This window comes from Sturnira hondurensis, unplaced genomic scaffold, assembly GCF_014824575.4.
Source record: "Sturnira hondurensis isolate 20B ecotype Veracruz unplaced genomic scaffold, ASM1482457v3 Scaffold0009178, whole genome shotgun sequence".
Classification (NCBI taxonomy): domain Eukaryota; kingdom Metazoa; phylum Chordata; class Mammalia; order Chiroptera; family Phyllostomidae; genus Sturnira; species Sturnira hondurensis.
Window position 1 is genome coordinate 3,912,973 of NW_028081809.1, and position 261,876 is coordinate 4,174,848.

The window sequence follows — 261,876 nt, forward strand, 5'->3', positions numbered from 1 at the left end:
ACTAGTATCTTTCACACTTCTCCTTAGCTCATTCTGACTACAATGTGCGGGGTGTATTAGTGGAGGTATACGGAGCAGTAGAGGTTGGGCAGAGACCCATAGGGCTAAAAGACAGGTCAGGAAAGACATGGCACCCAGGAGGGAAAAGCACATAGAAGTGGGAGATGTTTTGGAGTTATGGCTCCAATGATGTGGTGACTGCTGGGGCAGGAATGAGATAAATGAATGAGAGGTATGTAAGGTATGAATGAGAGGTATGACTCCCCAGTAAGCAGTGAGGTAATGAAATCACCTGCTGAGGCAGAAAATCTAGAAGAAGGATCAGGTTTGAGGAAAAGGGTGATAAAGTCAGTTTTATTCCTATCACACGGAGTAGCTTGTGAAATATTCCACACTGGAACTCTGAGTTGTACATGGACCTCAGAGGCCACTTGGTCCAACTAACATAGGCATCTCTTCTACAGCCATGCCACCTGGTGACCTTCACCAAGGACAAAGCCCTTACTAGCTCTCTGGACAGCCCATCCCGTTTTAAACATCTTACATGTTAAAATGTACATCCTTACTCTAAGGCTGAAATTCTACTAAGTAGGAATTCTACTAATTCTACTAACTAGGAGTTAAGAAATAGGTCAAAATCATAGGCAAGATTTGTACACAAAGATATATACATGCAAATGTTTTTATTACTGATGACTGTAACAGTTGAAGTGCCCCAAATTTGAATTTTGTTGAATAGAGCTATTGAAATTTTTTAAAATTAGTTTTTAACTTCACCCAGTGTAGCTATACCCACGTACGCACACAAATGAGTGTGTGTGAAACTGGTGAAATCTGAATAAGCTGTGTGAAATTACCAATGTAAAATTCCTAGCTTTGATAATGTACTGCAGTTATGCAAGATGTTACCATTGGGGGAGGCCTATAGATCCTGTGCAGACTACCACCCAGAATACAGAATTGCTGGATCACCACAGAGATCCCCCACCTGCTACCCTTTTATAGCAATGAGCACGCATGCCCCCACTACCTCCGCAACCTCTGGCAACCATTACTCCAACTCTTTCTCAGTAGAATTTTGTCATTTCTAAAATATTGTATAAATGGAGCTATACAATATGTAACCTTTTGAGGCTGGCTTTTTTCATTCAGCATAATGTCCTTGAGGACCGCTATTTATTCAAGTTGTTATAAGTATTAATAGTTGAATCCCTTTCAATGGGGAGTGGTATTCCATGGTATGTATGTTCCATAATTTGTTTAAACAATCAACTCTTGAAGGACACCGGGGATAATTCTAGTGTGGGTATTCAACAGTGATACATCTGATAAGAGGTTAATTTAAAAATATATAAAAAACATATACAACTCAACACCAGGAAGATAAACAACCCAATTTAAAAATGGGCAAAGGATCTGAATAGGCACTTCTCCAAAGAGGACATACAAATGGCCAATAGACATATGAAGTAATGCTCAGCATCACTAACCATCAGAGAAATGCAAATTAAAAGCACAATGAGATGTCACCCCACACCTACCAGAATGGCTACCCTAAGTAAACCAGCCAAAAACAAGTGCTGGCAAAGATGTAGAGAAAAGGGAACCCTTGTGCACTGTGGTGGAAGTGCAGATTGGTGCTGCCACTGTGGAAAATGATATAGAGTTTCCTAAAGAAAAAAAAAAAAGAAAACTAAAAATGGAACTGTTGTTTGACCCAGCAATACCACTTCTGGGCATATATCCTAAGAATCCCCAAAACACCAATCAGAAAGAATATATGCACCTCTATGTTAACAGCAGTTTTATTTATAACAGCCAAGATCTGGAAACAGCCTAAGTGCCATCAATAGTGGAATAAAAAGATATGGTACATTTACACAGTGGAATACTGTGTGGCCATAAAAAGAAGAAATTCTTGCCCTGACTTACCAGCCCTGGCTCCATAGGTTAGGCATTGACCCCACAAAGCAAAATATTGCCAGTTGGATTTCCAGTCAGGGCACATACTTGGGTTGCGGACCAGGTCCCTAGTTGGGGATGTGCAAGATGTAACCAATAGATGTTTCTCTCGCACATCAGTGTTTCTCTCCCTTTCTTTCTCCCTCACTTCTTCTTTCTCTAAAAATAAATAAATAAAATATTTGAAGAATTAACTCTTACCCTTTGCAACAGTATGGATGGGCCTGAAGAACATTATGCTAAGTGAAATAAGCCAGTTAGAGAAAAAACATATCATATATTATCACTCATATGTGTAATCTACTGAACAAAATAAACTGACGAACAAAATAAAACCAGAGACCTGGATATATAGAACAGACTGACAGATCTCGGAGGGGGAGGGTCTTGGCGGAGGTGGGGGTGACTGAAAGTGATTAGCCAAAGAACACATACACATATAGGCATAGCTCATGGACACAGACAACAGTGTAATGAAGAGCAGAGTAGGGGTGGGAGCTGAGTGGAAGGGGACAAAGGAGGGAAAGTGGGGGACATCTTTAATAGGGTCCACAATGAAAAATAACCTCAGGGCATTTATAAACCAAGTCAATATATTAGATCATAAAAGAAACTTTCATAAATTCTTAGATATAAAATCTCTTTGACCATAATCTAGCAAAACAAAGAATTAGTAAGAAAAATAATAAAATAAAATAAAATAAAATCATTATCACCATGATTCTGGGTAGTTGGTTTTCAAGGCTGCAGCAGAGCTGGGTTGGTGGGGTAAGAGAGGAGAAAGAATAAGTATCAGGTAATTTAAAATGTCAGAAAAATCACTGATCTTACTTTTACTCAGTCTTATTTATTAAACGAACACTGTTCTGCAACTGCCAAAAGCCTCTGGTCAGCTTCCAAAATTCTGAGAAGTTTGCCATTTTTCTTACTGCTTTTATGTGTTTTATCAATCCTTACTTCACCATTTTTGCAGACTTTGCCATTTTTGCAGATATCACTTGATTTCGTTGACTCTGGTCTTATTTTTTTTTAACATTCCATGTGGGTTTTTTTAAATTTAATTGTTGTTCAAGTACAGTTTTCTGTCTTTTACTCCCATCCCAGCTCACCCCCCAGTGCTCCCCACCTCCCTCCCATTTCCACCCCCCTTAGTTGTTGTCCATGTGTCCTTTATACTAGTTGCTGTAAATCCTTCCCCTTTTCCCCCATGCATTTCTTTTTTTTTTAACTTCCTCTGTAGCCATGGATAATTTAGAATTTTGTTGTTTTACATGCAGTGTTTAGAGATTTTCTGGTTGATTCATACCTTGATTCCACTATCTTAAGGGAACTTACTTTGTATGATTTCAAGTCTTTTAAATGTGTTCATTTCTGTTTTTGTGGCCCAGGAAATGTATGTTCTCCTTGTGGATGTTCCATGGGCTCTTAAAATGAATGTGTGTTTTGCTGCTCATAGGCTGGGTGTAAACATCAATTAGAGCTTGTTGGTTGTTGGTGGTCTTCAGATCTTCTCTATCTTTGCTGATTTTCTGTCTAGTAGTTCTATCAATTACTGAAAGTGAGATACTGATAGAGTGCCCTTTATGGATTTGTCTATAATATTTGTTATATATATATATATATCATTGAAGTATGATGTTAATGTTTTTATTTTTAATTAACTTTTTTATTATGGTAAGAACACATATGTTAACCTACCCTCTTAGCAATTTTTTTAAGTTTACAATGCCGTGTTATTGTCTACAGGCACATGTTGAATAGCAGATCTCTATGATTTATCCATGCTGTATAACTGAAATTTTATACCCATTAGCAACTCCCATGTTCCTTCCCTCACAGTGCCTGGCAACCACTACTCTGTTCTTTGCTTTTATGAGTCTGATTATTTTAGATATTTCATGTAAGTTAATCATGCAGTATTTGTCTTTCTGTAACTGGCTTATTTCATTTAGCATAATTTCCTCAGGGTTCATCCTTGTGGTCTCCTTAAGGCTGAGTAATAGTCCACTGTTTCTATACACTGTATCTTCTTTATGTATTCACGTGCATCAATGAGCATTTAGTTTGTTCCTACATCTTGACCATTGCGAATAGTGCTAAAAAACCTAGAGTGCTGATATCTCTTCAAGATCCTGATTTTAATTCTTTCAAGTAAATATGCTAAACAGAGAATGCTGGAAGATATTGTGGGTTTTGTTTTAATTTTTTGAGAAATCTCAGTACTGTTTCCTTTAGCAGCTTCACCATTTTGCATTCCCCTCAACAGTGTGCCAAGGTTCTAGTTTCTCCACATCCTCGCCAACATTTGTTTTGTTTTTATAATAGACGTCCTAAGAGTTGTGATGTGATATCTTACTGTGATTTTGATTTCCATTTCCCTAATGATTAGTGACATTGAGCATGTTTTATATATGTGTTGATCACATCTTTGTTTTACCACTTTAAGTGTGAAAAACTGTCTTCCATTTACCGACTTTAATATATAATTCTTTGAAGTTTCCTCTACACAAATTGATCACTTCAAATAGTGCTATGATTTTTTGCTTAAACCACTAAATATTATTTTAGAAACTCACAAGGAATGAGATAGTCTAGTATATCTACTCACCCCTCTTTGTGAGTTTTTTAAAATTTATTTTATTTTTCTTCTTTTCTTTCTGTTGTTTCAGGCCTTCTTTTGTTACCTTTTCTTGGAAAACTACCTTTGACATTTCTTTAAGCCTAAATGTACAAGCAGAAAGTTCTCTTAATTTCCCTTTGTCTGAGAATGTCTGTATTTTCCCTTCAATCTTGAAGAATAATTTTGTCAAATGTAGAATTGCTGGTTGAAAGTTTTTTTTCTCAGTACTTATAAAATATCACGCCACTTCCTCTGGCCTCCTCTCGTTCCTCATGAGAAATTTGCTGTCATTCAAAATATTTTTTCCATCCAGGAAAATGTCATTTCTTTCTTGATGTTTCAAGATTTTTTACTTGTCTGTAGGTTTGACTGTGATGTGTCATCACATAAATTTCTTTGGTTTTATCCTGTTTGGGGTTCATTCAAAATCTTGAATGTGTTGTTTTATGGTTTTCCCAAGTTGGAAAAACTTTAGTCATTATTGTTAGAAATATATTTTTACCTCCATTTTCTTTCTCCTCTCCTTCTATGACTCCAACAACATGAAAGTTAGATTCTTGTTATTATCATTCAACAGGTCATTAGACTCTGTTTTCTTTTTTTCAGTGTATTTTCTCTTTGCTTTTCAGATTGGAGGGCATAAAATCTAAGTCTCTATCAAACACACCTCACCCTCTGATTCCCTGAGCATTGACCCCACCCAGCTAGTACACAGGCTGGAATCTCTTTCAGCAGCTGTTACTTACAAGTGCATGGCCTTTACCCATGCTGTGTACTTCCCTGAAATTTCTGAAAGGTCAGCAAACCCCAAATAAGCAGTGACTGGCCTTGGCATGCTCTGTGCCTCTTGCTAAGTGGCCCTGAGCCCAGCATTAATGGCACCCAGCTTCAGCTCACAGAGCTTCTGCCAGGTGCCTCCTAATCCATCACAGGCAGATTGGTTTTTACTACTACAAGGTTGCCCAAGGCCAAACAAGGCTGCACCTGACGTGAGCTTGCACAGGACCCCCTCCCAAAAGTCCCCAGAACCAATATACCCAATAACTGCCTTCATATGACATCAGACTACCACCACCAGTTAGAAGTGACACACCCCTAGGGTGAACCCAGCAGGTACCAGAGACCTGCTACAGCAAACCCCAATCCGTGCATGGTCAGCCCACACATAACAGCTTATCTGTTGTAGTCACAGCCAGTCCTCACAGTCAGTCAGCCTGAGGGTCAATTCTACCAATTGATGTACCAACAATAATCTAGGGCTCAACAGCAACAGAAGGGCACACACAACCCACACAAGGAAAACTCCTGGAGCACCCACCTCAGGTGACCAGGGAGACTGTGCCACTGGGCCCTACAGGACATAAGGCCACCCTGCCAAGACTGGGAGACACAGAAACAAATCCAGGGATGTAGTCAAAATGGGGGGATGAAAAACATGTCCCAAATGAAAGAACAGGAGAAATCTCCAGAAAAAGTACTTAAATGAAGTGGATGTGGGCAAGCTACCATATACAGAGTCAAAACAGACTGGTTATAAGGATGCTCAAGAAACTTAGTTAGAATTTCACCAGCATAAAAAGGACATAGAAACCATAAAAGAGAACCAGTCAGGTCCTGGCTTGTGTGGCTTAGTGGATTGAGTGCTGGCCTGCGAACCAAAGGGTCACTGGTTCGATTCCCAGTCAGGGTACATGCTTGAGTTGTGGGCCAAGTCCCCAGTTGGGCATGTGTGAGAGGCAAGCACACATTGACATTTCTCTCCCTCTCTTTCCCTTTCCCCTCTATCTAAAAATAAATAAATAAAATCTTTTTTTTTAAAGAACCAGCCAGAAATGAAGACTATACTAGAAGGGATCAACAGCAGTTACCAACTCAGAGAACCAACTCGGCAAAGAAACCAACTCAGCGAATTGAAAGATAAGGTAACCAAAAAAAAAATACCCTCTCAGAAAAGCAAGGAGAAAAAGGAATTTTAAAAAATGAGGATAGTTTAAGGGGCCTTTGGGACAATAATCAAACATACCAACATTTGCATGATAGAAGTCCAGAAGGAAAAAAGAGAGAGCAAGGTATTGAAAACCTATCTGAAGAAAAAATGACTGAAAAGCTCCTTATTCTGGTGAAAGAAATAAACACAAAAGTCCAAAAAGCACAGTGAGTCCCAAACAAGATGAACCCAGAGAGGCTCACACATTATAATTAAAATGCCAAAGACTAAATACAAAGAGAGAATCTTAACAGCACCAAGAGAGAAGCAGTTAGCTGCTTACAGGGGAGCTCCCATAAGACTGTCAGCTGGTTTCTCAACAGAAACTTTGCAGTCCAGAAGGGATTGGTACAAAATATTCAAAGTGATTAAAAGCAAGGCTCTACAGCCAAGATTACTGTACCCAGCAAGGCTGTCATTTAAAATTAAAGGACAGCCCTAGCTGGTGTGGCTCAGTGGATTGAGTGCCTGCCTGTGAACTGAAGGTTCACTAGTTTGATTCCCAGTCTAGGGCACATGCCTGGGTTGCAGGCCAGGTCCTCAGTAGGGGTTGCATGAGAGGCAACCATCCATTGATATTTCTCTTCCTCTCTTTCTGCCTCCCTTCCTCTCTCTAAAAATAAATAAGTAAACTTAAAAATAAAATAAAATAAAAGGACAGATAAAAAGCTTCCCATACAAGGAAAAGCTAAGGAGTTCAACACCACCAAACCAGAATTGCATGAAATGTTAAACGGACTTCCTTAAGAAGAAAGATCACAAATATAAATAATAAAATGACAATAACTACATATCTATCAATAATTATTTTAATTGTAAATTGATTAAATGTTCTAACCTTCTTGAGGGCCTCTCAATTGTACATGTCATCAACTACCTTCAACACAGCTTGTGTCTTGCTGCCACTGAATGGATCTAGCGACAGGGCACCTCAGTGATCCCTCTCCACCCTCAGTTTCCATAGTGTCAGCTTAGTGGTTCCTGGCCCTTCCCTTCTAAGTGCCCATGTTAATATGTACATTTCTCAGGCTAGGACCAATAGGGGCTTCCCCAAGCCCATTTTTCATTCACTAACTTATACAATTACCTTTCCAAAAGTACTTGGATAATAATGAAATAAAATCACTTTTGAACCTAAAAAAAGACATGGTGTAGCTGTGAGACAAGCCAGTAAGCCAGGACAAGTGGAATAGGGAAACTGAGACAGATAGCTGAACAAAGTGGCCAAACAATTTACGACCAGATGCAGGAGATCACTCTCCTAGGGATGACACCTAGGCCTCAGTTGTATTTCCACTGGAGAACCAGAAAAGCAGCAAAAGAATACTGGCTGCAATGACTGACAGCCTCTTGCCCTGGCACCGACCAATCAGTAGAGACCAAGACCCTGAAAGAGCACAGCTGGAAAACTGATGAATATTCTGCTGAAGCCCTCCCTTAAGACCTCTCCTAAAATTCACCTCCCAGGGAGAGATAAAAGCCTCAAGACAAAGGATCTAGCCCACACTCTCCTTCTGGGGAGCAGCCCACACCATTTCCTTCCCCTTCTTTCCTCTCTTCTTCCCCCACAGGTATATATCTCCTGGACTTTAAGAGTCTCTACAAGACTTGCAACCAGGAGAGCAATGGGCAGCAGGTGGTGATTCCAAGCTAATCCCCTGAAAATGTCTCCAAGGCCACCTTTTCTCTGACTCCTCAGTGAGCTAAGGCAGCCCAGCCTACGCTCTCCTGTTACTTCTTCTATGCTGAGCCTTTCCTTGTTTTATTGCCCCCACCTTTAATAAGTAACATCATAGTCACCTAGACTCATTTGTGAAATCTTTTCTACATGAAGTCAAGAACCCACACATTACCAGCCAGTGCCAGGCAGACCCAGTCATGGCCAATGAGTTCCCTTTCCTGTAAGAGCTGAGTAAATATTAAAATAATATCCATATATATGCTGTCTACAAGAGACTAACTTCAGAATGAAAGACACACAAGGACTAAAAGTAAAGGGATGGAAAAAGATATTTTATGAAAATGGAAATGAAAAGAAAAAGCTGGGGTAGCGATGCTTGTATCAAACAAAATATACTTTAAAACAAAGGCTGTAATAAGAGACAAAGAAGGGCCCAGCAATTCAACTTCTCAGTATTTATCCAAAGAAATTCGAAACACTGATTCAAGAATACTTATGCACTCCTGTGTTCATTGAGGCATTATTGTATAGAAGCAAACTAAGTGTCTATTGATAGACAATTAGATAAAGAAGAGGTGGTACACACATGACAGACTATTAGTCAGCCGTAAGAAAAAGTGAAATCTTGCCATTTGTGACAGCATGGATGGCTCTAGAGAGTATTATGCTAAGTAAAATAAGTCAAATAGAGAAAGACAAAAACCACATGATTTCACTTATATGTGAATTCTCAAGCATGAAAAACAAACAAACAAAACAGAAATAAACTTAGATACAGAAAACAAACTAGTTGTTGGGAGAGGGGTTAGGAGGCTAGGTGATAAAAGTGAAGGAATTAGTGCAGATTGGTAGTTACAAAATAATCATGTAGATGTAGAGTACAGCATACAAAATATAGACTAAAATATTACAATAACTATGTGTGGTATCAGGGGGCACTGGACTTATGGGGATCACTTCACTAAGTTGTATAAATGTCTAATCACTATGTTGTACACCTGAAACTATTATATTGAATATCAACTGTAAGAGAAAATTTAAAATTTTTTTCTAAAGGTAAACAGAATAATTGCCCCTACTGGAATATATGACTTCTTATTACTAAAATTGAGACTAAAGTTAAACATGAACTTATTCCAGTACAGTTTAAAGTATATTTTGGAGGCTGCTAGTTTCACGTGCTGTTTGATAGTATTATATTCAATCATCATTTGCTAGCCTGCATTATAATTATGTGTTTACATGACTCTCTTTCTTGTGACCTCCTTATGGAGACTGTCACCTCCTCCAGGGCAGTAATTAATGACTCATCCTGATATCCTCTGCATACAATACAAAGCAAGGGATTGGTGGTATTTGTTGAGTGAGCATAGTCCTACTTCAGAAGATGACAAGCAATGGGAAGCAATGATCGAACTAACACATGGTCCAGTTTTTATTGGCATTAAGGAAGCACACTATAATCCTCTGGGGCATAGTATGTCCTGGCAATCAGGAACATGAACTCTGGGGCCAGACTGCCAGGATTCAAATCTATATTCTATCACTTGCAACCTGCATAACCCAGGACAACTTAATTAACTTCCTTTAGCCTCAGATTTCTCATCTGGAAAATGGGGATACTTGTACCCTTTACCCCACAGGATATGTGATAATTAAATGAGAAAACTTATGCAACATAGCTAATACAAAGTCCTACACATAGGAAACACTCAGTGAGCAGTGGCTATTTATCTATTACTTTTTCTGTCTGTCATCTGCCTCACACCACCTCCCTTTTTAAGCATCAATTCTCAGTATTCTCCCTTCTAGCTTCCTTACTCCCCACCCCCCTGCCATTTACTGTCATCTCTCATCAGTGCCTATCTACTTATACCAAAAGTTCAGCATGAGCCCTGGCTGGTGTAGCTCAGTGGATTGAGCATGGGCCTGCGAACCAGATGATCGCAGTTCGAATCCCAGTCAGGGCACATGCCTGGGTTGCAGGCCAGTGCCCGGCAGGGGCGAGTTCCCGGCAGGGGATGCTTGAGAAGCAACCATACATTGATGTTTCTCTTCCCCTCTCCTTACTTTCGCCTCTAAAGATAAATAAATAAAATATTTAAAAGAAAAAAAAGTTCAGCATGAGCTGTCAGCATGTTCCAGCTTGTGTTATCCCCACTTACACCTGAAATGCTTCATGCACAGGCCCTACTCATCCCCCGAGGCCAAATTAGATCTGACTCTGCTCATGAAGCTTTACCACCTTTTAACTTTTCCCTTCCCTTCTGCAGCATTTGTATGGTCCACATGATTTGGCATTTGGCTGTACTCTCCCATTATTTTATATATGCGATTCCTCTTCCCTCAGAAAGACTAGAGACCCAGCAAACAGCCATTGCAGAATATTTGGAGTGCAATAGAGCATCAAACCAGTTCTATAGCTGTCTTTTGGGATTGCAGTGATTGTGTAGTAAGGTCACACTCTCCGCTTCCTACAGAGTCCAGGCAGCAGGTTTCTGTGTGAGATAGTCAAAGTTTTAGATAACTGAACATTATAACTCAGTGTTATCCAAAGAGGTTAGATGGGCTTGGACTCGATGGATAGAAGATAGAATCCAGAATAAGAGAAAGAATTCCAAGTCCTCTCAGCTGGTCTGACATATTGTGTCCCATCCTTACACACTGATGGGTTGTAGCGGCAGTCCCAGCATGTGCACAAGAGAGAAGCAAAGATGTCTAGCAGCCTAGAAAAGGCATCAAAGGGTGAACAGCTAGAAGGCATGAAGATACTCAGTTAAGAAAGCATGAGACTTAGTGGAATGTCCTTTAATAAAGCTTGTTAGAGTTTTCTCTAACCCTTAAAATCTAGTCATGATACTGACATAATTATAACAACTTAGGAGAGGCTTTTTATCAAATTACCTTCTATTAAATTTGTTGACCACATGATTTGGAAAGGTGCTTTATCCTTTCTTTCTCCCATCTCAATCTTAATTATGGAAGAATCAGCCTACAGAATTCTCCTCAGATAAGGGCTTTAAAATAATATAAACTATCTCACAACAAATGTGAGGTCTGGATACCAATGGAAACAATACTATTTTAGCTGATGGTTCATTGTAGAAAGACAGTGGATTATGCTACAGCGGAGGTGCTAGGTTACCATAGATACCTGCACAAGGTCATAAGGAAGAAATTCAGCACACATAGCCAATGTAGAATTTACCCTGCAAGAACTAATGATAATAAAATAGTCTGAGAGATTTAAAATGTTGAAAAAGATAAAAGAATGAACAGAACCCACAAGGCAAGAAGAAAACATTGGGGGGGGATAAGAAAACTAGTAGAAATTTTGGAAATTAAATATGTAGTTATTAAGATTTTAAAATTCAATAGGCAGACTAGAAAACTGGAGAGAGAGAGCCAGTGGTCTGAGGACATCAAACTGAAGTACAGAGAGAGAAGAAATTATGCGACTGAAATGAACGTAATGTGAGAAACAAGATGACAAAGTCCAATATAAATCTAATAAAAGTTCCAAAGGAGAGAATAGATAATCAGGGAGAGGCAACATGTTGAAGAGGTAACGGCAGAGAAGTGACCAGGACTGGAGGAGGATGAGTGCTCAGCGTGAAAGAGCACACAGGGTTATGAGCAGGTTAGGAAAAACAAACATGCTTATAATCACAGCATAGTGAAACTGAAGTGCATCAAAGGCAAAATGTTAAGGTTCTCTTAAGAAATGGAACTAAAGTAGGTTGCCGGGAAGCCACATCCCATCCTGTCTGGTTGGTGGTCAGATGGTCTTTTTCAGCTTCCAGCCATACACAGGAGCAAGAACTGAGAAACAGCCAGTTATCTGCAAGTAAAGGACAGGAAACCTGAGACATTGGGGCCCAGAAGAAGGTAATGGACTGATCAGAACCACCTTTCAAGTCTTAAGTTGTTAAGATTTATTGGTTACATGAGGCTGGCTTTCTCCCTTTAATTGCGCATGTGCATGTCTGCGCACAGGCATGCATGCATTGGGAGTGGTGTCTGGAATCCCACATTTTCTGCAGTCCGTCTCCTCCTTTTTAGTACACATGCCCGAAAGGACAGCAGAACTGTCCTTCCAGAACAAAGGTTTTCAATCCTAGCTGTACCTGAGAATCAGCTGGGGAGAATTTTAAACATGCTAATGCCCAGGTGATCCCAACACATGCATGCTTTTGAGAGATTCCCAGGGATTCCAACCTACAGCAGTAATTGAAGTCTGTTATCTGATAATACTCATTCTCAACTTCAGCACTTCTGACATTGGGGCCAGACAATTCTTCCCTGGAGGGGGCAGTCCTTTGCATGGCAGGATGTTTAATAGCATACATGGCCTCTACTCAATAGATATCAGTGGGAACCTCGTCCACAGTCCTGACAGTAAAAAGTGTCTCCAATCTCCCATTGTTTCTCAGAATCCTTTGGCAATAACCCTCAGCAGGACACACTCACGTACCTGAAACAAAAGTTTCAGGAAACATTTCTTATTAATGTAAGCAATGTTCTCTGGCTTTCTAGTCTTTTAGTCTTTTCCATTCTTTTCTTTCTTTAATGCTCATTGTGACATACTAAACCTCCTACCACTCTTCAAGCCAATCCAATCTGATTTTTGTCTCATGATTTTATGGAAACCCTTTGTGGTGAATGTCATCAATGGCCTCCTCATCCAATAGTCCCTTTGTAGTCCTCAGTGTACCTGAGCTCACAGTGGCAATGACCACACTCTTTTTCTGAAAGTGTTTCTTTCCTTGCTGTCATGACATCACACCCCATGGTTTTCTTCTGCCATGTTTTGGTTTCTTTGTCTTCACTTTTTTTTCTGATCTCTATTTTGTGAAGCTTCATAGAGGTCTGTGTTCCCATTTTCTCTTTCCCCCAGGGATGTTCCATATTCCTGTTGCTTTCAAAACCAACTATATACCAAAGGCCCCCAAATTTATGTTCTTCCCAGACCTCTCTTCTAGCTTGACACCCACAGATCCAACTGCCTCCTGAATGTCTCCCTTCAATGTTTCATAGACTTTTAAAACAAGAAATTCTTGTCCTTTCTCCAAACCTTTTTTCCTGCCACCTTTTAAAACCTCAGTAAATGGCAGTACCAATCCAGCAGTTGCTTAAACCAGAAACCTAGAGGTCATACTTAACACCTCCCAGACATTTAATGTGTCAGATCTGTCAACCTGTAAGATACACTCAGAGTCTTTCTACTGCCTTCTACCCCAAAGCCACCATCCTACTCCAAGTCACTATCGCCTTTCACCTAGAGCACTGCCATGGCCTTGCTCTTTCTGTTCTAATTTAGTCTCCAGCCAACAGACAGAAATATTTTTTCTTTTAACCTTATTTTTATCATTCATGCTATTACAATCCCCCCATTCCCCCTGGCCCATCTGCCCTTGCTCCTATTTCTTTCCTGCTTAAATCCCTTCAAAGACCTCCCTTTGCATTTGGAATGAAGCCAAGGATCTCAGCCTGGCCTATGAGACCCTTCAGAACCCCAATCCTCTCTGGCTCCCTGGACCCACTTGACACTGCTTACCTGACTAGCGCTTTAGCTCTTAACGTGCTGGCCCACTTTGTGCTTCCCTACCTTGGGTCTTCTATTCTTGTTCTTCTGCCTAGAACACCCTTCCCTCACTTTTTGCAAGCCAACTCCTGTTGCTCCTTGAAGTATCAGATTGATTTCCACTTGCTCAAAAAGGTCTTCCTTGATCACCACCTTTCACCCAATCTAAATTAGTCCCCTATTACACTCTCTCCTAAGGCTCTCTACTTCCTTTATTGTGTTAATACCATCAGAGTTTGTAACTGGGTGATTCATGGTGTTCCCCACTGGAAAGTAAGGTCTTTCAGATGAGGTCTATGTCTTTTATGCTCATCCTGAGCCTCTGTCAGTGCCTGGCAAAAGTTCAGCACTTTATAAATATTAATTCAGTGAATTAACAAACTGTTATTTCGCAGAAATAGATAGTAGGACAAGAACAAGCTGGATGACCAATAAGGGTTAAGGAGGTTAGGATGGTTAATTTGCACGATTTTTTAAAAATTGAAGGTAAAGAGCATATAAAAAGATGAGTGCTTAGAAAGTCTCTGTGGAGTCAGAGGAGGTTTTTTTGTTTTAAACTATCTGGTGAGTGACATCAGTGATGTAGATAAGTATATATCATCAGGCCTCCATCTCTCCCATGTCCTGAGGGAACTCAGCAGGGTACCAAGAGGATGTGCCAAGTGCCTCTCTGAGTGTCAATTTCCGTTAGGTTCCGCCATCTATGATGGAGTGGCTGGCTCACTGCTCTCTCAGTTCTCTTCCAACTATGGTGTGTCCACTGCACATCCCTCATCCTGTAGTAACGACCCCCCTTAGACTGGTTTCAAATCAATGCCAAAACCATTACGTCTTTCTTTATAAGTGAGATGTTCACAAAAATTACATCATTTTGTCAAAGTTAAATTATAGGGGGTCCCCCATATATCTCTATGGCGTGGCCTTTTCAGTCCGACCTCATGCAGGACTGCAAGGTTTTCTTTTTAGAGAATTACTGGCAAAATATAAATATGACCTTTGAGAACTGCTAATCTGAACACTTGAAGATTGATTCCAATAGGCACTAAGAATTTCTGCATCATTTTGATTTGCAGAATAACAAGGTGATGACAACAGTTGAATTTTATAATGAGTTTTAACTATAATCACCCAGAAAAGCTTTTCCCCTGGCTGTGGGATCATAGCCCATTGAAATATCCTGTTGATGAAACTGCTTCTTTCATGTGTGTGAGGTCAGACAAATCACTTCATTTTTTTCTGAGCTTCAGTTTTTTTATCAGTGAAATAAATGAGAGGGCTGGATTGCACTTTGGGGTTGCAATAAGGATACACACATGTTCAGACCTAAGTGTAGACCCTCTGAACCAGGTGGTTTGAAGGCAGGACGAAGACTTATGTATTCTAAGAAGCCTCTACACATGATTCTGCCATACACTGCTGGTTACTGGCTTAGACTTTTAATTCCTAATTTTATACTAACACTCCCAGTTTGCTTAAAGTAAAACCTGTCTGACAATAGTACTAAAATTTCTTTCCTGGAATTTTGGTGCTATACTTGCATTTAAACTGTTGTTTTCTCAAAAGACACTTTATTTGATAAATAATTCATTTATAATAAAGGAAACCCAAGCACTGATACCTTATTAATCTCTATGGCACTAATATACACCCATCATTTAAGTGAAACTAAGCACTTGATTTAGGAAGAATGCTACTGCAATAAATGAGATATCTTTATTGGGAAACATTGTACAACATTCATGATGAGAATGGGCAATGTGTGTTTCCAGGAAAAACTACCTCATTTTCATCACTGGAACTTTGGTCCTGAGAATCAGAGGAAAGGTCTTATATTGGAGATAAGAATAGAGAACTGAAACTTACCCTGGGATTTTAGAACAGAAATTACAGGCATGGCTAAAAAGCAGAAGATCGCTGTAGGGAAATCACCTTCTGTAGCAGAGTCCAGCCAGTGAGTCAGAAAGAGCTGATGAAGAAGAAGTCCTGGTAGGATGGACTCAGAGCCTTGATGGGCTCTGTTTCTTTTTCAGCTACACAGACAGGCAAGAGCATGGTCTCAACCTCCTGTGAATGAAGTCAGCACTGCGCCCACCATAACCCCACCTAATGAAGTCACCTTAACCCCACCTCTCACTGTGGGGCAAGGTGAATCAGGACAGTACCTCTACTGCTGCTAGTGCCTCCATCAAGTCAAAATCTAGCCTCAAAATAGGAACTGGATTAAGTTACAGAAAAAATAAAGTGGTTTTTCTTGCACACCCAAGTTTGTGGACTAGGCTCCATTCTTGCCATGGAACTGTTGTTAACAAGACCTTTGTCGTTGCTATCCCTTCAGTCTGGGAGCCCTTGACCTCTGCTCTGCGGCTCAAATGGAAATCACTGACATACCCTGAGTCTTTCCTGCATGAGGTACCTCTCTCCTTCCATTTATCCAGGGCTAGAGTGCTTCCTTCTTCCCTACATTAACTATGGGAGAATTCATTCATTCATTCCCTGTTTCATTCATTCTGAAAACATCATGTTTGGGACACTGCTTAAAACAACAGAAGTAGAGCAGGGAATATATAGGTTCCCTCCTGTCCTGAAGATTGCCTTCTGAGGGTGAGAGACAGACAGTAAACAAATAAACATATATTGTATATATATAACATAGCCACAACTGCTCTGATGATGAATATAGTAGGGTAAAGTAATGAGAGATAGAAGGCACAGGCGCTATTTTAGACACAGCCAGGGAGGCCTCTATTGAGCTGACATTTGAGCAGAGAGCCCTGTGGACTTATACAAAAGTTTTATATAAATGATAACTCTGGATAGTCAACCAGCTGGCACATTATGGGGACAATTCCCTTGGCAGTGCACCCAGGGTCATGTCACAATCTAAGGCTAAATCAAATGATCTCTAAATGATAGGTAAATGCTACCTGGATGTCCATCTTCACTGATGAAAGAGAAACAGATTAAAAATAAAAACTGCTAGCAGCAGAAATGGGCTTTCATTCAAAACTACATTCCTTTAAACATATATAAAAGTATTTAGCAAAAGATAAGATTATGACTAAATCTAAATACCTAAACCTACCCAATTAGCATTTCCAAATAGTGTCTATACTGTACTGATTTGAAAGTGTTTAGAGGTTTAGAGTTTAGACTCAGTCATATTCCAAGGTTCCACAGAGACATAGACAATAAAGCCAACAGAAGGCCTTCTCTCAATTGCAAGTGAGAGGCAAGACAGTGAAGTGGAAACAGGAAACCTTTAAATCAGGTGGCCCTTGTTTTGAATGGAAACTGACACAGAGAAGTTACATAGTTTGCCTAAGATCACACAGCCAGAAAGGCACAAAGCCAGGATTAAAACTGAGGCAGATTTTAAGGGAACTGTGCTGGGGCAGGGGGGAGAAAAAAGGCCACTTTAAAACCTGTTATACACTGCCTGGTTCCATTCTTGAAGTATCAAACTTATAGAGGCAGAGAGCAGGTAAGTGGTTGCCACAGGTTGGGGAGGGAGGTGAATATAGCCATGAAAGAGCAGCACGAGAAAGCCTTGTGGTGACAGAACTGTTCTATATCCTGATTGTGATGGTGGTTGTACCAATCTGCATATGGTAAAGTTCAATGGAACTGTTCGAAATACTGTTAGGTTGGTGTCATTCAAGAAACCAGACAGACCTAGCGAGCCGAGGAGCAGGGCAATCATTAGCAGGAAATAAGAGGGGAAAGGGGAGCCAGCCAAGGGAGGTTAAGACCCGCTTAGTTTTCCTAGGGCAGGGTATTTAAGCACAAAAACCGGCGAAGGGTAACTGGGGTGTCAAGTCTGATCAGCTAGAGCTGGTTGCTGGGTGCTCTTTCTGCTGACCATACAACTTGTCAGCCTCAGGTTAAAGCTGCATCCTATTCTGCCACATAGGCCGACCCTATGTGGCATAGTTGAGCATGTTTGTCCTGGGTAGGGTCAGCAGGCAGTTTCCCGCCTGGTGATTTTTCGCTCCTCCTAGGCCTGCCTAGGTCTGTCAGATACACACACACAAATCAGAGGATTAAAGTTGGTGGAATCCGAAAAAGCTTTGTGCATTGCTGCAATGATTAATTTCCTACTTTGACAGTCATGTATACTATTTTTCTGTGAGGCCTTACCATTGGGAGAAACTGGGTAAAGGGTACACAGGATATCTCCTGCTTTATTGTTTTACAACTGCATGTAAATACAATTACTTCAAAATTAAAAGTTAATTTTGAAGTAATTTAGAGAGGAAGCCTAATGTGTTGGCAATCAAGAGGTTATGTATTAATCTGTAATTCATGCCTAACCAAATTTTTCAAAGTACCGTCTCTATAGTTGATGGTTTCCTGGATTGTGAGCTTGTTACAGAAACTCCCCTTGCCCCAAGTGGGTTCTGTTACTCTGGGTTCTTTTCCTCGCTGCTGGTAAGAACTGTGGCTCTCAATGCCAGAGTTTGGTAGAAAGGAAAGGAACTATTTATTCAAAAGTTGTACAGGTTTAGAATAACGGTGGAATTCTGCCGTTAAATCTCACTTCATTTAGAGACAGAGAAACACCCACAAACACACAGTCCTGTCCCTGCCTCCTGTGCCCCTCCTCTGCCTTGCCAAACCAGGCCAATCAGGGGTACCATCTCTCTGGAAAAGAAATAGAAGTCAGTAGCTCAACTAGGCTCCTGTCCTTAATCCAAAACCGAGTGGCACTTCCTCATGGCAGGCTGGTGGGAGTCCATCTGCATTCCTTCAAACCTTGTGGCCAAGCCCCCACACTGTTGCTACACGGTCAAGAGGCTTCTCCTTCCCCAGCCCCATCGTCTAGAGAGAGAGAGTGAGACTCTCATGGCTCTCCTGCTCTCCTTCCCCCATGGTCCAGAGCTTAAGCATGGCTGAGAGAGAGAGTTCCCTCTCCATTCCCAAACCGCATGGCATGGCTACTGTACGTGGGTTTAATCCTGGCACGGATCTTCCTCTGTAACCCCATTTCTGACTCCTCCCACAGTGGGCTACACCTGCCAGTGGTCTGGTTTCTTCTGCCTTTCTCTGCTGCCATGGTTAGTCCAGGGAAGCGTGACCCCGACGTGTAGGAGCTGCCTCCAAGCCACTTATGCAGGAACAGGAAGACTCTCTGGCTATGTGTCAGCATCTGTGAGAGGCACGCCCATCTTCCTGGCTCGAAGCACAAGCTAGCTTTTAACATTATTAAAACACTGGCTAAGTTTTTCAGATAGGCAAAGTTTTTCAGATAGCTCTCAATGGCCCTGCTCTGCTTCCCTTAACCTCCATGCAATAGCTATTGGGGTTTTGGGAGGGTGACCTCTAGCTCAGCACCCTGTTGCAAACTTACCTTCAACTGTAGAAGCCAGATCCTATGTTTCCTAGCCTCCTGTCCCGCCACAATGCAAATACTGACTTGGGTTCCTCCAGTCATATGATACTGGCCTGAGACATGGTGTGGAAGCCAACTGCAGGAGTCTAGGGGATCAGTGTTGCTGGTGTGGTGGCAGCAGAGGCAGCGTGGTCCTGGGGTCAAATATTTCTTACCAAGCTGATTCTGTGAAGGGGTTGAAGATGATGTCCCTAAAAGCTGAGCCTAATAAATCCCTTCAGCCCTCCTTAGGACACTGTGATTGTTCTAATCAAGTCCTTCCAGCTGGAACTATATAGAGCAGTGGGTACAAGATACATATAGAAGCTGAAGTCTTTGTCATGAGGACAGAGCTGAGCATCATGTCAGATAGTCAAGATGAATTCCAGAATGAAGGAAAAAGTGAGAGAAACAGGAAGCAAGAATGGTCGTTCAAAAAACCAATTTGGGGATTAACCAATTTTTCTTTATTATCTGTTTTCTATTTCATTAATTTTCACTCCTATCTTTATTATTCCCTTCTTTCCATTTTCTGAGCTTAATTTTCTGTTTTTCTAGCTTCTTAAGATGGAAGTTTACATCACTGATTATTAACTTTTATCCTTTTCTAGCATTAACATTTAAAGTTGTCCTTTTCCTTCTAAGCAATGCTTAAGATTCATCCCTCCAATTTCAATGTCAGGTATCCACTATCCTTCAGTTAGAAATACATTTTAATTTCTCTTGTGATTTCATCCTTGACACATGCATTATTTAAAATGTTTACTTTCCAAACATGAGGGGATTTCATTTTTCTGATACCTTTCTAATATTGATTTCTATTTTAATTCCGTTGTTGCCAAAGAACACGCTCTGCATGATTTTAGCCCTTGTAAATTCATTGTTCCACGGCCAGCAGGTGGTGTGTCTAGATGAACTCATATGCACTTGCAAAGATTGTGCATTCTGCTCTTCCTACATGGAGCAGTCCATAGATATCAATTCAGTTAAGTTGCTGGACAGTGTTGTTGTGTAAGTCTTCTCTGTTTTATGATTTCTGCCTACTTTTTTCCTACTAAATGCTGACAGGAGAATATTAAAATCAACACTATAACTTTGGGTTAGTCTAGGTCTCCTTTCATTTCCATCATTTCCTTTTTATTTTGAATATTTACAACCCTTGTATTAGTTACAGATTGCTGTGTAACAAATTATCCCCAAATTCAGCAGCTCAAAACAATAAACACTTATCAGCAGAACTCTGGGTATGGTTTAGCTGGCTCAGAAATTCTCAGAAGTTGGTCATCAAAGTGTCAGCCTGTCCTGTGTCATAGTCATCTCAAGGCTCCCTGTTAACCTTCAGGCTCACTCATACAGCTGTTGGCAGGCCTTGGGTTCTGGCTATGAGCTAGAGCCTTGACTTGTGAGCCTATGTGCAGGGATATTCATAACATGGTAGTTTTCTTCCCCCAGAGAGGACAGAGATTTTCTAACCTATTATTGAAGTAAAATTACATCACTTTTGCCATATTCTATTCATTAGAAGTGTTATTAGATTCAGCCCATACTCAAAGTTCGAGAGTGTGGTTTATAGAAAGGTGTGAATAACAGAATGTGAAGACAATTGGAGGCTATCTTAGAGGTTTGCTACGACACCCCTCAAGACACTCAACAAAGAAACAAACTTCAGTCATATGTATATTTGGTGCTATGGATTATTTGATGGCCTCCATGAAAATGATGAGTGATCAGTTCTCAGGAGATTGGGACTCAATGCAGCTCTGGGGACTCTGCAGCAGAAGTTTGTAGATGGTTTTATGTAAGCTCTGCCATTTATGTAACTCAGAATTTATCCTCAATGCCTATATCTCTTAGAAAAATTTCAGGAGAATCTGATTACACCAGCCTAGGATAGGCATCCCTAGCCAATCAGCTAGGACAGGGAAAGCAGATAATGAGGAATAAACCCAGGTGCCAGAGTTCCACCCCGTGGGCCAGAGAGCAGTGCTCACAGAGGAGGACAGGTTACATGGTGGGTGTCACCTTGGTGATGCTCACAATCAGCACCTCCAATATGAGCAGGTTGGCAGTGATTAGAACTGAGAGTAGGCTGGCTCAGGGGTGAAGAACTATAATGAAGACCAGGGACCTTAGAATGCAGGGGTGAGCATCTATAGTAACTTTTGTGTCACATCACAGGTCTGTTTGTGGCCCAGGGTCATGTCCCACACATTTCTGCATGCCTTTAAAGTCTCTATGCACTGTTTTAACCACTAACAGAACTTTAGTGTCCTGCCAGGGTCACAGAGTAATCCAAGGAGCTCAGCTCAGAGTTAGACTGTCTTTTGTGTTAAACTGTACAGACAACTGGCCTCAGAAGGCTCTGAGTGCTCAGCCTCTTTAGGGAGCAAGAGTGGGTGGTTCTGAGGTCCTGCCAGATGCTTCAAGGCACAGGCATTATCTCCTGCCAACTTGGGAAAAGGTTTAATTGTTTCAAATGTTTGGCAAGGGCAAAGGCTTCCAGGGACTCAATGATTTGCTGTCTCAGGTCAGGACCCTTTGTTAGTCATGTCTAGAGAAACTGGATTTGGTACTGAAGCAGCTGGAGGCCTATTACTGCGTTAAAATTTTTTATTATGGAAAATTCCAAGAATACCTAAAAGTAGAGAGGTCAGAATAGTGAACTCCCATGCACCAATCAACCAGCTTCAACAACGATCAATTCATGGCTAATCTTTCATCTATAAGCCCACCCACTGTCCCCACTTACCCTGTAGATTATTTTGAAGCAAATTCCATCATATTTTATTCATAAGTATTTCAGTATATCTTTCTAAAAGATAAAGTTTAATTTTAAAAAATCTATAGTAAATATATGTATCATTTGTATTTATATGTATACTAAATATATGTATCATTGTCACACATATGATAATTAAAAATCCCTCATCAAAAATCAAGCCAGTATTCAAATATTCCCTTCTACTGCTCTTTTAATGTACACTCTAAAAATTAAATGTCAAATCCCCCAACTGCTTTTAAAGGCATTCATATTTCATTGGTGACTATATCCACCATAAAATATACATTAAATGAACAAACAAAAAAAATACAAATGTTATCTTAGATTTATTCTTTACAACTTGATAATTCAAGAGAAACTGAAACCAGTTTCCATCATCTTTTCTCAAGCTGCTGTTTCTTATTTTCCAAGAAGAAAAAAATGTTAAAGCCTGTGGTGGTCATTTAAATAGTCCTGCCTGCCTCTCTCTTTCCAGAAGCAGGAAGGGTTACACTTTTCCAGTCCTGTGAACTTGGGTGTGGTCACACAACTGGTTCTGACCAATGAGTTGTGAGTGCAAATGATGAAATGTCAGTTCCCATCAGATAATTTGATTGTCTTCCTCTTCTCCTCCAAGAACCCTCTTTTAACTTAGCTACAGTGACTCAGGTTATCCCATCAGTCGGGGTCTTGAATGAACAAGTGTCGGAAGAGAGAAACAAATCTGTTGTAAGTCATTTAAATTTTGAAGTTGTTTATTGTCTCATATAACCTGATCTACCTTGATGCATGTAAAGTGCTTAGGTGTGAGTATGTGACTTCGAGGAAGCTCAGCTTCCAGCTGATAACATTTTAGTGAGATCCTTTTAAGAAATCATTTGACTCAACTCTTAAATGTCCCTGAATTGATCTGTGCTGCCATTTAGGTAGAGCAGTGGTATTTTAATACTTTAGCCTTGGCATTATTATAAGATTATTACAATAATTATAAGAGCGCTCTGCCAAATAAAACACTACAGACATATAAGATAATACGTTCAATGCACCTAAAGATGAAAGAAAAGCTGAAACCCTGGTCTGAGAGTCAAGGCTCTGCCTTGCCGTCATCTTGGACAGGTATCTTAATCAATGGGCCTCAGCTTCCTTTTCTGTACTGATAATCACTACAACAGTGACTTTACTGAGCACATGACATGTGCTGGATATCATTCTCTCCTTACAATGAGACTTCAGTAGTCATTTCTACCATTTTAAAATATATAAGACTGTGGAAACTGAGATTTAGAGAGGTTGAGAAATTTGCCCACAAGAGCTGGAGGTGGAGGGGACACTTGAGAAGCCAGCCTCAACTAAATAGTTAAGCTCCATTCCTTCTTCTAAAATCCTATGAATTTTTGGTATGAAGTTATACACAAGTAAAACCACGCTGTCAAAAACATTTTCTCCAACAAAAAGAACAGTTCCTTTATCTTCAATTATATTTTCCATCATGTGACAACACATACTTTATAAAGATCAAGGACTCTGCTATGAATATTCCTTAGCCTATGCACTAGCAAAGGGATTCAAAGCATTAAACCTTTGTGATAGAACACAGATGCTAACCATAACACAGATTAACTCTAAAACATGAATATTACCCTTGAGAACTTGCACAGACAATTTCTTTGATGACTTTTTTTCTTTTTTTAAAGTTATTTTTAAATTAAATTTATTGGTGTGGCACTGATTAATAAAATTATATAGGTTGCAAGTGCTCAATTCTGATACATCATCTGTTTATTGCATTGTATTCCCATCACCCAAAGTCAAATAAATCTTCTTCCACCATATTTGGACCCTGTTTACTTTTTACTACCCCCACCCCTTTCCTTTGGTAATCACTATACTGTTATCTGTATCTTGTTTGTGCATTTGTTGCTTTTAGTTTTATGTCCAACGTTGAGTGGAATCACATGGTTCTTGACTTTTTTGCCAGACTTATTTGCTTATCTTGAATTATTCTCAAGAATAATTTATAGATTTGTTTATTTGTGGTCCTGAAGACATTTTTTACCAACCATGTTATATAGTTTTAAAATACCAGACTTAAAATACCAAATTTAACTTGTGTTTAAAAATACCAGAAATTGAAGTCATGATGTTTAGAGAAAGTAGAATTCACTTTATGGAAAACACTGCCCAGGTGTATATGATAGCTAGGATACCTGCTTTCAGGCTGCCTGACGTTAAACAGGCATCGCACAAAACTGTTATGGCCAATTCTTGATTCCCCATTTAGGAAACTCACACTGGGCTTGGCAGAGACAATTGTGTTACTCCTACCTCGTCTTCATCTCAGCAGTGGTCATTACTCTATGGTCATACATTATTAGTGTTTTGGTTGTTTTTCTTCATTTCTGGTCTCCATCTAAGCATCTTGAGTATATTGTCCTCACTTTTACTGACCATTTCTAGCATTTTTACAGTTCAAATGTTACTCAGTCTTCTAGGAGACAGAAAATTAGAGAGGTACTGAAGACTGTTGTGGACAATTTGAAATGGCAGGCTGAAATTTTGGTTTATTTCAACTTAGAATGTATGCCATAAAACATTACTTAAGAATGCTAGAAAGATTAATATAGGCTTGTAAAATGTGTCAGTCAGTTTGAAAGGGAACTAGTAAATAAAACCATAGTTAATTCTAGCATCTAAATGCATAGGCTTATTAGTAGAGGTGTATATGCATATGTGGTAATGGTATTATGGTCATTGATGAGGCCTTACTTACTTCATGTGAATTTGGAAAATGCAAAGGAATCTAGTTTTCTTGAGTAATATATAAGAGTTTCAAATAAAATGAAATCCACATAGGTAACAAGCTCAGCCCACCACCTCACAAGCTATTTCCTCATCCTATAGCATGAACCTGCCTGGGGTTTATTTGTCCAAAACTAGGCTACAGCTACCTATTAAGTTGAATAGATATCAACCTAGGGATGGAGAGTTCTTTTTTTTTCTTTTATGAATAACATCAAGGGAAACTTACCAAGGAATAAGGCACACAGCAGACAAAATGAGCAGGATATTCTGTATACTGAAGATTGTCAATATGCTACATTTCTTCTCACTCACTTGATTGCTGTGAGCTTTATTCATACTCTGAACTAGATGAAGGGACATAGAACTAAAAACAAAGAAAAATCAGGTGAAGAAGTTGAAAAGACTGGATACAGAAATCAGTAGAACGCAGAGTTGCCTTCATTTAATATTTTTTTCTCCTCTGGTTTACTTCCCCCTATGCTATTTTGTACATGTCTGTACTCACTAGATTTTAAGTTCCCTTGAGGGGAAGGAATATGTCTTGCTGATCTTTATCTTTTGGTCTATTTATTCATGAATTCACCTCTCCTCCATTCATTCATTCATATTCATCCCATAAGTGTTACTGGGTGCTTAATATATTCAAGACCTTGAGATATATCAATGAACCAAAATAGATGGGGGTGAGTGGAAAACAGATAACAATACATAATGACTAAGTGAGTTATATAGTATTATAGAAAATGATAATTTTTATGAAACAAAGAGGAGTGAGCACAAAGTAAGGCAGATTGGGCCTTGATGGGAGTGTGGTGGATACATTAAATTTCAGTATTAACGGTGGTGATCAGAGTATCCCTCACCAAGAAGTTTCATACTCAGAAACATAAAATTGCTTTTCAAAGTCACTAGGGTAAGGCCACTAAAAATAAATTTATAAATAAAATAAATTTTAAGGGCTTTCCTAGAGTAATATTTGGAGATCCTTTTATAAATTTTTCTGAAATCTTACTTTCCTATGTAGTTTGTTCTAAGACATTTTCCTAAGTAGTTTGTTCTGGACATAGCCCTAAAACGACAGTTACTGAAATACTCTCTAAGTTAGGAGTTTGGGGGAAGTTACCAGGAAGAGTAAAGACGGACTCCCTCATGCAATGTAAATTGTTTCGAGAGAAGAGCCAAGTGCACCAAGAACCTCCATCTAAGGTAGAAAGGGCATCCAAGGTGTATGAATGGAGAATACAGAGGATGGCGTTTAATTTGGACCTCGAAGGAAAGATATGTATAAAACGTCTTAAGATCACTTCAAGACAAAGTAAGCCAACAGGGCCACTGGACAGTTTTTCCCAAAGATCCACCTGCCTCTCCCTCCAGGGTCACTACGGCTTTATATATCCACATAACAGTGAGCACAATCCAAAACCAAGAAGATTCCAGTAAGCGTTCCTGAATACACTGGCTGGGGAATACACAGTTGAACAGAGCAGATCTCCTTCCCCCAGGAAACGCCACCAGGCACAGAATCAGGCACCGGGTATTCCCCAAGGAGCTGAAAGGCGGAGAATTGACCACGCTGAGTTACTGAAATGGATTTTCTGCGCTGAGTCTTGAGGTCGGTAGGCGTCCTCAATCTTTTGGAAGGCTCTAGCACTGCAGTGCCAAAGATGTGGGACGCCGTCCCCGCACCTAAGCAGCTGCCGAGTCTTCCTCAGCGCCCGCGGCCCCACCCCCACACCACGGCGGCTGCGCCTAGAGGCCCCCGCGTCTCCACGTGACCGCCGTCACTGCTTCCGTGAGGCGTGCGCCGCCATCACAAGTCCTGGCGGCCGATCCAGGGCTGCCTCCCTCCTCCGTCTTGCGGGACAGCGTGACGGTTTGGGGCTGTGTTGTCCCCGCTGTCCCTGGCCGGTGAAGCCGTGAGCCTCCGAGAGCCGGACGAGGAGTTCGGACCCACGGTGACCCGGCTAATTGCTAACGGGCGGGCCCACAGGTGACGGCACGGCGGAGGCGGTGCCCAGGGCCGTGCCCCGCCCCTCGCAGGCCAGCGTCTGGAACCCTTGGCCGGTGCCCGTGTTCAGAATGGCCGCCTGCCGTGCTTGACCCGCGGCCTCTCCGTGTCGATTCCTCGCTGGAAATGCTGAGGCTGCTACCGTGACTGACAGTCTCGCTCACACGCACGCACGGACCCAGCCACACCCGGAGCCCCAGTCCTGGGCCCGGAGCCGCTCTCGTCCCCGGCGTCGCTGCCCGAGACCGGACCACGGCTCCCGCGCCGCCACCGCCGCCTCGCCGAGAAGGGCCGCGCCGTACTTCAAGCGCGGCGGCCCCCGGCCGGCAGGGATGGGAAAACCGGCCGGAGAAGCAGCAGGAGCGGCCGCCGCTTCCACCTCCGCCGGGGCGGGTCTGGAGCCCGCGGCTGGCCGTGGCACGGGCCCGTGGAGCGCGGCCGCCTCCCGCCTGGGAGCGCTTCACCTGGTAATGACCCTCGTCGTGGCCGCGGCGCGGGCCGAGAAGGAAGGTGGGTGTCACTGGCCGGCGTTCCCCGGCTCCGCACTGTCACCGCGTCCTCGCGGAGGCCGCTGCCGGGCTGTGACCGGGAGGCAGGGCCGCGGCGCCAAGCTCGATCCGGTAGAAGTCGCCGGTCGGGTCCTGTCCGAGGCGCGAAGTTGCCGTCCAGATGCCACCTCGCGACTTTGGCCGCACCAAGTGGCTCTTGTCCGTGATTCCTTCCCCTTGTCCTCCCCCTTGTCTCCTGTCACTGCCATTTCAAAACTTCCTGACTTCTCGGATATTCTTGCCACTCGGCCCATTCTATGACGGAGTGGGGGAGGGCATATATTTAGACTTGATTGCTGCTAATAGGCAAATTTTAGGACGCTTTCTTTTTTTGGTTGCGATTTTAATAACGGCGTGCAGACAGGGCTCACTTTAAAGTGTCGTAGTCAAAATAGCGAGACCAGTGGAAAGGCTTCAAAGAAACCCAGCTTACATTTTACTTTGAATTTGTTCAAACATTTTAATTTGTTCAAAACTTTGAATTTGTTCAAATATTTTTAGAAGAAGAATCTTGTTTCTTCAGTTTCCCTCTTCAGTATCACTTTGCAGTGTTGACGAATGTTTAGCTAACACTTTTCTATATGTATGTACAATACAGTTTTACTTAGCGTTCCAGTGAGCTATTGAAAGTCTGTTTACATTTTTTATTTTAACATACATAATTGGATGTCATTATCTTTTTATTTTAAAATCGTGTCAATTTTCTAGTTTGCAAACCTTTATCTGTAATTTATAGTTAAGGGCTGGCCCCTGTTTTAAAATCTCTTGTTAGTATTGTATAACTGTACACTGGTGCTTTCACCGGGTTAAGCATTATTTTGTCACCTGGAAGACCAAAACTGTAATTTTGTCAATACTACCTGTTTTTGAGCCTAGGGAAATGAGTCATAGAGCCTTCCTGAAGAAATCATTAAAAGTCAGTGCTTGTTAAAAAACTAAGCAAAACTTGTTAGTTTAGCTTTTGTTTCACACTGAACTGCCACTGCAAGAAAATTCCATGTGCCACTTTATGCTTTTTGTTGTTATTGAAAGCACCAGCAAATGCAAACCAAATTAAATTAAAGTGCAAGTGTGCTTCAGATTACTGTTTCTTTATTTTTGTTCAAAACATTACATTTCCTCATTTCACACTCTAAGCAACCTTATTCTGGGTTAACGTAGATGGAAATTATTCAAAGAATTGCTATCTATAGAAAGGAGTAATTGATAGATCCAAGTTTATTTCTAGAATAAAATACTGATGCTTTAGGACAGTCAGGCCCAGGGTTGTCAGAATTCATCACTGGTTACAGACCTGCAGTTAGTTGATTGTTCCTGTGTGTCCATGATGCCAGCACAGTCTGGCAAGTAGTTGGTGTCCAGTGAACCTAAAATAGTACAATAATGTAATGGGCTTTTCTCCTTGAGTTCAAAGTCATCCTTGGCAGGTATTGTGTCCTTGCTTTTTTGTCACTTTGCTTACCATGCACAGTGGCAGGCACACAGTAGACATTTGTTTGAATGGGTGATCGTCTTCCTGGGCCATCATTAGCACAGGGAAATAAAAGAATGAGTCTAGTAAAACATTAACTTTCTATTATCCTGTTGCTTATTTTCCCAAGAGCCATTTTATATGCTAATTGTTTGTTTAGTTAAGGAAACAAATCCCTTGTTTGAGAAATGTGGGCCTAAATTATATTTGCTAATTTTCCATTTGTGTAGTTTATAAGTTTTAGTTCCCCTGTCTAATCCCCATAAATGTAGGGGTCAGGTGAGGAGAATGCTTGCCAGGGTATAAAGTTTGAAAAGATGTGGTTGAGTCAGTCAGTGGTCCTGGCACAGTGAGACATCTTTTGTGGCCATGTTGTGCCTGTGTGAACTTTTTGTACAAATGAGCTGTTCAAGATATTGATGGTGATTATATTAATGTAGAACATAGGCCTCTGCCTATCATGAACGGGTCTGGTTCATATTAAATATTCCTGAAGGTAGCTCCAGAAATGGGCTATGCTTTCAACCTTCCTGCTGATCAGATTCTAGTATTGTTTTTGTTTGAGTAGCAGGAGAAATGAGATTGATTTTTCTCACATGATTGTGATACTATGAGTTTGACAACTGACAGGGCACAAACAACAGCACTTGCCCCCGAAAGATGTTGAGTTTCAGCAAGTCTGGGCAGATTTTTAAAGGTAGCGAAGTTCAGTTTGTCCATGGATGCCTTAGAGATTCTTTTATGCTTATTTTAGTAACATAAACTAGTTTTCTTTTTCAGAGTTGAAATTCACCTGCAATTGTAATGCTGGTTTTTTTGGGTATTTTGTAAGTTTGTATAGTTTTCCTCCACTGCAGTAGAATTTCACCAAAAAATCTTCAAAGCATAATAAAACTCACTGTCTCTAAAGAAAACCAGCAGAGGCAGCTAGATTACCTAATGCAGTTTTTCATGTTTGGATTAGATGTTAATTTTTTAAAGTCAGACGTATGAGCCATTTCTTGTCTTAACATCCCTTATATCTTAACTGTATTTTAACATTCGTCTTTACATGGGGTTGTATTATCAATAGCTCAGAGAAAAGGGACTTGGAAAATGTTTTGGCTGTACTCTGCAGTTTGTAAGGACTTTGTAAGAGTTGCCAGAGGTAGAAGTTACTATAATTACTACAGATAACTTGTCTATTCTGGATTAGTATCAAGATTTTTCTTGAAGCTAAGATATAGATATTAGGAATTGTGAGAGTAGTGTGTGTGTGTAATGAAAATATATTAAAAATATGTAGCAAAAATATGTATGTGTGTATACACTAAATGTATGTTTTTTAATAGTATTTTTGACTTACAAATCAGCTCATTATAACGAGAACATAGGAACTTTTTTTAAAAAGCGTCATGCCATGTAATAGAGTTATTTTTTTCCATCCTAGTAAAGAACTTTATATTTCTGATACAGAAGCTACCACTATACGCTAGACTTAATAACTCCTGCCAAAGTTTAGACAGCTTGTTTTATGGTAAAAATTGTTCCACTGTCTTCTGGCCTCCATACTCATTTTTAAAAATTTTGTTTTTCAATTACAGTGGATATTCAGTATTACTTTAATTAGTTTCAGGTGCACAGAACAGTAATTAGACAATTATAATTTACAAAGTGATCCTCCAATATTTCAAGTACCCTGTTGGTACCATACTTAGTTATTACAATACTATTGGCTACATATTCTCACTGCTCTACTTTACATCCTGTGACTATTTTGTATAGTACTTCTGACATGGGTTTTGGGGAGACATGGTTGTCTTTTAATTTATGATAAATAAAAAGGTCATTTTATTTATTAAATGGAAACTTGGGTAAGTTTCAGGAATATGATTGTTTTGGTCTGTGACAATTTATATTTCAGTTTTGTTTTAACCTGTATATGTGACAGCAGTGCAGGAGGGAGGATACAAAGGTGTCTTATCTACAGAGCCTGTGACCAGAGTGCTTGGAAATAAGGGCCAGAAGAAAGAGATAAAAACTTTATCTGAGTATGTAGAATTGATTAGGAGTAGTATTTACTTCTAATCAAATTACCACTTTATATTAATGTAAGAATATTTTAAAAAGTGATTTTCTGGAGTGACCTGTTTTAATCCTTTGCGAGTAGAGTGGCTGCTCTAATTTAGGGTCTAGTAAATAAAACATCACTTCATTAATATTGCTTAAAGCCGTTCACTACTGCCAGAAGCCTTGGGTTCCTGTAGTTGGAAACAGTGTGTCCTCTCTCTTGCAGATGACTATTTCCTTAGCCTTGTAGGACTCAGAGACACCAGCTAAAAAGATCAGCTTTGGGGAGTAGATGTAAAAATTATCTAATTTGTTGTCATCCAGAGTAGTGATAAGCCAAACTACTCTTGGGGGAAATGAAATCATGGATGGGTGCTTGATATTTTAGAAGTTCTCCTTCATCTGCATGTGACTTGAGCATTCTTATTGTCCTTGCCAGATTGCCCAGAGGCTTGTTTTCCGTGCCTGAATTTTCCCTTGCCATCTGTTGTAGGCAGCATCAGACACTGTTGATAGCTGTGCCTTGGAACTTTTCTCACATGGTTTCGATGACTTTGTGCTTCTTGGTTATTATCCTGCCCTTGTCAGCCACTGTTCTCTAGGTGCCATGTGGGTATCTTCCTTCATTTGCATTTCTAGCCACCAACACACTACACGTTTCCAAAGCAGAATTATCTCATGCCACCTCCAGTTTCCCAGTTTTTAATATTAATGCCATGATTGTTCTCTGCCTCATTGGTCTCATTTTTTATTCTACCAGGCAACATCAATGCCTATTAGCTGTCTTGGTTAGCTCTCCTGAATCCTCCTGCCTAGGGCACTGCAGTGGGCTCTCACCTCTCAACTTTCTCTATTTCTTTTCAGTCCTGCAATCCCTTCTGAATTTGCATCCTCTTTGTCATTCATCTGTCATTCATCTGAGCTTAATTGTGTATTGCCTTATTTAGCTACTTGAATTATTTTATGGGTGTCATTCTTTGCCCAGACTGGGATTTCTGTAGGGCAGAACATCTGTTAACATGAGCAGTTTATGCAGAGTAGGCATTCAGTTTTAAATGAATGTTTGCCTAAAATGACTTTATTCTCTCCTTCTCAAACCCAAGACCTGAGTTGTGGGTCAAGAGTACATGTAAAACCACTCAGATGCAGATGTTATTAGGAATTCTGCTATAATTAAATATAAGGTGGCACCACTTTTTTCTTCCCTACATGTTGCTTTCCCTTATAACTAAAATGAGTATTAAACACTATATAAACCATCACTGTTTTTAACTTTTGAATTTTAACATTTCTATTCTGTTCCATTGATCTGTTTTCTCACTTATGCCTGTGCTGCGCATTTTGATTACTGTGGCTTTGTTACATGTTTTGAAATCAGGAGGTGTGAGACCTCAAACTTTGTTCTCTTTCAAGCTTGTTTTGGCTATTTGGTGTTCTTTGAGATTCCATATGGATTTTTATATTTGTGCTAAAAATGCTCTTGTAGTTTTGATAGGGATTGCATTGAACATGAAGATTGCTTTGGGTAGTATAGACATCTTAAGAATACTGTTTTCCAATCCATGAACACGGGACGTCTTTCCATTTATTTGTGTCTTTTATAGTTTGTGTTTATAGTTTTCAGTGTACAAGTTTTTCACCTCCTTGGTTATTATATTTTCCTAGAAATTTTATTCTTTTTGATGCTATTGTACATCAGACCTGCATTTTTTAACAAATGATTTCTATCATTGTATGGCACTAAGAATTGTGAACATGTAGTTTTTGATAAAAGTAACGTACTCTATTAGAAACTATAGCCCTGGCTGGTGTAGCTCAGTGAGCTGAGTATGGGCCTGTGAATCAAAGGGTCGCTGGATCCATTCCCAGTCAGGGCACATGCCCAGGTTGTAGGGCAGGTCCCCAGTAGGGGGTGGAGAGAGGCAGCCACACATCAGTGTTTCTCTTCCTCTCTTTTTCCTTCCCGCCCCTCTCTCTAAAAATAAATTAATAAAATCTTTTAAAAAAAGAAACTATAAATTCTACATAAAATATTTCTTCAGATTATTTGCTTATAAAATTAAATGTATTTTAAGACTTCTTAAGTTCTAACATTTTAGGACTTTTCTAAATCAGTTTTGACTGCAAAATGAGATGACAGTTTAACTTTGGTTCTTAACTAATGTTTTTTCTATGTAGTTATAGTGTTAGATTTGGATCAAAGCATATACTAGTAAAAACTGTCTTAGCAGTCAGTACAGGGTGAGAAATAGCCTATGCCAAATCTACTGACATAAATTAATTGGCAGTTTGCATTCCATGGTGTGACAAGGGCCCTACTTGGGTGTTAGATCAGAGGGCTTTGTTGTGGACCACATGTCTCCTTGGACTTTTTGGGCAGGACTAAACGTCCTGCAAGGAGATTTTCTTTTTTAGGAATGGTTAAATTAGATGCAGGATATTATCTAGGGAATTATTTGTGCTACAAAGGTTCTCTCAAAACTTAGCTATGTTTATAAAGAGCGTTGAGATATGACTTAAGTTTGTCATTCCAAAAGTTATTTTGTGGAGCTGCATATAAGAGTGTGCTTTTTCAAACAGCCACTTAAAAAAATGCTTCTCCAAATTGGTTACTTGGGCTCATCTGAAGTATTACTTCTTGATTTGCAAATGGGGCCTGAAGTAGTTGTTATCAATACCAAGAAGTACAATAATTTCTGTTTTCAGAGGCAGTGCAGTAGTAGCTGTGTTTTCCACTTAGGGGAGTTACTTTGTATTTATAGCTCACTGGGCTTCTCTTGGGTTATGGCTGCAGGAGAAAATGAGTTACTGAGAATTGTGCTAAAGACAGAAATCATAGGAGAGAAGAAGCAGTTTAGATCTAATTTTATTGAGTCCTAGAGATTCTTATAAATAGAAAATAATTTCTGAGTATCGTCAGCCCCTTCCCAACCATGTCCAGGTTTATTTGTACTTACATAGGATCATGAGCTTCTGGAAGTTAAGGACTGGATCATGTTCTTGTCCCTACCATTTTAAGGAGGGGTTCAGCACATTGAGTTCAATTTTAGTAGGAGAAGCAATTAAAGATGAACTAGAATAAGAAAAAAACATTTCTGGAATGATAATATTTATCCAAATTTTATTTTTTATCATTTCAGGAATATATTTTGTAGGCAGTTATTGCCTATATTGGTAACACCTATAATTACCCTACTTGATCACGATGGCTAGTGTTTACCACATACTGCCTTCATATCGCTTGAACACTGGGCTAATTGCTTTGCATGCCTTGTCTCATTTAATACTCATATTAGCCCTACGTGGGGTGACAGTCCTCCTTTCCTCACCCCCAAGTCCTCTTGTTCTTGGCCACAATTCCTTTATGGCTGTCAGTACTTTTGGGAGGTGCTTGTTTGTGATAGTATAGAAAACAATTTTAATCTCTAGTGAAATTAGATACTATACTATATAACAGTTCTTCCTGTGCTTACAACTTAGCATTTTCTTGTCTATCTTGTTTTTATTCCCTGTGAGTCCTAAAATTATTTTTGAAGAAAGTTTAAAATTCCTGTTTGCTTTTCAGTTAGAATTGCATTAAAATGTTAGACAAATTTGGAACTCGATGACATCCTTATATTTTCTATTCATTTTCCTTATACACACTCTCACACACACACTAATTTGAAGTATATAAAATCACCATGTGGGTATAAAATAATTGAATGACAACTTATGTAATATGTATGTTTATATCTATTATTGCATTGTCTAGATCTTTAGAACAATGTGAAATAAGATTGAATAAAAAGTGAGGTATCCTTATCTTTTTCCGTTCTTCATAGGGTAATTAATACTGTAAGTGTTTCATTGTGATGTATGATTGTGGTATGTAGTTGGTTGAAATAAAATATTTGTGATAATAGGAAATTTCTTGTGTATTTAAGAGTTTTAGTTTTAAGAGTAATTAGGGATAGATGTGATGTTTAGTAGATGAAATATCTCCTGGTCTTTTACTTCTAGCTATTGATTTAGGCTGTTTGAATTACAGCAGCAATTATCTTCAGTCAGTGCCACTGAATTCTCTTGGTGAGTTAACCCATATCTCTAACCCATCTAGGAAACCTGTTCATTGATGCCACTGGACACGGGCAGCTAGCCGCTAACAGGCCACTGTCTCACACTTCCACACGTTTGCTCCCTTTAGTTGATATATTTATATCTACATATTGTGGGTGTTTTTTTAACACAAAGCTCTTAAGTATTTTGAAATACTTTAGACATTGCCAAAAGTTATCAAGAGTTTTTGCAACAAAGTAGTTTTAAAGAATAAATTTAACAAAAAAAAATGTGCAGTATTTGAGAAAAACTTGAAAACAGTCCTAAAGGCAGAGGAGTAGATTTGAATAGTGAAAAGACATTTCTTATGCATGGGTAGGAGAATTCAACATTATAAAGATGTCAGTTATCTCCAAGTTAACATTAATTTAATACCATGCAATTTAAAAATACCAGCAAAACTTTATAGAGTTGGAAAAGTTGATGTTAAGGTTCATATGGAAAAATAGACATGTAGGAATGTTGGGGAAAGGTTAAAAAGTTATGAGGTATGAATAGCACAAGCAGCTTACTAAAAAATACTCTTAAGCCATTATATAATGAAAAGGTAAGGTATTGGTATACAAACAGATAAATAGAATAAAATAGAAATTCCATAAATAGACCTAAGTATGTGTGGCTTATGCTAATCACCTGCTTTCCTTCTGGGAGTCTGAGATGTGCTGGGTAGAAGGTGCCTATGTGATCAGGCCCCAATTTAAATCCTTGGACTCTGTTAGTTTCCTTCTGCTGCTGTAGCAAGATACTACAACTTCAGCGGCTTAAAGCAACACAGATTTATTCTCTTACAGTTCTGAAGGCAGGATTCTAAAATCAGGGTATTGGCAGATATGTTCCTCCTAGAGGCTTCAGGGAAGGATCTGCTTTCTTGCTTTTGAGTTTTGAAGACCACTGCATTCCTTGCCTTGTAGCCCCTTACTTACATCACTCCACTGTCTTGCTTTTTTCAGCTTCTTTCTCTGATTTGTCACATTGCCTTCTGTCCCTCTCATCTGCCTCCCTCTTATGAAGACCACTGTGATTGTATGTTCTGTTCCCCTCAATACATTATTATTTTTGTTTAAACTGTCTGTGATTTTTTAAAAAAGATTTTAAAGAGATTTACATGGTGTATGTATTATTGATATAATTAACATGTAGTTACCATTTCTGGTGATTTTCATTCTTTTGTATATTCATATTTCCACCTGGTATTTTTTTATGCTTGGAAGATTTCCTTTAATATTTCTTACAGTATATATCTGCCAAGAAGGAATCGTTTCAGCTTTTATATGTCTGAAACAGTCTTTATGTTGCCTTTGTTTTATTAGATATTTTTGCCGGGTATAGAGCTATAGGTTGATATGTTTTAAATTTTATTTTAGTACTTTGGAGATGTTATCTTCACTGTCTTCTCCCTTACATTGTTTCCCATGAGAAATTTGATGTCACGATGTCATCTTTATATTTGTCTCTCTATGTGTCAAATTTTTTTATCCTTTTAAGATTTTTGGTTGTTACTTATTTTGAGCAATTAGATTTGGTGCCTCTTGTTATAGTTCTTTTTTCATGTTTTTTGTTTAGGGTTTATTGAATTTCTTGGATCTATGAATTTATATTTTTCATGAAGGTTAAAAATTTTTCAGCTATTATTTCATTAAATATTTTTCCAGTGGTTCTCTCCCCAACTCCAGTTTGGAGGCTGCAGTTATCCAGCTATTAGGCAGTTTGTAGTTGCTCTTACAGTTCACTGTACTATTTGGTTTTTGCAATTTTTGTCTGTGCATTTCATTTTATATAGGTTCTATTGCTTTGCCTTCAGATTTCTTAATTTTTTCTTTTGTGATGTCTAATATACCATTAATCTCATCAAGGTTTTCTTTTCATCTCCCAGATTATAGTTTTTCTAGAAGTACAATTTCAGGTTTTTTTATATCTTTTATTTCTTATTTTTTTGAACATATGGAACACATTTATAATACCTTTTTATTGTCATGGTAGCTAATTTTAACATCTGTGCCGATTCTGGGTTGATTTCAATTGAGTATTTTCCTCATGTATTCTTACCTTTTCTTTTTTATTTTTTTTTCCTCTTACTGAATCTAGAAAGAGGGGAAGGGAAGTAGAAGGAGAAGAAGAGAACCATCTATGTGAGATAAAAGCATTGGTCAGTTGCCTCTTGCACACACCCCACCCCAACCAGAGACAACCTACAAACCAGGCATGTGTGTGCACTGACCAGGAATTGAACCAGGGATCTTTTGGTTTGCAGGACAACACCCAACCAACTCAGCCACACTGGCCAGGGCTTTTTTTTTTTACCTTTTTGTGTGTTTACCAGTCTTTAATTGGATGCCAGACATTGTGCATTTTCCTTTGTTAGATGCTGTATTTTTGTATTCCAAAAATACTGTTGAGCTTTGTTTTAAGATGCAGTTAAGTTACTTGAAAGCAGTTTGATCTTTTTTGGATCTTGCTTCTAAGATTTGGGTATAATCTGGGTATAATTTGGGTATAATTATGTGGGTATAGACCAGTGCTCAATAGGACTAATTGTTCCCCAGAGCTAAAGCAAGACCTTCTGAACACTCTATCCAAGATCCAAGTTTGACTGATGGAATAGGCTCTATATGAGCCTGGCTATGTGCGAATACCAGTCACTGCCCTTCTTAATCTTTTTCAACAGTTCTTTCCTAAGCCAAGGTAGTTAACCATATGTGCTGATCACTATCTAATATCCAGGATTGTCTGTGTGACTCTCTTTTTCTGGTATCCTGTCCTCTGTTCTCTCACTGCCTTGGTTTCCTCTCGGCTCTCAGCTCTGTGTCATCAATTCAGAGACTCCAACAGGCTCCATCACAGAGAAACCTGGACTCTGCACTCTCCCTACACTCTTGCCTAATAATTCAAGGCAGTAAACTGGGAAAATCATAGGGCTCACCTTATTTGTTTCCCATCTTTTAGGGAGTGTTGTCCTTTACTGACTATTTAGGGTCTGAAAACTATCACTCATTTGTTTTGTCTGAGTGTTTCATTGTTTCAGGTGGGAAGGTACATAGAGTCTCTGTTACTCCATTGTGCCCTGGGGGCAGAAATCTAGATACCTGTATCAGTTATTATTCTTCAGTATGGCCAGTGTTGTTACTTTCAGGTATTATTTGCAAACCTCTTGCTACAGAACAATTTTGGTAATTAATATTAGGTAGGATGGTTTATTCATTTCCTGTTGATAATGTAACAAACAAACTTAATGGCTTAAAAATATTTACTGTGTTACAGTTTTGGAGATCAGAAGTCTGAAATAGATTCCAAGAGCCAAATCAGGGGTTGGAATGGCTGTGTCCATTTGGTAGGCTGTAGGGGAAAATGTTTGAAAAGACTTTTCAAGCTTCTAGAGACCTCTCACATTCCTTGGCTTGTGGCCTCTTCCTCCATCTTCAAAGCCTGCAACATCTGGCCAAGTTCTTACACAGCCATCTCTCTGGTCCTCCCTTTTCTGCTTCTTTCCTCTACTTTTAAGGATATTGAGCCCACCCAGGTAATCCAGAATAATCTCTTAAAGTCAGCTGATTACAATCTTAATTTCATCTGCAATTCTAATTCCCTTTTGCCTGGTGAACTAACATATTCACAGGTTCCTAAGATTAGGACATGGACATCTTGGGGGTGGAGGTAGATCTTTTTGCTTGCTGCAGGTAAATGGCTTTTGCCACCCTTCTACTCAACATTTCTTCCTACAGTGGAGAAAAATTATCTTTTAAGGATTTTCTTTTAAACCTACACACATTAAAAATATTAGAAATAATGAACTCTGTAAACCTATACTTTTAAGAAATGTGTTATTATAGCTTGTCTCTCAGACATAATATATGGAGGTAGTTTCATTATGGAGATAGATGCAATTCTGATGTTAATTGTTATGGATTACTTTACAGAATTGTGATTTGAGAATTTTCAGCCCATTGTTATCTGGCAATCTATAGAAACTACTCAAGTTTATGTTAGGTACCCAATGTGGTACCTAAGAAAGGACCAGGAGCCAAAAAGGTCCAGTTAAGGGCTTTTACTCAAGGCAGGACACTACAATCAGTCAGGCTGAGTCCAGTCAGACTACAGTGGCAAGGGAAAAGGTAGGAGGGTTTTTAAGGGTGTGTAATAGACCCCTGGGGAAGGTGGGTCCCCCTGCTGAACTGCCCCAGGTGTCCTGGGTATAGGTATTTGCAAGACAAAACAGTGTCCTGTGATCAGGGATGGTAGACAGGGCAACAGAAAGTCCAGGAGATTTATGAGCCTTTTTTCTGGGGAAAAGTTAGAGGGAGAAAGGAGCGGTGTGAGGATTCAACTGGTTTCCAGCAGGATGCCTGTGACTATGCCTCAGTTGCTTCTGATAATGGGGAATCTCATGGCCAGGTATATAGCTGGCATACTTTCTTTGTTCCAGCTTAGGTAGTGGCTTAGATCCTCTGTGTCCCAGAACATTCTAACAGTTTGTGGAGTTGATTTATTGCTACAAATGTAATTTTAGGTAGGTGTCAATGTACCTTATATTTCAGTAATCTTTCCTCTTAAAATCATATAATAGTATCTTCCCCTCCCTCACTTACTGCAGTTACCTTTACCTTCTTATGTGCTTTGTCACTTTTTATCAAGTGGAGTAGGTGGTCACTCCTTGTATGTGTTCTTTTCCTGTCACACCTTCAGTAGTGACTACTATCGCATATGTCAGCAATTTCAGTTTTCTTTGACAAGTGTCTGTGTTGTAGACCCATGATTTTTCTCCCTGTCCTTTACCCACAATTCTTTGAGAAGGGTTGTGTGTACTTAATATTGATAGAATAACATGTACAACAGCTCTGAGTGATTTTCACATTGCCTTCCATAGCTGCCTTTCTGTTGTATTTGACTCCCACCTTCCTCATGTGTCTAAGTAAGTGGTGATGGAATTCTTAGGTAATTGTTCAATACAGTATTTCCTCATACTATTTAAAGCAAAAGTCAGTGTACACAGTGAATAATAATGCGAAATGATAATGCAGATTGTAATCACTGCCGCCCCCCCCCCCCCAACACACACACATTATACAAAACAAACCAGGCTTTTATATCTGAAAGCACAGTTGAAGGTCAGTAGGGCCAGTTTTTAGGCCACACAGACAAGCCAGTGGAATTTTTTATAAATTCTGCTTTTCTGGCACACGCCACCCCTACCCGGGTGAAAGTGCATTAGATGTGCCCAGCTTGGCAGTCAGGTAAGAAGTTGGCCAAAGCAGTCAGCACTTTGCCCCTGTTGCAGGAAAAGGCCCCAGGATGTCACGATTTTCTGGCCACATTTCTGTGACCTGGACTGATTGGCTAAGCACCTCTCTTTCCACTTGGCTGGTCTCTGCCTGGGGTCTGGCACCTAGTAAATAGACAAGGTCAAGGCTTTGTAGATGGATGACTTTTCTTCACATACTAGTTTATCACTTGCTAGATGTATATGTCCTTGAGACAAATTATTTGTGAACTTTTCTAGCTATAAAATGGGCGTCCATGTGTTTATAATGAGTTGTTCAATGCTTTATATGTGTAACCAAATGTTAGTTTTTGATATCTTTTTTTCTGTGAGCTTTTTTTGGGGGGGCTTCTGTCTCTACTTATATCTTCCCATCCCTTTCACCCAGGGAAAGAAACTGTGCCTGGAGCTTTTGTCTGTTGGATCAGCCCTTAGTACCCTCCTGCTCCCTAGTAGGCATTTGCATGAGGGCAAGGGAAGTCTAAGGACGCACCCCAAAGAGGTAGTCATTCCTTTAAGCTGTTGTATTTTATTTTAATAATATATGCAAGTTTTGCATTTTATTCCATGCTGATTTCACTCAGAAACCAATATTTCTTAGGTGAATCCCCCTGGAAGAAACCCTGAGGGTTTCCTACTTCTAGTTCACAGGGCACATTCCTGGAAACCATTCTTCACTGGCTTCAGCAGCATTATTACAGCCATTCTCAATCAGCAGGGAGGATGCAATGGAATGATGCCAGGGTCTTTGTATGCCAAGGGGTCCTTGCACAATTCAGCATCAGAAAGGTTGTTGTGAAAGGCGATGAGGGGACATTAGAAAGCTGGAGGATTTTGAATCACTTACAAAAGCACCAGGTCATCCAGTGTTGTCCACAGGCCCCTTTAGGAGTGGGAGCTTGGGGTGGGTACCAGCTACTTGCGGGAGAAAATGTTAGGCTTTCATTTCATGCTTCTGTTTCTGTAGATTCCTACTGCAGCCATTTTGTTTTTTATTTTATTTGAGTGGTTTTTCTGCAGTGATACTATGAATAATCTTCATCAGATGGATGTGTAGATATGTTTCTGAATCACTGCAAAATGAGTGCTCCAAGACCAAGAATAACAGCCTCAGTAGAGGAGTACTACCACAGAAAGGTACATTGGAGGATATCAGAGAAGGCTGAAAGTGTCATTAGATTCTGAAAAGGAAATTTTTTCAAAAACATAAGGTGGGCATTTGGGTGTCTGCAGACAGGGGAGGAAATAACAGGGTAGCAGAGAGTCTGTCTGAAGGATTTGGGTGGAATGGGGGTGGGGCAGGGGAGAGGGAGAAAGACCTAAACCAGGTGAGCTAGGCCTAGGGCATGGAGGAAATTGCTGATAAAACAATTCTTTTTAAACCTTCACCTCCATGCCCACTCCCAGAGTATCTTTAAGGATCCGGCCTTAAGATTTGCACTATGTACTGGGTGATTTTTGTACAGTTGAAAATAAAAGTCTTAACTTACACCTGCTGGATAGTCCTAACACATCACCAAATTGTACTTTAGTGAGTTAATTCAAATAATTAACTAACATAAGTGATGTTGTATCTTCTAAGCCAGGAGTCCCCAACCTTTAGGCCTCGGACTAGTACCACTCTGGGCCTGTTAGGAACTAGGCTGCACAGCAGGAGGTGAGCTTCAATGTAATGCACTTGAATCACCCCCAAACCATCCACCTCCCCCATCCTTGGAAAAATTGTCTTCCATGAAACCAGTCTCCAGTGCCAAAAAGGTTGGGGACTGTTGCTCTAAGGCTGTGCCTTAGAAGACTGGCTTGGGTGGTGAGTCAGGGAAGGGGTCTAATCCCCCAGTGATAGCAGCCAGGGAGCTTGTTATTGCCAGGTCTCTGTCTTAGACATGCAAAGATAAGTGGAAGCTGCTGGAAGTCACTCTTGGTTTACGTGGCATACTTTCTGAAGATTATGTTCTGTCTCAGTATCTCCCTGCTGAGGGTGAAATTTGTTCTGAGAGGCCTTAGGGGGAGATAGGAGTGCCCACTATTACCTGCATTATGCCTGATGACAACAAATGCTCAGTAAATCTTGACTCAGTTGGAAATTGAATGACACCTGAGTCAGGCTGGTTCATGACCATCTCTGTTTACCTCAGAACTTTGTGTTGGTTTCTTAAACTCTTAATATTTAAAACATTAAAACACCACATTGATTGATTTTTTTAAACGTGGTTCCTCTGAGCCCTAAGAACTGAGATCCTAAGAATGGTGGTGTGACTATCTGGTAGTCACACCTCAGTTCTTATTTGGTCACCAGAGAAGGCTAAACACTGGCAAGTTAATTGATTAATTTTTATTCACTAGGCCTTATGTCCTAGCCTGTATCTGCAAGATAAAGGCACAGTTCTGGCCTTGCAGGAGTCTCCAGTACAGCTGGCGGGGGTGGGGGGTGGTGGGGTGGTGGAAGGGGGCGGTGGTGGGCAGGCCTGCAGGCAGATACTGAGTTACAGGTTATGGTGGTTGCCAGATTGTGGACAGGGCTCTCTGTGTACTAGAGGTTTGGGGAGCAAAAGACCTTAGCTGGTAGCAGTGAAAAGATATTCACTGTGATCCAGTCAGTGTACAAATTTCTTTCCAAGACCATTTCAAAATGTTGAGATTTCAATAAAGCCTTTGGAGTTCATAAGTAAGGAAGTACATACATTTGTAAACTGACTTAGCTCAGAGTAAGTAACCCATTTTGGGGTCTTAGTCTTGACATTCTATCTTTCTTATGATGTGTTTTAAAAGGAAGTTTGAATTATTTTTTTACTCCTCTCATCCTCCTACTTTCAAAAAGAAAAAACCCTTAAAAAATGGTGTGAGACATCCCAGGAAGATATTTTATGTGAGAAGACAGTGTGGTTTGATAAAAAGAAAAGCTTTGAGGCACTCTTGGACTAAAGGAGAGTAAAATATTTTATGGAGTGTTGAGGAGTTTAAACTTTTGCCTCCAGAGTGCATAATCTGTCTGCCATCATCTTTTCTCCTTCAGCATCAACTCTCTTGAAAAATTTCCCATTGTAAGTTTGAATTAGCAAGTATACAGTTTTTAATTATAGGCAATTCATTAATTACCTATTAAAGTTTCTTATTTTCGTGTGATCTTTAAGCTTTGATCTTATTTCCTTCTCCTTTCTGCAGATTGTACCCAGGGAATTTAAATAAATGGAACCCTCTTAAACCTTCCATTTTTATAGTCACATACAAGTAAATTTAACACTGTGCTGTTTTTTGAAGTATATTTTATTGATTATGCTATTACAGTTGTCCCATTATTTTCTCCACTTTATTCCCCTCCACCCTGCACACCACTTCCTACCAGCATTTGCCCCTCCATGCCCCCCCACCTCCCTTAGTTCATGTCCATGGGTCATACATATAAGTTCTTTGGCTTCTCCATTTCCCATACTATTCTTAACCTCCCTCTGTCTATTTTGTACCTACCAGTTATGCTTCTTATTCTGTGTACTTTTCCCCCAAGTCTCCCTCCTCCCTCTCTCCACAGATAACCATCAATGTAATCTCCATTTCTGTGATTCTGAAACTGAAAGACACCAGACTTTGGGCTGCCTGTCACACTACCAAACCCAATAAGCAATGATAGCATTTGAATCTTCATGGGTACTTTATTCAGATGGCTGGTGATCTGAGAAGATGGTGGTTTAGTACCCTAACAGACTATCTTCCCTTCTCTTTCCAAGCCAAGGTTTTTATATCAGGGAATAAACAAGGTGCTGTGAGGGGGTTTGAAATTCAGGGAGGGACAGGTAGAAGAAACTGCAACATTCCTGTCCTGGGCAGTTACCTGTTCACAGGGGCAGGTGGTCGTTTGCCCCTCCCTGAAACACAATGTCCTAGATGACTCCACTTGTCCCCAGGTTGTCCTCTTTAGCCGAGCTCCAGGAGGTTGGCTAGTTTCCCAGGAGCCAGGATGGACTTTATCTGTAGTTTCTGAAACAAAAACTTTAACATATACATTACTTACTAGACTTATAACTTTTTTACCTTAAATTAAAACTTTTCCAACTTTTGAGTCCCCTATCAGTTCTGTTCGTGTTCTAGTTGTTTGCTTAGTTTGTTTTTGTCTTTGTTTTAGGTTCAGTTGTTGATAGTTATGAGTTTGTTATCATTTTACTGTTCATAGTTTTGATCTTTTTCTTAGATAAGTCCCATTAACATTTCATATAATAAGGGCTTGGTGATGATGAACTTCTTTAACTTGACTTTATCTGAGAAGCACTTTGTTCTAAATGATAGCTTTGCTGGATAGAGTAATCTTGGATGTAGGCCCTTGCCTTTCATGACTTTGAAGACTTCTTTCCAGCCCCTTCTTGCCTGTAAGGTTTCTTTTGAGAAACCAGCTGATAGTCTTATGGAAACTCCTTTGTAGGTAACTCTCCCCTTTCCTCTTGCCGCTTTTAAGATTCTCTCCTGATCTTTATTCTTGGGTAATGTAATTATGATGTATGTGCTTCCTTGGGTCCAACTTCTTTGGGAATCTCTGAGCTTCTTGGACTTCCTGGAAGTCTATTCTTTTTGCCAGATTGGGGAAGTTCTCCTTTATTATGTTTTCAATTTCTTGGTCTTCCTCTTCTTCTGGAACCCCTCAGATTTGGATGTTAGAACGGTTAAAGTTTTCCCAGAGGTTCCTAAGCCCCTCCTCTTTTTTTTTTTGAATTCTTGTTTCTTCATTCTGTTCTGGTTGAATGTTTTTCTTCCCAATGCTCCACATCATTGATTTGAGTCTTGGATATCTTCCTGGTAGTATTAGTTCCCTGTATATTTTTCTTTATTTCACTTTGCATAGCCTTCACCTTTTCCTCTATTTTGTGACCATACTCAACCATTTCAGTGAGCATCCTGATTACCAGTGTTTTCAACTTTGTATATGATAGGTTGGCTGTCTCTTCATCGCTTAGTTCTTGTTTTTGGAGTTTTGATTTATTCTTTCATTTAGGCCATATTTCTTTGTCTGGCCATATACCTGTTATGTTGTAAGGGATGGAGCCTTAGGTATTCACCAGGGCAAGACCATCTACACTCCAGCATGGTGGCACTGTATGTGGGGGAGGGGTCAGAGAGGGAACAGTGCCTCTTGCTCAGCTGTCCTCCAGTTTTCAGTCACTTCCCCCACTACCCACAAGTAAATTGGGCCCTTCTGGTGCTGATTCCTGAGTGGGAGGACTTGTGTACATTCTAGGACCCTGTGGTGTGGGTCTCCAACAAACTCTTCACTGAGGCTGGGAGTTTCTCCCACTGCTGCAACCTCTACAGAATTTTACAGCCTGAGGTTTTTGAGTCTTTCTTTTCCTGCACTGGAACCCTGGGTTGCACAATCTGTCTCACTCCCCAGTTGTTTCTCCCGGTTTATCTGCACGCAACTGTAGTACTGCCAGTTGCTGCCTTGCCTGTGTTCTCTCCACCCTGGATGCCTGTCTCTGCCCCTTGTACCAGTCTGAATGACTGTTTCTTTTTTAACTCCTTGCTTGTCAGACTTCCATACAGTTCAGTTGTTGTTCAGTGGCACTTCTGGGGTTTTTTTTGTTTTTAAATTTGTTGTCCTTCTTTTGGTTGTAGGAGAAGGCAAAGTGTATCTGCCTGTGCCTCCATCTTGGCCTGAAGTCCAATATTGTACTTTTAAGTTACGCTTCCTGTTCTCTGTCAGTGTGCATCTCTCATACAGCCAGTGTTTATTGAGCACACTGCTGGGCTCTGGGAACATGTTTGAGTAAGACATGGTCATTAGCTTCCAAGAATTTCTTATTAGAGAGACAGGCATAAACACATAATTACAATGTTGGGTTAAAGATGCATATCAAGGTGGGAGTGAGGTTGACTGTATGAATAAACCTTTGTTGGTCAGCCTATATAATGGGGAGAACAATACTAGTGAGGACGTTAGGTCTGAATCCACATAACCCAGATTTATAGTGCATTAAAATACTGCTCCATAGTTCCATGCAGCACACCTCCACTCTCCGTGTAATTTTTTGTGGAGGGTGGGTGTGGCTGAATTGAAGTCCATGAGCCCTGGGAAAAGTTTGGTCAGAGTAGACTCAAGTTTTCCTGATAAGTTATCAGTCTTGTCATCTTGCAGGAGGAGCCTGGCTGCCTATCTCCTATGGAGACTAGATTTACAGCTAGTGTGAAATACCACCTTGATTGTGATCTTGAGCAGGTTAGCTACTCCTCGTGCCTCAGCTTCCTGATATATTTCAGTGGGGATAGCAGGGGTTACCCCCCTCCTAGGGTTGGTGTGAGGACAGAATTAAATCATCTGTAGGGTTGGGTATGTAGTAAGTGCTAGATTAGTGCTAGCTCGTGTTGCTGTTACATATTCATACTACATTTCAATCCAGACCACTCATGTAATATCCTGCCAGCCAGGTTGCATTTCTTCTCAGTTGGACCAGACCGACTCCTTGTCTGAAGTAGTTCTATGTATTCAGCTCAGCGGACATTTACTGAGGACCAAGGAGCCTTTGAGGCACTGGGTTGGTCATTGAGGCCTCAGAGATGAATAGAAGGTCATCTTGTCCTCAAATAGTTTGTGCTTTCTATTTGTATTGAACTCTTTTAAGATCAGGACACTTAAATGATTAGATTTGAAAAGTTGAATAAATAAGAAAAATTAGAAAAGAGTTCTCTTTTAAAGTAAAAAATCAGCTTAAGTAAAATTTCCTTTTCCAGACCTTATTAACCACTCCAGAAAGATTTCATCTGAGTTGGGTGCCAGACCCTATGCAGCTTTAATATCTGAATTATTGTGCTGGCCAAAAAGTTTATTTTTCTAGTAGAGCTTAGTTATCTTTAACTTCATTCGAAACAGTTTTGTTAGATTGTATTGTGACAGCTGTCATATCAGCAGACATTAAAAAAATCAAAATAGGTGAATTTTTGTGCAGCCATTTTAACATCAAAGATGGAAGAATATATGCAACATTTTTGCTATATTATTTCAAGAAAGATAAAAATACAACTGAAATGGCCCTGGCTGGTGTAGCTCGGGTGGATTGAGCGCGGGCCTGCGAACCAGACGATCGCAGTTCGATTCCCAGTCAGGGCACATGCCTGGGTTGCAGGCCAGTTCCCAGCAGGAGCCAGTTCCCTGCAGGGGATGCACGAGAAGCAACCATACATTGATGTTTCTTTCCTCTCTCCTTCCCTTCCCCTCTAAAAAGATAAATAAATAAAATATTTTTAAAAATACAACTGAAATGCACAAAAAGATTTGTACAGTGTTTGGAGAAGGTGCTGTGACTTATCCAATGTGTCAAAAGTAGTTTAAGAAGTTTCTTGGTACTCTTGACATTTTGGTCAATTTGGGGCTGTCTTATGCATTGGAAGAAGATGTTTAGCAGCACCCCTGGCCTCTACCCACTAGAGCCAGTAGCAGGAGATAGCCAACATACTGAAAATATCCAAATCAATCAAGTTATTGGTGAAAATGAAAAATTTGTTTTTTATTTTATGGAAAAGCCATACAGACTTTTTGCCAACTTAATAAGTTACAGTGAGCAGGAAAAGTACATGTGTGAGACTTACATGTTAAGTGTATACATTGTCAGCATTAGTAATCAGACAATTTAACATTAGGTATTGATGATGGAAGTTTGTTTTAGGGCAAAGAAAAACACTGTAAGTACCCCTATAAAATTAATGATGACATTTTAAATTAAAAATTAAATTTGATAATCTCATGTTTAATTTTTAATTTCTAATTTTGCTTTGATTTTTTTTAGGTTCTGCTCACTTTAGTTTATTGAATTATTCTACATTTCTGTTCTTTCTCTGATAATTTATGGTTTTAAAGATTTTTTTAAATTTATTTATCTTTAGAGGGGAAGGAGAGAGGGAGAGAAACATCAATGTATGGTTGCCTTTTGTGCGTCCCCTGCTGGTAGTTAGCCTGCAAGGAACCGGCCTGCAATCCAGGCATGTGCTCTGACTGGGATTCGAACCACAATCATCTGGTTCGCAGGCCCACGCTCAGTCCACTGAGCTATGCCAGCCAGGGCTGATAATTTATGGTTTTAGATCTAGTTGAGAAGGCTACCCTGGGATATTTGGCTAGTGCCATCAAATCCTGCCTTTAAGTGAATTTCAGAATTGTGTTCGCATCATTTCTTCATGGACAGACTAAAGCAAGGTGGAAGCTAGCTTTCAAAATTAGCCTCTCTAGGGGTAGGCCACCTTACACAATGTAAATTCACTGGAGAATTTCTTCAGGTTTCCAGAAGTAGCAGTTTTCATAACACTAGGACAACCTTTTTCATCTCCTGGGACACATTAACTAATTACTGTATTTTTCAGACCACAAGGTTTTAGAGGAGGAAAATAGGAAAAATTTTTGAAAGAAAAATGGGGTAAAATATTTAATAGCATAAATAATAATATTTCACCAATGTAAATGTAAATAGAACTCAACAGCAGCATTAATAACCATTGTTCCTCCTAAATTTGGGGGTGGGGAGAGTGTATCTTATAGTCCGAAAAATATGGCACTAAAATTCTGCAGCACATCAAAAAATATATTTTTTGCTGATTTGACCAAAAAATAGATGGTATTTTGATTCATTCACACCAGGTGGCTACTATGTTGGCTGTTGTCATTTTTTTGCCAATCAGGAAAAAAAAAGGTCAGTGCCCCTGACTAAATAGTTAGGTATTGCATGTTTTACAATTTTTTGCACCACACTGGTATGTGCCTGCTGTGGCAAACTGTCTGTGTAGTTTGTGAGATCAAAGTCTGTGCCTAGTCATAGGGCTTGTCATACTATTCAGATTTATCATCCCTGACTTCTACTAGGTACTTAGCCCAGTGAGCCCCTAAGTGGCACTGACAGTGCTTAGGAAGTGGTGGCTGTTATATGCCAGGTACTTTATAGTAGTATCTGTTTTAACGAGAAATGTGTGCCTGTTTTGTAGATGAGGTAACTGGGGTTTAAAGACCACAAATCAGTGTTTTCCCAGATTTTTCTGATAGTGGTATAGTATACTTAATAGTATATATTTTGTAATTTTACCACTTGATAATGTCTCCCTAATTTAGAGGTTAAGATCTTCCTCCCCAGGATTTTTTGGGATTAAATACAAAAGGTGCATATAGATTGCTTAGCTCAGTGCTCAGTATGTAGAAGGCACTCATGGATGGTGTTATACATTTCATTCTGGTTATTTTTATTTTGATGTGTTTTTCTGTGTGGAAGTGAAGATATAGTATAAGAAAACCAATCTGATTGCAGGATTGACTTAGGGGCTTAAATATCTTATGGATGCATTTAACAAGCTTCATTCTTAGTTACATGTGATTTTTACTTCCCTTAGCACCGTTTATTTGACTATTTTAAGGAAATCGTGGAAAATACTGACTTCTTTCCTATTCCTGTAATTGGTTTGCAGTGGACTGAATTTACTCCGAAGCGAAGGGATGTGACTTGCATACCACTTTAAGTAATAGGGAGTGTGCAAAATTGCAAGGAAATAGAGGTCATAGATCAACCTTGAATAAACCTAGTATAAAAATAGAATGCTATAACAATTCTCCTAATTTCCTAAATTTAATAGCAGTAGTTTTGAACTTGCAGATGGTGTAGTCTTCTTTATTTACTTTTGTTTGAGAACATAGGAATTCTTACTGAGAAAGAAAAAAAGAGACCTTTGCAGCTGTGTATGATAATGGGTGTGTCAGGATTGCTAACATCCTATTGGCAGAACATTTAAGAAAGAAAGTTTGCCAGTTTTTTTGGAAGTAGTTTGGAGTGTCATAGAACATTACTGTACCTGTGTCACTTTTATATAAGCATATGGGTCAGAAACCTGGATTGCCTTATTCTTCTTCCAAACATTAATTCATTCCATATCCAAATATTTTGAACTTCTAATGCAAATTTATCATACTACATTGTATAGAGGAAAACTTTTTAATACATTGTTGACTGAAAATTAATATGTACTAGGCATTTCATCACCAAGAAGAATTTATGTGGGGAAAAGAAAAGAGTTGCAACCCAGTGCATGCAGACATGGCAAGCCGTGTGCACAGTCTGCCTGGTGTGCCAATTTGGAGGTATTTATACAAAGGAAGAAGAAGTTAAGGGAAGGGGAAGTTAGAACTATAGAGCTTTATTATAAGGATAGAGTTTCTCCTGTGGAGTCGGGCTTTCTTGATTGCATAGACTTTCATAAGCCCTCACTCCTCCCATAGATCTCTGGACTGATTGTGTTTTCTTAAAAGTTTCATTTAGTTTCTATGAACACGGTGTAGTACAAACATTACCTGTTTTTTAAAGTGTGAAAAGTCAAATTGTTCTAGCAATCTTTAATTTTTTAAAGCTGCATATTTCCTGTGATTTAAAAAAATGAAGAAGCAACATAACTCCTTTTTCTCCCCTTAACACAATGGAAATTAATAAAAGACACAAAGTAGGTGACAGGTATATTCTTTACGGCTATTTAGAACATATATGACTTCAGCAATGTGTACCTAAAACAGCCCTCTTTGGTGAGTGAACTTCATTGAACTTGTGCTAGCTTTATGTCTTAATCAACTTTATTGAAATGTAATTCACATGTAATAAAATTGACTAATTTTAATTGTACACTTTGATTATTTTTGCAAACATACCCAGTTATGCAACCACCACCATCATAATTTAGGACATTTACATTGTCTCAGAAAGTTGTTTTGTGCCTCTTTGCAGTCTATGCTGTCCCCTCATACTAGCCCCAGCAACTACTGATCCTGCTTTCTGGCAATATCATCTTGCCTTTTCTAGAATTTAAAGTAAATGGAATCCTACTGTGTGTGATCTTTTGTGCCTGATTTTATTTCACTTTGCATGATGGTTTTGAGATTCATCCATGTTGCACATAAAGAAGTTTGTTTACGCCCTGGCTGGTGTAGCTAGCTCAGTGGATTGAGCATGGGCCTGTGGACTGAAGCATTGCTGGTTTGATTGATTCCCAGTCAGGGCAACATGTCTGGGTTGCAAACCATGTCCCCAGGAGGGGGCATACATTGATGAGGCAAACATACATACAAGAGGCAAACATACATTGATGTTTCACTCCCCCTTTTTCTCCCTCCCTTCCCTCTCTCTCAAAATAAATAAATAAAATCTCTCAAAAAAAAGAGTATGTTTCGCCCTGGCTGGTGCAGCTCAGTGGATTGAGTATGGGCCTGTGAACCACATGATCGAGGTTCGATTCCCAGTCAGGGCACATGCCTGGGTTGCAGGCCATTTCCCAGCAGGGGACTCACGAGAGGCAACCATACATTGATATTTCTCTCCGTCTCTCTTTCCCTTCCCCTCTAAAGATAAATAAATAAAATATATTTTTTAAAAAGAGTATGTTTCTTTTTATTGTCCAGTAGTAATTGATGTACTACAATTTATGCATTCACTAGTTGATGGACATTTGGGTTGTTTCAAGTTATGCCTATTACTATTAAAGCTTTAATGGACATTCAAGTAAAAGCTTTTTTTCTTGTAATTAGTGCCTAGGAGTGGGACTGACAAGGTTTTGTTATGATTTTATTACCATTATAAAAAATTGCCAAACCATCACCAGCAGTGTGTGAGTGTTCTAGTTGTTCTTCCTGTACATGGTTGAATTTTGTGGGTATGTACTTGGGTTTCTTTGTGGTTTTCATTTGTTTTTGCCTGATGGCTAATATTTGTGGGTATCTCTTCATGTGGTTCTGGGATACTTAGAGATCTCCTTCTGTAACATTTCTAGTTAAATCTTTTGTCTGATTGAGCTGTTTGTCTTATTAACTTTCATAAGTTCTTAAATACTCTGCATGTGATTCTTTTATCAGATTTATATTGCTAATATTTTTCCAAGTGTATGATCTACTTTATTTTTTATTTATTTTTTAAACCCTCACCCAAAGATATGTTTATTGATGAGAGAGAGAGAGAGAGAGAGAGAGAGAGAGAGAGAGAGAGAGAAACAGAAACATTGATCAGTTGCCTCCTGTACTCCCCCTGCCCAGGGATCAATCTCGAAATATAGGTATGACTGGGGATAGAACCTGCAACCTCTGGGTGCACGCGACAGTGCTCCAGTTAACTGAGGTCCCTGGCCAGGGCTGCTTTTTGATTTATTTTTAACAGTGTTTTCTGAGAGCAAATATTTTAAATTTTAAAGAAGTCTAGTTTTTCAGCTTTTTCATTTATGATTCTGTGCTCTTTGAATTTTATAAGAATTTTTGTGTACGACAGGTTTTACTCCTATATGTTTCTCTAGAATATAACTAGTTTTATCTGTTATATTTAGGTCTGTAATTCATTCTGAGCTTATTTTTGTATATGTTATGAGGTAGGAGTAAATATTTACTACTTGCATGTAGGTATTTAGCTGTTCTGGCATCATTTGTAAAAAGACTTCCTTTCCCCCACTGAATTGCTGAGTATCTTAGTGAAAATCAGTTAACCATAATAGTACGTGTAGTTTTGTTTTTGGATTCTCATTCTATGCTATAGATTGATATTTAAGTCTTTAAGAAGTAGCATAAGTTATCAAACTTTGCTTTTTAAAAAATCTAATTAGCGCAATGTACTTACTGACCATGTATCTTAGAAATGCATACTTGAAACCTACATGATCCTGTTACCTAGTCTCACCCCAATAAACTTAATTTATAAAAACAACAGAAAGATTGCATTAGCTGTTTTAGTTTATTTGTATTTCTGTATAAATTCAGACTTAATTTGTCAATTTAGAGAAAAAGGGCTGCTGGGATTTTAAATCTTTAAATGTATAGATCATTTTGGAGAGAATTGACAACAACACTGAGTTTTTCAGTATATAAGTATTGCACTTATTTTGGTAAATTTGTTAAATTTATCAGTCATGTTTTTGAATGCTATTATAAGCAGAATTGCATTTTTATTTTTTTCAGTTGTTCATTGTTAACTATAGTTGATTTTCATGTATTGTCATTGTATCTGTGGCTAATTAACACTAATTCTGAAAACACCCTTTTTGGGTAGGTTCACTAGGATTTTCTACATATATGATCATGTCTGTGAATAAAAACAGGTTTTTTCCTTTTTTAAAAAGTCCTCATCTAATGACATATTTATTGATTTTTAGAGAGGAAAGAAGAAAAAAATAGACACACAGACAGACAGCAATGTGAGAGAGAAATTCAGTTGCCTCCTGTACCTGTCCCAACAGGGGATGAAATCCACAACCTGGGTGTCCAGACTTCTGGCATCTCTGGGCCACACTGGAAGAAGCAGAGTTGTCTTGAGCCGCATATTAAATACACAAACACTAGCAAAACTGATGAATGAGCAAAAAAAGTTTTAAGTAAATTTTGTGCTGGGCCACATTCATAGCCATTGTGGGCCACATGCAGCCCAGAGGCTGTGGGTTGGACACCTCTGGTACAGGATCTTGGTCCAACCAACTTGGGCTACCCAGCCAGGGCAAATAAAGTTCTATACTTTTCTTTTCAGTGTTTATGCCTTTTGCTTCTTTTTCTTGCCTCTTGCCTCAGTGGCTTATCCAGGGCAAAGTTGAATAAAAGTGGCAACAGTGGTCATTCCTGCCTTGTTCTGACTTTTAGGGGGAAAGCTTTCAGCCTTTCATCATTAAATATATTAATTATAGGTTTAAGTATGGTTAGTATATTTTTTAGTGTATATAGTGCAATACATCTTTTAAATGTTAACCTTGCATTGTTGGTATTTTCCTCATTTGGTCATTATACGATTCACTTTTTACTTATTTTTTTAACTCAGTTTGGTAAAGCATTGTTAAATATTTTTGCATCTATGTTAAGGGATATTTCTTTTAGGGTTTTTTTTTCCATTAAATTTTTTGTGTGTGTCTGTTTCTGGTGCCAGTATAATGTTGGCCTCGTAAAATGAATTGGGAGATATCTTCTCCTATAATATTGAAATATTTGTATGAAGTTGGTTTTACTTCTTTCAAACTGTTTCAGAGAAACAAGAGAACTACAAGTTATCCTGGAATATTTTGTTGTGTCAGAAAGCAGAGATATGCTCAAGGGAACATGTCAGATGGACATAAGAGCTGGCTTGAAGGGACTTTAATTGGCCACATTTGGGACATTTTGAGCATCAGAAAAGAACAATAGTAATCAGTTATATTGGGAGAAAAGGGCATGAGTCCACAGTGACACTCAAAAATGAAAAGAGGGGAAGGAAATCAAAATGGCATTACCAAAAAATGTCATGTATAAATGTACAAGGAATGAGTGAATTAGAATCACCACTTGCAATCACTGGTGTAACAATTGATTTAGGCAAGAATCATCAGTGAATGCTAGAATCATTGGTGGAGGGTTGTTGGATAGATGCACACTCCCTATGTTCTCACTATGAATTACTAATTATAAAGGGAAAGAGACATCTTTATGATGAAAGGATCTGGTGGGTGCTGCATTAGCCAGGTGATCCAATTTAGCATCACCAATAATGTCAGACTGATGGACGTCTGCCTGAGAGGGGATGAGATGCAGTGTCCTCTATCTATTATACTTTCCAAAAACATTTAATGAGAATCGAATTATGACAAAACAGGCAGATCAAGATTGTGGTATATTTTGTAAAATACTAGGTCTTGGTTCTTTAAAAATATGTCATGAAAGACAAAAAAAATTGAAGAGACTTCTAATTTAAAGAGACTAAAGAAACATCAGAGCCAGTTGTAATGCACAATCCTTGATTAGATTCTACATTGCAAAAAAAAGGACACTTCTGGGTGGACAATTGAGGAAAAAATACAGTTCATATTTTCAAAGTGAAACTACATGTATGTGATAATGGAATTGTGATTGTGTTGAAGAATGCCATTTTTAGAAATATCTGCTGAAGGATTTACTGAGAAATGCTGTGGTATCTGTAGCCTACTTTCAAATGCCAGTAGATAAACAGATAAACAAATAAAGAATATATATATGGACAAGGAGAATGTGCTAAAATAGATCTGACAGAATATCATTTTTCTGTACATTTAAAGTGTTCTATAGTAAAAGATTTGGCAGAAAATGTTTTCCTATTTGAGAGTCTACGCTGCAGTATTTACCATGTGGCTGAAGTGGTTGATTCTACAGGCTTGTCCCTCTTTCCCCCACCCTTTTCCCCCAAGAAATGACCTTGAGGCTCCTTTTTAAAGTCTTTGCCTTCCCTCCCCCCATCCTCTTTGGTGACAGCCTTTGTTGAACCCTCCTGCCTTGTAGCTTCCATGACACATGCTCTGCTTGTTTCTTTTACTGTTTTTTTTCTTTTTCTTTTTTTATTTAATTATTGTTAAGTACAGTTTTCTGTCTTTTACTCCCATCCCAGCCCACCCCGCCCTAGTGCTCCCTACCTCCCTCCCATTTCCACCCCACCCTTAGTTTTTGTCCGTGTGTCCTTTATACTTGTTCCTGCTTTCTTGTTTCTTTCTCAGACACCTCTACTGTCAGTAGCTCCACTGCTGCCTGAGGGAGATTCTGCCCTGTATTAAACTGTAGACTTCAGCTCTACCATTTCTTCCTTCATAAGTTCTTAAATCTTAGACCTTCAGTTTTTGTCTCTGTGGGTGTCTCTAGTTGTGACCTCTTTCCCCAAGTTCAGATACTGCCTTGGGACTGTATATCAGCATTTTCACTTACATATACCATTGTCATCTCAAGTCCTGTGTGTCTGAAGTTGAATTAAGCCTTTGCCTCTATACTGTCCTTCAAATCTGACATCTGCCTGGCTTCAGTTGAAAAGATACTTACATCACCAACCTCCAAAGTGTGCGTGCAAACTCCCAGGCTCAGTCCCAAAGAACGTGATGCAGGAGGTTTTGAAGGAGGCCCAGAATCTTCACTGTATTGAGTATCCAGGTGATTCGGTGCAGAAATTCAAGGACCCCATGTTGAGAACTGCTGCTGTAATGATCAGTTCAGGGGTTTTTGTACTAGTTCATCACGGGATTCCTATACCTTCAGCACCAATCTTGTTGAATGACACCATCGCCTTCAAAGTATGGAAGATTGTTGAGAGACAGTCTCAGCTTTAACTTTGGATAGAAACAGACCTGAGCGCTCCATCTTGACCCTGCCATTTACCTGGTGATATGACTTAGGTCAAGTTACTAGAAAAATGGGAAAAATAGCATATAACTTTCAGGATCTAACATAGGGTATGGCTCAGCCTCTGCTTCCCTCTTCAGCCTCTTCTCTGATTCCTCCCAGTGCTCCCTAAATTTCAGGCCTACTAAATGACTATTAGTTTCTGAGAGTACCATCATTTCTTATACCTCTTAATTCCTTTACCTTGTGCTTTCTGGTAGGGAATGCATACCTGTCTGACTCTTGCTTGCCTTTCACATGTAACTACTACTTGGAGGCATCTGCAGACTCTTAGAGCTGAATTTGGTGGTGTCAGTGCATTATGACCCTAGCACTATTTGTTGACCAGGCTGGCTGTCCTTCCCCTGAATTGCTTCTGTCTCTTTGTCTGAATCAATCAGGCTTATTTGTGTGGGCCATTTTCTGTGCTCTGGGTTCTATTTTATTGATCTGTGTGTATGTATATGCCTCTGCCAGTAATACACGCCTGGAGTACTCTAGCTATATAGTGAAATAGAGTAAGTCCTTCTACTGTATTCTTATTTTTCAAGATTCTTTTAGCTATTTTAGGGAGTGTGCCTTTATGTATAAATTTTAGAATGAGCATGTCTTATGTCTATCAAATACCTTCCTGAGATATTGATAGGAATTGCATTAAATCTGTATATTAATTTTGGGAGAATTGACATTTATTGTTATGTTGACTACTCCAATCTATGAATACAGTGTGTATGTTTATTTATTTATCACCATTTTGTAATTTTTAGCATACAGATCCTGTACATATTTTGTTAAGTGTATACCTAAATAGTTTCTTTTTGGGGATTGATTGTAAATGATGTTTTGTGTTTAATTTTGGCTTCCATATGTTCAATGTTAGTATATAAAAGTGTTGTTATGTGCATTGATTTTATATCTTGCCACCTTGCTGAAATCACTTATTCTAGGAGTTTTGATCTTTTTCATACATTCCTTTGGGTTTTCATGTCAACTCTATATAGGGACAGTTACATTCTTTCTTCCTAATTGACCCGTATGCATTTTGTTTTTCTTAATGCAGTGGCTAGAACTTATAATACTGTGCTGAATAAGATTTGTGAAAGCAATACTCATCTTTTTTCCCAATCATAAGGGCAAACCATTCATTCTTACACTGTTACAGATGATGTCAATAATAGGTTTTTGCAGAATGCTGAAGTGGAAGAAGTTCCATTCTATTCTCAGTTTGCTGAGAATGTGTGTCATGAATGGTGCCAGATTTTGCCCAAAGCTTTTTCTGCGTCAATTATTTTGATCATACAGTTTTCTTTCTTTCTTTTTTTTTAAAGATTTTATTTATTTATTTATCTTTAGAGGGGAAAGGAGAGAGGGAGAGAAACATCAATGTATGGTTGCCTTTGGTGCGTCCCCTGCTGGGAATTGTCCTGCAGGGAACCGGCCTGCAACCCAGGCATGTGCCCTGACTGGGAACCAAACCACGATCCTCTGGTTCGCAGGCCTGTGCTCAATCCACTGAGCTACACCAGCCAGGGCTGATCATATAGTTTTCTTATTTAACTGTTGGTGTGGTAGATTCCATTGACTGATTTCCAAATATTGAGTCAGACTTGCATATATGGAAATAATCCTGGTCAGCATTCTCTTTATACTTTGCTAGATTCATTTTGCTAGTTATTTGTTGAGGGTTTTTATATCTAAGTTAATAAAGGATGTTGGCCTATAGTTTTAAAAGAAAATTTGTCATGTGTGTGTCTGACTTTGGTATCAGGGTAATATTAGCTTTAGAAGAAAGTGAGTTGTGAAGTATTTCATTTTGTATCTTCTGAAATAGATTGTATAAAATTGGTGCTAATTTTTCTTTAAATGTTTGATAAAGTTCTTTAGTTAAAGCCATTTGTGCATGTAAATTTCTCTTTTGGGGGATCTTTCAATTGATAAATTCAGTGTTTTTAGTGGCTGTAGGTGATTTGTTTCATCTTGATTGAGCTTTGATATTTGGGGGTTTGGGAATTGGTCCATTTTTTTTCTAAGTTGTTGAACTTCTGATCACAAAGTTGTTACAGTGTTCTCTTACTAATCTTATAATAGCTGTAATGCTGCCTCCTGTTTCATTCCTGGTATTGGAGATTTTGTTTTCTTTTTTGTGTATTAATCTTGCTGGAGGCTAGTCAATTTTGCTGATCTTTTTTCAAAGAACCAGCTTTTGCTTTCATTTTTGTTATTTTTCTGTTTTCAGTTTCATTCATTTCTGCTCCTATTTTTATTATTTTCTTCTACTTGCTTTGAGTTTGTTTTGATTTTCTTTTTGGAAGGAATTCTTTTCTAAAGGATTCCATCTTATTTATATTGTCTATGAGTATTTTTCTTAGGGGTTAGTTTGCATATCACACTAAACATGTAACTTATCACAGCCTACTGATAACCAGTGTTTTACCACTTTGACTGCAGCATTAAAATCTTGTGTTCAATAAGATTCAATTCCTTCCTTCCCACATTTTAAAGTACAGTTTTCTGAAGTATTTTCTCTCCATACATTGAACACACAGATGTCATTGTAACTTTGTTTCAGTCATAAGTATGATGTAAGAAACGTATGAGGAAGGATAGTCTATTGTGTTTACCCTTATTTTTCATTCCTGTCTTTATTCTTTTATGAAGTTCCTTTCTTTGAGGGGAGCTTCCTTTAGCCATTCTTTAGGGGTAGGCATAGGAGTGACAAAGTTTTAGTTTTGTTTCATCTAATATTTTTATTTTTCCTCCTTTCCTGAAAGATGATTTTATTGTATATAGAATCACAATTGACAGTTTTTGTATGTCAGCACTTAAGAAATGTGCCGCTTCCTTCAGGCATGCCTGAGTTAGATGAGAAATCCACTGTCTTTGGAGTTGGTGTCAATGAAATTAGTGTCTAGTGTCATTCCTCTTAGGCTGCTGTGAAGTTTGTTTGTCTTTAGTTTTCAGAAATTTTAATTGTGATGTGTCTCGACTCTTTGGTTTATTCTGCCCAGGATTTGTTCTGTAAATTTATTTTTTTAATCCTCACATGAAGATATGCTTATTGATTTTAGAGAGAGGAAGGGGGTGGAAGGGAATGAGGGAGACAGAGAGAAACAGAGAAACATCAGTCAGTTGCCTACCCTGCATGTTCTGACTGAGGATTGAATCCACATCCTTGATATGTGCCTTGATGGGGATTGAACCTGCAACCTTTTGGGTATATGACACTCCAGCCAACTGAGCTACCTGGCCAGGGCTGCTATGTAAGTTTATATCCTTCCTCCAATTTGGGGTGTTTTCATTCATACAGGATTTCATTTTCAGTTCTTTAATGTTCAATTCTATAAGTACCATTTGTTTTTTCTTTATAACTTCTGCCTCTTTGCTGTGGTTTTGTATGTTTCACTTTTCTAAAGTGAATCCATAACTACTTATTGAAACAATATGATGGTGGCAGCTTTAAGATCTTTGTCAGTTCCAAACTGTATTCATCTTGGTTTTGGCTTCAGTTGATTGTTCTTTCTTATTCACGGTGTACGTTTCTGGTAAAGTGAGTGATATTCTATTGCATTCAATATTTGGACACATCTATTATGTTAGGAGACTCTGGGTCAGTTTAAATCTTTTATTTTATCAAGCATTTACTTTTTTAGGTTTAGTGTGACAAGATGGCTTAGGCTTACTTTTTCCCCTGCTCCTTTACTCCAAACACAACTAAACACTTTGGAAGCAATTTAACAGACAGTCATTACAAGATTCTGAAAGATGGAAAGAAGGTAGACCAGTTAGGGCTTCAAGTCATAACAAATTACACTGTGGTGGATTCCATGTGTTTTCTTTGTATGTCCCATGTATTCTGGACTGGAGGGGCCTCCAACTTGGAATCACCAATAGGCATAAACAGATAAACAGAGAAAAACCTGGTCTCTCTGGCCAAAAGACCAGGAAGAGGGAAGCCCAACAGGAACTCAGTAGTCAGGCATTTAACCAGTGGTGTTGAAGGGCCTGTTCTGCCTACAGCAGCAGCCCCAGCTGAGGTAGATGGGAAGCTCACCAATGGGGGAGGGGGTGGTGGCCAGAGTACTGTCCAGGGTTCTGGCCACATACAGGTCTGGCATTCCTCCACTCAGTCATACCATGTGGTCTAAGGAAGTGCCTTTCAGCCTTTCAGGTGGCACCAGAAGACAGCTAGAGGAAGCTCCAGTGGGGCCAGAAGACTGACACAGACAGTATAGCATCACAGAGGCTTGTTACAAAACCACAGACCACAAAAGTAGACCAGCACCTACACACCAAACCTGATAAGGTCAAGTTTTCCTAACCACTTTAGATCATTGATTTCACCTGATCAAAGGGACTTTGCAGTTTAAAATATTTCCAGTCGTGCTTAATTTAATAGTCTCCACCATCAGTTGAATTGGTGGTTTGTCAGAGTTTTAAGTTCTGTTCTTCTTGTTCAGCTGCTTTAACTTTAAAATGTGTGACTCTGATAAGTCCTAGCACTGTAGTGTATGTGCTCTCTAGGAAATGGAGTTCATCTTGGTTTGTTGGCTGTATCCAACCTCACTGTACTCCCTCTATTGCAAATGTGGGCTTTTATGGGGGTATTTGTGTCTCAAAACAAAACAAAACAAAACCAACTGGGTCTAATTCTCCTCTCTGATGTTTATTGGCTAAAATTTTATTATCTTAGATTACACATTGACAGCTGAACAGTATTTTTTTAATTCCATGGTGGGAAAAAAAACTAGATTGGATTCTTGAGCCTTGTAAACATGATGTAGATGTATACAGGACTCTAAGAATCAGTAGACTCATGTCCTAGTTCTGGCTCTGAACTTCATTCTACTTCTCTGATTTCTGAGGTACCATTAACTTTTTGAAAAATCGTAGAAACAGTGTTTCCCCTAGGTTGCCGAGATTAACTGCCTCTCCAGTCTGTTCCCATCTGATGGAGAAGATCCTATAAAAGATCCTTCGCTGGTGCTCTTTGCTGAAATGTGGAGGGGTTTCAGGGGGAGAAGGACGTTTAGGGGTGTGAGGATCATAGTGTGTATACTGGAGAGAGATGGGCTGGCATTACAAAGCCACAGAGACATGTCTGGGGGAAGGAGTCAGAAAAACAACTATTTGGGTGAGAAGTCAGGGGAAGGTAGGGAAGTCCATGAAATGCAGTATTATACACAAACTTTAGTAGTAGTATTTTGTTGTTGAAGCATAACATTCAGTAGCACACACACATCTTAAATAGCTTTTTAAACATTTCCTTATGTATATACTGTTGACCCTTGAAAAACATGAGTTTGAACTGTGTGAGTCCACTTATATGTGGAATTTTTTCAATAAATACTATAAATGTATTTTCTGTTATGATTGTCTTAATATTTTATTTTTTATTGTGAGAATACAGTATATAATACATATAACATACAGAATATGTATTACTACACTGTGCTATCAGTAAGGCTTCCTGTCAACAGTAGGCTATTAAGTAATTAAGTTTTTTAGGGAGTCAAACATTTATGTTTGTGTTTTTGACTGGTGAGGGTCAGTGCCCATAACCCCTCTGTTGATCAAGGTGACTAACTCCTCTGCTGTGCTTGTGTAACTATCATCTAGATGAAGATACAGAAAATAAAGTTTTGCCAGATCTTTTCATTGAGAAATTCCTTTTCCCATTCACTGCATTAAGTGGTTAAATACTGGTTTGACAGGTGTTTTTGTGTCTCTCTGTCTTTTGCTGAAATGTTGGCTCTTCTATAAGAAAGACATCATTAGCTTAATAAAATTGATAGCCATCATAATCACATGGCATATTTATGTATTTGTGAGGGGGAGTATTTCAGCATAATGGGCCTGTTAGGTATGTAAGGAATAAGACACGGAAGATGGCCCAGCTTTGGAGAAAAGCCTTCATATTGTTAATGTGAGGTAGTGATTTCAAATACCTCAAAAATAACCAAAGAAACAAGCCATGTGTAGAGTATGGAAAAGAATACTAACTTTTTAAAACAGTTTATTGAGATATAATTAACATAGGATAAACTGTACACATTTAAAGTGTACAGTTTGAGTTTTGACTCTTGTATACACCTATGGAACTATGACCACAATAAGGACTAGAGGATTTTTAGAGGGTTTTTTAAAGACTTAAAAAAATATATTTTACTTATTTTTTTAGAGAGGGGAAGGGAGGAAGAGAGAGGGAAACATCCATATGTGGTTGCCACTCACATGCCCCCTACTAGGAACCTGGCCTGCAACCCAGGCATGTGCCCTAGACTGGGAATCAAACTGGTGACCCTTTGATTTACAGGCTGGCACTCAACCACTGAGCCACACCAGCCACGGCTAAAGACTAGAGTTTCTTCATGACCTTTTAATCTCCCTCCCACAACCCCAGGCAACTGTTCTTGTGCTCTCTATCCCTAAAGATTAGTTTGCATACTCCAATGCTTTATATAAACAAAAGAATATAGTATAAACTCTTATATCTGCCTTCTTTTATGCAACATTATTTTGAAGTTCATCCATAATGTTACATGTTTCTGTAGTTTGTTTCTTTTTAATGCTGAGTAGTAGTCAGTTGTGTGTACCACCATTTGTTTATCCATTCACTCATCAGTGGAAATTTGGGGTGGTTCCTCTTTTGAGCTATTTTACTAATAAAGCTGGGTCTAACCCTCTTTACGAGTCTTTGCACACGTTTCACTTTCTCTTGGGCGCACACATAGGAGTGGAATTCTGGACCTAATGGGTGTATGTTTAACTTTTCAGTAACTACTAACCTGTTTTCTAAAGTAGTTGCTTCGTTTTATATTACCATCAGTGTGTTCAAGTCTCTCCACATTCTTACCAACACTTGGTGTAGTAAAAGTTTTAAATTTTAGGCATTTCAGTGGGTATGTATTGGTGTCTCATTGTGTTTCTAATTAGATTTACTTAATGATTTGAGCATCTATTTGTGTATTTTTGTTTCTGTGCCATTCATATCATATTTGCTTAAATGTTTAGTCATATATTTTGTGCATTTAAAAATTATATATTTTTTTACTTGGTTGCAAGAGTTATTCACATATCTTGGATGCAAATCCTTTATCAGATAAATGTTTTGCAAATACTGTATTTTTTGGACTATATGACGCACTCCTTTTTTTTTTTAACCACATTTTTTGCTTCAAAACTTTTGCCCCCGTTTTCCTCTTCTAAAACCTAGGTGTGTCTTTTGGTGCGGGCCCCAGATGCACCTAGGTTTTAGAGGAGGAAAATGAGAAATTTTGAAGCTAAAAATGTGGTTTAAAAAAAGGGTGCATCTTATAGTCTGAAGAAATATGGTAGTTTTCAGTCTGTGGCTAGTACTTTTTACTTCTGTAGCAGTGTCTTTTGTAGAGTAGAAATTTTTAAAACATCAGACCTAATTTATATATATAAATTTTATATATGTATGCTATATATATCTCCTATTTAACGTTTTCTCCCATGCCAATACCTAGAAGTTTTGGAGTTTTAGTTCTTAAATTAAGTTCTGTCATTCATTTCATATTGATTTTTGTAAGTGTTGAGATGTCAAGGTTCTTTTTTTTCCTCTCCCATTTGACTTTCTAGTTGTACCATCATTTTTTATTGAAAATATTTTTCCCTTATTGAACTGCCTTGCCACCTTTGTCAAAATCCATTGATCATATATGTGAGGGTCTATTTCTAGAGCCTTTATTTTGGTCTATTTATTGCCTTTGTGTCAGTATGGTACTACCTTGATTACTGTGGCTTTATTTTAAGTCTTAATGTTAAATCTTTTTTTTTTCAAAATTGTTCTTAATATTTGGTTTTTTTGCTTTTCCATGTACATTTTAGAATTATCTTGTCAATGTCTATTAAAAAGCCTGCCGAGATTTTTATTAGGATTGATTGACTATCTAGATTACTTTGGGGAGAACTGGTATCTTAACAATACTGAGGGTTTTTGTTGTTTTTGTTAGCATATGATTTAGGTTTTTTTTAAAAAAAACTTTAAGAACACAGTATATGTTTATTTAGGTGTTCTTTAATTTCTCCCAGCATTGTTTTGTCAAATACACCACTTGGTATTATATATATTTTGTTGCTATTATAACTAGTTTTCAATTTTAGTTTCCAGTTGTTTCTTACTAATATTAGAAATTCAGTTGATTTTTTAAAAAGATTTTTATTTATTTCTCTTTAGAGGGGAAGGGAAGGAGAGAGGGAGAGAAACATTAATGTATGGTTGCCTCTCGTGTGTCCCCTGCTAGGAACTGGCCTGCAACCCAGGCATGTGCCCTGACTGGGAATCGAACCGTGATCCTCTGGTTCTCAGGCCTGCACTCAATCCACTGAGCCACACCAGCCAGGGCGCAGTTGATTTTTGTACATTGCCCTTGTATCCAACCACTTTGCTAATCTTGCTTTTATTCTGGTAGAATTGTGTAGGATTTTCTTCATTGAAAATAATGATATCTGTGTGTAAAGACAGTTTTATTTTCTCTTTTCCAATATATATGCTTTTATTTCTTTTTCTTGCTTTCTTGCATTGGCTAATACTTTCAATATAATATTGAATAGGGGTAGTGATAGGGAACATCCTTAGCTTCTTCTGCTCTTAGAAAGTATTTTGTCTTTCACTATTATGTTGTTAGCTGTGTCTTTTTAAAAAATATTTTTAATCCTCACCTGAGGACATGCTTATTGATTTTAGAGAGAGGGAAAGGGAGGGAGAGAAACATCGATTGGCTGCCTCTCATACACGCCCCAACCAGGAACCTAACCCATAACCTAGGCATGTGCTGTCACAGGGAATCGAACCCACAGCATTTCAGTTTATACGATGACACTCCAACCGAGTCATAGTGGCTAGGGTGTTAGCTATGGCTTTTATTAACTTAGAGAAGTTCCTTTTGTTCCTACTTTGCCAAGATCTTTTTATCATGGAAGGATCATGAATTTTATCAAATGGTTTTTCTGCATCTTTTGAGATGCTTATTTGTTTTCTGTTAGGTTAGATTACATTTTTTTTAAATGTATTAAATATATTTTTTTAAATACATATTAATGTATTATATTTGCTAAAATTTTAATAAAATTTGCATTTAGCCCTGGCTGGCGTGGCTCAGTAGATTGAGTGCCTGTGAACTGAAGGGTCACCAGTTTGATTCCCAGTCAGGGCATGTGCCTGGGTTGTGGGCCAGGTCCCCAGTAGGGGGCACATGAGAGGCAACCACACACTGATGTTTCTCTCCCTCTATTTCTCTTTCCCTTCCCCTCTCTCTAAAAATAAATAAATAAATTTTAAAAATAAAATTTGCATTTATAATAATGATACTGGTCTGTCATTCTTTTCTTTTTAATGTCTTTGGTTTGGGTAGCAAGTAGTGCTGGCTTCATAAATGAGTCAGGAAGTTTTCCCTTTTCTGTATTCTGGGAGAATTTGTACTGAATTGGCATATTTTTCTTTAAATATTTGGAAAAATTTATCATTTAATTCATCTAGGCCTAGAGTTTGCTGTGTGAGATTTTTTAACTTTAAAATAATTTCTTTAATACATATAAGGCTGTTCAAGTTGTTTTTTTCTTGACTGATGTTTGGCATTTTGAGTCTTTGACATAATCGTTCATCTCATAATCTGAATGTTGACTATATTAACAAAGTTGTCTCCTATTAAGTTTTCTGTGACCTTTCTTTACTGACTAGTCTGGCTAGAAGTTTATCAATTTATTAGTCTTCTTAAGGAAAAAAAAACCTTTGGATTTCTTTGATTTTTCTCTGTCTTCTGTTGTCTATTTCATTGATTTATATTCTTCATTATTTTTCTTCCATTTCAGATTTAATTTTCTCTTTGTTTTCCAATACATTAGACACTTCTTTGGGCATGTGGAATAAAATTTTGATATAGTATGGATGATTACCTAGTATTAAGAATGTGATGTTATATATTAAATACATATATGCAACATAGATATTACATATACACACACTGTCTTATATAATTACATGTTGGAAACACACAGGATAAAATCTCCACCCAGGAGCTGAGTTAGCATATCATTTTCACTGACATTTTAGATGGCTATAATACCACTATAGTCACAGACACTTGGCAGTTTTTTCTTCTCACAGTTAATCTGTGGCAGCAGTAAGGATATCAAACACCTCTGTAACCAGTACTTTCAACATAGCATAATTAAGTAAGGAGCTTTACTATAGCTTGACAGAAGGCTTTTTAAAAGAGTGTTTTTAAGCAGTCATTTTATAAGTTCCAAGATTATTTTCTTTCTTGAAAACTTTTTATTTGAAATATTTTCAAACTTTCAGAAAATTCCTAAGACTCAAAACAGAATAAAAAACAGGTCTTTACCCAGATTCAATTATTGTTGACAGTTTGCCCCATTTGCTTTGTCATTTACCGTTGGTTCTCCCTGCCCAAACACACATGCACACTAATAAATGAAAGAACTGTAAGCTCACAGCTCCTCTGGAGTAGAGTTACATTTTGTTTTGTTCTTACAAAGTATTTTACATGTCATTCAGTCAATCTTTTAAGAAAAATTTCAGAAAATAGAAAAAACATGCACTGTATATTTTTTATTTAAAAATTTTGAGATATAATTCCCAAAGCATAAATGCACCTTTTTAAAATATACAGTTGCATGGCATTTTAGTGTAGGCTCATTATTTGCACACCCATCACCACCTTCTAATTTCAAAACATTTGCATCTCCCCCAAAAGAAACCTCATACACGTTAACAGTCACACTCCATTTCTTCCCAGCCAGTAGCCACTGAAATCTCATTAAATGTCCATTTCTGTGGGTTTTCCTATTCTGGACATTTTCTGTAAATAGAATAATAAAATCTGTGGCCTTTTGTGTCTGGCTTCTTTCACTTTGCACTGTTTCAAGGTTCATCTATGTTGTAGCATTCTTTTTGTGGCTGAGAAATATTTTACTATATGGATTTACATATTTTGTTTATCTTTCATCAGTCGGCAGGTATATATTGTTTGTACTTTTTGGCAACTGTGAATAATGTTGCTATGAACATTCTTATGATGTTTTGTTTGCACCTGTTTTCAGTTTATATATATGTGTATAGTATCTCTGTATTTAACTTTTTGAGCTTTTCAGAGTCGCTGCTTCATTTTTTATATCTATGCCTCAAATATATATTTATTCATTTTTTGTATGTATTCATAGGATCCTGATGTCTCACACACACACACCCATATAACATCTATTTCTAATAGGTTATTTACAACATTTATTATTTTCATGAATTATTATAAAAGATAAATGAAAACAAACAGGTTTTATTTGGTCATCAGTTACAATATTCAGAAAAAGAAATCTCCACCCAGAAGGGGAAAAAAGCTAATTATAATAGAGAAAATTTTTCTTTAAAGTGAAAGGTTTTTTATTATTATTTTATAAATGCTATTCTTTATCAAATGAAGTAGGGAAATGGGGAATAAACTTACGAACTTCTGTTTTGAAAGTCATTAAAAATATGACACATTGATATTTTTTGTTTTTAAAGATTTTATTTATTTATTTTTAGAGGGGAAGGAAAGGAGGGAGGGAGAGAAATATCGATGTATGGTTGCCTCTCATGTGTCCCCTGCTGGGAACTGGCCTGTGACCCAAGCATGTGCCCTGACTGGGAATGAAACCGTGGTTGTTTGGTTTGCAGGGCTGCGCTCAATCTACTGAGCTACACCAGCAAGGGCTACTTACTTTTTTTTTTTAGAGGGGAAGGGAGGGAGAAAGAACAAGAGAACATCAGTGTGCCCTTGCCTCTTGCATGCCCCCTGCTGAGGACCTAGCCTGTGATCCAGGCATATGCCCTGTCTGGGAATCAACCCAGCCACCTTTTGGTTCACAGACCAGTGCTCAATCCACTGAGCCACGCCAGCCAGGACACGCTGAATATTAGCTTCGTTACTCAGACATCATAGTCACATGGGTGGATATGAGGAGTTTAAGGTAGATCTTGCTGAGTCTAACTTCACAGAGTAAATACCAATAGACTCATAAAAGCCAAAAATAGAAATCCCTGTTGTTTTATATACCCTCCTTTTCTCACTTATTGTTGGAAATAATATATGCTTAATTTTTTAAATTAGGTAGCTGGAAGGTACTGTTAGTCATAAGCATTAATGTAATATTTATTTTGAAAGTAAATAGCATAGATTCTGGGGCACCATTGTTGAAATTTATAATTCATCTCAAGCCACCTTCTTGTTGAGTGACCTGAAGTATAACTCCACTGTGCCAGTTTATCTTTACATGGAACCTGTAATGTCTACATCATAGGATTAATTTGAAGTTTAATAACAGTGATTGATAATTATTAGATGTTTTTATTTCTGTTATATATGGTTGCTGCTTGAATTGTGAAAATTGGAAAGTTTGAGATTTATTTCAAGTATAAAATTAGAGAAAAGTTCTTGAGAGGAGGTAGCTTTTAAAATTCAAATTCAGAGGTGGAGACGGGGGTATTTGACGTGCTTTGGTTACTTTTTGTATTTAAGAGCTTAATAACGTAACACATTAAATGATTAAGTATATATCTAGTGAAAGGGCCATTTTTCTAGGCATCTGATTTGAAGTTATAATTTATCATTTAAAGCACTGTATCCTGTGTCATTTCATGCCAGAGTTAAATTCTATTCATTTCTACATCTTTTAAGGAAAGCTAATGATCAGTAACATACTGTATATTGCCATGTATAGTATATACTTTTTGCCTAAATTTTTTTGATTTTTATTTTAATTGTTGTTCAAGTACAGTTTTCTGCCTTTTACCCCCATCACATCCCTCCCCCTGCCCAAATTTTTGAGGGAAAAATAAGGATTTGCGTTATAAATGGGTATAATAATGGGTAGGATAATCCCATGTATAGTGTGCACAGAAACGTGGATGCACACTATACACAGCAAAATACAGAGTTAATTTTCTTTTTTAAGTACTTTATAAACCAGCTGCCACTATTAATTTTTTCAGCTAAGGTAATTGGAGTTTTTTTTAAGTTCATAATTGAAAATACAGAACACCCAAATTATGTTTTTGCCTTTATCTTAAGTGTTCTTACTAAATTTCTAATCTAGCTCAATATGATGGGAACTTATGCGATGGTTATCGTGTCATATTTCTAATACCAGCCACTGAATACAGTATATTTCTAATACTTTCTTGTTGGTTTCCTCTGTTGACTAAATGGAAAGTTTCTAACTAGGAGTTCCTACTTTTTATCTCTGAAAATGAGAGCAACTGGCTAGTCAGTTAATTCTTGTTAGTTCCTTGTTGTTCTTACATCAACAAATCGGTTTTCAAGAGGAGTAAAGCAAAAAGATTTTCTAGGTAATATGAAATTTCAGTTTATGTGAACAGGTGAGGAAAGGGATGAGAAATGGGATGGGTGAGCATTTACACTCACAGTCCTTTTTTCTGAACAGTTTGTCACTTTGTGTAGAGATGTTCTTGTGCACTTCAAATGTACTCTGTCAGTAATCCCGTGGGGGCCATTAGCTCTGATTTCATGTTTGAAATTCAACTACAAGCTAGAACTAGAGAAAACCCAGAAAGAAGTCATTTGTATCAGCGAATGTAAGTACCAAATTACACCTGAGCAAAACGGTGGGCTTTCATTCATGCATTCAGTAGTCGTTGAATGTTCTCTAGATATTAAGAGCTGGTGGGGAATGAGCAGGAATAGAACAGGTTGTGTGAAGAAGAGACTGTTCTATGATGTGACCACTGCTGGACCACAAGCTAGGTTTAGGCCAGAACAGGTGGCTTTTAGATCCCCTCAGAAACTTTTTGTTCGACCTTTCCCTTTATTCCCTTGCTTGCTGGTTCCTGGAACAGGTCCTTACTCTCTCCAGCCCCACCCTGGGCAAGCTTGTGAGGCAGTTTTTCCAGCCCCACCCTGGGCAAGCTTGTGAGGCAGTTTTTCCTCATCTGGGGCCCTAGTACCTTTATTCATCCTGCCTTATTCTATTTTTAAGATTTTGTTTATTTTTAGGAAGAAGGGAAAGGAGGGAGAAAGACAGGGAGAGAAACATTGATGTGTGGGTGCCTCTGGCATGCCCCCAGCTGGGGACCTGGCCCACAACCCAGGCATGTGTCCTGAGAATCAAACTGGCGACCCTTTGGTTCATGGGCCAGCACTCAGTCCACTGAGCCACACCAGCCAGGGCTCATCCTATATAATTCTTTAACACCTGCAACAGTGGCAGAGGATATCCATGTTTTCTCGTCTGCCCAAGACACTCCTCATGTGTAAGTTCTCTTAATAAACTCTTGTGATGATGGAGTTGTCAGCCTCTTTCTGTGGTGTCTCAGCCCTGGGAAATTTTATGAACAGGTTGGCACTGTGGTTGAAGAGAAACACAAGAGATAAAGGACATGAGTTTCCCAAAATGCACTCAATATGTGATTATTAGAATAAGGGGAAAGTGATGCAGGCAGGAAAACACCACTCAATTATGTAAAGTAATCTAATTAGCTGGTATATCACTCTGCTGGACTCTACTAGAAAAGCCAGGTGCATGGGATTAGGCAGCAAACTTCTCTTAATGCCCAAAAACCAATGAAGAGGGGTCAGTGAACACAGTATTAAGCCAAGTGAAATATCATTGTCTTGTCCTTTTTAACAATTAACTTTATTTTAGAACAATCTTAGTTTTATATAAACATTTCAAAAATAGTACAGAGTTCCTACATACTCCCCCCAGTTTTCCCTATTATTAACATCTTCCATTAATGTGGTACTTTTTAAATAATTATTATACGCATATTAACACTTATTAAGTGAAACCCATCTTTTATTTAGATTTCCTTTGCTTTTACCTGATTTTCTTTTTCTTTTCCAGGATTCCATACAAGATAACCCATCATATTTAGTAGGCATGTTACCTGAGGCTCCTCTGGTCTCTGACAGTTTCTCAAGACTTTTCTCATTTTTATGACCTGGACAGTTTTCAGAGTACTGGTCAGGTACTTTGTAGAATGTCCCTCAGTGAGATTTTTCTGGTTTTTTTTTTCTCAAGATGAGACAGGGGCTAAGTGATTTGGGGAGTAAGACCACAGAGATAAAAGTACCGTTTTCATTACACATCATGTCAGGGGTATATACTCTCAGCATGACTTTTCATGTGGACGTTGACCCTGATCATCTGAGACTACGTTTGTTAGGTTTCTTCATTGTGAATTTACTCTTTTTCCCTCCATTCTATACTGTTTTCTTTGGAAGGAAGTCACTATGCATCCCAGGCTTAAGGAATGGGGAGTTATACTCTACAATCTTGACAAAAGTGTTTCTAAAAGTAAATTTTAGAATTCTTCTGCCGAGGAGTTTTGTCTCTTTCCTCCCACTTATTTATTCAGTCATTTATCTATATCACTATGGACTCATGGATATTTATTTTATACTTTGGGTTATAATCTACTACTACTTTATTTTACTACTCAACTTGCAGCTTTGGCCATTTGGGAACACTCTGTTTATTACTCATGTCCATTTGACACATTCCCATCATTGTAGGTTTTTGTTTTTAGCATTTCCTCACTTTTTGGCACTATGAGATGTTCCAGTTTCATCTTATATATGTTCCTGCCTTAGCCCTAGATTCAGCCATCTCTCCAAAAAGCCCTAGTTCCCTTTTTTGAAGGATGGTATTAGAAACCAAGACTTGAGTGATAAATGTGCTCTTTGCTCCTGGGATATAATTGCTTCTAGGCCCTTTCAACTGACAGAGCAACAAAATGTATGTATGCATACTAACCTGTGTATGTACACATGCATACATTTCTGTATGTAACCATCTGTATCTGTTTTAAGCTAAACATGAGTTCGGACGGATGTTGCCATTACTGACTGGATAATTCTAGCCTCCTTCCTTGCTTTTGTGTAAACTCTTACTTCAACAGTGAGAAATCCAACTGCCACTGTCCATTATCCACATACTTAATTGTTCAATTCCAGTATACATGTATCAGCATCAGAATTATTAACCCACACCCCTGTGGAAAATAACTTTATCAACTACAGTACAGTGCTTATGTAGTTTCTTTGCCTGTAGTTTTACAGATTCCAATAATTTCCAAATTACTTAAATCAGCACTTTTCCCTATTCAACCCCCTCCTTTCAGTTAGTTGGTTTCATACATTCGTAATATACTTAGAGTGTTTTGTTACCTTTTGCATTCCATCATGGGATCCCCTGATCTTCTAAATGATTTTTTTTAATTGCGTACATTAGATTCACTGTTTGTTCTGTAGAGTTCTGTTACGACAGATGCATAGTGTCATGTGTATACAGTACATTATCATTCAGAACAGTTTCACTGCCCTGGAAAATTTGCTGTAGTTCTCTTGTTCAACCTTGCCTTTCTCTCCACAAACCCCTAGCAACCACTGATGTATTTACCATCGCTATAGTATTGCCTTTTTCAGAATGTCTTATACTTGGAATCCTATAGTATGTATTTTCTTTTACTTTTTATCACCAAATAGTAGTCTGTTGTGTGGGTATACCACAGTTTGTCTCTCTAGACATCTTTTGAAGAACATCTTGATTGTGTTCAGTTATGGTGATTATGAATAAGGCTGCTATCAGGAATTATATGCAGATTTTTATGTGGACATGTTTTCAGGTCAGTTGGGTGATTACCTAGGAGCACAATTGGTGGATTGGGTGGTAAAAGTGTGTTAGCTTCATATCTTGCCGTTGCATTGTTCTCAGTGTCCTGGAACAGAATAATCTCCTTTTGCCATTTTCCTTTTCCACTCTCCTAACATGTCTCTTGACTGTTGACCCTGGTCATATTATCCCTACAAAAGAGCAGACAATATAAAATGTCAACTTATCATTTTGGGGGGAAATACAATCATTTAGTGATCTTTGTTATATATTTATGATATTTTCAATAACCTGTCAATGAAAATAATCTGCTGCATCTAGTCAAAAAGACTGTTTTGTGTTCTCTAGCAATATAGTAGGAATGGATATTTTGCAAGTGGTTTACACAGCCTGTAGGTGTTTAAAACCAGTTTCTAATTGAGTTGTATTTTATTTTAAAAAATATTTTATTGTTGCTAAAATCCAGAAGTATTGGTCATATTTTCCATCAAGCAGCATATTTTTAAAATATAAAATTATAGTAGTTAACTTTAGGGTAAACAGATTTATTTAAATCAAATTTATGTTTGTTTAAGTGATAGTATGTTTTGTTTCCTTCACAGCATTTATTCAGTCGGAGAGCATAATAGAAGTACTGCGATTTGATGATGGAGGGCTACTACAGGTAATTTTATTTTAAATTAAAGAATCGTCTCAATGTCAAGTTTTAAATAATATCTGATTATTTTCTTTTAAAGATGTAGCTTCTGTGAAGTATATTTTATGAGTTTTATGTGCAGAAAGGTTAGTAGAATCATTGGTAATAATAAACATCTCCTTCGTTCCATGAATTATCTTTTAAATGAAATATTATCATTAGTAATGGGGAAGGGAGGGGGAAGGGTGAGTCAGATCAGGAGCAGTGAAATCTAGTGAGCTCTGTGAAGACGGAGCCAGTGAGTGAAACACTGAATTCGGATGTTGGTCCTTAAAATATTTTTCTGGACAAGAACTTCTCTAAAGAGTGTAAGTTCTATAAATTTACATCTGTACAATCCTTCCACTTGCCATTGTCTGCCCATCTTTAGTATTAGATATACATTACATAAAATTAGAAAGTGTAACCTGATAAAATCCTGTCCTTCCTTTCATACCTAGCTCAGATAATCACCATGAAGCCTGTTTTAATTTTCTCAGCTAAAAATCAGTTTAGAGTTTCAGAGCTGAAAAGGAACAGTAAAAGCCGTCTTTTTAATTTTTTAAAATATGGCTATTATTATGTAGCCTGCATTATATCTCTATTAGACAACACTGCTTTGTTTTTTTAAAAGATTTTATTTATTCATGTTTAGAGAGAGAGGAGGGAGAAAGAGAGGGAGAGAAACATCAATGTGTGGTTGCCTCTTGCATGCCCCCTGCTGGGGATCTGGCCCGAAACCCAGGCATGTGCCCTGACTGGAAATTGAATGAGTGACCCTTTGGTTCATGGGCCAGCACTCAATCCACTGAGCCACACCAACCAGGTCACTAAAAGCCATCTTAACTAATCTTCTGATTTTTGTGGGTGGGTGTTTTCTCTTTTCTTCCCCAAACTTTAATCATATTTTATGTTTGTCTAATAGTCTTACCCCTTTGTAATAATACCATTTGTTTTCAAACAAATAACTGATACCGTGTTATTTGGCAGCAAAACTTATAATTTTTTGTTCATTTTATAATATGAAGTTGCCCAGAATTTTATAAGTTACCCCAAATTCCATGACCTTGGTAGTGGGACTGGCATTAGAATTATGATCTTTTCATGGTAGGTGTGATTATTAGTCTCTATCTTACATGATGTTACCCATGATGTATTTGTTTACTTGTTTATAACTAAATATATGACATATAATGCTGGAAAGATATTTCTAGTAGTTTATGATAAAGGCAGGAAAGTAAAAATTAAAGTTAGATTAAAGTTATAGAGAAATGATTCTGCTAGAGATCTGGAAAAAGATTTCTATTTGAATTTTAGCATAAATTTAGATTTCAGACACTAAGCACACAAAGAGATCAAGATAAAAGAGTGACGGATATTAAGGATTTTTTCCCCTGACAATGAAGCAAGTAAGTGTTCTGGATAACATTTTTACTGGTTCTAAATGTTTTAAATAAGCACATCGTTTATCCCTTTACATTAAAGATGTTGAGAAACGCAGTAGGCAGTTGGCTGCATTGTACTTGCAGAAGGTATTTGTATGGCTTTTTATATTTTAAAACTGAATAAAGAGTGAAGATAATATAATGATCCCTAGTTTTGTAATGCCTTCTTACTAGAAAATGATCTTAGTCCTTTCCTAGTTCTTTAATCTGTCACAAGATGAGAACTTGGAGAACCTATAGGGATGACTGTTTTAAATATCTCCCTTTAGGTGGTGGTTTGCAGGATTTGGATGGCAGACAAATCAGGGCTGAATTTCTGGGCATTTTCCAAAAAATTATCGATTAAGGAAGTATCGATGCCCTTTAGGAACTAGACATCTAGATTGCAAGTTGATCATTTTGGAAATTCTGGACTTTTTGGAAGAGCTTGTGGACTGGGATGTGATTCGCTTATACTCTGGGTCTGCTGAAATGCTTGGACAGGAGCTTGGTTGAGACTTCATAGCTCTATGGCAAAGGTAATTTTGGACTGGGAAAATGTTGAGGGCAGGTGTTACCAATTGGTTACTTCAGCTACAGTGAAACCTCACTGAGACTCCTACAGAATGTCTAATGTTGAGGTGCTATAGATAATGTATTATATATCCCCAGGTAGCAGAATATAAGACCCTTTTGAATGTATTTACAAAAATTGTTTGTTTTAATGTTGAAGGATATTTCCTAGGAATACTTTTGATTTTGACCTAATGTCATTCTTTCTGACAAAAATTTTCCCATAGGTTTAACTATTTCTTAACACCTGATTATTTTTAGTGCAATTAAAACAGAGTATGAACATATAGCCTTTCTGTGGCAGAATATATATCAAGGTTCTCCAAATTTTAAAAAAAAGGAGGGAAAGAGTCTAAGTAATAGACTTGTTTTACATTATTTAAAATCAGAATTTTGCCTGAGACCATTCCCACCAAGATCCTGAAAGTTATGTGGTTTGGCTCATAGTAACTTTTTTACCCCTAAAAATTATCTGATAAGTCAGTAAAAATTGCCAAAACTCATTTTAAAATTTGCTACAAAGATTAGATTTGATTTTTTAAAAAATTCTTTTGTTCTCACCTGAGGACATTTTTTTATTGCTTTTAGAAAGAGAGAGGAAGGGAGGAAAACATGGATGCAAAAGAAAAGTATGGATTGGCCGCTTCCCATACGCACCAGGACCAAGGATTGCAGGCATCTGGCTGGGGAACAAACTTGCAACCTAGACACATGTTCTGACCAGGAATTGAACCCACACCTTTTTTTGGTTACAGGACGAGGCTCCAACTAACCAAATCACACTGGCCAGGGATGATTTGTTTTTTAAAGACAAGAAAATGGGACTCATTGAAGTTAAATAATTTGTTCAGTATTCAGTTGCTTGAGGAGGAATCTAACCTCCATTAAGTACCTAGCCTCTTGTGTTTCCAAGCTCTTTCTACAGACAGTGCATGTGCAGTTCTCAAACACATTCCCTGGGTTAGCACTGGTAATAGTAGGTTATGCCTAGGCATAGTAGGAGTCTTCTGAGCCCATGTTTTTTTGTTCTAGGTGCTGTGTTCATTATCTTTTCTGCGTGGCAAGGCTGCTAAGATTTAGAGTGTAGAGTATATAAAGACAAGTAGTTCCTGAGATGAACACAGAACACCCCTACATATCAATAGAAGAAACATGCATTAGGACTTATCATCACAGGGAGTCCTCAAACCATATTTCAGTGCTAACTAACTAGTCAGAATGGCTGGTTCTTTTTAACCTGTTCCTTTGAAATATTGTAAGATTGAATTTTAAAAGATTTTATCATTTATAAACATCTGTTTTCTAATCTAACTCTTTTTATAAACAAATGAAGATAAGCCCGAGGAAGAGGCTAGCTCTGTATTTTTTGTTTCATTATTCTGCCAGAATGCTTAGAATTTTGAGGCATTGGAAGGCAAGCTCCACAATGTTCATGAGTTGAGAGCCTGTGCAGAGTTCAGTGTGCTTTTTTAAAGCTTATAAGAATTTGCCCTGGCTGGTGTGGTTCAGTAGATTGTGCATGGGCCTGGGAACTAAGGGTTTGCTGGTTCCGTGTCCAGTTGGGGCATGTGCCTGCGTTGCAGGCCAGGTCCCCAGTTGGGGACACACTGGGGGCAGCCATACATTGATTTTTCTCTCCCTTTCTTTCTCCTTCCTTTCCCTTCTCTATAAATAAATAAAAATCTTTAAAAAAATAAATAAAGCTTATAAGAGTTTATAATTTTGTGTTCTAACTTTTGTAAAGAAACAGTGGATGTAAATATTCTTTTCTAATTGTTCATTGATAGGAAACCATAACTAGAAGGCAATAATAGCCAGAACTACCATTTTTTTGTGAGCACTTGTTGGAATCTCAGCTAGGTAGTTCATTAAGCAAGTCTGATTCCAAAGCTTTTACACTTTCTGTTCCTCTGCTCCCTGAGAGTTAACAGGGTTGTCTTAAAGAAAAGATGTAAATTCCTAATTGGTGTGCTTAGAAGGTAGGTTGGTCTAAGAGGTCATTTAATACACAGTATAAATACCAAACTTTTGAAAGACCAAGTGAGTCTTGAAAGTAGCAAGAGGAAAGCATCTTATCATACCCAAGGAGTCCTCAATGAGATTAAGGACTTCTCATCATAAACTCTAGAGGTGAGAAGTCAGTGGACCAATATAGTCAAAGTTGTAAAAGAAGAAAAAAAACTGTCAACCAAGAATTCTGTGTCTGGCACAAATGTACTTCAAAAGTGAAGGAGCCATTCCCAGATAAACAAAAGGTGAGGAATTTTACTACCATTAGACCTGCCCTGCAAAAAATGCTAAAGAGGGTCCTGCAGATTAAAATGAAACTACACTGGAAAACAACTTGAAGCTATATGAAGAAACAAAGATCTCAGTACTGTTGACTGGGTGGCTCAGTTGGTTGGACAATCATTCTGTACATCAAAAGGTGGCAGATTCAATTCCAGGTCAGGGCCCCTGCCTAGGCTGTGAGTTTGATCCCCAGTAGGAGTGGGCACAATAATAAAGCATAATATACAGAAAATGTTGCTTATTTTCTCCCATCTTCAATATTAAAATAGCTTCACAAAAATTCACCAGTTTTGATATTTTTTTAAATGCACGCTGATATGACAACTGTCACAATACAGTCTAGCAAAATTGTTTCAAATGAAGTTAAAGACAGCTAAGTGCTACCAAACGAATTTTTTGGCCAGCCCAATAGAAAACCCTAAAATTTCTACAAAAAACTGTTAGAACTAGTAAATGAATTCAGCAAAGTTAAGAGGAGACAATCAGTACACAAAAATCAGTATGTACTTTTTAACAAAAAGAGATAAACTAAGTGCTGAAGAAACATATTTTAGGCAGGGGAGGTGATTGAAAAGAATAGTTTTTCTCATACATGCATACAAAGAAAACAGTTCAAAGTGTAGAAAAAGACTGCGGTAAGAGGAAGAAACTAAAGAGATTTACTATTTTAAAATGTCTACATATTAAAATGGTCATTGAAGATTACACACCTTTTTAAAGAGTTTTGCTCTAAAGATGTCAACTTATTTTAAGCAAAAGTATTAAAATCAAGGCTAATAATTTCAGAACCAAACAGGGTTCCCTGGGAGAAGTGAGTTCCTGTTACTGAAAATGTTCGGGGTGACTTGAGAAGACTGCAACAGGTGTGACTTCTCACTAATGGAAGCTGAATTAGTTGAGGTATATTTAGCCTTCCATGTACAATTGCAATAAAGTGAATATCAATATTGCAATAAAGTAAGTCACATGACATTCTTTGGTTTCCCAGTGCACATAAAAGTTATGTGTAGGCTATCCTGCAATCTGTTAAGTGTGCGATGGCATATGTCTAGTAAAAGTAATATACATACCTTCATTTAAAAAAAAACTTTATTGCTAAAAAGTGCTAACATTTATCTGAGCCTTTAGTGAATTGTAATCTTTTAGCTGGTGGAGCATCTTGCCTTAGTGTTAATGAAAAACATAGTATCTGTAAAATTCAATAAGGCAAAGCACAATACAATGAGGTATGGCTGTATACTAAAAATGAACAATCCAGAAAGGAATCAGAAAAGTCCATTTACAGTACCACTATAAAGAATGAAATACTGAGGAATTAGCTTAACCAAAGAGGTGAAAGACTTGTACAATGAAATTTACAAACACTGCTGAAAGAAATTAAAGAAAACATAAATAAATGGAAACACACCCCATATTCGTGGATTGGAAGAGTAATACTATTAAGATGCCAGTACTACTTAAAGTGATCAATAGATTCAGTACCATCCCTGTCAAAATCCATTGATATTCAGTATTTCTTTTGCATACATAGAAAAATCCATCCTAAAATTCATATAGAAAGTCAGGGTACCTTAAATAGCCAAAATATCCTTGGAAAAGATCAAAGCTGAAGGATTCACACTTTTTGATTTCAAAACTTACTACAGAGCTACAGTAATCAAAATGGGGTGCTGGTGGCCTGAAGACAGACCTATAGACCAATGGAATAGGATAGACAGCTATGAACCTTCACATATACCCAGTTGGTTTTTGATAATGCTGCCAAGACTATTTAATGGAAAAGTGTAGTCATTTTATAAATGGTGCTGAGCAAACTAGATATTCATGTGCAAAACAATGAAGTTGGCCCCTTTCCTAACACTATATACAAATATTAACTCAAAATGAATCAAAGATATAAACATAAGACCTGAAGCTATAAAACTCTTAGAAGAAAATGTAGGACAAAAGCGTTATGACACTAGATTTGGGAGTTATTTCTTAACTGTGATGTCAAAGGCACAGTCAGCAAAAGAAAAATTAGACAAATTGGACTTAATGAAAATGTTTAAATATTGTACACCAAAACAAAACAGGAACAAAGTGAACAGGCAATCTATAGACTGGGTGCAAATATTTGCAAGTTATATCTGATAAGGGATTGATATGCAGAATATATGGAGAACTTATAAAACTTACAACAAAAGGGCAAAAAAAATTTTTAAATAAACAAAGGACTTAGGTAGACATTTCTCCAAAGAAGACATGCAAATGGCCAGTAAGCACATGAAAAGATGCTCAAAGTGATCTTTAGGGAATGCAAATCAAAAGTACAATGAGGGATCATCCTACACTCTCAGGACGGCTACTGTAAAAAAAGAAGAAACAGAAAATAATGTGTATTGGTGAGTATGTGGAGAAATTGGAACCCTGTGCACTGGTACTAGAAAATGGTATGGCAGATCCTAAGAACATTAAAAATATAATTATCACATGAACTAGAAATACCCATTCTCGGTATGTACCCCAAAGAGTTCCGATTAGGTCTCAAATAGGTATTTAGACATTCGTGTTAATAGCAGCATTATTCACGATAGCCAAAACATGGAAGCAACCCATGTTTGTCAGCGGATATATAGATAAATAAAATGTGGTTTATAAGTACAATAAAACACTATTTAGCCTTAAAAAGGTAGGAAATTCTGACATAAGCTACAACATAGATGAACCCTGCAGATGTATGCTATATAAGTCAGTCACAAAACGACAGATGTTGTATGATTCCACTCAGATGAAGTAGTTTGAGTAGTCAAAACCAGAGACAGAAAATAGAATGGTGGATGTCCAGGGCTGAAGAAAAAGGAATTGGGTATAGAATTTCACCTTTCCAAGGTAAAAGAAATTCTGGAAATACAGGGCTTTAGGATTGTGATGGTTACACAACATTATGAATGTATTTAATACCACTGAGTTATACACTTAAAATGGTTAAGGTGGTAGGTAAGTTTCATGTCATGTATAATAGTAAAATGGGGGGAAATGATGGCTGGACTTGATTTGTATACTATACATTACTAACCTCTAAATTGTCTTGGAACCCTGCTTTCTGTTCTCTCAAGATAAAGCAGAAGGGAGATGTTAGTTTGATGTGTACAGAATTGTAAAAGTACTCATCTTTTTTTAATACTTTTATTACAAAGAAATATAAACTTGGGGAAAATATGGAAAATTTAGAAACAATAAACAACTATATTGGCTATTGCCGAGTGCCAGTTACTCTTCTCAGTTTTTTTTTTTAATATTTTGTTTATTTATCTTTAGAGAGGGAGGGAAGGAGAGAGGAAGAGAAACATCAATGTATGGTTGCTTCTTGTGCATCCCCTGCTGGGAACTGGACCCTGCTGGGAACTGGCCTGCAACCCAGGCATGTGCCCTGACTGGGAATCGAACTGCGATCGTCTGGTTTGCAGGCCTGCTCTCAATCCACTGAGCTATACCAGCCAGGGCTCTTCTAAGTTCTTTTTTAAAAAAATTACTGAATTTATTGAAGTGTCATTGGTTAATAAAATTATGTAGGGTGATGCTGTTGAGCATCATCCATTGAGAAAATGCAGATTAAAGCCACACACACAAAATAACGACAACGCCAACTACTAGCAAGGATGGGGAGAAATGGTCACTCACACATTGCTGATGAGTAAGTGGGATGCCACTCTGGGAAAAGTTTGGTAGTTTCTTATAAAACCAAACGTGGTTACCCTGTGTCTTACTTAGCATTGTAGTCTTGTGAATTCCCCCAGAGAAATGGAAATTTGTAGTCACACTAAGACTTGTTCATAGAAACTTTATTTGTAATAAATAGTCAAAAGCTGGAAGCAACCCAGCTTATCGGTGGGTGACTAGTTAAATAGGCTGTGGGGTATCCATGCATGGAATACTGCTCAACAGTAAAAGGGGGAACAGTTCTTGCTACCTGTAACGACCTGAATGAATCACCAGAGAATTATGTTGAGTAAACAGCCAGACCCAAGGTTGTATCCGTGTGATTTTGCATACGCGAGTTTTGAGATGACAACATTTTAGACATGAACAGCAGATCAATGATTGCTGGACCTTGGGGGAGGGGAGAACAGAAGGTAGGTTGTTGTAAAAGGTCAGCACCTGTGGTCCTTGTGGTGAAGGAATATTATGAATCCTGACTGTGGTGGTGGATTCATGAACCCACACCAGTGAGAATATTGTGTAGAAGTTAATGGACACACAAACACATAAATGAGTACACATTAGTGAAACTGGGGAAATTTGAACAAACAAAATATGTGATTATGTCAATGTCAATATCCTGGTTGTGATCTTATACCATAGCTTTTGGAGAAGGGTTACACTGGGGGAAATTGGGGGAAACTGGGGAAAACTGGGGAAAATGTACCTCTCTTAGTTCTTACAGCTGTGTGTGAATCTACAATTATCTCAATAAAAATTTACATTAAAAATACACATAGGCAAACACATAAGCAAAATAATTTTTTAAAGGTAAGGAAGACCCATTTTGTGAGTTAAAGATTTCTAAAACTACCTTATAGGTACTGTGTTCATTTTCAGTGATGAGAACTATTTGCAGGACCCTTTGGGGGATGAGGGTGGGTAGTTGACACATGTTTATTTTTATTTTTATTTTTTTAATATTTTATTTATTTTTAGAGAGAGGGGAAGGGAAGGAGAAAGAGTAGGAAAGAAACATCAATGTGTGGTTGCCTCTCATGTGTCCCCTACTGGGGACCTGGCCCGCCCCAGGCATGTGCCCTGACTGGGAACCGAACCAGTGACCCTTTGCTTCACAGGCCCGTGCTCAATCCACTGAGCTATGCCAGCCAGGACATGTTTATTTTTCTTAATCAAAAGTGGATCTCATCCTCTACCCCTACCCTAATCCTTGAAGAATTATGTAATTTTATATCTGAGGTGACAGATCTAATCTGCAAGGAAACTGAGTGGTTCTTCTCAAGCATAGCCCTGGGGAAAACTGCACAGTATGGGACACTGATATACTGCCCAGTGTAGCCCCTGGTACCACTGACCTGTGAATATGTCCCACCTGTACCATCAAGAATCTTAAAGTCTAGGCTGGCACACCCCTTGTTTATATCTAAACACCTAGTGCCTTGTACACAACTAGCCCTGTTTGCCTAATTCTGGGTTAAATTTCAGTTAGTTGAATATTTCTAAGGAAATTTAATATGCTATTCAGTAGTGATACAACATAACATATGACATTAAAATGTTAGCAATAAGCCCTAGCTGATGTAGCTCAGTGGATTGAGCGCAGGCCTGTGAACCAGAGGATCATGGTTCGATTCCCAGTCAGGGCACATGCCTGGGTTGTAGGCTGGTTCCCTGCAGGCCAACTCCCAGCAGGGGATGCACGAAAGGCAACCATACATTGATGTTTCTCTCCCTCTCCTTCTCCTCTAAAGATAAATAAATAAATAAATAAATAAAATCTTTAAAAAAAATGTTAGCAATAATATGGCCAACTTCAGCCCGTGTAAGCTAAAAGATGTTAATATTAGGCACATACAGTCTTATCAAGGGTATGTATCATAATAAGTATGTAAGAATAGACCACAGTACAAGCTCTGAATTCTGACTCTTACCATTTGCTCCTGGACCGTAATTTGAATCATTCAGAAGCTTAGTTTCCTTATCTATAAAATGTAATTTATAGATAAATTAAAAATTAAATGTGGCTTTGATCCTGCATTCAGATGTCCACATAAAGTTGTGACAGTTATGCACTTTGATTTATATTGCAAGCTGATATTACAAATGAAAAATCTAAATTACTGCTATTTCTTCGTAAAATTCAGATCACAGTAGGGTTTTCATTCTTGGCAGTGTAAACATTTTGGACCAGATACAGTAAGTCCTTGGGGAGAAGAAGACTGGCCTGTGCATTGTATTTGTCACCATCCCTGGCTTTCCCCCTCTAGATGCAAGTAGCATAGCCCCTCAGTTGCCCATCAAAAATATCAAGATGTTATCACACAGCCCTGGAGGACAAAATTGCCTCCAAAGTAGAACTACTAGGTTATAGGTAGAAAAAATATCATGTGTTATTTTTGTGATAAGAGAATTTAATATTTGAGAACATGTCTCTCACACACACATATTTGCAGAGACTGGTTCATTCATGTGTAAGAGTACTCTGTTTTCCTCTATATGGCCGTGTTTGGGTTGGGCATGATTTCTGAGAGACTGTGCTCAGATTGGTCTGGCATCTGGAGCCTCGCAGTGAGCTCGGCTGGGGCTGGAGCCCTTACATGCAATAGCAGCATAGATTCTGACTTGTGGGTAGGAAGGAGTCTGTGCTTGTCTCTTGAGATAGACACAGTGAAAAGATCATTTGCAATAAGCCGAGGATTACCAAATTTAAGTATCTGTGATTCAGTGAAATTTACTTTGAAATACTATAAGTATATCTTATATTTGATAGAAAATCTCCCCACCATTCAAAAACCATGGCACGGGCACTCCTAATAGACACTTATCTTTGGGCATAAATTCATAAAGTTCAAGAGCACCTGCCAGTCAGATGGTGGATAATGAAATATCAGTGTCTTCTAGGCACTGCTTCATTATTTAATGAGACTGATCATCTTTTCATATAGTTGTTGGCCATTTGTTTGTCTTTAGTGAATTGCCTATTCTTGCCCTTTCATTGACAATATTCTTTCCCCCATTTTCATTTTTTTCTCCTTACTGTTAATTTATAAATTTTTGCTTAAGATGTAAGGTTATTACTTTGTAACTCTTCCTTGCTTGCCTTTTCTCCTTTTCCTCCTCTTTTGACACAATCCTTTTGTCTTTTTTAAATAGAAAAGTTGATCTCATTTAATTGTATTTGTTTTTAATCCAGTTCATCTAATTTTTATGTGTTCCTTTTTTGTTTTCTCTCTTGATTTGAGGCTTTTCAGATAAATATTTAAAATGTTTAGACCTTTATTTCTCAGTTACCTTAGAAATAAACTAGTGTCTGTGGTGATCTCTGTCTTTCAGTAAAGTATCAGAGCAAGTCCTGAGATATTTTACTCTTTAGTTAAATAATGATTTTTCTATTTTTGTGGCTTATACTTCAAAAAATTTGCTTTCTACTTTTCTAACCTTATTTCCACAGTTCCTTTACCTTCAGTTTCTAGCTTTCACAATACAGCTTCCTCATTTGCAATTCTTCATGAGTAATCTTTTTGGCCAGACTGTTTTGTTGAAGGTTTTTCTCCCCCTCAAGAAAGTGTACATGGGTAATACACTTCCTGAGTCTTTTTTCTGCAACCTCAGATGGGAACCAGCTTTGCTTCTCCAGAATTGTTAGGTTATGCTATTTTTGAAGTAACATACAGTAAACTGTCAGTTAGCGTAAGTATAGACTTAGTGTACAATCTGAAGTTTGACATTTATACACCTTGTAGTGAAACCATGGCTCTAATCAAGATAAGGAACATACCCATCACCATGAAAGTTTACTTGTGACCTTTGGTGATCGTTCCAACCTTCACTTTCCCATCTCTAGACAGGCACTGATCTGCTTTTAGTCACAGTTGCTTAGTTTATATTTTAAACCACTTTATATAAATGGAATCATGCAGAGTGTACTTTTAGGGGGATCTGACTCAGCATGATTATTTTGAGATTTACCCATGTTTCTGTGTGTATCAGTATTTATTCTTTTGTCACTCAAATGTTCTTTTAAAATTCTTTTTAAAATGATATGTATGTATTATAAAACAGTAAAGAAATGTTTAATGGGGAAAAAAAGAAAAGTTCCCAATCTTGAGTTTATTCTTTTTTTATTGTCGAGTAGTATTCCATTGTGTAGATAGCACACATTTCGTGTATTCATTCACCTGTTGATGGAAATTTGGGTTGTTTCAAGTACTGACCGATCACAACTATAGCTACTGTAAACATTCATCAGATCTTTGGATGGACACATGCTTTCATTACTCTTGGGCAGATATCTAGGAGTGCAGTGGCTAGGTCATGTGGTGGTAGGTGTGTGTTTAACTTGGTAAGAAATCACTGGGCCTCTTCTAAAGAGGTGATGCTTTTTTGCTTTCCTACCAGGTATGTATGAAAGAACGTCCCCATTATTCCACCTTCTCACACCTTTTGTATGATTGGTCTTTTCCATTTTGGACATTATAATAGATGTGTAGTTTATTGTTGTAGTTTATGCTAGCTTTTCCTTAATAGCTGATAGAGTATCTTTTCATATGTTTTGATGTCATTTGTATACTTGCAGATTTTTAAAAATTGGGTGGTTTATTCAGAGTCTTTTACACATTCAGGATATGTTATTAATCAAATAAGTGATTTGTAAACATTTTCTCTCAGTGTGTAGTTTCCCTTTTCACTTTCCTAACAATGTCTTTTTGATGAATATATCTATCAGTTTCTTCTTTTATACCTAATGGGATTTTTTTGCCTTGTTTATGAAATCTTTGTCTATTTCAAGGTTACAAAGATAATCTATGTTTTCTTGTTGAAGCTTTATAATTTTAGTTTTTATGCTTAGGACTGTGGTTTATCCAAACTTAGTTTGAGGGCCTTGTGTGACATAAGGGGAAAGGCTTTCCCCCAGTAGGTTTGTCCAGTCGCTCCAGCTCTGTGTGTTGAAAAGGTGTATGTTTCTCTATTGATTGCATTGATGCATTTGTTGAAAATCAAATGACTATAAATGTGAGTTTATTTCTGGACTTTCTCCTGTTCCATTAATCTCGATTTGCTATAGGTTTTTTTTTAGTATGATAAGATACAAGTAACATAAAAGTTACATTTTTAACCGTTTTTAAGTGTACAATTTTGTGATATTAGGTATGTTCACATTTGTTTTCACATCAGCACCATCCGGGTCCAGAACTTTTTCATCATCCCAAAGTGAAACCCTAACGTTCCTCCTACCCCAAACCCTGGCCATTCTAGTACTCCATTCTGGTTTCTATCTCTGAATTCGACTACTCTAGGTACCTCATTTAAGTGGAATCTTACAGTATTTTTCCTTTTGTGACTGCTTTCGTCACTTAGCACAGTTGTAGTCTTAGTCTTCAAGGTTTATCAGTTTTATGACATCAGAATTTTCATTCTTTTTAAGACTGAATAATGTTCTGTTGTATAAATTACATTTTGTTCATTCATTGGTTATTTGCACTTGGGGTTGCTTCCATTCTTTGGCTATTTTGATGCTACTATGAACATGGATGTCCAAATATGAGTCCCTGCTTTCTTCTTTCAATTCTTTTGGGTCTATACCCAGAAGTGGATTTACAGGATCATATGGTAATTGTTTAATTTTTTGAGGAACTGTTTTACCATTCTCCATAGTAGCTGCGCATTTTACTCCTACTAGCAGTACACAAGGGTTCCAGTTTCTCCACACACTGACTTCACTTACTCCACTTACAAAAACTTGTTATTTTCTGGTTTGTTTTTTTATAGTAACCATCCTAATGGGAGTGAGCTGGTATCACATTGTGGTTTTGATTTGCATTTCCCTAACGATCAGTGATGATAATAAATATCTTTTCATGCACCCGCTATCCATTTGTATGTCTTCTTTAGAGAAATATATATTCAATTTCTTGCCATATTTTACTTGAGTTGTTTTTTGGTGTTTGCTGTTGAGTTACAGAGGTTCTTTGTGATATTCTGTATACTAATCCTTCATCAGATATATGATTTGCAAATATTTGCACCCATAATACAAAGTTAAAGAAGTTTTTCTTTAAGTACAGAAATAGAAGAGTTGAGAGAATGAATATCCATTCACTTACCACTGAGAAAGACCTGACAGTTACTAACATTTTCCATATTTGTGTTATATACATATACACTTTCATGGACACACAAATTATACTACTGAAATATTTTAAAGAAAGTTACAGACATCAGACATTCACCCAAGCATTCATTGAAAAATAAGGACAGTTCCTACATCTGCCATATATCTTTCATATATATTCTGCAAAATACTATTTCAAAATAATATGTGTTAATGGGAAAAATAATGCCACAGCTCTACTGCCTTTTCTAATTATAATGTAGAAACTAACCTTTTGGTATAATTTCACTGGTGGTATTCTTCAAAGTCTGGGTATTTGCTTACATCATCGTTGTCATCATCATCATTATTATGAAGCACTTCATTTCCTTCATTAGTTGCCTCTCAACTTCTTGCCTTCTCTCTTATCTCCTCTAATCTGTCCTCTACACTGAAGCCGGAATAGTATCTTTAAAACCACATCTGTCTCTGTCTCTTACTCCTCCAGACCCCTTGTATTGCATTTAGAATATATACAATTTGAACTTCTTACCAGAGCACAACATAATCTGCCCTGTTTTTACCCCTCCAGGCTCATTTCCTCCTCTCTGCCTTCTCTCTAAGCTCCAGCCATGTAGACCTGCTATCTGTTTTTCGAACATCGTGCCTTTTCCCTGTATGAGGACCTCTGCACATGCTGTTTTCTCCGCCACCACCCAGTCTTGCTTCCACACATAGCTCTTTTTACCCTTTAGCTTTAATGTAAGTGTTATCTCTGCAGACAGGCCTTTCCTTATCACGCATTCAAGCATGTCACCTATTTATTCTCTGATATAGCGCCTTTCCAGGATTTTCCTAGTTCTTCATTCAGTGAATAACACATACTCATTTAGTTTTAAGATGATTGCCCTCCTTGAATACCTTACACTCTGTAGTGGCTGGAACTGTTATATAGCAGCACCCGGCACACAGTGGTGAGCTGTGAACAGTGAGAGACACATGTAGCCTCACAAAGCGATAGTGAAGAGGACTCTTCTTATCAACTGGTCTGGCAAACTTTTAAAAGTCAATCACATTACTCAGTATTAATTCCATGTTAAAAATCTAATCCAAATTACTCTTGCACTTTAATTATAGGTTTCCCCACTACCGGAAAGCAGAGGTTTCTAAAAGCTGAAACAGCGTCAAGTGGAGAGGCAATTAGTTATATCTACAGAAAAATGTTAAAGCATTCCCAAACCCAAAATTCAGTGCAGGACATCTTTTATTTTGTTCATCATGATCAAAATGTTTAATTACATCTAATTTTACACTAAGGTATAACACTCTTAAGAGCTCTCTTAACGTTTTTCTGATGCCCTGGGACACAGCGTGCTAAGGGACACACAAACCAACGGAGAGATGAGGCCCAGATGCTCCCAGACTCGGTCCGAACTCTGGGGCCGGGTGTGAAGTGCTGAGGGTGGTTCCGGGGAGGCAGCGCAGTGGGGCCGCTCTCGCTGCCAGGAGGCCACTGCCTCTTTCAGCTCCTGCAGAACAAATTCTGAGCTCTATTTTAGCTTTTTACCTTTTTTTTATAAAAGCAAAAATCCTCTTTGGGTTTTTTCTGTTAGGCAACTAATGTAGGTCTTTTCTGAAGTGAAGTGGTGTAATGTGAACTAAAAAAAATAGAGGGTACCTGTATATAATACTGTGACAAATCATTTCATATGATTTGGGGATCAGGTTTAACCTGAAAATTCAAATGAGCATAAGTTCAAATTTGAAAGTACAATAAAATATTTTGTATATTTCATATGTCTGTAGAATAAAGATTTTGTTTTAGTATTTTTACCATTGTTTTCTTCCTTTCACAGACAGAGACAACACTTGGACTCAGTTCATATCAACAAAAAAGGTAAAAAAGAAATACATATATATTTTTTATGGCATATAAAATTCTGTAGATTTAATAAGATACTAGCATACTTTCAGTTCCTTCTGGGGGATTCCTACAATGTTCCCCATCTCTTTCCCCATACTTTTTGTTGAAGCATATTATAAATCACATTATATCATGTATTTAAGTATTGTGTATGGAAAGCCAGGTTTAAATCTGAATTTGCATGAGATGTATTATGTAGCATTCTTCCCCCATCATATATGAAGGGCTTTTTACTCAGAGCTGAAATCGTGGCTTTGTGTGAGGATCAACTTTGTAACTCCCTAGTGACTCTCTTGCGTCTCTCCCTGCCTGTTACGGACTGACCACTGCTGCCCTCAGTATCACCAGAATCATTCTGCCTGCAGGCCCCTGGGAGAGGGAACTGGGAGCAGTGAAACCCATTCTTGTATCTAAAAGATGCCTTTTAAACACAGATTCTCATGTAATTACAGGGGAGTTGTTTTATCCTCAGGTATTACAAGAGTATATACATGCATGTGAATTTGAAGACAACTTTCACACCTCCAAATTCTTTGGTCTTTTGGAGCTTCTCACATCTATTATGGAGACAGTTTTATAAAGAATGCTACTGCGTGATTCATTTTGATGTCCAGGGCAGGCCTGCCACTGGTTTCTGGAAGGGGAGGAGAGCTTCTCATGAATCAGAGATCCTTGATACTAAAGTACATCCAGGATTATCCTCCCACTAGTGAAGTTCAGATAGGATCAACAGAAAATTTTATTTTGAGAAAGAAGTAGCAAGTATTCAGATTAAGAGTAGGACAGCTAAAACTACTTCATAAATATGTATATTAATGAAATTCCTTTAGTAATCACTGTTTTTGCTCTTTTCTCTTTCATATCTGCAATTAAATATCCTGACTTCCCTATTGCTCTGTCCTTCTCCTTAATGTTATATATGCTTCTTTGGACCTGGTCTGCTCATGAACCCTGCCCAAAGGACATGCCCACTGCCAACAGTAAGGTGTAGACTTCTCTGCTACTATGATTTTAAATTTTAATGCCACCTTCCATCCTTCACCCGTCCCCAAATATTTTTGACTCTGGATAGGTTGTTTTCAGACCACTGGAAGTCTAGCCTGTGCCACCTTGGCTGGACTGTCTAAGAGCCATAGGTAGAGTTCTCTGACCCATCTGGAGCAAAATTAGTGTTGAGAAAAAGCACACCTGATATTCTATGCTTCTTCCTCAATCCTTTATACCAGCAGTTAAGAGATTAGCGGTGGAATTATACAACATTTATGAAAGTGATCTTACTCATTATCATAAATGCAGGCAACTGTACTTAACAATAAAACAATTTAAAATAAAAATAAAATGTGCAGTTGTATAACAACAGAATTGTAAATGTGTAGTATCAGAACAGAAATTGTGATTTTTTTTTTTCAGTTCAAATGCAGATTGTTCTATAAAAGTGTCAGGGTTTGGTTTTGGGTTCAAAAATTTCACTGAGATGAAAGTTATCAAATGATCAGAGATGATTCTGAACAGTAGGTTGTCTTGTTGAGCCCCTTTGTTTAACACATGAGGAAGCTGAGATTTACAGAACCACGGGATATGCCCCAGGTTAGAGGAGCAGTTTCAGTTTGAATTGATTTTATCTTATTGCCAGTCCAGTGTTACATTCTCTTTTGACTATTCTCATATCAAATATAGAACCCTTCAGTATTCCCTGTGTTTTCTCTTTTAGCCAATATTCCTGGAAGAAGAGTATAGAGAATTGGTAGGAATTGGAGGAGGGGAAGGTGATAAAAGAGGAGTAGGGATGCCAGTGGAGACATGTGGGAGGGAAGTTGGCATGACTGAGTGTATATGGCAGGGAGGAGTATTGAAGAGAGGTGAGAGATACAGTCTGCTTTCGGTTTCTCAAAGTATCTCTTCCATGCTAGAGCTCCGGACGTGCTCCCTGGCTTCAGGAGTCGTGAAGGATAGTGTAGACACCACTTTGGATGAGGTCCTAAAGCATATATGTTGAGGTGACAGAATGCAAGCTGCCAGCAAACTTGGAGAGGGTATTAGAATCAGGTTGTGAAAGCCTCAGCTTTTAGTTGTAGGGGACCAAGGTACCTAAGACACATGTGGCTGAAAATAGCTGTTTAAAAGCTTTTTAAGATTTTGTGCCATATCTGTATGGGAGAAAAAGAACTTTACCTCACAACATAAACCATAATTAACTTAAAAAGGACAGGAAACCTATAAGTAAAAGCTAAAAAAAATAGTAGAAACGTTTGCTACCTGGGCAGACTTTTGCATACCTGGTATGCATTTTAGGACACCAAAAATGCATACCATAAAAGAAAAAATGATAAATTGGACTTCATTGATATTAAAAACTTCTGTTCTTCAAAAGGTACCATTACCCCCTAGTGTTATTAAGATATAATTGATACATAATATTGTATAAGTTCAAGGTATACATGATTGTTTATGTATATATGTAAAATGATTACCACAGTAAGTTTACTTAATATCACCTCACAGTTAAAGTTTTTTCATGTGATGAGAAGTTTTTAAAATCTTCCTTAGCAATTTTCAAAATACAATACACTTTTTTGTTGTTTTTTTTAAAGATTTACTTATTTTTAGGGAGAAGTAGAGGGAAAGAAATATCAATGTGTGGTTGCCTCTTGTGCATCCCCCGCCGGGAACCTGGCTTGTAACTCAGGCATGTGCCTGACTGGGAATCAAACCAGCAACCTTTTGGTTTGCAAGCCTGCGCTCAATCTACTGAGCTACACCAGCCAGGGCTACAGTACACTATTTTTAACTGTACTTACCATGCTGTATATTGCAACCCCATAAATTATTTATCTTGTGGGAGGAAGTTTGTAATTTTAATCACCTTTCCTTATTTCCCATCTCCTCACCACTTGCCTCTGGAAACCACCAGTCCACTTCTGTTTCTCTGAGTTTATTTATTTATTTTTTTAGATTCCACAGAATTGGGATCATACAGTACTTGTCTTTCTCTGTCTGACTTATTTCACTTAGTATAATGCCATCAAACCTCCATTCATGTTGTTGCAAGTGGCAGGATTTCCTTTTTTTTCCTCACCCAAGGATATGTTCATTGATTTTAGAGAGAGAGGAAAGGGGTGGGTGAAAGAAAAAGAGAAATGTCATTGCCAGAGAGAAACGTTGATTGGTTGCCTCCCCTACTCACCCAGGCCAGGATCAAACCCACAACCTGGTTATGTGCCCTGACTGGGCGTGGAACCTGCAACCTTGTGATATATAGGATGACATTCCAATCCACTGAGCCACTCGGCCAAGGGCTAGGATTTCCTTTTTTTAAATGGCTAAAGAATATCCCATTGTGTATATATACCATATTCTCTTTTTCCATTCACCCGTTGATGGGCATATTAGTCATTTTCATGTTTTGGTTATTATGGTAAGTAATGTTGCAGTAAACACAAAATATAGATACCTCTTTGACATGGTGATTTTATTTCCTTCAGATATATAACCACAAGTAGAATCGCTGGATCATGTGGTAGTTCTAGTTTTAATATTTTGAGGAAACTCCGCATTGCCTTTTATAGTGGCTATACCAATTTACATTCCCACCAACTGTGTGTAAGAGTTCCCTTTTCTCTACATCATCATCAGCACTGTTATCTTTTTTGTTTATAAAACTTTCTTTTTATTTTCAATATTATTTTGTATTGCTTTTGGTACATAGCATGGTGGTTAGACAATCATACTTTACAAAGTGTTCTCCTGATGTATCCAGTGCCTACCAGGCCCTGGCACCATACATAGTGTTGCAGTGTTATTGACTGTATTCCCTGTATTGTGTGTTACATCCCTGTAACTATTTATAACTACCAATTTGTACTTCTTTAATTCCTTTACCTTTTTTGACCCGTTCCCACAAACCCTAAGTTCCTCCCCTCTGCCAACAGTCAGTCCATTCTCTGTACCTGTGAGTCTGTTTCTATTTTGTTTGTTTATTTTGTTCTTCAGCTTCTACTTACAAGTGAAATGATATGGTATTTGTCTTTCTCTGATTGACTTATTTCATGGAGCATAATACCCTCTAGGTCCATCCATGCTGTTGCAAATAGGGTTGTTTTCTGAGTTTCTCTTCCTAGTAGTTCATTATTAGTATATAAAATGCAACTGATTTCCAAATATTAGTTATGTGTCCTGTTACCTGCATGAATTCATATATCAGTTCCAGTAATTTTTTGGTGGAATCTTTAGAGTTCTTTATATTACAGGAGCATGTCATCTGCAGATAATGACAGTTTCACTTTTTCCTTCCCACTTTGAATGCTTTCACTTTTTCCACTTATTTCTTTTTGTCTGATTGCTCTGGCTAGGACTTCCAGGACTATGTTAAAAAAGAGTAGTAAAAGTGAACATTCCTGTCTTGTTTCTAATCCTAAGGGAAAGGTTTTTAGTTTTTCCTCCTTGAGTGTGATGTTGGCTGTGGGTTTGTCATATATGGCCTTTATTATGTTGAGGTATGTTCCCTCTATTCCCACTTTGCAACTTTTTTTATCATAATGGGTGCTGGATTTTGTCAGATGCTTTGTCTACATCCATTGATATGATTATTTGATTTTTATCCTTCATTTTGTTTATGTGGTATATCGTGTTAATTGATTTACGATATTGCACCAACTTTGCATCCCAAGAAACAATCATGGTGTATGATATTTTTAGTGCGCTGTTGGATTTGGTTTGCTGATATCTTTTACCTTTTTGATAGCAGCGATTCTAACACTTGTGAGTTAATATCTCATTTTGGTTTTGATTTCTGTTTCCCTGGGGGTTAGTGTTGTTGAATAGAATCTTTTCATGCACCTGTTATACATTTGAGTATCTTCTTTTGGAAAATGTATCTATTTAGGATCTTTGCTCATTTTTAAATTAGATTATTTGGTGGGGTTTTTTTTTGAGTTGTTGAATTCCTTATATGAATGTATTTTGGATTTTAATTTTCATCAGATGTGTGGTTTGCCAATGTATTTCCCCATTCTGTAGGTTGCCTTTTCATTTTGTTGTTTCTTTTGCTGTTCAGAAGCTTTTTAGTTTGATTTAGTCCCACTTTTTTATTGTGTTGCTTGCACTTTAGTGTCATGTCCAAAAAGTCATTGCCAAAATCCACGGCAAGGAACTTTTTTCCTGTGTTTTGTCGTATCTTTTTTGTGCTCCAGTTACATTTTAAGTCTTTAATCCATTTTGAGATAATTTGTGGCTGGAATGAGGTAGAGATGTAGTTTTATTCTTTTGCATGTGAATATCTTATTTTCCTGACCCTCTATTGAGGAGACCATCTTTTCTCTGTTGAGTATCTTTGGCTTCCTTGTCAAATGCTAGTTTACTCTGTACCCTTGGGTTTACTTCTGGGCTCTCTTGCCCTGTTCCATTGGTCTATATGTCTCTTTATGCTAGTATCATACTGTTCTAATTGCTATAGCTTTGTACTATAGTTTGAAATCAGGAAATGATATGTCTGGTTTTGTTCTTCTTTCTCAGATTTTGTTTGGCTGTTTAGGATCTTTTGTGAAACAAAATGAATTTTAATATTTTTTAAAATTTCCATAAAAAATATGTCATTGGAATTGTGGTAGCGATTGTATTAGATCTATAAATGGCTTTGGGTAATATGGACATTTTAACAGTATGTATTGTTCCAGTTCACATACTTGGGATCTTTTTCCATTTATTTGTATCTTCTTTAATTTCTTTCACTAGTATCTTACAGTTGTCAGGGTAGAGATCTTTCACCTCCGTGGTTATATTTATTTTTAAATAGATTATTGTTTTGGTGCTACTGTGAAGAGATTTTATTTTTATTCAAATAATTTATTATTAGTGTAAAGAAACATGACTGATTTGTGTATTACTTTTGTATTGTGCAAATTTATTGAATTTGTGTATTAGGAAAAAACAGTTTGGAAGGTAGTTTTCAGGATGTTTTTTATATATAATCATGCCATCTATAAATAGAGACAGTTTCACTCTTTCTTTCTAATTCTGTTGCCTGTAGTTTTTTCTTGCCTGAATGCTCTGGTTAGGACTTTTCTATTATTATGTTCAGTAGGAATGGTGAGACTGGGCCCCCTTCTCTTATTCTGACCTTGGCAGAAACATTTTCAACTTTCATCTTTGAGTATGGTGTTCGCTGTGGGCTTGTCATATGTGTCCTTTATTATGTTGAGGTACATTCTTTCTATACCCCATTTGTTGTGAGGCTTATTGTGAATGGATATTGAATTTTGTCAGATTCATTTTCTATATGTATTGAGATGGACCGTATGATTCTCTTTTAAAAAGTTTTTATATATTTATTTTTAGAAAGAGCTAAAAGGAGGGAAAGAAACATCAATGTGTGAGAAACATCAATGTGCATCTCCCCTGCACACCCCCTACTGGGGACCTGGTCTACAACCCAGGCATGTGCCCTTACTGGGAATCGAGCCAGCGACCCCTTAGTTTGCGGGCCAGCACTCAATCCACTGAGCCACACCAGCCATGGCATCAATCTGTGTGTGTTTTTAAAGCTGAAGTTAGTCTCCTATAAGCAGCATATCTTTGGATATTGTTTTTTCCTTTTTAATTCATTCAACCATTCTAACTCTTTTGATTGGAGAACTTAACCCATTTTTGTTTAAAGCAGTATTTAATAAAGAGCTTAACTATTGTCATTTTGTTAATTTTTCTCTTTTTGTAAATCCTTTCTTACTTACTTACCTTATTGCCTTCTCTTATTTGATGACCCTTTGTGGTAGTATGGTTTGACTGCTTTATCATAATTTTTTGTGTAACTATTATAGGTTTTCTTTTTGTGGTTGCCATGAGGTGAACATAAAAACCACATTTTTAACATTCTATTTTAAGATGACAGCTTACCTTTGATAGCATGCATAAACTTTACACTTTTACTCCACACCCGACACTTTAATGATGTTAAATTTTACATATATTTTATGTTGTATAGTTATTTTAATTTTAGTTATTTTAGTACCTTTTTAAGTTTTAAGCTGAAGGTGTAAGTGAATTAGCACCATAATCAATATTAGAGAATGTGATTTTGACTATATTTACCATTACCAGTGAGTTTTTCACATACATTGGTGTTTTTAGTGTTTATTAGCATCCTTTTATTTCTGTTTGAAGAACAGCCTTTGGTGGGGGTTTTTTTGTAGGGAAGGAAGGTCTAATTAAGGTGAACTCTCTCAGATTTTGTTTGTTCAGGAAGTCTTTTTCCTTCCATCATTTTTGAAACCTTCCATCATTTTTGAAACACAGCTCTGCCAGGTGTAGTATTGTTGATTGGCAGTTATTTTTTCCCAATATTTTGAATATATTTTTCCACTTCATCTTGACCTGCAAAGTATTGTTCAGAAATCTGCCTATAGTCTTATGGGGGTTCTCTTGTACGTGACATGTCTCTTTTCCCTTGCTACTTTCAAAATTCTCTTCGATTTTGACAGGTTAATTATAATATCTCTCAGTGTAGCCTCTTTCAGGTTTACCTTATTTGGGGTCATTTGGTCCTCATGAATCCTAAAGTTCATTTTTCTCTCCTAATGTTTGGGAATTTTTCATTCATTATTCCTTTACATATACTTTCTGTCCCATTTTCTGTTTCTGTGTTTCCTATAGCATGTTTATTATTTTTCTTGATATTATCCTACAGGTTCCACATGCTTTCTTCACCTTTTTTCATTCATTTTACTTTTGCTCCTCTAAGTAATTTTAAATTAACTATCTTTCAGTTCACTGGTTCGTTCTTTTCCTTTGTTGAGTCTGTTGTTGAAGCTCACTGAAATTCTTCATTGCATTGCATTTTTTCAGCTCTAAGATTTCTGTTTGGTTCTCTTTTTTTAAGATTTTATTTATTTATTTTTAATGAGGGGCAGGGAAGGAGGAAGGAGAGAAACATCAACATGTGGTTGCCTTTCATGTGCCCTCTACTGGGGATCTGGCCCGCAACCCTGGCATGTGCCCTAGACTGGGAATTGAACTGGTGACACTTTGGTTCGCAGGCTGGTACTCAGTCTACTGAGCTATACCAGCCAGGGCTATTTGGTTCTTTTTTAGTAGTTTTTATTTCTTTGTTGATTTCATTTTGTTCATGCATTATTTTCCTAATTTGTTTTTAGTTGTCTGTGTGTTCTTGTAGTTCACTAAACATACTTAAGAGAATCATTCTTAATTCTTTTCAGACAGTTCAGAGATCCCGTTTGTTGAGGGTCAGTTATTGGAACTTTATTAGTTTCCTTTGGTGGTGTTGTGTTTACCTGGTGGTCCATAATTCTTTATTTCTTGCCTTGATACCTACATAGTTATAGCGTGAACGGTCTCCCCTTTCCAACTTTATTGTCCGCTTCAGGAGACACAGTCAGTCCTTCACCACTCAGCTCAGCTTTGGATGCTTGATAGTTATCCTCTCATATGGAGAGTCTCAGTATGGCCAAGGCCACTTCCCAAGCTCTGAATTCAGGGGTTTCTCTTATCTGTGAACAGATAAACAAAGCTACTGGCTTGGTTCTCTGTCCATGCACAGCTGTACAATGGGCTGCAGAGTGCCCGTTCTCTCTGGTCAGTCTTCCCAGTTGGGCAGGACTAGGTACAGTTCTCAGCAGTTGGGTGAGACTGTGTTGACTCCTTGCTCAGGCAGGACCATAGAACAGGCTTCACATCCTTTACAGCTTGATTGCTGGGAACCCAAATTCAGCAGAGCTGATCATCATGTTCCTTGGCCAAATGGGCCAACCAGCTTGACTCTGAAGATGGACTGAGCCACTGACTGGGCTGTCTGCTCAAGTGCCATTATAAGTCGAGGTATAGGATGGGCTACAGAGCTTCCCAAATGTTTTGGTCAGGTCTCCTGATCAAGCGAGACTGGAGACTAGATTCAGTCCTATGTAGGCCTTTGAAATTGCTTCCAAGCCCAAGTGGGACTGTAGAACAGTCTGTGGCTGGTATAGCTTGTTGGTTGCAGACCGGAATCAGGCAAAATTGTCCTTTGAGCTCCCTGGCCACTGGCTAGGATCTCTACTTAGGTGTTGTTGAAAGGAGGAGGAGTAGGGCAGTCTGCAAAGAACCAAATATTGGTTGCTGTAAGCCCCACTCCCTTCTGCGTCCCAGTCTGATCTCCAGTGGTCAAGCCCCACAGATCAGCACCCACAAACTGCCCTAAACTCCCCAAGCAGACCTTCCAAGAAGCAACCCACAGCACTGGGGGAGCTTGATGTCCACCTTGGACTCTCTCTTTCCCACTGGAGAAACCAGGGCCCACTCAGTGCAGGGCTGTGCTGGCCTGGTGGAAAGTAGTGAGATCAGAGTTTAGCCCTTCCTCTTACCTTTCTGATGTGGTCCTTTTTTGTCTCTGTGATTTGCGGTGGGAGAGGTTCAGTCTTGCCCCATGTTCTTGGGTTTTCAAAATGGCGTATATGGTTAGTTGCTAATTGGTCTTTTTCAGGGGACTGAAGTCGGAATGGCATATGTCCCCATCTTGATTGTGCCACTCCTCCAAAGGCACTGTTAGGAAAAAGAGGGACAGGGAGAAAATATTCACAATAGGTATACTTGACACAAGGACACATGTCTGGAATACATAAAGAACTCTTACATTTTACAGTTTAAGTAAGACAAACATCCCAGTTTTAAAACTTTGAACAAACACTTTACAAAATGAAATATCTAATAGGATAATAAAAATGAAAATATATTAGTCCTTTGGAAAATGCAAATTTGAGCTAAAATGTATTTATGGGAAAGTACATATTATATAGGAGTAATCTGTGTCATTTCTAAGTCACCTGTTTTAGCTTTCTCTAATAAAATCATATTTGGAACCATTTTAAATAGTGACTTTGGAAGTTTTACTTCCTTAGGTACTTTTTCCTGTCTTAATTTTGCTTGTCATGCTTGTTGTGGATCAGGATACAGCAGAGTAGCCCCAGATATGAGTGTACATCAAAGTGCAGATGTCTGGGTTCCACACTAGATGTTAGGCATCAGAGTAGAGGTGGGCCCCTGGAATATACACTTCTAACATTTTAGGTGATTAAGATATAGGTAGATTATTAGCCATTCTTTAAGGAATATCATGGACTTTAGAAGATGGTAATGAAGTAGGAGGGAGCGCTTCTACTTCCTCCTACACACAGGAGAAAAACCTGGCTAATCTATGGAGGAACAGAGCAAACAGCCAACAGTACCCCAGTATATATGAAAGTAAAAGCCCAAATAATTGTAGCGGACACTGAAAAACCAGAAGGTAAGGAAGCAATAAGGTCCCAGGGAACAGAGCGGGGACCTTGGCTGTAGGCCCAGGCCTGGTACCCTGCACCTGGCACTGGCTCTTCCACAGACTCTTTGGGAGCTGCAGGCCTGACACAGAGTCTCTGGGAGAGATCCAGGTCAACCACTCCTTCCCTCCGCAGCCAAGCAGGGTTTGAGCAGTACCAGGAAAGACCTGGTTGCTTGAAGTCACAGAGAGGGGAATAAGGACAAAGAGGCAAACACACAGGGGCCGTGATCACCTGCCAAGTCTGTGGTTGCTGGCTTGGGAGAGTTGAGAGCCCCACAGTGACGTGCACTGGCCCTGATAGTCACCGGTCTGGCTGAAGAACTGGGCTGTACTGATCGGCAGGCTTGAGTAGGAGGAATTTCTCAAAAGTAAAACTGTTTGGGGGATTCTCCTGCGACAGCCGCTCAGTTTACTCCCCACCCAGTTGGGCAGCAATCCTGAGGTTGTGTGGAAGGCCCAGTGTTGCCTTATAGCACAGGGAAGGGTTTGCGCCTAAACCCGAGAGACCCAGGCAGCCTGGCCAGGCGCATGTGCACACCCACACCCCAGCCCACAGTGATAACCCCCTGGAAAACAGCGCTCTGAAGAAGACCTGGATACTTTATGTAAGGTGCCCAGGAGAGGCGCCAGACTAGGCCTTGGGAGAGTGCTTGCAAAACTGGCTGAGCACACTTAGGGAAGGGAGAAAGGCCACACCAATCGCCTCTCAGCCAGCCAATGAGACCAGAAAAAACAGTTTGACCAGTTTGAAACAAGCAAGAGGTGTTTTGGGTTTTTTGTAAAAAGTAATCTTCTGTTTTTTTAATTTTTATTATTGTTTTATCTTTCAATACCTTTTCCCTCTTTCTTTCTTTCTTGTTTTAGCCCTTCTTCCTTTCTTTCCAATCTTATCTCTTTTTCCTCCCTTTTCCTACCTTTTTTTATAATACACACAAGTAAGACAAAAAATTTGGAACTGTGAAAGGACCTGTGAAAGGACTATTGTAAATAACAGCTGTTCTATACAACTGTAAATACTTCACAACACATCTCCTGGATCTTAGCCCACATCACAGTTTCCTGAACTCTATTACTGTAGTGTTAACTCTATTTGCTCACACACTACACCTATTTACTACCCTTTACTCTCATCTTACCTCAGAATGTGACCTCCCACAACCTCATTGCTTTCTAGATCCAATTCACAAGCCTTCCCTTCCCAACAAGAGTCTTATCTTCTGTCCATCCTTTCTTAAAAGTGGCTAGTTGCGTTGGAGATTACTGTTAACACTATAAATGGCCAAAGGATCTCCTATCTCTTTTCTACCGGCTGCTACTATAAATATCATAGAATACTCTCCTGCTGCCATAAACCATTGTCATTCCCCCTCCTACTGATCACACAAAAAAGAGTAGGTGGAAGCGATGAACACCAGGATACCCACTGGAGGAGGAAACCCAACAACAAAGGAACCACCAACAGATAACAACAGAAGAAGGTGAAGGAGGGTGTACAAATCATATAAACCTCAGTCTACAACCTATCTGGAAATACAGCTAAGTAGTGGAGAAACTACCCAGTACAAACAATGAACAAGAGCAAAAGAGAATCCTCAAAACCTTGTACACACGGAAGAACTAGCTTCAACACAACCTGCCCTCACACCAGCACAACAAATTACAAGAGGTGGTAGACAGAGTGACCATCAGTTAACCAACTGGTGAGAAGGACCCACAAAAGAAAGGCCCCAAAACAACCAAAACACAGACACAGAGCCAACTTAAAGGACAACCCAAGGCTAGTGAGCTTGGGAGATCAAAGAGACCACACCACTAAATCTAACAGGTATGCTACCATAGAAATTCACACCATAAACCCAGGGAGCCAGAACAAATCAGTTTAAGAAGCTAAAGCTAACAAGAAGAGTTTCACAAACAATTGGAAGACAAAGAACCAATCCCCAAATGAAAGGAGAGGAGGAAGCCTCAGAAAGAATGCTAAATGAAATAGAGGCAAATCAGATATTGAATTCAAAGCACTGGTTATCAGGAAGTTCGAAGAGCTCACAATGAGCTACCAGAAACTACAGGGGAACTACAGTGAACTCACTGCAAACTATATCAGCATGAAAAAGGAAATAGAAACTATCGACAAGGGTGAAGAGGAAACGAAGAGTACAATTTCTGAACTGAAAAACACAGTAGAAGGAATCAAAAGCAGGATTGTTGAAGCAGAAGATTGGATCAGTGAGTTGGAAGACTAAGTAGAAAAAAAAACACCCAGAAAGAGGAAGAAAAAGGAAAGAGGCTCAGAAAGAATGAAGAGGAATTAAGAGAAATGCAAGACAATATGAAACATAATAATGTCCATATAATAGGGATACCAGAAGAAGAGCAAGGGATAGAAAACCTGTTTGAAAAAGTAATGATGGAAAACTTTTCTAATTTGATGAGAGAAAAAGTCACACAAATCCAGGAAACACAGAGAGTCCCAATCAAGAGGAGCCCAAAGAGGCCCACTTCAAGACACATCATAATTAAAATGGCAAAATTCCAAGATAAAGAGAGAATCTTAAAAGCAGCAAGGGAGGAACTGGAAGTAACATACAAGGGAGCCCCAATAAGTTTAGCAGCTGATTTCTCAATGGAAACACTGCAAGCAAGAAGAGAATGGCAAGAAATATTCTAAGTAATGAGAACCAGAGGCCAGCAACCAAGGCTACTTTACCCAGCAAGTTTCTCAGTCAAGATGGAAGGCCAGATAAAGAGCTTCCAAGACAAAAGAAGTATAAAAGAATACACCTCCACCAAACCAACTCTGCAAGAGATGCTAAAGGAACTGCGTTAAGGAAAGGAAGGAAAAGAGAGAGACAGAGAGGAACATAGGTATAAAAAAGGCAGTGAATAAGTACCTTTCAATAATAACCTTGAATGGATTAAGTGCTCTAATCAAAAGACATAGAATAGCTGTATGATTAAGAAAGTATGACCCACACATATGCTGCCTACAAGAGATCCACCTCAGGACAAAAGACCATCACAGACTAAAAGTGAAGGGCTGGAAACAAATTTTTCAAGCAAACAGACAGGGGGAAAAAAGCCTGGGTAGCAATACTCATATCAGACAAAATAGATTTACAAAAAAAGGCTATAAAGAGAGACTCAGAAGGACACTTCATAATACTCAAGGGTAGAATCCACCAAGAAGACATAAACATTGTAAATATATATGTACCCAACATAGGAGCAGCCAAATATATAAAGAAAATCTTGGAGGACTTCAACAAAGATATTGACATCAACACAATTATAGTAGGGGATTTTAACACCCCACTGTCAAAAATGGACAGATCTTTCAAAGGAAATATCAACAAAGATATTATGGCATTGAATGACACCCTAGATGAAATGGACTTAACTGATATATATAGAGCCCTTCATCCCAAAGAAGCTAAATACACATTCTTTTATTTTTATTTTTTATTTTTTTATTTAATTATTGTTCAAGTACATTTTTCTGTCTTTTATTCCCATCACAGCCCACCCCCACAGTGCTCCCCACCTCCCTCCCATTTCCACCCCCCTTAGTTGTTGTCCATGTGTCCTTTATCCTAGTTCCTGTAAATCCTTCCCCTTTTCCCCTGAAATTCCCTCCCCTCTCCCCTCTGGTCACTGTCCCCCTGTTCTCTATTTCAGTGTCTTTGGTTATATTTTGCTTGCTTGTTTTGTTGTTTAGCTTCCTGTTAAAGGTGAGTTCATATAGTATTTGTCTTTCAATGCCTGGCTTATTTTACTCAGCATAATGTTTTCCATTTCCAATGTACATGGAACATTTTCAAAGATAGACAGCATGATAGGACACAAAACAAGCCTCAATGAATTCAAGAAAATTGAAATACCAAGCATTTTCTTAGACCACAAGGGACTGAAACTAGAAACCAACCCCAAGGGGAAAAAAAAGCAAAAATACCCAAAATCATGGAGATTGAATGGCATGCTATTAAACAACCAATGGGTCAAGAATGAAATTAGGGAAGAAACAAAAAAGTTTCTGGAAACAAATGAAAATGAACTGACGGACAACCCAAAGCTTATGGGACACAGTGAAGGCAGTCCTGAGAGGGAAGTTCGTAGGAGTACAGGCCTATCTGAAAAAGATAGAAACATTTCAAACAGAAAACCTAACCCTATGCCTGGAAGAACTCGGGGAAAAACAACAAAGACAGCCCAGAGCAAGTAGAAGGAAGGAAATAACCAAGATCACAGCAGAATTAAATGACATAGAGACTAAAAGCACAATTCTAAGTATCAGTGAATCCAGGAGCTGGTTTTTTGAAAAAGATAAACAAAATCGACAAGCCTTTAAGCAGGCTCATCAAGAAAAAAAGAGAGAGGACCCAAATAAACACAATAAAAAAGGAAAGAGAAGAGATTACAACTGACACCACAGAAATACAAAAGATTGTAAGAAATTACTATGAAGAAGAAATTTGAAAACCTAGGTGAAATGGACAAATTTCTAGAAAAATATAATCTTCCAAAACTCAATGTGAAGAAGAAGCAGAAACCCTGAACAGACCAATAACAGAAGTGAAATTAAAGCAGTGATCAAAAAACTCCTAACACACAAAAACCCTGGACCAGATGGTTTCACAGAATTCTACCAAGCATTCAAGGAAGAGCTAACCCCTGTCCTTCAGAGACTACTTCAAAAAATCCAAAATGATGGAAGACTCCCAAACTCTTTTTATGAAGCCAGCATCATCCTAATCCCAAAAACAGATAAAGACATAACAGAGAAAGAAAACTTCAGGCCAATATTGCTGATGAACATAGTCGCTAAAATCCTCAACAAAATATTGGGAAACAGCATCCAACAATACATTAAAAAGATTATACACCATGAGCAAGTGGGTTCATCCCAGGGATGCAAGGATGGTTCAATATTCACAAATCAGTAAATGTAATACATCACATAAACAAAAGCAAAGACAAAAATCACATGATCGTATCAATAGATGTGGAAAAAGCGTTTCATAAGGTACAGCACCTATTTATGATAAAAACACTCAGCAAACTGGGAGTAGAGGGAGTATGTCAACATAATGAAGGCCATATACGAGGATGCCTACAGCCAACATCATACTCAATGGGCAAAAACTAAAGTCTTTTCCACTAAGATCAGGAACAAGACAAGGTTGTCCACTTTCACTGCTTCTATTCAGTATAATATTAGAAGTTTTAGCCATAGCCATCAGACAAGAAAAGGAAATAAAAGACATCCAAATCAGAAAGGAGGAAACAAAACTGTCACTGTTTGCATATAACATGATAGTGTACATTAAAAATCCTATAGACTCGGCCAAAAAACTGCTCGACCTAATAAGTGAATTTGGCAAAACTGCAGGATACAAAGTCAATATTCAGAAATAAAAGGCATTTTTGTATACCAATAATGAAACAACAGAGGCAGAAATCAAGAAAATAAATCCCATTCGATATAGCAAAAAGAAAAATAAAATACCTAGGAATAAACCTAACCAAGGAGGTAAAAGACCTGTCCTCAGAAAAGTACACAACACTGAAGAAAGAAATCAAGGAAGACATAAACAAATGGAAACATACAGTGTTCATGGATTGGAAGAATTAACATCATCAAAATGTCCATACTACCCAAAGCAATTTACAGATTCAATGCAATACGTATTAAAGTACCAGTGGCGTATTTCACAGACATAGAACAAACACTTCAAAAATTTGTGTTGAACCATAAATGACCCCGAATAGCAGCTGCAATTTTGAGAAAGAAGAACAAAGTAGGAGGGATCACAATACCTGGTACCAAACTGTACTCAAAACATCCTGGTACTGGCATAAAAACAGGCACATAGATTAATGGAACAGAACAGAGAGCCCAGAAATAAACCCAGGTTTCTACAGTCAGTTAATATTTGACAAAGGGGGCAGCAACATAAAATGGAGTAAAAATGGCCTCTTCAACAAATGGTGTTGGGAGAACTGGACAGCTACGTGGAAAAAAAAAAGAAATTTGAGCACCCATTTACACCATACACCAAAATAAATTCAAGGCGGGTAAAAGACTTAAATCTAAGCCATGACACCATTAAAGTTCTCTAGATGAGAACATAGGCAGGAAAATCTTAGATATTTCATGTGGCAACATTTTTACTGATACGTGCCCTAGAGCAAGGGTCATAAAGGAAAGAATAAACAAGTGGAATCTCATCAAAATAAAAAGCTTCTGCACGACTAAAGAAAACAGTATTAAAATAAAAAGAGAACCAACTGTATGGGAAAACATATTTGCCAATGATACCTCAGACCAAGGTTTAATCTCCAAAATAGACAAAGAATTTACATGACTCCACTATAAGAAAACAAGCAACCCAATTAAAAAGTGGGCAGAGGACTTGAACAGATACTTTTCCAAGGAGGACATACAGAGGATCCAGAGACACATGAAAAGATGTTCAATATTGCTAGCTATCAGATAGATGCAAATTAAAACCACAATGAGATACCACTTTACACCTGTCAGAATGGCCATCATAAACAAAGCAACAAACAAGTGTTGGAGAGGTTGTAGGGAAAGGGGGACCCTAGTTCACTGTTGGTGGGATTGCAGACTGGCACAACCACTATGGAAAACAGTATGGAATTTTCTCAATACTAAAAATGGATCTGCCTTTTGACCCAGCAATTCCACTGCTAGGATTATATCCTAGGAATCTTGAAAGACCAATCCAAAAGAACCTGTGCACCTCAATGTTCATAGCAGCACAATTTACAATAGCCAAATGTTGGAAGCAACCTAGGTATCGATCAGTAAATGAATGGATCCCAAAAACAATGGTACATTTACACCGTGGAATTCTATGTAGCAAAAAGAAAGAAGGAGCCTCCTACCTTCTGCAACAGCATGGATGGAACTGGGAAGCATTATGATGAGTGAAGTAAGCCAGGCAGTGAAAGACAAATACCGTATGATCTCACCTTTAACAGGAACCTAAACAACAAAACAAACAAGTAAGCAAAATATAACTAGAGACACTGAAATAGAGAATCAGCTGACAGTGTCCAGAGGGGAGAGGGGAGAGAATTTCAGGGAAAAGGGGGAAAGGTTTACAGAAACATGTATAAAGGACACATGGACAAAAACTAAGAGGGATGGAAATGGGAGGGAAATAGGGAGTATTGGGTGGGGGGGTGGGCTCTGATGGGAGTAAAAGACAGAAAAATGTACTTGAACAATTAAAATAAATAAATTGTAAAAAAAGAGATATTGGGCCAAAGAGTGCCTTTTACTTAGGTAGTAGCTGTCCCTAGGAAAACATTCTAAATTTCTTAGTTTAAACAAACTTCCAAAGCTTTAAGAAGCCCTGGTGTGCTTCATGTGGGAGATGAGTGCCTAACTCTGATCCAGCAGTTCTCCAGGTAGCCAAGACCAGGTATCGTATCTGTTCTCTCGCTTGTCCAAAGCAAGGCTTTATTCATCTCTTTATTCTCAAATAAACAGTAAAAATTTTAGTGCAAATAAAAACACTGTGTTGAGACTCTCAAAACATGTCAGTGCAGAAAGCATAACATCATGTATTATACTATTACCATGTCTCAGATTCTATTTCTTTGAAATTACCAAAGGTACCAGTTGTTCTTGTTGCTTCTTCCCCAGTTTATTTTTCAATGTTACAGATTTTGAAACATTTGCTCTATGTTAATAAAACAGTAAATCTCATGCCCTTTCTAGATAAACATACTAGTAACCCTTTTTGATCAGTGTGGCTACACGACAGTTGTGTTACTAGAGTTCTGGTTTTGTTAAAATAAGATCGTACCCCTTATACCTATGCCAACTGTGTTGTACCCACTCGAATGTTAAGCTGTTCCTTAGATGTTAGATCTGCTATTGCCTTAAAAATATGCATTTATTTATGAGGGGGTAATCTTTCATATATTGTTCCCTCAATCTCACATTTGTGAGTTCTCTGTAAAATCACAACGGTAATTGCTATATGCCACTTCTGTGGAGCATTTTATGGATGATCTTAGCCCACCCAGACCAAAAAGGCAAAGTTTAAGGATTTGAAAGGAAGAAATGGATTTTTTTTTACTTGCAGGTGATTTTTTTACAGAGATAATCCAAGGCAGTAATAATTTTGGCAGCCCATATAGTGATGGGAAGATCTAAGAGAATCTGTATACAAACTCATACAATTAATTCACCAAGTAACTGGGTATAAGATCAGTACACAATAACCAGTAAGTTTTTCATATAAAGCAACAACCATGTATATCCAGCTGCCTACTTGATATCTCTATCTAGATAATACATCTCAGGTTCAAATGTCTAAAAATACTCTTGAATATCTAACCAAATTCTCTTCCCCACTTCTAACCCACTCCTTCCATGTCATGACTTTGAGTCCAATTGCTCAGGCCAAAATCTTAGAATCAAGTCATCTTTGATTCTTGTCTTCTTCCTCTCTCAGTACACCATCAGCCCGTCAGTATAACCTGTTGTCTCTAGCTTCCAAATATGTAGGATGAGGAAAAAGTAGGTCTACAGTTTTGAGTATGTGAAAAAAGAGTTTATTCTTGTATTATTACTTATTATTATATTATTTTCCATACAAACAACTGTAACCCTACTTCTGCCCCACCCTATATTCTTAAAAAAAAAGAAGCCACTTCTTACCTCCTCCTTGGCAATTGCATAGACCATGGCTATCATTCCCTCTTGTCTGGGCTGTTGCACCACTTCTCGGCTTTTACTTTTGGGTTCTCACAGTCTCTTCTTCACACAGCAGCCAGCATTAACCTTTTCACACACATGAGATCATGTTACTTCCTTTCTCAAAACACTGTTAAGGCTTTTTGTTAAACTTAGAATAAAATCAAGACTCCTACTAGAAGACCTGAGCCCTACTCCGACCTCCTTCTCCTCCTTCCCTACACTCTGACCACATCAACCTCCTTTTCCTCAATGTCCTAAGTGCATCCTACTTTCTTTCCCTAGATTTCCCCATTAGATCTAAGCTCTAGTGTCCCTCCTCTGAGAGGCATTTTCTGTTCCTGCTGTGTATGATTTGTCTTTATGTGTTACACATCACTGCCTGATATGTTCCTCTTTTTTGTCCCAGTTGGAATGTTAGTGCCATGAAAGCAGGCTCTTTGCTTTTGTTCCCATAGCACCAGCACTAGACAGCCTGTGGGATTCAGTATATTTGTGTTGAATTTACAGGGTGTGCACTTTTTGTTGCCTTGTCTGGTCACTTTAGATATTTCCATTTGTAACCTGGGGGATAGACTCTCAGTTCTTGGGGAGAAAAAAACTGTACCCTAATCTCCTTTGTATATCTAACAAGTCAGTATTTATATATAAGTTATTGAGTTATACACATTTACTGTCCCCTTTGATTAGATGAAGATTTTATGCAATTTGGATTCTATACCAATAAAACCAATGAATTGATCAGTATCTCTTGTTTCAAAGGAGCCAGAGTGTCCTTGTTACATCACGTCTCAGGAGGGCAGAAATCAAGAGTAGGTTCTGTACCTCTTGCTGCATTTAGCAGCTGTCTTGTGAGGAATTACACCTTCTTTGCCCCAGTGCTTTAGTAAAGCATACTCTTAGATTCGGTGTTTTCCTTCTTGTTTGTGTGTGGCATCTTCTCTGCTCACCATGTGTAGAGGGGTTACTGAGCAGCACAGGTTACTCTTAATCGATAGGGCTAACAACACCTTTAGACTTTATTACTTTTAGCTCAATTATTCCACTCCTCAGACTATGTAATCTTTATAAAATTGAGGTAAACCTAAATTTCCAACATATTTTGTATATTCTTGTCTTTTTTGAATGTATTTTGAAAATACATTCTTTTTTGAATGTATTTTCTTTATTTCTTGAATGAAATTACTGTATCATTTGAAGCTTGTTTTCTTGTTGAACTATGGTGATGATGGAAATAGCTGCTTCACAGAATGGATTTTGTTCTTACATCATTTCTTAAAATGCAACAGAAAGATAAACATGAACATTTTAGAAATTTTAGTGGCTGACAATTTCTAGTTTTCTTGGCGTATAAACAGATAAGTATAGGTATGGGGCTTCCCCTGCTATAAGTTATTTATACTTGACATCACTGTTAGGTCATGATGATGTCTAGGAATTTTGCTCTTTCAAAACCTGTCCTAGCCCTGACTGGTGTAACTCAGAGGGTTGGGTGTCATTCAGAAAACCAGAAGGTCGCCGGTTCAATTCCTGGTCAGGGTACATGCCTGGCTTGCTAGGCCAGGTCCCTGGTTGGGGGTGTGCCAGAGGCAACCAGTTGATGTTTCTCTCCCTTTCTTTCTCCCTCCCTTACCCTCTCTCTAAAAATAAATAAAATCTTTCAAAAAACCTGTTCTAGTAGGAAGTTCTAGCATCAAGTGGGATAGTTAGAAATACTCAAAATATTTAGTCTAAGCTATCAGAGATCAGTGAGTTCCAGACACTTAGATTAAAAAGGTATTTCAGTTGTTGGAAATTTCTGTCCCAAAATTTATTTCAGTTTAGTTCCTTTGCCTCTCTAGTTACAATGTGATCATAGTTACTATCTCTAGTATATTGTCTGCCAAGTATGTATAGTTGTTTATGTATTTATTCATTGTACATGTATCAAAAATCCAAGTAAGCCTATTATGGTATATTATTGTCAATTATATCAACCAAATAAATTTTAACATTCAGTCTGCCTGAGAATTTTCTGATTTTGCATTACCTTACATTAGGGAAAATACTCCTGTTTTGTTGGGTTGGGTTTTTTAAATTGTTTTTCATTTTGTTAAAACACAGAACACTTAATTGTTTTCTCTAATAAAGAAAGTAATGCACATTTCTAATAGAACATTAGTTTCCACTTTTCTTAAAGATACATTCTCATGACAGAATTTAACTTCCTAACTTTGGTTTGGGGAAATATGTTTTTTGACGAATTGCTTCTTATGCTGTTTTCTTTTTACTTACAGTATATCTCTATACCGGGGTAATTGTAGACCTATACGATTTGAACCACCAATGCTGGATTTCCATGAACAGTAAGTTTGAAATGTCCAGACCATAGTTCTCCTTTAAAATATTGTATGTACTTTACTCATGTATTTGTCTTGCCTTTTGCCTGTGTTATTATCTGTTTAAGAAGGTTAATGTTGAAGTCATCAGGGAAACAAATGATGTTGAATGCAGTCTGCAAAAGGGAAGTGATATTATGAACCTAATATATAATATTAACTTTTGCAGTTTGAAAACTACTCACATATTGAAGTCTCTGTTTCTCTTACCTTTAGAATAAACGTAAAATTTATAGGTTATCTTTTCTGATTAGCACTTTTATTTCCATTTTTACTATTTGAATTTTCCCCATGGATATAGAAGGGTATATTATTTGTTTGTTCAATGCATTGCTTTTTCTTCTTAAGCCCCTGTGTTGGAGGTGAAATGGCACAGTTAGACCTGTAGAGTCAGACCAGACCTTGGTCCAGCAACCTCGATACTTGAGTTCTGGCTAAGAAAAAATTCAGAGCCAAGATTCAAATTTTAAGAAAAAGTTTATTTAAAAAGTTAAAGAGGTAGAAGAAATGAGCTGTAGAAGAAATGGGCTCAGGAAACAAGTTACAGAGGCAAAAGAGGTCTTTTGGAGCTTAGTAGAAGAAAGAGAGGCAAGAAAAACACACCTGGGGAAAGAGAATGGGAAAAGGTATGGCAGTGCTCCAAAGTACAAATTTTTATATATCATCAAATTAATGATATTATCACCAACCTAGAAGGGCATACAAAAGCAAATCCTGCAGAAAGATAGGGTTCAGGTACAGATGTGCTTCCTCAAACTACACTTCTGGCTCCCTGCCTACCTCTGGGTCTCAGGTTGTGCACATTGCAGATGTACTAAGGGGAAAACAAGTCTTCAGCCTTGGTTCCAGCCCAATTTAGCAGATGGATAAAGAGTACATCTTACATGATATAACTAGAGTAATGCCCCTCTGATAAGTTAGAATAAATCAGAATAAAAATTGATGACCTCCATTCCAAGACTGACATGAGCAATACAAGGGTATAAGTATATAGGCGTGTGGGGTTATGAGTTTCAGGATACTATCCCAAAATTGTTAGCCTAAAATAGTGAATATTTTCACTCTAGAGAGGTTGTTTACAAAGTTATATCCAACTGTTTTTTATTTCATTATTTGTTTTTTGAGAGAGTTTTACAGACTTTATGCATCCCTTGAGATAAAGAAGTTTTCAGGTATACAAAAATACCTGAATGCAGGTATTTGGAATTGGGAATTCCTTTTCCAAATTATCTGTCCCTCAACCCTGTAAATAATGACCCACTCCTGAAATAGAAGAAACTGAATTTTCATAAATCTATGTCATAAAAAACACATGAATATAAACAGAGACTCCTAAATTTAGAACTTTTGAATGTAGAAAATCAGAAGATATGAATGAAAGAATTTGCCTAGCATTTTTAGAGCTAAGGCTCATTTTATGAAACTTGAAAGTAGTTATGACTTCACTTATATGTGGAATCTAATGAACAAAGTAAACTTAACAAAGTGGAAACAGACTCATGGATATAGAGAATAGACTGACAGCTCAGAGAGGAGGAGGTTGGAGGCTGGGTGAGAAGGGTAAAGAGATTAAGCATAGAAATCAGAAAGATTCATGAACACAGACAGCAGTATAGTGATTGCCAGAGGGAAGGCGGGAAAGGAGGGAGGTAGAATAGAGTAGAGGGAAATAAATGGTGACGGAAGGAGACTTGACTTGGGATGACGAACGGACAAATATACAGATGATGTATTGTAGCATTGTACACCCGAAACTCACATAATTTAATTAACTAATTGCACACCAATAAATTCCTAAATAAATTAAGCAGTTTAATTAATTAAATAGTTCTAAAAGTAGTTTAAGAACAAACAAAATGAAGTTGTACATCTTCACTGAAGAAAGGAAATTATTGTTGGGTCAGGAAGTAACTGACTGCTAAAGGAAATCAGAGATGTGTTAGCACATTTCCTCTTTTAAAGTCCTATGTTTATTTTTTTCACCCTCAGAAGTATAAAACTTAATTGATTAATTTTTTTCCTTCTTCACTTTTTTTTTCTCTCCAAAAATTCCTTCTCTTTCTTAAATGAATATTAAGTGGAAAAAAGAATCAGATTACAATACCTTAGTACAGAATGACCCTTCTTCATGCCTGTTAGTGACCTTCCATTATCCCACCCCAACTGGGATATTACCCCAGTTTCCAGCCCTTAAGAAAAGTTCCCAGCAGAGGAGTAAATCCTAATTAATCTACATCAGTTGTAATAATCCCGTTCTTGTTTGTGATCACTTCAGGGGTGGATATGCCCCATTCTGCTGAACAGTGTGAGAGGTCTGGTCTACTAAAGGATTTCTGGGGGAGGATTTTTTTCATTCCAAAAAAGAGATACAATAAAGAAATAGCCCTCTTCCATGCTGGATATTGTCTGTTTGTGAGTCCTGGAGTGCTATGGCAACCATCTTGTGATCAGTTGGCAGTGCTAGGCTGAGGATAAAGCCAGCAAAGTGTGTCTGACTGAGGGAAAAATGGAAAGAACTTACGCCCTTGACCATATTGTCACTGCTGAATCAATCAATCCTGGAACTGCCCACTTCAGGGGGGGGGTTGTTAGGTAACAGTTACTGGTCTTACTTTCTTGATCACTCATGGATTCTGTGGCTCTGCTGACCTACTCCTCTCAGCTCTTTCTCTGCCTCCACCCTTGTGAACGACACTCCCTTTTTCCCTCCTGTGTTTAAGGCTCTTTGTTCTTAGTCCCATTCAGGGTTCTGTTCCTCCAACTCTCCCCTAACTGTGGCTGCTTCTGTTACCTCAGCCCTTTTCAGCCAGCTCCACACTTCTTTATTGAGAGATATTCCACACCTTTGGCTTTTACCTATGATTTCCCACTCTATACCCTCAGTCCCATCAACAACACTCATCTTGCATCCCCAACAACATCCTAACATCAGTGTATCCTGCCCTTGCTTCTGTATTTCCAGTCTCTGTGAATGGTAGTCACCAGCAAGTCACCAAATCCTGAATCCTGAGGATTCCTGGATTCTTCCCTTTCCCTCAAAGCACTGCATCCCTTTTCTCACCAAATCTATTACTATAATCCTATCAGTTTTTTCATGTCTTCTCCTCTCTAACCTTTACTGCTTACCCTTCTCCTCTTAATTCAGGCCTTCATCATTTCTTACCTAGACTGTGACAACATGCCTGCCATTTCCAATTTATGATCTATATTATCAATAGAGAAATCTCTTTACTAACAAAATCTTATCATGTTATTTCCTGCACTCCTGTCCCCCCCCAAAATCCCTTAATGGTTTTCTAATGTCTTCAGGATAATGCTAAATGTCTTAACATCACCTCTGTCTTATACCTTTCTTATATGCCACCCCACCCAGAACTACACCTGTGGAGAACTATTGATGCTTACAGTGCTCTGAAACACCTGATCTTTCTAAGCTCTAGGTATGTTATACATACTTTAAGAGTCTCCCATATAAAAATATTTTATGGAAGCTTTTATGTAGTCAGAAAAATATAAAGAACAGATGACGAGTGTACTATTAACTCATTCAGTAGTGAACACTTTTGCCATATTTTACTTCATGTTTTTGTTGATTGTGAATCATTTGAGAGTGGCGGTCATGATGATATTTCATTCCTGTATTCTTTAGCACATGTTTGCATTATAAGGACATGCTACATAATTGCAGCACCATTACTGGTATTGTAAGACAATTAACAGTGATTACAGAGTGCCTTTAATTCCTCTTGTAGCCAGTGTTTGGTTCTAAGGGATAGAAATCTTATTGAAACTAGTTGAAGCAAAAAGGAGTGTATGTTGGAAGGAACCCTGAGGACCATAATATATGTGCAAGAAGGGAAGAGATGCATCTGGGACCTGAGGACAACCGGATTCCTGTTAACTGCATGTCACCAGAACTCTTCTCTGAGTCTGTTATGTCTGCCTCTCTACATTGGCTTATTCGCCCCACTACCAACGTTTCTTTCCTACAGTGATAACAGATTCACTGATTGCTCTTCAGACTCACACTCTGTAGCCTCCCTCCATTAAGGAAGAATAGTTCCTTTTTCTTTAGTTTGAAAAATCTCAGAGTAATGCAGTAATCACCTTGGCTTAGATCAGATGTCTACCCCACCAGTCAGACAAGGCCGGTATTTGGTAGTCGACCTGTCTTCAGGTGTTTTTCCCTACATTTCACCCAGAGAAGAGAAATCATACAGTGTGCAACTACTGCAGTTGAATTCAGTTCCAGCCTCCCTCACCTGTTGACTCCCTAGTGACCTTTAGTACTATAGGGGATAGCTGTCCTCTGTAAAGCAGGCCTTTCCCAGCCTGCCCAGCAGAGGTAGAAACTGCCTTCTCGCTGCTTTCATGGGGTTGTGTTCACGCACTGAAGTGGAATGAATCCCCACCCCAAATTTGGTCCAGATGTCAAGACTGATGACATCCCATGCATAATGAAGCTTTCTGGAGAAAGCTGGGAGCAGGGGGAGATTCTCTCAAGCAGGTGTGAAAAACCACTTGAGAGAGTACAGAAAGGAAACTAACTGACTTGGCTTTGGTTGTGCTTAGGGGTGAGGTTGGGGTGGGCTTGCATGGTTTGCACTTTGTCGGACTAGGTCCAAGAGAGAGAATGTGCAGGCTTCCTTACTGGCTTGCCCAGATGTGTAGCATAAGGTGAAGGGATGTTTGGGGCTTGAAACTGTCAGTTATCAAATGTTAAACATGGAGTGGACTCTTTCGTAATGCCATCTACTAAATTCTGTCCGTGCACAGCTGTTGAGATAAATACACATTGTCTGTCTTTGTACTTCTGTTACATATTTCACATTTAAAACTTATATACAGTACATTAAGTCCAACAAGATTGTCTGATGATTTCTTTTGCTTTAGTTAAATTGGTTTTACATTTTTAAGTGTTTTTGCTGGGCTACATTAAATATTTGCTATGCCTTTTCTTCTTGATCCAGTAATGTACTGATATAATGCCCGTGCTATAAATGTTTTATTGACTTGATCTGTATAGCAGTAATTTTAGGACTTCAGAAGTGTCCTTAACAGAACACTTTCTAATATTTTTCCCAGAAGTTTTAAGTGGAGTTGTCATTGCTCGCTACATTGACTAAGTCACCAACATTTTGTCTAAGGTATTTTGTGAACTTTTTCCACTGCTTGTCATTTTTGCAAATTCAGAAGCCACCTTTAAAACCCCCATTTGTAGTATGTGGAAGAACTTCAAGTTGGATGGAATTTAACACTCCACAGTGCATCTGATTGCCATTGCAAAGCCTCCAGGAGGGTTTCAGGCTCTCATGCAAGGAAGCAGCTCTAGTTCCCTGGCTACTTTCTAGACCCCACATGCACTAGCTTCTCTCACTACCCTCACTGTCCCTGCTGCCCTGCAGAATGTCTCTCAAAAATGGCTGTCTTTGTTTTCATTCATTTTGTTTTAATTTATTCTTTAATTCTATCTCTTGTTCTCTTTTCCTCTCCCTTTCTTTTCTTCCCCTCTCCCTCCCTTCCACCCCTTAACAATTGGCTGAAACAATCTGGGCAAAACCACCTCTCCCCTTCATCCTCCCCCTTTAGTTATTTATGCTAATGCTATTAAATACTGCCCTTTTCCATAACTCCTTTTTTAATTTATTATTTATTTATTTATTTTTAGAGAGAGGAGAAGGGAGGGAGATAGAGAGGAAGAGAAACATCCATGTGTGGTTGTCTCTTATGTGGCCCTCACTGGGGACCTGGCCTGCAACCCAGGCTTGTGCCTGACTGGGGATTGAACCGGTAACCCTTTGATTCTGAGCCCACTCTCAATCCACTGAGCTACACCACCCAGGGCCATAACTCCTTTTTTTATACATTTGTTGCAGACTATAAAAGATGCTTTGGGTGGAAACTTGGTGTACTGAGTTCTTTGGTTTATATACTATTTAAGAGCAGAAAATCTTGATATCAAATCTAAAGCTTAAAATGGAGACTTAATAGCTTAAAGAAATTGGAAATTGGGTAGACTTATAAAAGTGGAGGCATTATTGTCAAGTAAATTCAGTTCCTCAAAGGAATTTCTCCCTTACCACTTTTTGGTATTCCAAGAAAATCCGGTAGGCCCTCTTCTTCTAATGGCACATTTGGTGCCTTTTAGCTTTTCAATTTCTAACTGTTCCACCAACACCCCAGTTTAGCTCTCAGTCTAAATATGTTTTGAGAGAATGGTCAGATTTTGTGGTAATTGAGTAAGTAGTACAAAGTAGTACATAATTGATTTGGTGCAACTTCCTGCCAGAAGTAGTGTTATTAAGAGTGCTGTGTCTGTCATTCATAAGGTTTGTCTCAAGGCAGTTGCTCAGCCATCTCTTCAGCTGATTCCTGGCATTGCATGTCTTCTTTCTGTGGCACAGGAAACTTGCATTGACCACAGGATTGTAGCTTACTTTCCAAGCTAGCTTCTGATTCATAACTGCTTCTTCCTAATTCTTTTGAGCCTCAGACTCTTCTATAATATGAAAATCAGTAGCTCTGCTCTAATAGTACAGAGAACAGCTATGTATTGATTCATCTCGGTTTATTTATAAATATTTCACACTGTCCCCTTTGGCCCTACTTCTGTCTTTGAAGCAACTCATAATGAAACAAACAGGACAAGCATTGGCAAGCATTTGAAAATCTCTTTTATTTTTAAACCTACCTATCTAGCCAAGCAGTCACACATGCTGCTTATGACAGGCAGAATTCTAAGACAGTCCCCATATTCCTGGCCTTTGAGGTATACACATATCCCAATTGTATTCAATCAAATACTAATCTAAACGTTGCTCTAAATGATTTGAAAATGTAATTAAGGTCACAAATCAGTTAACCTTTAAGCTAGAGAGGTGATCAGGGGGCCTGACCTGATAACCTGAGTCCTGTCAAATCTGGCTGTAGCAGTCAGAGATAGAAATGTTGGAGAAGTGCGAGAGGTATTTGATGCAAGGGAGCATCATTGTGCTGGTTTGGGAAATGGAGGGGGCCATGTGTCAACTGACTGAGAGCATTTAAAATTTTGTCATCGACCTGAATGAGCTTAAAGGAGGACTTTGAGGTTCGGTGAGTGAGATCCTGAGCAGATAAACTAGGCATGCTTTTTATACATGCTGGACTTTTGATTTATAGAATTGTAAGATAATAAACGGGTGTTACTTTGAGTCTCTAAGTTTGAGGTAATTTGATATGCAGCAGATAGCTAATGCACTGCTTATTTATTTACAGATAAGCTTGTATTAATTGGCACTGGACCAGAATTTTCCATGCAGGAGTGTCCAATCTTTTGGCATCTCTGGGCCACACTAGAAGAAAAGTTGTCTTGGGTCACACATTAAATACACAAACACTAACAAAAACTGATGAGCAAAAAAAAAAAAAAAGATTTTAAGTAAATGTACGATTTTGTGTTGGGGCACATTCATAGCCATCCTGGGCCACATACAGCCAGTGGGCTGCAGGTTTGGATACCCCTTTAGTGTGACCTCTCTCTTCAGTCTCCCACTTTATTGTGGATTCTGCTCGTATCACCAGGGAGAAGAAAAGAGGGTGGGGCAGGGAAAGCTGTTCATCTGAGGTCCCTAAGCAGGTCTATCCAAGGAGTGCTCCTCCTGCTTCCTGTGGCGTGGACTACCCAGAACTGCAGAATGCCTCCTGACACTCTTCTTGAGAACTTCCCTCTCCTCTTGTTACTCCAAACTTCTTTGAAAGCATAAGTAGATGACCCTTATTGTCTGAGCAAGGGTTTATTTTTGTAGGGTGGGGCCCAGGTCCTTCCCTGTTAGAAAAGGCAGGGCACAAATCAAGCATTCTGATCCACTCCGTGTTTTCAGGTTCCTAGAACCTTTCCAAACTTGTTTCCTTACCCCAAGTCCTTGCCTGCAGTGGGCCATCTTTCATCCTGTCTTCTTGAAGGATCCCCCTGATTACCTGTACATCTTATACTGTTTTCTTTAGCTCAACTAAGATTGATTGCATGGAGGTACAAGAGGAAAAACATTAAGAACAAATTCATAAGGTGAAAGACTGGTTGTCAGTTACCTAACAGAACATTTGAGAGATAAAAGAGCATATTTGTTGAAGGAAGCACATAATTAATGAACTTTCAGGATGTACAGAGAACGTTTTTACTTCTGTGTACTGTTATTTTCCTTGTGTGTCTATATAAAGCTTGAAGAAGAAGAATTCATTTTGCATACTATTTTTTAAATTTTTTTAAATATTTATTTATTTTAAGAGAGGAGACAGGAAGGAGAAAGAGTGGGAGAGAGACATCAATGTGTGGTTGCCTCTCATGTGTCCCCTACTGGCAACCTGGCCTGCAACCCAGGCATTTGCCCCGACTGGGAATTGAACTGGCGACCCTTTGCTTCACAGGCCCGTGCTTAATCCATTGAGCTACACCAGCCAGGGCGCATACTGTCTTTATACAGCCTCAGATTCCTGCAGCATTATGGCCGTGGTTGGAGGCCCCAGCTGGATCAGTACCCGCATCCCTAATTGAGTCATGGTCTTGTGACCTGTCCCTCCACCCAGTGTGGGATTTATGAGCCTGTTTGCTGAGGGGTTCAGCACCTAAGGAAATCTGCACCTGAAGCTCCTGGGTTTGAGGAGCTTCTAAGGGCACTCACAAACCTTGCTCTGGATACCCTCTGTCTTTCTTCAGGACCCAAGCCCTCGTTCCACTTTTGGGATTTTTGCTAGTGGCTGGACAGTTAAGCCACAGAAAGATGTTGGTCCTCATGTTGGCTGGACTGTAAGCCATGAGATACTATTGGAGAAGCCCTGGCAGGCACTTGAAAATCCTTGTTTGTTTTATTTTTAAATCTACCTATCTAGCCAAACAGTCACACAGGCTGCTATAACAGGTAGAATTCTAAGACAGTACCCAAATTCCTGGCCTCTGAGGTGCACGGACATCTCCCAGTTGTAGTCAGTCTAACACTAATCTAGATGTTGCTTCTCTGGGTAGAGTAGAGAACGTCTCCTATGGAATCCCACCTTGCACAGGCAACCTGGGCACAGCCTTCCAGTGACTGTGACTGCAGCCGACTCATCTGCTCCCACTGTTGCAAGAGGTGGTAGCACCTGTGGTAAGCTCTCAAAAGGGCAGTAGACTTTGGTTTGGGCCTTAGAGGCACCAGAAAGCATTTAACCTTAACAGCAACAAAACTTCATGTCAGCACTATAAATTCTCAAACTGATGTACAAAATAAACAGTTGTTTGTGGTGCTTATTAGTGTTGGCTGTTAATGAAAACCTTAAAAATGTGTTAAATGTTTAAAAAGATGATGAAGAGTTTTTATTTACATAGTTTGTGAAACTTATGTGTGTGAACCTGACTTCTTGGTGTATTATGAAAAGAAGATATTATTATTCTGTTCTAGGAAAAACAAAATGTTTAAAATAATCCAAGCTTGAACAATAGATGAAGCTGTAGATGAAAATGAGTAAAATGCTGGTGAATTAGATTTTGATGTTGTTTTAGATGATATTGACACTTCATAAAACCTTTCAAGAATTATTTCATCTTTTTTTTGAAATTTTGGGTTTGGCTCATTATTTTTGCCCATATTCTTAAAATAATTTATACATTTCATATTCCAAAATATTAACATTTCTAGTTATAGCCTACATGCCACTATTTTTTATTTCATTAGCTCTATCTTTTAAAATATTCTAAATATATAGTCTTTATTGCTGAATTCTAAAGTAAATCATCAGTCTGCTCTCCCAGCTCATTAGTACACCTTCACCTACCTATCCCATGTATTACCTTCACATGGTATATTTTATACTAATACTTTCTTTTGTTTTCTGTGATTTGTTGCTTCATTTCCCTAATATCTTGCCCTGTCTCCTTAAGTATATTACATTATGCATATTTTAAATTCTTGATTCAAGTTTTCTAGCTTTAGGTCTGTATTATTCAGCCTTTATTAATTGATACTGTGAGCACAGCCAAACCACCAAGAAAAATCTCGGTGGAATTTAGAGTGAATGAGCACTCCTATCTGGGAAATGCCACTTTTCTTGGCAGAGAAAGTACAAGAAGGCTCTTATGGTGGATGTTACTTTTGCTCACATTTCATTGGCCAAAGCAAATCATGTGGCCAAGCCTAATGTTACTGAAGTGGAAAAGTCTAACTCCACAGGTTCAGACAGCAATTTGGAAACATGACATTATACATGGCTTCTAATAGATTGTTCTCCTCATAGATCCTGTTATTTTGAGATACGACCTTAGGAGCTCCTGTCTTGTAATACATATTGAGGAAGGGCAGAAGTCCAGGCCTTTTTCTTCGTCTCTTGTGAATTTAAGAAGGGAAATGATCCCCACGGTGGAGCCCCAGCTCCACACATACAGAGGGTGGGCCCCTTATAGTGTAGGGTTTTCCCACTAGATGAGTGTTCTCATCTGGATCAGTGTACCAGCTAGCATTATTGTGAGAGGCTGCATTTGACTTCAGTGAATTTCTTTTGACTTCAGACTCTTTGAATGTTTTTTACCTATTTTACCATGGGTGATTTATGAGTGTACCTGCATTGAGTAGTCAGCAGTTTTTTACCAAAACCGGTATGACCCCTGTGCCCCACCCCTTCTACTTTTTTTTGTTTGTTTCCCCAATGAAAAAAGTCATCAAAGGGAAACGTTTTGCCAATGTGGAAGGGGCGAAACAAAAAAACAGCAGATGCACTAAGAGGCATCAAAACTGATGAGTTCAAAAACTGTTTTGAACAGTGGAAAAAACATCTCAGTAAGTGTATTGCATCAAATGAGTACTTTGAAGGGGACTGAAGTTTAAACATCCAAGAAATACACAGTATTTTATAAATAAATTCCTTCTTGGGGGTCCCCCCTCATAGACCACTGAGTGTGTGATATTGATCCTTTGAGAGGAGGCAGTTAGTATAGTGTGTCAGAACTTGAACTAGAGCCAGATGGCTACATTCACATTTAGTTTCCATGTGTGACTTTGGGCCAGTTAGTTAAGTTTCCTGTGCCTCCATATCCCTGTCTATAAAATGAGGAAGATAATAGCCCCTAGCTCATGAGGCAGGTCTTTCCATATAACTTTGCCATTTCTCCTTATAAAATGAAGAGCAAGGATCAGTGGAATAGGGAAGAAGAGGACACAATTCCAATTAATAGGAAGTCAGGGTGGTATTACAGAAAGAACTAAAAGGATCTATCCATTCTATTCCCTGCCCGCTTCGTACTACATTGTAAGCTTCATCCGGAGGAGACCTGTTTCATTGTATCCCAAGATCTGGCTCAGTCTGTGACATATAATTGTCACTCAAATATTTGTTGAATGGTTAAATGCATTTTATGTGTAAATTTAAATATAAAACAATTTAATAAATAGTTTTATACATTTGGATATGTATTTGTCTAATAATTTTAATATTTGATTTTTTAACAATTAAAAGTTATCTTTGAAGCATTTGTGACAATTTTTTTTGTTTCTACAGGCCAGTTGGAATGCCAAAAATGGAAAAAGTTTACTTACATAATCCTAGTTCTGAAGAAACTATTACATTAGTATCAATTTCTGCTACAACATCACATTTTCATGCATCATTTTTTCAAAACAGGGTAAGTCTCTATTGTAGCAGATTTCTCTTGAGTTTGAAATTGCAAGGTCTAGAATTTTTACGTGTACTTTTATTTTCCTGAAATTAAAATCTGTTTAACTATTTCAAATTTGTTCTGGATTTCAGTTTACTCCATTTCCTAAGAATTATCACTTCTTTTAAGTACATGTTTTCCTCAGTATGAAACAGCTTATTGAGTCAACTTTGAACCTTAAGCCCTCTGAAAGATGTAGTATTACTGTGTTCAGTTGATTTTCTTTTCTAATAATAGGTAATTCCCCAGCATTGTGTGAGTTTTCTATTGCTGCGTAATAAATTCCCACCAACATGATGGCATAAAACGAAACCCACTTATTAGCACATAATTTCCTAAGTCATAAGCCCAGTGGGTTCTTTGCTCAGGGTATCATAAGGCTATACTTAAGACATTGGCTGGCCTGAGTCCTTGACTGGAGACTTAGGGGGAAATTTACTTTCACACTCATTCAGATTGTTGGCAGAATTCCATTCCTTGTGGTTGTAGAATTGAGGTCCCCGATCTTCTGCTAGTTCTTGGCCAGGGATTTCGCTTAGTTTCTTATAGCCCCCACATTCCTTCTTCAAGCCAGCAGTGGTGTGTCATATCTCCCTCATGCCTTCAGATATCTCTGGCTTCCTTAGCCACCAGTGGGGAAAATTCTGCTTTAATCATGTCATTAGGTCATGATAATCTGGATAGTCTCCTTTTTGATTAATCAGAGTCAATTGACATAACCTCAATTACATCTACAAAATCCCTTTTATCTTATTTGTAAATAATCAAAGGTGTGGTATCTCCTCATATTGACAGTCTCAGAAATTAGGGTAAGAAGTTTGGTGTTCTGCCTACCACAAATACCCTCTATAATTTTACTTAAAATCGTTTTTGTAGATAGTATGCAAACTTGTTATTAAAATATAATTTTTATCTGATAAAAAGTTGAGTCTTAATAAATTTTGAAATTGAGAGGATACATTAAACCTTAATGTATAGGTTTCCAAAATAATTAGCTAAATAGCAAATATTGGAGTGAAGTAAGTGAATGTATCCTAATTTCATCTTCCTAGCGATATGACCAAATAGCTAAGGAAGTTTTTTTAGCATATAAAATTATATATAATTTACATTTTTACATTTCTCCTTTCTAAAACCCTGTTTCATTACATGTCATAAACTAACAAGTCTAGAGTAAAGATATGACATACAATACTGGCTTTTCAAATTTAAAAGTATTCTATAAACAAGGAATTGATAAGTCAGCATATTAACTTGATAATAAACATTTTTATTTTTGTGGTATTCATGGAGAACATTATTGTTAATTTTATTTTTAATTATAGGTGACATAAAATATATAAGTTTCAGGTATATAACAGAATGATTAGGTATTTACATACTTTACAAAGTGATCTTCCCCATAAGTCTATTACCCATCTGTCATCACACATAGTTACTACAATATTAATGACTATATTCCCTGTGCTGTACTTACATCCCTGTGACTATTTTTATAATTGGCAATTTGTACATCTCAATCACTTCACCTTTTAAAGCCATTTCCCCTTCCCCCAGTCTGACAACCATCAATATGTTCTCTGTATCTATGAGTTTGCTTCTGTTTGGTTTGTTCATTTGTTTTGTTTTTCAGATTCCATGTCTAAGTGAAATCACATGGTATTTGTCTTTTTCTGACTGGCTTTTTCATTTGGCATAATCCCTTCCGGTTCCATCCATACTGTTACAGATGGCAAGATTTCATTCTTTTTATAGCTAAATAATAGTTTATCTTGTGTGTGTATGTATATATATATGTATATCTTCTTTATTCTTTCATCAAATCAATATGGCTAGGTTGCTGCCATATCTTCACTATTGTAAATAGTGCTGCAAGGAACATAGGGTACGTATATCTTTTTAAGTTAATGTTTTCAATTTCTTCAGAAAAACACCCAGAAGTGGGATTGCTGGGTTATATGGTAATTCCATTTTTAATATTTTTGAGGCATCTCCATAGTGTTTTTCATAGTGGCTGCACCGATTTGCAATTCTACCAACAGTGCATGCAGTTTCTCTTTTCTCCTCATCCTTGCAAACAGAGTTGTTTGTTGACTTATTGATGACAGCCATTCTGACAGGCATGAGGTGATATCTCATTGTGGTTTTGATTTGCATTTTCCTGATGATTAGTGATGTCAGACATCTTTTTATGTTTCTCTTGGCCATCTGTGTATCTTCTGTGGAGAAATGTCTATTCATGTTCTCTGCCCATTTTTTAATTGGATTGTTTGAAAGTTTTTTGTGATGAGTTATATAAGTTTTTGTATATTTTGGATATTAACTTTATGGATATATCATTTGCAAATAACATCTTCCATTTAGAAGGTTGCCTTTTTGTTTTTGTTAATGGTTTCTTTCATGTTACAAAAGCTTTCTAGTTTGATATTGTCCATCTTGCTTATTTTTATTTTTATTGTTTTTGCCAAAAGAGTTTGTTCAAAAAAAAAATATTGCTAAGACCCATGTAAAGGAGTTACTGCCTGTTTTCTTCTAGTTTTATAATTTCATCTCTTACACTTAAGCCTTTAATTCATTTTGAGGATTCTTTTTTTAAGGATGTAAGAAAATTGTTTCTTTTCTTTTTTTTTTTTTTTGCATGTGTCTTTCAAGTTTTCCCAACACCACTTATTGTCTATTTCCCATTATATATTCTTGTTTCTTTTGTCATAGATTAATGATAAGCATGGTTTATTTCTGGGCTCTCTGTTTTGTTCCATTGATCTTTGTCTGTTTTTGTGCCAGTACCATAGTTTTGTACAACAGTTTGAAATCGGGGAGCATGATATTTCCAACTTTGTTCTTTCTCAAGATTTCTTTGGCTATTCAGGGCCTTTTGTGGTTCTGTATAAATTTTAGGATTGTTTATTTTAGTTCTTTGAAAAATACCATTGGTATTGTGATAGTGTGATTGCATTATATATGTAGATCACTTTGGGCAGTATGGACATTTTAACAATATTAATTCTTCCGGTCTGTAAGCATGGTATATCCTTCCATTAATGTGTGTCATGAGTTTCTTTCATCAGTGTCTTATAGTTACAGAGTAGAGATGTTTTCCTCCTCAGTTAAATTTCTTCCTAGGTATTTTGTTCTTTTTGATGCCATTGTAAATGGGATTGTTTTCTTAATTTCCCTTTCTGATCATTCAGTATTAGAAACCACAATAAATTTCTGTATATTAATTTTCTATTTTCTAGCTTTACTGAATTCATTTATTCTGATAGTTTTTGGTGGAATCTTTAACTACATAGAGTATCTGCAAATAACATGTTTACTTTTTTCCTTTTCAGTCTGGATGCTCGTTATTTCTTTTCTTGTCTGTTGCTATGGCTAGGATTTCCAACACAGTGTTGAATAAAAGTAGCAAGAGTGGACATCCTGATCTTAGAGAAAAAACTTCCAACTTTTTACCATTGAGTATAATGTTAGCTATAGGTTTGTCATATTATGACCTTTATTATATTAGGGTATGTTCCTTCTATACCCCCTTTGTTGGGAGTTTTTTCATTATTTTTATTTTTATTGTAAATGGATGTTGGATTTTGTCAGATGCTTTTTCTGCATCCTGTGACATGGTCATGTGATTTTTGTCCTTCATTTTGTTTATGTGATGTATTTTGTGGATTGATTTGTTGATATTGAACCATCCTTGTGTTTATGAGATAAATCCCTCTTGATCATGGTATACAATCTTTTTAATGTATTGCTGAATTTGGTTTGCTAATATTTTATGAAGGATTTTGACATCTGTGTTTATCAGGGATATTTGTCATGTAATTTTCTTTGTAATGTCTTTGGTTTTGGTATAAGGATAATGCCAGCCTCATTTGGTATCAGGAAATCCTGTTTGTTCTTAACAGGAATCTAAACAACAAAATAAGCAAAATATGACCAATGACACTCAAATATGGAACAGGCTGACAGGGTCCAGAGAGGAGAGGGGAGAGAATCATAGGGGAAAAGGGGAGGGACTCACATGAATAAGTATAAAGGATGCATGGACAATAATTAAGGTGGGGGGTGGAAATGGGAGGGAGGTGGGGAGCACTGGGGAGGGCAGGGCAGGGAATATAAAACAGAAAACTGTACTTGAATAAGAATTAAGTAATAAATAAATAAATAAATAAATAATAAATCCCACAATACAGTGAAGCTGCAATAAGTGAATCAAGATACAGCAACGGACGACTGTATCCCCTAATTAATCTGCACGTGACTGTAGAGTTGTCAGTTTTGACAAAGTCATATAATCAACAACTCAAGTCTCTGAGTATAGCCTATTCTAGAAGGTTATACAAATGGAACTGTTCAGTACAGAGCTTTTTGAGTCTGTTGTCTTTCATTTCAAATTGATCCAACTAGTTGGATGTTTCACTTCTTTGCACCAGTTTTTTGATGGGTGATACTTCATCAGAAGGCAGCATTGCAGTTTATCCATTCAACAGTTAAAGACATTTGGGTTGTTTCCAGTTGAGAGCTATAATAAATAAAGTTAATATAAAAATTTATGTATAAATTTTTGTATGAACATAAATTTTCATTTCCCTTATACAAATACTTAGGAGAGGAATTGCTGGATTGTGTGCTAAGTGTGTGTGTGTGTGTGTGTGTGTGTGTGTAACAGTTCTTCATAGTAACTACCATTTTGCATTCCTACCAGATGTGTCTGAAAGTTCCAGTTGCTGAACATCCTTATTAGCTCTCTGCTGTTAAGTTTACATTTCTCTTTCTCATTACCTTAGTCACTCTAGTAGGTGTACAGTGTTCCTTTTTATTTTAATTTACATTCATTAATGACAAATGATTGTTGAGTATCTTCTCATTGACAAAGTCCTTATTACCTGTGTGATTGACATAAATCTTTTCTTTCGGTTTGTATCATGTCTTTTTGGTTTCTTATAAAATCTTTCAAAGAATAGAAGTCATTAATTTCCATGAAGTCCAGTTTATCAAATTTTTGTTTTATGGGTTATGCTTTTAGAATTGTAGCTAAGAACTCTTAGTTTAAACCAAGGTCAAGATCTCCACTTTTTCTTCCAGAAGTTTAATAGTTTGAGATTTTACATTCAGTTCTGTGATCCACTTTGAGTTAATGCTTATAGATGGTATGATGAGATACGAATCAAGAGTCATTTTCTTCTGTTTTGCATGTGGATATATAGCTGTTCATGCACTGTGGATTGAAAAGACTGCCTCTTCTCATTGAAATCCCTCTACATTTTGTCAAAAATCAGTTGACCTTGTATGTGTGGGTCTGTTCCCTAGACTCAGTTATGAGCTAACATGTCTGCCCTTTCACCAGGACCTCACTGTTGTGATTATTGTAGCTTTTTAGTAATTCCTAGAATCAGGTAGAGCATGTGCTCCAGTTTTGTTTTTCTTTTTCAAAATTGTATTGCTCTTTGTAGTCCCTTTCCTTGCCATCTAAATTTTATAACCAGCTGATTAATTTCTTTTGTAAAAATCTTGCTGAGATGTTTTATTTTGAATCATCCTTAAATATACAGAAAAATAAGTACAGATAGTTTTCATATGTCCTTCATCTAGTTTCTCTTACTACTGACAATTATCAAAACCAGGAAATTAACATTTGTACAATACTATTAACTAAAAAACTTAAACAAATTTCATTAGTTTTTATATAAATGTACTTTTTCTGTTGTAGGGTCCTATTGCACTTTGTTATTTCTCTTCAGACAGAAATTTTTATTTCAATTGTATTAGGCATAGCAGTCAGTTTGGGGAGAATTAATATCTTTGCAATATTGGGTCTTCTCACCTATGAACATAGTATTAGCTCTTCATTTTTAAAAGTCATTTGAGCAAAGTGTTGTAGTTTTTAGCTTATAAAATTTACATGTTATTAGATTTATACCTCAATATTTCTTTGTGTATGGATGGGTACCTGTTGTTATAAATAATACCTTTTTAAACATTAGAATTCCAATGTTAATTGCTACGATAAGGAAATAAAATCGAACATTATATGTGGACCTTTATTCCTGTAACATTATTAAATGCTTTCATTAGTTCTAAGAGCATTTTTAAAGACATTTTTGGGATTCTTTTTAAAGATAGCCATGTTGTCTGAATAATGACAGATTTTTCTTTTTTTTTAAAGATTTTGTTTATTTTATTTTTAGATACAGGGGGAGAGAGGGAGAGAAACATCAGTGTGTGGTTGCCTCTTGTGTGCCCCTTATTGGAGACCTGGACTACAACCCAGGCATGTGCCCTGACTGGGAATCAAACCAGTGACCCTTTTGTTCGCAGCCCACACTAGGGCACAACAGATTTTTCTTTCTGTCTGATGGGTATGCCTTTTATTTCTTGCCTCATTGCACTGGTGTTACTTCCAATACAATGTTGAACAGCTGTTATGAGAAAGGACATCATTGCTTTGTTTCAGATTTGGGAAAGAAAACATCCAAGCATTCAATCATTTGCCATTAAATATGGCAGTTCTGGATACCCTTTATCAGGTTGAGGAAGTTCTCCTCTATTTGTAACCAAATGCAGGTTCAGCTGCCTGCTGCAACAGAAGCCAAACTTGTGAGACAAGATTGTGAAACCAGAGGTGCTGGTGTTTATTCAAGTGCCAGTGACCTGAGAAGATGGAGGACTCTCATCTAAAAGTCCATCTTAACATCTCAATGCAGGCGAGGGTTTTTATTAGAAGGGAGAGAGAAATCAGAATAAAGAAATCAGGGAGAGGGGATTGAAACGTATCTACGTGTAAGTCAGCACAATTCATTCCAATGATGATTTTGAAACTGGTCAAGCAGAGGTCTGTTTTTCATGCTTGAGAGTCAGCAGGTCTCCTGGAGCCAGAACATCCCGTTGCTGGAGTCAGCCTCCTTCCCTGAAGCTAATTCCTGGAACTTACACAAATTTGCAGCTTATCAGCAGGTTACATATAGGATTGGCCCCCAAAAAAGTCTATATGGGTTTTTTTTCCATAAAATAAAAGACACATTTTTTGTTTTCATCAAAAATTTTATTGATCTGGATGTTTTGAGTATGTCAGCTATCTCCCATGTGATATATAGCATCAGTTGTTCTCAATTAATGTCTCAGTTTGATCACTATCAACCTCAGCTGGTCTACCCGACCACAGAACATTGTCCAGCAAGAAATCTCCAGCACGAAACTTCACGAACCACTTTTGACATGTTCAATCAGTCACAGCACCTTCTCCATGCACTGGATAGATCATTTTTTGCATTTCAGTTGCATTTTTACCTTTCTTGAAATAATAAAGCATAATATGCTGAAAATGTTGTTTATTTTCTTCCATCTTCAATATTAAAATGTCTACACAAAAATTCACCATTTTGATAAGTTTTTTTTTAATGCATGCTGGTATGACAGCTGTCAATAGTACAGTCTACCAAAAATATTTCAAGTGAAGTTAGACAAATAAGCACTACTAGAACCATCTTATGGAAAAAAAACAAATGAACTTTTTGGCCAACCCAGTATTAGTTAACAATTCATCTTTTATGAAAACACTTTTAACAGACAAGAGTAGAGAGGAGGGTTTAAATAATGAATGGATACTGAATTTTATCTTACCATTTTATGCAGCTATTGAGATGACCAATAAATATGGTGTTTCTTCTTTAGTAAATTGATAATACCAATTATATCATTTTGATTTTTGAATGTTGAACTATGTAGAATTGCATTGTTAAGATAAAAAGCCCTTGCTCAAGACGTATTATCCTTTTTCATATATTGGTTGGACTCAATTTGCTGGTACTTTTTAGATGATTATATGTCTACATTCATGAGGAATATTGGCTTATATTTTTCTTGCAAAGTCTTTGCCTGGTATGGATATTAGGGTAATGCTGGACTCATAAAATGAAGTGGGTAGTGTTCTCTCTTCTTTGTATGTTGGAAAGTTTATGTGAATATATCATTTATTTAATGGTTGGTACAAAATTCTTTTCTACCAGCAAAACCATCTGAGCTTGGTCTTTTCTTTCTTTTCGGGAGGTGGGGATGGGGGCTGGGACCAAGTTACTTTATTTGAAGGAATGGTACAAATGAAAGAAGATATAAGTAGATGATTTGATATGAGTTATAGAAAAGGTAACAATAATTCCAACATGCACATACTGCTTTGGTGACCAGGGAAGTCACTCTCGTGGTGGTGGGAAGGCAGCCTAAGGCTTGGCTCTCTGTACTGCCTCCCAGAGTGTGCTTGTCAAAGAGATCCTCTGCCATGCCGGATCCAGGGGCCTGCAACCTGCACAGGTTGGTTACTTGGTCACCCTCTTCATTGGATTTCACCTGCTCATGCAGGTAATGAATCTCAATGAAGTCACACCAATGAGGGTCATTTTTTTCAGTGGCCAGTTTGTGCAAGTCCAGTAGTGACTGATTCACACTTTTTTCCAAGTGTATTGCACACTCCATTGCATTCAGCCACGTTCTGGCTTCTTGATATCCTACAGGAAGATTCGGCCACCTCGTTGATTCTGCACCTTCATCAGTTTCCTGGCATATACCCTCTCTTCATGAGATTGGTGAAGAAAATACATGGCAAAGGTCTTCAAAGCCACATTATTGCAGTCAAAGTAGTGAGACATGGACAGGTAGACATAGAAGTGTAGAGCTCCAGATTGATCTAGCAGTTAATGGCAGCCTCCAAGTTTTGGTGGTAGTTCTGGTGCACCTGCAAGGTGGATGTGGTCGTCCTGTTGCCTGGCTGAGGACAGGTGGCTTCTGGGCTTTGGAGCAGTGGCTGCAACCATAGGGCACTTGGAGGGAGCTGTGAGGAGGTGGCAGAAGGATGGTTCGGGGTGGCTGGCTGGGATGGGGGTCAAGTGCAGCGTTCCATACAAGCACTGTTGAAGCAGGGAAACCACAGCAACTCCTGTTGAATACTTGAGCTTAGACTTTTTTTGTGGTTAAGTTTTTTTAAAGATTTTATTTATTTATTTTTAGAGAGAGGGGAAGGGAAGGATAAAAAGAGGGAGAGAAATGTCAATGTGTGGTTGCCTCTCATGTGCTCCCCACTGGATACCTGGCCTGCAACTTAGACATGTGCCCTGACTGGTAATCGAACCAGTGACCCTTTAGTTCGCAGCCTGCACTCAATCCACAGGTACACCAGCCAAGGCAGAAAGTTTTATTTTAACTTTTAATTTTTTAATTATAGTTGATATACAATATTAGGTTCAGGTGAACAACATAGTGAGTAGACATTTATATAACTTACGTGATCATCCCAATAAGTTAGTACCCACCTGGCAGCAAACATAGTGACAATGTTATTGACTGCATATTCCCTATGCTGTACTTTACATCAGTGTGACTGTTTTTTATATTTGATAGTTTGTTTTTGGGGAAGGTTTTTCGTTACAAATTAAATTTCTTTAATGAATGTGGGACTGTATAGTTTTCAGTTTCATTTTGAGTGAGCTTTGGCAGATTGTGGTTTTCAGATAACCATTTAGATGTCCATTTCTTCTAGTTTTTAAATTTATGGCCCTACAAACTAATGTTTGTAGTATTACTTTGCCATCTATTTTTTAAAGATTTTACTTTTATCTATTTATCTTTAGAGGGGAAGGGAAGGAGAGAGGGAGAGAAAAATCAATGTATGGTTGCCTCTCGTGTGTCCTCTGCTGGGAACTGGCCTACAACCTAGGCATGTGCCCTGACTGGCAATCAGACCTCGATCCTTTGGTTCGCAGGCCTGCGGTCAGTCCACTGAGCTACACCAACCAGGCTTTGTCATCCTTTTTTACATGTAAAGAGTATCTATGATGTCCGTGTTTCAGTTTTTATTTTTGTGTTCCTTCTTATTCTTGGTAGTTCTGTCTAGGGTTTTTATCAGTTTTATGGGCCTTTTTGAGGCATTGGCCTTTTGTTGTATCGATTTATTTTATTTTTTTCTGTTTTTCATTCATTTCTTCTCTTGTCTATTATTCTTTTTCTTTTGTGTATTTTGGGTTTAATTTACTCTCTAATTTTTTTTAAGGTGGTAACATAGATTATTGGTTTGAGGTATTTCTTTGCAAAGTAAACATATAGTACTTTAAATTTCCTTCCAAGTTTTGCTGTAAATGCAGCCAGCACTTTTTAATATGTGTTTTCATTTCCAGTTGATTAAAAATATTTTATAATTTACAGAGTGACTACCACTTTGACCAATGAGTTATTTAGAAGGTGTTGCTTCATTTCAGACTATTTAGGAATTTACCGATACCTTCCTATTACTGATTTTTTGCTCAGGTATGATCTCCACTTACTTTGTATTGCATCAGAGGGTTTTGTACTCGTATTTTAGCCCACACTTGGCCAGTGCATAAAAATTCTAGGTGAATTCATTTTACCCTCTTGTGGGGAAGCCTCATCTTCCATTCTCTACCGTGGGTGGGCCAGTGCCCAACATTCCATCTCTCCTTGGAGATGCTTGTCTTTCATTAGATTCTGGGCTAGTTGATACACAAACTTAGTGGTATGTTCAAGAAAAGTTATTTTTTTGTTATTGATAATGCAGGAGAAATGTGCTTTACAGCTTTCTTCATACTAAGGTGAAGCAATGTCATGTGTTTTAAGCTATAATTTGGGGAATATTTTGGAGTTCTAGTCATAGAGGAAGAATGAGCAAAGTTGGTGACTGTATTAAAATACATTTTAAGTCTTCATTGGAAACGGAACTGCAGTCTGTAGTCTCTTGAACTTCTCAAGCAGCCATATTGTTTTAATAATTTTTTTTTGCTAACTACAATGACCTTCGCATTCTGTACAAGATAATAGGAGTGAGTTCTTGCACATACTTGTCACCCCTGCCATCTTTCTGATGTAAGTTTCTGGTACATTTTGTGCTCTTGTGAATGGGTGACAGAGGTCAATGGGTTGAGGTCTTGGCTTATTTCTTCTTTGGAATAGTACAGGTTGCTGCTTCCTGGTAAAGTATGTGCATATAAAAAGTTCAGATTCAGCTCACTCCTACTTGATTGTGTGATGATAAAAAATTTTTTAATGAGGCACCTCATTTGGGCTCAGGGATTGTTGAATGAACAGAGTCCAGGAAAATCACCTGTTGTGCAGGGTTTTAGACTGGTCATTGACAGATACATAACTCTCAATATCAGTTATTTTCTACTATAAAATAGTTTGGCTAATTTAAAGCTTAATCCTTAGGGGGAGAAAGATAGTTTATGGAAATGATTCTGAGATGTTTGTTTTAGAGAACTGTAGCTCTCTAATTGTGGTTATCATGATCTGGGTTTTTTTGGGGGGGTTGGGGGGTTACTACTTTAACTTTATTTATTGCTGTTCTTTTACAGAAAATTCTTCCAGGAGGAAATACCTCATTTGATGTAGTTTTCCTTGCAAGAGTAGTAGGAAATGTAGAAAATACTTTATTTATTAACACATCTAATCATGGCGTATTTACCTACCAGGTAAGAACCAAAATTAATGGGTATTTATTTTTTTTATGGCCAATTGATTTTTTTATTGTTTTTTTTCCAGTACCATTTAGTCCCCTTATACCATCTTTCCCCCCATCCCCAACAGTCACCTCACTGTTATCTGTGTTCGTGTGTCTTTCTTCCTTTTTGCTCAATTCCTCCACCCCCGCACATCCCCCCACCCCTAGCTGTCATCATCTTCTCTATGAATCTGTTTCTATTTTGCTTGTTAGTTCAGTTTGTTCACTAGATTCCACACATGAGTGAAATCATATGGTATTTGTCTTTCTCTGACTGGCTTATTTCACTTAGCATAATGTTCTCCAGGTCCATCCTTACTCTCACAAAGGGTAACATTTTCTTCCCTTTTACAGCCTAGTAGTATTCCATTGTATAAATGTCACATAGTTTTATCCACTCATCTACTGATGGACACTTTGGCTGCTTCCATATCTTGGCAATTGTAAATAATGCTGTAGTGAACACAGGGGTGCATATGTTCTTTCAAATTAATGTTTTGGGTTCCTTCAGATATATTCCCAGTAGTGGGGTCTTGTTTGTTATATTTTTTTTAAACATATGCATCATCTTTGACCTATCACATGACAAGCTTTAAAGAAGCCCCTTAAGTCAGCAATAATACTAAGTGTAAAAGATGAGACTTACGGCATTTTTATAACTATTGTTCTGTCCATGAATATTCCTGTTCAAATTAGACTGAACAAATGATATTAAAGCTACTAATGTAAGCTTGATTGACAAAAGAATAGTAAAAAATGTTTTCACACTGACTCTAATTTTTTGCCTTTTTGCACACTTGAGGAACACTCTCTATAATAGTGTCAAGATTAAAATATACATGCCTACTTTTCTTAGTAAATATATTGTTTCAAATTTTTGTTACTTTTGTGTGCAATTATTATTGGTTAGCTTATTAAAGAAACTTTATCAAGGGTATCAAGATTATTTAGAATAATTGTTTATATGACACTACATATTTAACATACTGTTCTGCAAGTACTATAGATACTATTCTCAATTTTTTAGACAAAGATGGAACTTATAAAGGTTAAATAATTTACCCAAATAATACTACTAGTAGGTTGTTGAGCAGAAATTCAAACCCATGTCCTTGTAAGTACAAACATTCTCTTAGCCACTGTGTTGTATTGCCCATGGAACTATTTTGTTTAAATGTCTTAATTTATAGTTTTTGTGCTTTTATTTTTGAACATTTCTTCTCCAGTACCCAGAACACTTCACATTTTGAAAATAGTGTCAGAATAAACATTCCATTTTAAGATATAAGCATATCTCATACTTACGTAATGTGAATAAATATTTAATGGTTATTTAGTAGGCAGTCTATAAACTTGTAAAGGCCTATATAGATAAATAACTGTGACACTCTGTAGATGGCGCTCATTTAAACATACACTTGTTAAGTAAATGAAAGGACTGTCATAAGAGTATGAATACCTTTGCCCGGGTAGCCATAGTGAGCCTAGATGGTCCTGGCTGAACGGGATTACTTGAGAGTTGTGATCAGATAGATTTTTCTCAAGATGAGCCTCAGTGGCCAACTGTGTTTCTTTACTTCTACAAGTATTCCTCCTAAATAGTTTTGGAATCTGTCTACCTTTCTTGTCTTCAGTGCCATCTTCAAAGCTATAATCACCCCTCACTCTTTTACACAGTAGTCTTCTTAACTGGCTTGCCATTCCTCCCCAATCCCTTTGAGCATAAATCAGATTTAGTCAACTTCCCCTTGTAAATCTTTACCTTTCCCATTGCACATAAAGCAAAATGTAAGCTTCTGACTGAGACTTGTAAGGATCTTAGAATCCGACTCCAATATACATCTCCTACCTCGTCCTATTTGACCATGCTTCTTTCTTCTTCCTGGTCTTCAAACAAGGCAAGCCTTTTCCCGCTTCATGCGCTTTGCCTGTACACCTCCCTTTGCGTACACTCCTGGCACTGACTTTTCATCCTTCAGGTGACAACTCCTCACATCACCTACCCAGAGATGACTACCCTGGCCACACTCTCTAAAAGAATAATCCTGCCCTGGCTGGTGTAGCTCAGTGGATTGAGCGCGGGCCTGCGAACCAGAGGATCGCGGTTCGATTCCCAGTCAGGGCACATGCCTGGGTTGCAGGCCGGTTCTACCAGCAGGGGATGCACGAAAGGCAACCATACATTGATGTTTCTCTCCCTCTCTCCTTCCCCTCTAAATATAAATAAATAAATAAAATCTTTAAAAAAATCATTAATGTATTAAAAAAAATAAAAAATAAAAGAATAATCCCATCCTTCCTCCAGCCAGTTATTCTGTATCACATTTCCATTTTTTAAACCTTTTGTTGTTATTTTCTAACCTGTTTCTCATACTAGAATGTAGATTTCATGAGCGAGGGCACATTGTCATTGTCTTGTTCATTCTTCAGTTATTCACTGCTGTGTTTGTGCTTGGCACATTGTAGGCACTTAGTAAATATTTGTCCCTTGAATAACTGGCTCACACTGTTTAGTGGACCCCAGGCCTTTCCATGTGGGGATCACCTGAGGCTGTGCTTGGTATTTGAGAGATGTATGGACCCTACATTCATCTTCTGAAGGTTAGAGTACAGCATGAAGGACTGCTATCCTTGTATCCTATTTCCAGTATATCATAGAAACTATCCCAAATGCATTTCTATGTAGTAAATCAAATATGTAGTCAAATCAGATGTAGAGACCACATGTGTGCTCTTTTTAAAGAGAGTTGAGATTTTTTTAATCTAAATTAGACTTACCAGTTTTTCCTATATCAATCAGCATAACCTATAAAAATGTTAATTATAAAAACAACTCAAATTGCTTTTTATTCCTCCCTTGAAACAGGTATTTGGTGTTGGAGTTCCGAATCCTTATCGTTTGAGGCCATTTATTGGGGCCAGAGTCCCTGTGAATAGCAGCTTCTCACCTATAATAAACATACACAACCCTCACAGTGAGCCTTTGCAGGTGAGTTTATTATGATGGTGATTTTGAATGAGCTTCATTTTGATGGAAATTAAGGCTTAGTTTAAAATTTCAGTTTATTTTCATTTTCAAGACTTTAAAATAATGTGGTTTTAAAGTTGTATTGAATGTGGGTATTCTTCTAAAGCATCTTGCTGTGGTCTGGGTTTTGGATGTCAGCAGTCTAGATATTGAGTTCTTTTCATTGTCTCTTAAAAGATTATGGCTTCTCTGATATTACTGTTTAGGCAGCTCTGTATTTGAGTTTTCATCTATATGAGGCTGCTACTTTTCTTTTTTTAAGATTTTATTTATCTTTATTTTTTTTAAGATTTTATTTATTTATCTTTAGAGGGGAAGAGAAGGAGAGAAATATCAATGTGTGGTTGCCTCTCGTGAGTCCCCTGCTGGGAACTGGCCCGCAACCCAGGCATGTGCCTTGACTAGGAATCGAACCGTGATTGTGTGGTTCACAGGCCTGCGCTTAGTCCACTGAGCTACACCAGCCAGGGCTGAGGCTACTACTTTTCTTGCCTATAAACTCTTTCCAGTCCAACATAAATTTTTAAAAACATAGTTTGTACCAGCCCAGGCCAGGTCGCTCAGTTGGTTAGAGGATCGTCCTGATAAGCCAAGGTTGCAGGTTCAGTCTCTGGTCAGGGCACATAAAAGAAGAAACCAATGAATACATAAATAAGTGGAACAAGTCAGTGTTTCTCTCTCTCTCTCAAATCAATATATAAATTTTTTAAAAAACAGTTTCTATCTGTTTCTGAAATTAATAAAATTTTGGTGGTGGCAGCCTGGAAATTGAAGTCCAGTGGAAGGGTAATAGAGAATCATGATTAAAAACAAACTTATTTTTTATTTAAAAAGTCTAACTCTTTATTTAACCCAGTCTGTTAGTAGTAATTGTTTTCAAATTTGAAATTTCTCTTCACTGGTTCCTTGTTTCTTCCACAGTAGGCATAGCTGGTGTGACTCATTCAGATATTTTTAAAAACCCCACCCACATCCTTAGTGACTTCCAACTATTTGATATTTGCTACTACTGTAGCTGATCTAGTTCTGTGTTGGAAGGAGGTGTGGATGCCTTCCAGAATGTCTCGTAATATCCATAGCCAGAGCACCCAGACTTAACAGTAGCTTGAAGATGACAGGTGGAAGGAAATACTGTGCAATGTGGTAAGTTAAAGAGCTGTGGCAATCGACATGAATTTGTCATCCTAGAACCCCTGGTAGACATATTCATAAACAGTGGAAGGGAAAATGAGGAAAAATAAGATGATATTTTCAGAGCCTGAAATTTTATGTTAAAACAGCAAGAAAGAGGTTTCTCCCCAACACTTGGCTGATACTGGGTGAGGATAGCTACTAGTAAAAATACAGAGTTTGGCACAAATAATGCCCTTTTTATTACAAAATCATAAGCATGTAATTTTATAACATAACAGTATTACACTCACGCATACCAGATGACATTTTAAGTGGAATGTTCAAATTGCTGTCCATCTGATGCGAGACATTCACGTACCCTACCAACCACACTCAAGCAAGCCTTACTTTTCCTCGACTCTATACTCTGCATGAATTTTAATTATTTTTTATTACACATCTTCATCACAAAAAAAGGGGGAAAGCTCTTGTGTCCTGTTTGTAAAGTGTTTCCTGTTCATCATTATCACTCTGTCACTTTAGGTACTGATGTATTTTCCCTGTTCTGGCTTTTATTACAAATCTATGCAGAAACCTCATAAATTCTTGCTACTTTCTTGTTTTGACTACTTTAAGTCAAAGACATTTAAAAAAACAAAAAGCAAAACCTTGTTTTCATTCTGTCAGACCCTGCTACAAGAGTTGTTACACTGCTGTGGTGGCAATATTGTTGATGGGAGAGTCCTGGTTCTTCTTGCTGAAGCATGTAAAGAATTACAGATCAGCAAATCTATTAGCATACAATCAGTTTATTATTGGTCCGTTCCCATGGAAGAGAATGGAACTAACTAGAGTGAGGGGTGAAAGGCATAATTTCAGGGCAAAGCAAGGTGGCAAAAGTAAGAGTGGCTGAAGATCAGGGTGATGAGCCCCTGGATGGCCTGAGGCCAGGTGGTCAGAGGCCCAATTGCTAGAGAACCAAGAGCTCTAAGAGTGCCCCGAGCCTGAGAGAGAGAGAGACAGACAGACAGACAGACACCTTTTTTCTGAGGACTTACATAGTTGTGTGGATAGGAGGGAAAAGTTGCATATTGATTAATGGGTAAATGTGGTGTGAGCTCCCCCTGGGGGGGATGTGACCACTCAAACTTAGGTATGACTGGGTGTTCGTTAACCCGAATCCTTATCTTGCTCCAGACTTCATTTGTTCATCATGTTATAAAACAACTACATGACAGGAGGCAGTTATTTAAAACTGAGACACTTTCCAAAGTTATTAATGGGCTACTTTGGGCCCTTGGACCCTCTCCCACATTCTAGGCCCTGGAATGAAAGCAGTTTCAAGGCTTTCTTCCCCAGATAGTGGAAACCCTACATAGAATTTCAGGAACTTCCTTCCTTTCTTGCTAACATAGTGTTTCTTGTGATGTTGGAACTCCTGGCAATATTATCAGACCAGGCTCAGGACTACTGAGTTAGTGTGTGAGACGTCTCCCTCTTCCTCCCTGCCTTGGTTTACTATTCCTTCAGCATAAGTGAGAAAGGTGTTTCCTGGCAACCAGGATACTAGACGTTGGCCAGGAACAGCAGTACAGTCTCAGAGTTCTTCCTATGTTGTCTCCTGCTTCAATATGACAGAGCAGCCCAGGGTGCCCTCTCTGTGTAGTGGCCAGAGCACAGATCAGGAGTTGCTTCCCGCTGAATGATGGGGGTCCTCAACTCAGCAAGTGGTGGCCAGCCTGCAATTTTTTCAGTGGTCTTACTGTCTGCCTTCTCTCCTCGGCTCTTGAGTCATCAGGCTATCGTTTAGAAAAATTATCTCTTTGAATTCAATACTGATTTTTTCTTTTGTTGATATGTAATTGACATGTGCCATTATATTAGTTTTAATTGTATAATATAATGATTCCATCTTTATATATTATGAAATGATTGCCACAATAAGGCTAGTTAACATCTATCACCACACAGTTATAATTTTTTTCCTTGTGACAAAAACTTTTAAGATCTATTCTTAGCAACTTCAGGTATGCAAAACAGTATTATTAACTATTATCCATGCTGTACATTACATTCGCAGGACTTATTTTATAACTGGAATTTTGTATGGAAGGCACTTTTAACCTGATAGTCCTATATTATGTTATAATATCATTAGTCTTGTCCTTGAATTAAAGAAAATATTGTAAAGCAAGAAATTGCATCTGATTTTTTTCATTATACAATGCAAACACATGAGTATGTTTTCCCTGAAAAACATATTGTTTCAAACAAGTGTGAAGCAGGTGTCCACTTGAACTTCTCTTTCAATCCAGCACTGTCTAGTAGAATTTTCTGGTATAATGAAAAAGTTTTGTATCTGCTCTCTCCAGTATAGTAGCTATGAGCCGGCTATTGAGCACTTGAATTTGTGGCTAGAGTGGCTGAGGGACTAAACATTTTATCGTATTTCAACTAATTTAAACTTAAATATAACCACATGTAGCAGGTAGCTAATGTATTAGCGTAGCTCCAACACCAAGCTCTTCCTCATAGATATGCACACGATCTCGGTGTGCATCTCATCAGACCCTTTTTTGCGTGCATTTGTATGCATATATTTGTGCTTACAGAAAAAACAGCCTTTGTGGGAATTTTAAAAATAAATTATATTCCTTACATATTGGATGTCTTTTTTCCTAGACATTATTAAATTAGGATAAATAGTACTGGACTAAAAATCAGGAACGTGTCACATATGTTTTCTGTAATTTAGCCTTTTTCTGTCCCTATCTCCTTATTTATTTCCCTGTTATCAGTAGTCTGGCTTTTAGCCTTTTGTTTCCAAACATTGTTACTCTTATTTCCTTAATACCTTGGAAGGTTAAATGAGATAACATGTGATCTTTTCTGGTTTTTCAGAAAAAGTGCCATAGTTACACCATCAGTTAAGGTGCTGTTACTATTAATACAATCAGTACTTTACAGAATACTGATGTAAGAAATTGGAAGGCAAGTAATTTACAGAAAAAATCCGAATTCATTCGTCTTTGCCCATTGCATTTCTTTAACACCACACACACCAAAAACCTTTAGGCTAATACTTATGTGCTGCTGTGTTACTGCTTTTTTTTTTTTTAGGTACCCTTGGAGAGCTTCTGTAATAAAACAAGGTTTTTTACCCATTTTACAATGTCACCTCAAATTTGCATTTAATTAAATAGATTATTCTCATTAGGAAATAGGGTTACCTGCCATTAAAGGAAAGTCTCCTGTCATAGGACCCATTCTGTTCCTAGGTCTTTTCCTAAAAGAAAGGAAAGCAGACATTCATGCACAGATGTATTCATGAATTGTTCTTAGCAGCTATATCTGTGATGACCAGAAACCCAAAACCCAAATGTTCATTATTAGTTGAATGGATCAAAGATCGTTGGATATCCTTAAAATGGAAAAGAAATGAACTATAAATACATGTAACACCACAATGGTCTTCAGAATCATTACACTTAGTAAAAGCAGCCAAACACAAAAGTACAGGCTTTTGATTCCATTTATACAAAACTCTACAAAATTCAAACAAATCTAGAGTGACCAAGAGCAACTCAGTGGATACCTAAGAATGAGAGGGGGTGGAGAAGGACAGGTAGATTGCAAAGCGCACGAGGGAACTGTGTACATGGGGTATATTTCATATCTTAATTGTAGTGGTAGCTTTATACTGTATGTATGTATGTATGTATGTATGTATGTCAGTTCATCATCTTGTGCACTTTAAATATGTATAGTTTACTGTATATTAGACCTCATTACAACTATTTTAAGCCCTGGCCAGTGTGCCTCAGTTGTTTGGAGCATCATCCTGTAAACCAGGGGTCATGGGTTTAATTCCCCTCAGGGCACATGCCTAGCTTGCAGGTTCGGTACCTGGTCAGGGCACATGTGGGGTCAGCCAATTGATGTTTCTTTCTCACATTGATGTTTTTTTCCCTCTCTCCCTCCCTTCCTTCCCCTGTCTCTAAAATCAATAGGCGTGTCCTCAGGTATGAGGATTTTTTTAAAAGGGTGTTTCTCAACTTGTGGTCATTTCTCCTTCATTTAAAAAAAAACTATTTTAAAAAATCAGGCATATAGGTACAAGCCACAGAGGCATTACCAGCACCTGTGATTTTGCCATCAGTAGAAGCCACATATTTTCATACTACATTAAAAATGTTTTATGTGTTTCAGAATAATACACTGTTCACTCTTTCACAGTTATAATAGCCATTATTAGGTCCATTGCTAGGTCTTATAAATGTGTGAATAAAGAAGCACTGTGTTACTATAAGAAAATACAGAATTTAAGTGCCTTGGAGAGCCCTCCATTCACCGGGCCTCTTCCTTCCCATGGCAGGACACCTGGCTTCTGACTTGGCCTTCTTGCCCCCACCAGGTGGTAGAGGCATGGGCCAGGAGGGCCAGAGCCAAGTTAGGTTTACCCTTGTGACTGACTGAGCTTCCAGGGCCCTCCCAGTGGGATGGGAATTGAGCCAGAACTTGTCCCTGAAGCCAAGGTGGGGGGTTCGCCTTGTCCCCACTTTATGAGTTATGTTGGGAGATGGCCCATCCTGAGGGCCAGACAGAAGCCAGGATGGGGAACAACTCTAAGGGGCCTCCCCCTAGCCTTGTGCTCCTCCTACTGGGGCCGTGAAGCTGAAGCCAAACCCTGAAGAAGAGGCAAATGAGGACATGAGAGTTCTGAATAAAGACCTCAAGTAGTTTGCCACGGTCTTGAAGCAGAAGAGTATCATCCTGGGATATACCCAGGCCGATGTGGGGCTCACCCTGGGTGTTCTCTTTGGGAAGGTGTTCAGCCCAAGCAACCATCTGCCACTTTGAGACTATAGTTCAGTTTGAAGAACATGTGTAAGCTGCAACCCCCCTCCCTGCAGAAATGGATGGAGGAAATTGACAACAAGAATATGCAGGAATATACAAAGCAAAGACCTTTGTGCATGCTTGAAAGAGAAGGTGAACAAGTATCAGGAACCAAGTGAGGGGCAACCTGGAGAACATGTTCCTGCAGTGCTGGAAGCCCACCTTGCAGCACATCAGCCACATTACCCAACAGCTCAGCTGAAGAAGGTTGTGGTCCTAGTGTGGTTCTGCAGCCATCACCACAAGGGCAAGCGATCAAGTAGTGACTATTCTCAACAGGACTTTGAGGCTTCCAGACCTCCTTTCTCAGGATACCAGTATCGTTTCTTGTGGCATCTGGGCCTCATTTTGGTACCCCAGGCTATGCTGGCCCTCGCTGTACTCCATAGTCCCCTTTCCTAAGGATGAAGCCTTTCCCTCTGTCTCTCACCACTCTAGGCTCTCCCATGTGTTCCAGCTGAGCTGCCAGCCCTTAGAGGACAGGAGAGACCTGGGGAAAGAACCCTGAAATTGTTCCAGGGCTTCAGAATTAAGTTCTTCCTTCAAAATGGATTTGGGAGCACAGACAGGTTAGGGGCCGGGAGTTTGGAGAACTGGTTAGAGGGAAAGTGAAGTTCAGTGATGCTCTTGATTTTAATCCCCACATCACTTACCACTTTGATCTTAAAGAGGCCTGGCTCACACACAAAAGAAATACAAAATTTATATTTCTAAAATTTGATAATTTCCACAGACTACTGTGAGTGTCCTATGGTTGAGTTTTTCTAAAACTCAGCATTTGAGACAACTCCACTATTTCAAAGTTTAATATTTCAAAGTCAGATTATTTTTGTGAAAAATACCACCATTGCTTACACTTATGGGTAACCGACTCTGCTGAAGTGACATGACACTTATCCTACATTTATATCTAAATGTTTTTAAATCTTTTCTGGTAAACAATTAGGTTATCAAACTCATTTCTATATAACAGCAAATCAGGTACATTGAAGATATGACTTTTAACTTAACTGTCATGTGCTTTTTTGTTACAGGTTGTAGAAATGTACTCTAGTGGAGGAGATCTTCACCTAGAACTTCCAACGGGTCAACAGGGAGGTACCAAAAAATTGTGGGTGAGTGCTAACACATTTTTCTCTCACATGTGATCACAGGAAACCATTTTTTCCCCTCAAATACACCAGAAACTACTTAACTCTTTATCTCCTGAAAAAATATGAGGGTCTTTTTAAATGTTGTCTTAAAATTAAATTTATATCAAATATATTTGAAAATTGTATGAGAGAGTAAGAGAAAAGTAGTAATTTTTTAAAACAGCAGTGAACAAAGTTGGTGGGATCTTTAACCCGCTGTGGAGAAAGGAAGAGGTTTTGTCTGTTTATCATAATTATATTAGTGCAGTTGTCTCTGAACCTAATCATTTATAATTTACTTTAAGATTTTTTTAACTATTTTATTTTATTCTTTTTATTGTTCAATTATAGTTGTCTATTCCCCCCATTATTTTCCCCTGCCCACCCCACTCTCCACCTCCCACATTCAGTTCTTACCCCTCCCCACCCCCATTGTCTTTGTCCATGAGTCCTTTATACCTGTTACCCTTCCCCTCCTTCCCCCCATGATTCCTCTCGTCCCTTCCATCTGGTCTCTGTCACTGTTCTTTCCATGTCTCTGATTCCATTTTGCTTATTTGTTTGTTTTGTTGATTAGGTTCCTACTTACAGATAAGATCATACGGTATTTGTCTTTCACCGCCAGGCTTATTTTGCTTAGCATAATCCTCTCCAGTTCTCCCATGCTGTCTCAAAGGATAGGAGCTCCTTTCTTTTTGCTGCATAGTATTCCATTGTGTAAATGTACCAGTTTTTTGATCCACTCATTTACTGATGGACACTTAGGCTATTTCTAGCACTTGGCAATTATAAATTGTGCTGCTATGAACATTAGGGTGCTTAAGTTCTTTTGAATTGGTGTTTCAGGATTCTTAGGGTATAATCCCAGCAGTGGAATTGCCAGGTCAAAAGGCAGTTCCACTTTTAGATTTTGAGGAAATTCCATACTGTTTTTCCCAGTAGCTGCACCAGTCTGCATTCTCATCAACAGTGTACTTGGTTCCCTTTTCTCCACAACCTCACCAGCACTTGTTTTTTGTTGACTTGTTTATATGGCCATTCTGATCAGTGTCAGGTAGTATCTCACTGTGGTTTTAATTTGCCTCTCTCTGGTGGCTAGTGATGCTGAGCACCCTCTCCTATGTGTCTGGGCCCTCTGTGTGTTCTCTTTGGAGAAGTGTCTGTTTAGGTCCTTTGCCCATTTTTTAATTGTCTTCCTGGTGTGGAATCATGTGAGTTTTTTATATATTTTAGAGATCAAACCCTTGTCAGAGGCGTCATTGGCAATTATGTTTTTCCATATAGTTGGTTCTCCTTTCATTCTAATGCTGTTTAGCCATGCAGAAGCTTTTTAATTTGATGAGGTCCCATTTGTTTATTCTTTCCTTTCTGTCCCTTGCTTTAGGGGACATATCAGTGATGATGTTGCTGCGTGGAATGTCTGAGATTTTCCTGCCTGTGTTTTCCTCTAGGACTTTTATGGTGTCATGACTTATATTTAAGTATTTTATTCATCTTGAGTTTATTTTGGTGTATGGTGTAACTTGGTGGTCAAGTTTCATTTTTTCTTGTGTGTATCTGTCCAGCTCTCCCAGCACCATTTGTCAAAGAGGCTATTTTTACTGCATTTTGTATGGTCCTGTCCCCTTTGTCGAATATTAATTGACCATAGAGACATGGGTTTATACCTGGGCTCTCAGTTCTGTTTCATTGATCTATGTGTCTGTTCTTATGCTAGTACCAGACTATTTTGATTACAGTGGCCTTGTAATCTAGTTTTACATCAGGTATTCTGATCCCTCCTACTTTCTTCTTTGTTGTCAAAATTGCTGAAGCTATTTGGGATTATTTATGAATCCATATAAATTTTTGAAATATTTTTTCTATATCTGTAAAATGTGTCATTGGGAAATATGTCTATAGGATTTGCGTTGAATCTGTAAATTGTTTTGGGTAGTGTAGACATTTTGATGATGTTAATTCTTCCAGTCCATGAACACTGTACATGCTTCATTTGTTTCTGTGTTTCTTAATTTCTTTCTTCCATGTTGTGTAGTTTTCTGAGTATAGGTCTTTTATCTCCTTGGTTAGGTTTATTCCTAGGTATTTTATTTTTCTTTTTGCTATATCAAATAGGATTTTTTTTCCTAATTTCTGTTTCTGATGTTTTACTGTTGGTATATAAAAATGCTTCCAATTTCTGAATATTGACTTTGTATCCCACTGTTTGGCCTAATTAACTTATTAGTTCAAGTAGTTTATTGGAGTCTGTAGGGTTTTCTATGTACACTGTCATGTCATCCACCAACAATGACAGTTACACTTCCTCCTTTCCAATTCGGATGGCTTTTATTTCTTTTTCTTATCTGATCACTGTGGCTAGGACTTCCAATATTATGTTGAATAGAAGCAGTGGAAGCAGACACCTTTGTCTTGTTCCTGATGTTTGTGGGAAAGCTTTTAGTTTTTGCCTGTTGAATATGATGTTGGCTGTAGGTTTCTCGTATATGGCCTTTATTATGTTGAGGAATGCTCCTTCTATTCCCAATTTGCTGAGTGTTTTTATCATAATTGGGTGCTGTACCTTATCAAATGCTTTTTCTGCGTCCATTGGTATGATCATGTGATTTTTGCCATTCCTTTTTTTTATGGGATGCATTATGTTTATTGATTGGCCAATATTGTACCATCCTTGCATCCCTGGGATGACTTTCACTATATCATGGTGTGTGATCTTTTTAACATATTCCTGGATGTAGTTTGCCAATATTTTGTTGAGGATTTTAGTGTCTATGTTCATCAGTGATATTGGCTTGAAGTTTTTTTTCTTTGTTGTGTCTTTCTCTGGTTTGGGGATCAGGATGATGCTGGCTTCATGAGTTTGGTAGTCTTCCCTCTTCTTAGATTTTTTGGAATAGTTTAAGAAGGATAGGGGTTAGTTCTTCTGTAAATGTTTTGTAAAAGTCTCCTGTGAAACCACCCATTCTAGGGCCTTTTATTACTGCTTCAATTTCACTAGCTGTTATAGGTCTGTTCAGGCTTTCGGTTTCTTCTTGATTCAGTTTTGGAAGATTATATGTTTAGAAATTTGTACATTTTACCCAGATTTTAAATTTCTTGACATATACTTGTTTGTAGTGATTTTTTAGGATCCTTTGTGATCTCTACAACTGTGGACCACTACAACTGTGGTCTCAGTTGTAGTTTCTCATCTTTCATTTCTGATTTTACTTGGGTCCTCTCTCTATTTTTCTTGATGAATCTGGTTAAAGGCTTGTCAATTTTGTTTATCTTTTCAAAGAACCATCTCCTGGATTTATTGATCCTTTGAATTGTTCTTTTAGTCTCTGTGTCAGATAATTCTGCTCTGATCTTGACTATTTCCTTCCTTCTTCTTGCTCTGAGCTTTGTTTCTTGTTGTTCCTCCAGTTCTTGTAGGGTTAGGTTGTTTATTTGAAATGTTACTACCTTTTTTAGGTAGGCCTGTATCACTGTGAACTTTCCTCTCAGGACTGCCTTCACTGTGTCCCATATTTGGGGGACTATTTTGTGTTCATTTTCATTTATTTTTATAAGCTTTTTTGATTTTTCTTGTTCTCATTATTAACTCATTCATTGCTTAATAGCATGCTATTCAATGTCCATGAATTTTAATATTTTAAGAGTTTTTCTTTCAGGTTTGTTTCTAGTTTCCAAGAAAGTGCTTTTTATGATTTCAATTTTCTTGAATTTTTTTAAGGTTTGTTTTGTGTCCTATTGTGTGGTGTATCTTTAGAAATGTTCCATGTACATTTGAAAAGAATGTGTATGTTGCTTCTTTAGATAAAAAAGTTCTGTAGATGTCTATTAAGTCCATTTGATCTAGTGTGTTGTTCTGTGCCACAATGTCCTTGTTGATATTTTGTTTGGAAGATCTATCCATTTTTACAATTGAGTGTTAAAATCCTTTACTATAAGTGTGTTACTGTCTGTATTTTTCGTGAAGTCCTCCAAGATTTTTCTTATATATTTGGGTGCTCCTACATTGGGTGCATATATGTTTACAATGTTCATGTCTTGATGGATTCTTCCTTTGAGTGTTATGAAGTATCTTTCTGTGTCTGGCTTTATGGCATTTGTTTTGAAGTCTGTTTGTCGGATATAAGTATTGCTATCTCAAATTTTTTTCCTGTCCATTTGCTCAGAATATTTTTGTCCAGCCCTTCACTTTCAGTCTCTGTAAGTTTTTTATTCTGAGGTGGATTTCTTGTAGGTAGCATATGTGCAGGTCATATTTTCTTATCTCTTCAGCTACCCTATGTCTTTTGATTGGAGCATTTAATCTACTTACATTTAAGATTATTACTAAGAGGTACTTCTCCGTTGCCATTTTTCCCCTTTGTACCTGTGTTCCTCTCTCTCACACTCTTTTTTTTCCATCTTATTAAAGCAGTCCCTTTAGCATATCTTGCAATGGTGGTTTAGTGGAGGGGTATTCTTTTGGCCTTCTTTTGTCTAGGAAACTCCTTATTTCACCTCCTCTGTTAAATGAGAGCCTTGCTGAGTAGAGTAGTCTTCGTTGCAGGCCTTTGCTTCTCATTACTCGGAATATTTCTTGCCCTTCCTTTCTGGCTTGTAGTGTTTCTGTTGAGAAGTCAGCTGCTAGCCTTATTGGGGCACCCTTGTATGTTACTTCCTATTTCTCACTTGCTGTTTTTAAAATTCTCTCTTTGTCTTTGAATTTTGCCATTTTAATTATAATGTGTCTTGGAGTAGGCTACTTTGGATTCATCTTTATTGGGACCCTCTGTGCTTCCTGGATTTATATCACTCCTTCTCTCATCAAATTAGGGAAGTTTTCTGTCAGTACTTGTTCAAACAGGTTTTCTCTCCCTTGCTGTTCTTCTCCTTCTGGTATCCCTATTTATATGGATATTACTCCATTTCATGTTATCCTGCATTTCCCATAATCCCCCTTAGTTCTTTTGTCTTTTTTCTTTTCTTGCTCTTTGTGGAAATTTTTCTACCTTGTCCTCTGTCTGGTTGATTTGATCCTCTGCTTCATCTAGCCTGCTTTTAATTCCTTCTACTGTGTCTCACTATTAACAGAGAATGAACCAATATTAATAGGGATGTAAAGGGATTAAGACTATTATAAGAAGGGAGAGTAAATATGAGATGACCTACTGAAAGAAAAATTATTTTGAGAGGGTAGAGGGAAGAGCACTAATAATAGTAGGGAATTGGAGCAATGTGAAAAGAGAAAGTAAAATTTACCTCATAAATTAAAAAAGGGAATGAAGTAGAAGAATAAAGTAAGAGAGGGGTAGACTTTAGTATTAGGTTTAAAGAGAACATTTTTTTAAATAATAAGGTGAGAGAGAGAAAGTAAAGGGGGGAAAGTAAATTTTAAAAAAATAGGAACCAAATTGGAAAAAAAAGATCCACCACAGCACTACCAACAACAAATGAGCTAAAATTAAATAGGTGGGTTTGAAATTAGAAGGAGAACAGAAAGAAGGAAAAGCGTAACAGATGTCTAGAGGCAAGGGGAGTGATTTCCAGATGACAGAGGGAGAGGGAATACTAAGAGTGAGAAAAAAAAAAAACAGACTAAGACAGGGAAAAATTAAAATTTGAGACATGAAAAAGAGTAAGAGAGGGGAATGGTAAAATTTGAGACTTGAAATATAAAAATAGTGACTATCGGTAGATAAAATTTAAAAATTGCAACAACTACCCTGTCTACAACCAATGAGCAAAGATTGCTAAAGGTGGAGTGAGAACTCGGGTATTCTAAGAGTGGGAAAAGGAATGTGAGATGACCATTGACAAGAAAATTGGTTTTGAGAGGCTGGATGGGGGAGAAAGAGTAAGAATGTGAAATGGAAACAAAAGAGAAAATAAATTTTTTTTAATATTTATTTATTTATCTTTAGAGGGGAAGGGAAGGAGAGAGGAAGAGAAACATCAATGTATGGTTGCTTCTCGTGCATCCCTTGCTGGGAACTGGCCCCTGCCGGGAACTGGCCTGCAACCCAGGCATGTGCCCTGACTGGGAATCGAACCTCGATCGGCTGGTTCGCAGGCCTGCGCTCAATCCACTGAGCTACACCAGCCAGGGCCAGAAAATAAAATTTTAATGAGAAAAGAGATGAAGGTAAAATGAGGGTAAGAGAAGAGATGAGCAAAATATGTAAACTGAAATAAAGTATAATATAAAGTCTAGTGACCTAATATGCACAAACATGAAGAACAAGAAATTAATGTTAAAAAGCTATGAAGGAAAGAATATATCAGATCATGGAGAAGACCACAGTGGATTTCATCTCAGCAGCATTTACCACTGTTTTCTCTTTCTGGATCTGCCTCTCGTGGTGTCAGATGGTGTCCCAGTCTGGCCTTAGGCCGCCTGTTCAAGATTGCTAGGGATCCACAGTCTATAGCTGACTCCTTCGGTTGTAAACCTAGTCTAGTCACTCTGCACTCAGTGATCAGGCTTAAGCACCACAGGGCTGGGCAGAGTCCCTCCTGGGGTCAGGGGCTATTGTTTCCCCTCAGGTTGCTGCCACATGGGGGGTTGTGGTCTGCCTGAGCAAGATCACTGTTGCAGTGTGGGGAATGACTCAGCACCAGGATCCCGGAATCTCCTCTTTCAGTTCTGTCCCCAAAGCCTCCATCCCCAGTCTCTCTTCATGCGTCTCTAGTCCACTCTGCCCCCACCTTTGCTGGAGCCCAGAGTAAGCGGCCACAAAAGAAAATCTATGTGTTGACCCTTTAAACAGCTCTTTGTGTCTCCAGCTGTCCGTCTTTGGCAGAGAAAAACCCTGCCACTTTTCATAATTAGGTGTTATCTGTGTACTTTTCAGGCTCTGGTGCTTTAGGCTAAGGATCCCAGCTTAGGATTTAGACCACACACTTCTCAGGGGGTTCCAACTGGCTACTTACTTATCCCTCCAGCACCTCATCTGCTGCCTGTGGGCACCTAGCAAGCCTTCTCATGTCTCCATCACACTTGTATCTGAAACTATTTCTTCTGTCCGTGGTTATAAGGCTTCTCTCTCACTATTGTTCAGTTCTTTGTTCTGCATGATTTTTCTACAATTTAGTTGTAATTCCAGATTGGTCCTGGGAGGAGGTTAGTGTACCTTCTACTCACTCCTCCGCCATCTTGGATCTCCCATCTTCGAACTATATACTCTAAGATTTTGTTTATTTGTTTGTTTGTTTGTTTTAAATAAAATACCCTATGGGAAGGATCCATTTGATTTTCAAAGGTACAAAATTGAACATCCAGACTTACTGTCTGCATTTGTAGGGGAAATATAGCCAAACTCATGTATGGACTTTGAAATGTTTACATTCTTAGCTGTTCTATATCCACCTTTAATATTGTTGAATATTTAACAATAGTTTGTATTAGTGCATAGGAAACCACTTTTTCCTAGAGAATGCTACCAAATATTAACCAAATTAATGAATATGTAGTAACTACCTTATTTGCATTGTTGGTTCCTACCATAGGAGAGTTTTGAGGGTTTTTAAATGTTTTTTACCATGCTTTATAATCAAAGAGAGAAAAGATACAGAAAACGCAATTCTTATACCAAGGTCATTCACATTGTTGAAGACACACTGTGACTATGCTGCTACAAATGAGCTCTGAAGATCAACTTTTCTTTATGAATTGTGCTATTAAACACACATTGCCTCAAGATTCTGTCTTCTGACCAGTCTCAGAAAGGGAAAGAATGTATGGGGCATTTTTAGGATGTTGACCTAAACATTAGATATGAATTTGTCAGTGATTGGCAAACTGCTGAGATATAGAAACACACTATCAGGTAGAAATATGCAATATGTAAATGGTTCATTTATATTCTTTCACAAAATGTTTTACCTTATAATTATATTGTTATTTGAAAAGCCTTTGGAAGAAATAGTCTCTAAAATAGTGCTTCAGAAAATTTAACTATAAGCTACTAAATTTGTATATAATTATAGATAGAAGAACTAAGAATTTACTATCTAATATAACTGGTACCTAATAAACAAACATAAGAGATTCAGGTTTCTGCTTAGGTAAGAATTATAATGAATGGTAGCAGAGATGGTATGTTTTAATAAATCCCACTGGGTACAAGAAAAAATATAGTGACTCTTACTCTTACACATCTAGAGGGGAAGAAGGTCAGTTGGCCTTTACTTCACCCTCACCCCATTTCAGTATGTGAGAAAACCCAGAGACTAAGTCAGATCCCAGACAACGGTAAGTTATGAGTGGGTGGTCCCTCTCTAGGGGCCGTAGGAGTGTTTCAGTCACCTCCTTTAGTTTTTAAAACTAAAAAGTTGATAGTAAAGGTAAGTGAAAATGGTAAAATCTAAACACAGGGACTTCCTAAAATATATCAAAAAGGTGTGAGCAGAGAAAATCTGGTCATCCCAAGGAAGCCAGATTGTTTTAACCAGGAAAAGAATTATACTTCAAAAAGTAGCTTTAAAAAAAAAAAAGAATCTTCCTTCTAGTTTGTGTGTGTGTGAGTGTTCTCCCATTACAGGCCTGGAAATTGCAGGTGTGCTGTCTAAAGCCTTCCTGACCACCCATAGTTGGTACACTGCAGATTTGCTTGGGAAGGTTTTGGGGTTTTTGTTTTTGTTAGGTTTTAAATGAAAGGAATGCAGAGTCTAAGTTCTCTTGGTTTTAATTTTTAAAAGATTCCTGTAAAAGCTTCCATTTGATGATGACATTTCTGTTAGAGAATTTCAGGACTGAATTATATGAGGTCTGTACAGAGGATATCCAGCCATGTACAGTCATCCTTCTCTATATCTCAGTTCACTTATTGCGACTTCACTGTATCATGGGTTTACAGTGAGGTTGCAGTAAGTGAACTGCGGTATGGCGAGGGACGACTGTACACTTCACTGGTGAGTACCCACATAGAATTTTATGTGTTGTTAAAATTACATAGGTTTAAGAGTGTAGAAAGTGTTTAAGAGCATATGAAGTGTTTATATAAGAGCAGGGGAAAGGTTAATAAGAGAGTGGGAAATGTTTGTAGGAGTGTGGGAAGGGTTTATGAAGCTTTAAAAATATATAAATAATAAAATAAATATAACTGCTACTTCGCAGATTTTCACCTGTAAAATCCCCCTATTGCGGGGGTCTCTGGAACGTAACTCCCGAAATAGGTGAGGGATCACTGTAATATGAAAAGTAGAGACATTCATTTATTGAAGAAGATACCCAGAACATTATACATAGAACAATGATGCCTCAGTCCCCTTCAAAGTAGTCACCTTGGACCTCACACAGTTCTCCCAGTCTCTATCAACTGCCCCCATGTTTTCCTCAATCTCATCAATGGTCTGAAATCTCTTCCTCTTTCAAAGGTGATTTTAGTTTTGGAAAAGCCAGAAGTCGCAGAGTACCAAATCTGGGCTTAAGAGGGCCTAAGTCACCTGGGTGATTTGATGCTTTGCGAAAAAACTCTGCACTAGACGTGATGCATGAGTGAGTGCATGGTCATGATGAAGCTGCCAATCGTTAGTTGCCCATAGCTGTAGCCTTCTGAATCATCCAGATAGTTTCCCCAGGTGACTGTTTGTGCTTAGTGCAAAATTTGATGCAGATTTGTTGCTCTACTCACTCAGTCATTTTGCACATAACAGCTACACAGTACATATGCTCACTCAATGCATCTACCACCCCACTAACTAGTACAGTGAAGTCATCATTGTTCACCATGTGCATTCCAGTCCACTCTCCTTGGCTGCAGGTTACATGGATGTCACGCAAACTGTTCTTGTTATATTAATAGTGGTGGACTTTTCTGTACAGACCTCCTATACCTTAGTATCACCAATACGTCGAAGAACAACCTTTTAATGATGATTTTGCTGGTGGCAATGCACGTATTTCACATTTGAACGTCCTCATTCCAAAATTGGAATGTGTGTTACAGTGGAATATATTTGTCAATGTATTTTTTTAGTAGGAATATAAAATAATTAGGCATCTTGTGGTCAATGTCATCTTACTGAATAAACTGGTGGTTTTGCACCATTACAAAAGTTGTGCTACATTATGGCCTGTTAACTTATCAGGAAATTCCTCCTTATGAAACCAAGGGAGTGATGAGAGCCAGTTTTTCCTCCAGAGAAGCAGATAACCACACGGCCTTCATAAGAATAAAGACTAATGCTTCAGACAGCACAGAGTTTATCATTCTTCCTGTTGAGGTCGAAGTTACAACAGGTGAGTGGAAAACTGAAGGCACTATAAATTTATTTACTTTTTCACTGCATCTGACTCTGGCAAAGTGAAATATAATTGTTTACTTTTCTTTTTTCCAAGCCCCTGGAATTTATTCCTCAACAGAAATGTTAGATTTTGGTACACTGCGAACACAAGGTAAGAAAAGAAACAGTGTCTTATGAGTTTTTTTAAAGAAAGAAAATCCCTGTTCAGTACTGAATGGTACTACTTTAACTCCTTTGTAGTTCAGCTTTGAAAGTTCTTTCTAGTAGGTTATCTGACTTTGTAGAAATCTTTTGGGAACTGTGAACCCTTACAAGGCCATGGGATAACATAAGTAACGTCTTCTAAATGGGAGTTGAGATACAAAGTAACTTTTCAATTTTGTAATCCAGTTCCTCCCCACTTCTGGATTTTTATTTAGACATTGATTATTCAATTGCATTATAATGACATGATATTAGAAATTTGTCCCAGGTGGTCAGAGAAAGAATTTAAATTCTAAAACTAAAAACAATCAAGTTAAGGATTTGTTAAGGAAAACTGATAGTGTAGTTAACCATTGAACAGGGTGGTTTTGGACTGCACAGGTCTATTTATATGTGGATTTTGTTCAATAAATAAACGGTTGGCCTCCGTAATCCCAGGTTTCACATCCATGATCCAACCAACTGGGGATCAAAAACCATATTTTCTGTCTGTGGATGTGAAAGGTTGACGGCATTGTTCTGCGCCTTTTTATATGAGGAACTTGAGCATCCACAAATTTTGATATCTGCTGGGGGTCCTGGAACCAGTCCCCTTTAGATATCAAGGGAGTATAGTTAAAATTTGGGAGAATCAAAGGTTATACACAGATTTTCAACTACATGAGGATCGGCACCCCTAATTCCAGTGTTGCTTAAGAGTCAACCATACTCGTAATTTGGGATGTCTGTGGGGCATATATAATTAAAATTTTGTTGTTTGATGTTGAAGACCCGTTTTTGAATGTGAGATTCAGTTTTAATATAATTTCACATTGCACATTTTTAATTTGCTTCATTGTACTTTGCTGGAAACAAAAAGTTTTAATGTCAAGTTTACTAAAAAATTTTTGTTTTATTTTGGCCTTGGTTGTTTAGGTGGGGGCAGTTCTTGTAGCACACAGTGTCCTTAATGAGTAAGGTGATTCCTACCTAATGTTTCTTTTTATTAATGTAATGGCCATTTTATTTCACATTCTAGAATAGATTCAATCTGGTATCTAAGAAGATAAAAGATCATAACTTGTTGTAAAATACACCTTTTTAAGAAATATTTCTTTCTTCAATTTTAACAGATCTACCAAAAGTTTTAAATCTTCATTTATTAAATTCAGGAACAAAAGATGTACCAATAACAGTAAGTTTTTACTTATTTTTTCCTAATTATGTATTTTTTATTTTTAAACTTATGACAAAGTTAAAAAATAATAACCTCTTGCTCTAAAGGGATTTTGTGGTGACCTGGTGACACCATGGTATGGTACTAAGTGTGATGTGAAAAACCTGTCCTGCCTTAACCACCAAATTTTAAGGAGGAGGAGGGAAAGGGAGGTGATCATTTCCAAGTTACATTTGAACTGAAATTTATGAGGGTCCTATTTAGGCAGAATATTATAAAATGCCTGTGGAGCCCTGACCCAGCAGCTCAGTTGATTGAAATGTCCTAGTCACCAGAAGGTTGAGGCTTTGATCCCTGGTCAGGGTGCATACCTAGGTTGTGGATTTGATCCCAGGTTGGGGCACATATGGGAGGAAACCAGTTGCTGTTCTCTTACATCGATGTTTCTTTCTCTCTCTCTCTCTCTCTCTCTCTGTCACTCTCCTTTCGTCTCTCTCTTTCTGTCTATCCCTCCCTCTTCTCCTCCTCTCTCTCTTGCTCTTAAAAATCATTGAACATATCCTCACGTGAGGATTAATAAATAAGTAGCCTTTGAATTCTGGAAAAACTTCGTATCTGTGTGCCGTGTGCAAAGAAAAACAGGTCATAAGGGTTCCATCAGGTTTGGTTATTAGACTTAATGTATGAATGAGTAAAAAGAGAGAAAAAAGATTCAGATATTTTGGCAAGAGAAATTATGAAGCACAGAATTAGGGTAGGTAGCAGTAGTATGCTATTAGCATTTGTCATAGGTGTCCCTTCTAACTGGCAGCTGTTGTAGTTACCCTAGATAGCATACTATAAACAAGGGTCCTCACTTCCCCTTACACATACACCCAGCTAACTTTTATGCCTTATAGTGGAATGGGGGTTCCATTAGATGGTTTTAAGCAAAAAAAAAAGGAGGCTATTTATATTTTGTTTCAGCCACAACCTCACTTTCTGGTGAGGTCACCAAGACACATTCATCGGGAATGATGGAAAAGGAAAGCAGTACATTTTTATTATAACCTGTGCTGATGTCAGAAACATAAAGGCAGAAAGCTCTGATAAAATAAGTAGATCATAGGGGCTTGAGACATAAGGGACTTTTGCCCATTGATGACCAAACCCAGAGTTTACAAGTGGTGGAATAGAGACCAAAGAAAGGAGAGTATACAAATCTGAAATGAGGAAGCAAGAAGTTGCCATTCCAGGTAACCACGTTTTAATGCACAGCAACCTGCTCACTAGTGGGATCATAGCCTAGACAGTGTCCTGCTCTCTGACCTTGTATCTCTTCCTCCTTGCTGGAAGAGTTGAGAATGTGTTAGGGAAGTGCAATCTGGTAAAGAGCTTCCCATATGTGCAGAGGAATTGAAACTGCCCCACCTGGAGTTCCTGCCGCTCCAGTGTTAGGCAAGCAGACACAGACCCATGACGCCATAGCCTGTGTATGCTGCCATACTTCTCAGGGGGGTCTTCAGGGGCCCAGTGCCTTTCCACAGATGACAAGGAAGAACTCTTGACCTAGCCACCCTAATGCCATTGAAACAATAACACCAAAGAACTAAGCAGCAGCATTCTGTCTCATTCTTAGTTTTCTTCTTAAATAGTAACCTTAATGTATATATTTTTATATACTTGCTTTCAAAAATAATATTCATTTTTTATTTAGTGACCCCTTTTTTTTAAATTCAGTCTTGAATGGTTATCATCAAAGTCCCTATGGAATAAAACTATCAGCATGTCTTCCAGGAGTAACCTTTTACATAAGAAAATATAACAGTGAATATTTCTGTTGTACAGTTTCTTTGTAATTCCTGTTTATAGCAGTAATTATGCCTTTAAAAAGTATACAATACTATTGTCACTTTTTAATAGTATTGTGGGATTTCAGTACAGATTAAAAATCTTTAATCTTTAATCTGTACTGAAATTTTCACGAGTCTTTAGAAAAAGNAAAAAAAAAAAAAAAAGGAGGCTATTTATATTTTGTTTCAGCCACAACCTCACTTTCTAGTGAGGTCCCCAAGACACATTCATCGGGAATGATGGAAAAGGAAAGCAGTACATTTTTATTATAACCTGTGCTGATGTCAGAAACATAAAGGCAGAAAGCTCTGATAAAATAAGTAGATCATAGGGGCTTGAGACATAAGGGACTTTTGCCCATTGATGACCAAACCCAGAGTTTACAAGTGGTGGAATAGAGACCAAAGAAAGGAGAGTATACAAATCTGAAATGAGGAAGCAAGAAGTTGCCATTCCAGGTAACCACGTTTTAATGCACAGCAACCTGCTCACTAGTGGGATCATAGCCTAGACAGTGTCCTGCTCTCTGACCTTGTATCTCTTCCTCCTTGCTGGAAGAGTTGAGAATGTGTTAGGGAAGTGCAATCTGGTAAAGAGCTTCCCATATGTGCAGAGGAATTGAAACTGCCCCACCTGGAGTTCCTGCTGCTCCAGTGTTAGGCAAGCAGACACAGACCCATGACGCCATAGCCTGTGTATGCTGCCATACTTCTCAGGGGGGTCTTCAGGGGCCCAGTGCCTTTCCACAGATGACAAGGAAGAACTCTTGACCTAGCCACCCTAATGCCATTGAAACAATAACACCAAAGAACTAAGCAGCAGCATTCTGTCTCATTCTTAGTTTTCTTCTTAAATAGTAACCTTAATGTATATATTTTTATATACTTGCTTTCAAAAATAATATTCATTTTTTATTTAGTGACCCCTTTTTTTTAAATTCAGTCTTGAATGGTTATCATCAAAGTCCCTATGGAATAAAACTATCAGCATGTCTTCCAGGAGTAACCTTTTACATAAGAAAATATAACAGTGAATATTTCTGTTGTACAGTTTCTTTGTAATTCCTGTTTATAGCAGTAATTATGCCTTTAAAAAGTATACAATACTATTGTCACTTTTTAATAGTATTGTGGGATTTCAGTACAGATTAAAAATCTTTAATCTTTAATCTGTACTGAAATTTTCACGAGTCTTTAGAAAAAGGAGCAAAATAAGAACAATATAAATGTTTATAAAAATATTACGATGTGTATGTTTAAGAAATTTACAAATACCCTTTCTAGAGAAGGACTGTTCTGCAATAATGTGCTTGTTTCTTTGACATTAAAATAGCTGTTGTTTTATGAATAAAGACAGTAGATAGGGTTTTTGTCTTAATAGAATGAGTTGGAAAGTGTTTCTGCCTCTTCTGTTTTGGAGGGAAGAGTTTGTGAAGGTTTGCTGTTAATCCTTCTTTAAATGTTTGATAGAATTCACCAATGAAGCCATCTGGGCCCAGGCTTTTCTTGTGGGAAGTTTTAAAATTACTAACTCAATCTCTTTATTTGCTACAGGTATATTCATATTTTCTATTTTTTTAAGATTTTATTTATTTACTTTTAGAGAGGGGGAAAGGAAGGAAAAAGAGAAGGAAAGAAACACCAGTGTGTGGTTGCCTCTCATGTGTCCCCTAGTGAAGACATGGCCCACAACCCAGGCATTTGCTCTAACTGGGAATCCAACCTATGACCCTTTGGATTGCAGGCCCGTGCTCATCCCACTGAGCCACACCACCCAGGGCCTCTGGATTCTCTTTATTTTGTTAATGTTTTCTGTTGCTATGCAAAAAAATTTTAGTTTGATATAGTCCCACTTATTTATTTTTTCTTTTGTTTCCCTTGCCTGGGGAGATATATCTGATAAAATAAAAAGCAGTCCAAGATTTTGTGGCCTGTATTTCCTTCTAGAATTTTTATAGTTTTGGGTCTAACACTTAAGTCTGTAATCCATTTTGAACTTATTCTTGTTTGTGTTTAGAGGTGGTATAGTTTCATTTTTCTGCACGTATCCGTCCAATTTTCCCAACACCATTTATTGAATAAACTGCCTTCAGCCCATTGCATGTTCTTGCTTTTTTTGTCAAATATTAATCGACTGTAAAGATGTGGCTTTATATCTTGGCTCCTATTCTTTTCCATTGATCTATAAGTCTGTTTCTATGCCAGGACCATGCTGTTTTGATTACTATGACCTTAGGTATAGTTTCATATTAGATAGTGTGATTCCTCCTACTTTGTTCTTCTTTCTCAGGATCACTGTTGCTGTGGGGGGCCTTTTGTGGTTCCATATAAATTGTTGAAATATTTGTTCTATTTCTGTGAAATATGTCATTGGAGTTTGATAGGAATAACATTGAATCCATAGATTGCTTTGGGTGTTATGACATTTTAATGATGTTAATTATTCCTGTCCATGAACACAGTATGTTTTTCCACTTATTTGTATTTTCTTCAGTTTCTTTCTTCAGTGTCTTATAATTTTCCAAGTACAGATCCTTTATATCAGGGGTGTCAAACTCATTTTCACTGGGGGCCACATCAGCCTCACAGTTGCCTTCAAAGGGCCAAATGTAATTTTAGGACTGTGTAAATGTAACTACTCCTTAATAGTTACATGAGAGCTCGGCACTGCCGCCAGGTAGAAACAAGCTGCCAGGCTGGATAAAACAAGGTGGAGGGCCGGAGCTGGCCCATGGGCCTTGTGTTTGCCACTTGTGCTTTACATTCTTGATTAGGTTAACTCCTAGGTATTTTATTCTTCTCGAAGCAGTTGCAAATGGGATTGTTTTCTCAATTTCCCTTTCTGTTAGTTCATTATTAGCATATAAAAATGCAACTGATTTCAGGGTATTAATTTTGTGTCCTGCTAATTTGCTAAATTCATTCATCTGGTTTAGTAGTTTTTTGATGAAATCTTCAGGGGTTTTCTATATACAGTATCATGTAATCTGCAAATAATGACCATTTTACTTTTTTTTTTCCCAATTGGGATGGCTTTTATTTTTTCTTCTTGTCTGATAACTTTGGCTAGGACTTCCAGTACTATATGTTGAGTAACAGTAGTGAAAGCAGACGCAGATGTCTTGTTCCTTACCTTAAAGGAAATACTTTTAGTTTTTTCCCTTTGAGTATGACATTGGCAGTAGGTCTTTATTACATATGCTCCCTCTGTTTCCACTGTGCTGAGTGTTTTTATCATAAATGGTCCTAGATTATATCAGATGCTTTTTCTGTATCTATTGATATAATCATGTGCTTTTTACCCTCTATTTTGTTTATGTGGTGAGTCACATTTATTGATTTGTGAATATGGTACCACCTTGCATCCCTAGGATAAATCCCACTTGACTATGCTGTATGATCTTTTTAGATGCATTGCTATATTAGGTTTGCTAATATTTTGGTAAGAGTTCTAGCATCTGTGTTCATCAAGGATATTGACTACAATTTTCTTTAATTGTAGTTGTAGTATCTTTATCCATTTTTGGAATTATAATAATCATGGCCTCATAAAATGAGCTTCGGAGCCTTCCTTCCCCTTGAATTTTTTGAAATAGTTTGAGAAGGAGAGGTATTAGTTCTCTTCAGAATGTTTGGTAAAATTCACCTGTGAAGCCATCTAGTCCAGGGCTTTTGTTTGTTGAGGGTTTTTTGATTAGTGCTTCAGTTTCACTAGGTGTAATCTGTCTATTTCAGATTCTTTGATTCTTCATGATTCAGTTCTGGAAGATTGTATGTTTCTGGGAATTTATCCAGTTTGTTTGCATGTATTTGTTCATATTTTCTTACAGTCCTTTGTATTTTGGGGGGTCTAGTTGTTATTTCTCCTCTTTCATTTCTGATTTTATTTATTTGGATCCTCTCACTTTTTTCCTTAATGAATCTGATTAAAAGTGTGTCAGTCATGTTTATCTTTACAGAGAATCAGCTCTTGGATTCATTGATTTTTTGTATCTTTTTTAAGACTCTGTTTCATTTATTTCTGCTCTGATCTTTATTATTTCCTTGCTTCTACTCGCTTTGGGCTTTGTTATTCTTTTTAAAGTTCTTTTAAGTGTAAAGTTACATTGTTTGTTTAAGCTTTTTCTTATTTTTTGAAATAAACCTGTAATATTGTGAATTTTCCTCTTAGGGTTGCTCTTCCTGTGTCCCACAGATTTTGGGTTGTTGTATTCTCATTTTCATTTGCTTTGAGGTATCTTTTGATTTCTTTATTGATCTCGTTGACCCATTCATTATTTAATAATGTGTTATTTAGCTTCCATGTCTTTGGGTATTTTTCAGTGTTTTTCTTGTGACTGATGTCTAGTTTCATAGCATTTGGAGTCAGAGAGGATGCTTGATATGATTTCAGTCTTCTTACATTTATTGAGACTTGCTTTGTGTCCTGACATGTAGTCTGTCCTGGAAAACATTCCATGTGCACTTGAAAAGTGGGGGTGAAAATTTGGGGTGAAATGCTTTGAAGATATCAATTAAATTCATTTGATCTAATGTATCATTTAAGGCCGCTGTCTCCCTGTTGATTTTGTGTCTGAAAGATCTATCCATTGAAGTCATTGGGGTGTTAAAATCCCCAACTGTGATTTTATTTCTCTTCATCTCTCCCTTTATGTTTATCAAGGTTTTCTTCACATATTTAGGTCCTCTTATGTTGGGTATGTAAATATTTACTAGAGTTATATCCTTTTGTTGGATTGTTCCCTTTATCATTATGCAGTATCCTTCTTTGTCTCTTACTGTAGCCTTGGTTTTAAAGTCTATTTTGTTGTATATAAGTATTGCTACTCCAGCTTTTTCCCCTTTTCATTTGCATGAAATACTTTTTCTCTCCCTTTATATTAATCTGTCTGCATCTTTCAATCTGAGATGAGTCTCTTGGAAGCAGCATATATATGGGTCTTGTATTCTTGTGATTCAGCTACCCTTGTGTGTCTTTTGGTTGGAGCATTTAGCCATTTATATTTAAGGTGCTTATTGATAGATGTGTATTTAGTGCCAATTTATTATTAGACTATTTCTCCTTAAAGCAAGCCATTTAACATTCACTGCAGTACTGCTTTGGCGTTAACAAACTCCTTTACCTTTTTCTTGTCTGGGGAGCTCCTTATCTCTCCTTCAACTTTAAATGGTAGCCTTGCTGGGTAAAGTAGCCATGGTCTTAGGTCCTTGCTTTTCACCACCTTGAATATTTCATGCCTCTCCCTTCTGGCCTAAAATGTTTCTGTGGAGAAATCAGACAACAGTCTAATTGGTGCTGCCTTGTATGGAACTGCCTGCTTTTTTCTTGAGGCTTTTAGGGTTCTCTCCTTGTCTTTAACCCTTGCCATTTTAATTAGATGTGCATTGGTGTAGGCCTCTTTGGTCCAACTTGTTTGGGACTCTGAGCTTCCTGGACTTTTGTGTCTTCCATCACTAGATTAGGAAGATTTTTGGTCATTATCTCTTCAGTTGGATTTTTGATCCCTTGCTCACTTCCTTCTTCTGGTATTTCCATGGTACAGATGTTGTTATGCTTCATGTTGTCCAAAATGTTTCTCAAGCTCACCTCATTTTTTTTTCAATTTTTTTTCTTTTTGTTGCTCTGCTTGGGTGTTTTTTTCTACCTTGTCTTCCAAACCCCTGATGCAGTCAGTCCTCGGCTTCCTCTGACCTACTATTAATTACTTCCAGTGTATTATTTATTTCAGATATTGCATTCTTTATTTCTGACTGGTCTTTTTTATGGTTTCTATGTCCTCTTTCATGTTCTTGAGTGTCCTTATAATCATTATGCTAAAAACTCTTATCTAATAAATTGCTTGCCTCCATTTCGTCTAGTTCTTCTGGAGAATTCTCTTGTTCTTTCATTTTGAGCCTGTTTCTTTGCCTTCCCATTTTTGACTGTCTGTCTGTGTCTGTTTCTGTGTATTAGGTGGATCTGCAGAGTCTGGTGCAGACCCTTGTCAGATACTGTTTGTAACTAGCCCTGTGCAACATGTTTGGAGCTATCAGTGATCCACAGCTTGTGGCTCCCTTTGTTAGGTCTGTGTGTATACAGAAAGAACTAGGCTGCGCACCAAGGCAGCTTTTACGAGCACGGGACCCAGGTCAGCTAACGTCTCAGAGCTCCCAGAGATCCATCTTAGTTGTTAAACTTATTCATTGATATAGCCTTAAGTTGTACTCAGTATCCTGGATTAAGTTCTGTCCGATGGGGCAGAATAATTCCTATAGGCGGGGCTATTGCTTCCCTTCAGGCTGATGCTCCTTGGAAAGGAGTACTCTGCCTAAGAAAGATGGCTTCTGCATTATGGGGAATAACTCAGCTCAGCGATCTTGGCAGATGTTCCTTTAGTTCTCTCCTCAGAGCCACCAGCCCCAAACTCTCCTCACATGTTTCTAGTCCACTCTGCCCTACCCTACCTCTGCCAGAGCCCAAGGTAAGTGGCTGTAAATGAAATTTTGTGTGTTGGCCCTTTAAAAGCCTCTGTGAGTCTCCAGCTATCTCTTCCTGGCAGACAGAATGCTTTTTCTGTCTAAAGAATGCTTTTCATAGCTGGATGTTATCTGGGTTCCTTTCCCAGCTCTGGTGCTGTAGGCAGTGGAACCCAGCTTGGGGTTTGGACCCCACACTTCTCAGGGGGAGTGCCCTAGCCACTAAAACATTCCTCCAGCACTTCACCTGCTGCCCATAGGAGCCTAGCCATTCCTCTTGCACAAAGAGATAGTTCCTACCAGTCTCTTTGTGGTGAAGTGGTTTCCTCTGTCTGTGGTTGTAAGGTTTCCCTCCAGCTGGTGTTTAGTTGGTTATTCAGGATGATTTCTCTACATTGTAGTTGTAATTCCAAATTGGTCCTGGATTGAGATTAGTGCAGCTTCCACTTATTCCTCCGCCGTCTTGGGTCTCTCCCACACATACATTCTAGATTTTACCAATCAGTTTAATGCAAAGACCTAGGAATCACTGCTGTAGGTTAGCATTTTTAAATCTTACTGTTACCCTGAATTGTGATTCTTTTCAAAATTTTCTGGCTTAGTTACCAGGGTTCCTTTTATAATGAAATACAAATTTCTCCTGTTAGATTTGCCTTGGTTGCCTTGGCTGTAATCTGCTTACTTTGCCTGAACTTGCTTATGCTGGATTTCCTTTTAGTCTGTCATTTACATGGAGCCCATTTACCCTATTCATGGTAACGCGGACATACTCCCTTCCCAGTCCTTGCCTTCTCATGTGATCAGGTAACTGACCTCCATAGAGGGGTATTGTGCAGCACAACTTCCTGGCAGCATCCAAGATTTCTCTTCAGCTGTGGACAGCTCTTTGCCTGCTGGTAGACCACCTTGCTATTGCCTCTGTTTGAGATGTCAGATCATTTTTATTGTTTGTGTGTCCTGTGTGCTGTTTGTCTGTTACTGGCTTCTTCAGTGTGGGGAAAGCTATTGCACAGAGTAACGTGAGAATAGGAGCTTTTGTGCTTGTTGGGCAGACTTCAGGCCTGCAATTTCTTCTCCAAATGTGAGGGTTTAGAGATTTGATGGGAAAGTGCCTTTACACAGCCCAAACGATCTGGTCCAACTTTTTACACACAACAAGTGGACTGCAGTCATGTCTTTTTCAATAAACATTCTCTAGAAAAATGAAATTAGCAATTAATCTAAGCATGTGAATGAAAAAATGCAGTGTTCAGTCCATTTATGATGGAATTAAATAGGCCCATGAACCCACTTTTTTATTTGCTCTTTCTATGGGCCAGGCACCATGGAAGGTACTTTATAGGGATTACGTTATTTCATACAACAATTCTATAAGGTGCACAGGTCATAGTTATTCAAATAGTGACTTATTCAATGATAAAAATTCAAAAGGTACGTAAAGTTCATTAAGTATGTGATGACATTTAAGTCTGTATGAGTATGTAATTTTAATTTCAAATTTGTATTGCTATAAAAAACTATTGATATGTGAATGTTTGTATACCTACATCTGTATCTACCTATGTATGTATTTTTTCTAATATCCAAAGCCTTTACCCAGTGTTTTGTAGTTTTGTCTTATTTTCTTATTCATTTATCCCTTCATTCAATAAATATTTAATGAATATCATTTATATACCACCTCCTATGCTAAGTACTGAGAATACAGCAGTGAATCAGACAGCAAAGGTTATACAACAAGATTATAAATCAAGCCCAGTCGTGTGAAATAAATACCACAGAATGGCATGTAAGGGGGAGGGGAATGGTTTAGATAGGGTTGTCTGGGAGGAGCTGACATTTGAGGTCATAACTAGGACTAAGAAGTAGGCACCCATAAGAAAAATTGACAGATGAGTGTTCCCAGCACAGGGAGCAGCAAGTGCAAAGGTATGAGGCGGGAACAGCTTTGGATGTCATGGGAGACCCAGAGATTAAATGTAAAATGTAAGGGTTGGAGAGTCACACAGGGCTGCTAAGATTCTGTGACATGTTTAGATTTTATTATAAGTGCAGTGAGAAATTGAAGAACTTTAAGCATTTATGTGTTTGGAAAAGGTCACAGTAGCTACTTTGTGGAGAATGAACTACAGAAAATTAGAAATCTTTTGCAGAGGTCGACTCGAGAGATGGTGGTGGCTTTTCCTGTATTTTTCTGCATAATAAGCCACACGTAAAGACTGATGCATTTTAGCCCTGGCTATTGTGGCTCAGTGGACTCGGTGCCGGCCTGTGAACCAAAGAGTCACCAGTTCAATTCCTAGTCAGGACACGTGCCTGGGTTGCAGGCCAGGTTCCCAGTAGGGGGAGCACGAGAGGGACCACACATTGATGTTTCTCTCCCTTTCTTTCTCCCTCGCTTCCTCCTCTCTAAAAATAAATAAAATCTTTGAAAGAAAAAAAAAGACTGATGCATTTTAGAAGGGCCTTTGCTTTCCACCATTTCACAAATATGTCATTTTCAGGATGGACTAAGCAGTTTTAGAAGCTGGAAGGTTTGTTTGGGGGTTTTTTAAATTCCCCTTCAGGGAATTTAGCCTCTTCATATTTGTAGATAGAGGACTATTAAAGCAAGCAACTCCAAATACAAATTCCCCACCTATTAGTGGGCAAGGTACAGAGGGTCAAGCCTTCCTGACATTGATCTTCTAATGCAACTTTGAGAATATTTAGATAACATTTCTAAGACATAAATGCTGCATAAAATATGTAGTAAATTTGCTTGAGATGTTCTAAGAGGAACAGTTGCCTGAAGTTTCCTTGCTAATTGATGAATAAAAGTCACAGATGTTCTTACTCATTTTACCAATATCAGCTTGATATGAGCCTTAGCAAATTGTGCAACTATTGTCTACAATTGTTAGATACTAGAAGGTTATTTTCCTTGGCTTGCTCAAAGGTTGTAAATAGGTTCAGGAAGTCCTGGGCTCTGAGTCTCACTTGACAGTTACTGCACATTAGTTGGTTGTGAGTGTTGTGAGACAAGACTGGATATGTTTGGAACATGTGGGAGGCTGCCTTTCCAGGGAATCTTGCCAAATTTTTTCTACTTCTATATTGTGTTTAAGAGGCAGCTAGAGACTGATACTGAAACTGATGTTAGTATAAATATGCTTATTAGAAGTTAATAATTACATATTTTTTATTTAAAGCCACCAGAATAAGCCAACTATTTCAGTATTTTGTTTGTTTTGCTCTGTTTTTGTTCCCTTGGAAAATGGGTTTTAGCTGACTTATGGTTTTTTAATGGTATTAAGTGAACAGTTCAGACAATTTATATAAAACACATTGATTGAATATTTGCTTACTACTAGTGAAACATGTTTTAAAGTAATAACATTGAATATAAAGTTTTCCTCTGATTAGAAAAATCTTAGAAATGGTACATTTCATGCAATAAAAACATTTTTTCATCAACTGTCTTAAGCTCTTACTACTTACAGTGACTATATTTTAGTAAGTATCATCACTAAGCTTTTCCCATGTGATGCTCTAACACTCAAAAAGTGTCCTGACTGTCAGGACCACATGTAGTCTTTAAGTATGTTTGGAACAGTCTGGGTCCTCTTGCCATTATGTTGTAGTCAGTGGAGCAGGCAAGAGAGTGTGGAGCCATATATGTGTAAGTCCTTTGCAAAGTTCTGCAGCACTTTATAAGATCATGTCTAACGACCTTGACCGCAGGATAAAAGTGAAAACACAGCAAAATTAATAGATTCAAAAAATTTTGTAGCTAGATGGACTCTTAGGAAATATCTAATCCAATCCCCTGTGATGGAAAAAATCAGGTCCGGAGTGGATGGGCGGCTTACTCAGACTCATACTTACGAACAGGTCTCTATGGGATTGTCACATGTGCTTCTGTACTGCTTCTTTCTCCTTCAGAAAAAAATATTAGTGTAGTGTTGTAGTACGGCATAGTGGAACCAGATGAAACATTATCCAGTTGTAGTTCATCTTACAGTTCACACTGCTGTGAACACACACACACCCTTGTAAAGGAAGAAAGAGATTTATAGTGATTGCTAACTATAGTAAGCATATTGATGATAAATATATTGATATGATCAAATCAGCACTCAGCCTCAATTAGAGATTCAAAGACAAATGAGGAGTTGTCAAAGAGAAAAAGGAAGAAAGGAGGGGATAATGTGGGGGAAAGGGTGAAGGGTGTACAGGAACAGGTATAAAGGACACATGGACAAAAACAGGGTAGGGGTGGAAACAGGGGAAGGTGGGGATGGCTAGGGTGGTGGGAAGGGCGGGGAATGCGGAAAACTGTACTTGAACAACAATAAAATTCAAAAGTACTTAATAAAAATTTTTTTTAAAAGAATGAGAGTTTCGAGAGATCCTGAGGCCAAGTGCTAAGGCTATGGAGATTTCGGGCACAGAAATTTGACAGAGCCATCCTTAAGGCCATGGTTCCACGCTCAGTCAAGACTTGCTGATGGCTGAGTACTAACCAGCAATGGGGCAGAGATGCTGTGCCTGCAGGTAGTGGAAGACAGTGTTTGTAGTCACTATGTGTAATACAAACATGTATTACATGTGACCTCATGGGGTATCAGGTGAAGAAAGGCCCTGGACTCATTCTAGTTCTGCCTCTGATGCCTAGCTATTAAAACATCACTCAGTACTGCATGGTTCTCTTCACCTGTAGACAGGGAAGAGTCTGGGATCTTTAAAGTTCCGTCCAATGTAAAAGTGCTTTGTGTCCCTAAGGATCATGAATTAAAAAGTTACTGCACTTAAAAATGTATTTATTTCTTAAGTTTGCTCAAAAAGTACAAACTTTTACTGTTTCTTTTTGTTACTTTAGGGCTTTTTTCCTCTAATAGAAAGGCCTTATTTATTACATTTAAAGAGTTCTGACGTTGTCCCAATTACACATTCCTGCAGTCGCATCACTGCTCAGTCCCGCAGCTTGGAGTGAAGCCCTGCCCCCGAACAGCAGCACCTCACTTGCACAGTGCTCCCTAGAGCACTGTGGTAGTTACCTTTAGAAATGGGTCTGCAACACTGTCTTGGCAATGGGGCACCAGCTCCCAAGTTCATATTTATTGTTCATCTTCACATGGATTCTTTAAAAGGGACTCATAAATCTTTGTATCTCCCTCTCTTCCATTGGCCAAAAAGTCTGTATGGTTTTTTCCATAAAATAAGATACATTTTTCATTTTCACCAATAACTTTATTGATTTGGATATTTTGAGTATATTAGCTGTCTACCTCATGGGATAATGTTGATTGTTATCACTTAACATCTCTGTTTGATCACTGTCAACTTCAACTGGCCTACCTGACCATGCATCATCAGCAGCAAGAGCTCTCCAGCACAAAGCTTCACAAACCACTTTGGGTACATTCCATCAATCACAACACCTTCTCCATATACTGCACAAACCTTTTTCTGCATTGCAGTTGTGTTTTTACCTTTCTTGAAATAATAAAGCATAATATACCCAAAATGTTGCTTATTTTCTTCCATCTTCAATATTAAAATGTCTACACAAAAATTCACCAATTTTGATAATATTTTTAAAGCCATGCTGACAGTATTAGGACAGCTGTCACAATATAGTCTAACAAAATTGTTTTGAATGAATTTAAAGATAACTAAGCATGACTAGAGCCATCTTATGGAAAAAACAAACAAACATTTTGGCCAACCCAATACAGGACTTAGACATTCATTTGAAAAATAAAGACCATTTTTTCTATGTATTCATACCCAGTGTATTAGTTTGTCTATAGATTTTTACACTCATCTATCATACATTTTTCTTCTGATTTTGTTTCACAAGGATATTCTAATAAAATTAATTTGGCATCTTATTAGTTTGGCTTGTTCTGTCCATTTAAAGGGACCACATGAAGTTAAAGTTCTAAAGTTTTGGTTCTGCTTTACTTTTCCAGTACACTTTCCAGTGTAATGTAACTGAGCCATTAGACTAAAACAATGCTCTCTGTATTTTTTTCTTTACAGAGTGTCCGACCCACACCCCAAAATGATGCTATAACGGTACACTTTAAAGCAATTACCTTAAAAGCTTCAGAAAGTAAATATACCAAAGTTGCAAGTATTAGTTTTGATGGTAAGTATTCAACTTTTTCTAATACAGTGCTCTTATTTTGATTAACTAGAAAGTCTCTATGTCAACATCTTAATATAGAAATCCTGACCATTTTATAGACAGATTTTATGTTACTACTTCAGTTGAGTCTTTTTGTAAAATATGAAGAACTATTTCACTGTTTTATGAAAGAAAATAACTTTATAAACCTAAACTAATTTTGACAAGTACAGTAAGAATGGAATTACATTTTTGTAATCTGAGTTCTTCCACATATATTCCCATTATGCTTTGTCTTAATTATGAAGTCCTTAATTTTTGTAGTTGGGTAGTAATTTATTTGAACTTCAGAAACATGTTTAAATTTGAGAGCATAAATATTCTTTTTAACATTTTCATATATTGGCTTTTCTGAGCAAGGCAGACAGTCCTGCCTAAACTAAAATAACCTTAACAATAGTATTATTATACTGTATACTTTGACACTTGAAATATTAACTCAGCCCAGACTTTAACATATTTGAATAGCACATTTTTATTCATTTTGTTCACTTTAGTGGAATATTTACTGAATTTGCTATTATAAGATTTTTCAAATAGTGAATTTATAGCTGCTTAACCCTTTGTGATTAAATTTAATGAGAACTGAAACTGCAAATGGGGCTTGTGTCACTGGGGCCCATGCAAGTGAGGGGCCCTGAAACTTAAACTTGGGCTTCCCAACAAAGCCATCTCTGCACATACTCCACACTGGACATTGAAGCTGCTCATCAGATGAGAGTACTTGCTCACTGATGGCCTCCTGCGTGTGTCAGAACACCAGAACTCTGCACAGTGTGAGAGCATTGTGCTTACAGCTTGCACATGGAGAATTCTCAGGAGGGTCTGGAGCAACTGCACCGGGTGGGCACCATCTTCAGTCTTTTTCTCACGAGCTCAGAGAAAACTCCAGAGGAAATCAATATGAAATATATGGCATGCTGTCGTAAGCCAGCTGTCAAGTAGTAGGCTTGTAGAAGGTTTCGATGCCACGGTTATTTCCAAGATTGTGATAAATTGTCTGTTCTTAAGATACCATAGTTGTGACCACCAGTGTCAAAATCAGCAGGTGCATTCTCTTTTCTTACCAACAAAGAGAGCAGCCAATAAATAGTAATTCCTGCCCCTTGAGTTAGTGCCCACCCTACCGATAAGTTCAAGGAATGGCAAGACAATGTTATCCTGGCCTCCCACGCTCTTCTCGTCAAGCTCCTGGACTGACAATTTAGTGAATGTTTCCATTCCTGAGATGAATGACTGTCAGTAATGTTGGTTCTTCTGAGGTCATAGACTCTAATTAAAATAAGTGCTTCTTAAAAAAATTAGGTAAAATGAAATACACAGGCCAAGGGGAAGCATTTTTAAAGCAAGTACTGTGTGTCTTAAAGTCTATTTTGTCTCATATAAGTATTGCTACTCCACCTTTTTTTGTTTGTTTCCATATGCATGAAACTTTTTCATCTCTTTACTTTCAGTCTGTGTGTCTTTTGTTCTGAGGTGGGTTTCTTGTAGACAACATACATATATGTGGATCTTGTCTTATCCATTCAGCTACCCTGTGTCTTTCTATTGGAGCATTTCATCATATGCCTATTGGCCATCTGTATGTTCTCTTTGGAGAGGTGCCTGTTTAGGTCTTCTACCCATATTTTACTTGGATGTTTGTTTTTTGTGTGTGTATTGAGTTTTGTCAGGGTTTTTTTCTTTTTTTTAAGTAGAACTTATTTTTTATTAATTTTTAAAAGATTATATTTGTTTATTTTTAGGAAGGAGAAAGAGAGGGAGAGATACATCAGTGTGTGGTTGTCTTTTGCATGCCCCCTACTGGGGACCTGGCTCTCAACCCAGGCATGTGCCTTGACTGGGAATCAAACCTGCGGCCCTTTCCTTCCCAGGTTACTGGGATACATAGTACTTGCTTTAAAAATGCTTTCCCTTGTCCAGGTTACTGGAAAGCAAAGTTAGCTCAATGCCCAATCCACTGAGCTACACTAGCCAGGACTCAGTTGTGTCAGTTCTTTGTATATTTTAGATATTAGCCACTTATCAGATGTATCACTGGTAAATATCTTCTCCCGTTCAATAGGTTCCTGCGCTGTGAGAAATTTTTTAGTTCGATGTTCTGTTTATTTTTTTGTTTCCCTTGCCTGAGGAGAAATATCAGAAAAAATATTGCTAAGAGAAATGTCAAGAGATTTTACTGTGTATGTTTTCTTTTAGGAGTTCTATGGTCCCAAGTCTTAAATTTAAGTCTTTAGTCCATTTTTTAGTTTTTAGTGTGGTATAAGATGGTCTAGATTCACTTTTTTGCATTTATTTGTCCAATTTTCCCATTACCATTTATTGACTACACTGTCTTTGCCCCATTATATGTTCTTGCCTACTTTGTCAAATATTAATTGACCATATAAGTGTGGGTTTATTTCTGGGCTATTCTGTTCCTTGGATCTATATGTCTGTTTTTATGCCAGTGCCATGTTGTTTTGATTATTGTGGCCTTGTAGTATAGTTTGATATCATGTAGCATGATAGCTCCAACCTTGTTCTTCTTCCATAAGGTTACTGTGGTTATTCAGGATCTTTTGTGGTTCCATATACATTTTGGGGTTATTTGTTCTATCTAGTTCTGTAAAATATGCCATTGGTATTTTGATAGGAATTGCATGGGATCTGTAGATTGCTTTGGGTAGCATGGAAATTTTAATGATACTAATTCTTCCTACCCGTGAGCACAGTATATGCTTCTATTTATTTTTATCTTCTTTAATTTCTTTCTTCCCTGTCTTACACTTTTGAGTGCAGGTGTTTTGCCTCCTTGATTAAATTTATTCCTAGGTATTTTATTTTATTTTATTCTTAAGATTTTATTTCTTTATCTTTAGAGGGGAAGGGAAGGAGAGGGGGAGAGAAATATCAATGTATGGTTGCCTCTCGTGCGTTCTCTGCTGGGAACTGGCCTGCAACCCAGGCATGTGCCCTGACTGGGAATTGAACTGCAATCCTTTGGTTCACAGGCCCACGCTCAATCCACTGAGCTACACCAGCCAGGGCTTATTTTATTTTTTTTGATGCAGTGGTAAATGGGATTGTTTTCTTAGTTTCTCTTTCTGATAGTTCATTGTTGGTATATAAAAATGAAGTTGATTTTTCAATAAGTTTGTGCCCTGCTACTTTAGTGAATTCATTTATCAGTTCTAGTCATTTTTTGGTGGCATCTTTAGGGTTCTCTATATACGGTATCATGTCATTTGCAAGTAATGACGGTTTTACTTCCTCCTTTCCAATTTGAATGCCTTTTATTTGTTCTTCTTTTCCAATTTCTGTGGCTAGGGCATCCAATACTATGTGTATAAGAGTGGTGAAAGCAGACATCCCTGAACTCAAGGGAAGTACTTTTAGTTTCTCCCCATTGAGTTTGATGTTGTTAATGGGTTTGTCAGGTACGGCCTTTATTACGTTGAGGTATGTTCTCCCTATTTCCACTTTGCTGAGAATTTTTATCATAAATGGGTGCTGGATTTTGTCAAATGCTTTGTCTGCATCTGTTAAATGTGATCATATGATTTTTGTCCTTCATTCTGTTTATATGATGTATCATGTTAATCATGATTTGCAAGTATTGTACTAACCTTGTATTCTAGGAATAAATCCCACTTGATCATCATGTATGATCTTTTAAATATATTTTACTGAATTCCATTTACTAATCTTTTGTTGAAAATTTTAGCATCTATGTTCATCAGGGATATTAGCCTAAATGTTCTTTCTTTGTAGTATGTTTATTTGGTTTTGGAATTAGGGTAATGCTGGTCTGGTAAAATGAGCTTGGGAGTCTTCCCTTCTCTAGAATTTTTGGGACTGATTTGAGAAGGACGTGTGTTAGTTACTGGAATACTTGGTAAAATTCACCTCTGAGGCCCTCCAATCTAGGATTTCTTATATTTTTGTGGAAAGTTTTTTATTACTTCTATTGCACTAGTTGTAATTTGTTCAAATTTTTTGTTTCTTCTTGATTCAGCTTTAGAAGATTATATATTTCTGGGAATATGTCTCTTTCTTCCAAATTGCCCAGTTTGTTGGCATATAGTTGCTCGTAACATTTCTAGATAATCCTTGTTAATTTTTGTGCTGACAGGTGTTACTTCTCCTATTTTATTTCTAATTTTATTGGGTCCTCTTTTTTCTTGATGAGTTTGGTTAAAGGTTTATCTATCTTGTTTATCTTTTCAAAGAATCGGCTTTTACTTTGATTGATCTTTTGTATATTTTTAGACTATTTGATTTATTTCTGATTTGATCTTTATTTCCTTCCTTCTATTCATAGGCTTTTTTGTTGTTCTTTTTCTAGTTTCTTTAGGTGTAAAGTTAAATTGTTTAAGATTTTTCTTATTTCTTGAGGTAGTCCTGTAATGCTCTGAATTTTCTTCTTAGGACTCTTTGCACTGTGTCCTGTAGGTTTAGTTTTGTTGTATTTTTATTTTCATTTGTCTGAAGGTATCTTTTGATTTCTTCATTGATCTTATTGTTAGCCCACTCATTGTTTAGTGACATGTTATTTAGCCTTCATGTGTTTGTGTATTTCAGGGTTTTTTATTTTAATTGATTTCTAGTTTCATAAGGCAGTGATTAGAGAAGATACTTGATATGATTTCAGTCTTCTCTAATTTATTGAGACTTGTTTTATGTCCTAACATGTGGTCTGCCCTGGAAAATGTTCCATGTGCACTTGAAAAAAATGTGTATTCTGCTGCTTTGGGGTAAAATGCTCTGAAAAGTATCAGTTAAACCTGTCTGGTCTGGTGTGTCATTCAGGGCTTCTATTTCCTTGATTTTCTGTCTGATCTTTCCATTGAAGTCAGTGGTGTATTAAAATCCCCTACAGCGCCTGTTAGTGTCAGTCTCTCCCTATATGTCCACCAATATTTGATTTATACATTTAGATGCTCCTATGTTGAGTGCATAAAATTTATAAGGACTTACCTTATTTTGGGATTGATCCCTTTATCAGTGTGCAGTGTCCTTATTTGCCTCTTATTATAACCTTTGTTTTAAAGTCTGTTTTGTCTGATACAGGTATTGCTTCTCAAGTGCTACATTTCTTAAAAGTAGTTTTTATTATCATGGGACAGTCCCGCCACCTTTCACCTCCCACTGTACCTCCACCACCCCAGATTCCACCACAAAAATACCACTGGGATTGCTGTGACGATCAATAGGAAATGTGTGCTTTATTTAACTTTTTAATATTTTCAGAATATAACATATATCTTAACTCTACAAGCAAGCATCTTTCTCATCAGGTCACTATTCTTTAAGATTTTTAACTGAATTTTCTTGAGGTTTTTGAAAACTTTATTTATTAAAATACCATGAAATGCTTTAATTATGGCCCTTGTGATCAGCTTTACATCAGAATAAATAGTGAAAAACTAAAAGCATCCAGAAGTGGCTAAAACAGCAAATGAAGAAATTAGTCTTAATGAGGATTTTAGAAACCTAGTCGTCATCTATACTTAGCCACACACTAGATATCTTCTCTTTTTTTTTTTTTTGCATCTTTTTTTGTGCCAAAGTTGGATATCCAACACCCATTTGCAGAACCCACATGTAAATTCTCCTAACTGGAAGTCTTCCTGAAGTATTTTAAAGGGGATAAAGATAAACAGCTTCTTTATTTGCTTTGAAGGGAACATTTTTATGGGTACCCAAATTGGATCCAACTGAAACTATTTCTGTAATTCCAATGAAAATTACACAGAACTGCTATAGAATTTAAAGGTTTTACTTCACCTGTGAGGAAAGTGTGATGGCAGAGAAATGATGCCTCCTCTTACTACTGTAAGTTAGGGTTGGCTAACATAAGAAGTCAGAGCTCAAAACTTTACTTGATTTATATTTATAGCAAAACTCTGGTCACACAAATAATGTTTCTTTCTCAGTGTGGCTGTAAACCAGTGTGGTTCAGTGAGGGGCAGTTTTGCTCCCAGGGACGTTTGGCAGTGTCTGCAGACATTCTTGATTGTCACAGCTGGGGATGCTACTGATACTAGCAAGTAGAGGAAGTTTAGCAAGTAGGATGCTGCTAAACTTCCTACAGCACTCAGGACAGCTACCCTACCCCACAACAAAGTATTACTCTGGCATAAAATGTCAGTGGTGCCAAGGCTGAGAAACCCTGCTATAAACATAAGCAAAGCAAAAGCTTATGGCTTTACAGAAGTAGCTCAAATAGAGTGGTTTTCCTCCTGAATTATGTTCATGTTTATTCCTTATTTGTTTGTCCCGTTACAGCAAATTAAAACATTATTCCATTTTTGTATGAAAAGTGTGATATTTGATTTAAAATGTTGTAAAACTATTCTGCTTATCAATTTGAAAGCTCAGCTTTGCCTTTAAGGCTTTTTCAGTCCACATAGCCACTCTCACACTTCTCTGTATGAAGTTGACAGATTTTTATGTGTGTTTGTGTCTGTGTTTCAGCATCAAAGGCAAAAAAACCATCTCAGTTTTCTGGGAAAATCACCGTTAAAGCAAAGGAAAAGAGTTATTCTAAACTTGAGATACCATATCAAGCAGAAGTATTAGATGGGTGAGTTTGTCTTGAAATAAGCTTTGCTATTTTTTACTAATCAGTAACTTCTATTTTCCTGCTAACTGACGTGAGCAAAAAAGTAATAGCCAAATTCACATAAACTCTAAGGAATTGTTGAAAAGAATGACTTAAATTATTAAGGAGAAAGTCTCCTATATTTTGTTTATATTTTACTTAGAAGAAAAAAGTAAATCGGATGATGTGCTTTGGGCTTAAAATGAAGTTTTGATGACTCAATAACACAACAGTAAATGAGTCTATAAGTCATTTGAACCATTTCCTTTCTGTAAATTCCTTGTGTAACCTGGAAGTGGTTGTAGTTTGTTAGTAAGGTATATTGTCAGTTGAAGTAAAATCATTTATATTCCCTTATAAACTCATATTCACTGTTCTCGAATTATAACTTTTTATAAATGGTCAATAATATGTGTAGTTCATTTCCTAATTATACAGTAACCCAGCAATTTTCAACCTTTTTCATCTCATGGCATAGGTGAACTAATTATTAAAATTCTACAACACTAAATAATGTATTTTTGCTGATATTTATTGCTGATATAACAAAAATAGGTGTAATTTTGATTCATTCACACTAGACTGCTACTGTGTTGTCAGTTGTCTTTTTCTTAATTTGAGAATCTGAGGGAAAAGAGGTCAGTGCCTTGACTAAATAGTTAGGTGATGCATGTTTTAAAAATTTTTGCAGCATACAGTTTATAAATCACTGCTAATAACCAATAATAGCTTAATATCCAACCTGATAGAGACAAAGCTGGTTGCAATTGAAGGATAAACTTTTTAAGTAGCTTACAACTCTTTCTGTTAATATGTTCTTGGTTTTAATTTTTTAATTATATATAATTCAATAGAGAATAGTTCTTTATATTCCATGTTAATATTTTACAAGTTAAATTTTGTTTTAAATCATGTGGTCAATCAGTAAAACATTTACAGTTCTAATTCTCTAATAACAGTCCTTAGTGCTAAACATAAATTATCACTCACAACAAGAGAATTTGGATTTTATGTTAACAGATGGAAATAAAAATAATTTATATTTTTTGTTTTTTCAAACAGTTATTTGGGATTTGATCACGCTGCAACATTGTTTCACATCCGAGACAGTCCTTCTGATCCTGTGGAAAGGCCAATTTACCTTACTAACACTTTCAGGTTCGCGATCCTCATTCATGATGTGTTGCTACCAGAAGAAGCCAAAACAATGTTTAAAGTATGTGTGGGACCCCTCATACTTTTAACTTTACTGATCTACCAGCTAGGAGATGATAACACAGTTTTTCCTCTCCCATTGTTTTCTAGGTTCACAACTTCAGCAAACCAGTTTTAATTCTTCCAAATGAATCAGGATACATTTTTACTTTGTTTTTTATGCCATCCACATCATCTGTGCACATAGATAACAACATTTTACTTATTACTAATGCTTCTAAATTTCATTTGCCTGTGCGGGTATATACAGGCTTTTTAGATGTAAGTATGTTTATCTACCTTTAAAATTTAAACTAGCCACCCATCTTCTGTTTTTTCGGGTATCATTAGGCAATCATTATTAGGCACCTTTGCATTTGGCCATTTTCTGTTCTCTACAAGTAGGTCTCATTCCCCCCAGTCTGTACTTTCAAGATGACTGGCTGGTTTTCACTCTTTCCAGCAGCTGTCGCCCCTCGTGATACAGTTGAATCCTCTAGTTACAGTCTCCACATAGATCTTCTCCATGTTCTTTCTCTTGATCTTGCTTTTAAACTGTTACAATCATGGGGAAGCTAAAAACAAACAAAAGAGAGAAGAATCATAATCAAGAATAAAATAACAGGAGGTTGAAGAGGGAACTATGTAGGGAAGAAACCAGGCAATATCAGGATGAAAAAAAGAATCAGATAATCAAGAAGAAAGGAAGGTGGTAAAGACACATGGTTGGAATGAATAGTGATCTAAACAGACAGGAAGAACAAAGGTCTCCTTAGTACAGACAATAAGCCTGAGGAAAATCCAAAAAATATGTCCTCAGAGTAGTCAATGAAAAAGTTTATATGAGAAATGAAACTGATAGGAAAAATAAAAAAATGAAAATGTAGAAATGTAGTTCTCCAAAAAGCCAACATCAAGAAGAACATTAGGGCTAGAGGGACCTTCATATTATCCTGCTCCTTCATCATGTTTTAGGTGTAAATGATTGTGCATTTGTAGCTGCTATCATGATGCATGGTGTTCACTGAAACCTAGGGCTTCCTGCTTCCTGTTCAAGAACTCCCTCCATGCCCTCCCTCCCCTTCAGCGTTCTGCTTTTTTATGTGCCTTCAGAGGAGAAAACACTGTCCAGTAGAGACCATGAGTGTTTTCATTTTGATTTCTTAAAATAATTATATTTTATATGTGTGTATGTGTATATTTACATGAAATATAGAAACCTTAGAATATCTTAATATAGTCACTTTCTCTTTATAACATTCTCTTACATAAGTTTGATTTTACATTTAATCTAGTTCTTTTGTATCTTTTCAGTACTTTGTATTACCCCCCAGAATAGAGGAACGTTTCATAGATTTTGGCATACTGAGTGCTACAGAAGCAAGTAATATTTTATTTGCAATTATAAACAGCAATCCAATTGAGGTAAAAAAATCTGTTTTTATTCTAGATCACATTTAAGGATTTTATTCAAGTGCTGTAATAATCACCTCCATATCTTTCTCTTTTTTAAGTTGGCTATAAAAAGTTGGTACATCATAGGAGATGGTTTATCAATAGAACTTGTAGCTACTGAAAAAGGCAATAAAACAACAATAATATCGAGCCTTCCAGACTTAGAAAAAGCCTCTTTGTCAGACCAGTCATCAGTAAGTAACCCTTCTTACTATCTCCTAAAACGTAGACATATGTCCAAATACAGAGTAAAAGACGGTTGCCATGTCACACACTTCAACTCATATTTTTACGGGATTCGTAATAGCTGTGGTTGTTTGGTGTTGAAAGGACCTTGTAGGTCATCTATTTCAAACTCCTCCCTTTATGATAAATTTTACTTTAGACTCAAAGGCATTAAGTTCTGTCTTGTCATAAGAAGTTCTATAATCAGAATTTAAATTATCCTTTTTTCTTTTTTTTAATTTAATTCTTATTCAAGTACAGTTTTCTGTTTTATATTCCCTGCCCTGCCCCCCCCAGTGCTCCCCACCTCCCTCCCATTTCCTCCCCCCACCTTAATTATTTTATAGTGCATACGAGTGTCATTACAGGGCACATTGGTACTAAATTAACCCTGTGTTCATTGAATTTACTGGGCAAGAGAGATAACCCTGAACAACAGGAGAAAGTGTCTTCAGTTACACGGTAGTGTTACTGGCCCATTTTATGTACTGATTAGAAAAGTTCAGTGAGGTGAACACTGTTTGATCCCTGCCCATAGGCTTTTTTCTGACTTATAAATATGGAAAGCTGGTTATAAAAGCACGAAACAAGAGAAAGTGAGTACAGTATCAGTCTTTCCCCTCCCTACTGCTGAGAAAGGAACTAGGAGCTTACAGCTACTCAGAACAGAATTAGAATCCCCTCTCATGAAAAGCACCATAACTTACCTTTTCTGTACACTAGGGTAGAACTTCTTGCAGCAGTTTTACAAAGGAAAATCGGATGTCCTAATGCAAAAATTGATGACAGATACACTTCCATGGAATGCAGTAGGTTATAAAACCTGATTTAGAAACAGTTTACATTGGAAGGATCCCCGAAAACAGTATTTTGGAGGAGAGTTTAGCAATATGCACCACTCCTAGGAATTCATTCCATGGAAGCAAGAGCCAAAAGCTGTAAGAATGAAGGTGTTTATGATAGTATTATTAACGATTCCAAGTAACAGGAAATAGCCAGGTACCTAAAGAAAATCATGACTTTGTGATTGACTACTAAAGCAGATAAAAAGTTGTAAATATGATAATGTGTAGAAACCTGGAAAAGAATTTATGAGAATGTAGGAAAGTACTGAATAATGTATTCTAATTGCATCTACATAGGATTCAAACTACATAATTAGGTATTTCTGAATAATGGTAAATTTATAGGTATTTACATTTTAATAATTTATTGTTTTAAATTTGATTCAGAAATAAAGACTATTTAAAACAAAGAATAGATACACCCATGGAAGGAGTATGTGTCACTCCACCTGAAATTTTATTTTTAATACAAATAAAATGCTTTAAAAATAATAATGAGGCCAGCCATTTGTGTTCCTTCCAACAATAAAGTTAGAGTAAAATCATGTGTGTGTCTAATCCTAGATGGTTGAATCATAGTGTTTCCTAATAAAACATTATAAATGATTTTAGAAATTTAGGGATCATTTCCTAGCAGGAAATAGCATGTATAACATATACTTTAAATTTAAGAGATCCATTTAACAACGTAAAGCCTGTTTGACAATTTAGGGTTTTAGAGTTCATTCTTATGTAAAACTGTAAATACAAAAACAAGGGACAGAAAGATGAGATCATTGTTATGAACAGTTACTTAAAATAGGAAGTTGTGATAAGGAGAACTTCAAAGTAGAAACTCCACAAATGATTTTCTAAAGTTTATAATACCTATACTTTCAGCTTTTTTATAAAAGGCAAACCTATGAACTAAATTCGCATTCTGTTCCGTATGATACACACGTTGCGAGCAACTCTCTGTGCTCTTCAGACCCGTGTTCTGACTTGGTCATTTATAGAACCACAATGGAAGCATTAGAATTTAAAAACACACAAACACACACACACACACAAATGCTTCTAAAAAAGGGAAAGTAAGTATGTTCAGTCTATCGACATTTGTTATTTTGATGTAAATGTGAATTCTAGATAAAATACAACTAGTAAAATCTAAGACACAGCTTCACAAAGTGAATTTTATGGGGTTTTGTTTGGGGGTTTTTTTGGAAATTCACAACCTCAAAGATTAAGTGCCAGAAACATCAGCAAATAGTTTGAGAAAACAAGTAAGGTCCCCGTTCTTCTTTCTTATCTGTATTGCTTAACTATTCCTTTCCATGATATTTGATGTTTCCATGTAACCCAGTCTGATTTGCTCTGAAGACATGATTATTAACGTGACCAAGTTAAATTCAGAACTTGAAGCAGGGCCAAGCAGTATATACTTTGTATGTACTTGTACCCTGATGTGGCTGAAGGGTTGGTGGGAGGCTGTGTCCCTCTGCTCCCATCCTCATCCTCTTTGTCCATGCAGGTACATGGGTGGCACCTGAGGACCATACCCTGACCTACCTTGTCAGCTGGGACTCCTCTGTTCTCAGGGAGCCAATTTCCTTGGTGGCACATGGAATAAGTGTAGATAAACAGCCAGGGACAGGCATTGTTTTGAGATGTTTATATATGATGATATGGTAACTTGGTGTCATCCTTGTATATATTAGGGTTCAGAAGTCAGTTTATCATTATAGCCTTCTTTTCTATTGTAGTAGAACTCCAACTAGCAGGCTAGTGAGTGATCATTTCTGCTACATACAGGTGATACTGGCTTCAGGCTGTTTTGCAGTGTTCAGAGTCAGGCTTACTGCAAAAAAACTGGAAGGGATTCATGATGGAGCTATACAGATCACAACAGACTATGAGGTAAGTACTTTATGGGTTTTTTTAATAATTCAGTTTTTTGTTTTTATAGAAACAGCACTAAGTTTACTCATAAACTTACAGTTTACCTGTTTTATACCTTAAAAACTGAGCTTTTGCCCCAACCCATGTGGCTCCATTGTTTGGGCATCAATCCCACAAAGCAAAAAGGTCACCAGTTTGATTCCCAGTCAGGGCACATGCCTGAGCTGTGGCCCAGTCCCCTGGTGAGAGTGTGTGCAAGAGGCAGCGGGTCAGTGTTTACCGCACCCATCAATGTTTCTCTTCCTCTCTTTCGCCCTCCCTTTCTTTCTCGCTGAAAATAAATACATAGTATCTTTTTAAAAAAAAAAACAACTGAACTTCTGAGACTAGTTTGTAGAATATTGGTCTTCTGATAAACCCCAAACCTCTTAACCAAAAATCTTTAAAAAAATAAAAGATGCTTCGGGCACATTTTAAATTGCTGTGTTAGAACCCTGCTTTCCAGGGTTCTACTCTGGAAAGGTTTCCACTCTGAAGTGGTTATAACACTTCAGAGACCCTGTCTGAAATTAATGAGTTAGACTCTATCTCTGATTCTTTTCTGTAATTATAGCTATCCTTCATGTAACATTTCTGAAAAGGAAGATACAGCCAGGAAATCACATGAGTCCTAAGTCAGAGACAAAATGGTCATTGAGCTTTGTAAAACCTCTGTGGCATTTGGCATGTTGCTCTTGGTGAGATTTTGAATGTATGTATTTCTGCCAAACCTAAATATTTTAATTTAATATTGAAGAGCTCTTTGGGAAGTTTTGCACTGCAGTTCATCGTATTGCTACCCTTGTTCTCCGGCCTGTTTTCAGCACATACAACCACACATGAAAGAAAACTAATTCAGAATAAACAGAATTGATTATTTGACAATAAATGATTTGTTGGGAGAATATTAAATTGAATCTATAGAATTCATGTTTATCACTCATAGAAATAAGTATATTTTGTGGGTAAGACAAGTTTTTGTTAATATGGATGAAAATAAAAATTAGGAAAAGATCTTAGACAAGTATCTTTGTGAGTCACAAATGAGTGAATTAGGAGTCAACTCATTTTCTATATTAGATTGGGTTAATTATATACACAAAAAATATATAACTGGAAAATACTGGATTTTTCATATTGTTTTAGGAGTACAATTTGACTTTTCAAATTATAATCTACAAAATAACTTGTATTATGAAAAAAATATATTCTTTATTGCCCATTGTTTGGTCTCGTTTACCATGTTTTCAATGAGTCACTGAGAAGTACACAGAAATTTATTATATTTTAGTGCATTTATGGAGTACATTGATCAGATTAAACAGTTACTGTGGGTGATCTTAATATTGCTGAAGAGTTGGTTATTGTTAATGTAAGTCCCAAAATGAGGTTTTTTAACCCCAAAACATAATGCTATTAACAGTCAAGATCAATCTTGAACTTAAACCCTTCTTTACGGTCTGCCTCTGTACAGATTCTGACGATTCCTGTGAAGGCTGTGATTGCAGTGGGTTCGCTGACTTGCTTTCCAAAGCATATGGTCCTTCCACCATCCTTCCCAGTAAGACAGTTAATTCACTGACTTTTTCTTGCTCAGTTTTTTCTTTACCTTTACCTCTGTGTTCCTCAAATTCAACAGAGAAGTCAGTTAGTGTTTATTAATAGCTTATTTTAAGGTAAGACTTTGTACCGGCTTCTTTAAGAGATACAAAAAGGAATAAGAAACAGTTCCTCCACTCAAAAAGCTTTCCATCTAGACTAGGAAATGGATCTATAATTCAGAGATTTGAAACAGGTTGTGGAAATTGCTCTAGAGGTGAAATACATGCTATGAGAGAAATACACACATAATTGATGAAGGTGCCATGTGAGCTGGTTTAGAATGTCTTCTGGCAGGGATAGATTCGGGGTGGTGAGACGGCACATTCAGGGCCTAGGGAACAACCTGAATAAAAACACCGGGGTGAAGTCCAAGATAGCATTAGGCAGGAGTAAGTTGGCCCGTTTGGCAAGAGTGGAGATAAAATGTTATGTTGTAGTAGTAGCTCTAAAAAAAAGTGCATTGATGAAATCCATGAAAATCTAAAGTTATGAAGCAGAAGATTGACAGCATCAGAGCTGAGCTTTACAGATTGGCTCTTTGTCAGAAGTAATACATTTGGAAATAACAACAGAGTGCCTGGAGGCCAACCCAGAGACACTGGCAGCGTCCACTTGAAAGTGTGTAGGGGAATTTGGCAGAGGCAGTACATTCCTTCCACACCTGCAAGCCTTTGCTCTTAGTCTGCCTTGAATGCCCTTCCTGCTCTCCTACCTTCAAAGAACTTATCTTTCCAGAATCAGTTCTCTCATCTCCTTTGTGAAGATATCTTGACTCCGCTAGACAGTACTAGTTGTTTTATGTGTGATCCTGAAAGGATTTGAAATTACCTGTCTCACTGCAAGCCTCACACCGTGCTGTTAATACTGCCTATGTATTGATCTCCCCAATGAGACTCTGAGATCCTCTAGGACAGGGGTGGAGACATCTTTTATCCACAGTCACAGGTACTTAGTAGATGGTGGATGAATGAAGGATTAGAATGATGGAGCAGAGATCATAGACAAGAAACATTTCAGGTGAATCATTTGAACTATTTTTGAATAGCCTGATGGACTAATTAAAGCAGGTGTGGTAGGATGGCAGATGAGAAGTCAAAAAAATGACTTAGAGTTTGAGCCTGCACAGTACGAGAAAAGAAATGCAGAAATCAGGAGATGCCACTCCCTTTCACGGGAAGCTGATGCAATCAGTTCAGGGCACATTGGGGCAAATGTGGAAGTGTCTTTTATTTTGTGGTAGGAGACATGGCAGGTTAAGAGAGCAGTACATTTGAAAATCTTAATGCTTTATGTAATAAAACTTAAATTCAAACTGTAGCTCCTTAAAAATACAAATTTTAAATTAAAAGGTGAAGCATATTTAAGGTTGGATCTTATTTAAAATCTTTATCTTCTTGTTGTTCCACTTTGCACTGGTTGTACAAAACTCTTGAATTCATTATTTACCCAAAAGGACCTTAAGTTGCCTTTTCAATCAATGGTCTCCTTAAACACTACAAAAATTCTACAGTAAATGAGGAAACATCTGTATGAAAACAAGGTGCTGCTTTTGAACTACTTCAGATTAAGCTTTTGGATACCTCTCTTAAGGTGGCTTACAGGTCCAGATAATTGCTTGAAATTACAAATTTGATAACTACTGTGTTAGGTGGGCTGCTATAACAAATTGCCATAGACTGGTGGCTTAAATAACAAACATTTATTTCTCACAATTCAGGAAATTAGAAAGTTCAAGATTAAGGTACTAGAAGGTTCTTCATATGGTGCAAGGCTTCCTGGTTTTGCAGATGGCCGTCTTTTTATTGTATAATCACTGAGCTAGAAGAGGAGAGAAAGAGGGCAAGTTCCTGGCTCTCTTCTTTTAACGAATGGCACTTACTGATCTCATTTATTAGGTTTCTGCCCTCATGACTTAATCACCTCTGAAAGTCCCAACCTCCTAATACCATCACATTGGGGGCTAGAATTTCAACATAAATTTTAGAGGACCTGTACATTCAGTCTATAACAATTACCAGAGTCTCTATATAGAGTCCGTTATCAGATGGAGAATGACAGAGCTAACTGAAAACAATACTTAGTAAACATTTCAAATAACTCATAGTTTAATACTTCGTATTTGAATATTGTAAAATGAGCTATTATATCTGCTATCTCTTTTGGTCTTCACCATACCCCTGCAAGACAAGACACAGACAGGAGAGAAATAGTTATTACAGGTGCATGAAGACTAGGTAATTGCCAGAAAGCACAGTTGATTAGAGGCCAGGCTGGGCCTCAGCACAGGCCTTCTGCTTCCTGTTCCTTAGTCCTTACCACGTTAGCAGCACACCTGCCCTCTAATGCAATTCTACTGCATTGTACTCTGACTAAACTGTAAATGATGAGTGTTTGTCTTAACCTCACCATCATTCATCTCTTTTTCCTGTGCTTTTTCTTAACTTCTGTATCTTTTAATACCAAATATCAGACCAGTGGCTAAGAACACTTAAGAGACTTATTCAATAGCTAAGAATCAGTTTATAAAAACAAAAAGTTTTCAGACAAAAGAAAGTAAAAGATTATCATGTTATTCTAACCAAGGATTATTTAAATCATACAATTTGTTAACTTAAAATCTGGTACTCTATTATAGAAAGAGGCATGCTGCTGATAAGACCTCTTTACAAATTTAGGAAGTAGCAACTGTTGAGAATTCTAAAATCCTTTGAGCCTTGGTTTCCTAAAAAGACATCTATTGGCTCTTAAGCTGAAGAAAATTCAACCATATTCAAATGAATTTGTTTGTTTTCTTCCTTCAGGGGAAAATAGTTCATCAAAGTTTGAGTATTATGAACTCCTTCTCACAGAAAGTAAAAATACAGCAAATACGATCTTTGTCAGAAGATGGGCGATTTTACTACAAACGATTACGGGGCAATAAGGAAGACTTGGAGCCAGGAAAAAAATCAAAGGTTTGACATACTATTTAAGAATTCCCATTCATGGGTGTTTCATTATTATGACCTTCAATGAACTGGGAGTTCATGATTCTTCTGTGCCTCTTTATAGATTGCAAACATTTATTTTGATCCTGGATTGCAGTGTGGGGATCATTGCTATGTTGGCTTGCCTTTTCTGTCCAAATGTAAGTTACCTTGCTATTTTTTCATTGCCTGCAAAATATTCTTTAATGAAGGCTGGTATTTTAAAAGTCCATCCCTATCTCTTGGGCTGTAGAAATCATTTCAAGAAAATTGGCAAATGGATTAGATGTAGGGCCCAGTATGTCATAACTTATGTTCCCTGTTTTAGCTGAACCCAAAGTGCAGCCTGGGGTAGCCATGCAGTATGATGCATGGGATGCCGACTGGGATTTGCATCAAAGCCTGTTCAAAGGATGGATGGGAATAAAGGAAAACTCGGGTCATAGGTGAGTGGTTTTGCTTTAAGTATTTTAACTGTCTTTACGGGTTCAAAATGTCTTCAGTTAATGTTACTTCCTAAATATTATGTTTATAGTAGGTTATTTATTTTTCTATAGGTAAGGAGATATGCTTAGTATTCAGGAAATTATTGAGGCATCTTGAATTGCCATTTTAATTGTATATTGCTCAAAAATATACATACTACTATTTTTCTTTATTCCATCACTCTAAATACTTCCTTAAGATCAAAGAAACGATTTAAAGTTGTCTTTATGTAGGATGGCAATAATGTTCACCTTAGACGCATCTATTTGCATGAGAAGGTTTTTACTTACTACTGAGCTCTGTTAAAAGCAAGGAAAACATGTTCTCTGTTTCATTCCGTAGTAGGAGATGCGTGTATTGGTCATTGTGACATGAACCACCTTTTTTTTCCAGGGCTGAACTCTTAGGGGTATGTACACAGAGCCCAGCTCAGATGGGCTTTCCATGTCTTTGGCAGGAATGAAACATGCTAATGACAGATCACTGCTGTACCTGTATTCAAAACAGAGACAGTACAGAAATTTAATCTTTTCATGTACTTTAGAAGAGAATTTAACTAGAATGATGATAATATGATACCTGATGAAAACTGCTGTTCTCAGTTGGCTAATTTAAAATTTATTTGTCAGTATTATCAAGATACTGCAATTTATAGTAATATAAAATTTCAAACCACTAATAGTTAAATCCAAAGGTTTCTGTTTATCTGAACTATTGGCCATACAAAGTTTTAACACAAAGAGAGTTAAATTTTTAACTTCAAATGATTAAAGTTAAGTACAAAGAGACTTGTAATGAACTAAACGAACACTAATTAAAACACTTGTTGGTCCCCCAACATTTTCATAGTGGACATTAGAATGTATAGGCAGTCTCCAAATTTTAACATTCTATTCCGAATAAGTAACTTAGAGTGCTGCCCTAGGCTCAGCTGCCAAGGAACACTGTCACCTTCTACCTAGTGAAACCCTTGCCTTCTTTGTGTGCCCAGCATTCCATTGCTAAAGACCGGGGCTCCTGATCTACCCTGTGCCTCTAGGTCCCAGTTGCACCTTGCTCCTGCCTTTGTGTTACCTTATCAGTGTGTGTGTTAGAATTTCTGTTAATAGTCTTATAAAGCCTGTGCTCTTACCAATATTGGAATATCATAATTTGGTGTCATTTGGGGTTTAAATAGGCTTCATTGTTTGTGTCTAGTGACCTTAGCCCCATTTATAATATTGTCTCCTTAGGAAATATGTTTGAGTTCTGAACAGCTGGTTTATAAACACTCATAAGTATGGAAATATTTAAATGAGGTCTTGAATATTACTGATAACTTCAGAAATAGCTACACAGAATCCTCCTGTGGATTACCTTCCAGCTGACATCTTCATTGCACATTAGGATTTTGTTTTGTGTTTTATTTCAAGGGGGGAAGCCATATGCCAAGCAATGTACTGCCTTCTCCTTAGTTGTACTGAAATGTTCTTAGCACCTAGGTCTTGGTGTCTTGGTTTTTCTACTAGGTGTGCAAGGTGTTTCGGGGTCCCTAGAATGTGTTACGCATACGTGCCTTTTTCTTTACATATTCAGTGAAAAAACAGTATGGTGATCAGTGGTACATATTTTGGCAGCTCTTGGTGCCAGAATAGAGACAACTTCATGTATGTCTCTATGCATAGTAAAGTATTAGAGCAAATAAACCTGTGTTCATCCAGAGCCAGATAAAATTACTCCACTATACAAGCCTGATAGAAAACTCAAATATTTCATTTTGATCCAGTAACTTATAAAATTTTTTTCTAGATTGAGTGCTTTATTTGAAATAAATACGGACCTTCAAAAAAATATACTATCAAAAATCACTGCTGAGCTCTCCTGGCCTTCCATACTTAGTTCACCCCGGCACTTGAAATTTCCTCTAACTAATACCAACTGTTCTTCAGTAAGTATGAGAGTGGCATTGGGTTTTAGAAATACATAAGAGGGTTTGTAAAGTACCTGCTCTTACTCATAACTTTGGGAATCTTTCATTTACTGTTTGGTTACTTTATTTAAGGAAGAAGAAATTACTTTAGAAAATCCTGCAGATGTTCCTGTTTATATTCAGTTTATACCCTTGGCTTTATATTCCAATCCTTCAGTCTTTGTAGATAAGTTAATATCAAGGTAAGCATTGCTTTAGGTAATCAAAATGTTTCTATGTTAGCACTGAATGTTGCTTTACACATTTAAAACTCTCTTGCAGCTCATAACAGTAATAGATTTAGCTTAAAGAAATTCTGAATCTGTAATTAAAGTGGAGAGAAGGTTCTGGGAAGAGATTCATATTATGTTAAGCATATGGAAAAGCTTTCAGTTTAAGACAAGAAAAAGTCATGTTGAACATCTTCGTACAGATGGTGTAGTTAGTTGGATGGAACATCATCATGTACACACACCAAAAGGTTGCAGGTTTGATCCCCAGTCAGGGCACACACCTAGGTTTCCTGTCTGAATTCCAGTCAGGGCGTGCACAGGAGGCAACTAATCAGTGTTTCTCTCTGCACCCCCCTTCCTCTCTCTCTCTTTCCCCCCTTCACCCCTCTCTAAAATCGATAAACATATCCTCAAGTGAGGATTAAAACAGTTACAAAGAAAGCAAGTGGAACTTTCCAAATACTTTACTTTTAACAGGTGAACAAAATATTAACTCTTAAGTTGTGGCTCTTAATTTGTGAAGGCTATTAATCTGATAATGTTGATCTCAAATCTGCCAAAAGATAACTTGCAAACAAAACATACACTTGATAATTACTGTATAACCCATTTAATTATGATGCTGCTTACAAAGAAAAATATATACATTTTTATTTTAGGTTTAACTTGAGTAAGGTGGCAAAGATAGATTTAAGAACACTAGAATTCCAAGTCTTCAGAAACAGTGTAAGTATTTGAACTTTATACTATTCCACAGAAATAATTCTATGGTATGATCAGTGCTCATGTGACAGAAAAACTATCAACTGCCCTTATATTTGGCCAAAGAGCAAGTTATGAAAAGGTCAGTAAACTAAGTTCTAGAGGTAAAAGGCCAGGCAGAACGGGTTGGATTTAGGTCAACATGAGGGACACTGGATAGAGGCAGCTTCCTATTTGTAGGCATTAAATATTAACCACATGACTATTTATAATAATGGCTGCTAGAAATTCAGATACTGTATTGGGGTGTTTCTGTGTGTATTAGGTGCTCCAGCTACTGTTGACTCCATGAATGAGTGATGGCCACAATGTCCTCTGCTTAGCAGCACTTCTCAGCAACTATAGACTCACACCTGCAGCTTCTTTATGGAGTCAATCCGGTCCATATCTGCTGTTGCTCTTTTCCTTCTGCCTTCTGTTTTTCCCAGCACTACTGCCTTTTGCAAAGAAACCTGCGTACTCATGATGTAACTGAAATAGGACGGTTGTGTCATTTTTGTCTCCAGTGATGTTTCAGGCTTAATTTGCTCTAGGACCCACTTATTCACCTTTCTGGCAGCCATATAGTATCCATGGAGCTCTCCAACACTGTATTTCAAATAAATTCATGTTTTTCCTGTCAGCCTTCTTCACTGTCGAACTTTCACATCTGTACATAGTTATTGGGAATATGATGTTATGCATGATCTTAGCCTTGGTCTCTAATGACATATATCTTTGTTCTCGGTGATCTCTCTTAATTCTTCCTTTGCTGCTCTTCCTAGTCTCAGCCTTCTCTTGATCTCTTGGCTGCCATCTCTGTCTGACTTGATGACTGAACCAGCAAAAGCTTTAACAGTTTCAGTGTCTTCATTGTCCATGTTTAAGTTGTGTATTCCTTCTGTAGTTAATCATTCTTGTCTTCTTGATGTTTAGATGCAGTGCTGCTCTGGCACTTTCTTCTTTCCCTGTCATCAGAAGTACGTCTTTCTGTTAATAAGTTGGTTTCATGTGGATATCTTAAGTTATTGCCATTCTACCAATTTTCAGTCCTTCCTCTGAGACTAGTCCAGTTTTTCATATATGTTCTGCAAACAGGTTAAGCAAATAGGGAGATAAAATGCACCCTTGTCTCACATCTTTACCTCTATCCATATTCTGTGCTTAATTACAGTGGCTTCCTATCCACAATAAAGGTTATGTATCAGGACCAGGAGGTATATACTAATATAATGTATTTTTATGAAACCTCAAAATGTTGTGCTTGGTCATTAAAATTTTTATTTCGTATACTTTCTAATAAAATTGTAAGCTCCATGAATGCCAGACTCATGGCTGGCTGTTTTCATACCTTAGCACAGTAGCATAGTTTTCACTCAGGAGATACCCTTGAGTCAGTAAATATGTACATAAAATGATGTGTTCTAGGAACAAAATAATTCTCTATTATACAGGTCAGATGAACAGCCACTAACCACTCATTTTATAAGGCCATAATGTGTAGGATATGTACCAGTCAGGAAATTAGCACTTGGAACTAAAGCCGCCTACGAACTGCTGAAGTCTCTTGGTCTCGACTCACTTCATTCGGCCCTGCCAGAGCGCACATGCATCCCTAAACATTCTGTTCATGTCGCCATACTGGCTGTGAAGCCTTCGCTGATGAGGCTGTCTTAATCCTCTCTGACTCTTCCTTCACACACATTAACTTTGCTTTTTGTTCTCTTTTTGATGTATGATACCTTGTTTTCCGTATCTGCTCAAATGCTGGACTTGTATCATTGGCAGCAAATACTTAAGTTGTTTTCCCTAAAGAGAAAAATGCACCGTATTTTCATTAAAATATCTACCAAACACCCCCATCTGAATAACCATAGGTTGCCTGTCACTCATTTTCTCAAATATAAATGATGTGCTACGAGAAAAGCAGTGAGTTCAGTTTGCATCTCAAACGAGAGCTTTTTAAGACAACACGAGACCCCAGTGTGCAGCAGTAGTGCTTTATGCATACTGCCCATTTTACCACACAGAGTTTTGAAAGGACGTGTGCCCAGGGGTTGATACAATGGGATTGATGTTTACTGTTGTTTAATCTAGAACTTGCTTCTGTTAATTTTATGTACATGCAGCAAAGAATACAGTGACTTCTCAGGAAGTTTGATACCACTGCCCTGCTTTGTGCTAAAGGGTCAGCAGATATACCCATCATTGTTTTTGCTGACCACCAATACAAAAGTCAGCACACTGAAAAAGGCAGATAGTGCCTGTCAGTTTTGGGGAAATTGTTCCGACACCATGGATGCCCTGAAAAGATCTCTGAGATCCCCAGGGGCGATGGGTCACTCTGTGAAAACCAGCACTACAAAATTATGGAGAATTTTTGAGAACATTAATGGTATCCCTGAGGCACCACAACATCTAAAGTATTTCCCAAGTCATCAGAGTTTATATTAGCTAATGTTTGTCAGGAATGTATGGTGTGGCCATCTATTACCCAGAATACTTTATTTAAAAGGGGAACTTATTTACCATTTAGAGCAGTCAGAATATTCTTTTGCCCCACTAGACATTAATGGGAAAGAATGTTAGACACAGGGAGAAAATGTGCCTCGGAAGCAGAAGAGTTAAGAAGTAATGTGCTACATTAAGTCAGCTGACTTTAAGTCGTGTTTGTAGAATCATTTGAATGCAGGTAGGTAGATCTCTGTGTATTATCCCTAACTGCCGAGTAGAAAAGCCACACAGAACTCCCTTTCCCTCCACATGAGCAGAGCCAAGAAGAGCATGGACACTCACAGCCAAGTGCTGCCAACCCTTCCCACAGAATCACTTGAAACTTATTTAAAGGTCACCACAGTATATCCTTAAGTGTGAGCTATGATTTTCTTTTTCTTTTTCTTTTTAGCTGATGTTACCTTTTATTGTGTAGGATATAGGTGCAGAACATGTGCACCACGGATGGTACATCTAGAAAGCAATTAAAAGAAAGAAACAAATTAGAGCCACTTAACTGTTTAGATGATGCTCCAGAAGCCTTCTCTATTTGTCTTCTGGGACCAGCACACTAGGTTGAGGGAGTGTAAGTGAGAGGCAGTCATTTTGGCCCAGCTTGTCACATATCCTCAGTGCACCTCTGGCAGCTGGACTTCACCATGTAGGTCTTACCCAACCAAGGGACAGTGTATATCTGGAAAGAGCAGAGTGCTTTCTTCATCAGGTGTGGCTGGACATGGAAGGGACAGCTTGCCAAGTTAGGGACTTGGTAAATAATGTCCACATCCGAGAATTAGTTCAGCCCAACCACAACCTGCTTGCAGGTGCGTACCACCCACATGGCACAGCTGTGGAAGGGGTTGTTGCTCCCTTCGTTGTACTAGCTCAGGGCAAAGTTGAGTGCCTGCTGAATGCCCTCCTCATTGACATCTGCCTCTGTCAGGCCACTGGGCAGGAGAGGCTTGCTGGGGCTTGGGCAGGCTGCAGAGGCCATGGCCAAGACCGAGATCAAGAACAACAGGTCCAGCAGAACCCTGCCATGGTTGGCTCAGTGGGGACTCAAGTTAGAGAGGATACAAAAAAGGCAAGGGGCAGGATCCAAGAACCACTTGATTTTCTTTCAATAATCTGTAACTGGCTGTTGAGAAGTCATTTTTTATTATTAAACTAAGCAGTTCTTCGAAATTAAATCACCAGGTGTTTATGAAATGGTAATTATATGCTTAGCTTTCAAAATAAAAGTCAAAGAGTAATATGAATTGGAAATATCTTTGCAAATAAAAAATACAATGCAACCTTAAGACCCTTTAGCAGTGATACCCCTCAGAGGGAGGAGCAGGACAGCAGTGACGGCAGGTGGAGAAAACTCTGGGGTACTGGGTGTTGGTTATACAGCTATTTGCTTTGTTTTGAAACATTGAGCTATTTATCTTAGGTTTGTGTCCTTTTCTGTATGTTATATTTCAAAGTTAAAAGATCTGTATATAAAAATATGCCTAATACAAACACGAAAACTTTGGCACCTGTCCCCTTCAGTGCCCTGGGAATAAAGCCCATTTGGGGACTGAATGCACTGGCTGCCTAGCTCTGCTTATTGGCTAACCAGTGTTTAAATCATGAGAGATAAAGTAGTTTCCATAATCAACTCAAGAAGTTAGTAATACTGGGCTGCAAATGGGGTAAAGGAAAAACCATTTTTCCAGGGACTGTATCAATGACTGCTCTTTGTTACCCAATGATCTAAGGCTCACCCACTGCAGAGTTCAGCAGGACTCACAGAGGGCCCCTCTCGACATTTTATCTTCAACCTCATTTTAAAAGCTGGAGAAAAGAGGTCTGTCAGAGTAAAGTTTACTCCAGTTCACAACAGAACTGTTTCTTCACTAATCATAATCAGGTATGGTCTGTGATTTAAGTATGGGGTAATTTTTAGCACTTCTGTAGAAGTTCTTCATTTGTTTCAATTTGAGTTTGCATATTTAATATCTGGAAATGGTTTTTTCCTTTGTCCAAGACACACGCACACACACACACACACACACACAATGCATGATGAAACATTTTGTGATTACGTTTATAGCTAAAAAACCTGAATAGTGTCTTACTGTGCCGTGTATGACTTAAAAATTAAAAATTTGCTCTTTCTGTAAATATTTTTAAATTTTTAAAGTATACATGTCTTACTCTTAAATTTACTGTATTAATTTCTGAATGGTAGTTTATAAAATCATGGTAAAATTATAGAGCAAAGTATTGTGCAAATGTAATAGGAGAAAAATCTATAGTCCTTCACTTGATCTTAGCCAAAAAGCTGAGAGTGATGAAAAATCTGTGATTCTTGTTTTTGCATAGAAATAACCTGACCGTGATGGATGCTCTGATGGTCCAAGGACAAGGAACAACTGAGAGCTTGAGGGTGGCAGGCAAGCTCCCGGGCCCAGGGAGTTCCTTACGCTTTAAAATCACAGAACCATTATTAAAAGATTGTACAGATAGTGAGTATTGCTAACAGTTCCACAGGCACAAGCTTCAACATTTGTTTTCAGCTGTAATTAATTCCAAAAATAAGAATGGCATTTCTGTCTGTGCATGTGTGTATATCACTGATGAATACGTTAGAGTTTTAAGGAAACACCCTGACTTGCTTTCAGGGTTGTTCGATTTGGATCTTAAAAGATTTAAAGTACCGCCCTAGCTGGTAATAGCTCAGTGGATTGAATGTCAGCCTGTGAACCAAAGGGTCACTGGCTCAATTCCCAGTCAGGACACATGCCTGGGTTGCAGGCCAGGTCCCCAGTAGGGGGCACACGAGAGGCAACCACACATTGATATTTATCTCCCTCCCTTTCTCCCTACCTTCCCCTCTCTAAAAATAAATAAAAATCTACAGAAAAAAAGAAAAGATACCAGTATTCATTTCATGCCTTAGATGACTTATTCTAAGTGTAAAAGATAAAACAAAGTCAAACTTTTGGTATCTGACAGGACATAATAAAGTGGAGTACTTCCTGCTGATACCTGGATAAAGCCGAATTCTTCGGCATGAGGAGTTACTTCATAATCTCCAGATGCATTCATGTGGAAACGTTTATCATTTGGTCCTGGGGCACATGGTTGTAAGATTTATATTCACTCTGCATTTTTTTCCTTTAGGTTTGAAACTGAGAGAACCAAATTTCACATTGAAAAGAACATTTAAAGTAGAAAATACAGGACAACTTCAAATTCACATAGAAACCATTGAAGTCAGTGGGTACTCATGTGAGGGATATGGCTTCAAAGTTATTAATTGTCAAGGGTTTGCACTAAGCGCCAATGCCTCTAAAGACATAATTATATTGTAAGTATTTTCTGATGAGGTATAATGAATCACTAGCTTCCCATTAACTTTTTATATAGAGTTATTCAAACTGGAAAATGTTCTCATAATTAACAAAAAAAGGGAGATTTTATCCACAATTATATTTTTTTCACTTACTCTGGATATTTTTTTATATCTTCGTTTTCAAAATTGTGGAACTTCTTCTGTCCCCAGAGTGGATCAGATAATCATAGAAACCAGTTTCAGAATTATTTTCTAGGTTGTGTTAAAGCAGAAGGTATAGGTGACTACAAGTTCAGTCTCAACAATAAAGGAGACACATCATGTGCAGTTTTTCCATGTTGTACCATGTAAGAATATGTAGTATTTTTGTCAAAATAGTTTTAATTATTTTATAAATAATAGTTACAGCATATTGTAACTAATTGATAACTTGTTATGTTGTAAAGTTTATGTAAGAAGATATAACCTTTTCCTCTTAATTGAATGACATGTCATGATCTTGAGTGGACACTGATTTGACAGGTTACTAAATTTAGTGCTCCGTGGATGGAACAGTGAGGAATAGCACACCTTTCCTCGTGTGCACATCATCTGGTTGGGGAATGGACAGTTAACAAACATAAAAATACAGTAACTGGGAAGAAAGCAGCACTACAAGCGGACAAAGAAAAGATCACCGGGGCTTAGGTGGGGTTTTTTTAGAGGCATTATTGGGAATGTATCCTAGGAGAACGGTGTAGATTTTGAGAAAGGAGAAGGGATGGGAAGGAAGCTCAGAGGCCACTTTTTGAATCAATAATTGCAGGGAGCAGACTGTTGTACTTTTTATGTTATTTCTCCAGTTACCTACAGAATATAGTTGTTTTGTTATTAACCTCATGGGAAACAACTTTCACTATCTTAAAATGAAGACGTTAAATGAAAGTATCAAACAAATTCCTTGTTATGTTTCAAAGGCACATAGGTCTGATAATATGTTTAAACTGCTTGCAGAGTATTTTTAAAATTTGGTCTGAACTGCCATCATTCTGTTTTAGGTTTACTCCTGATTTCACAGCTTCTAGGGTTATTCGTGAACTGAAGTTTGTAACAACCAGTGGCTCTGAATTTGTGTTTGTATTGAATGCATCCCTTCCATACCATATGTTAGCAACCTGTGCAGAAGCCCTACCCAGACCCAACTGGGAGCTGGCTTTGTATATTATCATCTCAGGAATAATGAGGTACTTGTCTTCTGTTGAAGTTGGTGTTCAGCATCACTTGACATTGTTCATCAAGTGCCCACTGTGTGACAGTCATAACATTGTTCATCAAGTGCCCACTTTGTGACAGTCCTGTTCTAAGTGCTGGGGAGCCTTCCAAGAATAGACAGTCAGACTTACATATGGGCTCCACATCCAGTGGAAGTAGTCAAAACTGAGCCCTTTTTGGTGGCATATATGATCAAAGTTTGTCTGCCTTTGAAATTTGCTATATAAATTAAGTATGTGTTAATTTCTTAAAGGGGAAATTCCTAATTCATCATTACATTTATTTGTGTTTTGAGAACCAGATATACTCACCTCTAAATTAATTTTCGTAGTTACTCCACACATCCTTTAAGGAAATGGAGTTGACCTAGAATTAAAACTAAAAGAAAAAAGATAAAAGCTGTTTCTTGATAAAAGGAAAAGTATCCTTTGGTGACTGTTCTGATACAAATAATTATTTCCCCTGTATCAGCCTTAGTATAAATTGGCATTCTGTAAAAATTGGTATGCAAACTCTTACCCACAGTGCTTTGTTTTTTGCCTTGTCTATTTAAAACTTTCATAGACATCTTTGTTTTTTTTACATCATGTTGTACTTTGCCGAGAAACCCTACCTTTAAATCCAATTTGGTTACTCCTGCACTGACGCATGAATCCTGATTCTCCCTCTCCGTCTCTGCAGTGCCCTCTTTCTTTTGGTCATCGGAACAGCATATTTAGAAGCTCAAGGAATTTGGGAGCCATTTCGAAGGCGACTATCTTTTGAGGCCTCAAACCCACCTTTTGATGTGGGAAGACCATTTGATCTCAGGAGAATCATTGGTATTTCATCTGAAGGAAAGTATGTTCACAGGCTGAAAATAGATTCTAGTATATATAGATTTGGCTGATGTAAATAAAAGAAAAATAGCTTTCTCTTTCATCTTTATTGAGGGAAAATCTTAGTTTTAATTGCTTAAATAACACACTGTATGCAACTCTCAGTTACTAAGAACTTACAGCAAATAATCATGATTTCATTATATTAGTGAGGGTTAAAATATTCTTAGAGTATGACTCAATTCCTAAATTTTCAAAAAGAATAGACCATATAGAGTTGTGAGGAGTATCCTCATTTCTTGCTTTTCCTTGGAATATTTATATTTGTGATGGCTTTACTGATGAAATAAATATTTTTATTAAAGACTTTGTAGGTTACTGACAAAATCTTACTGACAGCACTTTGTCCTTTTTCAGCTTGAACACACTCAGCTGTGACTCCAGTCACAGTCGGGGGTTCTGTGGCACAGGTGGCTCATCATCCCGACCTGGTGCAGGGAGTCATAAGCAGTGTGGCCCATCCATCCATTCACACAACAGTCACAGCAGTAGAAATTCAGCTGACATAGACAATGTCAGAGCCAAAAACAGCTCCAGTACCTCTAGCAGGACTTCTGCACAGTCTGCTAGCAAAGCAGGCCCCCCAGTCCTCGACTCAAGTACAGTGGCCCAGGGTCACACAACAGGCAGGAAGTCCAAAGGTACAAAACAGAGCCAGCACAGCAGCCAGCATCATGTCCACCTCATGCTGGAGCAGCAGTCTCCTCCTCCACCCCCACCACCACCAGTGCCTCAGCACCAGGAGCCACAGCCCGGAAGGCTGTCACCTACCCCCCTTGCACATCCTTCCCACTCAGAACGTGCCAACAGCACAAGGCACAGCTCAGAAGACTCCGACATCACCAGTCTCATAGAAGCCATGGACAAAGATTTCGACCACCATGACCCCCCAGCCCTAGATGTGTTTACAGAGCAGCCACCATCACCACTGTCAAAAAACAAAGGTAAGCTTCTGTTCTCACTGTGGAACAGCACACTGCATGAGGGGAAAGCCAGTGCATGTCTCAGCATCTCTTGTGGTCAGTTGTGGTGTACTATAATTCGATAGGTGTTCTTCTGGGTCAGATTTAGCTCCAGCATTGGACTTCAGCTTTTCCATGTCAAAATACAAATAGAGGTAGCCATTTGTCATAAACAATACTTGTGTTTTTTGGATTACTGACCAAATTCAGAAATTTATTAGACATCTACTCTTTTCTTTTCATCTGCCTATGACTATCATGTAATTGTGCTAGATTGAGCTTTTGTTCAATTGTTTAAATAAATTTTAACACAGTAGTAAAATGGAGATCATTTTAATTCAAAAAATAGTATTTCTTTACAACCTGTACTTTAGAGCATGGGTTGGCAAACTACAGCTGGTGAGCCAGATCACCACCTATTTTTATAAATAAAGTTTTACTGGCACACAGCAACATCCATCTGTTTACATACTGTCTGTGGCCACTTTTGTACTGTAACAACAGAGTTGAGTAGCTGCTACAGAGACTGTAGGAGCTACTTAACTATCTAGCCCTTTAAAGAAAAAGTTTACTGACCCCTACTTTGGTGTTTTGCATACTCTATTAATAGTTATCTTTTCCTTGGTAACAATGACTCACAATTTCTATGGGACAGGCTTCAGGGCATAGCTCAGATGGGTTCTCTGACTCTCAGAGGACTGCACTCAAGGTGCTGGGTAGGGCTGAAGATGGATCTGTTTCCAAGCTCACTGAGGTATTTGATGGCAGGATTCATTTCTTCACAACCTATTGAACTGATGATTGCAACTTCCTTGCTGGATGTGGCCAGCAGCCTGTCATGGGTCCTCATTATAAAGCAGCCCAAAACAGTTGACTTCCCCAGAGTGGGAATGGAAGAAGGCAAGAGAGAAAACAAGTTGGCAGGAGAGAAGTCAGTCTCTTGTGACCTACTCCTGGAAGTGACATCCCATCTATTCTGCAATAGTCTGGTCATTAGCAATGTGGTCCTGCCCACAGTTCAGGAGAGAAAATTCCATAAGAACACAAATACAAGGAGGTAAGGTCACTGGGAGGCATCTTAGAAATCTACATATCACACATACATATACAGGTAAGCTAATGGGTAACTTCCAGAATCAAATGTAAAAAGCAGTAAACAGCCTAGCTGTATTTCCATTTAATCCTTTACATCCCAAACATTTTTGCATCTTCCTTTCTGTCCTGTATCAGCTGTCCCAATGCATGTTACTCCAAGCCTATTTAAGTACTTTTCTCGTTGATGAACCAAGAAGGTTTACCTTTGGTTTACACAAGGAGTAGGGAACTCTACAGCCATATTGGAAAAAAAAACAACAACAAAAAACCTGACATCCCCAGAGTCCAGGAGTTTTCTGTAGAGAATTTCTTACTTCAGTGATGTGAAGATGATTATATAGTGTCCTCTTACAACTACCTGCATTTGGGACAGCAAAATTACAAAAGAACTGCAGAACCACCTGAAATCTAGGTGAACAGAAGTCCTGCAACTATGGATATGAAGAAGGAACCACATCAAGACATGGAAGGGGTTAGTCCCACACTCCCGTGGGGCGCGTATTTTGGCTGCAGAAAAACCTCCCTGAGGAACAATGGGTCCCAGCTGCACACTAGGCCTGCTAGCCCAGGGTTCTAGTGCCAGGAAGAGGAGCCCCATAAATTATGGATGTAAAAACTAGTAGGGATTGTGGTTGAGTGAGACAAAGGGCTTCTGGGAGCCCCAGGCAGTTCCTTTTGAAAAGTCTATGCATGGACATACTCAGACTCACTCTCTCTGAGTTCTAGCACTAAGTCAGCAGGGACATACAGGAAGGAACTAAATTTTCTGGCATCCAGGTGAGAGCTGGAGAGACAGCTTTCTCCCAGACACAAATCCTAGCAGAGGCCATTGTTCCTTTTCTGAGCCCTCCCCTCACAGAACCAGCAGGCTGGCACCATATCTGAGTCTCCAGCAATCTGGCTCACATTATTAGCCCTGCCTGGTGAATCCCTGAGATCCCACCCCACTCAACAAGTGCCTACCCAACCTGTGTCTAGTCTGTCTTGATTCATGCTTCGTACTTTCCTAAAATCTCACAAACAAGCAGCATCTGGCCTCAGCATGCCCCCAAACTCTTTCTATGTAGCCTTAGATCTAGAACTAGTTCACAACTGGCCTTGGTTCACAACTTGGCCTTTCCTGGGCACTTCCAAGCCCCACACAAGTAGCAGCCATCTGTAGATAGTTTTGTTACTCAGGCCAGGCCACACCTGACCTTGGCCTGCATCTCCCAGGAGACCACAGAGCCAGTGCGCCTGGTGGACAGCTTCAGACCATATTGAAGTACCACCCAACCACCTCCATAAGTCACACATTCAAGAGGTAGATTTGGTGGGACTCTGCATAGCTGATCTTCCATGGTGGTCTGAGCTAGTCCTTGAAGTCAGTCAGCCTGGGGGTAATTCCCTCTAATTGAATGTTAGTTGCCAACAGCAATCAAGGCCCAACTACCACAGGAAGGTGTATACAGCCCATAGTGAGGTTGTACCTGGAGTGCCCAGTAGAGGTAAATGGGGAGGCTGTGCTACTGTACCTTGCAGGACACCTACTACAATAGGCCTAGTCCAGGAGACGTAGCAGCTCTACCTAATACACAGAAACAAACACAGGGAGGCATCCAAAGTGAGGAGACAAACAGATCCCAAGTAAAAGAACAAGAAAAAGAACTAAATGTAATAGAGGCAAGCAAACTAAAAGGTACAGAGTTCAAAACCATTGTTATAAGGATGCTAAAGGAATTTAGTGAGAACTTTAGTAGCAAAGAAAAGGACATGGAAACCATAAGAAAAGAACCAAAGATACACTAACTGAAATAACAAATAATTTACAGGGAATCAATAGTAGAGAAGATGAAGCTAAAAGTCAAATCAGCAATTTGAAATAAAAGGAAGCAAAAAGCACCCAGTTAGAACACCAAAAAGAAAAAAAGAATTTTAGAAATGAGGATAGTGTAAGGAACATCCACATCATGGAAGTGCTGAAAGGAGAAGAGAGAAAACAAGAATGTTAAAACCCATTTGAAAAAATAATAACAGAAAATTGGTGAAGGAAATAGACATACAAGTACAAGAATCTTAGAAGAGTTCAAAACAGGGACTTCTGGCCAAGATGGAGGCATAGGTGGAAACACTGTGCCTCCTCGCACAACCCACTTTAAAGACAACAAAGTTTTAGTAACAAAAATGCAACCAAAACACAGAAAACTGAACTGTACGCAAGTCCAAGAACAAGGAACCGTTCAGCCAGACCAGTAAGAGGGGTGGACCCAGCGGCTGGTGGAGTGGGGTTTCGCAGGAAAAATTGGCCAGACTGACCAGGCGCGCACAGGCGGTAGTTGGCAGATCCCAGGTACGGTGTGGCAATGGACGGACCCAGTGAGGGCACAAGGCAGCTGACTGATCGCAATCACACATTCACATGCAGATAAACCAGGCAAAGGAGTGAGCAGTGAGACAGACCACGCAGGCCCCAGCGGCTTGTGGGAAACAGCAGAGGGGACTGCTATTGCCCCTCTCTGACCCTGCCCCCACATACAGCATCACAACCCAGTGACCTGGGTTGCCCCGCCCTGGTGAACACCTAAGGCTCTGCCCCTCATACATAACAGGTGCAAACACAGCAAAACATTATGGCTCAAGAACAGCTCAAAGCCCCAGAGCCAATAATTGTAAGCGACCAAAAGATAGCCAACCTTTCAGATGCACAGTTCAAACCACTGGTGATCAGGATACTCACAGAACTGGTGGATTTTAGTCACAAATTAGAGGAACATATGAAGGCTAAACTGATTGAAATGAAGGGAAATGCACAGGAAACCAGTAGTGATGGAAAGCAAACTGGGACTCAAATCAAGGGAATGGACCAGAAGAAAGAAAAAAATGACCAAACAAAAGAGAATGAAGAAACAAGAATTCAAAAAAAAATGAGGAGAGGCTTAGGAACCTCCAGGACATCTTTAAACATTCCAACATATGAATTATAGGAGTACCAGAAGGGGAAGAGGAAGAGCAGTAAGTTCAAAGAAAATTTATTTGAACAAATAATAGGAGAACTTCCCAAATCTGGCAAAGGAAATAGACTTCCAGGAAATCCAGGAAGCTCAGAGAGTCCCAAAGAAGTTGAACCCAAGGAGGAACACACCAAGGCACATCATAACTACATTACCCAAGATTAAAATGAAGGAGAGAATCCTAGAAGCAGCAAGAGATAAGGGAACAGTCACCTACAAAGGATTTCTCATCAGACTGTCAGGTGATTTCTCAAAAGAGACCTTACAGGCAAGAAGGGGCTGGAAAGAAGTATTCCAAGTCATGAAATCCAAAGACCTACAGCCAAGATTGCTCTATCCAGCAAAGCTTTCATTTAGAATGGAAGGACAGATAAAGTGCTTCTCAGATAAGGTCAAGTTCAAGGAGTTCATCATCACCAAGCCCTTACTATATGAAATGTTAAAGGAACTCATCTAAGAAAAAGAAGATAAAAAATACGAACAGTGAAAGGACAGCAAACTCACAGTTATTAACAACCACACCTAAAACAAAAGCAAACTAAGAGGACAGTTAGATTGGGAGCAGAACCATAGAAATGAAGATCACATGGAGGGTTAGCAACAGGAGAGTGGGAGGAGGAGAAGGGGGGAGAAGGTACAGAGAATAAGCATAGACAGGGGAGGCAAGAATAGTATGGGAAATACAGAATCTAAAGAACTTGTGACATGTGGATATAAACTAAAGGGGGGGATGGTGGGAGAGGGGGTGTGCAGGGTGGAGGGGAATGAAGGGAGGGAATAGGACAACTGTAATGACATAATCAATAAAATATTTTTTTTTAAAAAAAAGAAGAGTCCAAAACAATAAACCCAAAGAGGCCCACAGCAAGACGCATTATACTTAAAATGCCAAAGATTAAAGACAAATAGAATCTTTTTTTATTTTTATTTAATTATTGTTCAAGTACAGTTCTGTCTTTTACTCCCATCCTAGCTCACCCCCCACAGTGCTCCCCACTTCCCTCCCATTTTCACCCCCCTTAGTTGTTGTCCATGTGTCCTTTATACTAGTTTCTGTAAATCCTTCTGCTTTTCCCCCTGAAACTCCCTCCCCTCTCCCCTCTGGTCACTGTCCCCCTGTTCTCTATTTCAGTGTCTTTGGTTATGTTTTGCTTGCTTGTTTGTTTTGTTGTTTAGGTTCCTGTAAAAGGTGAGATCATATGGTGTTTGTCCTTCATCGCCTGGCTTATTTCACTCAGCATAATGCTTTCCAGTTCCATCCATGCTGTTGCAAAGGGTAGGAGCTCCTTCTTCTGCATAGAATTCCATTGTGTATATGTACCATAATTTTTTGATCCATTCATTTACTGATGGGCACCTAGGTTGCTGCCAACTCTCGGCTATTGTAAATTGTGCTGCTATGAACATTGGGGTGCATAGGTTCTTTTGGATTGGTGTTTTAGGGTTCTTAGGATATAATCCCAGCAGTGGAATTGCGGTCAAAAGGCAGGCCCATTTTTAGTTTTCTAACAAAATTCTATACTGTTTTCCACAGTGGTTGTACCAGTCTGCAATCCCACCAACAGTAGATTAGGGTCCCCTCTTCTCCACAACCTCTCCAACACTTGTTGTTTGTTGCTTTGTTTATGATGGCCATTCTAATTGGTGTAAAGTGGTATTTCATTGTGGTTTTAATTTGCATCTCTCTGATAGCTAGTGATATTGAGCATCTTTTCATGTGTCTCTGGATCTTCTGTATGTCCTCCTTGGAGAAATGTCTGGTCAAGTCCTTTGCCCACTTTTTAATTGGGTTGCTTGTCTTCTTAGAGTGGAGTCGTGTAAGTTCTAAGACAAAGAGAATCATAAAAGCCGCAAGGTGAAAGCAGTTAGTTACTTATAAGGTAGCTCCCATAAGACTGTCAGCTGATTCCTCAAAAGAAACTTTGCAGGCCAGAAGGGAATGGCAAGAAATATTCAAAGTGATGAAAAACAAGGATCTACAACCAAGATTATGCTACCCAGCAAGGCTATTATTTAAAATCAAAGGACAGAGCCCTGGCTGGTGTGGCTCAGTGGAGTGAGCTCCAGCCTGCGAACTGGAAGGTCTCCAGTTCAGTTCCCAGTCAGGGCACATACCTAGGTTGCTGGCCAGGTCCCCTGTTGGGGTGCAAGATGCAAGGAATCACACATCAATGCTTCTCTTCCTCTGTTTCTCCCTCCCTTCCCCTCTATCTAAAAATAAAGAAATAAAACCTTTTAAAAAATCAAATCAAAGCAAAAGATAGATAAAAAGCTTTCCAGACAAGAAAAAAACTTAAGGAGTTCATCACCACCAAACCAATATTGTAAGAAATGTTAAAAGGTCTTTAAGAAGAAAGGAAAAAAAAGATAAAAAATAGGGATAATAAAATGACAGTAAATACATATATATCAATTGAATCTAAAATAAATGAACAAGTGAAGAAGAAAAAATCTGTAATCCATTTGGTTTAATTTTGTGAGTGGTGTGAGATAGAGGTCCAATTCATTCTTGTGGATATCTGGTTTTCCCTACACTGTTTATTAAATAGACTATCCTTAATTGAGTAAAAAATAGTATGTACATGTAGATTTATAAAACAGTAACATATCTTCAGTATATTAGTTTCTTCCACAGAAATCTTTTTCTTATTATCTCATTAATAGAATTTACACATTTTAGGGTGCTTTTATAATAATATTCTTACAGTTTTTTAGTTAGATCAAGTTACCAGAGTGTTTTTCCCATGTTGAGGTAACAAATAGAATAAATGGATATAACCTATTCTTACCACAAAGAAAGAGTTTGGTTGTCAGATTGAATCTGTTGTTGCCTGTGTCTGATAGTCTCCTAGCATCAGAAGGGTAGGTCTATTTTTATTTTCAAGGTCATTCATCTAGAACATAAATTTTAAAATTAAAGACCGTGTTTTAATTTTCACAGTGGTCCTAGAGCTGACCTACTAAAAGATACTTAAAGATGGAGCATTGGTATCACTTTATTAATAATTCCATGAGAACACAGTATTAGAGGCTGCACATGAGTGGCCACTCTGCCTATTATCCTTCCCTCTGCTGCTATTTCAAAAGAAGGAAAGAGCTAGGTCTTTTTTTTTTAACAGTGTTTTTATTGATGTATAATGTACATACGGTACACCAGTCTTTTAAATGAACTTTGACAGGTGGGCATTGATCTGAGAGTTTCAGAATAGTGGTATGTCATAAAAGCTTTCTAATCCCTCTAAGCAGGGGTGTCCAGCCTGTGGCCAGCAGGCCATATGCACCCCAGGATAGCTGTGAATGTGGCCCAACACAAAATCGTAAATTTACTTAAAACATTATGAGATTTTTTTTTGTTATTACATATTGCAGTGTATTTAATATGTGGCCTAAGACAGCTCTTCTTCCGGTGTGGCAAAGAGATGCCAAAAGGTTGGACATCCCTGTGAGTCTAAAGCTTACCCCAACCCCTACAAATAGTTATCATATTTACATTAAATATGAAGCTTCTCTTTTCACTAGGACTCTGTTCTTCCTTCCACACTCTCAATATCTCAAAGAAAAAAAAAACAGTCTTGTAAATAGCTCATGTCATTTTTAGCTTTGGGAGACTGTTCAGAGTGACCTCTTCAAATGAATGTGATCTCCCTGGATCTTGCTCTCTTGCAGTTGAGTGGCTTGCAGGCCATCCAGCCATTTCTCTAGTCTTTCCTCCGGTCACTGTTCCTCGTGGAAGGTGGCACCCAGAAGGGCCCTCTGTTCATTGCTGGCCTGAGCAGGGCCTCATACAGCTGGATAGTCTGTAGATTCGGTAATTCTGTGGTTTTTTTCTCCCTCAAACACGTAAGCCTTAGGGATTGTTGGACTGAGGGTTACAGAGAAAGCTCTGAATCTGGTGCTGTCAGTTCTTAATATCTGCACTAACTGAAGCAATGGGGGCATCTTGTAGCCATCATCACTCCTGTATCCAGTTCAGGAGAAGCAATGTGGTGTGGAATCCTGAGGTCAGGGTCTGCCCTCAAGCAGGCCCAGATTAAATCCTGGGTCAGGATCCTACTGACTATGTGACTTTGGAGAAAATTACTTCTCCAAGCCTCCATCTGTTATCTTTAAAGTGGATAAGAGAACTCCTATTTATGTTGTAGGGAGCAGCTACTGTTATGATTATTATTAGGGCAGGAAATGGCACCTGCTGAGTTGAAGATGGATGTGGAACTTCCCAGCAGAAATGTCCAATTAGAGCTTGGTCTTGGGGATGATAAATGGGACAAGCAGGGGGCTAAAAAAAGAGTTGTGAGAGCAAGGCTGGCAAAAGATGGCCAAGAGAGAACATGTCAGAAAGCAGGTAGAGGTGTGGGCAGCATATCCCAGTGAGGCCAGGAGAAGGGAAGGTAGACCAAAGCTCCACAGAGGAGATGACAGATAAGACATGATTTGACCTCAACAAGAATAGTTCTGTGAAGTGATAAGACTAGAAAGCAAGTTACGTGGCTTAGAGAGTACCTCTCACATCCGACTGTTCCAGCAGCCACAAAGTGTATGTGTTAGTGGGCAAGTGAATGAAGTAAGGAGGGAAGGGTTTACTCTGTAGCTTCACTGGTCTTTAATTTTTAACAAGAAAAGGGGAGTCATATATTGTATTGTAGCATTTTTAATGAAGAAAAAATGGGAACATGGTACTTGAAAATACCTATGAGCCAAAGACAAAAAGCCAGTAAAGCTGAGAGCAGTGGTGTTGGTCAGCACTTGCAAATGCCACTGACACAACTGTGCATGCCTCATGCACCACTGTGATTGGCATCTTCAGTTTCAGAAAGCTACATCAGGCAGATGTGGGGGCCAAGCCTGACTAACCTAACCTTTCAGCTGTGCCACTTCCTTCAAAAAGAAGGGAAGCAAATGAGGTAATTGGTGAAAACCAAATGCCCAAGGAGGTAGGGTGCAGTGAAGCCCAGTTCAATAGATGATAAAAGACACTTAGTCCATCGGTACGTGAATGTAGGTGAATTGGTAAAGGTGAGGAGACAGCACAGAGAGGTAGGGGAGCTTTTTATTTTGAACTGAAATAATAGCTGCTGAGACTAAAGGAGAGATGGTAAGGTATTAAACCAAGGGTGTCCAGCCCATGGGCTGCATGCAGCCCAAGATGGCCCCAACACAGAATCATAAATTTACTTAGAACATTACGAGATTTATTTGTAATTACGTGCCATAGTATCACATAAAATAAACACACATATGCTCGTGTTATTTATACACATGTGTGGCTTCAGTTCTACAACAGTGTGCGACTTCCAGTGTATTATCTTCCAAACGCGGACAGTAGAATTGACACCATCAGACATTACATGTGCTTGTGGTGACGTAGCAAGGCAGCAGTTATCAATAATATTTCAACCTACTATTGCAATGTTAGGCATTTAATGTTATTTAGAAGTCAGGTAAGCATTCTTATTTAATTACTGAAGGTATTTCCACACCTCAGTGGCACTCACACATCGCCTGCCACACCTTATAATTGGCCCTCCGACTCGCCCTGCATCAGCAGCAGAGAGGGCTGTGGAAGGGCCCAAACCTTGCTTTCTCTTTTCCTATCAGTTAATTTTCATAATAAAAGTAAATAAAGGACACCCTGGCTGGTGTGGCTTACTGGGTTGAGTGTCAACCTGCAAGCCAAGGGTTGCTGGTTCGATTCCACCTCAGGGCATATGCTTGGTTTGCAGAACTGGTCTCCAGTTGTGGGTGTGCAAGAGGCAACCACACATTGATTTTCTCTCTGTCTCTTTCTCCCTCCCTTCCCCTCTCTCAAAAAATAAATAAATAAAATCTTTAAAAACAATAAAAGTAAATAAAGTCCCTTATCTATTATTATTTTTTAATCCCAGCATGGCTTCTACAGCATGTCAAAAGAAAAATTAATGATGAAGATTGTTCAATGAAAAGTGGAGAGATGACTACTTTTTTGTCAAGGCAAATAATAGTAAGGCACTCTGCTTAATTTGTGGGGAATTTGTGCAAGTTTTCAAAGACTATAATTTGAAAAGCTGTTATATGCAAAAACATGCTGCCAAATTCAGTGCATATGAAGGATTGTGTCATAAGGACAAAACAGCAGAACTGATAAAAAGTCTGCTCAAAATTTTTTTCAGAAAGTTATAACTCAGGTGGATTCATTGTAAAAGCTAAAAAGAATCAAAACCATTTACTGATGGTGAGTTTATTAAACAATGTATAGACGGCATGGCAGATACAATTTGCTCTGAAAAAAGGGGGGATATTTCCAAAATTGGTTTGTCTCACCAGATTGTAGCCAGGTGAACTGAAGAAACTGGAAAAATCTATACCAGAAGAAGTTTGGAGAGTAAGGCTGCTAATTTTAAATGTTATGCTTTGGCAATGGATGTAGCCCTGGTACTACAGATATGGCTCAACTTGCCATTTTTATTAGAGGTATTGATGACGAATGTAATGGCACTGAAGAAATAGCTTCTTCAGTGCCATTAAAAGACACAATTAAATCAAGAAATTTATACAAAGCAGTACAAAATATGTTAAAGCCATTTTCTTTGGTCATTGTCAACACATCTGGTACAGTTACTGATGGTGCCCTGGCAATGGCAGGTAAAAAAGAGGGACTTGTAAAATTAATAGAAGACAATACAGTTGCTTCCCAAAACTCATGTTTGATGAAGTAATTGCGTAATACATCAAGAAAATGTATGCACAAAAGCTTTAAAAATGGATAACATCATGCAAAACATCATCAAGACTGTGAATTCCATGACAGCCAAAGGATTGCATATTCGCCAATTCAAGGAATTCCTTAAAAGTACTGATGCCAACTATGGTGACATCATTTACTTTTTCGAAGCAAGTTGGCTAAGTCAAGGCCAGGTATTGAAAAGATTTTATGATTTGTGACATGTTGTCAAGTCACTTGTGGTATCAAGAAACAAATTTGGTCCTGGCTGGTGTGGCTCAGTGGATTGAACACTGGCCTTCGAACCAAAGGGTCGCTGGTTCAATTTCCAGTCAGGGCATATGCCTGGGTTGTGGGCCAGGTCCCCAGTAAGGGGCACGCTAGAGATAACCACGCATTGATGTTCCTCTCCTGTTTCTCCCTTCCCCTCTCTCTAAAAATAAATAAAATCCTTTAAATTTAAAAAAAAAAGTACCAGAATTGACAGTGAAAACTGACTTACAGATTTAGCATTTTCAGTGGATTTAACTGCTCCTTTAGATGAGTTAAACATGTCCTCAGTTTGAACACCAGCTTATCAATACCATGTTTCAAACTATATCAGCGTTCCAAATAAAATAGAAATACAGCAAGCTCAAATTAAGACACACAGTTTTATGCATTTCAACACAGTCCTGGAACGGTGAAAAACATGCAGCGTTGCTCTTCAATTTGATACAAGAATTTGAAAACAGGTCTCAAGATTTCCAGGAAGATAATCAGTATTTTGCTATATTTGCAATTCCACTTTCAGTCAACATAAATATGTTACTTGCCAATTTTCAAATGGAATACATAGAGCTGCAATCTGACACTCAACTTGAAGAAAACTTTAATCATGTCCCTTTACTGGACTTTCATAGATCCTGTCTTCCCTGAGACAAATATCCCTTGCTTCACAGTCACACTTTATTCATGTCATTACTATTTGGCAGCACCTACATTTGCGAGCAACTATTTTCAAGAATGAAACCAATTAACAGTGAAATTTGAACCAAAGTATCTGATGAACACCTGGAGAACTCACTGAGAACTGCACCTACTTCTATCAAACCAGATATTGATGCACTAGTTTCTCAAATACAGTGTCAGACACCTCACTGGTTTTATGTTGCCCTCTTTTACTTTTATAATAAAAAATATTTAAAAACTCAGTGATATTTTATTACTTAGATACATTCACCTTATATATTAGTGGTCAGTAACTTGGGACCTGCTTGATGATTTTAAAAGATTTTTCAAAGGACCACTGCATAATTAGGGTTACTATGTAAGAACTTTTTTGCTTATCTGTGGTGGCGGACATCACAAAAATTACACACTGACCTTTTTTTTGCTCATCAGTTTTCATTAGTGTTTGTATTTAAAGTATGGCCCAAGACAACTCTTTTCCCTCCACTGTGGCCCAGAAATGCCAAACTGTTGGACACCCCTGGTATAAACAGAAAATAGAGAAAGTTTAGAATAGTCAAATTCCAAGTGCCTGAACTTTCCATAGCTTGGAAGTCCACAGGACACAGGAGTTGGATTTGCAGAGCAGCACCCTGGGCAACATTGGGCGCCTGGCTGAAGGTCACTGCAATACCACCTTGTGCTGTCATTTCTCTCCTAACCTTGCAGCGCAAGGGTAAATGGGTCTTTGGACTAAGACAGTGCTGGAGTTCTGTGAGACAGAGACAGCAAAACAACATGGGCAATGATGTTGTGGGGAATTAGCAAGATAGGGGAAGAAGACCAGACAGACGGGGAGAACATGACAGGGAGTCGAGGGGTGGGAGATCCAACAGGTCAGGCTGCAGGTGTGGAGGAAGCATCCAGTGGGTTTGGGGCAGGAAAGAATTTCCCTCAAAGGGAGTGGAGAGAAATGCCTAAACAGGGACAGAAGCTATCCTCTCAAATTAAATTGTAGTAAGTTTGCTTTGAATATCCAGGATATTTTACTTCTACAATAAATAAATCCAAAACTTAATTGAACATAATCATATGAAAATCCTAAATAATTGAATTCTGCGTTTGCTCTGAAGTTGTGGTTGTGCAGCCTTTTTTCCTAGTCCTATATACCTTTTTAATTCTCCTTTGTGCCGCTAGTGGTATCTAGACCCAAGAAAACCTATAACAACAGAGTATGGGTTGTCTTGTAAACTAATTATTAATTCCTCCCCTAGAATAGAATTTTTCACAAATAAGAATTCTTCTCTCCCTTCTATCGGGCTGAACAAGCATCTTCAATATCTCAGCACAGAGCTTATTAAAACAAAGTAATGTGGTATTTTCTATAAAATTTCGAAAACATTTTTTACCTTAGCTTAAAGAATTCCTAGAGAGGCCTCCTTATATATGTTTTTGGTGTCTTTCAGTTTATGATGTTTATGAAGGTATCATTTAGAACAATAGGGGAAAATAAATTTATAGGTCCAGGACTGACCCCAGTAAATCATGTTATTGATTTTATTCTTATGTTATTTATCAGCTTATATTATTTATTGGCTTCATTTCAGCCTTTTAAGCAGCTAAAAAATGAGAAGGAACACAGATTCCCACTGGGATTAGTGATTCTCTAGAGCAGTGGTCTATAGCCTTTTTGGCACCAGGGACCAGTTTAGTGGAAGAACATTTTTCCACAGACCAGATGAGGGTTGGGAACATGGTTTGGGGATGATTCAAGTGCATTACATTCAAGCTTACCTCCTGCTGTGCAGCCCCATTCCTAACAGGCCGGTGCCAGTACCAGTCTGTGGCCCAGAAGTTGGGGGCCCCTGCTCTAGCGATTCTCCAGAATCTGCTGTCAGGTGTTATAAATGGCTTCGAAAGACCCAGCTTAGGTCCACAGCTGCCAGGGGCTGCTCAGGTTCAAATAAACCATTTGCTAGTAGTTGGAATTTTTCTGGAATAATTCTTTTGGGTGGAAACTAAAAGTGGGATTTAAAGTGGGAGAGAAACAACCAAAGTAAGTTGCCCAAACTAGTGTTTGCAGAATCATTTATACACCACTTAGTGACAAGAAAAAATAAATGAATAGGACATATTTTTTTAATTTATAATTTCTATTTTGCCTACTTTTAAAATGATTGGATATAGTTAAATTATTAAAGCACATATAAGACAGTAGATAAAGACAAGAAGCAGTTTTTGTCGTTTCATTTGTTTCTTTTTAATTTTGGTGCTATATCAACAGGCCTGGAATAAAGTTGGTTGTTACCCTTAAGCATTAAATTGGCTGCAAATGTCCTGGCAGCTAAGCCCAAAGAAAAGCGTGGTTACAGTTCTCGTTCAGGACAAGGAAGCCCATGGTAGAGCTTAGGTGGTGAAAGAAGCTTATGCTAGAGTCCAAATGAGTCTTCCTGCCTCCCTCCCAGGTCTAAAACTTCTAATCAGACCCTCTGTATTTGGGGATGGCAGGAGAGAACATGAGTAGAGAGTTGGGGCTTTAGAGAGCAGGGACCCCAAGTTTGCTTTTCCAACTAGCCATGTAACTAGATGAGAATGGCCATCATTTTGGTGGGGCAGGGTACACAGGGACACCAGGACTCTTCTTACCCATTTGAATCAGGACATGAAGACAGTGCCAGGAGAGGTTGTCGTTGGCTAACCACATGTTAAAAATCTTCCTGGCTGATTATGATAGGCATGTATTTAGCAGGCTTATCTTTTAATTTGCTATGGTAGACGGGCTTACACCCGAATTATTGTTGGTGATTAGAATTTAACCTGTTAAATGACTTTTCTTTCTTCAATTTAGGCAAGCCAATTATATTTTTTAAACACATTAATAGTCTGGGATCTATAGTTATACTCATATATAGAAAATAATTCTCAGGGTAGCTGTGTTAAAAAGAAACTTGGCCCTGGCTGGGTGACTCAGTTGGTTAGAGCGCTGTCCCAATACGCCAAGGTTGCAGGTTTCCTGGTCAGGACACATACAGGAGTCAACCAATGAACGTATCCGTAAGTGGAACGACAAACCAATGTTTCTCTCTCTCTCTCAAATCATTTTTTAGAGAAATTTGTATATTCATAAATTATGGAAAACAGCAAGTTTTCTGAAGCATGTCGGAAGCCATAAAAATAAAAGAATGCACACATCATTTGAACCAGTAAGCTCATATCTGGAAATTTAATATCCAGAAGTAATCTATATACATTATGTTTTATAATAGTGAAAAATGGAAACTGCCTACACGTCTTAAGAACAGGGTATTTGTGGTTACAGTATGTTAACTCAGTGCTGCATGTCATACAAAATCATTATGCCTAGAGTGTGTGTCTGATGATAAAATTTGATGGATCCTTGTCTACTTTCATGAGTTGTTCTCCTGTTTCCTTACTGATGAAGTGGGGTCTAGCAGTTGGTCACTTATGAAGTGAACATTTGTAAATCCATTTTTCTCAGACATGATGGTAGAAAGAGAGACCCAGTCCTTTGCATGCTGAGAAGAAAGCTGCAATAGAACTTGGGAGGGTGGCTTCCAGGCCCAGTGGACCTATTCTTTGCATTAAAAAAGGATGTTTAGCTTTTCAGAGTAAATGACACTTAATGGTTCAAAGGAATTAATACCCTTGAAAGGGTTGTATTCGCCCAGTGGATTTGCTACAACTTAGTCACTGTGAGTTCTTGGGGACTCTGCTTTTAAATTTAAATGAGATATATACTTTTTTTTTACTTGTTGTTTTATTTTATTAAAGTGAGCCCCCAGGGTGACGATAGAGGGAGGAGAGAAGTTTCAAGGGCAGGTGTCTAGGGAACACCAGCACCAAAAAAGCAGTAAAAACATTGAAAGGATCACTGTGCCGGAAGAGAGGGGTGATGTTGGGGTGGATGGTGGAGAGGGGACATTTCATGGTGTCCAGTAGAATAGAGAAGCCTGTAGAATAGAGAAGTGCTAGAGGTCAGAGGTCATTGGCATTGATAATTAAAAGGTCATTCATTACCTTTTCAAAATCATTAAGGAGCTAGGGCAAAAATCCAAATGCAGAAGATTGAGAAAGATGAGGATTTTGAGGTGAAAGTATAAACTACTCTTTTATGAAGTAAGTTTGCACTCAAGTTTTCAACTTAACTAGTGCTTTATTAAATATTTCTTTGCATCCTTTATATATTCCTAGCTTCAAGATTTGAGTGCAGTAGGAAAAAATATATATTATTTTCAGCCTTTTTCTATTTATTAAGGAGGTTTCAGGTTTTACATGTACATATTATTTCTCTTTTTTTAATCCTCACTCAAGGATATGTTTATTGATTTTTTTAATTTTTTTTAGAAAGAGAAGTGGGTGGTGGGAGTAAGAGAGAGAGAGAAACATTGATGTAAGAGAAATATCTATTAATTGTCCCCTGTACACATCCCAACCAGGGATCAAACCTGCAGCCTTTGGTGTACAGGATGACGCCCCAACCAACTGAGCCAGCTGGCCAGAGCATAAATACAGATTATTTCTACAGGTAGTGCCTCTTACCGATGAACCTAACCATGATAAAATTGTAAAATGGCAAGGGGACACTAATTGTATTGGGGATTGGTCTTGGTCATGTGGGAATGACTGAGGGACTCACAGCATCAGCTGTTGAACTGACAGAATCTGAGAAGTCTCTGCCGGGGCAGAGGGGAGCCCGGGCTGGTCAGGGAGGGCCAGGGACTGACAGAGTTAAGTCAACTGGCCCGTCTTCTGCTAAGACAAAGGCTTTTCAGTTTTTTACTTAATATCCCAGTTAACGATTTCAAATCTATTACCTCCAGAGTCACTGTGAAAGTAAGTGACAAAAGGACATTCCTGAAAGTCAGAGCCTTCCTAATTTTTCTAGATCATGCTCAGCCAACTTTTTCTGTAAAGGGCCAGATGGTACATATTTGAGGCTTCATGTGTCACAGACTATCTCCATCACATATTCTTTGGTTTTTTTTAACCACTTAAAAATACAAAAATTATTCTCTGCTCATGAGCCCTACAGATAGATCAGGCCATAGGTCAGATTTGGCCAGAGGGCTGTACGTAGTTTGCCAACCCTGTTCTAGATGAGAAAGTATGCATCTCGGGCACCTGTTAACAGTGGCTGTAAAATAGGGTTTAAATACACTATATTAAGTCATCTTTGTAAAAGGATATATTTAGAAATGATGTGTACAGAATGAGTTAACCTGTGGCTTGCAGGCCTTCCGTAGCTTTCCCAGCCTGCTTGCCCTAGTGGGTTTGCAGCATAATCCAAGCTGCCGGAACTGGGATTTCTCTGCCACTGTCTAGTCCAGCAAGAACATAAGCTGCATGAAGACAGGATTGTGCTGTCGGTGCCTGCCGCTGTGTTCTCAGAACATGGGGCAGGGCCTGGGAAATAGTGGGCACTCTATTGTGGGTTGGTATTTGCCTTGGGAGCACTATGTCTTTTTAAGTAATGGGCTTTCTGTGTTGCATTGTACTTTCTATCCATGTGTAATATCAGGGCATTTGTGTGCCGGCCACTGTTCTGGGTTTCATGTAGTTCTTACAGCCCCACGAGGGCTTGCCCCCCGCCGTTTACAGATGAGAGGTCATGATCGTGCAGCTGGTTAGGGAAGAGCCAGGGTTTGGACCCAACCAGCATGGCTTTGACTCCAGGGCTCTTAACACCCCTCATGCAACACACATGAACCGCTGCTCATCCTGTGTCACCGTCAGACTTCCATCTCCAGATAGATGTGAAAGACCACTGGGTTTCACTTCTGTGATTCTTCCAAGCTGTATTACTCTCTGTGGTATAAAAAAGGTATTCTAAGACATAACAGATTTGTCAGAACTACTGAGTTGGCAAAACTCATTGAACTGTACACTTAAAGTAGATACACCTTATTGTACAAAAATTATAACTCAAAGTTGATTTTTAAAACATTTTAATCAAAAAGTCAAACATGGTTTGGAAAACTTTAATTAGAAATAATTAAATAATATTTCTCTAAGGAATAAAGTAGAGAAGAAAAGTTTTATTAATAGGAGTCCAGCTTCTTCAAAAAAGTTTTAATGGCTGTGTTTTCTAAGCCATTAAAAAGTCAGTTATTTTTCTTTGATTTTCATACCCAGGGAAAGGAAAACCTCCTCAGCGTAAGGTCAAAGCATCGAAGAAGCAAGAGGAAAAGGAGAAGAAGACAAAGGGAAAGCCCCCGGAAGAGGAGCTGAAAGACTCCTTGGCCGACGACGACAGTTCCTCCACCACCACGGAGACCTCCAACCCAGACACAGAGCCTCTCCTCAAGGAGGTGGGGCACAGTCACGCAGTCAGGCACTGTCTCGTGTGGGTTCTGAATGCATGGTGGGCGTTTTATATTTAATGTGAGCACATGTTCTGAGGATTAGCACTCACTGTTCACAGACATGCTTAAACAGTCACAGCTCTGGGGACAAATGCCTTCGTTTTCCCCCAGGAAGAATATTGGGAAGCATGCTAACGAAGTAAAATAGTTAGAAATTGGAAACACTGCTTCAAAGTTAGGGTCTCTCTGGTTTAGAAACTACTCTGGCTCATGAAATTTGTTTCAGATTTTAAGTATCAGAAGAGAATGAGAAGGAAATATACCATTTTAATTAGATTGAGCTTTTCCTGTAAGACCACTCCTGTCACAATCCGCTTCCTTGACAGCTCACTCCCTACAGGCTGAGTAGTGATTGTCCTGCAGGGGAACATGATCCAGGGAAAGACTCCAGGCTTTAGCACTCACCCGGAACTGGGGACTCGGAGAAGCACACATCAGCACAGCAGGAAAGCTGCCTCACTCCTCAGTCCTCAGCATCAGGACTGACACTGCAAAGTGCCTGATACTAGTGGGAGTTAGGTCATGGAGGGTAGGATTACTGTTGGGATGTGTCTGAGAGTCTGAGTTATAAGGCATATTCGCAGGGAATGTGGAAAGGGAAAATGGAATTCTGTTTTGGCATTTTTATTTTTACATATTTCAAATTGAAAATGATGCTAATATAACCTTTAATATTGTAGATCAGAAGTTTCTTTTCAGTTTTAACCTGATGGCCTAAGGAATCATTTCTTAAAGAAATCTCGTGGTGTCATCCACATATATGAATTTTTTAAATAAAATGTATATGTAACTACTTTTCTTGCCAACTGCCTTCCCCTTTGTACCCTCCACATTAGTCATGTTGCCCTGTGTACTTCAGTATAGTCGATAGCCAGTATCAGAATCCTGCACTTCATATCCTTCTAACAACACATGACTACAAATCTTAGATCGGGATTCCAGCAATTTCAGTGACAGGAATAAGCTTTTGGAAGGCATTTTCAGCACATGCTTTCTTTAATCTTTGCTGCCTTTCCAGCTTTTTCCCTAACTATTCCCCAGTGACCCCCTCTGGCTGCCCCATCTCCTGCATTCTGTGTGCACCCACTGGCCTGATTTTTACCTCTCTGTTGCTACTTTCCTTCAACTTCTTCTTCCCTGTCTGTTGCATCCTTATAGACATGGCTTGGAACTCATGGCCTCCATGCCTCTTACCCTTCTCCCTCCTGTTCGGTTTTTATTGCTCCTCCTCAGCATTCTTCCAGAGGGTTCATGTGCTCTTATTTCTTTGTGACTGACCTGTTTGTCAGGTGTGTGTAATTTCTTCCCCGCTAGATTACACACTTGTGTGTCTGTTCCAGCCCTGTTCTACACATGTATTCAACAAGTCCGTACTGAGTACCTAAGAGCCAAGTCTTGTGCTGGAAGCTTAGGAAATGAGTGGACAAAAGACCAGGTTCTCGTCTTCAAAGAGCTCACCATCTACAAAACTTTTGATGAGTCAGTGCTTCTTTAATAACTCAGAACTAAGTCTGAAAAGGTGTAGTAGCAGGAGGGTGTCCTGGCCCTTTCCCAGTCCATGCTTCACATTTGAGCCACGTGAGACAGCTCTTCTGTGCTGTGGTTGTGGCCAGTGAGCATTTCCAGGTGAGAGCACAAGCTGATTGGTCTCTCACTGTCCTATGTATCTCCCCTCCTGCTTGACCACCCCTCAGGAGAAGGGCCCGGACCCTCTTGGTAACCCCTTGCCTGTCGCCAGGTGGGTGACCAGTAAATGTTGAGTGAGTGAATGGGCAACTCAGTCCTTCCCATTGCTGGTGCGTAGTTGTTTATATTAACTCACCGCAGCTCTGTTGACAGTCACAGTGTCATTGTGAACATTCAGTGAATGGATGTGGACACTTGTGTTCCTTAGGATTGTCCTTAGGATCAGCATTGAGCACATTGCCAGAGTGTTTGTAGTGTTTATATTGTTGTCCTAGCTGAACTTTTCTTGTTAAAAAAGGCAAGGTTTTGCGCCCTAGGTCCAAAAAATAAGAAGCCACCAATTGGCTGCTGCCAGTGCCACCACCCACTCCCGTCAAGATATGAGTATAAACTAAAATGATACTTTATAACTCATACTCACCAAAGCACAATTATAATAAATCAAAGGCTGAAAAATTGACAGAAACACAATAGTTAAGATAAGACTTGAAGAAAGGAGTTTATCATTTTTATATATATGACATATATACCTTCGGTTCTGTGCCTCTACATTCAAACAGAACTATATCAGTCATTTTTAGTAATACTTCCTGGCAATTAAGTGTACATTTTTTACAGGATACAGACAAGCAGAAGGGAAAACAGTCCATGGCTGAAAAACATGAAAATGAAATGCCTCAAGTGAAGCAAAAAAGCAAAAAACTCTTGAATGTTAAGAAGGAAATCCCAACAGATGTGAAACCCAGGTGAGATAAAGAAATGAGTGCAGAGAAATAAAGTAATATAAAAGAAATTATTGGTAAAAACTAGGTAAAGGTTTTGCTTGTTTTGGTTGGTCTTTTGGGGGTGTTGTAGGGGAGTCCAACAAAAACCCTATACTACATCGTGTTCCTCTTGGTTTCTTTCTGATGCCCACTGTTTACTGTTCAGGGATGGCCACATGCTTTTGATGTCAGAAACATAAAAGGCAGAAGTAACAACTTGTTGAGAAGATTTAGGTTGGTAATTCATTCCCCAGCAGAGAGCCATGTCACTTCTGCACAAAGACGACCTCATTGGTTTAGCCACAGTGGAAGCGTAACTTGTGAGAGAGAGTTCTGAACCTGCCCTCTCATTCAGAGCAGCAGTTGAATCTAGAATTCTGTGTTGTGAAACCTGGAAGAATCTATGCTTAGGTAATCAGGGCAGGTGGTACCTATCAGATAAATCTGTCATGAAATAATTCCATCCTAGGCCTGTGGGACAGGATTTTCACCCCCCTTCATCCATCCCACCCCTCCAAGAAGGCTTGGTACAGAATGTTTCCCCAAGTAAATGAACAAGTCTAACTATTGGGTCAACTTCATACTTCTTTTAAGCCTTAGATCTACCTAATGAACTGATTTTGGTTTTAGCATTGTTAGTAATGCCCTTCCTAGTTCTTCGTGTGAAATGGCTGTCAGCATGAAAGCCAGTACTTGCCTTTTTGTGTGGTAAGTGGACATTGACCCAGGAAGTTGAAGGAATTAGGTATAAAGCAGTAAAGGAAAACATAGTTTGTTATCATTAAAGTTTGCCTAGAACTCTTATTCTGGGTCTAATACTTGAGCTTTGCCAAAACACCAATAACCTCCACTCTCTCCCTAGATTACACAACTTTACGCAGACAGGGTAGTCTGTTCTGTAGAACCAAAAGCTAGTAAGAAATTAGTGATTACTGCAGAGAAGTTTCACCTTGTCCCTGAATTTAGGAATAACACAGCATATGGCATTGACTAGTAATGGAGTATCTAAAATTTACTCTTCTGTGCAAACTGTTAGTTTGAGTGACTTACTCACACAATTCGTTGAGAATAGTCTGACCCAATTAGAAGGAATGTCGGATGGAGTCGTGGTTGACACACTTGGACCTCCCCAGAGAGAAGTCATTCTAAAGCACTAATTGATGCTCATGGCCTGGCACACCAGGACACAGATGTTACTGGACTGGTGGCTGGCTGGGTGCCTGAACTCAGTACCTGAGATGTGATCGGGTAAAACAGATAGTACACGTTAATCTCACCCTCATCGCTCTTCCCCAACTTAGGTTGTGTTCTCATTTTTTTTTTAGTGAAGTAAGTTGACTATTAACAGATTTGATTTTGAAAAGTTTGTAAAAGACTTCACTGGAGTATCACTAACCTCGCCAAGGTTTTTGAGTTCTCTGCCAAACTGCAGGCTATAGTGAACAGTCCCGTATCACCTGTTCAAGGGACAGTTACAGTGACAACTCAAGTTCTCTTGATACACAGCTAAGAGAAATAAATCATTGCTGAAAAACAGTTTAAGCAGTGCGTTCTAATTACCTTTTTAAATTGTCTCTGTTACTGGAGAAATCCACGTGCAGCCTTAGTCTTTTAATCTCCTTGATCTAATTTATTGAACTCATGGATCTTGTTTTCTGTGTTTCTGAGTTCTGGGATAAAAGTATTGAGAGTCAGTATTCATTAGTACATCAGTTGAGTACGGAGTCAAAGAGAGACTTCTTTTAATGACCAGCAGCAACATAGCCTCTCTGAATAGAGCCATTTCCTGTTTGCACTGAATTAGGGTATTACTCGCCTGGTACTGTTTAGATGCAATCAGTTACTTGTAGCCCTGTCACTGGTAATACCTGAAATGCTTGTCATCTAACAAGAAGTGCTTTCACTGTTTTACTGTATCTGGAGGCAATAGATACACATTTTTTATTTTTTATGAGATTTATTTTTATTTTTTGTATTTGAACTGTTCTTTTGTATTTTTCATTACCATTTAACCTTCCTAACCCTCCTCTACCTCCACCCGTCTCTTGCACAATGACCACACTGTAGTCTGTGTTCATGAGTTCTTTTTCTTTTTTGGCTTGATCCCTCCAGTCCCCAATCCTCCTCACCCCAGAACTGTCATGCACAGGTTTTAAAAAGAGAGAAAGCCAGAGAGGGATGCCTCAGTCTCTGCCAATAAAGCCCCTGCTACCAGACCTCCCAAGAGTTAACTTCACAAAAATGGTTTCTGAGGAGGGTGGATCATTGGGCTGCGATGGCAGAGCTCTGGTCCATTCATTTCCCAGCTTCAACCCTGGAGAACTGAGCCTGCAGACCTCCGTGAGACTTCTGTAGAGATGCCAGGGAGTAAGAGTCAGGACCTCTAGAGAATTAAGAAAGGCCTAGGAAACCCTGGTTGAGGATAGCAGCTATCTGTTGATCCTTTTGTTTTCTAATTGTTTATCAACACTTTACATTTGTGAAGCAAATGTAATAATCTAAATTTAGCACAATGTTTACTCTCATGATCTGCTCAAATAGCACACACAGCTCAGGTGGTTGACACCAGACACATCAGCACAGGGAAACCCTGACCTTGCCCTTGGCTTCCTGCCTGTCTACATGGAGCCTATTCCATGTATTGAGTCAAAATAAAGTCTGGCATCTGAAACACCTTTTTTTCTTTCACAAATAATCGGTTAAATTAAATTGGCCCTTAGCATTTATTCAGAAGCCTTAAAAAACATTTTCTTAATAGACACAATTTTGCTTAATTTAGAAAAGAATGAATCAGCAAAAATAAACTACTTGTCTGGCACCTCTTTTCTTAAAAACCAATTAATTTTACAGTGGCACAGAGCTAAGCTTTGCATAAATAGACAACCCTCACCCACAACACTGACAAACCACTGATGTAAAAATAACTCACACTCACCTGCCACAAGAGGATTAGGTGGGTGTCTATGGCATGGGAGCTCTTGTTTTTTTTAGAAGATGGAGTTTTGAAGTAACCCTGTCAGTGAGAAGCAAAAAGGCAGAAGATTTATAAAACTGTTTTCTTAAGTCAGTTTGTTATCCTGCCTAAAACTTTTGGGGGGTAATTGATACCCTTTGGATTTTTTTATCCATTTTACTAATTCCAAATATAATACCTACTTATGATAGAAAATGTGTGAAATATAGAGATACAAAAGAATGAAGATAAAATGGTCTTTGACCTAGTACCTTATAAAATGTTAGTAAATAGCTTTCATTAAAATGTATTTACTTATGAAATCATACTTTATTCTGTCATCTGCTTACCTTGAGAGGAAGGAGTGTACTACGTGTGCCATTGGATAGGGAAGGTTTAAACTGTCCTGACACTGAAATCTGGTGTGGCTTAGCTGCCTTCTAGGAGGGAGAATCTGTACAGCCTGGTTCATTCCGTAGTTTCTACAACAAAGCACATCTTCGGGGTTCTGAATAGCAGAACCTTGACCTTTCTGAATCTCTGCATTCAGGAACCCTGGTAGTACTGTATTTACTGGGAGATAATTCAACAGTTTCCAAATGGCAAGTTCCTGCTAATGGCATTATGCCAATTACCTGAGGCAGGTGCTCTGACTATTTGTTGTCAGCACTAAGAGTGCAAAGGAGGTGTCTGCAAGTGCTGAGCTGTCGCCTAGGCAGCCTCAACCTCAGGGTAGGGGCAGATAGTGCCTCAGGGAGCCAGATTCCTAAAATGTGCACTGAAAGTGCAGACCAGTCAGTGACTTCTCTGCCCCACAAAAACAGGACAAATCTGAATTTTGCTTCTGTGCTTGTCTTTCAGTTGCTTAGAGCTGCCGTACCCTCCCTCATTAGAAAGTAAACAGCGGAAGAGCCTCCCAACCAAGATCACTCTCCCAGCTGCCTTGACAAGCAGCTCCAAATCTCGGAATTGCCAGAAAACAAAAGGTATTTTGCTGTTGTCATACAGATACCTCCGTGATTTGTTGTATTAACAGTTGTTAGTTCTGAATTACCAGTAATCGGTTATAGTTATTAGTCATGTAAAAAGCTAAGATTGTGTTCTCATCCGCATTAGAAGAGTCATTGAAGTAGACCTAAAAGAAAGGAGACGTTGTCCATTAGCAACTTTCTTTTCTTCTTTCTGTGCAGGTACAAATAAGGTAGTGGATAACAGGCCATCTGCCCTAGCGAAGTTCCTCCCAAATAGTCAAGAACTAGGCAACACCAGTAGCTCAGAGGGAGAAAAAGACTCTCCACCGCCGGAGTGGGATTCTGTGCCAGTTCACAAACCTGGCAGCTGTGAGTATGGCAACTTGGGAATTGCTCTAGGCAACTCAGTGGGGATGCATTGTTTTAAAAGGTGATCTAATCACTGGTTTGATTCTTGGTCAGGGCACATGTCTGGGTTGCAGGCCAGGTCCCCAGTTGGGAGCATGTGAGAGGCAACCAATCAATGTTTTTCTCCCTGTCTCTCTCCCACACTTCCCTTCTCTCTGAAAATAAATAAAATCTTTAAAAAATTAAAAACTAAAAAAAAAAATGAAGGCAACCCAATATCTGGTTTGCTGGAGCCAGCTTATACAGCCAACAAAAGCCTGTTGTTAAGTAGTCTGCCAGTTGTTGAACTATAGTAGCTTATGGTGAGTAGCTTAGTTGCTCATGGTGAAAGCATTGCTGGAGAATATGGGTTCTCGTAGTGTCACAAGAAAAGAATTTCAGGGAGCACACACATGGGAGAAGTTTAAGAGTAGTGAAAAGATTTATTGGGGTAAAAATAAATAATACTCCCTCGGAGATGTAGAGGGCAGGCAGGCTCTAGTGGCAACTGTTCCAAGGTCCCTGCTGATCCTTCATATATTTTCTTGGTTTCAGGAACAAACAGGCTGTCTTGCAAACTATCCAACCTGTTTCCCAGGTTTTTCTCGTGCTATGCTGGGCCCTCCCCCTATCCAGTCCCTTTCTTGGATCCTTCAGGTTTTGTGCCCTTATCCTATCCAATCCCTTTCCCCTGTTTTCTCAGGCTAGACTCTGCCCCTTTATGGTTGGCATTTTGGCTCCTGCTGCACTTGATTCATAGTTTTGCTTTGTCATCTGGCTTCAGCTGCACATGCCTCTGCAAGGGAATCTCTTACTGGTTCTCCCTTCCCCCAGTAACAGGCTGATTATTCCCCCGGGAGATTGGAAAACCAGTCCTTCTGCCAGCCTGGGGACTGAGTCCCTTTGACAGAGGATGCAGCTGTCACCAGGGGAGTCTGTCACAAACGGCAGCTTCCTAGTTAATCAGGCTTAACGTCTGATTCCATTTGCCCCCTTCCATTGTTAATAACTACTTACTCAACAGAGTATGCACACCAGAGAAACAGCACATGATGCACACTAGTCTTTTGTTCCCCGGAAGCTGGTGTGCCCGCACGCCCCTGCCCACTGTCCAACATGGGAGACCTGTTTGGACTGGGGAGTCATTCGAAAAGCTGCTTTCTAAAAAATATATGTTATTGATTATGCCATTACAGTTGTCCCATTTCCCCCCCTTCATTCCCCTCCACCCTGCACACCCCTCCCCCACCATTCCCCCCCTTTTGTTCATGTCCATGTGTCACAAGTTCTTTAGATTCTACATTTCCCACACTACTATTGCCCTCCCCCTGTCTATTTTCTCCCCACCATCTATGCTACTTATTCTCTCTACCTTCTCCCCCTTCTCTTCCTTGCACTTCCCTGTTGCTAATCCTCCATGTGATCTCCCATTTCTGTGGCTCCCCTCCTGATCTAGCTGTCCACTAAGTTTGCTTTTGTTTTAGGTGTGGTTGTTAATAACTGTGAGTTTGCTGTCCTTTCACAGTTCATATTTTTAACTCCTTTTTCTTAGGTAAGTCCCTTTAACATTTCGTATAATAAGGGCTTGGTGATGATGAACTCCTTTAACTTGACCCTATCTGGGAAGCACTTTATCTGCCCTTCCATTCTAAATGAAAGATTTGCTGGATAGAGCAATCTTGAATGTAGGTTCTTGCCTTTCATGACTTGGAATACTTCTTTCCAGCCCCTTCTTGCCTGTAAGGTCTCTTTTGAGAAATCAGCTGATAGTCTGATGGGACCTCCTTTGTAGGCAACTATCCCCTTATCTCTTGGTGCTTCTAGAATTCTCTCCTTCATTTTAATTTTGGATAATGTAATTATGATGTATCTTGGTGTGTTCCTCCTTGGGCCTACCTTCTTTAGGACTCTGAGCTTCCTGGATTTCCTGGAAGTTTATTTCTTTTGCCAGATTGAGGAAGTTCTCCTTTATTATTTGTTCAAATAAGTTTGCTTTGAACTTACTGCTCTTTCTCTTCCCCTTCTGGTACCCCTATAATTTGGATATTGGAATGTTTAAAAGTGTCCTCTCCTCATTGTTTTGAATTCTTGTTTCTTCATTCTTTTCTGTTTGGTTGTTTTTTTCTTCCTTGTGGTCCACTCCATTGATTTGAGCCCCAGTTTTCTTCCCATCACTATTGGTTCCCTGGGCATTTTCCTTCATTTCACTTAGTGTGGCCTTCATTTTTTTTCATCTAATTTGCGACCAAAATCAACCAGTTCTGTGAGCATCCCGATCACCAGTGTTTTGAACTGTGTGCATCCCATAGGTTGGCTCTTAGTCGCTTAGAAGTATTGGCTCTGGGGCTTTGAGCTGTTCTTCTTTTTGAGCCATAATATTTTCGTCTGTTCACGCCTGTTACGTATGAGGTGCGGAGCCTTAGGTGTTCACCAGGGTGAATCAACCCAGTGGCTGGGTTGTGATGCCGTATGTGGGGGCGGGGTCAGAGAGAGAACAATGGTGCTTATTCCACTCTTTCTTGGATTTTGGTTCCCTCTGCCACTTCCCACAAGCAAATTGGGCCCTTCTGGTGCTGATTCCTGGGTGGGTGGGCTTGTGTACATTCTAGGACCCTGTGGGTCTCTCCAATGAACTCTCCTGTGAGGCAGGGAGTCTCTCCCGGAACCTCTGCCCCGACAAGTTTTTTCAATCAGTGCTTTTAGGCTTTATTTCCCGGCACTGGGGCCCTGGGGCCCTGGGTTGTGGTCTATGTCACTGCCCCCTTATTTTTTTGCCTATTTTATCTGCACATGAATGTGTGTCAGTGGTCAGCCAACTGCCTTGCGCGCCTCACTGGGTTTGCTCGTTTTCTCCCCGCACCCAAGTCTGCCAACCACTGCTTTTTCCTGCTGGGACCCTTCTCTGCCAGCTCGCCAATTCCACCCCTCTTGCTGGTCTGGATGAATGGCTCATTGTTGTCAGACTTCGGGACAGTTTAATTTTCTGTTTGTTCTGGTTGTGTTTTTGTTTCTAAATGTTTGTTGTCCTTAAATTTGGTTGTGCGAGGAAGTACAGTATTTCCACCTACGCCTCCATCTTGGCCGTAAGTGAAAGTTGCTTTTTTATGAGAGCATGAAACTCCACATTGCTTTACTTTTCCTGTTCCCATACACTTTGAGTGTAATCACTTTCTACAAATTCAGTTTACTCTCCACTTCACCCACATCTTTTACATAAACAACGTATGTGAAAGTTTCATTATTTTCTTCACTAATTTTTTACCTTATTCTCAGATTCAGCTTGCTGTCAATCATGACAGCAGCACAGCCACTTAAATAAGGCAGAGGTCCATGCCTGAAATAGAAGGCAAGAAAGACAAACACAGGGAGGGACCTGATGGCAGGATTTAGGATTTAGGAAGAGAGGGCCAGTCTTAGGACTGACTTGTCTACACTGCAGTGTTAGAGTAAACTCCCATTTGGTTTGTTTGCATTAAAGGTAAAATCAGGGTTGAACAACAATACTGTTTAAGGTGAAAGGAAATCTGAGTGAAGCCTCAATTTGGATGAAGGCTAAGAACTTAGAATTCAGGTGAGGGGTGAAGGTGTGTAGAGTTCACAGGAGGACGGGTCACTTCTGGTGGTGTTGGAGGAGGCCAGAAAATGTATTATATGAGAGGTGGGTAGGGAAGATTCAGGACAAGTGTACAAATAGTGAGTGACCCTGCAGTGAAGATCTAATGTTATTGAGGCACACTGTGCTATGGGGGCTTCCGAGGAGGGCAGGAGGATGGAGAGATTTGAGCAGGGTTCGTAGAGGAGATGGCATTTGAGTGGGCCCTGAGCATGGGCATCAGGCCAACAAACAACACAGCACATGAGGGAAGGAATTGTCCACATGGTCACGGATGAGAGTGGGTGGGACAGTCATAAGGACAGTGAGTAAGGTGCCAGCACCATTGAGGAATGTGAGGGAGAACTCCTGGGGCAGGCACAAGGTGGCACAGAGGCTGGCAAATGGGTAGCTCGGGCTTCTTTGGTGGGTGCCATGATGGGGGCCTTGATACAACCCAGGAAGCTACAGCCTTATCTAGGCCCTGAGCCCTAAGGGTCTGGGGAGATGCATCAAATGTAGGAGAGAATTACAAGGAAGTAGGAACACCATGAGTGCAGGTTTCAGTCTGGAAGTGAGGAAGAACAGCCCCCTCACAGGAAATCTGAGTACAACAGACTGTGCTGCTCACTATACGTAGGACTTGCATAAGACATAAAAGGCCAACCAGGAGGGTCACAGGGAAATGTGTCAGACTGGGCAGAGCAGTTTTGGGCAAAGATAAGAAACGAGGACAGTGGGGCTGTGTAGTTGTGCCAGTATTAACTGGGTTGGTGGGCGGCTTCAAAGACTGGGAGACTGAGTTCACAGAGACCAGAGCACGTTCCTTACACTTCTTTGTATCACAGTCACCTGACCGGCACCAAGGTACACGTGATATCTTTTTCTTAATTTAAAAAATTTTAAGACAGGGAATGGAGAAAGAAAGTGAGAGAAACATCAGTCAGTTGCCTCTTGCACGTGCCCCAACTGAGAACCAAACCCACAACCTAGGCCTGTGGCCTGACTGGGAGTCTAACTGATAATCTTTTGCTTTGTAGAACAATGCCCAACCCACTGAGCCATACTGCTCAGGGCTTAAGAAAAATCTTTTTTGCAATATTTTTATTTATTTCTCAATTACAGTTAACATACAATGTTATATTACTTTCAGGTGTACAACATAGTTATTAGACACTGTAAAACTTACGTTAATTACCCCAATAAGTCTAGTACTCTTTTGATACCATACATAGTTATTACAATATTATTGACTGTTCTCTTTGCTGTACTTTACATCCTTGTAACTGTTTTTATGAATAACTGCCAATTTATACATCTTTTTTTTTGTTCAGGTACAGTTGTCTCCATTTTTTGTCCACCACCCTTCCCAGACACCAGCCTCCACCTCCCACCCTCAGTCCTACCTACTTTGGCTTTGTCCGTGGGTCTTTTATACATGTCCCTTGCCATTCTTTTTCCCATTATCCCCCTCCCCCACCCTCTGATTACATCTTAACCCTTCACCTTTTTCACCCATTCCCCAAACCCCCTCCCATCTGGCAATCATCAATTCATTCTCTGTTTTATCAGTTTGTTTTGTTTGTTCATTCATTTTATTTTTTAGATTCCACATAAGTGAAACAATACAGTATTTGTCTTTCTCTAATTATTTCATTTAGCATAATACTCTCTCAGTCCATCCATGTTGTCACACATGGCAAGATTTTATTCTTTTTATGCCTGTAGTATAGTTTGATATTAGGTGGTGTGATTCCTCCAAACTGTTCTTTCTCAAGATTGCTTTGGCTCTTCAAGGTCCATAAACTTCCGGGACACTTCTGGGGCATCATTCTGTGAAAAATGCCACTGGTGTTTTGTTAGGAATTTCATTGAATCTCTAGACTGCTTTGGGTAGTGTGGACATTGTAATGGTGTTAATTCTTTTTATCCATGAGCACAGAGTAGCCTCCCATTTATTTGTATCATCTTTTATTTATTTCTTCAGTGTCTCATAGTTCTCAGGGTACAGGTATTTTACCTCCTTGTTTAAATTTATTTCTTGGTTTCTTTTTGATGCATTTGTAAATAGGATTGGTTTCTAATTTCTGTCGTGATAGTTCATTATTGGCATAGAAAAATGCAACTGAATTCTGAGTATTAGTTTAGTATCCTGCTACTTTAGTGGGTTCATTTATTAGTTATAATAGTTTTTTGGGTTTTCTATATATACAGGGTCTGGCAGAAGTAATGCCTGCTCAAGTGTGGTTGGTATGGTAATATATGGGTATTATAATATGGGTAATAATATGGCTAGGGTAATAATTTATAGTTTAAGTTTGAACATTTCCTGTAAACTGTCACATGGTGTGCTTGACTGTGATATTGTTATGTTACAGAATTACATGGTTATGATTTTGTAATAAAATATTTAATAATAAAGGGGGTGTTTTTGTTCTGGGCCCTGTAGTATCATGTCATCTGCAAACGATGACACTTTTACTTCTTCCTTTCCAATTTGGATGCCATTTGCTTTTTTCTCTTGCCTAATTGCTTTGGCTAGGACTTCTAGTACTATGTTGAATATAATCAGTAAAAGTGGGCCTCCTTGTCTTGTTCCTGATCTTAAAGAAAAAGCATTCAGCTTTTCACTGTTGAACATGATGTTGGCTGTGGGCTTGTCATATATGGCCTTTATTATGTTGAGGAATGTTTTCTGTATCCTCACTGTGCTGAGAATTTTTATCATAAATTCATGTTGGCTTTTGTGTAATGCTTTGTCTGCATCTGTTGATAGGACGATATGATCTTTATCCTTCATTTTGTTATGTGGTATATATCACATTAATAATAATTAGTGAACCAATCTTGCATCTTGAGAATAACTCCCACTTGATCATCTTTTTAATGTATTGCTGAATTTAGTATGTTAATACTTTGTTGAAGATTTTTATTTCATTGGCAATATTGGCCTATAATTTTCCTTTTTGTACTGTCTTTGGTTTTGGACCGAGAGTAATGCAGGCCTCCTAAAGTGAGTTTAGGAATGTCCCTCCTCTTTTGTTTTGGTAATAGTTTGAGAAGGTGCTAATTCTTCTTTGAAGGTTTGGTAAAATTCACCTGTGAAGCCATCTGATCCTGAACTTTTGTTTGTTGGGATTTTTTTTTCATTACCTCTTTGTTTCATTGTAATCAGTGTTCAGGTTTTCTGTTCTTTCCTGATTCATGGTGGAAGAGGGCACGTTTCTAGGAGTTTATCCATTGCTTCTGGGTTATCCCACTTGTTGGCATGTAATTGTTTGTTGTATTTTCTTACAATTCTTTCTATTTGTGTAGCATCCATTTCCTTTCATTTCAGATTTTATTTATTTGGGTCCTCTCATTTTTTTCTTCATGAGTCTGACTAAAGGTTTATTAATTTTGTTTACCTTTTCCCCCAAAAAAATGTTTTACTGATTTTTTTCTGGTTTTTTTTTTAAGTTTTTAAAAAATTTCTGCTCTGGTTCTTATTATTTCCTCCTTTCTACTCACTTTGGGCTTTGTTTGTTCTTCTACGTTAGTTGTAACTTAATGTGGTGGTCACGGGAGGAGATGAGCAGGCATGGTGTTTACCTGCTCTGCCATCTTGATCAGAAGTAGTGATACCTTTTCTGATAAAGGTATTATGTGTTTCCATTTAGTGAGTGCAGAAGTATTGTTTCTTGACAATTTTTTGCTTTACATTTTTAAAACAGCTGTGTAGACATTACCCTAAAGGGAAGCAGGAAGGTACTAGGAGTTTGTACCTTCGTAAACCAGGAGCCAGGACCTGCACCTCACCAAGTGTGCGGGAACACAGAGTATTGTGCAGTGAACTGCAGGGTGTTTTGCCACAGGCCTTGCACCTGCCACAGTTGTGTGAGCCTGTGTGGACGCATAGAAATTCAGATCCCACACAGTGTTTTCACCTACCCATTCCTGCAGGACATGGGAGAACGGAAGAAAAGCAGACCTGTGTGTGGGATCCTACACAACTCGGCAGAGATGGGCCTCATTGGTGCTTCAGGGAGGCCTCATAATGCAGAGAGAAGCTGCTTTCCTTGTTTTCTTTAAACCTTTGAACACAACACTTGTAAAAGCTTTAATTTTGTTTTTCTTTGTAGAAGCACTTGAGTTCTGCATAGTATCAGATAAAACATCAAAAGTAACTGATTTTGAAAAGCAAAACTATCACATTAATGAGACCTTTTGTTTTTACTTTCCAGCTACTGATAGTCTTTATAAACTTTCTCTGCAAACCCTCAACGCAGACATTTTCTTAAAACAACGCCAGACCTCACCAACACCTGCCTCCCCCTCTCCCCCGGCTGCACCTTGCCTGCTCACATCCCGCGGCAGCTACAGCAGCATTGTCAACAGTAGCTCCAGCAGGTAGGCTCCCTGGTCGCTTCCTGTCCCTTGAACAGGTAAGTGCTCCAGAAACCTGAGTCTCACTCCCATTAAATAGGAACATGCAGTGGCCCCAAACTGCTATCCTGTCTGGCCTCCTACATCTGCTCTGATAGCCCTGCCCTTTCCCTGGGTCAGGTTCTCCCTTGGTGCTGTCATGTTGGTGCCCAATTTCAGCAGCACCTCTTCTGTCCCTTGGCTTTTATCATCTATGGGCTGGAAATACATAATATAACTTATTAGCATTATGTTCTAATTTAAGAGTAAATAAGTATGCTGAGCATTAAATGAAGATCTACAAATATCTTTTGCATTGAGGAAATGGCTTTGTGGGACATGTATCTTAACCTTACGACACTTAATAGCTTAACAGTTGAAAGGGCGGGATCTAGAACAAGTGTGCTGCAGTAGGAGACATGCACACAGCAAGGCAGCCTCCTAACAGGCAGATGGGGCCCTCTCAAGTGGTGCTCCTCACTGGAGGCACAGCCACACTTGTGTTTGACTGACTTTAAGGGTAACAGTAACCTCAGTGGTAATTGCAAACACCTTTCCACTCCGACCAAGTTCTTACCGTGCACTTACCATGCACCTGCACTGTTCTCAGCACCACACAGCTGTCCCTGCGTTTCACCCTCCCAGCAAGCACAGACCAGGTGCTGTCACCACCCCTGCCTTCCACATGAGGAAACTACAGTGCACCTGCCAAGTTTTTACCTCTTGCTGAAAAAGGCAGCATCTACTTAGTCTGGGAGAGGATACCCAACCTGGGCCTTTGCCACCATGAGCTCCCTGGCCAGCCCTGATAGGGGAGGACACTCCTAAGAACCAGTTTGTCATGTGTTGTCACCTATCAAGACCTCACATTCTACTCCTTGTTCACTTCCTAGTTCCTCCCTTCCTAAACTCCTTCTCTTAAACAGTCTTTCCAGTCCCTAAATTGTGAGCCTGGTCTCTTATACTGATCCTGTATTTTCTTACTTTTCCCCATAAATCCCTTATTTTGCATTTGACTGTGAAGTTGTAGGTCCCAGACCATTGACATGACGTGCTGAGCTGTGCCGTGCAGGCGGCCCCAGCCTGGCACGGTGACAGTGCTGACTGCATGGGCCCAGTCCTGCGGAGCCACAGTCCTGAGGTGCCCCTACAGGCCTCCAGCGGTCCGTGCCAACCGGGGATTAGTTGTTTTCTTTTTGCTTCTTTCTTCAGCGACCCAAAAACCAAGCAGCCAAATGGAAGCCAGCACAAATTGACAAAAGCAGCCTCACTTCCTGGCAAGAATGGCAACCCTACCTTTGCTGCGGTCACAGCTGGCTATGACAAGAGCCCAGGTGAGTGGCCTGGCATCAGAAGGCCTGTGACAGCGGGGCTTCAGGCATGGTGGAATTACCTTTGGCTTGATTTGTCTTTGATTGATTCCGGGTTCATTGTTACAGGTGGGAATGGCTTTGCTAAAGTTTCTTCAAACAAAACAGATTTTTCCTGCAGTCTTGGCATTTCACACACTCCTGGTGACAGTGATGGCTCAGACAGGTACAGTAGACCATTTTTACTCAATAGAAAGACAGACAGGTTTCTTAAATCAGGTTAGCATCTTCCATCCATACATGTGTTTCAGGCATTTTTCCCTAGATTACAAGTAGGCATTTGTCAGAAATGGGCCAGGCTTCCAGGGGCTCCTGTCTTTTGGGTGGAAGCCAGAAGCTTAGTTACTGTGCTTCCCCCATAGCTCCCCTGAGAGAGGGAAGGAGGCGCACCCGATAAGTATCACCCTAGCAGAGAGGGAGGTTTTTTTTTTCCTTTTCCGTTATCATAGCCTTCTGTAAGAAAGGTTGTGATTAGATGGTTAGATGTAGAAGAACAAAAATAAGTGGATTTGAGAATTCTAGATAATTCATAGTAAATTATTGGACATGCCACTTCCTTGACCCAGAGCACTGCATGGGTCTGGTGGCATGCAGTGAGTGCCTTGGTTTATCTTCCCAGATAAATAACAGTAACAATAAAGACTGTCAATAAGCAGAACCCCAATTTTACCTGCTTGGCACTAAAAGGAAATGAGTCTGTGTTTAAATGTTTTTAAATAAATCTTTTATTACCAAAAAGTAAACATAAGGAAGCAATATCTCCAGGCTCTCAGCTTGTAATAAGGAGCAGGAGCTCTGCAATTCTCTGTTCTTTCAACCCTCTGAGGTGTAGACACTGTTTTCGGCTCTCCCGTTTGTGTTTGTGTTTGATACTTGAGTGCCCCCAGTTGAAGCAGCATGTCCCCTTCGTGAAGCCATGCTTAAGGGATCCATTTACACTAACCATCATCCATTTGTATTGCATTTTCCTTTTGCAACATTCAGCTCGGGTTTGTGGAGTCCCGTCAGCAACCCCAGCAGCCCTGACTTCACACCCCTCAATTCGTTCTCCGCCTTTGGGAATTCTTTTAACCTAACCGGTGGTGAGTGTTTCACACTAGACCTGTAACTAATAAGCCTGTGGACAATGAAGGAAGGAGGACAAAGTCTAGTTTTATGTGTGGAGAAACACACTGAGATAGAGAGGAAAGCATGATTTGTCATGTAGTAGACATTTTTAAAAGATGCATTTCTTTGTATTTGCAGTCAGGCACCGACAGACATAAACTATATGGGTTTACCTTAGGGAAGTGGGTCTGTTCTTCCTGCTTAGACAGATGCTCATGGGGCCCAAAAAGGGCCTCTAGGGAGGGTCCCCTCCCGCTCTCCTCTCAGCCCAGAGGTACAGTGGCACAGGTTGGATGCTGCATGAGTTTCTGTTGGCTTGTGTTCCACAACACTTAGGAACTTCAGGAAAGGATTCTGTGTCTGAAATGTGATTCCTGGCCATGGTGGGGCTCCTTACATTTTCTTGCTGTACAGAATTAGAGACCACTATGGGAGTTTTACATTACCTGTGATCGTAATGTTAGAGTGGGGAAATGCTTTCATTTTATGTTATCTAGGTTTGGGTAAAGTATTCAAATCATGCATTGTGTGCCTGAGTTCCAGGGACCGCCCCCATTCCCTCCCGGAGTGTGGTGGGAGCTGATAAGGTGGGCGTGGTGGCTCCAGTGAGCAGCGGTGGGATATGTGCCAGCAGGTGCATGCCCGATCCTATCCCTGGTGAGAAGGGGTGTGGTCTGGTAGTCAGACATAGAAGAACAGAAATGTATTTGAGAAGAAAGAAATTGGAGCAGATACTAGATAATATATAGTAAGTTGGTGGATGTGCCACTTTCATGATCCAGGCAAAATAAAATATGGATTCAAACTTGTGTTCTTATTTTCAGAAGTTTTTAGCAAACTTGGGTTATCTCGACCGTGCAATCAGGCCTCCCAGAGGAGCTGGAATGAATTCAGTAGTGGCCCTGCCTACCTTTGGGACTCTCCAGCAACTGACCCCAGCCCTTCCTGGCCAGCCAGTTCCACTCCCCCGACCCACACAGCCACAGTGAGTACTCAGGGCTTACTCATCATTACTGCCACAGTTATAAACAACTGATAATAGTGTGGGAAGGTTGGGTTAGAACTGTTACTATCTTTCTGACTGTGCCTTCACATCTGCCAAAGTGACCCATCAATACTTGTCAGAGCCATTAAAGTCAAGAAATGATGGAAAGAGGGGGCTTCTAGTCAAGATGGTGGAGTAGGTAAACACTGTTCTTGCCTTGTTCCATGACCACATCAAAATTAACTAAATTATACAACAGCCATCATTGAGAACCACCTGAAGACTAGTTGAACATAGGTCCTGTAACTAAGGATATAGAAAAGAAGCCACATCCAGACCAGTAGGGAGGAATGGACACACAGACTGGTGAGGTCTTTCCTGAGGAGTGAGTGAGAAGCCCCGCCTCACATGGGCTCCCCAGCCTGGAGTGCCAGTGCCAGGAATAAGAGTCCCCATAACATGTCTGTGAAAACCAGCAGGAACTGCATCCAAGAGAGGCAAAGGACTGCTAGAGACCAAGCCGTTGCTCTTAAAGGGCTTGCACAGAGATTCACTCCACTCTCCAGCACAGGGCCAACAGCTCAAAAAGCACCAGGGACATAGGGAGAGGAACTAAATTGACTGGCTTTAGGAGGACAAGAGATAAAGGGGAAGCTCTCTTCAGGGACAAGTGCTGACATAGTTCCTTTGTTGAGCTCTCCCCACACCCAGCCATCCAGGCTCCAAATATGAGCTCTTTATTAGCCTAATATGTTTCACCCCACTCTGGTGATTTCCAGAGACCCTGCCTCACCCAACTCTCCTGCCTGGCCAAACCTCTTTCTCAGGGGCTTCTTCACACAAGCAATCTGAGTTGGGTTTTGGTACAGACTTTCCTAAAATCTCTCAAAGGTCCACAAACCCCAAATAAGCATCAGCAGACTTCAGTGTAACCAGTACTTCTTGCTAAGCTACCCCAAGCTTAGCACAAGCAGCAACAGGTCCCAACTTGCATTGTAACTCCCATCCATTAGCCCCCAAGGCTGGCAAAGGCAGCAGCCAGTCTTGGCTTGAAATACAGCCTCAATTAAGTGGCCACATGCTCAGCCAAGTGGCAGATAGCCTCAGCTCACATTGTGTTGCCCACCTACAGGTCCCAAGCTTGACAGTAGTGGCAGCCAGCCTTGTTTTCTAGAAGGGCCTCTCCCAGGTGCCTCCAAGCTCAGCACAAGCAACACCCAACCACAGATCACTTTGTACCTCTTACCAGATAGCGCCAAGCCAGGTTCAAATGGCAGTTGACTTTGATCTGCACCAGAGCTCCTCCCTAGAGGCTCTAGAACCAACATACCTGGTGGCCAGCTTTAGACCACACAAGGGCACCACCCAACCAGCTCCACAAATAACACATCTCAACAGTGGACTCAGCTGGTACTAGAGCCCCACTAAAGCAACTTTCATGCTGTGAAGGTCACACACAACAGCTTGTTCACTGTTGTCACAACCAGCCCTCACAGCCAGTCAACTGGAGGGTCAGTCCCAGCAGCAATCAAGGCACACAACCCACACAATAGACTCCCAAGGAGGTTGTACCACTGGGCCCTATAGGATACCTCTTAAATAAGAACATTTTGTCAAGACCTGGATACAGCAGATCTACCTAATACACAGAAACAAATACAGGAACACAGCCAAAACAAGGAGACAAACATGTCCCAAATGAAAGAACAGGTTCAAACTCCAGAAGAAGAACGAAATAGAGATAAGCCATCTACCAGATGCAGAATTCAAAACATTTGGTTGTAAGAATGCTTAATAAATTTAGGGGAAGAATACGTGAACTCAGTGAGAACTTCAACAAAAAGGAAACATAAAAAAGAAGATAGAAACATAAAAGACCATAAATGAGAAGTATAAGTGAAATGAAAAATACATTAGAGACATCAACAGCAGAGGATCAAATTAATGATGTAGAAGATAAGATAGTGGCCAACATCCAATCAGAACAGTAAAAATTTTTTTAAAAATTTAAAACAAGAATAGTTTAAGATACCCCTGGGACAACATCAGGCGTACCAACATTGCATCATAGTGGTACCAGAAGAAGAAAGAGCAAGGTTTGAAAACATATTGAAGAAATAATGATGAAAAACTTCCCTAACCTGACAGTGGAAGTAGGCACATAATCCAGGAAGCACAGAGTGCTGAACAAGATGAACCCAGAGTCCCACACCAAGACACATGATAATTAAAATGCCAAAGGTTACCCTGGCTGCTGTGGTTCAGAGGATTGAGTGCTGGCCTGCAAACCGAAAGGTTGCTGATTTGATTCCCAGTTGGGACACATGCCTGGGTTGTCAGCCAGGTGTCCCCAAGTGGGAGCGCATGAGAGGCAACTGATTGTATCTCTCACACACTGATGTTTCTCTCCCTCTCTTTCCCTCTCCCTAAAAATAAGTAAATAAAAGCTTTTTTAAAAAATAAAATGCCAAAGATTAAAGACAGAAGATCTTAAAAGCAGCAAGAGAAAAGCAGTTAGTTACTTCCAGAAGACTATAAGCTGATTTCTCAGCAGACGGGATTGGCACAAAATATTCAAAGTGAGGAAAGACAAACTCCTACAACTAATACTGCTCTACCCAGCAAGGCTATCATTTAGAACTGAAGGAGAGCTTTTTTCCCAGTCAAGAAAAAGCTCTAAAGGAGTTGATCACCACTAAACCAGTATTAGAATAAATGTTATAGGAACTTCTTAAAGAGGAAAGGACCCAAACTATAAATAAGAAAGCATATGAAAGGGAAAAAACGCTCACTGATGAAGGTAAACACTTAATTAAAGCAGTGGGTCAACCAACTATAAAGCTAGTACAAAGGTTAACAGGCAAACATAGGAAGGTCATATGTAATTACAATAATAAATTAAGGGGTACACGCAGAAGAAGGAAAAATAATGACACGAACATAAATGTGGAGGGAGTGGGTAAAAATTTTAGGGATTTTAGAATGTGTTCAAACTTAAGCAACAATCAACTGAAAATAGACTGCTGTAAACATAGATTGGTATATATGTAGCACATGGTAACCACAAACCAAAAACCTACAGGAGATATACAAGAAACAAAAGACTTCAAAAACACAATAAACAGTCATCAACATAGAAGAGATCAAGCAAATAAGAACAGAGAAAAACTGCAAGATCAATTAAAACAAAAAAAATGGCAGTAGCTACATACCTATCAATAATTAAATGGGCTGAAGTGAGTAGAAGAAAGGAAATAGTAAAGATCAGAGTAGAAGTAAATTAAATAGAGTCTAAAAGCACAACAGAAAAGACGAATGAAACCAGGAGGTGGTTCTATGAAAAGATAAGCAAAATTGATAAACCTGTAGTTGTATGCATCAAGAAAAAAATGAGAGGGCAACCAAAAAATAAAATTGGAAATGAAAGAAGTAATGACCAACAGCACAGAAACAAAAAGGATAAGAAATAGTAGACCAATTATATGCCAACAAATTAAACAACTCAAAAAAAACTGATAAATTTCTACAAACATACAGTCTTTCAAGTCTGGGTTAGGAAAAAACAGAAAATCTAAACAGACTCATTACTAATGAAATGGAATCAGTAATGAGAATATTCCCAACAAACAAAAATCCTGGACCAAATGTCTTCCGAGTTTCACCAAGCATCCAAAGAAGAATTGATACCTATACTTTTCAAACTGTCACAATAAATTTTGGAAGAGGGAAGGCTCCCAAGCTCATTTTACAAGGCCATCATTACCCTGATGAACACAGATGCAAAACTCTTCACCAAAATACTACCATACGACTCAACAATACATTAAAAAGATCACACACCATCATCGAGTGGGATTTATTCACAGTATGGAAGGTTGGTTCAATATCCCCAAATTTATTAACATGATACACCACATAACAAAATGAAGGATGAAAACCATATCATCATATCCATAGATGCAGGCAAAGCATTTGACAAAATGCAGCATTCATTTATGATAAACTCTAAAGTGGGTATCAAGGGAATATACCTCAACATAATAAAGGCAAGATATGATAAGCATCATACTCAACAGTAAAAAGCTAAAAGCATTGTCTTTAAGATCTGGAATAACACTAGAATGTCCACTTTTATCACTTTGATTCAACATAGTATTGGAAAACACAAATGGAAAGATGAACTGTGTTCATGGATAGGAAGAATTAATGTCATCAAACTGTCCATACTGTCATCAAACAATTCCTATCAAAACACCAGGGGTGCCCTGGCTGGTGTAGCTTAATGCATTGAGCACGGACCTGTGAAGCAAAGGGTGGCCAGTTTGATTCCCAGTCAGGGCACATGCCTGGGTTGCGGGCCAGGTCCCCAGTAGGGGGCGCACAAGAGGCCATCACACATTGATGTTTCTCTCCCATTCTTTCTCCTTCCCTTCCCCTCTCTCTAAAAATAAATTAACAAAATATTTTTAAAATATTTTTTAAAAACACCAGGGGCATTTTTCACATAATGAACAAATAATCTAAAATTTATATGGAGGTATAAAGAGCACAAATTAGCCAAAGCTATCTTGAGAAAGAACAACAAAGTTAGAGATATCACACTACCTGATTTCAAGCTGTACTACAAGTCTATCATAATCAAAACACTATGGTACTGGCATAAAAATGGACAGATCAGAGAAACAGAATAGAGAGCCCAGAAATAAAACCATGCTTATATGTTCAATTAATGACAAAGGAGGCAAGAATATACAATGGGGTAAAGACAGTCTCTTCAATAAGCAGTGTTGGGAAAACTAGAGATACATACATTAAAAAAATGAAACAACTATTTCCTTACACCATATACAGGAGTGAACTCAAAATGGATTAAAGCCTTAGATGTAAGAACCTGAAACAATAAAACTCCAAGAAGAAAATACAGGTAGTGAACTCTTTGACATCACTCTTAGTGATATTTTTTTGGTTATGGCTTCTTGAGTAAGGGAAACAAAAGAAAAATAAAAAGGGCTATATCATACTGAAAAGTTTGTGCACAGCAAAGGGAAACCAACAAAATGAAAAGAACCTACTGAATGGGAGGATGTGTGCGCTAATGATGCATCTGAGAGGGGTTACTATCCAAACTATATAAAGAATTCATACAGGGTGGGGCAAAAGTAGGCTCGCAGTTATGAGTACACAAAACAGAGAGTTCATTACTGTATTATTTTCTATACAAGCAGCCATATATATTTGCCCCTCTCTGTATAACTTAACACCAAAAGCTGCCTAACAACCTGATGAAAAACTGGGCAGAGGATGTGAAGAGCCATCTCCCCAAAGAAGACACCACATAATGGATGGTCAACGTTACTGATCATCAGGGAAATGCAGATTCAAAGCATGAAATGTAACCTCACACCTGTTAGAATGGCGATTGTTAGTAAAAAACAACAACTGCTGGTGAAGATAAGGGAAAAAGGAAACCTTCATGCACTGTTGGTGGGCTTATAAATTGGTGCAGCCTCTGTGGAGAACAATACAGAGGTTCCTCAAAAATTAAAAAGAGAACTACCATACAGTCCAGCAGTACAATATCTGGGTATTTATCTGAAGAAATCCAAAATGCAAATTCAAAAAGATAAAGGCCTTCATTGCTGTGTTTATCGCAGCGTTATTTACAACAGCCAATTTATAGAAGCAACCTAAGTGCCCATCAACAGAAAAATGTGTAAAGAAGGTATGGTATGCATATACAGTGTGCACCATACAAAAGAAATCTTGCCATTTACAACAATATGGATAGACCCAGAGGGTGTTATGCCACGTGAGGTAAGTTAGAGAAAGACTAATGCCAGATGATGTTACTTACACGTGGGATCTAAAATACAAAATAAATGAAGAAAACAAACTCATAGAGAAGAAAAACAGGTGGTTGCCAGGTTTGTTGGGCGGTACCTTTGATTTTGTTTCTGAGAAGCAACTGTGTCTTGAGTTTTCTGTGTGTATTTGTGTGCTTTTCAGCTAGATTTTTCTTCACAGATCATGCTCTAGGAAAGTATTCTTACCAAAGAAAATAATTACTGGTTTCAGCTTTTACAAAATTTTGACAGAAAAAAAATTTTTGGCAGAAAAATGTGATTACCCTGTGATTTCTTCTTCATTTAAATAAATATCAAAGTTTGTCTCTACTGTGATCATTTGGCTTCAGTTTTAAAAGCATCTCAACCATTCTTTAAAACAGAGGTCAGTTCATACTCGAGGCTTTTTAGGTAGTGCTGTTTGGATCCCACCTACATATCACGGGCCAAACAGCCATGACAGCACATGAATGGGTGGTGTGGCTGGGCTCCAGGGGGATGCTATGAGCAGAAATAGGCAGGGCCGGATGCAGCCACAGGCTGTAGTTGGCCAGTCCTATAAAAGCTTAAAACCATTTGCTCAGACCCCGGAATGGCTATACATAAGACAAATAATATTTAATTTGTTTTAAAATAAATAAAGTGAAAGGTGTCTATGACCCAGACCCTATTTTCCACATAATCTTCACCGCTTTACCATCTGCCTACCAGTCTGAACCTGACTCCGTGTTGTATGTTTTCTGTTTTGCAGTCAATTCTTGGCAACACCAGCGGCTTGTGGTCCACCACTCCTTTCAGCAGCTCAATCTGGTCCAGCAACCTTAGCAGCGCCCTGCCTTTCACCACTCCATCGAACACGCTGACCAGCATTGGCCTCATAGGCACAGAGAACTCCGCTGCTCAAGCTCCTTCTGCCTCCAGTGCAGCTGATGATTTGGGACAGACCTACAACCCATGGCGAATATGGAGCCCCACAATTGGAAGAAGAAGCTCTGACCCGTGGTCTAATTCGCACTTCCCTCATGAAAATTGAAATTAAGCAAAAAGAAAAAAAAAGTGTGTGGGGCTGTCTTCTATCTAGATCATGATATGCCAGTTTCTGAGACATCTTTCTAAGGCTCTTCCTGTTGTAGCTTCCCACTCCCTACCCTCCACTTCTTTGCAAAACAGACTCGAGCAGGGCAGGCTTGTACCACTCGCTGCTTTCAGATATTTCTCGCAATTATGATAATGAGATTTGCTCTTTGCTTTTAGAAAAGTCTGGACTCAGCCACAAAGTCCAGTAAGACGTGTACTTCTGAAAACCTTAACTGTTATCAAGTTTCCACCACCTGTCTCCTTCCATTCTTTATCTGTATGGACGCAAATCTGACATCACAGCTAAGGAAATAATTTTTGAGTTGATTCAGAATTTCTGGCATGTGACAATTTTATTAAATTACCAGGATTGGTTTTTTATAATTTCACAATATTATGCGCCAAGATCTAATTTTAAAAATGTATGAGGACTTTGTGCTGAAAAATACAGAGTATTTTTTTAAAATAAGGCTGTCCTGGTTTAAAAGCAGATTACCGAAATGTAAGTCAATTTAAGAACAATGAATGTAAAAACATTCAGTTAAGACCATATGCATTTTCTGTGCTGTTTGTACTTGAGGTATGTAACATTTGTATACCTGAATTTATTTTAAAGATAAACTGAAATACACATAGCCAAGTCTTGAGATAACAAGATTGAATGTGTATTTCTTAAAAATACAACTTCGTGTTGTACTTTGAAATAAATGATGCTTTTTTCAAAAGCCTTGAATCGTTGTGTGCCTTTTCTTACATGCAAGTTACATTTATTTGGATTCTCTCACATGAAAGTAAGCCATGCTATTATTTCCTCTATGGGATTTGAGTTTATCATGGCTGGAACCCCAGTGTTCTAATTAAATTCTGAGTACTCATTGTCTTTTTTTCTTTCTTTTTAAATATATTTTATTGATTATGCTATTACAATTGTCTCATTTTCCTCCCTTAATTCCCCTCTGCCCTGCACCCCCTCTCCCACCCACATTCCCCCACTTAGTTCATGTCCATGAGTTTTACATGTAAGTTCTTTGGGTTCTCCATTTCCTACACTATTTTTAACCTCCTCCTGTCCTATTTTATAACTACTATTTATGCTTCTTATTCCCTGTACCTTTTCCTCCATTCTCCCCCCTCCTCCTCCCCACTGATAACCCACCATGTGATCTCCATTTCTATGATTCTGTTTTGTTCTGGGTGTTTGCTTAGTTCATTTTTGTCTTTGTTTTTGTTGTTTCTAGGTTTAGTTGTTGATTGTTGAGTTTGTTGCCATTTTACTGTTCATAGATTTGTATCTTCTTCTTCTTAGATAAGTCCCTTTAACATTTCATTTAATAAGGGCTTGGTAATGGTGAACTTGAACTTGACCTTATCTGGGAAGCACTTTATCTGCCCTTCCATTCTAAATAATGGCCTTACTGTAGAGAATAATCTTGGATGTAGGTCCTTGCCTTTCATGATTTCCAATACTTCTTTCCAGCCCCTTCTTGTCTGTAAGGTTTCTTCTGAGGAATTAGCTCATAGTCTAATGAGTACTCCTTTGTACATAACCATCTCCTTTTCTCTTGTTGCTTTTAAGATTCTCTTCTCTTTAATCTTGGCTAATGTAATTATGATGTGCCTTGATGTGGGTCCAACTTCTTTGGGACTCTGAGCTTCCTGGACTTCTGGAAATCTATTTCCTTCGCCAGATTGGGGAAGTTCTCCTTTATTATTTGTTCAGATAATTTTTCCACATGTTGCTTTTCCTCTTCTCCTTCTGGTACCCCTATAATTCGGATGTTGGAATGTTTAAAGATATCCTGAATGTTGTTAAGACTCTCCTCATTTTTTTTTGAATACTTGTTGTTCATTCTCTTCTGGTTGAATGTTTATATCTTCCTTTTGTTCCAAATCATTGATGTGAGTCCCAGTTTCCTTCCCATCACTGTTGGTTTCCTATACATTTTCCTTCATTTCACCTAACATAGCCTTCATTTTTTCATCCAGTTTGCAACTAAATTCAACCAGTTCTGTGAGCATCCTGATTACCAGTGTTTTGAACTGTGCATTTGATAGGTTGGCTATCTCTTCATTGCTTAGTTGTATTTTTTTTCTGGAGTTTTGATCTGTTCTTTCGTTTGGCCCTATTTTTTTTTGGAGGGGGGGGCCTGTTATATAGTGAGGGGTGGAGTCTTAGGTGTTCACCAGGGCAGGGTAACCAATGTCACTGTGTTGTGATGCTGTATGTGGGGAAGAGGTCCAAGAGGGAATAATGCCAATTGCCCAACTCTCTGCCGACTTTCAGTCACTTCCCCTGCTACCCACAGTAAATTGGGCCCTTTCTGGTGCTGATTCCCTTGTGTGGATTTGTGTACATTCTAGGACCCTGTGGTCTCTCCAACAAACTCTCCTGTGAGGCTGGGGGTTTTTCCCACCACCGCAACACCCACAGGTTTTTTCAGTCAGAAGTTTTGAGGCTGTATTTCCCTGCGCTAAAACCCTGGGTTGCATGATCTGTCTTATTCCCCAGTTGTTCCTCCTGGTTTATTCACACGCATGTGTGGGACCACCCATTCCACCAGCCGCAGTCTTGCCAGCCCCAGTCTTCTAGCCACACCATGCCATGTGCACCCTCTCCGCCCTGGCTGGATGAATATTTTTTCTTTAACTCCTTGGTTGTCAGACTTCCATGCAGTTCAATTTTCTGGCAGTTCTGGTTCTTTTTTGTTTTTAAACTTGTTGCCCTTATCTTGGTTGTGCAAGGAGGTGTCTACCTACGCCTCCGTCTTGGCTGAAAGTGTCAAGATGTTCTAACCTTGGCAAAAGCCTATAAAAGTTGAGTGGCAAAGACATTTTAGATGCTTTGCTACTAAGAAAATAACTATAAGACTAAGAAAAGGACGCAAAGACCCAGACCCCAGAGGCAGTGCTTGGGCTGACCACAAGCTGCACCTGGAGAAGTGCTCCTGTAGTCACACTGTAAGAAGAGTTGGAGAAACTCAGAGAGGCTGTTAACTGTCAGAATAAGCCCTTTATTAAAACCAAAGACAGTGGGCTCATTACATCTCAGGATATTTATACCTCCAAAAAATTGACAGTGGTGTCTTACAAAATTCTTTATATTATCCATAATTGCAGAGATCATTGGAAACAATAGTTAACCAATGTTCATGGGGTAATGTTACAGGCATTGCTAAGGATGTCTCTAAAATACATCCTTCACACAAACAAAACAATCCTGATAAAATAAAGACGGACAAGGGCAGGAACCAGAGCCTCAAATGCTTTTCAGACACTTTTAAGGGAACTTCATACAAATACCTCCTGCTAGAGATGATAAATACATTCTGGTTATAGTTTATTTTCACAATGAATTAAACACTTCCTAGGTAGAGAGTAAGAGGCCTTAGACAAAAACAAGTGCTTAATTTTGCTTTCCAACCTGGGAAATCCCCACCTTGCTCTTTAATGACAGAGTTACTAATTTTTCTATGATTGTTATTAAGAAGCACTATAATGTTTGTCTTTAATCCAGAAACTTCATTGACCTTACCTTCCACTGGAAAACAGAACAAATATTTTTAAGTAAAATTAGCAAACCTCTTGGAAACCTTTAAGATTCTATAACTTAAACGATTACCATTAGCACAGTGTCCATAAGCTCAACCACCTCTGGGACTCACAGGTTACTTTCTTATGAATTAAAAACATGCAACCTCATACATTTTGAAGTGTCACTCCAATTTTCAATCCTACATGATTACAAACATTTTATTTCTATCTTTATATCAATCGACTAGAACATGCACTCCTACATGACCTATAGCAAAGGTACACTGGACAGGACTTTCACCCCTTATACTAAATAATATGTATCTATTATTAATAATAATAATATTAGTTATTAATTATTTAAATAAATAAATAAATATTTGTTATTTGTTATTTAATAAATATTTATCATTAATAATAAATGATAAATGATGATGAGTGTTTATTAATAATTATTGATGAATAATGATATTTATTATTAATAATAAATATTATTATTAATATTTATTTGCTTCAGTGGGACACCACTTCTTACCAGATGCCAGGCTTATATCTGTCTACCACACACTAACTCACCCTGTGTACTCAGTCATTGCAGGATTTTCCCAGATATTTTATAGGAAGCCATTCCGCATGGCATGGGAATGTAGCCCAGCTCCCACTCGGAAAGGCTAGTGGGAAGCGAGGTTCCGACACACAGGACCCACACCCATGGATAGGTTCTCCTTTGGGGAATCAGGCCTGCATTGTACCTAGTCTGCTATGAGACTTGCTTTTGCTAAAAGTCCCTCCCTCTGATTTGAGGCAGAAAATGTTTACTGCGTATCTCTAACTTCCTAAAGTCTGTGCTAAACCTCCCAAGTATGGAGTGTTACCAGTTCAGCCACTTTCCCCCTGATCTGTAACATCCTTCTCTTTGAAGTAGTTAGCCACATTCTTTCCTTTGTTATCTGTAAAAGCTAATCCTCTGCAGCAAACCTATGCATAGTAAATGAGGACTATCCTCCATGTAATGTACCCAGAGAAGCAATAAAAGCCTGTCCAGGGAGGGGTCAGGGCCCTCTCTCACTCAGAGAACAGCCATGCTGTCCCTTTTTCTCCGCAGGACTAATGTAGTCAGTGTGTATTTGTTTCTCGCAGCCACAACACACGGATTTTGTCAGCCAGGATCCACATCAATATTTAAAATACCATCACTCCAATAATCCAAAATAAAATTAACATGTTATTCAGAAAAACACCAAAAGGATCACTGATTTGTTTTTATACATATTCTGTAAACTATAGTTCCTACCAAGGTAACAAAACTAGAGATGATCATTCAGAATGAATCAAATTTTAGCTGAAATCACACATGAAACCCTTCGTGCTCTGAAATGCCAACAAAATAAACTCCTTCAGAGTTGTCCAGAGTAATCACACAGCCTCGTTTTTCTCTTAGCTACCAAAGGGCTGGGTTTATTATGCTATAGCAAATAGTCCTTTTTTACATCAATGTAAACACCACAGGGGAAACAACCTGTGACTAAACTAAAAGAAAAGCCCCTTGGCTGTTTAGCACAGACCAAACTGGGTTCTGGTACATGTTTCCATTACCCGGGGTCATAACCTCAGCCCCTGGCTTGGAGATCTGACACAGGACTAGTAGTTCTTGCATTTCTAAGGACTGCCTGTAAAGCAGTTGGCGAATGGTATCCTGTTGAGCATTTTTAATGCTATTGCATGGCATTTCTTATGTCATCTGGTTCAACAACTTACTCTACAACAGAAAGGACAGGAAATTAACCCCAGTGTAACCACTCAGTACCAGACTGTTCAATAAACTGTTCAATAAACACTCTTCTGACAGTGTTCAGACAGAATTCAACCTAGAGCAAGCCCCAGTCTCATAGATCTGCCCTTCACACTGCCCGTCCAAAACCCAAATCCTATCACTGATTATTCCTAACACCTTCTTTCTGAAACACCCCATGGTTCCCCATAGTGTATATCTCTTGCTGCACTGAGGAGCAAGTCCAGCTTGTGCCACTACAGGTGTGTTCCCAGTGGTCTGTGATGTTTCCAGTGATCTGTGATGAAGGACACTGACAACTCAAGTGCACACATGGGCAAAGGGGCACGGAATGGGCTGGCCTAGGTCATGGGCCTTGGGCCTCTGCTGCTCTCAGAGCCTGAGTTTCAACACATAAACCAAAAACATCCTACCTCAAAGGGTGACAGCGTGGAAAACAAATGAAGTGAGGTCAAATAATTGAATAAATGGGAGTCTGGTTCAAAGACGCAATGTAGGAGGATCCTGAACTCACCTCCTACCAGACACTGAATCTACAGCTACATATAAAACAATGACTCTAGGGCAGAAAAGACTAGCTGATTTAAAAACAAAACAAAACAAAAAAACCCTACCTGATCGACTCCTACGCATTAGGCAAACGAGAAAAAAATCCACCTCATAGCAGGTAAGAGAGGCCGAGGCACAATCTTGCCAAAATCCCATCCCTAGCACGACAACTTACAATCAGGAGGGAACTCAAAACCCTAAGCTCCTCCCTGAGGAGCGAAGTATTTGAATTCCATATTTGACTCCCCAGCTTTGAAGACCCGCTTCTCAGAGAGGAGCCCCTAAAACACCTAGCTCTGAAAGCCAACAAAGCACACAACCACAAGACCCATAGGCTATTGCAGCTTGACAGTTAAAGAGCTTGCCTACAGACTCACCCACTCCAGGGTCTGGGGCAAAGAGAGCCGATTGAAAAATGTCCAGATTTTGCTTGAAAGAGATTTATTGGTTTATCTTAAAGCGTCCGTCTGAGGGACAGGCATCTAATTTAACACACATCTGCAGGCTTAACTGAAATACACTCCAAACAAAGGCCCGCAGGCACCATCTTTGCTCTCTCCCTCTGCTTCCCTCCAGGCCACCAGTATCTCCCTGAAAGAAACGTGTATACCCTCTGATGCCCAAATTTTTGTGGCTGCTGCACAGGGAACACCTCTAGATTCCCCCGCCTCTGGTCTCAGAGCGGCTTCTGACGGTGGGTCCCACAGGACTGTAACAAAAGGAGAAAGTTCTTAACTGGCTATCAGCCCAGGGCCCAGCAGAGGCAACAGACTGAGGTGTCCAGTCTTCCTATGAAAGAGGACTATTAGCTTATCTTTGTAGCCATGGCCTGATGAACAGACCTCTAATTACACACATCTAAGAGGTCATTGTAATCCTCACCGGAGACCTCAAAGGGCAGGTGTTGTCTTCACACTGTCCCTCTGCCGTGTTCCAGATCCCTGGTATCTCTAGGAAAGAGGCTTATACATCTGTCTGGTGCCTCGGCTTTTGTGACTGCTATCCAGGGGATACCCCTTGATCACCTGGCTCAGGTGGCCATGGGACTTGCATCCATGGAACCCATAGGACTAACAAATGGGGAAACAAACAGTTGTTGGCCTGCTCCTTTCCCTAGGGCACAGGATAAACAGCAGACTGAAACATATTCCCAGTCTTTGTGTGAAAGTGGCCTTTTTGCTTACTTGGAAGTTTGGCCTCAAGGGCAGACTTCTGGTGCGGCAGGTGTCTGAGGGACAACTAGGGTGCTCTCCAGGGATGGAGCCAGTGGGTACCATCCTTGCGGTTTCCTTCTGCCTCTCTCCATGTTCCTGGTATTTGTGAAAGAGACCGTTTAGCTTATCTTCATAGCTGCAGCCTGAGAGGCAGGCTTCTAGTGAAACACACATCTAAGGGCCAAGTACAATCATCTCCATAGACAGGGGAGGCCAGCTGGTACCATCTTTGTGCTCTCCCTCTGCCCTACCCCAGGTCATCACTGCCTCCAAGAAAGGAGACATGTACACACCTGGTGCCCCAACTTTTGTGTCTGCTGCACAGAGGACACTTCCCTTGATTACCTTGATAAAAGAAGTATATTTGCATAATTTAAAGGCTGCTCCCTGAGGGTCTGGCTTCCAACCAGCCTGATTCTAGGTACCTCCTGAAATCCTCCCATTTAGAACATAAGGTTTTGGCACAGTCTTAACTACTTGGAGCCACTAAAAATAAAGTACACTCCCATTTGAGAGACAGCTAAGGGTTGAACAACAGGTTCTTCTCCTACACGAGGCCACTCCTACAAGACTGGGAAAACTGGCTGTTTTCCTAATGCATGGAAATCAACAGAGAGCCAAAGAAAATTAAGAAACAAAGAAATATGTCCCAAATGAGAGAGCAAGATAAAACCTCAGGAAAAGACTTCACAAAATGAAGATACTGGTTTTCCTGAAAAAGAATTCAAAATAATGTTCATAAAGACGTTCACTAAGCTCAGAATAATGGGTGAACAATGTGAGAATTTCAACAAAGGGAAAATATAAGAAAGTACAAAATAGAAGTGAAGAACACAATAACTGAACTGAAAAATACAAGAGAGGTTCAACAGCAGAATAAATGAGGCAGAATAAAAGATCAGTGAATTTAAAGATGGGGCAGTAGAACTCATCCGATCAGAGCAGCAAAAAGAAAAAAGAATGAAAATAGCTTCAGGGACTTATGGGACAACATCAAGGAAACCAATATCTGTATTATAGGGGTTTTAGAAGGAAAAGGGGGCAGAGGGCAGAAAACTTATTAACAAAATAATGGCTGAAAATTTTCCTAACCTAGGGAAGCACACAGACACACAGATCCAGGAATCCCAGAGAGTTTCAAATGAGATGAACCCAAAAAAGCCACACCCAGACACATTATAATCAGTCTTAAAAGTTAAAGACATGATCTCATTTGTATGTGGAATCTAATGAACACAATAAACCAGTGAACAAAATAGAAACAGAAGCATAGACACATGGCAGAGACTGAAAGCTGTCAGAGGGGACAGAAGCAGGGGAATGGGATGAAAGATGATGAACGGATTAACCAAAGAACATTTATGCATGACCCATGGACATGGACAGCAATATGGGTATTGACTTAGGGTGGGGAGAGGGTGGGGCTGGGTGGAGGTGAGGAAATGGAGAAAAAGCGGTAACAACTGAAATAGCATAAACAATATAAAAGGTTAAAGACAGAGAGTATTAGAAGCAGAAAGAGAAAACAACTTGTTACATAAAAGGAAACCCCCAATAAGACTATTTCTCAACAGAAAATTTGTAGGCCAGAAAGAAGTGGCAAGACATATTCAAAGTTATGAAAGAACAACACTGCCAGCCAAGAATACTCTACGCAGCAGGGCTGTCCTTCAGAATTGAAGGAGAGCTAAAAAGTTTTCCAGAGAAGCAAAAGCTAAAGGCATCCATCACTACTAGACAGGCCTCACAAGACATGTTGAAGGGACTTAAGATGAAATGAAAAGACACTGATTAGTAACAGTAAAAACATATAAAAAGCGTAAATCTCACTGGTAAAGGTAAATATACAGTAAACTTCAGAGTAATCTAATGTTGTAAAGGTGGTGTGTTACTATTGTAATGATGGGTTTTTGAAAGTTTAAGACAAAAGTGGGGGGAATAAAAATGTAGAGCTTTAAATGCGTTCATCTTAAGTTGCTGTCAACTTAAAATAGCCTGTTATAATAAATTGTTTTATGCCCTGGTTCGTGTGGCTCAGTGATTGAGCACCTGCTTGTAAAGCAAGGAGTCACTGGTTCCATTCCCAGTCAAGGCACATGCTTGAGTTGCAGGCCAGGTCCCCAGTGTGGGGCATGCGGGGCAACCACACATTGGTGTTTCTCTTCCATTCTTCCTTCCTCCCTTCCCCTTTCTCTAAAAATAAATAAATAAAATCTTTATGAGAAAACAAAAACAAAAAAGCCAATGAGGACTGAAAATAAAATAAATAAACATAAATTGTTTTATGTAAGTCTCATAGTGACGACAAAGCAAAAGCCCATAGCACAGACACAAAAGATAAAATAAAAGCATATCACTACAGAAAAAATAATCAAATCAAAAGGGAAGAGAGCAAGAGAAGAAGAAAGCAATAAAGGAATCTCAAAGCCAGAAAACATTTAAAATGGCAATAACTACATAACTATCAATAATTACTTTAAATATAAATGGACTAAATGCTCCAATCAAAAGTGCAGTGTGCCACAGGCAGTGGCTCAGTAGGTTGGAGTGTCATCCTGTAACTGAAAGGTTGTGGTTTCAATTCCACTAGGGACACGCCTGGGTTGTGGGTTTGTCCCCAGCCTGGGTACTTACTATGCCCTGTCCCGGTGCCTATCGGAGGCAATCGATCGGTGCTTGTCTCACATCAATGTTTCTCTCTCTCCCTTCTTCGTTTCCTTCCTCTCTCCCTAAAAAACAATGAAAAAATGCCCTCTGGTGAGGATTAAACACACACACGTGTGCTGTGCATGCGCCCCCAGATGGTTGAGTGGATTAATAAAAACAAGACTCCTCTGTGTGCTGCCTGTAAGAGACTCATTTCACATGTAAGGACCCACAACAGACTGAGAGTGAAGGGATGGAAAAAGATATTCCATGCAGGACTTCTGGCCAAGATGGAGGCATAGGTAGACACACTGTGACTCCTCACACAACCAAAAGAAGGACAACAAATTTAAAAGCAAAAAACAACCAGAACTGACAGAAAATCTAACTCTATGGAAGACCAACACCAAGGATTTAAAGAAGAAACATTCACCCAGAATGGTAGGAAAGGCAGAGACAGGCGGCCAGTCAGAGAGGACTCACAGCAAGGCGGAGGCTGGTAGACCTGGCGAAGCGGTGGTTTGCAGACCAGGTGGTCCCACATTCACATGCTGATAAACCAGGAGGAACAACTGGGGAGCAAGACAGACTGCGCAACTCAGAGTTCAAACATGGGAAAATAAAGCCTCAAACCTCTGATTAAAAACACCAGTGGGGGTTGAGGCAGCAGCAGGAGAAACTCCCAGCTCACGGGAGAGTTCATTGGAGAGATTCTCAGGGTCCTAGAATGTATACAAACCACCCACATGGGAATCAGCACCAGAAGGGCCCAATTTACTTGTGGGTAGCAGGGGAAGTGACTGAAAACTGGCAGACAGTGAAGCAAACAGCACTGTTCCCTCTCGGACCCCTCTCCAACATATAGTGTCACAACACAGCATGGGGTTACACTGCCCTGGTGAACACCTAAGGCTCCACCCCTTACTGTGAAACAGGTGTGCTGAGACCAAAAAAAAAATGGCCCAAATGAAAAAACAGATCAAAGCTCCAAAAAAATACAACTAAGCGATGAAGAGATAGCCAACCTATCAGATAAACAGTTCAAAAAACTGGTAATCAGGATGCTCATAGAACTGGTGGAATATGGTTGCAAATTAGATGAAAAAATGAAAGCTATGCTAAGTGAAATAAAGGAAAATGTACAGGGAACCAACAGTGACAAGAAGGAAACCAAGACTCAAATCAGTGATTTGCAATAAAAGATATATACATTCAACCATGGACTTCCAGCCAAGATGGAGGAGTAGGTGGAAACACTGTGCCCCTCTTCCACACCTAAATTTAAAGACAGCAAAGTTTTAGAAACAAAAACTCAGCCAAAACAGTGAAAATTGAACTGTATGGAAGTCCGACGACAACGAACCACTCAGCCAGACCGGTAAGAGGGGCGGAGGCAGCGGCAGAGTGGGGTCAGGCTGGAAAGACCATTTGGTCCTACTGACCCAGGAGCGGAGACAGAGGCAGTTGGTGGATCCCAGGTGTGGTGTGGTGACTGGCAGACCCAGTGAGGGCGTAGGGCAGCTGGCTGACTGTGGTCACACAGTTGTGCGCAGATAAACCAAGCGAAGGAGTGAACAGTGAGACACATTGCTCAGGCTAGGGCCCCAGCAATGGGAATTAGAGCCCGAAAGCACCAAGTGGAAAGACTTTCTTGGGGTAGAGGGGTCAGGAGAGGCTCCCAGGCTCACAGAGAGTTCGTTGGAGAGACCTACAGGGTCCTGGAGAGTACATGGGCCCACACACCCAGGAACCAGCACCAGAGAGGCCCAATTTGCTTGTGGGAGGCCACAGAGGGGACAGAAATCTGAGAGAGAGTGGAGCAGAGCAAAGCACCATTTCCCCCACCCCTCTCTGACCCCGCCCCCATATACAGCGTCACAATCCAGCCACTGGGTTGACCCGCCCTGGTGAACACCTAAGGCTCAGCCCCTCATACATAACAGGTGCAAAAAGACCAAACATTATGAGTCAAGAACAGCTCAAAGTCCCAGAGCCTATAAGTCTAAGTGACCTAGAAATAACCAGCCTTTCAGATGCGCAGTTCAAAACACTGGTGATAAGGATGCTCACAGAATTGGTTGATTTTAGCTGCAAATTAGAGGAACATATGGAGGCTAAACTGATTGAAATGAAGGGAAATGCACAGGAAACCAATAGTGATGGAAAGGAAACCGGGACTCAAATCAAGGGAGTGGACCAGAAGGAAGAAAGAAACACCAAACAGAAAAGAAGGAAGAAACAAGAATTCATAAAAATGAGGAGAGGCTTAGGAATCTCCAGGACATCTTTAAACATTCCAACATCTGAATTATAAGGGTACCAGAAGGAGAAGAGGAAGAGCAAGAAATTGAGAACTTAAATGAAAAAATAATGAAGGAGAACTTCCCCAATCTGGCAAAGGAAATAGATTTTCAGGAAGCCCAGGAAGCTCAGAGAGACCTGAAGAAGTTGGACCCAAGGAGAAACACACCAACACACATCATAATTAAATTACCCAAGTTTAAAGAGAAGGAGAGAATCTTAAAAGCAGAGAGAGAAACGGAGACAGTTGCCTACAAAGGAGTGCCCATTAGACTGTCAGCTGGTTTTTCAAAAGCAACCTTGCAGGCAAGAAGGGGCTGGAAAGAAATATTTGAAATCATGAAAGGCAAGGACCTACATCCAAGGTTACTCTACCTAGTAAAGTTATCATTTAGAATGGAAGGGCGGATAAAGTACTTGCCACATAAGGTCAAGTTCAAGGAGTTCATCATCACCAAGCCCTTATTATATGAAATGTTAAAGGGATTTTTCTAAGAAAAAGAAGATAAAACTATGAACAGTAAAATGACAACAAACTCACAGTTATTAACAATCAAACTTAAAACAAAAACAAACTAAGCAAACAATTAGACAGGAACAGAACCACAGAAATGGAGATTACATGGAGGGTTATCAGTGGGGGAGTAGGTGGGGAGAGAGGGGAGAAAGGTACAGGGAATAAGAAGCATAAATGGTATGTAGAAGATAGACAGGAGGAGGTTAAGAATAGTATGGGAAATGTAGAAGCCAAAGAACTTATATATATATGACCCATGGACATGAACTAAAGGGGAGGAATGTGGGTGGGAGGGGGTGCACAGGGTGGAGGTGAATAAAGGGGGAAATTGGACAACTGTAACAGCATAATCAATAAAACATATTTTTTAAAAAGATATTCCATGCAAATGGAAACTGAAAGAGAACTAGGGTGGCTACTTACCTCAGTGAAAATAGACTTTAAGGCAAACACTGTAGAGACAAAGAAGCTCATTACATAGTGATAAAGGGGTCAATCCAACAGGAGCATGTAACATTTGTAAAAATGTTTGTTCCCAGCATAAGAGCACCTCAATATATAAAGCAAATATTAAAAGACCCAAAGGGATGATAGATAGACAGAAATAAAATAATTTTAGGAGACTTTAATGTCCTCCAGATAGAAAATCAGTGAGGAAACACTGGCCTTAAACAGCACATGAGATCAAATGAACTTAAGAAACCTTTACAGAACATTTCATCCAACAACTGCACTCTCCTCAAGCACACAAGTGTCAATAAACTTACTAAAACAGTGTGAAACAAGAAAACAGTAACAAGAAGAAAACTGGAAATTTCACAAATAGCTGGAGATTATGCAACATGCTACTGAACAAACACTGGGTCAAGGATGAAATCAAAAGATGTATTGAGACAAATAAAAATGGAAATGCAACATACCAAAACTGCAGCCAAAGCTGTTCTGAGAGAGACAAGTGATAAAGGCTTACACCAAGAAAGAGTCAGTGACCAACTCCTGGCTTAGTGACAAGCCCAGCGACTGGCAGGCTGGCAGACGGGGAAGGAGCAAGGAAAGGAGGATAGAAGAGAAGAAAGACCTGGGTGGGTCTGGGTGGTGTCTTCGGTGCCACAAAGGGCTGCGGGGATGGCGGCTCCAGCGCCTCCCACAGGGCTGGTCAGCCTGCAAGCCTGGGTGGAGCAGCAGGGAGGTTGCAAGGAGACAGGACTCTGGAGCTCGAGTGGGCCCTTTCCTCCACTGCAGGCTTTCTTGGCCCAGTCACGGTGTGTGGGGCCCACAGCCCTCATCCCTCCTCCTCTCCGAGTCGCAGGTCGCGCCCTGTCAAGAGCAGTGTGTTGGCACAGGTTCTCTCCCAGCCCTTCCTGCCAGACACCGTGGCTGCAGCCCTCCAGGTGCAGAAGATGAGTAATCCTTCATTTAGTGAGCTATGTTGCTTCTTCTGCTGCCCACCTTGTCCAGGGAAAACCGCTTTAAAATCAGCATATTTGCTACTCGATCCAACTTACATGCTAATGTGTGATGCAAGTGGAAGCCGCTAGACTTTACACTTATCAAAACAAGCTGACTGGAGGTAATCTTCTGGAGAAAAAGATGCTTTTGAGTGTTTCATGACTAGAACCAGCAAAGGCAGCAGAATTGCCTGCACGTCTGTGGTTTCTCACCCAATGCTAAATACACCTTACTTTTCTCACATGGAAATGCAACTGAGCTTGGTCAGATGAGCAGCTTTTTTACACAAGACTGGAATCAGAGGTTAAATGTAATATATTCTAATGATTATTCTGGATATAGTGCAAGTTCTGGAAACCAATAGAGAAGAACCTCTATGCAGACATATAAGCTGCTTGGTTTGCCTTTAGGACAAGACGAAACCAATAGAGAAGAACCTCTATGCAGACATATAAGCTGCTTGGTTTGCCTTTAGGACAAGACATGACCTTCACCCTGAGAGTGTGATTACATACGGTCGAGGGACAGAAGCAGTGCCATCTGTGGGTGTTGCTGCTGGATACGGGTGCTGCTTTCTTCATTCTCCTTTGACCTCGGGAATGTGAGTCGCTCTTCCTGATACCAAGAAGACTTACTGTTTCGATGCATCCCAACCATTGATTGACAAAATCTCTAAGAGAACCTCTCCAGTATTAATAATTCATGGGACTGAAGACGAAATCATTGACTTTTCACATGGCCTTGCATGATTTGACCATTGCTAAAGACCTGTGGAGTCTCCATAGGTTGAAAGGGCAGGTCACAAGGATGTGGACCTTCATGGACAGTGACTAGAAAGGCTGAAACACTTTGTATCACAGGAACTGGTAAATTTCTAAATTATTCTGTAAATTTGCATACCAGGTTTTCTTCTGCTGAACCGCCATCTTTGGTAAGTAACATAAAACCTGAAGGGTTTTTTACAAATCATGTCAGTTGCCTTCATAAATCTACAGGTAATGATTGTTAACAGGCCTAATGAAGATTTTAATTACCAAAACTATAAATGGAAACAAGTATCGTGCAGTCAGGCTGTGTAACTTTTTTTTTCTGTGAGTTTTTTTAAACATCAAGATGAGTACTCTATGAAATTTTAATTCTATAAAATTAAATGCTGTAAAGTATCACCAAATTCTTTTCTGTGTGAGAAACAGATTTAGAAATATTTTTAAAACATCTTAATATATAAAATCTTATCCTTGTATATAAATGTAATATTCTTTCAATTAAAAGCTGTATATTTAAAACACTTTAAGTACTCAAAATAATTGTAAGAAAGCACACAAGTTCACTAGAGATGACCTAAACCCCATTGTTCAGAGACAGAGGTATAAACAGTTATTTTATTATAAAATACACTGAATTTTCTGTATTTCATGGCTATTATATATTTTTGCCTTTAAAAAATAAAAAATGATGCAAGTCATTTTGTTAAATTACCAATCAATTAACGTGTAAGTGAAAAGTCATGATAACCCTGAATTTTAATTAGTTTTGATTTGTAAGTTTGGTACCGTGAGACAGCTGCTTAAATTTTTTATTTTAATTATTTAAAAGGCATTTAGAGCTTCAAGAATTATTTTTGTATGCAATGTTGTTTTAAATTTCAGCTAATTTCATAAAATTGCAGTATAAATCTTCATTATAAATAGGCAACCTGAAATCCATTGACGTTCTACAAAACCATACCTAGACTGGCTTTGGTGCCTTTTCACTATGGCCATTTTTAATAGTATTACCAAACAAAAAAATGGAGGTTTGGCTGTCTGCAACCACAAAAGCCAAACTTGTGAGGCAGGTGCTGGTGGAAAAGGAAAAGGTTTATTCAGGTGCAGCACAACCTGGGAGAATTGAATGGTGGACTCCCATCTCAAAGACCATCTCATTCTTCCTGCTCAAGCCCAAGGATTTTATAGGCATAGGGAAGGGAGGGCTTTTCCCCCTAATCCAATTATCTTTCTAGCTTTTGGCTGGTGGGGGACCCTATCTATTCATTTTTCTAGCTTTTACCACATTTGGTGTAAGAAGCTGCCTCTGCCACCATCTTGGCCACAGGCAGAGAATCCCCTTAAGATCTATTGTTTTGGATTACTGAGAATTTCACATATTTAGTCCTGGTGCAGGCGATTAAAAAAACAAAAACATTTAATGGTGACCAAGATGGAGGCGTAGGTGGAAATACTGTACCTCCACACACAACCAAATTTAAGAACAACAAACCTTTAGAAACAAAAACATAACCAGAACAGACAGAAAATCGAACTGTACCTAAGTCCCACAACAACAAACCATTCACCCAGATGGGTAAGAGGAGCAGAATCAGCGGCTGGCAGAGGGGGATCCCAGCAGGAAGAGGCGGTGGTTAGCAGACCTGGGTTCAGGGAGAAATGAGCAAACCCAGTGAGGTGTGGAGGGCGGTTGGCTCACCACTGACACACATTCATGTGCAGATAAACCAGGCCAAAAAAAAAAAAGAGCAGTGAGACAGACTGCGCAACCCAGGGCCACAGCACCCAGAAATAAAGCCTAAAAAGCACTGATTAAAAAAACTTGCTGTGGTTGAGGTGCTGGGAGAGGCTCCCAGCCTCACAAGAGAGTTCATTGGAGAGACCCACAGGGTCCTAAAATGTACACAAGCCCACCCACCCAGGAACCAGCACCAAAAAGGCCCAATTTGCTTGTGGGAAGCAGCAGAGGGGACGGAAATCCAAGTGAGAGTGGAACAAGTGCCATTTCTCCCTCTATGACCCCACCCCTATGTACATCCTCACAATCCAGCCTCTGGGTTGACCCGCCCTGGTGAACACCTGAGGGTTGATTCCACCCCTCACTATATAACAGGAGTGACCAGACCAAAACGTTATGGCTCAAACAGAACAGATCAAAGCCCCAGAGCCAATACTTCTAAGCAACCAAGAGATAGCCAACCTATCAGATGCACAGTTCAAAATACTGGTGATCAGGATGCTCACAGAACTGGTTGATTTTGGTAACAAATTCGGTGGAAAAATAAGGGCTACACTAAGTGAAATGAAGGAAAATACACAGGGAAACAATAGTGATGGAAAGAAAACTGGGACTCAGATCAATGGAGTGGACCAGAAGGAAGAAAGAAACAACCAAACAGAAAGGAATGAAGAAACACAAATTCAAAAAAAATGAAGAGAGGGGTTCCAGAAGGAGAAGAGAAAGAGCAACAAGTGGAAAACATATTTGAACAAATAATAAAGGAGAACTTCCCCAATCTGGCAAAGGAAATACACTTCCAGGAAGTCCAGGAAGCTCAGAGAGTCCCAGAGAAGTTGGACCCAAGGAAGAACACACCAAGGCACATCATAATTACATTAGCCAAGATTAAAATGAAGGACAGAATCCTAGCAGCAGCAAGAGATAAGGGGACAGTCACCTACAAAGGAGTACCCATCAGACTGTCAGTGGATTTCTCAAAAGAGACCTTACAGGCAAGAAGGGGCTGGAGGGAAGTATTCCAAGTCATAAAATCCAAAGACCTACATCCACGATTGCTCAATCCAGCAAAGTTTTCATTTAGAATGGAAGGACAGATAAAGTGCTTCTCAGATAAGGTCAAGTTCAAGCAGCTCATCATCACCAAGCCCTTATTATACAAAATGTTAAAGAGACTTTTCTAAGAAAAAGAAGATAAAAAATATGAACAGTGAATGGACAGCAAACTCACAGTTATTAACAACCACACCTAAAACAAAAGCAAACTAAGAGGACAGCTAGATCAGGAGAGGAACCATAGAAATGAAGATCACATGAAGGGTTAGCAACAGGGGAATGGGAGGAGAAGGGGGGAGAAGATACAGAGAATAAGTAGCATAGACAGTGGGGAGAAATTAGACAGGGGGAGGGCAATCGTAGTGTGGGAAATGTAGAAGCTAAAGAACTTATGACACATGGACATGAACTAGAGAGGGGGAATGTAGGTGGAGGGGGTGTGGAAGGTAGTGAAGGGGGGGGAAATGGGGCAACTGTAATGGCATAATCAATAAAATATATTAAAAAACATTTAATTCATAACTTTTATATTAATCAATGTAGTAAAAATAAAACTCACACACAAAAATCAAAGGAACAAAGGAAGCAAGGAAAGAAGAAAGATCTCAAATAAACAATCTCATTTTACACCTCAGGGAAGTAGAAAAAGAACCAAGACAGCCCAACATTAGCAGAAAGAAGCAAATTAAGATACAAGAAAAAATAAATAAAATAGAGACCGAAAAGACAATAGAAATGAATCAGGACTTCCGCCAAGATGGAGGCATAGGTGGAAACACTGTGCCTTCTCCCACAACCAAGTTTGGATACAACAAAAGTTTTGGAGAACTAGGACACACCCAGAGACCAGAAAACCGAATTATACGGAAGTCCGACAGCTACGAACCATTCAACGGGGACGGTAAGAGAGGCAGAGCCAGCAGCGGAGCTGGGCCAGGAAGGACAGACCTAGGAGCGCAGGCAGCCCGGACCTAGTCAGGGTGCGGGGCAGATTGACCAAGGTCGCACATTCGCGCGCAGTGAGACGGAACGCGGGCCCCAGGAGGCGAACCCAGTGGTGGAGGGCTGACAGCGGTGGCACACTCGAGTGCAGTGGAGCGGGGTGCGTGGCCCTGGTGACGGTGGTGGCTGCGGTGCTGGTGGGGGTCGCGGAGGCGGGCGCCGGAGGGAAGCCATTGTCCCTCTTTGACCCCGCCCCCACATACAACATCACAACCCAGCGACTGAGTTGCCCTGCTCTGGTGAAAACCTAGGGCTCTGTTCCTGCTACTTAACAGGCACGAACAGCCCAAAAGATGGTACAAGAACTCAAAGTCCCAGAGCCAATAACTCTAAGCGACCAACAGATTGCCAGCCTCTCAGAAGCCCAATTTAAAACACTATTTATCAGGATGCTCACAGAATTGGTAGAGTACAGTCACAAATTAGAGGAACTTAGTCACAAATTAGAGGAACATATGAAGGCTAAACTAATTGAAATGAAGGGAGATGTCCAGGAAACCAATAGCGATGGAAAGGAAAATGGGACTCAAATCAAGGGAGTGGACCAGAAGGAAGAAC

General features: G+C 38.8%; 1 protein-coding gene, 1 long non-coding RNA gene and 2 pseudogenes across 2 annotated transcripts; 3 read left to right on the top strand and 1 right to left on the bottom strand.

Moving 5' to 3' along the window:
• Nucleotides 1-26,587: 26,587 nt before the first annotated feature.
• On the top strand, nucleotides 26,588-243,489 carry TMEM131 (transmembrane protein 131). Its single transcript, XM_037056831.1, has 41 exons — nucleotides 26,588-27,283; nucleotides 73,554-73,615; nucleotides 89,566-89,606; nucleotides 110,941-111,009; nucleotides 122,545-122,668; nucleotides 134,053-134,169; nucleotides 137,065-137,187; nucleotides 144,273-144,353; nucleotides 154,437-154,587; nucleotides 154,687-154,743; nucleotides 155,909-155,970; nucleotides 170,268-170,376; nucleotides 176,875-176,983; nucleotides 178,064-178,217; nucleotides 178,307-178,477; nucleotides 179,510-179,620; nucleotides 179,710-179,844; nucleotides 182,512-182,616; nucleotides 184,112-184,198; nucleotides 187,041-187,193; nucleotides 187,291-187,366; nucleotides 187,534-187,651; nucleotides 189,480-189,618; nucleotides 189,733-189,842; nucleotides 190,532-190,598; nucleotides 194,852-195,003; nucleotides 195,459-195,601; nucleotides 196,260-196,446; nucleotides 197,469-197,654; nucleotides 198,364-198,522; nucleotides 198,918-199,504; nucleotides 217,388-217,563; nucleotides 219,922-220,049; nucleotides 223,882-224,006; nucleotides 224,211-224,360; nucleotides 232,194-232,359; nucleotides 233,587-233,708; nucleotides 233,814-233,910; nucleotides 234,729-234,826; nucleotides 235,676-235,836; nucleotides 242,431-243,489. The coding sequence occupies exons 1-41, from the start codon at nucleotides 27,106-27,108 to the stop codon at nucleotides 242,710-242,712; spliced, it is 5,628 nt and encodes a 1,875-aa protein (XP_036912726.1). The 5' UTR covers nucleotides 26,588-27,105; the 3' UTR covers nucleotides 242,713-243,489.
• Nucleotides 61,389-71,171, bottom strand: LOC118994216 (uncharacterized). Its single transcript, XR_005068003.1, has 3 exons — nucleotides 71,159-71,171; nucleotides 70,877-70,878; nucleotides 61,389-61,659 (listed from the first exon to the last, which is right to left on the bottom strand). It is a non-coding gene; the product is annotated as an uncharacterized LOC118994216 (long non-coding RNA).
• On the top strand, nucleotides 142,654-143,699 carry LOC118994214 (POU domain, class 5, transcription factor 1-like; annotated as a pseudogene).
• A 13,164-nt stretch (nucleotides 243,490-256,653) lies between the features above and the next one.
• The window catches only part of LOC118994167 (alpha/beta hydrolase domain-containing protein 17B-like), a 10,849-nt pseudogene continuing 5,626 nt past the window's right edge, over nucleotides 256,654-261,876 (top strand).

What these genes read in the sequence shown, in the direction of transcription:
- TMEM131 (XM_037056831.1), top strand. Translation starts at nt 27,106, where the DNA reads ATGGGAAAACCGGCCGGAGAAGCAGCAGGAGCGGCCGCCGCTTCCACC. An exon ending in GAGGTACCAAAAAATTGTGG is followed by an intron (nt 144,354 to 154,436) that starts GTGAGTGCTAAC and finishes TTAACTTATCAG; the next exon opens with GAAATTCCTCCTTATGAAAC. An exon ending in ATTAAAAGATTGTACAGATA is followed by an intron (nt 195,602 to 196,259) that starts GTGAGTATTGCT and finishes TTTTTCCTTTAG; the next exon opens with GTTTGAAACTGAGAGAACCA.